Source organism: Onthophagus taurus, chromosome 7, assembly GCF_036711975.1.
Source record: "Onthophagus taurus isolate NC chromosome 7, IU_Otau_3.0, whole genome shotgun sequence".
Taxonomy (NCBI): Eukaryota; Metazoa; Arthropoda; class Insecta; order Coleoptera; family Scarabaeidae; genus Onthophagus; species Onthophagus taurus.
In genome coordinates this window covers 17,411,959-17,675,345 of record NC_091972.1, presented here as the reverse complement: position 1 = coordinate 17,675,345, position 263,387 = coordinate 17,411,959, and the positions used below count along the sequence as shown (strand labels likewise).

Here is a 263,387-nt window from a genome sequence, read left to right as displayed (position 1 = left end):
GAAAGAACAAAAAAAAGTGATACATTATGTTCCATCATAGTATGTATGGTTATCACCATAGCAACATTAACTTTTAAATACATACATTAGTTTTAGATAGAACAAAATGAATTTTTGTTAATTATTCAATAACTATAAGAAATATACCCCACAAACTATATATATTTGTTATCAGAAGAAAATAACAAATTATTTTAGGTCATAGCCAACTATGGTTTCCATTTAAAAAAATAAAGTTATGTCTCAAATCTCGAAAATAAAAGATGGGAAAAAAATTCTACCTACGCCACTGAATTCTTCGTAAAAAGTTGCCCATATAATGTTTTATTTATAATACTCCATCTTTGATAATAAGTGAGATATTCGCTATTGTCGTTTTCGCAAAATTTTCAGTTTTTGCCGATAGGGCGAAAACAAAAGACGATAGCTGTTCGGAGTTTTCGGCTTTAGCATTTTCTCGAAAAACGAGATCATGACATGTAAGCTACTTTTTTTCTATCTCTTTTAGTTTCGGAGATAGCCTATGTGGACATCGAAATTGGGACACCCTGTACTTTTATTAAAAATGAATTTATTGTTTTAAATTCTACCGGTTTCGGTTTATTTACAAAACCATCTTCAGGAACCTTCGAATCTCGTCAATTTATTTTAAATGTCTCTCGTGTTAATTAACATCTTGATTTTCTAGTAAACGTTTTTATTGAAATGAATCTGTGTCTTTATTTTTGGTGTAATGTGTGTTATGCTTAAACTTTCGGACAGGAAATGTTTACAACAATATGAAAAAAAAGGTTAAGTATCAAAAATTGTATTCTACATTGTTAGAATCCTCTGGTACGTTTGGACTGAGGGTAATAAGTACAATGTTCAAAGCAGATAACATATTCGTTTTGGCATCAAAGTCTGGTAAACCGACTTCTGCTCATATGAAAAATTGACTACAAAATGTCTATTTCCCAAACACCGGACCCAAATCATCACTATTACTGGATTCTTGGAGTGGCCACTGCTCTGAAATTATTAGTGAAGTAACTCCGTCGGATGTTAAGTTTAAATATTTGTCTATACCTGCAGGGACAACAGGTCAAATTCAACCCCTGGATGTATTTGGTTTTAGAATATGGAAAAATTTCATTAGAAGATTTTCTGATCAAGTTATTCTCTACCAGTACGATGTCAATTTGCATCAGCGAGATAACATTTTAAAATTGCAATCCTTAACGCATAACCAGTTGTCTCCCCCACGATTTATTAATGGTTTTAAATACGCCTAGTTTGCATCTGGATATACAGGGTGATTCATAAGTAATGGGCCAAATTGTAAATGTACGTTCAGGAGGCCAAAATAATAATATTTTCATTAACAATAATGGGTCTTAGTCTGCTCCTTACTGAGATACAGGATGTTAAAGCGAAAAAAATAAAATAGATTTTTGTTAATAGATCAGCTACTTTTCTACATAATGACTCATAGTTGACTTATAGTTTTTGTAAGGGTAAACAATGATGTGTGAGAGGATTTGAGTTAACTCGTAGATGTCGCCACATGCGCCATATGAATTAGATGAAATCAGCTACAAATTTTTTATCGCTCATTATTTTACAACATACTTGTTTAATTTGGATAGCCCCATCATTTCTGTAGAAAAAAGCTATACTTCTTTGATCTTGAAAATATTAACGATTTTCGAGATATTTGAATTTTACTAATTCACTACACTACATTTCACGGTGGTCGACGTAGTATTAATCTGTTAAGACACAAGCATGGCATGGAATGTTGACATTTACCTAACCGTAATTGATAATTGATAACAATATTAAACTGAAACCATAAAAAAATTACGTAATAAAACAATTTATTGTACGCCAGTTAATAAAACGAAATACAACATTAGAACAGACTTGAACTAAGACCACTTACGACAACTGTTATCAAAACCTACATGTTAATGTTGTGCGAAGTTAAATTAAATTTAAGCTTAATTATGAGCTACTGCAAAAGGTTTTCAACATGACCACCACCAGCATTTATACACGCATTTAACCGTTTGGTTAAGGATTGTCTGACTTTAAAAAATGTAGCAGGATTATTTCCTATTGAATTGGCTGCATCTTGAATTCTATTCCATAACTCGTCTCGTGTATTTATAGTAGGTTCAGCATAGACCATTGATTTCATGTAACCCCACACATAAAAATCAAGTGGATTAAAATCGGGACTGCGAGGTGGCCACTGAAATTCACTACCACGTCCAATCCAACGGTGAGGGAATGTTTCATTCAGATGTTCGCGCACAGCACGTGAAAAATGTGGAGGAGCACCGTCTTGCATGAACCACATATTTCTTCTTAGTTGTAATGGAAGATCTCCCAAGAGGTCGACTAAGTCATTATTTAAAAAAATTAAATATGACTCTCCATTTAAATTAGGAGGTAATTCAACTGGGCCCAGTAATGTATTGCCTATTACACCGCACCACACATTTATTTTAAACTCGTGCTGGAAATGTCTATCTTTTTTTAAACGAGGGTTTTCGGTTTCCCAGGCATGACTATTTTGCCAATTAAAAACTCCGCGTCTGGTAAAGGTTGCTTCATCCGTGAAAAGAATGTTATTTAGGAATGTTGGATTATTATTCAATTTTCCTTTTAGCCACTGACAAAATTGAACTCTGATTCGATAATCTGTTGGAAGTAAATTTTGCACAGGTATAAAATGATAGGGATATAAATTTTCCTTGTGTAAAATTCTAGTCACGGATGGTTGGCTTATTCCAGTTGCTGCAGACAATCGACGAGTGCTTATTTCAGAATTTTGCGCAATTCTTACCAAAATTTCATCTTCTTGCTGCGGAGTGATAATCTTAGGACGTCCTGTATGATATTTTGGACGAAATGAACCTGTTTCACCCAATCGATTATAAATATTTTGAAATATCTTCCGGTTTGGCTGCCTTCTGTAAGGGTACATTTCACGATATTTTCTGGATGCAAACGCATAACATGTCTCTCATTTCTTCGTTTGAAAAGTGATTATGTCTCGGCATTTTGATTTATGTTAGGACAAGAATGAATCAGTTTACTTAACAATAAAATGTTTTAAACTATTCATTAAACGTAAAAGCTCATTGACGTTTCATAATTCATATGGCGCATGTGGCGACATCTACGAGTTAACTCAAATCCTCTCACACATTATTGTTTACCCTTACAAAAACTATAAGTCAACTATGAGTCATTATGTAGAAAAGTAGCTGATCTATTAACAAAAATCTATTTTATTTTTTTCGCTTTAACATCCTGTATCTCAGTAAGGAGCAGACTAAGACCCATTATTGTTAATGAAAATATTATTATTTTGGCCTCCTGAACGTACATTTACAATTTGGCCCATTACTTATGAATCACCCTGTATAGAGGAGAGACCAGAACAGTTTGAAAATCCCGTGGAGGTTTGCTTTTCCAATGAAAAACCTACGTGCGATATCTGTGGAGATATAGCTGTTATAACTTGTGCATGGTGTAAACAATCGTTGTGTTTAAAACATTATTTCAATGATTTTCATTATTGCCGACAATATATTGAATAAAAAAAAGAAATTAAATTAATAATGTAGAATACAATTTGTGATAGTCAACCATTCTTTTGTCAGTTACTTTTTAACTCATTATTACTAAATATTTATAAAATTATCCTAACTTTTGTGTTATTTAAATAGAATAAGGATAAAAAACATTTTTTTGAAGGAGTATGAAAGTTATTAGCGAAAATATATTTTCTACCCCAAACTTCTAACCCTTGTAAGTTCTTACAATAGTACTACCTAACGTATGAAAAAATCAACGTGGGAAATTGTACCAAAATCGACAAGCAATTTTCGCAAAAAAAACATTTTTTGGGTGGTTAGGGTAGTTAACCCCAGGCACCCCTTAATGTCGTATAGGGTTTATTTTACTGCGTAAATCTTAATTTACAACTAATTTATGGTTTTCTTCAATATATTGTTCAAAAGTGTTACAGTTTATCACATTATTCTTAAGGAAAGGGGTTATCTATCATACCCTATATAAATTAACAAAAACTTTTTTAAACTTGTGTTTTATTAATTAACACTAATTTAATTTCACTTATTTCCACATGGTAAACTCTTATGGCATTTTGATGAACACATTTGCTTTGCTTTCCTGCACACGCACTTTTTTGTTTGGCATTGGATTTTTGACACTGTACACTTACAGGTATTATAGCCTTGACCTCCAAACATTGACTCGTTTGCTACAGCTTGACGAACAGATATATATTCTTCGGGGATATCTTCAACAAATTGTGCGCCAGAAATTTGGAAATCACTTCTAGAAAACCATGTTTTGATAATTCCACTCTTTGTTCCTATCTGATAAACATCATTATTAATTTTAAGAATTTTTCCAATTAAATTTGGTGCGTCTAAAGGGCCACGGTCGACTTTCGGTACATTTAATAGAACAAAATTTCCAACTGTGACCGATTTTAGGTTCTTCCCGGTATTTTCAATCATTTTTTCTGCCGCTCGTTTTTAACCTTCGTGTGCTTTTTGACGTTGTTTGACTTTTTGACTGCGGCGCACACGTTTCAACAAGTATAATGCGTTAATCACAACAACCCCACCCTAGCTTATTCTTAATACGCCGTCGACTGTAAGGCTAATTGCAAAAAGCCTCAATAAAACCAGGCTTTTTAAAGAAACAGTTGTCCACTTTCCAATTGGACTGATGATTCGTGGGCTTATTGTAATAAGCCTAAAAAATTTCAGGCTGTTTACAAAATGTGAGATAATTTTCCAATTTTCCGGGCACATTGCAAAATGACGGCGCTTATTGTAATAAGCCGGATTTCGCAATATGCCTACGACATATACATGATTTATTTTTGAGATAAACTTATCGATTTGAAGAATAAAGTCGATTATCTTAATTTGACTAGGCGCCATTTTGCCAATAACATTTTTTTTGCTTAGTTCTAGTTCAAACGATAATCACAAGTACATATATAGAAAAGAACATAATTTGATTTTTGAGTTTCAGATCATTTCAAGGATAGATATTGTGTTAACCAGCAACTTAGACAATCCACGTACCAACTTGGTTGAGGGACAATGTAAAGATTATTTTCTATAAACAATTCTTTTTAAATAAGTAAATATAAACATATGCAAAAGATTAAACTGAAATACCACATAATTTGGCAGCAAAAAATTCCCAAAGAAATCATTTTATTTGATACAAAAAGAGACTCTTCCCTTAAAAAGCTTGATTTAGGTTGTACTAGTATTATTTGGAGTGGTTTACACTCAATTTCAAATTATTTCATGTTTTGACAACGTTAATTATTAAAGCTTTATAATTGTTCAAGCTCAAAATGTAAAAATGTATTGAATAGTACCGTTATTAATAAATAAAATAATAAATGTAAATTAATAAAATTGAAAATGACTCACCGAATGGATGTTGTTTCCCTTGGATTTTACTTCAAAGCTCAGCTGGAAAGAAAAAATAAATTAATTTATTGTGACAAAAAAAATGAATTAATACGGTACCTTCTAACATCCATGGAATAGCAATCCGATGATCTCAACTATATCACATCACTAACATCACCTCACACTTAGCATAAATATAGCACGTATTCATCACTTAATTCAAGTATTAATTTTTATTTTTCGAAACTACTTTATCACCCTTAAATTCCCGCACATCAACTAAAATGCGTTATTAGCGAATCGACTTCCAAACATCCCCTCCTTAATTTATTGTGTGAAGAAGGAAAACTGGAGGTGAATAAACAAAAAATGTAAAGACGACGGGGCGAAGCGGTTTTAAATCGTTTTTTTTTTAAACCCAACCTTTCAATAAAAAAATTACTCGTTTTCTCGAAACGTTTCAAATAAAATTTACGTCATTTTACTAAAATAAAACGCACTAATCGAATTTCAATGTTTAAGACTTCCTGCAAAAGAATCAGGTGTCCAACAAATAATTAAAACGAAGCAGCCAAGACGTTGGATTATGCATCATCCCTTAGTTTTTGTGTAATGAAATATAAATTTTTAAAAAATCGTATTTCAAGAACGAATTGAGTTATCATCATGAAATAAAAAATATTTTAAAGCCAATTTAATGAAGATTTAATATCATGAAAACATATGCAAAGATTAAATTGAAATACCATATAATTTGGCAGCCAAAAATTCCCAAAGAAATTGTTTTATTTGATATAAAAAAAGAGACTCCCCCTTAAAAACCTTGAAGTAGATTATACTAGTATTAATTGGGGTGGTTTAGACTCAATTTCAAATTATTTCATGTCTTGACAATGTTAATAATTAAAGCTTTATAATTTTTCAAGCACAAAATGCAAATCCAATGAGTAGCGTTCAAACGGTTTTTATCTGGCAACATTACACCGTTCAAATCGCGAATTATCCCGATATGTTTTGGTAAATTAATAAAATTGAAAACGACTCACCGAATGGATGTTGTTTCCCTTGGATTTTACTTCGAAGCTCAGCTGGAAAGAAAAGATAAATTAATTTATGGTGACAAAAAAAATGAGTTAATACGATACCTTTTAACATCCATAAAATAGCAATCCGATGATCTCAACATCACTAATATCACCTAACACTTAGCACAAATATAGCACGTATTTATCACTTAATTCAAGTAATAAGTTTTATTTTTCTCAACTACTTTATCACCCTTAAATGCCCGCACATCAACTAAAATGCGTTGTTAGCAAATCAACTTCCAAACATCCCCTCCTTAATTTATTGTGTGAAGAAGGAAAACTGGAGGTGAATAAACAAAAAATGTAAAGACGACGGGGCGAAGCGGTTTTAAATCGTTTTTTGGTTTTAAAACTCAACCTTTCAATAAAAAAATTACTCGTTTTCTCGAAACGTTTCAAATAAAATTTACGTCATTTTACTAAAATAAAACGCACTAATCGAATTTCAATGTTTAAGACTTCCTGCAAAAGAATCAGGTGTCCAACAAATAATTAATAGCAGAGAAGAAGCAGCCAAGACGTTGGATTATGCATCATCCCTTAGTTATTGTGTAATGAAATATAAATTTTTAAAAAATCGTATTTCAAGAACGAATTGAGTTATCATCATGAAATAAAAAATATTTTAAAACCAATTTAATGAAGATTTAATATCATGAAAACATATGCAAAGATTAAATTGAAATACCACATAATTTGGCAGCCAAAAATTCCCAAAGAAATTGTTTTATTTGATATAAAAAAAGAGACTCCCCCTTAAAAACCTTGAAGTAGATTATACTAGTATTAATTGGGGTGGTTTAGACTCAATTTCAAATTATTTCATGTCTTGACAATGTTAATAATTAAAGCTTTATAATTTTTCAAGCACAAAATGCAAATCCAATGAGTAGCGTTCAAACGGTTTTTATCTGGCAACAGTACACCGTTCAAATCGCGAATTATCCCGATATGTTTTGGTAAATTAATAAAATTGAAAACGACTCACCGAATGGATGTTGTTTCCCTTGGATTTTACTTCGAAGCTCAGCTGGAAAGAAAAGATAAATTAATTTATTGTGACAAAAAAAATGAGTTAATACGATACCTTTTAACATCCATAAAATAGCAATCCGATGATCTCAACATCACTAATATCACCTAACACTTAGCACAAATGTAGCACGTATTTATCACTTAATTCAAGTAATAAGTTTTATTTTTCTCAACCACTTTATCACCCTTAAATGCCCGCACATCAACTAAAATGCGTTGTTAGCGAATCAACTTCCAAACATCCCCTCCTTAATTTATTGTGTGAAGAAGGAAAACTGGAGGTGAATAAACAAAAAATGTAAAGACGACGGGGTGAAGCGGTTTTAAATCGTTTTTTGGTTTTAAAACTCAACCTTTCAATAAAAAAATTACTCGGTTTTCTCGAAACGTTTCAAATAAAATTTACGTCATTTTACTAAAATAAAACGCACTAATCGAATATCAATGTTTAAGACTTCCTGCAAAAGAATCAAGTGTCCAACAAATAATTAAAACGAAGCAGCCAAGAGGTTGGATTATGCATCATCCCTTAGTTATTGTGTAATGAAATATAAATTTTTAAAAAATCGTATTTCAAGAACGAATTGAGTTATCATCATGAAATAAAAAATATTTTAAAACCAATTTAATGAAGATTTAATACCATGAAAACATATGCAAAGATTAAATTGAAATACCATATAATTTGGCAGCCAAAAATTTCCAAAGAAATTATTTTATTTGATATAAAAAAAGAGACCCCCTTAAAAACCTTGAAGTAGATTATACTAGTATTATTTGGGGTGGTTTAGACTCAATTTCAAATTATTTCATGTCTTGACAATGTTAATAATTAAAGCTTTATAATTTTTCAAGCATAAAATGCAAATCCAATGAGTAGCGTTCAAACGGTTTTTATCTGGCAACATTACACCGTTCAAATCGCGAATTATCCCGATATGTTTTGGTAAATTAATAAAATTGAAAACGACTCACCGAATGGATGTTGTTTCCATTGGATTTTACTTCGAAGCTCAGCTGGAAAGAAAAGATAAATTAATTTATTGTGACAAAAAAAATGAGTTAATACGATACCTTTTAACATCCATAAAATAGCAATCCGATGATCTCAACATCACTAATATCACCTAACACTTAGCACAAATGTAGCACGTATTTATCACTTAATTCAAGTAATAAGTTTTATTTTTCTCAACCACTTTATCACCCTTAAATGCCCGCACATCAACTAAAATGCGTTGTTAGCGAATCAACTTCCAAACATCCCCTCCTTAATTTATTGTGTGAAGAAGGAAAACTGGAGGTGAATAAACAAAAAATGTAAAGACGACGCACAGTGGTCTAAATTCGAAAAAACCCGAACAAAAATATTTTAACGCAGTTTGGGTTGAGATAATTTTTTGAAACTTGGTATGTGGCTATAGGACTATATGCTAAAGACTTTGTGAACTTTTGGATCAAATATGTCAACCGGAAGTACTAATTTACTTGAGGCCATATTCTATTTTTTTCATATAATTTAGGTCCTTAGAATTGGATAAATATAAAATTTTATACAACGCTATTAAATCGTGGAGGATAGCTAAATACAAAATTGTTTAAACTAAATTGGTTATATAGTTTACTTCGATGTAAGGTTTCTATAAATAAATCTTTAACTACAGAGTGTCTCACGTATCTGGTTCGTTAGAACTTTTTCAGGTTCCACTATTCGTACAATTTTGAAATTTTGGTAACATGGGTTGTTCATTCGGAACTTTCAATCTAAAATATTTTCAAGATGGCTGCCACTTCCGGTCTACCGAAGTACACCATAACTTCGTTATTTGAAATGGTTTGAAATAGTTTTTATTACACCGTTTGATTGTACGTAAAAAAATAGGTTAACTTTGATAAAAGTTATTGGTACCTAGCGTTTTTCGTTTTCGAGTTATTTTGGTTCTAAACTTTTTTTGATAAATTTCACCATGCTCTTTAAAACCCCATATCTCAGCCAACGTTCATTCTAAAAAGGTCTAAATTGGTACGATTATTCTTCAGATACTGTCAAATAGATTGTCATTTGTTGTATCGGAGTATCTTATACAGGTGGTCAAAAATTGAATTATTGTTTCTCTTTCTAGAAAATTTTAAATGGAATGCACCAGGCTTTTTTAGCCTATCAGAAAGGGAATTTAATTCTCTATAAATTATCTACGTTGCTTAACAATGTGTGTTTCTTCTTGTTCTGTTTTAGACCATTCTTCGTCATATTCATCTTCTTCTTCGCGATCTTTTTATTCTTCCTGGTCTTCTACATTGTCTATTATAAGTAATCTTTTAGTCTCCATACTCATCTTTTTATGTTTTCTAGAAATGTGCTGTTGAAAATTACTTATAAATGGATGTGAGCTGAGTAGCAGTCTTTTAAATAAATCTTCATTCGTATCCAGTCTACTACATTTCCTTGTGTGGCTGCCTCTAAATTTTCTAATTTTTTGTTGTTAGCTTCTTGCGGTTCTTCCGACAACTCTCCAATAGGTAGTAGAGTTTCTTTAATGACTGCAGATCCATGTATCAAAATTTTATGAACACTGGGTGGCATATAGTACCAACCATAAAATGGACGTACTTTTCGGCAGTTTTGAAACAGTATTTATCAAATTCATTGCAATTAATATTGTACCCACTGTTTAATGAAATCTCTGATGATAATTTAGTAAAAGTACGTATGAACCAGTCACCTTCCAAGTTCTAATTTCTAATCTGTATGAAATGTGAAGCAAACACACTAAAAACCGAATGTATGCATGGAGAACAGACAAACCAAACTTAAAACCTTCTAGCTCTACCGTTCATTTGTGAAATTTTTGCTCTGCATAAATAACATTCCATTCCAGATGATTCCTTCAAATTCCCATCAAAGAATTACAGACCTACAACATGTGTATTAATAATTCAAATAAAGTTTTAAGAAAACGAAGACTTTATACCTTGCTATCCATCATCGTGAAATAAAGAGAAAAGTTAACACTTACACATTTTGAGGTATATGGCTGAAGGGAACTTATTTGGTTTGAAATATATATTTTTCTTCGGCTCTTATAAGAGCGGCATTTTCATGCACCTATTGTAACCTAATCGGTCTACAAAACCGTATAGATGATGGTGTGGGGTTCTTCCACAATACAATATTATTATCATCGTTTTCCAATCGTAATGGGACTAGGAAGACACAAATAGCGAATCATCTTTACCCCCTGCATTTGTGATGAACTTTTGTTTATAAGTCGAATGACATCCGCTACCATCAAACCCCCACTTACAATGTAATATAGAATTTACATTTACATTTGGATAATTATCCAAACATTTAAAAATTTTTTTTAAATATTTAATAAAACTGGTTCGAAGTGTTTCTGAAGAAGGTTGCAACATGGCATCCGAAACGTCAAACCTTTTCTTAAAAGACGGACGGCAAAACCCGAAAGTTTCTAGTTGTAGGTCTAGTTTCAGTTCTAATTTTAGTTCAATTAACCCCGGCCGTGAAAGCCTTCGTACTTATAAAAACAGTAGATATTTCAAGTGTTTCAGTTTTATGCCGCACTGTATCTAACAACCACTTCCGGTTGTTAGATAAGCCTGAAACTGGTATTCTATTATTGTTATGCGAGTTTACACCAAATATATGTACGAGATTTATCTTTTAAGAAAAAGAATATAAGCATTTTATATGAAAACGGTCAAATAACACACTCAGTCACTGATCATCTTTGATCGCTAATATCTTGGTAAGGAGCAAGTTAAAGCAAGATGTGGTTATCATATTATATAGAGCACATCTCAAAGAATAAGAATATTCTAGCGACAAAAGTTCTTCTTGCGTCTTCTGCGAGATATATATGTTAAAACATTTGGTTGTAACTTCAAGTAGGTGTTAATTAGCTTTAAAAGAAGTGCTTATTACGTATTTCTGCAAAAATATTTTAAAAATTAGAAAAGTGCCAAATGAAGACGTTTCTATACTGTTCAAGATAGCAACAACGCATTGTCTTGAAAAAGTGGAACACAATATATTTTCTTCATCTAAAGTTGTAGCATTTTATGATATTTAATACACAAGAATTGTAGTACTGTTTTATTGCGTACAGTTGGCACTAGAAAGTACATAAGACTTTATTCCTTTCACCTCTCAGTCTATTAGGACCTAAAGTACATGTAGCATGTAAAAAAAAACGAAAAAAAAAATTTCGAAAATTTGATTTTCGTTCACATTTTACCGCTTGTGGACCACTGTGCGACGGGGCGAAGCGGTTTTAAATCGTTTTTTGGTTTTAAAACTCAACCTTTCAATAAAAAAATTACTCGCTTTCTCGAAACGTTTCAAATAAAATTTACGTCATTTTACTAAAATAAAACGCACTAATCGAATTTCAATGTTTAAGACTTCCTGCAAAAGAATCAAGTGTCCAACAAATAATTAAAACGAAGCAGCCAAGACGTTGGATTATGCATCATCCCTTAGTTATTGTGTAATGAAATATAAATTTTTAAAAAATCGTGTTTCAAGAACGAATTGAGTTATCATCATGTAATTGAAAATATTTTAAAGCCAATTTAATGAAGATTTAATATCATGAAAACATATGCAAAGATTAAATTGAAATACCACATAATTTGGCAGCCAAAAATTTCCAAAGAAATTATTTTATTTGATATAAAAAAAGAGACTCCCCCTTAAAAACCTTGAAGTAGATTATACTAGTATTATTTGGGGTGGTTTAGACTCAATTTCAAATTATTTCATGTCTTGACAATGTTAATAATTAAAGCTTTATAATTTTTCAAGCATAAAATGCAAATCCAATGAGTAGCGTTCAAACGGTTTTTATCTGGCAACATTACACCGTTCAAATCGCGAATTATCCCGATATGTTTTGGTAAATTAATAAAATTGAAAACGACTCACCGAATGGATGTTGTTTCCCTTGGATTTTACTTCGAAGCTCAGCTGGAAAGAAAAGATAAATAAATTTATTGTGACAAAAAAAATGAGTTAATACGATACCTTTTAACATCCATAAAATAGCAATCCGATGATCTCAACATCACTAATATCACCTAACACTTAGCACAAATATAGCACGTATTTATTACTTAATTCAAGTAATAAGTTTTATTTTTCTCAACTACTTTATCACCCTTAAATGCCCGCACATCAACTAAAATGCGTTGTTAGCGAATCAACTTCCAAACATCCCCTCCTTAATTTATTGTGTGAAGAAGGAAAACTGGAGGTGAATAAACAAAAAATGTAAAGACGACGGGGCGAAGCGGTTTTAAATCGTTTTTTGGTTTTAAAACTCAACCTTTCAATAAAAAAATTACTCGTTTTCTCGAAACGTTTCAAATAAAATTTACGTCATTTTACTAAAATAAAACGCACTAATCGAATTTCAATGTTTAAGACTTCCTGCAAAAGAATCAGGTGTCCAACAAATAATTAAAAGCAGAGAAGAAGCAGCCAAGACGTTGGATTATGCATCATCCCTTAGTTATTGTGTAATGAAATATAAATTTTTAAAAAATCGTATTTCAAGAACGAATTGAGTTATCATCATGAAATAAAAAATATTTTAAAACCAATTTAATGAAGATTTAATATCATGAAAACATATGCAAAGATTAAATTGAAATACCACATAATTTGACAGCCAAAAATTTCCAAAGAAATTATTTTATTTGATATAAAAAAAGAGACCCCCTTAAAAACCTTGAAGTAGATTATATTAGTATTATTTGGGGTGGTTTAGACTCAATTTCAAATTATTTCATGTCTTGACAATGTTAATAATTAAAGCTTTATAATTTTTCAAGCACAAAATGCAAATCCAATGAGTAGCGTTCAAACGGTTTTTATCTGGCAACATTACACCGTTCAAATCGCGAATTATCCCGATATGTTTTGGTAAATTAATAAAATTGAAAACGACTCACCGAATGGATGTTGTTTCCCTTGGATTTTACTTCGAAGCTCAGCTGGAAAGAAAAGATAAATTAATTTATTGTGACAAAAAAAATGAATTAATACGATACCTTTTAACATCCATAAAATAGCAATCCGATGATCTCAACATCACTAATATCACCTAACACTTAGCACAAATATAGCACGTATTTATCACTTAATTCAAGTAATAAGTTTTATTTTTCTCAACCACTTTATCACCCTTAAATGCCCGCACATCAACTAAAATGCGTTGTTAGCGAATCAACTTCCAAACATCCCCTCCTTAATTTATTGTGTGAAGAAGGAAAACTGGAGGTGAATAAACAAAAAATGTAAAGACGACGGGGCGAAGCGGTTTTAAATCGCTTTTTGGTTTTAAAACTCAACCTTTCAATAAAAAAATTACTCGCTTTCTCGAAACGTTTCAAATAAAATTTACGTCATTTTACTAAAATAAAACGCACTAATCGAATTTCAATGTTTAAGACTTCCTGCAAAAGAATCAAGTGTCCAACAAATAATTAAAACGAAGCAGCCAAGACGTTGGATTATGCATCATCCCTTAGTTATTGTGTAATGAAATATAAATTTTTAAAAAATCGTATTTCAAGAACGAATTGGGTTATCATCATGAAATAAAAAATATTTTAAAACCAATTTAATGAAGATTTAATACCATGAGAACATATGCAAAGATTAAATTGAAATACCATATAGTTTGGCAGCCAAAAATTCCCAAAGAAATTGTTTTATTTGATATAAAAAAAGACACTCCCCCTTAAAAACCTTGAAGTAGATTATACTAGTATTAATTGGGGTGGTTTAGACTCAATTTCAAATTATTTCATGTCTTGACAATGTTAATAATTAAAGCTTTATAATTTTTCAAGCACAAAATGCAAATCCAAGGAGTAGCGTTCAAACGGTTTTTATCTGGCAACATTACACCGTTCAAATCGCGAATTATCCCGATATGTTTTGGTAAATTAATAAAATTGAAAACGACTCACCGAATGGATGTTGTTTCCCTTGGATTTTACTTCGAAGCTCAGCTGGAAAGAAAAGATAAATTAATTTATCGTGACAAAAAAAAATGAGTTAATACGATACCTTTTAACATCCATAAAATAGCAATCCGATGATCTCAACATCACTAATATCACCTAACACTTAGCACAAATATAGCACGTATTTATCACTTAATTCAAGTAATAAGTTTTATTTTTCTCAACCACTTTAACACCCTTAAATGCCCGCACATCAACTAAAATGCGTTGTTAGCGAATCAACTTTCAAACATCCCCTCCTTAATTTATTGTGTGAAGAAGGAATACTGGAGGTGAATAAACAAAAAATGTAAAGACGACGGGGCGAAGCGGTTTTAAATCGTTTTTTGGGTTTAAAACTCAACCTTTCAATAAAAAAATTACTCGCTTTCTCGAAACGTTTCAAATAAAATTTACGTCATTTTACTAAAATAAAACGCACTAATCGAATTTCAATGTTTAAGACTTCCTGCAAAAGAATCAGGTGTCCAACAAATAATTAAAACGAAGCAGCCAAGACGTTGGATTATGCATCATCCCTTAGTTATTGTGTAATGAAATATAAATTTTTAAAAAATCGTGTTTCAAGAACGAATTGAGTTATCATCATGTAATTGAAAATATTTTAAAGCCAATTTAATGAAGATTTAATATCATGAAAACATATGCAAAGATTAAATTGAAATACCACATAATTTGGCAGCCAAAAATTTCCAAAGAAATTATTTTATTTGATATAAAAAAAGAGACCCCCTTAAAAACCTTGAAGTAGATTATACTAGTATTATTTGGGGTGGTTTAGACTCAATTTCAAATTATTTCATGTCTTGACAATGTTAATAATTAAAGCTTTATAATTTTTCAAGCACAAAATGCAAATCCAATGAGTAGCGTTCAAACGGTTTTTATCTGGCAACAGTACACCGTTCAAATCGCGAATTATCCCGATATGTTTTGGTAAATTAATAAAATTGAAAACGACTCACCGAATGGATGTTGTTTCCCTTGGATTTTACTTCGAAGTTCAGCTGGAAAGAAAAGATAAATTAATTTATTGTGACAAAAAAAATGAGTTAATACGATACCTTTTAACATCCATAAAATAGCAATCCGATGATCTCAACATCACTAATATCACCTAACACTTAGCACAAATGTAGCACGTATTTATCACTTAATTCAAGTAATAAGTTTTATTTTTCTCAACCACTTTATCACCCTTAAATGCCCGCACATCAACTAAAATGCGTTGTTAGCGAATCAACTTCCAAACATCCCCTCCTTAATTAATTGTGTGAAGAAGGAAAACTGGAGGTGAATAAACAAAAAATGTAAAGACGACGGGGCGAAGCGGTTTTAAATCGTTTTTTGGTTTTAAAACTCAACCTTTCAATAAAAAAATTACTCGTTTTCTCGAAACGTTTCAAATAAAATTTACGTCATTTTACTAAAATAAAATGCACTAATCGAATTTCAATGTCCTGCAAAAGAAAATCTATCCCCCAATATAAAAAAATTAATTTAAACTAAATCGACTATAATTAGAGAACGGTTTGACTGATTTTAATGTTTTATATCTCAATCGAAAGTTTGGGGGCTAGACTTCCAGTCGGCAGATTCACGGGATCATTTCAATAGCCGTAGGCAGGTAATTAGTAAATTTTGAAATCGGGCATTTCCATCTTCGCATTCATTGTAGATCATACTTTCGATCGAGATGTTGATGACTAAAATTGGTCAATTAGTTAAGAAGATAATTGATGTGTTTGATTAATTCGTTTCTTGTGTTTTAATTAAAATCCCTAAATATTTAGAATCGGGCATTTCGACAACCGCATTCAGCCAGACACAAACTTTTAATTGAAATATAAAACATTAAAATCCGTCAAACCGTTCTCTAATTATAGTCTATTTAGTTTAAATTATTTTTTTTGTATTGGGGTCATTCCGAGGGCTGTACAAGCTTAACGGGAGCGAATTGAAATCGGGCATTTTGTGATTTCGATAGAAGACACTATGACGAATCGAATGACGTATAGATCACCATCATCGGGAACCTCGTTTACGAGTTATCACCACTTAAAAAAGGTCATTTTTGTATTGTTTTCGTGTACCTTTGCATTAATATGTTGGCATTTTAGCGAAATTCGAAAGAGATTTCGAATCGGGCATTTCTACTTTCGGATTGGTCAAAGATTAAGCTTTCGAATGAGACATTGTTTATCGAAATCGGTTGACTGGTTCTCTTGTTATAATCAAAATACTATACATGCAAAATCCTATCTAATTGGGGGCTAGAAAAATTGGGGGCTAACTTCGCATAGGTTATTAATTAATGAATAATTAAATATGTATTAATTAATGAATAATTAAATATGTATTAATTAATGAATAATTAAATATGGACAACTTCAGGAACTAAAGAGTCATAAACTGTCATCTTCTTCTACTGAACTTACTGATTGTAAGATTAGAACAGTTATCATATCGGTATCAATAAATGAAATCTTCGGTAGTATTTTCCCAGTTTTCCCCAAACATATGATGTAGAAGTTTTTTGATATCGGCAATCTTTTCTTTTGAAATTGGGCGAGATAGAGAAAAATTAGGGATCATAAACTGGGAGCGGACTTTCCATCGAAACACCGTTTGAATGGATTAAATATTTGATTAAGTATTCTATATTTAATTTTATCGTTTTATTTAAAGATAATGCGGAACTTCTTAAACGGAAAACTCGTTTCGCAAAATTCATGAATGAAACAGAATGAAATGAGCCGGTGAGAATGAAAGTGGCATAAGTCACATTTTGACAAATTGGAGAAATTTAATTGTATGTTAAAATTATTATTGAAAAATCAAATAAAAAAAGATCGCAATACTAAAAACTGATTGCTGTTTGAAATTAAATGATTAACCCGATTTATAAACATTATATTCTGCATCTTTTGTATATACTATAAAAAGTAGGGGTTAAGTGACTTATGCCACTTTTATCCTAAATACGTGCAAGGTAATATGATAATTTCTGGACTTACATCGAAAAAAAGTTGTTATTATTTTGTACATTTTCAAGGCTCTTATTACTTGAATCAATTTCAATTAAATAACATTTCCCATTTTACTTCACATTTTTAATGTATGTATTTAACACAAATATAAAATAAAATTAAAATTAAAGCCTAAGGAACAATGAAATGTGCAACTAAAGAACAAACAAAATATTAAAAATCTCAACATTCTAATACAAATGCGTCCTATATTATTCAATTTTCGAAAATTTTTCAAAAGGTGTCCACTACTGGCTTATAACCTGCAGTTCGTCATCACCTTCCTCTTTATTATTAAGATCATCACTTTCCTCTGCATGGAAAGATAGAGGTCCAATATCGCCTTCTATAGCATTGGATGTACAGTTCTGTTCAGATATAATGCGAAAAGAGCCGCTCGTAGAGGCATAAAATTGTACTAGAAACGACCTACGTTCACGAGGCATTCAATCCAGGTTTTACCTGCTCTGTAGTGTTGTAAAAGTTCCGAACAGGCAAGCGGGGTGATGTGATTTATAGCCAAGATGACTTAATCACAAAATTAAGAAAGTAAATAAGTATAAGCAATCCATTTACTTTACACAATTCCTGTAGTAAATAAAAATAATTACTAATAATTACTGTATTACTTTGGTAATACAGTGGAACGATAAGTCGAACCTCATAAGAAATGAAAATTATATATTGATAGTAAGTTATATATAAACTATACATATATTGAAATATATCTATAACCATTTTAATATAATAAAATCAAAAGTCAATATAATATAATATAGTACTCCTATATAACAAAAAATATAATGTAAATATTATAATAATCTAATTGGGGAGAATTTTATAAGGTCCATTATACCATCAAATATTATCAGTATTTTGTATAATACTTATTATTCTCTATGCAACATTGCAATCTGGTGGACATCGAATTTACTACTTTTTCGCATACATCCTTGTCGTGAAACAATTCCCACACAACTGTAATGTTGCGGCGCAGATTATTCACGTTGCGAATCGGAAAGTTGGCATTTTTATTGAACTGTTTTTCCACCAAAGCCCATAGATTTTCGATTTGGTTAAGATCAGGTGACCGCGCTGACCAGGGTATTCGCCTAACCTCATTATTGAATGTATTCAATCGATTTAAATCCTTGATAATTGTGGACGTTGTAAATGGATTGGCGGTGACGCATTCAGCAATTTCCCTTCGTTGAGCATTATTAAGAATAAGCCTTCGGCCTGATCTAGATGTCGTAAGGCCAACTTCCCGTTTTCTTCAAATCTTATTGATAAGCCTACACGTTCGGCAATTTCCCGTTTAGAAGAATAGATCCTTCTTGATGAAGTGCAATAATTGCTCGCCTCGTAGTCAAACCTGACTCTCGTTGACCAGGAGCACAAGGCATGTTGTATTTAAGAAAACGGACAAATTTGAACGGTCACGTAATCTTGATATTGATAATTCTATTTAAAATTTGAAGGAAAGTTTCATAAATTAGTATTAAAAGAAAACTATGTGTATTTTAAAGATGGAAATATGGTAAGTTTCATAAAGCTTTATTTATAAGTTTTATATTATATTAATTATATTACTGAGATTTTTATCTGACGTTTTATTTATAGAAATACTCTAAAATCATTTATTAGAGGAACATACAAAAAGTCGTGTATTTGTTGTTCTTAAAAATATTAAAAAAGATTTAAAATAAAATAAAATTAACACATTTAAAAAAAGTGTGATCCATTTTTCGACCCACTTCAAACTGGGATGGTTTTACCTGGGCTAAGGAAGAGGGTAACTTCCTTTAGTCTCAGAAATCGAATTGAATAGAAACAAAAGATGTTCCGTCTTCTTCCAGTACCAGCGTCATGTCGGAGCTAACAGCGGATGATTCGCATTAAATCTGAACAGAGCTGTACATAGATTTAAAAAAAAATTGTGATGCACCGGAGGAATAAACGGCAACAAAGCCATCATATCCTGTTTTTTAAACTCCCCTATAGGTCTTATGTTAGTATAAAGTTTAACGTACGGTACGTTCTTTAAAAAAATAGGCCTTCCCTTTCTGCCAGTTGGCTTTATGTTTAGGACATCAAACTCTATCATGTCCTCTAATGTTTCCTTATACATTATTTTATAAGGACTCTCTTTCTGTATTCTAATCCACTGGATTTTCAACCAGTTTATACGTTTATTTTCAATATTGATTTTTCTGTTACTAACATTCCTCTTTAAATTTTCAGTAGAAAAAAATCATTTTTATTCATTGTACTTATTATAAATTTTTTTTAATTTCTACAATTTGTCATAATTTCATACCAGTTTTCTGGAACGTAGATGACTTTTCCTTTTGCTGCAAGTTCTACACTGCCAAAATCAGAATCGTTAGGCAAAAACGAATGGCCCGGTACCAAAAACTTCTGGTCTATGACCTCGATGTTAGTTTCATCACTTTGAATAAATCTCATTAATGCAAACACATATTAATGTTTCGATTTTGTCCTCCGCATGTATCGCTGTAAACAGTGACTTTCTTTTTATTGTTAACGTAAACTTTTAAGTGCTTTAATAGGCATGACGATATTTCTTGTGAGCCTCTTCCGGTAACTGTCTCATTCCATACGTAGAAAAACCCGGAATCCTTTGCAAAATCATGAACCCCAAAATTGTAGCAGTAAAGATTTCTTTTGTAATAAGCATCAGAAACCGTTAAAACTGGGAATGGTAAGGATTTTTGCAAATCTATACTACAAGCATAACATTCTTGATTGATTTTAACAATTTCAGCGTCATCTTTCATACAACTTCTAGCTAACTCAGCTTTCTTCAGATGAAATTCATGATCTCTATCGAGTACCGTCTTATCTTCTTGATTCAAATCTGGGTTAGATATTTTAATTTTGTAAATATCACACCTTTTACATGTATCCTTTTGCGGGCTATAGAAGTATAAGTTGAATTTCGTATTGAAGATATACCGATAAAAATGTTCCTTGACTGGCTGCCTCTGGTTTTCATAGCATTTTTCGGCGTGCGCTGTACGCCGAAAAATGCTATGAAAATAATACATTTCAAAACATTATTTACAAAATAAATAATACATTTTTCGCAGGCTCAATGATTGGCATAAATATTTTTTGTTTGGGTTGTGTTTCCTTGTGTAATGACTCTCGTATGAAGGAAATGACTGGATATGCTGCATAACGTAAGTTTTATCGTCTTCTGATATTTTCGTTTAGGACAGCCTTTTAAGCCTCTTAGGTCATCTCCTGGAGTCTGACCATCGAGTGTTTTTCTTAAAGCTCGGGAAACTCTTCCCTCAGACACGTTAAACGTGCCAAGAAAATATTTTTTGGAAACCACAACTGATAAATTATTGTTTGGTTTTAAATTATATTGAAATGAAGCACTCCTCATAATGGCTCCTTCCTTTCTTGGCCTTCTTTGCTTCACTGAATTTTTACTTACTAAACCACATAAAAATGTATTTTGTCTTTTGAAATTTCCCATTTTCCAAAAAGCTTCAAACAACGACTTTCGCTCTACTGGCGTGATTTTGTCATTACAGTTCCTTTTGCAGGAACAGAGAGCATCTTGAAATGTTTTGCCCAAAATTTCGTGCTTGCTTCGCAATGTTTTGTTTGTGTAGGGAAGGATTTCGAATTCTTTTCCTACTTTTAGTTTTATTAGAATGTTCCATTTTTGTCGTTTCCTCTTCGTCTTCCGAACTAGACGAATAGGGTACAATCCTTAATGAAAGAAAAGTATTAACACCGTTGTTAGGCATCTGTCAATAATTGTAGAAATATCACTGAAAATTGTTGTGAGTAATTAACATAATATTTGCGTAACAATGTTTGACTTATGTCGTTGTCATTCTCAACAAATGTCAAGTATTGTAACAAAATGAATATTCGTGTTGCTCCTAGAGGTGAATTTCGACACAAATTGACTAAAGCGCATTTCATTCTAAATAAACCTATACCTAAGGAGTGTAAATACGATACATCATTAGAAAGCTAAAAATATGCTCTTTTCAGTAACATCATAATAAAGTATAGTTTGTATTTAAAAAAATATAACTTCATGTTATATCTCAAAAATTATCAGCTATGTTAAAAATTTTTCAACGGCAGTATATTCTACTCAAGAAAGTATCTTAAGAATGTATTAACCCCATTTCTCTAATTTCAAAAATAAACGAAATATGAGCATTTTTTGAAATCACTAAAATTTGACTTTTTGGCTATAACTTAAAAACAAAAGAAGGTAGAGATTTGGTCTTTACGGAATTGGATTAGTCTCGGAAAAAGAGACCGGGATATGGCACCTATTTTTTTTGTATCTCTTATAGTTTCTGAGATAGCCTATAATAGCACCCAAATTTGCCCACCTGTACATCAATCGAACGCTGAATAACAACTAAAACTAATACTAGCACTAGAACTAACACTAGACCTAGAACTAGAAATATTCGGGTTCCTAATCAAACCTTAAAGCAATTCGTTTCATCTCATTCTTGGTTTAAATCAACTTAATCTAACCTAATAGCAAAGCGACAGTAACTCGAAAGTTTCCAGTTCTAGGTCTAGTGTTAGTTCTAGATTTAGTTCAATAATAATTTAACAATTTAGCACTGAATAACCATTAAAACTAGAACTAACACTAGATCTATAACTAGAAAGTTTCGAGTTACTGTCGGTTTGCTATTAGGTTAGATTAAGTTGATTTGGAGTTGCTTTAGACCAAGAATGAGTTAAAACGAATTGCTTTAAGGTTTGATTAGGTTCTTTAGGAGTTGGGATAACTTGATTTATAGTTGGTTTGAGGTTGAACTAATCAGTTTTTTAGAAACATGCAAGATTAATTTTAATTATGTCGCGATCGCTTGCGCCCGAGGAGCTACATTGATACTGTATTGATACAAAAATTTAATTCTTTTCAATGAAAATGAATTGCTTAGTTTACGAAAACGGACGATTTAGTTTGGCTAAGCCGAGGCGCTACATTGATGCCATAACGACACAAAAACGGAATAGTTTTCAAGAAGAATGGAGGATTCAGCCTGATTAAACCGAGGTCGATTGCGGCCGAGGTGCTACTCTAATACCATATTGATACAGAAACGATATAGTTTTCAAGGAAAATTGACTATTCAGCCTGATTAAGCCGAAGTGTTGTGGAATAGTTTTTAAGACAAATGATCGACTTCGTCTGATTAATGAAAGCAAGTGTTCTCTCCATGGTCATCTCAATTAATATATTATGATTTTCATCTAAACTAGCTGAATTTTGATTTGATCGTCTGATTAAGCCTGTTTGCGAGCGGGGCGCTAATTTGTAGTATTAACAGAAAAATGGAAAAGTTATCATTAAAAATGGACTACTAATTAAGCCTAATTAAGCCAAAGGTGTTTGCGGGTGAGGCTCTACATTGATGTCGCAATAATACAAAAACGGAATAATTTTCAAGAAAAATGGACGACTTAGTCTGATTAAACCGAGGCGCTACATTCTTACCATGTTGACACATACAGGGTGTGTCAAATGTCTGGAATATAATCAATAACTTCGCCATTTGTGGTTTTATAGAAAAATGTTTTAAATAAAAATTTCTTTATTAATTGTGGCACATTTTTTGGAGATATTTGCTTGTTTGCATGGTTTTTGTTTCATTTGCATGGTTCATTTTAAATGAGATGCATATGTTTTTGGAAAAAAATGTAAAACGTTTTTTGAAAATATGAAATCAGCAAATTAGAATCAAAGTAGGCGTTGAAGTGACGTCGCTCATAGCATTAAGCATAAAAATTTAATTAAATTGATAGTTTAAACAAGTATGGTGCAATTAAGCAAACGACAGAGAATCGAAATATTAATGATGTATGGGTACGGTGATAGAAAACGGACTAAAAGTGAAATTTGTACACTGTTCTGTTTTTGGCAGTTCAAGAACAAGCCGAGCTACGGTGTTAAGTCGGTTGGTCGAATTTTAAAACTAGAAAAGTTTCACCCATACAAGGTAGGCATTTAAAACTTTTTTGGGGTTTTATACTACTTCTTGTTTCCATATTTTATTAGCTTCAGCTTATTCACGAACTTGGGTATACCGATTATGACAGAAGAGTGCAGTATTGCCAAGAAATGATTGGTAGATGTAACGAAAATCAACAATTACCATTTAACATTTTTTTTTCCGACGAGGCAACTTTTATGTTAAACGGCAGAGTAAATCGTCATAACAGCCGATATTGGAGTGACAGCAATCCACATTGGATTCAAGAAGGCCATACTCAATATCGATACAAGATAAATGTTTGGGCTGATATTCTTTGTGGACAAGTTATTGGACCTTTTTTTATAAACACAACGTTAAATGCAGAAAGATATTTAAATCTACTGCAAAATGAAATAGTGCCTGCGGTTGAAGCTTTGTTCCCAAGCAAAATGAGCACCTCCGCGTTATGGTGTTCAGGAACTGGAGTACCTAAATGTACATTCTCCTGAGAAATGGATTGGCAGACTAGGTCACTTGATTTATCGCCTTTAGACCTTTTTTTGTGGGGTTACTTCAAAGACAGAGTGTACGAGAATCGACCTCAAAATCTTAATCAGTTATGAATTACAAAAAATCTCAGTTGATATTCTTTGGAGTAATGTGGATAGCTATAGACGTTGCTTTAAAATTGTTTGGATGTAAATGGTGCCCAATTTAAACATTTGTAAACAATGTAAACAAGCAAATATCGCCAAAAAATGCGCCACAATTAATAAAGAAACCTTTATTTGAAACATTTTTCTTCAAAACCACAAATGGTAAAGTTATTCTGTATATCTTCAAAAGCAAACCGATTTGAAGAACATAACGCATCTTATACAATTTGAGATAGATATTTATGGAGACGGTCAGTTATTTCCTAAATTAAGATACAAAAGTTTTAGTGTTTTTTTAAATCTATTACAATAAAGACAAATTAAGTTACAGGGTTACATTACATTACATAGAATACATATCGGGTAGGCGGACCAACCAACCTTGCACCGCGACCCTAAGGATCTATTGTACCCTGATAGATATCGTTAACAAATTTCACCGTGCAGTCCAATGCTCTTAACGAACATTAATACCTTGCTCGGCGAAAGGTCATTCAGATCTTTTGAGGAGATAAACTGCGACCCAAAAATCGAGAATCTGATACGGTTAACGGCAGGGCAGTGGCACAAAACATGCTCAACCGTCTCTGCTTCCTCCGCACATAGTCGGCATTCAACATCGTCGGCTAAACCCAACAATTTGAGGTGTGCTTTTAATCGGCAGTGCCCAGTAAAAACACCCATTAGAACTTTTATGCTACTACGGGCAAGTCCTAAAATATTCCCGGGTTTGATAGTGGCGATGTTAATAAACACCTTAGCATGTCTCATTCCAGGAGAACTGGTCCACAGTAGGCGAAGTCTCTCTTCAGCCCACAGTCCAATCCTATATTTGGCCATCGCAAATGATACACCAACTGCTGGTTCCGGTCCCACAAACGCTTCAGCGCTGCCATCTCGTGCTAGCTTATCTGCCGCTTCATTGCCAGCAACCCCAGAGTGACCCGGGACCCAGATCAGAGAGACTCTGTTATCACAACTCAGTATGTTTAATGTTCTCTTACAATCATTAACCAGAGCCGACACCGTTTTCACGGCTTGCAGCGCCTGGAGAGCGGCTTGACTGTCTGAGAAAATTCGTACTGTCATGTTCTTCACCCCTCTTTCAAGAAGGATTTTAGCACCCATGTCAATAGCAAATACTTCCGCCTGGAATACAGTACAGTACGTACCCAGGCTGTAGGCTTGCTTAATTCGAGGTGTCTGGCAGTATACTCCTGCTCCTACCCCTTCAGGCGTTTTTGATCTATCTGTGTACAAGCAAATGTCTGCCCGAACCAGAGAATTTTCATTTTCGATCCAGGACTGCCGCTCAGGCAGTACAATCTGGTATCGAGCATTAATCACTGATAGTGATACCGCCAAATCTGACGGCATTGATAGCACAGTATCGAAGGACATGTCGGAACAGTTTTGAGCATATTGCTTAAATCTGTAAATGGTTGTTCTAGCCACTTTATATGCAAATGCAGAGGAGATAGGCCAAGCAGAACCTCCATTGCTAGAGTTGGCGTTGTGCCTATCGCACCAGAGATTGCCAATCCAGCTACTCGTTGAATTCGTGAAAGTTTACTGATAACTGAAGTCTGTCGGACTTTCCTATACCAGGCTGCTGCTCCGTATGTGATCATAGGTCTAACCACAGTCACAGAGAGCCAGTACAGTCTTTCAGGGGTAAGACCCCAATTTTTTCCACAAAGACTGCGACAAGTCCACAAGGATAGTCTAGCTTTGTGCAAAACTCCCTGCAAATGTCCATTCCATGACAGGGTTTTGTCTAGGATTACTCCTAGATATTTGCTTCCTTTGAGAAAGGAATTTCTTCACCTTGGATAGTTGGGCGGATTAGTCCATCCAACTTTCGCTTCCTGGTGAAGGGCACAACAATTGTCTTTTGCGGGTTTATTGAGAGGTTCTCTCCCTTACACCAAGCGCAAATGGTATCTAGGGTCACCTGGAGGACTTTAGATATCCTCGGCAAACAGGTTCCTTTGACCTTAACGACAATGTCATCAGCATAAGCTTGTATTTCCACACCAACGGCTTCGACTATCACAATCAGAAGTTACAGGGTTAGTCAAAAAGTTATGATGAAATAAAGTGAGATTTTCTTTAATGGCAATTCTAAACAAAATTCCTCCATAGCAACTGAATGGTATAACACGTAGCAAATGAGCGTATTGAAACTTTAATAATCTTATGGTATGGTGGTAGAAAACGAAGTTGTGACGTGAGTAGTGAATATTTTTCGTGAAATGCTTCCCGATCGGGAAAGTACAGGGTGTCCAAATTTCGATGGGGTTGCAGGCTATCTCAGTTATTATGAAAGATAGAAAGTTGCGGCTTTCGCGAACCTGAACTACTTTTTTGTGAAACTTACAATGGCTCAAACCAAATTTTCATAGCCCTCTTCGTTTTTGATATACAGGGAGTGTTTGAAATTTACGATTTTCAGACACCTCTTGTATCTCGGCTCTTGCATATCGATCGGCAGTTATGATAACCGTTATGCCTCCCTCTTCAAAAAAATAGGGACCCAAACGCCAAAAGATCCAACAGCACACCAAAAGGTAACACGTGGATTGTGAAGTGGCCTTTCATGGAGCTGTCGCGGATTTTCTGGTGCCCAGTAGCGAAAATTCTGCTTGTTCACACAGCCAGACAAATGGAAATGAGCTTCGTCACTCGTTATCAAAAGAGCATTTTGTGGGACTTTTGAACAATATTTGTTGGAAATTTGTTGGAACATGCTCTGCGATTTTCCCAGTCCCGTTCACTAAGTTCTTGCACAATCATCATTTTGTATGGGTGGAACATCAGATCGGCGTGTAAAATTCTTCTCACAGAACGATCTGACAAACGCAAAGCAGAAGCATGTTTAGCAGCTGAACGGGTAGGAGATCGTTCAAGTGCTTCCCTTACAGCTCCAACATTTTCAGGTGTCCGAGCACTTCTGGGTCTGCCAGTTGATTTTCTTTTTAAAGTTGAACCTGTGGCTCTAAAATTTGAAACCCACAACAGTATTGTTTTGCAATTTGGAACCGGATCATGTCTACGAAGCACGAAGTGAGTGCGAAAAGTTCTTTGCGTCGTAATCTAACCTCCCCCTTTTTTCAGTGTGATTCGGGCACAGTGGTGTTGCAAAATGTGGGATCTCCCACATCCATCGTCCATTTTGCCGGACCATGTATTTCCAAATCAACCGTTTCCATGTATATCAGCGAAATTATATAGATTCAACATATTTGATGATTCTATAATTGCTGAAAATTTTTATTCTGCACATTTGTAGGAAGGTAGCACATGCTGTCAATATTGACAAGGAGTATAAATTATAGCAAGTTTAACCACTTCTTGACGATTGTTGATAGTTGAGGGAACAAAATTTTTTTTCGGCAATAGCTAATTCAAGTATTACCTTCATAACATTTCCACCAACAACTTGTTAAGTTGAAAGAAGCTTTAGCACATTGAGAAGACTGAAGACGTGGTTCAGTCTCCTCAATGTGTTAGACATTTTTAATGTATCCCAAAGAAATTAATTTTTGGAAATCAATCTTTTTCATTATGATACCTTATTCATACGGACTTTTCTACTTGATATGTTATATTGCGTGATTTAAAAATAATTCCATGGCGTTAATTATGAGCTTTATGCTTTCTAGAGGGTTTTTGAACAACTTTGATATTACAGGGAGCAATCAAGAGTTGATTATGTTACATCTTTTGGTACAAATATGATTGCAGACATCTTCGAAAATCTGCGAACACATCTTAATCCAATGGCAGCGTTGATTAAGTATCTTTATAGCTTTTCTTGAAAACTGTTTGAAGGCGCATGGCTAAATCATTAGACCTAGAACTAAAAAATTTCGGCTTACATCATTATGTTAAATCATCATTGTTAAAAAACACAATTTAATTACAAATTAAAGAAGTGTGCTGTAATAGGTTAGAATTGTAAGTTGGTAGGGTTGGGAACGCAGCTCTCAATTAAATTTGCCATCACGATAGACACCCACATTATTTACTTAACATCGTCATGACTCGATTCTGTATTGATTGGAAGTACATAAATCATTAATTTGACTAACTAAAGGAAACAAATCTAGCCTCAGCTAAAACCATTGAAAATATAATGTACTTTGGGAATTCAATCCCAATCTTTATCACTTTTTCAGTTGATTGGCATCGATGGAAGTTCTTATTCATAAAAAAATTTGCTGTATATCTAAAAAAGCATATGTAACACAATAACTGTTCGTTATTCAATCTATCCGTTCTAACGGATAAATCGACGGCCGAATAATGGACTTTTGGCGAAAAAGTCAACAAACGATGTACGAGTACGATACTTAAGTCTCTTATTGCAACACTGCATTTTGATCTCTGAGTGAAAATTTCATTCATCACTTTTATATGGAAAAATTTCTTATAACTCTTTTATTTTTACAGACTACGAAGTGTTATTTCTTAATATTAATAGATTTCAACCGTTGTTATTTACTACTTCCAATTCTTCATACTGGTTGCGACATTTTTGTGAGTAATTTTATTTCTCAATAATTTATAACTATATCGATTTAAAATTTCCACGTCACCTATTTCAAAATCAAATCAATTTCTTTATGTATGGTACAGGTTTGGTACATTTTGAAACGTGAGTATTATAGATATTAAAAATTCCGTTCTGGGTAAATACCTCTTCACCTGTAAATAACATTTTTATTAAAAACCGTGTGTTTATGTCCTATTCCTGTCATTAAAGTTCACTCGTTTGTCGTGAATAGCAAACATAGTTTTAATATTTTATAATTATTATAATTAAAAGGTCGTCCATTTTCCGTTTCTACGTACCAATTAAAATCAATTAAAATAAATATTTAAATCAAAACAAAATCGAGATCACCAAACTGGGATAAACTATTTCAAAAATTATAAAGAATTATTAACAACACCTAAAGTAGATAAAAGAAAATATTAACTCGAAAACCCTGGTTTGACTCAATAACTGGGAAAGCACTGAAGCAGCTTCCAAGAAAAGCTATAATGTATTTAATCAACGCTGCCGTTAGATTAAGATATGTTCCCATATTTTTGAAGATGTCTGCTATCATATTTATACCAAAACGAGAAAACACAACATGATCAACTCTAGATTTCTCCCTGTAAGATCAAAATTGTTCAAAAACCTTCTAGCAAGATATTTCATAAGATATGCCATAACATAGAGAACGAAGATGATTGATTTCGAAAAATTAATTTCCTTGGGAATGTTGAAAATATCTAAGACATCATTGCAACATAGTCATGATGTCCTCTCTCGAAGAACACTTGTAGACCTGAATCACATCTTCAGTCCCTTCAATGTGTTAAAACAGCTTTCCAGTTAACAAGTTGTTGGTGGAAAAGTTATAAAGGTAATATTTGAATTAGCTACTGCTGAAAAAAAATGTAGGTTCCCTCTAAGTCTCAAAAAGTGGTTAAACTTTTTATAATTTACTATCCTTACCAATATTGTAACCATATGCCAGCTTCGTACAAATGTGCAAAATAAACATTTTGGCAATTGTAGTTTAATCATCAAATCATTCAAATATGTTGAATATGTATAAGATGCGTTATTTTCTATAATATGTTAACATGGTAACAATGTAGCGCCTCGATCGTAAGAGACCTCGGCTTAATGAGACTAAGCCATCCTCAGCGTCGTTATAACATCAATGTAGCGCCTCGACCGCAAGTACCTTAGGCTTAATCAGGCTTAACCGTCCATTTTTGATGAAACTATACTGCTTTTATGCCAATATGGTAACAAAGTAGCGCCTCGGTCGCAAGACCTCAGCTTAATCACACTGAATACTCCATTTTCCTTGAAAACTATTCCATTCTTGAGTCGTTGTGGCATCAATGTAACGTATCGGCCGCAAGCAGCCTCGGCTTAGGTAGATAATCGTTTATTTTTGTGAAAACTATTCCGTTTTTGTGTCATTATGACATCAATGTAGCGCCTCGGCCGCAAGCAGCCTTGGCTTAGAGAGGCAATCGTTCATTTTTGTGAAAACCATTCAATTTTGTATCAATATGGTAGCAAATTAACCCCTCGGCTTAATCACACTAAATATTCCATTTTCCTTGAAAACTATTCCGCTTTTGTTTCCTTATCATCTAAGGCAATCGTCTCGGCTTAATCAGACTAAGTTGTCCATTTTTCTGAAAAACTATTCTGTTTTCATAATCATCATTGTATTATTAATCATTACATATCTTCATTATGTCATTATTGTCATAATCAAAATTAATCTTGCATTTTTCTAAAAAAACCGTTTAATTCAATCGCAACTACAAATCAAGGTATCCCAACCCGAAAAGGACATAATCATAAAGTGATCCAACTGCAAAAAAAAATAATCAAACCTCAACACAATTCTTTATAATTAGTACTTAATCCAAGGCAACTCTAAATGAACTTAACCTAACCTCGTAGAAAAACCAATCTTAAACCTGTGAGAACTCACCTTCATGGTCACCAACATCCAGGTAGTTTCTGCTTTTCTGTATATTTCGTTATACTTTGAGTTCTAAATAATTTAAACACCCCAATAGGATTTCTTTTTCATGTTTGTTATGATTTTAGTGATATTTTTCTAGTATATTATATCTTTTAGCACTGACACTGCGATTGTTGGTAGTTTGGATTCGTTTAAATTTTACATTCATTACAGAAATACTCAGCTTTGACTTTTTTACAATATGCTGCATTTCTCGCGTGATTCCATTAATAACTTGAAAAAGCAACAAATTCGTTCAATTTTCATATTTTCGTATTTTTCTCGGTATCTATGCATCTAAGAACAAAAGTATAAGAGAGCAACATTGTTAAGAGTAAAATTTGCTACAACTTTCGTTCCAAAACTTTTTTTGCATAATGCTTCAGTTCACGAGTGTTACCATTAACAATTTGAAAATTCAACAAATTCATTCATATTTCATATTTTCGTATTTTTTTCGGTATTGACGCATCTGAGAGCAACAGTGCAAGAGAACAATATTGTTAAGGATAAAATTTACAATAACTATTATCCCATAAGTTTTTTTGTAATATGCTCCGTTTCCCGAGTGTTTTCATTAATAACTTGAAAAAGTATCAAAGTTATCTAATTTTCATGTTTTTGTATCTTTCACAATATTGACGCATCTAAGAGCAAAAGTGTAAGAGAGCAATATTGTTAACAATAAAATTTGCTATAATTATTTTTCTATACATTTTTTTGTAATATGCTCCATTTCCCGAGTGTTACCATTAACTAGAAAAAAAGCAATAAATTCATCTAATATTCATATTTTCGTATTTTTCTCGATATTGACCCATCTGAAAGCAAAAGTGAAAGAGAGGAATATTGTTAAGAATAAAATATTCTACAACTATTGTTCTAAAAGCTTTTTATCACATGCTCTGTTTCCCGAGTATTACCATTAACAACTTGAAAAAGCAACAAATTCATCCAATTTTCATATTTTCACATTTTTCTTGATATTGACGCATCTATGAGCAAAAGTACAAGAAAGCAATATTGTTAAGAATAAATTTTGCTACAACTATTGTTCCAAAAGCTTTTTTGTAATATGCTCCATTTCTCAAGTGTTGCCATTAACAACTTAGAAAAGCAAGAAATTCATTTTTCTCGATATCTATATATCTAAGAACAAAAGTGCAAGAGAGCAATATTGTTAACAATAAAATTTGCTATAATTATTTTTCCAAATTTTTTTGTGTAATAAGTATGCTGCGTTTCCCGAGTGTTACCATTAACTAGAAAAAGCAATAAATCCAATATTAATATTTTCGTTTTTTTCGAAATTTGCTACAACTATTGTTCTAAAAGTTTTTTTATCACATGCTCTGTTTCCCGAGTGTTACCATCATTAACTACTTGAAAAAGCAACAAATGCATCAAATTTGCATATTTTTGCATTTTTCTCGATATTGACGCAACTGAGAACAAAAGTGCAAGAGAGCAATATTATTAAGAACAAAATTTGCTATAACTATTGTTCCAAAAGTTTTTTTGTAACATTCTCCATTTCCCAAGTGTTACGATTAACTACTTGAAAAAGCAACGAATTCATCAAATTTTCATATTTTTGTATTTTTCTCGATATTGACGCATCTGAGGTTAAAAATGCAAGAAAGCAATGTTGTTAAGAATAAATTTTGCTACAACTATTGTTCCAAAAGTTTTTTTTTAATATGCTCCATTTCTCAAGTGTTACCATTAATAACTTAGAAAAATAAGAAATTCATCAAATTTTCATATTTTCGTATTTTTCTCGATATCTATACATATAAGAGCAATAGTGAAAGAGAACAATATTGCTAAGAATAAAATTGGTTACAACTTTCGTTTCAAAAGTTTTTTTCTAATTTGCTCCATTTCACGGCTGTTGAACAACTTGTAACTAGGGTGTTCCAGTTTCCGGAAGAACTAATTTTTTATGCTAAATTATTTTGGTTAACAAAAATAATAATCGACGATATACAAATTCATTTATAATGAGGTGTCGTCAACGTTGAATCTGAGTTGATTTCGAACAAGTTTCTGAGATGGTTGCAACATGGCATCCAAAACGCCAAACGCTTTTTTAGTTGATGAAATTTGATGCTAAACATTATCAACTTAAATAATCTAGATTTCGAATAAGGTAGCTTCTTATATAAATTTATTTATTGTGTATTATTTTATTCACAATTATTTCAAAGCAAAATAAATAAAATGTTCCAATTGTAACGGAGACATCATTTTACGCTAATTACGCAGATTACTACAAGGTACGTTAAAGAATCTTTTTGAAACGAATTCTTAGAACGAGCAATAAGTAAAAATAAATATGTTACGATTATAGCAGCAATATTTGCGGATTTATTTCGAGGGCTTTTCAAATTGTTTGCCATTCTCAGCATCCTTTTAGAATACCCACTGTAATGCATAATACTTTTTAAAGTAAAATCCCTCTCAGCTTTTCTATTATTCCTATAAAAAAATACACATTTTGCCATCTCTATATTTAAAGTAAGTACCCGATTATACGTAATTCCAAATAATTTCAAAGTTATCACTAAAAACGATTCAAAGTTTAAATGTCTTCAGTAGGTTTAACATTAAGTAAAGTGCTTATTAGGTGTCTTTAATTTAGAACAATGGTATTAAGATTAATATAATATATTATTGATATTAAGATTTTATTAGGAATAATAATTGTCTTTTAAGAAAATTGATTCGAGTCTTTTTAAGAATTGATTCAAAGAATTAGAAAAATTCGTGGCAATTCGAAGCAATTGCGCGCGTTTTCGCAAAGCTGCCTAGCTTTACGCAAGCGTATCCGTTCCAGAACGCTATAAAAGCTTCGAAACTTTAGACGTGCCTAGTGCCTATTCTATTCAAGCTCTACAGGCAACAGGTGAGTGGATTCCTGGTCAAATTTCTATCTGCTTTTAACGGTTTTCGCACATTTTCTGAGATATTACGTTACATTTTATAAAAACTTTATTAAAAAAAAAATGATAAATTTATTTTTTAATAATTTTTTTTAAATATTGAAACATTAATTGTAGATTTAAATAAGTTGCAAGTTTCCATAAAGTTCTAAGTCACTATAATAGATTAAGAAGTTATTAAAAACAATTTATTGATTAAAATTTAAATGTAAATTTCGGTTTAATTCAATTAATTCATAGAATTAGGTTTATAATGTAGTGGGTTTCCAAATCAAATGCAAATCAACTCGGGGCGATTTATGCAGATTGACAACGCGTTTACAACCTCTCTCGTCGTTTAGATAAACTTTTTTCTTTTCGACTTAAACAATTTGAGAAAAATTCATTAATTCGTTACGTACACGATAATTTCTAATCTATTCAAAACTTAATATACAACAAATACTTAATAATGAGGCGCCGAAAATTAATGACGAAACGTGATACGTTCAAGGTAAAATTTTATGTAACAGTAAGGTCATGGTCGGATATTCGATGTTGGGAAATTAAAAAATATTATCTTTGATACGTAATCTTAATTAATGTTTGAAGAAGGAAAGTGATAAAATAAGAACTAAAAAAAGAGCAGGTGGTCGTTTGGAACATCCGCATTTTAAAAGGCGTAGGAACTTTAACTTCAGTTACGAAACTCTCGATATACTTGAAAACGGGAAGCGGGACTTGGGTTTTAATGAGCCATTTCGTCGTGATTAGCGTTTAAAACGTAGTTATTCCATTAAGAAGTTTCATGGTTTTTTGATAAAGGTTGTTAATAAATTAATGTTAATGAGTTATTGTGGAAAATTATTCAAAAAATGATTACGTATAAAAACGAATCCTGCGGAGACTTTAATTTCCACATAGAGAGGTGTCGCAGTTATTTGAGTGTGGAAATAATAAATATAAATGAGCTTTTTATAAAAATAAAATCGCTTAATTAACAACAATAATAAACAATGGAAATAATTATTATCTGTTTAGTGGGGAAGTAAGTTCTCAAATAAACAAACATAATTTGATATGTGATATTCTTCGTAAAATTAAAAAAATAATAAATAACGTTAACTGTGGAATTTTTGGTATATTATTAAACGTTAGAAAAAGCAACAAAATTCATCAAATTCACCTTAGAGCAAGAGCGAGAGGAATATTGTTAAGAGTAAAATTTGCTACAACTTTCATTCCAAAAGTTTGTTTGCAATTTATTGCAAACTTGAAAATGCATTAACGACTTGAAAATGTAACAAATTCATACAATTTTTATATTTTCGTATCTTTCTCAATATTGACGCATCTAAGAGCAAAAGTGCAAGAGAGCAATATTGTTAAGAATAAAATTTGCAACAAATATTGATCCAAAAGTTCTTTTGTAATATAACTTGTAAAACAAATTCATCCAATTCTCATTTTTCGTATTTCTCTCGATATTGACGCATCTGAGAGCAAAAGTGAATTAGACCAATATTGTTAAGAATAGAATTTGCTATAACTATTGTTCCAAAAGTTTGTTTGTAACATACTCCGTTTCCCGAGTGTTACCATTACCAATTTGAAAATTCAACAAATTCATCCAATTTTCATATTTTCGTATTTTTCTTGTTATTGACGCATCTAATAACAAAAGTGTAAGAGAGCAATATTGTTAAGAATAGAATTTGCTACAACTTTTGTTCTAAAAATTCTTTTCCAATATGCCCCATTTCCCGAGTGTTAAGACCTTGAAAATTTAACAACACCAAATCTTCATATTTTCGTATTTTTCTTGATATTGACGAATCAAAGAGCAAAACTGCAAGAGAGCAATGTTGTTAAGAATAAAATTTGCTACAATTTTTGTTCTAAGTGTTTTTTTGAAAAAGCCCCGTTTCTCAAGTGTTACCATTAAGAACTTGAAAATTCAACAAATTCATCCAATTTTCATATATTCGTATTTTTCTTGATATTAACGCATCTAATAGCAAAACTGTAAGAGAGCAATATTGTTAAGAATAGAATTTACTACAACTATTGTTCCAAAAGATTGTTTTGCAACAGGCACCGTTTTCCGAATGTTACCATTAACAACTTGAAAATTCAACAAATTCATCCAATTTTCATATTTTCGTGTTTTTCTTGATATTGACGCATCTAATAGCAATAGTGTAACAGAGCAATATTGATAAGAGTAGAATTTGCTACAACTTTTGTTCTAAAAATTCTTTTCCAATATGCCCCATTTTCCGAGTGTTACCATTAAGACCTTGAAAATTCAACAACACCAAATTTTTATATTTTCGTATTTTTCTTGATATTGACGCATCTAAGGGGAAGATCGCAAGAAGGCAATATTGTTAAGAATAAAATTTGCTACAACTATTGTTCCAAAAGTTTTTATGGAAAATGCCCCGTTTCTTGAGTGTTACCATTAAGAACTTGAAAATTCATCCAATTTTCATATTTTCGTATTTTTCTTCATATTGACGCATCTAACAGCAAAAGTGTAAGAGAGTAGTATTGTTAAGAATAGAATTTGCTACAACTATTGTTCCAACAGTTTTTATGGAAAATGCCCCGTTTCTTGAGTGTTACCATTAAGAACTTTAAAATTCATCCTATTTTCATATATTCGTATTTTTCTTGATATTGACACATCTAATAGCAAAAGTGTAAGAGAGCAATATTGTTAAGAATTGAATTTGCTACAACTATTGTTCTAAAATTGTTTTCCAATATGCTCCATTTCCCGAGTGTTACCATTAACAACTTGGAAATGCAACAAATTCATACAATTTTCATATTTTCGTATCTTTCTCTAATATTGATGCATCTAAGAGCAAAAGTGCAAGAGAGCAATATTGTTAAGAATAAAAATTGCAACAAATATTGATCCAAAAGTCTTTTTGTAATATGCTTTGATTCCCCAATGTTACTATTAACAACTTGTAAAACAACAAATTCATCCAATTTTCATATTTTCGTATTTTTCTTGTTATTGACGCATCAAAGAGCAAATGTGCAAGAGAGCAATGTTGTTAAGAATAAAATTTGCTACAACTTTTATTCTAAAAGTTTTTTTGGAAAATGCCCCGTATCTCGAGTGTTACCATTAAGAACTTGAAAATTCAGAAAATTTATCCAATTATCATATTTTCGTATTTCTCTTTATATTGGCGCATCTAATAGCAAAAGTGTAAGAGAGCAATATTTGATTGCAACTTTTGTTCTAAAAGTTTTTTTTCAATATGCCCCGTTTTCCCGAGTGTTACCACCAAATTTTCATATTTTTCTTGATATTAATACATCTAAGAGGAAAAGCACAAGAATGTAGTATTGTTAAGAATAAAATTTGCCTAGAAAAAGCAACTGTGGAATTTTCGGTGTATTAGTAAACGTTTGAGTCTTAATTAATTGATAAAGTGTTTTAATATAATCTCTTATCCGTTATAATACCATATTTTTTGTGTAACACCTAATTAACCATTTTAATTATCCAAATTAATATTTATCATTCAAATTTTATAACAGTTCGACAAGAAAATTTTAAGTGTCGATTATCTCTAACAGTTTTGATTGCAAAGATTTAATTTGTCTGTTATGGAACATTCGGGATTAACCGTCTTAAGAGACGCACGGCTAAACCCGAAACTTTTTAGTTCTAGGTCTAGAGTTCTAGAGTTTGTTTCTCATTAATGTTGTTGTGAACATTTGAACAAAAAAGATTTTTTCACTTAAGTTAGAAATGTAAGGAACCTTTCTATACTTTATTGGTTTATTGTTTTCTCTTATATCATTAGTCATTAGTGTTGTTGTGAACATTTGAAGATTTGAACATTCAAAATGACATATTAAGACAAAGGTTTCGGTTAAGAAAAAATAAACGTTTGTTTTTGAATTTTGCGACTTTTAAAAATGTAATTGTTTTGGTAATACACATACATAATACGCACGCGCAGCGTTCAACTCTTGCGCTTGTTAGATTTAGTTATTTTTCGATTCGATAAAATCCTGCTGTGTTCTATAAAATTTTTACTTGTTAGCGTGCTTGATTTTAATTCTATTAAATTGTAATGTAATGTTGTTTGAATTGTTAAAAAAACACATTGAAAGATTATGATGTACATCTTGGTTGACTTCAAAGAAACAGTAAGTTGATTTTAAAAAAGATTTTTGTCATTTAAATTTTTATAATTTTGATAATAATTAAAAAAAATTATATGTAAAACTTGTTCCTTGTAGCTAACGAAATGCTCTGAAAAAGGTTATAAACATTAACCGAAATATACAGGGTGTTTCTAAATTAATGCGAAAGATTCCAAGGTGATTTTTCAGCGAAAATTAAAAGTAATTTTTCCTTTAACTTTAGAAGGCAGTAACTTGGAAGGGAGGGGGTTTTGAACAAAAAGTTATATGAAACACAAAAAAAATAATAATTTCAACTAACCGGTTACTCGATTAATCCAATACTGCTCACGTTGTATCTATCGGTCGAATATACTTCTTGCCTAGTGTTATAGTGTTAAGTTAATTCCAGGTTTAGTTTTTATTCAGTGCTAGGTTGCTCATCTGCATAACTATTGTATGGACATCTGCTTACGCTGCCCGGAAAATTTTGGTGGATTCACATCTAGAATTTATTACAATATGTTTCGGTTAGTGAATATGTTGATATCTGATCCCTACTATTTTCGAATGTATACTAGTATGTGTCTTTGTGGTTATAGAACGTATTATTAATCCTAAGGTTGTTGAGTGAGCATAGTTTAATCATGAATTCCCCGTTATCATTTGATTTTTGGTATTACAGTGTACTCTAGGCAGAGTTACTCGTCTTGCTTTGCGTTAATCCTCAAATTCAGAAGATAACATTTTTCAATGTGCCGCAATTTAAGAACTATATTCCGATAAGAATTATATTCACAAAATAAACTTAAAATTGGTAAATATACATTATATTTCATCCAATCATCTTCATAAAGTTTTTCATAATATTATGAAAAATTTGATAGAAAAGAGATATAAACTTGATTCATATTCAGTACTTGTAGAGTATTTGGCATACTTCATCTACTCGACTTGGAGAAGACATTTAAATTCTTCTATCGATTTTGGACGATTGTTACACCTTTTAACTCGGGAACCAATTGGTGCCAGGGATTCTTGATGCTTCTTCGTGCTCTTATTTAAAATAGTGCAGTAATCGTCAATGTTGAGCTTACCCTCTTGGTCTGGCAAGATCGCAGACCCTGTGATCCAAACGCTAAAGAGTGAACTCTAATCCGTTGTGCCAAAGAACCTGGTTTGATCTACTTAGTAATGAAAAGCTTATGGGTGGCAGCACAAACAATGTTTTGAGGGAACATTCTGACAATCATCGCTCACCATTCACTTCTTCGTCATAGGCCAGTGGCGATTTAAGCTAATTCATCTCGCTAGATTGCTTCTTCAGAATACCATTTCTGTAATACCATTCTCGAAATTAGATAATTCTGCAATTCCGCCATACACATCATATTACGAGAAAAATCTTGTTTCATGTACCATGTCGTTTATTTAACGAGGCTAATTTATTTCTTACGCTGCTTCATATTAATTGTTGCTAGTAAAGATTCGGTAAAAATATCATTGCTTGTGTCCAGTATTTATCCATTCCAGTTTTTCTGCCAGTTCCCCAATCGCTCATCGAACACAACAGGACGAACAGAACGAGGTGAGTCGTTAAAGAAAAAATTTCCATTTCTAGACTTGGCATACCAATCACCATCAGCGCATCTTTCAGTTATGGCACCCTCCCCATATACAATAAATATCACGAGCAGGTTTTGCGACCTTAAAACCTTGATTCAAAGCATACAGACGGAGGTTGTTTTACAATAGTACGGTGTACCAACAAAATTTTTTACACATTTTCAATCTTTAAACTTGTATTTCAACTTCAATCCTCAATCGTCTCTGGATGATTCCACAACGTCTCTAATTAATTATTTGTCACAAATAATAATCTATCGGAATCGAAACCCAGCTTTTAAATGGACAATTAACATTGTTATTTTTGGCTGAGAATGCGTTTTTCGAAAATTGTGTGTAAAACGACGATTGATACATTAGTTATGTAGCGGGTAGTAAATAGTGGTGCCATCCTGTTGATTCCAAATATCGGCAAAATCTTCCTTTGTTATCTTAGGGCATAAAAAGTCTGTTAATATGGTATGATGACGGTCGCTCTATGATGCCTTTTAAAGACCAACCCAACCCAACCCAAAACAATTTTGGGTGCATAGACTCAATTGTCACGTGTAGATAAAGATGCTCATCTTGATTTCATCTACAATTAATCATGTCAACTGAACATGATGAACTTTCTACATTCACTTAGTAAAGATTTAATTTTTCTGTTTTGGAACATTCAGGCTTAGCTGTCTTAAAAGACGCACTACTAAACCCGAATGTTTCTAGTTGTAGTGCTAGTATTAGCTCTAGTTTTAGTTGTTATTCAGCGTTAGGTTGTTGTCTTCTCCTTCTTCTTCTTTGCGAAAGCTAGTAGCTTGTTTCATCCATCTTACTCCTCCTCTCGTTCTTGTTCCTGCGATTTTAAAGTCTAACTATCCTTCCATCACTTCGGCGGCCTTCCCGGAGATCGTTTGAACGCCTGCTTTGCATTTCTAGCGATTTTTACCAATCCATAATTCGCTATCCGTGACACATGTTCATTCCAAAATCTTCTCTTCCCTCAGATCCATCTTACTACATCTTTCACTTGGTATTCTTCTCTGATCTTATTACTTTAATGAGATAGGTTCCTTCTTTAACGTGTTCTCTGTTATTGCTCTCAACACTCTGATCTCGTTTGTACGTGCCATCCTTTTGGTTTCAGAATTTCCGCCGTGTTATGTCATCACAAGTCTAACACATGCCTTGTATATCCGCACTTTGCTTGCAGTTGTCATCCAAATATTTTTCCACATTTTTTTCACTCATCTAATATTTCACACTCTCTTTCAAGTTTCCATATGGTGAGATTATTATGGCTAAATACTTAGGTTCAGATACTTGTTCGATTTTTCTGTTCAGATCTAGCTTGCATCGTCGTGGTTTCCTAGCAATTACCATGCTTTTTGTTTTGGAGGTTGACACTTCCATGTTAAGCTTCTGGGCCTGTAGACCATTCTCATCAGCACAACTTTATGAGTTGGTTTCTCACTGTATCCATGGTTGTATATTCTTATTGACTTAAAACTAGGACTAACACCAGACGTACAACTTGATATTTTCGGGTTTAACCGTGCGCCTGAAGACTAGTACCAGTATTAGCTTTACTTTTAGTTGCTATTCAGCGCCAGATTGTTGTATATTTTTGGTTTCGGACTTAGCCGTACGTCTTGAGACGTTTTGTAGTAATATATCAAGAGTATCTAGTCTTCTGGAAGCAGTTTCTATTCTTTTTACTGCAATATTTACTCTTTTACATCCAATATCTAGCCTTTTGGAAGCAGTATCAAATCGTGTGAGAGCAATATTTCGAGCTCTGGTGACAATATCTAGTTTTCTAGAAACAGTATCTAGCCTTGTATCGGTAGTGTCTGATGTTCTGCAACAGATTTAGCCCTCTGCCGACAATAATAAGTGTTTTGGTGACAATATTTAGTTAATGTAATATGTAGTCTTCCATCAGTACTATCAACTATTCCAAACGCAGCATCTATTTTTGTCAGGAGTGCGTCTGAAGACGGCTAAACAGTAATGCTTTTTAACTTTGTACATCCATTTTGTATCAACTTTTAGCTTTTTCGCTAATTTTTGGTAATAAATAATGCTTTGCGTAACAAATTCTTGGAAATGTATTATACATATATTTATGTATCATATATCCTTACTGCATCTTCAAACCTGAAAAAATTAAATTTTAATTTCAGAATATTCATTTAAACTACACCAAAGAAACCCAAAAAGAAATAATAACAATGAAGTGGCTCCAATTTTACTGTGTATCTCTAATTGCGATGTTGGTAATCTTAGAAGGAATTGGTACGAATGCAGCCCCTAGTTACCATGACGGGGACATGTTGAAAACATTGTTGGATTTGGAGAGGAAATACGCTGCGGTTGCGAGACCAAGGTAAGATTACCGATTAAGACAACTGTAGACATTCCGCTATTAAAATCCGATTCCTTGACATTTCATTTTCGGTTTATTTCTTAAGTGCGAACGAAAATGGGACGAGCTTCATCTCCGGTAATATTAAAATTTCCGGGGTCACGGTGAATTTCTTTCTACAATTCCAATGAAAAAATTCATTCATGATTTACAAATAGAATAAACAAAAAAAACTTAGGGAAACAAAATATTAATTAGTTAGGATGGATTATACCAGAAAAGTACAAAACAAAGTTTTCATATTATATTATATACATCACTATATTTTCCATGATATATAAAATATTTTATCGTATATTTCCTTTCGGTTTATGTGTAAGTAGTCCGTCGATGCTGAGTATGATTTACGATTTTCGTACGTTCAAATGGTCTCTACAAAAAGAAATTGTATCGTAAATTCTAAAATATTATGCAAGAAAGTACCTTATAATAATAAGTGTTAAATCCAATAATCGATAAATTCTATGTTTTTACATGTAAAGTCCATTGAGTTAATTATTTTTTACATTAAAACTACTGTTTATAAAAGAAAACCATCCATCAATCTTTTTCGAGCGACATTTTCGTATATACATAACTTTTCCGCATCGTTGATGCTAAACATTTTATAGAGGATTATGGAGGCTTGGCTCAAACCTTTACATCACCAATAAATAAGTTTTAAACGTTTTAAATTGATCGTTCGATTTGGTTTATATCTCGTTATTATTTAGTTTGCGTAGCGATTCAACAAAATCGACCAGATCGATCACGGAACCGAAAGTTCAACGCGCTATCAACATGCTTAGGCTACAGAATCTTGATAAGCTGTACGCTGAAAAATCGAGACCAAGGTGAGCGAGATTTTCTTTGATTTTTGGTCTCTTCTTTCTAAATTAAAAAAAAATCAATTTAAACACTACTCCTATTTAGACCTAGTAATTAGTACACATCAATAGTTTCTCTAATTATCACGTAATTATTATTATTATTTTTAAATCACGTAATTAGTTATGTAATGAGCTTATTTTTAATTATCTTCTTGACTGATAATTCAATTTTTTATTTGTTCCAGATTTGGGAAACGTGCTGATGATGGATTCAATTTCCAGGCACCCGATTATGAAGGTCAGGTATGAAATTAAGTTTAGTAAAAATTAGGATATATATTAGTTCTTAAAATATTTGCATCCTTTTACTTTTGAATACAATATAGTCAACATCCCAACTTACATAACTGATAATATCTTTTCATGGATGTGCAGAACACTCCATGCTCGAGATAACGTAGAAGTGCATCGTTCAAGTGCAATCTCATATCCCAATTTACATAACTGATAATATTAGCTTTTCATGGATGTGAGGGGAGTTTTAGTTCTGCTTGATTTCAATTGTGCCTTTGATACGATTATGCTAGAATTGCTGGGATTGGATGATTCTTTTTTGGAATCAATTGTATCTTATCTTTATGCAAGGATAAAGAGATACACATATTTGGCACAATAACATTAATACCATTAACCTTGCTTTATCTAATTCTAAGTACCATTCCAGAGAAGTAGCAGAACACTCCAAACTCGAGATAATGTAGAAGCGCAATCTCATAGAATATATTATATAGTCATAGTCCCAACTTACATAATTGATAATATTAGCTTTTCATGGATGTGAGGGGAGTTTTAGTTCTGTTTGATTTCAATTGTGCATTTGATATGATCAGGTTGAAATCGCTGAGGTTGGATGATTCTTTTTTGGAATCAATTGCTTCTTATCTGCAAGGACAAAAAAAATACAAATATTTTGCACAAAAACATTACTATCACTAAACTTACTTTATTTTATTCTAAGTATAGACTCATACATCTATAAAATAATGCCCATAATCTTTGTGCTCATCAAACCAGAGAAATGGCAGAACACTCCACACTCGAGATAATAACCTTCGATCTTCTGCAAATGTTCTTCATTAGCTAAAAATTTGTTACTCATTTGATGCATGACTACAACAATATAAATTATCAAGATTACTAGAAATTGATAAAATGAAATCACAAAATTGAGTGTAATAATGGTATTATTCAAAAATGAGTCATTCTTACAAAATACTGGTGTTGATTTAAAGTGGTTATCCTCATAAACTAAAGCTTTTAAATAAATAATATTTACATTCTGTAAATATTCGGGCATCCTTCTCATGCTCATGAATCCACCACTCGATGTCACGTCCAGTTATTCTTCCCACAAGTGCATGATAGCCGATAAACTCCTGCATCCTTTAATAAGGTTAGATTGTCTTTAACTATCAGAAGAGCGTTCCTAATTTTGCTGACTATACTCTGTCGAAATTTAAGTCATTTACGAACTCTAGCAATAACTGTTTACAAAACTACAATATCTCAATCCATTCCAGAGATACTTGGCCTACGACTTTTAAGTGAAACACCCTGTATGTCGATGACTAGCCCTGAAGCTTACTTCGGTAAGCACCCCAGAATGAGTTTCTGGCGAAGATCATTCACGAGATCTTAGATTGGCACTCTGATTAATAGAGACTCCACATCGAACCTTACCAGGATATCCTGGGGATTAGCTTTATAGTTTTGATTCATTCCACAAAATGTGTGCAACCTCTAATATATGATTCTGTTTTATCTGTAAAAAGAGATCTTGGCAAGGTCTTGTACCAACTAGCCTCATAGCGGGACATTTGGATTATGGATTTTAGGTAATCCATAATTTCTTGGTGGTACTGGGGCCTATGGAAACAAAGTTCTCTGTTGCTCTGCCGGAATTTCTGAAGTTTTCACCAATTTTCTCATTTCCTTATTAGTTTCTCGGTTGGGTCCTCCTTAATTTTCTTGTAGGTAGCTGGATTCAAATGGCTCGTTATCTTGTCATTGCATTATTTCCTGTCCATGACCACGGTGGGTTGGGTTGGGTTGGCATTCCCTTCGACTGCTGGTAGACCGATGATGTCTGGTTTTTCTGTGATTCTGTCATTAATTGTCAGATTTGATTTTGGTAACTTAGCTGATCTCCGTCTAGGTTCTAGGTCTAGTGTTAGTTCTAGTGATAATAATAGTATTACTCATAGTTTTAGTTCAATATCTATAGATGTTTTGATGCTCTGTCTTCTTAGTGTCCAAAACATCTACAAAAGATTACTGTTTTGCAGCTTCCGTTTCCCTGAGAAATTTAATCATGGTGTGGTGAAAATTCAGGTGGTCTAAGAACTGCTAGATACGCTTCTTTCCATCCTGAGAGATCACAAAGGTATCATCCACGTAACGGAGCCAAAGACCTGCATCCTTTAATGAGGTTAGATTGTCTTTAGCTATCAGAAGAGCGTTGTTCCTAATTTTGCTAACTATACTGTGTCGTACAACAATTTAGTTTTTCTTCAGGCGTCTTGAAACTTAAGGAAGGCAGATAAATCCAGCTATTACTGTAGTCGTTTTGCAGTCCATCTCTTAGAAATTCTTCTTTGAACTCTTTTTGTCGCATATCCTTTCTGCTCGCAGCTACAAGGCTTGGATCACTGACCTCACTTGTTGCTGATGGTGATTGGAGGAAGCTTGTGGATCAGTTCGTATGCGTTTTCTTCCGATACACTCCTAGTTCCATGCTTTCTGTCTTCTTAGTGAGCAAAACATCCAGGAAAGGTAACTGTTTTGCGGCTTCCATTTCCACGATAAATTTAATGATGGACATTCTTTATTCTTCAAACATCTCCAAACTGTTGAGAAAGCTTATCATGCCACGTCGGTCTTTTTAATGCGTCCAAAACATTCAGTAGTTCAGAATGTTATTGAGGAAGTTTGTCTCTTTCTGCCAAAACTGAAAATTCAACCAAGAAAATTAAAAATTTTTCGATGTTCTATCACTTGCACCTAATAAAAACTTTATGTTAAAGAGAAAGTTTCTTTTGACTGCAGCGTCATCTTTATTTTTGTACAATAAAAAATAACAAAAATTAAGAACTGAAGTCATTTACGAACTCTAGCAATAACTTCTTACAAAACTACAATATCTCAACCCTATTCAAGAGTTGATTCTTTTTTGGAATCATTTGCTTCTTATCTTTATGCAAGGACTAAAGTGATGAACATATTTTGCCCAACAACATTAATATCATTAACCTTTCTTGACCTTATTCTAAGTATAGACTCATGCACCTATAAAGTAATGCCCATAATCTAAGTCCTCATCAAACCAGAGAAGTGGCAGAACACTCCACACTCACGATAATGTTGAAACGCATCATTCAAGCGCAATCTCATAGAATAATTTATTATAATCAACCTCATTATAGACACTTGGCTTATGATTCTGTTTTAACTCTTAACTCTTTGAGGTACTCCGGGTTACAATTTAACCCACTTAAAAATAGACCTTTATAGTATGCTGGGACAAAATTTAACCCACTTTGAAAAATGGTTGTAACTGGCACGTACATTTTTTTTCTTGTGCCTCTAGGGTTATTTTTGTCGGGATATTTACGTACCGCAAAGAGTTAAAGGAGGCAGAATCTTGGTAAGGTGTTTTGCCAATTAGCGGCGTAGATGGAGTTTGGATTATGGATTTTAGGTAATCTATATTTTCTTGGTGGTACTGGGTTTCTTACTGGTACTATGGAAACAAACTTCTCTGTTGTTCTGTTGGAATTTCTATAGTTTTCACAATTTTTCTCATTTCTTTACTATCTTCTCGGTTGAGTCCTTCTCAGTTTTCTTATAGGTGGCTGAATTAAAAAGGCTCGTCATCTTGTCATTGTATTATTTTCTGTCCATGACCACGGTAGGTTGGGTTGGGTTGGCATTCCGTTTGTCTGCTGATAGAACGATGATGTCTGGTTTTTCTGTGAGTTTCTAGTGATAATACTAGTATTAGTCATAGTTTTAGTTCAATATCTATAGATATTTTGATACTCTGTCTGATTAGTGGCTCCACAAAAGATAACTGTTTTGCAGCTTCCGTTTTCATGGTAAATTTATTCATAGTGTGTTGAGAATTCAGGTGGTCTAGGAACTCCTGGAGCCATAATTTTGGTTTCCACGGACTCTTCCTTTACGCTTCTTCTTAAAACGTATCCATGTAGAAATTGGCGATTAATTTGGTGATTTGGTTATCCCTTCGTATTGCTCGTTGAATTCTGACCAAACTTCTCAGTTGTTCTGCTAAAATTTCTGTAGATTTCACCAATTCTTTCATTTCTTTACTATCTTCTCGGTTGAGTCCTCCTTAATTTTCTTGAAGGTAGCTTGTCATTGCTTTCTTTCCTGTTCATGACCATAGTGGTTGTTAGAACGATGGTCTACTGGTAGAACGATGATATTTGTTTTTTCTGTTATCCTCCGCAGTGTGTCATTAACCTAATTGTCAGATTTGATTTCGGTGGCTTAGCTGATCTCGGTCTAGGTCAAATGTTGGTTCTAGTGATAATACAAGTCATTGTTTTAGTTCAATATCTGTAGATGTTTTGATGCTTCCTGAAGAAAAGTCTCAGAAATTCTCAAACATCTCCATGAACCTAAAGATGCCTTTAATTTAAAGATGCTTCTTAGAAATGCTTTTTGGAGACATGACAAAGATTCCCAAGTAAGATGCCAGATTTTACTGCAATATATGCAATTCTGGCTTCATACTTAGAAAGGTGCTACATATTGAGAGATCTCTGAAGAATTTTATAAGATTGAAATCAGACTCCAAATCTATCACCCCACGTCGCCACCATGTTCAAAGCAGTACACAAAGTCCAAGTATCATGTTCATTGAAAGTGAATAGTTTCATATCATCGTATATTCAAGTTTTGAAGTAGTCCAGAGATCCAGTGGCAAAGTCCAATGTCTCTGGACACATTTATTCTAACTTCTTAAGAAGGAGAATCCTAAGAAAAGTCTTAGTAAAAAATGCAAAATTCGCAATGTAAATCTCACATCTATTTCGCCTTATTAGTTATTCCGCGGAGCGAGAGACGTACATGGTAATAAAGACGGTGACATCCGTGTAATTGCAGATTAAGCTGAACGCACTCAATTCTCTGAAATCCGAGAATGCTTATTTTAAGATTCAGAATCGTTTTATCAAACACACAGAGATAATATAAAAATAGAAAAAATCTAAAATTATAAAGTCAGAAAATATCTTCCTTTGGTCTAAATGTATTGGGAAATTTTTGTATTCGGTTATTGCGGTAATGAGCAATTCTCGGAAAATTTCTCCTTTTGCGGTTCGATGATAATATCCCATGTGTTATCAGAAAAGCAGTTATTTCGCTATAAATCATTTATATTAATCTCCTCTTACATAATTAAGATAACAAACGCTTGCTTGTAGTTCTTTAATGTTGAGACAAAGTTTGATGATTATAAATATAAGCAAACTGGATAAACAAATTAATACCATTCCCAATTACTTCTCTTTGCTAACGACTTGAATCTAGTAGTGGCTTTTCTCTCAACATAGTTATAAAACCATATCAATAGCAATCAACATTCGGTTGGTACAACCGAACTAATCAGGTCTAATTAACTTCATAGCACAAATGCCACACATCGGATCTGATCGTATCCTCCTCGCACACATATTAAACGATATCGAATGATTAATAGGGGGGCTTGACACGCGACACGAAATACCTTTTAATCTCCTAATTTCGCGATAAAACAAGGGCAACATCTGTCAGAACGTTATTGCATTTCAATACAATAACATATGCATGCTTTTTTATTCGGTTGCGGCAATTTGGAAAACCAATTTCCCGTCTCGTAATCGGAATTTCCATTTTCACATCGAAACCGTCACGTTTTGAATAGCCTTTAAGACTATTTTTTATTCCTCCTCTTTGTTTTTCGTTTTTTTTACGCGTTCTTTTCTTTAAAAAAGGGGGAATTGAGTACTAGATTGGAATAACAAAGAGATTTTGAACGATAGCTTCCGGGTGAAAAATCTATTATGGTAATGGCACCTTTCCCGGAATTGAAATATATGAAGAGGGGGCAATCTTTCGTTCCTTATATGTATCAATTTGTGTTACAGGACTTCCAAGTCAATGAGTCAACTTTGAACGAATGGGTTCCGATTCGCAGATGAGGACTGACATCGCTGAATAAGAATACTACTAGTAGAGCACATACCTTTCCCGTTTTCCCGTAGACAATCACTTTTAGTTCAATTCTCTTTGAACATTTTATCTATTAGATTACCCCTCTTTTACTAGCCCACTTCTGAATGTATTGCAAAAGCTGAGTGTACTATTTTAAACTGCAAAGCATTTCAAATAAAATATATCAAATAAATGTGCCAATAATCAAATATTCTTCTTGTTTTCTTTTATCCTTTTAATTCTAAAAAGAAATAAAGCGATTTAGTGATTTATAACTAGTATTAACAAAATAAAAATTGAATTAGAGTTATTAATAAAGTTATTCAGAAAATATTACCGTGTTTTATTCTTACTGCAATATAGAAAAATGATGTCAAAAAATATATAGAACTGTATTAATGATTTTCCAAGTTACCCAGACATTTCTAAGAAATTTCATAATCATCAAAAAGTGTCTGCCCATTTTTATAGATTTCCTGAAGACACCTATAGACGTTAAAAAGTCCATAGAAGCCTCTTAATGATTTCCCCAGTTACCCTAACACTTCCATAATTATCAAACAGTCTCTAAACGCGTTCCAGGTACAAGACACTCAATGATGTCAATAAGACTCCAGGAGCTTACTAATGATTTCCCAAGTTACCTAGACATTTTTAAGAATTTCCCTAATTGTCAATATATATATAAACTCACATATAGACACTCAATGATATCAAAAAGAATCTAAGAGCTTACAAATGACTTTTCAAGTTGCCTATATACTTCTAAGAATTTCCATATTTATCAAAAAGTATCCAAACACTTTCTGAACATTTTTAACGATCTCCAGAGGGCACTTATAGATGTCAAAAACTCCCTAAATACTTATTAATGATATCCACAGTTACCCAAATAATTCTAACAATTTCCATAATTATCAAACAGTGTATAAACACGTTCCAGGTACATTTGAAGATTTTTAGAACATACCCAATGATGTCAATAAGACTCCACGAGCTTACTAATGATTTCCCAAGTTACCTAGACATTTCTAAGTATTTCCTTAATTGTCAAAATACGTCTAAACGCTTTCCATATACACCTATAGCCTTCTAGAAGACACGCAATGAAATCAAAAAGTCTCCAAGAGCTTACAAATGACTACTCAAGTTGCCTATATACTTCTAAGAATTTCCATATTTATCAAAAAGTATCCAAACGCTTTCTGGACATTTTTAACGATCTCCAGAGGACACTTATAGATGTCAATAACTCCCTAAAAACTTATTAATGATATCCACAGTTACCCAAATAATTCTAACAATTTCCATAATTATCAAACAGTGTATAAACACGTTCCAGGTACATTTGAAGATTTTTAGAACACATTCAATGATGGCAATAAGACTCTAGGAGCTTACTAATGATTTCCCAAGTCACCTAGACATTTCTAAGAATTTCCATAATTGGCAAAATATGTCTAAACGCTTTCCATATACACCTATAGCCTTCTAGAAGACACGCAATGATATCAAAAAGTCTCCAAGAGCTTACTAATGCCCATATACTTCTAAGAATTTCCGTAATTATCAAGACAAAGTTTTTTAAAATGTTTATGCATGTTCGATTCTGTTGATCAGTATTTAATACTCGACGTTATCATTTTAACGAAATCGTAGGGGTTAAAAATTTCCAAAAAAAACCTTAGTTTCATATAAAAATCTTGATAATATCCATATAGATCTGTGCATGTCTTGTAATTTGAACTAGTTTAAATATCTTTTGTCGCGTTATAAATCTAAAATATTTATAAACATTATAAAATTGTATTAAGGACGTTATTGTTTCTTACCCTTAAATCGTGCATACAACTCTAAAGAGATAAATGTACCTCAAGATTATTTTTGAAGTAGCTTAGGGCAATTTCGGACAACCTTGAAAATGCGTTAATTTTTTATATGAACGTTGCAACATTAATGATTAATTTCCCAAGAACGTGATATCCTGAAAATATAAATTACAGCCTTTATAATAAAATCGACAACGAGATTTTTATAGTTAATACAAACTTAATTAATACATAGTTTTTACTATGAAATCTAAGCGGTAAGTCATATTGTTAAGTAAAAGTTGCAGTTTAAAAAACTATATCTCTTGGAAAATGTAAGAATAGAATGAAAACCGATGTCAAAATAAAAATATTTTGTTGACATAACCGAAAGGATCGAAAGAGAATTTAATTCCGGACGTTGAATCCATTCAATTTTTACCCGCTCCTGGCTTGTTGGCGATTACCGCTTATCCTGCGGTTGACGGTTTTGTTTCCGTTTTCAATAGATTAGATTTAACGGTAAAAGGCTGCCGCTTACGCGAATATTATTATTCTACAATATAGCTTTTATAAAATTCTTACGCGGACAGGTAATGTACTTGCGTCAACGTAAAAATGAGTTCACGCGAGAACTGCGTTTTTGTACTCATTTTATTAGTTACGAAGTAATTAAATTGACATCTCTTTTTCAATACACAATTTAATTCATTACATGAAAAAAGGATACAAAATTTTCACGCAATAAATAATATCTTCGTCATTCTTTATTTTTAAAATAATCGCTAATTAAATCTAGATTAAGTTTCGAATTAATAATCTTGTAGTTTTAAGAGAAGCGTTTTTAACAATCTCGCTTCGTAAGTTACGGTTTGTTGACCGTTGAATTGGTCGATTTCTTCGGAAAATGGAGAATAAGCGATTGTTTTAACGTTCTTTCCATACACTGCAAAAACAAATTTATTAACTTTATTTTAATTTTAAATTAGTGTACTCACATTCGCAATTTTCCAAAAATTGGATACATTCTTCAATAATTCCATCTCTAAGTACTATCATGTGCTTAGCCAAATTCTCAATTAAATTTAAAAAACATCGTTTCGTATAGTACCAAGTATCAGTTCCTAACTTTTTATTATAAGGTTCTAAAGATTTCATAATTCTTGAAATACCAAATTCATAGTTGCCTTTAGAACAATACAAAGTCCTGTAAAATGTAACAAACGCCATAAATATTAATTAATAACTCATTCTTATAAATATTAACTCACCCTATAACTAAATTAACAATACAAAGATGAAAATATTTTTTATCGGGTTCTTCGAAAGCTAATTGGTCCTCCTCTTTCTCAATGGCTCTCATCAACTCTTCAGCTTCTTCGTTTTGAGACGTCATAATATAAGAAACGCATAAATTAGCCAAAACGATTGCGCTTACATTTAAAATCTAACACAAAAAAATTGTTTTAATTATTAAATACTTTTAAAAAAATAAAGAAAATACATCTGAATAATTTTTTTTAACAATCGGTTCATAAAATCCTGTAGCTTCCTTAAACTTATTTTCTTGCATAAACAAAACGTGAGCGACATTTAACCGCCAAATATCGTTGTCGTTGCAAAACTCAACGCTTTTCCTAAATATTTTTTCAACTTGTGCATAATTTTCGACTTCCCAATAAATTTTAGCTTGAGCCATTAGAACTGGAATGTATCTTTCTAAACAAGCTTCGTACTCGAGCACGGTTTTCTTTACCAAATCGGTGTCACCGCTGTTTCTATGCTCTTGAACTTGTTTGGTTAATTTGCGTAATTGTTCCGTATGGCGATTAGATAAATCGTCAAGTTTTTGATAGGCTTCACCAGGAGATGTTTGTTGAGTTATTATTGCATCCAGGAAATCATAGAGGTACTTTAACATAAAGGTAGTTGTAATTAACGTAAATATAAAATAAATAAATAAAACACTCACCGGAGTGAGATATTTGTATGTTAAATGAGCATTTTCCGCCAAAATATCAGCGGCTAAATCGTAACATTCATATTGACAAAACAATAATAATAAATTAGCAAAAGTTTCTGGGGGAAACGGATTTTGTTGGAGAAGAAATTGGAGTTTTTCAAATGCTTCTACTGGATTTTGTTCGACATTCATTAAAGCTTGGTTATGCAATGTTACGGCATCTAATTCGTATTCCGCTCTTGGCGGCATATCCGTTAGCGCTTCTCGGGCTGCTTCAACTAAAAAATATTTTTAAACCACAATAAACAAATGTCTTTAGATTAACTACTAAATCTTACTATTTTTTAATTGATACTCAATAGCAGCTTTCAAATTGAAAGCTTCAGTTAAAGCAGTTTCATGTAAAGTCAATGTATTTCCTACCGAACGCACTTCAATCCCTTCAGTTTGCATCCCTACGCTTAATTCGGGGTGATCTCGTATACCTCTTTCGATTATTTCAGCTTTATACAATCACAAAAACATTTATTATTAATTAATCATTTTAGTATATGATAATAATTACCGCAATATTTTAATGCAGGACCGTATTCTTTTAATCTATAGTGACAAAGGGCTACGTTGTAGCTAAGATATGGTTTAAAACCGATGTTTTGAAGTGCCGTTGAAAATTTGGTTAAAGCATCTTCGAAATTTTCTTCCTGTAATCAGTTAATAAATATATATAAATAAATCGACTTGAAAGTGAACAAAAGTAAAACAACAATTGCAGAAGTCTAATTCAAATCGATCCTTTCGCTTCGAATGGTGCTGTGATGACTCTTACATTTGTCTTAGGGCTCTAACATAGGTCCACTTCTATTTGCTTTATTCATAGATAATTAGCTCTATCTATTATTATCTTATATTAATAATTTAAGAAAGGGGAGAGACGAAGTTATCAGTGAAATAACCATGATGCAGAAATGTTGAGGAAAGACAAGCAATGCAGGTAGTACGGGGGCATTGAAGAGGAGCACCCAGAGAAGATAGGGTCCAGAATAAGGCATAATTGGAGGCAACGAGAGAGGTTGTTGATGGCGTTGAAGAAGGGTGGAAGAAGGCGATAATAAGTCCCTTGTACAAAAAGATAAGAAAAGCGATAGTCGAGAGTTATAGAGGTGTCAGCTTACTAAATACAACGTACAAGAATTACAAGATATACGCGAAGATACTATTTTCTGTGACAAGTCGCTACAAATCGTAGAAAAACGCTGCCTTACAATCGACTTGCTTCGTAGGCAACTTAAACGTGCGCATTTTGTTAATCACCATACCTGAAATTGTGTGTATCTCATCCAATAAAACTATATTTTGCGAGTATGGCAGAAGCTGTCTTGGCATTTTCACCAGCGTTAGCTGCTCCTGCTAAAATGCGAGTAGACGTATTGATTTAAAGAATTCAATGAATTGGAGATGGAAAATTTTGGAATGAGTTCTATGTCATCGTATGATCCCTAAGCCGAGTGTCTGTCCCTACTACATCTTTGAGTTATACGTCATCGTATGCCTCTACAAGGCGAGTCTCTGATTCTACAGTAAAGCTTATACAGACTCGTGTTACGCTGCACCAAGTTCCGTTGAGCAGCCTAAACAGTACGAAGACTGATTTATTCAGCAGTAAAATTTTCTCGTAAAGACAATTATGCTTGTATTTGTTTGTATTACTTTTATTAATAAACGTTACTGAATACCAGTTCTAATAATATGCCTCATCTGTCAACCAACAGTTCTCATTCTACTATTGAAATAGTCTTTAAAAGCATTTCTGTTCACCAGCAGCATTTCGACTGCTGGTGAGGTGTTCCCACCTATGTGATGTAAAGCTATCGTATTTTCGCTCAGTATTCCAACTTCAATATCATCTTCTTCTTGATTAACTGTACGTGAACCTCTGAGTAAATTGTGAAAACAACACGAAACCATAATGATGTAATCTACGAGTGTCTGGCACGTTGCAATAGTTTTATAAAATACACAAAAAGTTTGACAAAAAATGCAAAAGGCATTTTCCGAGGTTCTTCGAGCTCGACTCAGACGATAATTAAATATTTTTTCCCCTGTCTGCCTTAGCTTGATCTATAGCAGTGGTATCCATAACGTCTCCAAACAAAATCTGGAATCTGAAATATCTATGTCTTCGGTCGATCTTGGCAAGACATTTATAAGTCGATCTTCATCAAAAATTAGTGGACACCACTGATTTATAGGGTAAGGTCGTAAAACATTTTCAGTTAGTTTAAATACTTCGTCCCCGACAATAATATGAGTTAGAACCAAAGTTAGAACAGTATTTGGTTGGCTCTGGTAAGAAGTTGTTACTGTGTACGAGTTGGTAAATAGAAGGCCTTTAAAATATTCCACTATCTCCTTATTTATTATCAACACCAACATCAACCCTTGTGAATTTGTACCCAGCATCAAACATTTCCAATAAGACAATAGAAAAATAGGTTTTATAATTGAAGTATAGGCTGCTTCCACTTTATTTCTGGCAAACTATGCGAATATGTTTTCCATCAATTGCTCCACAACAATTTGGAAAATGCATCTAGCGTCAGATATTTGTTTCAAATGTGCGTTTGTAAGCTTTGGTGAATAAATCGGGAGCAACTTGTCACGCTGTGCTTTCAAAACTTCTTTGATGATTTTACTTATATGGTTATGAGATATTCTAAAATCTGGAAAAAATGGTACCTTTATATTTACGGACATACTTTGTTATAAATCGTTATTGTCTATAGTTGCTAAAATTAATAAAGTACGTAAACTTACCTCAGGGTCTGAGCAAGTTTCTGACAAGGTGCAATATGTAGAGGACATTGTTATTATATCTTCGGATATATGTATATAACAGTACATTGAAAAACTGGCTCTTGGTAAGGCTAAAATATCTTTTAAATTTAGTATCATCATCCATTAAATGCCTTTGAATCAATGTATTGAAACATCCTTCACTTAGCCTATTCAGAAAAATTTTCTTAGTTTGGCGTCGTGGTTTACAGCTAGTCGATCAATAAAGCTTGTTTTTCTTCCTCTTCGAGTAATGCTATTGCAGTTAATACCACTTTCTTCATCATTATTTTTAAATAACAAAGAACAACACTGCATCACACAACATTTATTAATAATGACTCACACCTGAATAAATCGTTTCCACTAATCGTTGGAATAGCGATTACCGCGTTTAGGTGATTAGTCGTTTACTATTGGCGTATGCAATGATGCGGTCTCTGGAAAGGTATTTTAGGAGGAAAGATTTGAATGGGAATCTTAAGATTGAAACTAAGTTTAGGTGTGATAACGAAGAGGCCAATAGATATTGGATGGAGGGTGAAGAGAGGGTTGTAGACTGTGTAGGGAGGGCTGGGAGTCTTGACACCATCTGCTGGTAGAGTGTGATAAGTTGAGGTAGGAGGTGATAAACTGGAAGCAGATGCTGGAGGAAACGGATGGGGAAGGTGGTGATAGCGAGGAGACGTAGTGAGGCACGGAGAGGCTGAGTTATTATTGTTATTAATGTTATGTGAATTATGTATTGTAATCCACTAGAGGCAATAAATTATTGTTAATAATTGTTATTTTAGTGTAGAATTGATATTATTAATATCAACAGAACTAATTACAAGTTACATAGCACTTTTATGAAACTTTTACAAATGTAAGAATTTTAATAAAATTCTAGTTCAGGCTGTAGACATACATCCTCCCAAAAATCTGTGCAAAGTGGCAACACGATTGGTTCATTAGTTTCTAAGAAAACATATCAACCAATCTTAACAACATAGTTTTGAGAAAATCGCGTTTAACGATTTAAAACCGTAGCACATCAAGATCATTGTGCTTACTATTATTCTGCTATGCCTGGTCCATAGAATATCATTTCTCCATTTTCGAAGAAATCTTGCCGAGCCGCCAGTTCTTCACTTCTGGCAATTCTGACGTTCTTAGCAGCTTCGGACACACATTGTTCAGATCGATTGATGCGTTTCTCATCTCGACTGCAAGCGTAAAATGCGACTTGAGTCCTGATTGTAACGCCCATAGTATCTATGATGGATAAAATGAGTGAGAAATCGTCGATATAGAAATAGAATTTCTTTTTATGGCTAAACCATATTTTGTAAGTTCACCTAGACATTCTTTTTTTGTGCGATAGGATATGGGTCAATATTTAAAAGTGGTACTGTCTCCGTCCCCGATATATTTACAATATTTCATCCCATGTTTTTCAACTGATGTAGTAAACATTTCAGCAATTCCATCAGTTTCCATTTTTCCTGTTCCATTATGATTTGCAGTACAATTTTCATCGTGGCTTTCAAACCAATTCTGCGCTATAACGTCCAATTTTTTTTGGCTTGACAAAACAAGGATTTTATCATAATGTCAACAACTTTATTGCTATACTTTCCTATTAAACTAATGACACCGAAAGCGAGATAAAACCTCATTTTTTCCACGCACAGTCACCCAAAACAATAAGTTTGTTCTCTGTATTGCCATTTTCCTTCTCCAACAGCTCTTCTTACAACTTCCTCATAAACTGCTTTTGCCGAAGTGTACACATTTTTGAGACAACTGTAATAAGTATTGATCGCTAAACCTTTACCTATATTCATTAGTCTACAAAATAAGTTGATGTCTTCTCTATCGATTTCCAAAAGTCTCATTACAAATACAAGTGGTCGATTAATTTCAAACCCTTTATTAGTGGACACATGTTCATCAAACCGCACTGACGTAAAACCCCAAACCACACGTAGCACTTTGCTTCTAAGTAATGTCATTATCACAAATTTTACACTTTATATCCTCAAAGTGTCGTAAAAACTGGACAAATGTTTAAAATGTAATAGATAAATTGATATGAAAGAGGATCCGTCGCATCTTCATTTTTTATCAACTTGGTACCTGACGTGCTAGCACAATTTGATTCTTTATCCAGCGTATGGCGATTACCGTAAACACAACGTTTTTGCAGTCGATTATAATGGACAAGATTGGCCCTAAAATCCTTTTCATCCATTTTGATTGATGCAACTTCGCATAATTAAGTAACTTATAGCTAACATAAACGACAGTCTTTAATTCTTTTTTAGATAAATGAAAAACGTTTGTAGCTCAGCTATCAAGCTTATCCTACACATTATAAACCTTCAAAAAAATAGGATATAGCAAATTATTTTATAAAGGATTGTAGTATAATAATTGACTCTTAATTGATATATTGTTTAGCATTATGCAATTGTTGTGAAACGTCTTATAAAAAAAATCAAGTTACTTTGTATAGTAAACATCCTAAGTTAACTTCTGTATCAGGATCTTCAGGAGAACAACTTTCAACTAAATTTCTAGCAGAAATATTATCTTCTTGGCCATATTTAATAGCAGCTTGTAATTTAGTTACCTTAAATAAACAATTATTAATTAATCGTTTCATTGTAACTTCATTATTAAATTAAATATAATACCTTTTGCCTGTAATCTTCATCAGAAATGCTTTCAGTAACCTTAAAAGCTTCGTCATATAGACACACTTGATACAAAGATTGAGCATGAAATAGTTTGTAGTCTTTGTTTTCGGGCATCATTTGTACTAATTGTTCATAATATGTAGCAGCATTTGAAAAGTCTTGTGTGTAAAAATAGCAATAAGCTAAAAGACTTAACCCAGCTCGAGATGAGTTGGATTCAGGTATTCCGTGTAATACCTTAATCGCATCAGCATAGTGGTTTTCTTTAATCTGATTAATTTACAATTATTTTTAAACAAAATTATATTAATTATAAATAAATACAGACCATTGTATAGATAGTTTTTGTAAAATCACCATCATTTATAATCACATTTGAGGCAAACATTTTGACAATTTCTTGTATACATTGAATTTAAAACGTTTCTATGGCAACGATAGTTTGAAATAAGCAGAAATTCACATTTGGGTATGCAACCCAAACTACACCAGCTTTCTATATTTTAATTTACAATTTACGTTTTATTTTTAAATTAAATTTAATACAAATTAATTTTTTAAGAACACTACATAATTAGATGAAAAGTTTTCAAAAATTTAAAAAGGTTAGTTTGTTTATAAATTTATAAAATTATTTTTATTTTGGTTGTTGGCTATCCTTTTATTTCTAACTGACGCAAACGCAAAACGCAATTGGGCAACAGAACAGCCTTCGGAATTCATCGCGTTAACATAAAAATCGTTACACGTGCAGAGATCTGGTCCAGAGACACACCCAGTATTCAATAATTTCCATAATGGATAGCCATAAACTGGACATAGCTGGTAAGAAGGACGACGATCCGATCCCCACGGCAACTTATAAACAGATACCAGAAGAAGACGTAGATGGTAAGAGTTGGTTATTACATTCCCCTTTCTCCGTCTACAAAAACGTACAAAACGAATTTACCCCATGAAACCTGCTTCTTCAGATCGAGAACCTCTCGCCAAGAATGTGGTCAAGAGCCATAACAGAACTTCAGAGGCAGACGGTGCTGATGAAAAGATGCTTCCTGATGAAGAGAAAATATCCCCCAACGTCACAGCTGGAGATGTTAAATTTACAAACAAAGAAAAACAGAATGGGGATGCTAAATTAGATATTGGTAAGAATTATTTTTTATCTTTATCAAAATTCTTATTATTAAATTAGTGTTGAATGAGATAATTGTGTGAAATTATTGCATCAGAATGACCTAGATACAAGAAGTCTTTGTAGGACAATTAAAGTTGTTATCAAGAGATTATTACTATCTTTTAAAATGTTATCTAAAATTAGTACTTGATGGGATTAATAAATTACAAAGCCTATTATAAAATTGATAGTTAAGCAAGATTTTGATTTATTGTCTTTTGGATCTAAATATTAAATTAATGGAAATAAATTGCTTAAAAAACACAAAAGGATAAGTTTTGCTTATGAAGCTAAAGATAAAAATATCTTTATTTTGATTTCTTTGTTATATTTTTATCTTATAGTACCAGTATAAATGCTTAGTTATAAAAATATCCAGGATCACTCAGTTTTTTGTTCCAATCCTTTTAGCTTTAAATAAGATTAAATTAATTTTAAATCATTTCAGGACAATACTTTAGATATTTATCTAAATAAACATTTTTCCTTAAATGCAGGCAAATATGGCAAAGCATTCATTTACTTGGGTGTTTTAATTACTCATTATCCATAATTACATTTTTCTTTGAACAAAGTTGTTGATCTTTATTTTGATTCTTTAATATTTCTTGTTCTGTTCATGTTTTACTAACTTCAAACATTTTATTAAAACTTGCATCTACATTTAGGTTAAAATTATTGAATTCTTGACTTAATGATATTAGCTACTTGAAAAATCTTGATGGGTTATTTGAGTGATGATGGAGTTCCAACCAAAAAAGTCCTATTGGGATTGAACTTGATTATTAATATTATTATCTGCAGTGTCCAAAACCTAAAAGAGCTACTAATTCCTGTGAATGGTGGAATACTAAGTAATAGATTTTTAATATCTGGCCAAAATCGGATATTTGGTTACTATCCGGTATCCCGCCGGATTTTAAAAAATGGCCGGATATCCGTTTCACCACTACTTCAAACTCTTTAAAATTTACAATTCGCGCAATCATTTTCGCGACATTATACACAACAAAGATAGACAATATACATGGTGTGTCAAATGTCTGGAATATAGCCAATAACTTCGCCATTTGTGGTTTTATAGAAAAATGTTTCAAACAAAAAATTCTTTATTAGTTGTGGCGCCTTTCTTTGCGATACTTGCTTGTTTACATTTTTCTTTGTTTCGTTGCTATGGCAACCAACATTGTTATTTTAAATGGGATGCATATGTTTTTTTGCACATTTTAATAGAAGATAAATCCCTCTACGCGATGAACATATCAAATCATATGGTTGTATTAGAAAAAAATCGAGAAAAGAAGCTGTAAATGTCAAAAAATTTACTGTTTAAACAAGTATGGCGCAATTAAGCGAACAACAAAGAATCCAAATATTAATAATGTATGGATACGGTGTAGGTGGTAGAAAACGCACTCGAAGTGAAGTTTGTACACTGTTCAATAATATTTGCCCGGATACACAAATTACACAATCCACAGTAACCAAAATATTAAAAAAAATTTTAACACCGGAAGCGTTAAAAACCTTCCAAAAAGTTAATGGCCGAAGACATGGTCATTGGTACCATACATTATTAATTATTCATAATTGTTGAAACTGTAATTTTTTTGACATTTCAAGCTGTTAACGGCGTTATTTCGGCGCCTACTTTGATTGTAATTAGCTGATTTAAGACTTTCTAAAAACGCATTTTTTTCTCGATTTTTTTCTCATACAACCATATGATTTGATATGTTCCTCGCATAGAGGGACTATCAAAATATGCAAAAAAAACATACTTCCCATTTAAAATAACAATGTTGGTTGCCATAGCAACGAAACGAAAAACAACACAAACAAGCAAATATCGCCAAAAAATGCGCCATGATTAATAACGAAACTTGTATTTCAAACATTTTTCTTTAAAACCACAAATGGCGAAGTTATTGGGTATATTCCAGACATTTGACACACCCTGCATAATTCCGTCTCCCTTTGATACAAACGCATTCCTGTAATAGACAACCTAAGTGTTGACGTCACAGAGATGGGCGGAGCTTATACCGACTCCAAACATCTCCGTTGCCAACTGTGTTGCTAACGATAAATTCCCATATACAATTTTTCGATTTACAGTTAGCAACGAAAATGTTTGGAGTCACCATAAGCTCCGCCCATCTCTGTGACGTCAAGGCTTAGGTAGTCTATATAGGAAATAATATACAGGGTGTCTCAGCGAGACCGTTTTTTATCGTTTCTGGGGTTCTGACCAAAATAAAAATTTGAGAATTCAGATTTAAGTATAATCAGTTGCGTTCTCTTCGGCTAAAATATTTTCAGATTTCTTACAATCCCGGAAGCCGCCACCTACTTTATTTTTTTAAACGGAACACCTGTATATTTTTACATATTTGAATTTCTCTTTTTTCAAGGTTTTTAAATTCGTCCGCCCATACAACTTTTTTTAAAAAGTCTCACAACCGTGAAACAACGTAAATACAACGTAAAGACTTTGACATTTGTCAATAACTCATTAAACATTTGTTTTCCATGGGACGCTAGGTTAAATATCGATATATGTGTGCATTTTTCAAAAAACCCTAATTATCTCCCAAACTATTAATGTTAGGTACAGGATATATGGGATATAAAAGATGTAGAATGAGATAGTAGAAATACTATGAGAAATAAAATCACCTTATTATACAGGGTGGTTCAGTTTTTAATCGGGAAACTTTACTAGGACGTAGTACTTGCCAAAAAACACAAGTTTTTTATATACACATAGGGTCACAACTCTTTTGTTTCCGAGCTATGAGCTGTCAAAGTTGAGCCAAAAATTTACATTTTATCTTTTATTTCGGGTATGAGTAAACCACAGAATTTGAAATTTTGTATGTATGTACTACTGGTTCATATCTTATTTTCAACCATACCTTAAACTTCCCTAGCGCCCTCTAAGGGGATGAAATTCACAACGTGTTTGATTTTTTTATAACAACTTCTTAACGCTATGGAATATTAACATAAAAAAAAATGGGTTGTAAAGCTTATTCATTATTGGTACTTTTTTGTCTCTTTAGTTTTTTCCTTAAAGATAATAGTTTTAGCGTAAAAAAAGAAAATATGCTACATTGGACTGTAAAGCGTTGCTATTATTAAAAAAAATTTTTTCTTTATAGGTGGCTATGGAAGTTGTGCACTTACTAGGATCTAGTACTAACTAAATAACACCAATTAATTGTGATTTTCATAAGAAAAACCATAAATAAGATTAATGCCTGTCTGAACAAATTACGTTGTTTTAAACAATATTAAAAAATTGATGCTCTTGCTTAATAACCGTCAAAAATTATTAATAACCAGAAATAATTATGAGGATTCACTGTAAATAAAACTTACATGTTCTCAGAGCTAACTTTTAGAATAATTTTAGCTAAACATGGCGGCATAAGCGGTACATGGCACGATATTTTATTTTTTTACACGGAAACTATTAACTATAAGGAAAATACTAAAGAGACAAAAAAGTACCACTAAAGAATAAGCTATACAATCCATATTTTTTTATGTTAATATTCCATAGCGTTAAAAAGTTCTTATAAAAAAATCAAGAGAGTGGTGAATTTCATCCCTTTAGAGGGCGCTAGTGAAGTTTAAAGTATGCTTGAAAATAAGGTCTTAACCAGTAGTGAATACGTACAAAGTTTCAAATTCAACGGTTTACGTACAGCCGAAATACAAAACAAAATGTAAATTTTTGGCTCAACTTTGATCGCTCATAGCTCTAAAACAAAAGAGTTGCGACCCCATGTTTATATAAAATACTTGTGTTATTTTGGCAAGTACTACATCCTAGTAAAGTTTCCCGATTAAAAACTGAACCACCCTGTATAAACACCTTTATAAATCTCTAAAAGTATAATGAATGTGTAAATGACAGTCGTACTTTAACGATGAAAGATTTTATTTGTTTTTCAGTTTCTACCGGTTTCGGCGTGTTAATGCCATCATCAGGAAACCACGTTATACGATTTCATGTTTTCCCTTTATCATACTATTTTTTTTTCTTCCAATTTCTATTCTAATTGTTTTAATGTTCAAATCAACCTGTACTTGTTTTATCTAATTTACAAAACCACGATGTTCTTTTACATCTAGGACTGATTTTAGGCTTCAAAGTACGACTGTCATTTACACATTCATTAACACACATAATGGTGTTAAAAGGGGATCAAAACACAAATACTCTAAAAATATGTTATTGTTTAGTTTAATTACCTGAGTTTCAAATACATTCATATCCAGATGAAATAATAAAATGAAAATTTCTGAGTTTTACTTACTTGGTTATAAAAACAATTTTATTGCAGCAAAAAACTTCACTAAACCAATTCGAATATAAATTAAACCGTTTAATTCGTACTAAGAAACTGAATAATCCACTAAACATTTTATGACCCGCATATTTCCCACCTATATCTACTTCTTTTGAACACACACGCACACTAATGCACCGTATATATTTCATTGTTCGATTCGTTCAAAACCGATTAGCGATTAACAGTGAAATTCGTGATACACGCGCAATCAGACACTTTCCTAATTTGCAACTCGACGATAATTGCCTAGTGCACCACTTTGCCAACGAAACGAAATTTTATAACACGTTAGTTTTACAAAAAAAATCAACTGGTTAACATGTCTTCTCCTGAACCTACAGGTGAGCTTAAATCCACTTTTGTTGGAATGGGCAAGGAGGAACTCATGAAATATGCCAACGATCCGTTTTGGGTGCGACTACGTTGGACTTTGTTCATTCTTTTTTGGTTGTTATGGGCTTCGATGTTAGTTGGGGCCATTGTGATTATTATTGGGGCACCGAAATGTCCTAGACCCGAACCTAGAACTTGGTAAGTTAGCTTTAAAATGAAAACAAAAAGAATTAAAATGTCTTTTGGTTAAGGTACGAACAAGGACCTTTAACTGAAATTGATCCAACCAAAATAACTGAAGATGATTTGAAACTCCTTAAAGAATCTGGCGTGAAAGGTGTAATAGCCGATTGGCCTTTAGACACTTATCAAGGCGTTCAAGATTCACAAGAATTCGGCGATTTAATTAAAAAAGCTCAATCTGTCGAACTTCCGGTTATAGTAGGTTTAGAACCGGCTCATTCAATGCGATTCTTTAATGATTCCGAATCCAAAGCTGACGCTTACTTGAATTATTATTATTGGGAGAATCCTAAAGGTCCTTTCGAAAATGGATCATCATCTCCACCAAATAATTGGGTAATTAACCTAATTTTTTTAATTTTCACAAAATTAATCGACTCATTTGTAGCTCAATCCAAACGATTCTACAGCGTGGGTTTATTCTTCGAGTCGCCAACAATACTATTTGGCTCCATTTGGAAAACCACAATTAAATCTTCGCAATCCGGAGGTTAAAAAAGAATTTTCAAAAATATTAAACGGTTTCTTAGACGCTGGCGTTAAAGGAATTCGTATAAATAAAGCGCCGTATATGTTTGTGGACGAGAAGTTAAAAGATGAAGTGATGGGCGATTCTATGGGCAACTTTACAATTGGGCAGTATAACTTTTACAATCACGACAAAACGATGAATTTAAACGATTTGGGAGTGACGCTTAACGAGTGGAAATCTGCAATTAAAAACAAAACCGAAGACGGTTTATTAATGATTTCCGAAGATATAACGAGTTTAGATCCGTATATATTTAACGGAAGCGTTACTGTGGATTTACCTAGTAATTCCCATGTTTTTACTCATCCAATTGTATCAGCTTCCCAGTTGTATAGAGATATGAATCTAACTATGAGTTTATTAAGGAATAAATGGCCGTTGTGGAAAGTTAAAAATAATACGGGATTGGATCCTGATGTTATCGATATGATGACGTTTATGTTTAAAGGAAGCACTTTAATTCCATTTAATTATACCGTTAATAAGGAATTATTGAAGCGAAGGACGGTGCCGTCTTTAACACATGGTACACTGGACCAATTTTTGGTTGCAAATCAAAGTGTTTATGCATTTATTAGGTAAGTAAAATAATTTAATTGGAAATGTTATAACAAAAACTCATTATACATTCTTATTAATGCCTTCTTTTGGATGTAGAAAAGATAGAAAGTAAGGAAAAAAATTGTTGTTTTTAATTATTATAAATTAACATTTTTTAATAATAAAATTCGTTTCTTTTTGTAGAGTTATTTCTGGTAGTCCAGGATATCTCGTAGCGATAAATCCATCATTAGAAGAAGTCACTGTTAACTTCCCCAAAGATACAAATGGGGTCGTTTCGGATGAAGTGACTGTAGACTTGATTAGTAGTAATTATAATGTTACCGACGTCAAGTCACCGTAATTATTTAAGACTTTTTTTTAACTGTAATATTATAATAATATTTTTTAGTATGAAGATTAAGGCTGATGCAGTGAAAATATCTCCTAAGGCTGGTATTGTATTGACTTACCAACCGAAACCAAAGGAAGCATAAAATGGACATAATATGTAGATGAAGAAATGCATTTAATAAATAATGCATGTAATGTAAAAAATTTTGTTTTTGTAATTTCACCTTGTAATGACTTTTAATTTGATTAATAAATAATAATGGCATTTATTAATGAAGGTTTGAAATACCTAGCTTGCTACAGTTTCTATTTGTAATCTACTATTTCATTTCCAATCATCCTGAATATGTAAGGACCAACACCATATGTATTTCAAGATTCTACTTTTTAAACTTAACTAACCTATAATTTCTTGTATATTTATAGTTGTATATACCAATTTTCTCCTTTAAAATGTTTATTTCTAAACCATTACAAATAAGTCCACGTTTCTGGAACTATTCCCATCATCAGGCTTTAATAAATTTCTTACCTAAAGAAACAACGAATTACAAAATATGTGTATAATTACTTTTACACAAATAAACAACATTTATTTTCTTACACTTAAACCACAACATGCAGAATATGATTCTTACCCAACAACTTTTCATCAATTTTATAATTCCACTAATTTACAAATTTTAATCAATTTTTTTCAAGACTTCGACATTTCCAGTTTTTGAGATATACCCAAAAATGTGGAAAATCGTAAATTAAAAAACATAGTAACGGTTCATGTTCAGTATATTTTTTATTTTCCATGGTGTGCTTCTGTAGCTATATGGAGATGAAAGTAGAGGTCCAGACGAACATTTTGAGGTATTGATGGCATAAATGAGACTCTTCGTTATTTTGCTACAGCCTAAAACAACTCAACAAAATCAATTTTTTTGGCACTTTTCCCATTTTTTTTATCACTTAAAGATCACTTAAGCTGCAGCAAAATAACGGGGAGTCCGATTTATGCCATCAATACCTCAAAATGTTCGTCATATATTATGAAACAGCTTGTATATGTTACCGGCAATCTGTATAATCCGATATTCTATACAATACGTAGGCAATTTATAGAATACCTAAGACGTTTACGTAATATATGAAGTATTAAAAAAGTTTCAGCGAGATTAACCGAACACGAGGCAACTCAAATGCCCAAACAGTGTATGATCAAGTGGAAAACACGGGTACAACAAATGAAATCATGCCAGGGTATTGATCAAGACATTAAGATAGTAATTCACTCAGAGAAAGCAAAATGGAGACAGATCCTGCGTATTGTTATGGATGCTGTATTGTATCTAACCACAAACTGCCTTTCTTTTCGCGGGTCCCACGAAACTCCTAGCGATCTCATCACACAATGTCCTCAGCCTAGTCAAGGTAACTTCTTGAACTTAATTTCCCTGCTCGCCAAACATAATTCAACTCTTAAGTTTCAATTAAAACACATAAAAAAGGCACAAGTATCATATTTATCAAAGACAATACAGAATGAAATGATTAACATAATGGCAAAAACAGTTAGAAATAGTATTTTAAATGACATCAAAGAAGCCAAATACTACACGATAATGTTCGACTGCACTCCAGATGTATCCCATACAGAACAAACGAGCCAGGTAATTCGATATGTAAAATGAACTGGCGATGTGTGTGGAATAAAAGAAAGTTTCATTGATTTCATAGAAATTGCTGGAAAGACAGGAGAGGACATTTGTCAACAGATTTTAGAAAAATTGGCAGTTGATGATTTAGATATTGGATAATGTCGTGGCCAATCTTATGATAATGGGTCCAATATGGTCGGCATCCATAAAGGAATGAGCTGGCCGAGTTCGTACCATGCTTGGCTCACTCCTTAAATCTTGTAGGTGTTCATTCTGCCTCATCATGCCAGAAAGCTATTAATCTATTTGGGCTGATTCAAAAAGTATATTGCTTTTTTGTTGGTTCCACTACTAGCTGGGACATTATGAAAAAATACGTTAAAACAAATTTAATTTAAAAGGAAGTAGTCAGACGAGATGTTCGGCAAAACATGTTGCTGTGAATGCCCTATTAAATAATTTTCCAGAAATAGCGGAATCCCTTAGAAGAAGTTAAGCAAACTTCTCATGCTCCAGAAGCTAAGTACGAGGCAGGTCATCTCTTAACTGCTATAAAGGATTTTAAATTTATTCTTAATTTAACTATTTGGGCGAATATTCTCCGCGAAATCAATCGAGTGAATATATAAATTCAGAAAGAAGATATTATCCTTGCCCGTTCCCTCGCACTAATGGATGGTCTACTCAAAACTTTACAAAAAATGAGACAAAATCAAATGGAATATTGAATAAAAGAGGCTGGAGAAGTTGCTGAAAAAAGTGGTGTTGACCCTATTTTGCAAAACAACCGAATTCTGAAACGTAAAAACATTTCAATGAAATGTGTGAAGGGGAATTACAAACACTACAACCTGTTCAACTATTTTCTAAAGAAATAATGATGGTATTTGACCGCATCATATCAGAAATTAAAAAGAGGTTTGATGCTGAATTTGAATTTTGCTTTTCTTAATGGTACTAATATTTTGAAAAACTGAAAAAGTATGGAGCAGATCTGGCTCGAAAATACAAGAGAGATTTAAGTGCCATTGAATTCTGCCAGGAACTCTACGTTTTTAAAGAGCATGTTCCGCTTTTATTTTTTGATATAGAAAAGGCTAACGGTTTCTATCTCTTGCGCATGATTTGCAGAATGCTAAATGATGTGTAGGATATATATCCTACACGTTCATGTCTACACTGAGAGAAATGGATTGTACTATGCACTAAAAATATACTATAAGGTAATATAATATTTAACACGTTAGTGACAGCGAGACGAGATTGTACTGAAGCATATAAATATAATGAATATAATACACCTATCCCCCGATTTACACGGTAGATACGTTCCTGAGAAAAACGTGTAAATCGAAAATTAAAAATTTTCAACTCAAAACCGTGTAAATCGAAAAGCTTGCAGAAAATGCATAATTTTGCTATTTAACAGTTGTGATTTTTTTCAATATTTTTAGGTGTACACAGAAATAAAAATAAAATGCATTGACAGGTTAAAATATGTAATATATTTTAAGTCAGCACATAAGCTCGGGATTCCCCGTGAGATGTGTACACAGCGCACGTGTTCAATCACAGTAGCATTTAGTAGAGTGCGATAAAAACAAAAAAAAACTTATTTGAAAAACCGTGTAAAAGCGAAAACGTGTAAATCGGGGGATAGGTGTACAATGAATTGCTGCATGTATAATATTTTTTCATAATACGATTCGTACAATCTATTTCTCTCAGTGTATATATCTGTAAATAAATAGGCTTAACAGAAAGAACAGCGATGGATGCATTATTTCCGGAAGGCCTATGTAGGCTATGTCCAAATGTCAATCAATTAGTGGACATCTGATAGCTGAAATTATATAGATGATAAAGGTAAAAATAAATATAAGTGGGCGGGGGCGGCATTTTTCAGTTTTTGCACCGCTTAAAAGAAATTGAAGATCCGGGGCTGATAGCAGTTTACAGTTTGTCGTCAAGAACTACTTAAAAAAGAAAATGTTCCTAATCAAGAAACGACGCTCCTTACAGTTGCGAATCTGCAATGTACGGGGACAGGTCAGGGATTTATTAAATGTACTTGCAAGAAACACTGTGACACTAAAAAGTGTTCATGTCTTAAAAGTAAGATTTTATGCACTTCAAAATGTCACAATAGTTCCTCATGTAAGAACAAATAATTATATTTTTTTACTTACTCAATTCTGAGAGGCCAGTACATCTACGTCTTGTTTTTACAGAATTATTTAGTTGCCAAAGTTTTTAATACTTATTACTTGATTACTTATAAGCAAATGACATTATGTTAGTTAACCCAGAAAAATTTTAAGTTTAGTGTAATTTAATTGTGATTTTACTATAGTTACAGAAAGGTACTAGGTGCCTTTCTTTGTACAATAACTTATAGATTATAAAAAAGTTTATTATGTGTAAAAATTGATAAATACAGACCAAAATCTATTTATTTTACACATTGCCCGTCGACCAACAGGTACTCTATGTAATCCCTAAGAATTGTATACATTACCTAGGTAAAGTATCTAAGGAACAATAATCTTCATAATATTTCATACATTGCAGAAATACACCTCAGGTATTTTATACATTACCTAGGCATTGTATAGAATATCTGAATTATACAGATTGACGGTAACATACAGGGTGATTCACATAAGAACCGACACAGAGCAGGGACATGTAGAGGACAATAAATTAAGATGATTTAACGCAACTTATCTCTATACCAAGTTGTACCCCTGAGGAGTTATAGGCCTTCAAAGTTGGGTCTTAAATTTTTAAAACAATGAATATCTTCGTAATACATTAAGCTAGAAAAACCAAATTTGGTATACGTTATGAGTGTACCGAGGGTATTAATTGGTAGCAAGTTGAGACCAATTGAGGCATTTCAAAGGGTTGATTAAAGGTGATGGTTCCCTAAATTTTGGCAGATTTTTTTAACCTTTTTGTGGATTTAATACATTATTACCTCATTTCATGTGGAATTTAATTCTAAAACTTTTTTTACTCTTACTATTTTTTAAAAAACATTGCCGTTTTCATAAAAAAATCAAAAAACTAAAGACGCATATCTTGTTAATGCTACTTAAAATCATCGAAAATTCAGTAGTCGGCTGTGAAATTGTACGTAATTTGAGAAATAAACTGTTTATTATGAGCTAAAAAGACATCATCCATAAACCAATTTAGTTTAGGCATAATAATTTTCTAGTGATAAAGAGAAAATCCCCAAAATGTCAAAATTAAGTACTTTTGGTTTTAAAATCGATCATAACTCAAGAATGAAAGATGATGACGAAAAGTTTTTTAGGAATAAATTGTTTATTATGAACTAAAAAGATATTATTGATAAACAGATTTTGTTTAGATGTAATGATTTTCTAGTGATAAAGAGAAAATCCCCATAATGTCAAAATTGAGTACTTTTGTTATCAAAATCGATCATTACTCAAAAATTAATTGTGATGGAGATAAGTTTTTTTGAAATTAATTGTTTATTATGAACTAAAAAGACATCATCCATAAACAGATTTGGTTTAGTTATAATGATTTTCTAGTGATAAAGAAAAAATCACCAAAATGTCAAAATTGAGTACTTTTGGTATTAATATAGATCATAACTCAATAATGAAAGGTGATGGTGAAAAGTTTATTTGAAATAAATTGTTTATTATGAACTAAAAAAACATCATCCATAAGCAAATTTAGTTTAGGTATAACGATTTTCTAGTGATAAAGAAAATATCACCAAAATGTTAAAATTTAGTACTTTTGGTATTAAAATAGATCATAACTCAAAAGTTAAAGGTGATGGAGAAAAGTATACTTCAAATAAATTGTTCATTATGAACTAAAAGGACATTACTCATAAACAGATTTGGTTTAGTTATAATGATTTTCTAATGATAAAGAGAAAATCACCGAAATATCAAAATTGAGTACTTTTGGTATTAAAATTGATCATAACTCAAGGATGAAAAGTGATGGAGAAAAGTTTTTTAGGAATAAGTTGTTTATTGTCAACTAAGAAGACATCATCCATAAACAAATTTAGTTTAGGTATAATGACTTTCAGGTGATAAAGAGAAAATCCCCAAAATGTCAAAATTGGGTACTTTTAGTGTTAAAATCGATAATAACTCAAGAATGAAAGGCGATGGAGAAAAGATGAAGAAAACCTTGTCGTCAAATAACTTTATAACATTGTCGTCAAGTTTGACGTACAATTTCATAGCCAACTATTAAATTTTCTCTTATTTTAAGTAACATACGAAATACGTGTCTTTAGTTATTTACGTTTTTTATGAAAACGACAAAGTTTTTTAAAAAATAATACGGGTAAGAAAAGTTTTAGAATTAAATTCCACATGAAATGAGGTAATAATGTATTAAATCCACAAAAAGGTTAAAAAAATCTGCCAAAATTTAGGGAACCATCACCTTGAAATCAACCCTTTGAAATGCCTCAATTGGTCTCAACTTGCTACCAATTAATACCTGTGGTACACTCATAACGTATACCAAATTTGGTTTTTCTAGCTTAATGTATTACCAAGATATTGAACTTTTTAAAAATTTAAGAGCCGACTCTGAAGGCCTATAACTCCTGAGGTGTACAACTTACGTTAGTATAGAGGTAAGTTACGTTAAATCATCTTAATTTATTGTCCTCTACATGTCCCTGCTCTGTGTCGGTTCTTATGTGAATCACCCTGTATATACTACTCCATTTTTAGGTTCTATGGAGTTCAAGAAAAACACAATTTTATTTCAATAATTTTATTACATTATTGACAATATTTTTTCTAAGTTACATTATTCATAACTTAACTTTCCTAATTGTAAATTTTAAATAAATATTAAAATTGTAGTTAATTAATTAATTAAAAAAGAATTTTTTTTACATCCTTTTAATTTTTAAATAGCTTTAAAAAACAAAACTTAAATTTGCACCTTTCGCTGACGACCTCGAACGTTCGAACGAAAATTACACGGTGATTAACCGTGAAAATTGTATCGAAAATAGTTGGTAGTTAATGCGATGGCGCCGCACTTTCACTAAAGCAGCAAAAACTCGTGAACACGTTTCGTCTTCATTTCACTATACTATAGACGGAATGATCAACGTCCTATCGTTTCGGAGGATCTGACGGGGATCAGAAGAGGCAGATTGATCGTAGACGTGAACGAAAAGTGAAAACTTGGAAGAGCGGTGCTTCTATTGTAGTTTGATTCGCCTTCGCTCGGCTAAATGGCGCTTCAGGAAAGTGAAACGACCCGCCAAGATTGTAAATTACCGAGGACGACGTAAATACGCTTCGGAGTTGAAAGTTATTAATTACTTACGGATCGTGGATTTTCTATAATAAGAGCAGAAAATCCAACTTCCATCTGGATCCGAAGAGATTCTAAATTTCTAAACATTTTTTTAAGAATTGTATTTTTATTCTTTGTGGTGAATACTTCGGAGAAATTTATGTCTCAGAAAAAAAATGTTATTTTTTGTACCGCGGTTTTAAATTCTTCCAGAAAATTAGAAATTGTAGCAAGTTAGAAAACGAATCTAACGAAGTGAAACCGTGAATCGGGTATTGGTTAATATATTTACCTGTAAATACGTGACTACATTTGAATATCGACTCCTTTTTGTATTCGACGTACCTACTCAACCACAATCTAATAGAATAACCCAACTAACACCGATCAACGCTCGACATGTTCAATGTTTAGAAAATAACAACATACATACGATATGCATCGATATAAAGCTTACTTTCTCGTTAAATAGAAACCGTTCCGCACGACATTTAACGGTTAATCCACCCAAGATCGACTTATAAATGCCCTCGTAACCGTTATAATTAAACGAATTCCAAACTGGAAAGCTACCAATTTTTATCTTAATTTTTTTTAAAGTTTTCTTGGCACATTTTTGTTTTGTGTTAACGACTTTGTTTAGATCCAGATCTAAAGAACAGATTATTCGTACACAGCGAAAGTAAAAGTCTCAACACAAACAATTCAAACGGTTACTTTACTGTAATGCTGCTCACCGTACATAAACGACTAGCAATTAATTGCTAAAACAGATGCCGAGAGGAAAACTTTCATGCGGTGACGACTAAAAGCGAAACCGATACGGAACGTTGTGTATTATTAACTTTCGTTACTTCTCAACCGACCGCAAACGTACGAACAAAGGTGAGAAAGCGAATTTTAATTACAATTCATTTTTCTAATACAATCTCAAGATTTAACTATGTAACTCTTAATGAACCGAAACGCTTCTACTTTTAATGATTTGTTACAAGAGTTAAACAAACTGTACCTACGGTTTATGTAAGTTATTGTGAAAGTTATTGTTGCGTGGTGAAATTACAATGCTTCTTAAGTTTGAAATATTATGAAAATTTAAGATGACACATACAGTGGTGCTAGAAAATCATAATATCTCAACTCCTGAAATGTAATTCAATGAAATTTTTAAACGAAGGATATTAGAAGTGTATATTATTATAATATTTGACATAAAAATGTATAACTTGTTATTTATATTGAAAAACACAAAATATAATCATATTTGTAACTCAAAAAAGTCTACATACACCTATAACACGACACTACTTTTTATTTATAAACATCATAGTTGATGTAATTTGCGTTTTATTTCATACCAACGTTGTTGCTATAGCAGCATACTAACAAAATTAGTGTAATTAGTAATACCTCTAACAATGGAAGCTAAACGGAAAGGAATACCTTATGCAGTGCGAAATATCATAATTCACAAGTAACAGTAGAGTTCCAAGAAAAAAGCCGTTTATATCCGAAATAAATAATAATAATAATAACTTTATTCAGACTTCATCAAGCAAGTACAAACTTTAAAAAAAAATTATACATATACAGGATGTCCCGTTAAGCGTACGGAGCGGCTGTATCTCTAGAACGGTAAGGCCAAGAGGTTTGGGAAAAAAATCCTTATAAGCAAAGTGACCAAGAGAAATAGCTGGAAATTATTTTGAAGTTCGTAATTCGACCGCTAGGGGCGTAACTGCCATTGAGAAACATAAAGTTGCCGCTATCTCAGAAACTTAGACGATGAGCTATAACTTTGACACCATCATTTAATAGCTTGGATAATACCGCATCGCTTTTGTTTTGCGATATTTCTCATATCTGTCATAATAAGGGAGGGGGAGGCCAATGCGTTTTCATATGTTTACATTTTAATATCTCCTAGACCATTCAACCGATTTGAATGTTTTCGGTGTTGTTTGAAAGAGCATTTTATGCTCTTTTTAAAGATATTTTCAGTAAGACCGTCTGCTTTAAAACAAATGAGCTAGAGGACGTTATCTGCAGCGATTACATATTTTTGTGATTTTTGAAGAAATGTTAAATGGAACGATACTATTTACTTCACAGACCCTTAGTCACCTTAAAATTTGCTAAATTTTAGTGAAAACCGCATCTCGATATCGCCACCTGTTCTCGAGTTATAGAAGAAAATGTTAAAAACTCGAGTGCCATCAATCGGATCCAGTTACCTCATCGAGAGAAACAAATCACATTACCATGGTAACTGTAAACATGTCATTTACTAACGCAGAAGCGTATGATAGAGCGTATGATGATTTATTTTCAATGTTTCGAATACGATGCAACTGCATGGCAAAAATGTGCAATGCAATTACGACAAAGAAAGACATTTTTCTCTAGAAGTGTTTTTAAGATTGACTTAGCGATTACGGAAAACTGGCAACGTGTAGCCCATTCAGACGTCTCTATGAATTCGTAAATCATATTGGCGCGCAATGTGATCCCACATAATCTGGGAACTCCGAAAACAATTGTCCACAAGAGTTCTCAAGAGAATAATATCTCCACCACGTTGTTTTACATCAGGCCTTAACAGATACCGATTATGATAACAGACTGAACTATTACCATTGACTTTTAAATATGATTTGGGCAAATCCAAACCTTTTATCACAAATGCTATGGATGCATGAAGCATCTGTCCACAAGCTGATGTAAACTTGCATAATATGCATTCTTGGTTCGAGCAAAACCCACATTGCTTTCACCCCTTTATCTATTGGGTAGACTAAATGACCTGACTTTTCAAGAAAAACCAATAACCAGGGAAAATATGACAAAACACTAAATACCAGTAAAAACGTGTTCAGGGAAGAGACTTAGCAGCGCTTTTTTTTCGTCGAAACTAGATTAAATAAATGCATCGAGGTTTATGTAAGACATTTCGAACATTAGTGAGCTATTTTTGCCAAAAATTTAAGTTGTTCTAAGTGTTTCGGTTTATTTTGTTTTATTATCATTGTTGATGTTTCATTGATCCGTTGGCTTTTCAACACGCCTCAAAAGGTAGTTTTGAAGCAGTTGTAAGCTTGGATAAAGTGTGAAGGAAGGTTCTAGATAATAAAATTTTTGTTATCTCTTATCTCTTCCTAAGGTAACTTGATCCGATTAAGATATACGAATTTTTAACATTTTCTTTTATAATTCGAGAATGGATGGAGATATCGAGATGCGGTTTTCACTAATATTTAGCAAATTTTATGGTGATTAACGGTCTGTGAAGTAAATAGTACCGTTCCATTTAACTTTTTTTCAAAAATCACAAAAATATGTAACCGCTGCAGATAACGCCCTCTAGCTTATTTGTTTTAAACCAAGCGGTCTTACTGAAAATATCTTTTAAAAGAGCATCAAATGCTCTTTCAAACAAGACCAAGAATATTCAAATCGGTTGAATGGTCCAGGAGATATTAAAATGTAAACATTTGAAAACGCATTGGCCTCCCCCTCCCATATTATGACAGATATGAAAAATATTGCAAAACAAAAGCGATGTGGTATTATCCAAGCTACTAAATGATGTTGTCAAAGTTATAGCTCATCGTCTAACTTTCTGAGATAGCGGGAATTTTATGTTTCTCTATGGCAGTTACGCCCCCTAGCGGTCGAATTACGAACTTCAAAATAATTTCCAGCTATTTCTCTTGCCCACTTTGCTTATAAAGATTTTTTTCCCAAACCTCTAGGCCTTACCGTTGTTGAGATACAGCCGCTCCGTACGCTTAACGGGACACCCTGTACAAAGGTAAAGAAAATGATAAGTACATGCTAAAGTAAAATAAAATACATTAAAGCCTGAATTTAGGCGGAGTTCAGGTAACACCTGTTCTACCACTCAAACCCAAATCAAAAACAATAATAAACTAAAAAAAATTCAATGACAACTGAGCACCGTCATAGGCTAATGTCGAACATGCACAATAGTTAGCCACACATACTATACTATAGAGTGTCCAAAAGATATCATACAAGAATCTCATCCCCCGAGGCCACCAAGCACAAACCCACAGTCACACACCCAAAAGCCAGTCCCGCAAAGATTTCTTAAATCGGTTCAAGGGTAGACCCACTAAATGTTTAGGAAGATTATTATAAACAGATGTAATTTGATATGAGAAGCATCTCTTAAAAAATTCCAAACGATGGGAAGGAGGAGTTAACCTACCCCTGAACCGGATATTAACATTGTGTACGTCCGTTCTAAAGTTAATTCTGTCGAATAGATAAGGGGGGCTCCACTCCGTAATAATCTTATAATAAAAACATGCTTTGTGAACATACCGACGCGACTTTATATTCATCCATTTAAGTTTCTTAAAAGCAAAAGAGACATGATCGTACTTTCTTAACCCAAAGATCAGCCGGACACAGGAATTCTGGAGCTTTTGAATTTTCTGTTGATGGCGGGAGTCAATAAATGAACCATAAATGTTATCACAATAATTAAAATGTGATAAGACGAGAGAGTTTTTTAACAGAATTATCAAGGCAATGTCGATTACTGAAAATCAATCTCAGAGAGCCATAAGCCCGCTCCAACAGCATATTAACATGTTCCCTAAAGTTTAGTGACTCATCAATAATCAGGCCAAGGTTCCTAACAGACCCACTCAGAGGAAGAGGCACATTTCCCAGCGAAATGTGATAGAATCTGTCGATAAAGATTTTTTTCAATTTAGTAGGATCAAATAGGATCATTTGAGTTTTCCTTTCATTAATTCTTAGACAGTATTCCCGAGCCCCACTGACAATACTAATAAAAGAGGTAATGCGAAAAAAAGAGTCGATTGTATTTTCGGGCGAAAGCAAGTTCAATATTTTCGGCTATGATGGCATAGCAAAGGTATGGAGAAAGAAAAACGAAGAAATGAAAAAGAAAAAGTTGAAAGCCACAGTAAAGCATGGTGGAGGAAGTGTAGTGGTATGGGGTTGTATGTCGGTGGCTGGTGTAGTATTTGTTAAAACAATTGTGGACCGTTATGTATATCTGAACATATTGCGAACTAATTTAAAGGAATCGTCAATAAATTAGGTTTTGAACAGAGTGGATATTGAATTACATTTCAGGAGCTGAGATATTATGATTTTCTGCGTTGTATGTAGACTTTATTGTACATGATATATTCACTCCTTGTACATGCATTAATCTGTCATTCCTGAGACTGACAAAAAATACTGATGAAGATTGAAGTAAAAAATCTTCATTAGTATTTTTTGACGTTACACGGTCACTCTGAAAACTGAACACTGCCGCAATTATTCTACCTTGTACTACAAAATGCGCTCTAAACCGTTCAACTGGAGGGAATCTTGAAATATTTTTTGACAGATTTCAAGATATGTTACATAGAAGAAGAAATTAGAGATAAAAAAGTATTTATTGCGGGAGATTTTAATATAAATGTACAAGTCATGGGAAAGTATGAAGTTGTGCAACTGCAAGACATTTCTGAGAGTTTTAATTTACACTGTGTATTTTTCGAAACTTCGAGAAAAACATCAACATCTCGTTCTTGTATTGACAATATTATTACAAATTGCAGCAAAGATCAATACTATTCACAAACGACCAATCTTCATCTGTCGGACCATTATGCACAATTATTAGAGCTGTTTGTGCGCCGAAGGAGATTCCTGTAAGCAAATAAGTTATTAAAAGTAGGAACATGAATCATGAAAACACTTACCGTTTTAATGCAGAAATATCCCGATACTGCTTTAACGAAAATGATTGGATCTCACCTACTATGCTGTTTTCGTCATTTAATATCCGTCTTTAACTTAAATGTTGTCCTAAAAGAGAAATTACATTGCAATCTAGTACGCGTTCCAACCAATATTTACCAACAAGAATAAAGGATAGAATAAACAGCATAAAAATTTTAAGTATTCTTGCGCAATGTACAAAAACAGATGAGGCATACAGAATTTATAATAAATATAAAAATGAATTACGAAACGAAAATGAGATCTATAATGCACCAAACCAAACAAGCAAAAGAAGGTATGGCAATTAATAAATAATGAATTAAAGGTAAACAAGAAAACGAAGAGCAAAATTGATGTTACACCTGAAGAGTTTAATGAATACATTAAAACAATTGGAAATCAAGTAAACTCGGATTTAGCAAACAACTATATGAAGACTCTATCAATACAAAACAATGCGTCATGTTATTATGTCGATAGTAAAGAAATTTGCACCAAAAAGCAGTGAGGACATATATGTGTAACAAACCGCATTTTGGGATTCGAAAGCGATTAAAAAAAAATAATAAAACGCAATACAGGCAGAACTTTGTAATTTAATTACGAAGTTGCGTCTTGAGAACCGAGGGTCCAGACTAAATACTACGTAGGCGGTTCTGGCAGGAATGTGCCGAGGTGGCAGTTAGAGTAGATGGAGCAGGGAAGAAATGAAGAAAAAATCGGGGAGTCGGTTACGGGATTGGAACAGAAAAGCATCGGGCGAAACCGGGAAATTAAAGTTTTTGTTGTGTTTTTAAATTCGAGTCGTGCGATTTGAACTTATAGCAATTTAGTTATAAAATTCGTTGAATTGGATTCTCTTTCTTCGATGAATATTTTACTTTAACAAACGGGTAAGCGTTATTAAAATCTTAAACTTCCGATTTCTCATTGAACCTGCTAACCACCTCGGCAAATTTCGTAATGATGTTGTTGAATAGCTTATGTCATGTAATTTTTACTTTTTAAAACCTTTGTCAGTTGTTTTTTTTTATATATAATATAATACGTTCTTGTTCAAAAATAAAGCAAACTTATTCTTTAGCAGTGAAATTTCGTTTTCTTTCAATCTATTTTTATTCTTAATTTCAAATTACTGCCGTTTGCTTTCAAGTGAACGAATGCAGTGTGCCAAACCCTAACTCAGTCATTGCTAGCTATCAAGAAAACGGTAGTGCGTGGACAGTTGGGTACGCGAGCCGCTCCGTGGACCTAGCTAGGAAACCCACTACGGGAAACGAGAAGTTCTCGAGAGCTAGTTTGTGACAAACTGGTGTCAGGTGTGGGGTTGGCACAATTTGATGTAAAAGTAGAAATAAAATCTAATTGTTATTTTTTTATTTATTTATTTTTTTTTTGTTTTGTTTTTGTTACTATTTCGTATTTCAAAATTTAAAGATTTCGAGTTAATTTTCTTTAATGTTTTGTCAATCATTCTTTTGTTTGTACGTATAAAGTAATAAATTTTGTCGTGCAGGGGTTAGTAGGTGAATATTTTGTGACTATCATTAAAAATAATAAAAATCTTAATCATTATGAACGCCGATGATAACGTAGCAGAAATTCCGGGCGAAGCTGAAGGTTCTATTCTAACAACACCAATGATGGTTACACCGATTTCTTTAGGAATGTTAGCAGGAACGGTAGAATCTTTTTCAGGTCGAGAAAATGTTAAACTGTATTTTGAAAGGTTAGAGCAACGTGCGATCTTAGATAATTGGAATAAAACACAAATGCTTCATATTGTTAGGTATCGATTGAGTGGAGAGGCTTATAAATTTTATAAGGCGGAAACAAACTTACAGAGTAATCAGGTCACATATGTAGAATTACGGGAAAAATTAATTAAAAAGTTTACCCCGCGAAAATTACCGGGAGAAGCACTAGGGAAATTAATGCGCGCGTTCCAAAAACACGATGAATCCGTGTCGTCTTACGTAACCAGTATAAAGTCTATCGCGAATGAGATTATCGAGGAGGACAAAGCGAAAGTAACAGCAGCAGAATTACCGGGAGTTATTATAAAAATTAATGAATTAGCACTAAGTCAATTTAAAGTGGGAATGAAACGTGAATTAAGTCAAATGGTAGGAACGTTACTTATGCGTGAAACGGATTTAACTCTAGATAAAGCGGAAGAGATCGCATCATTTGAAGAATTAAATCAGGCTACAAACCGAAATCGTCCAAATCGAATTAATATAGGAGCGGTGGATACGACTACTAGATTATGTTACAGATGCGGAAAGTCAGGTCATTTTGCGAAATTTTGTAATGCACAGACAACCGTGTTTAATTGTTATAATTGCGGAAAACCCGGTCATATTAGTAAACAATGTAGGTTACCTTCAAATAAAATGCAACCGAACTACGACCAAAGGCGTGACCTCCCACGCCGTGTTAGTTTTCAAGAGGGTCATTCATCCGATAAGGTAAACAACCGCGACCGAAGAAATTTTTATTACCAACAGCGAGATTATCAAAACGAACCGCGACGTAATGTAAACGATAACAATTATACGGATCGACAATCGCCCCCGCGGGTTACTAGATCACCGCAAATTCCCGCGAATAACAGGTACAATGAGACGAACTCTTTAAACGCATATCGTCCTGCGGTGAATACCCGAACCGCAGGAGACTCGAATTAAAGGGTTACGATAGGTCAATAAAGCCTGTCGAAAATTATGACCCAACTGTAAATAAGATTATACCGCATATGAGACTCATTTTTGAAACACCTTTTTCTATTAAATTGTTCAATAAAAACAAACCAATAACGATGTTAGTAGACACCGGTTCTCCTGTTACGATAATTAAACATTCTTGTGTAATTTCAGAAGCAATTAAACCTATGTCGGGAGATTTTAGTATTTCGGGAATAACGGGACACGGAATTGACATGCTAGGTACGACTGAGTTAAATTTTTCATTGGGGAATGAATCGAATTTAGGAGATTTCTCGTGCTATGTATGTTTGGACAATTTGCCTTTAACCACAGATGGAGTATTGGGACGCGATTTTATGGAATTTCACAATGTAATTATTGATTTTAGTAAAGGTAGCCTAAATGTAGGAGGTATCGATGTTAGATTTTCAAGTATCATGAACGTCAATTTGGGGTCGCAGCGTATTGTGTCTACAGATTCCCTTGAATGTAGAGAATCCACCACATCAGGTTTGGGTGTAGGTCAGGTAGATAATTTGGAACTCGCGAATGATTATGTATCAGAATTATCAACGGAAATAAATTTAATCGAACCGCAAGTAACGAGGACGGAGTATCTAATAAAGAAACGTGAAGTCGAAGAAAAGTACGTAACCGAGGAGACGAATCAACGAACGAGGTTTATGCCACTCGAGGTAAATGTTTTGGTAGAAGAGTTTGGGGAGTTAAGTTCAGATAGCAACGATGACTATGAAACCGGGTATCGCCGAATGATCGATGTAAATGTGGACAGGGATTGTCACGATAGAAGAATAGAAGAAGAAGAAAAAAAAATAGAGAAATTAAAGACTAAAGAAAGTCAAAGGGAGAGCCGAGAAGGCGAAATTCAAGAAGACCCCAGCGGAAGTAGTGGATTAGTGACGCAGAAGTCACGAATTGTTGCAGAAAATAATGAGTTAAGGGAATGCGAAAATGAAGAAGAAATTAAGAATGAAACTGATATGAAAGATACGGAAGAAAACGAAATAAACAATGATAAAAACTGTCAATGTAATCCTGTTATCACCGTTGAAGAAGATATCGTTGAACCGTTTACAGAGAAGGTGTTAGCGGTTGACGTGCGTAATAATAATAAAAAGAACGACATTGTAATTGAATCAAGTAAAACGCCCTTTCATCCAAATATATTAATAGGAAGATGTGCTGTTCCAAGAGGGGAAAAACCACGAGTATTGGTTGCAAACATAGGAGAAGAATCAATAACGATTCCAAAGCATACAGAGATAGCTAGAGCGTATAGTTGTATAATACCGAATAAGAAGGTTAATCCAGAAGTAAAAAGCGAGATGGTTGCAATGATAAGAGAAAACGAAGAGACATCAACATTTTTGGAATCGATCTCATTGGCTCATCTATCAGAAACAGACAAAGAGAAAGTTGAAAAATTGTTATTAGATTATCGAGATATTTTCGACAATGGTGACGAAAGTTTTACGAAAACTCACAAGGTCAAACATCAAATTATTACTGAGAATGTACCACCAATTAGTAAACGTCCATATAGAGTACCAGTTCATCAACGAGAGTTCTTACAGGAAGAAATAGATAAGCTGTTAAAGAAAAATATTATTAAACCATCTCATTCACCCTGGTCGGCGCCGGTTGTAATCGTTAACCGGCAGATGTCAGACGGATCGATAAAACCCCGAGTATGTATAGATTACCGAGGACTCAACGCGGTAACTAAGAAAGATGTGTACCCGTTGCCGAATCTGCAAGAGACAGTAGATGTGTTAGGGAAGACTAATCTGTTTAGCGTGTTTGATGTAGCGTCGGCGTACCATCAAATAGAAGTGGAGAAGAATGACCGAGAAAAAACAGCTTTCTCCACGCCGTTCGGGCACTATGAGAGCAACCGAATGATGTTTGGGCTAGTAAATGCCCCCGCGACGTTTCAGCGCTTCATGAATTTTACATTTTCGGGATTATTAGGTACTCATTGCCTCGTCTATTTAGATGATATAATAATTTTCAATGGAACGGGTGTCGACGATCATGTGAACAAACTACAAACTATTTTTGATAGAATCCGAGATGCAGGACTAAAACTTAAGATGGAGAAAAGCCAGATCGCGGTCCCAAAGGTGTCTTATCTTGGTCACATAATATCTGCCCAAGGCGTTCAACCGGATCCGGGAAAAATCAATTCGATACAGAATTTCCCCGTTCCAAAAAACGTTAGGAATTGTAGAGAATTTTTGGGGCTGGTGGGATGGTATAGGAAATTTATACCGGACTTTACCCGATTAGCGGCCCCAATTACGAAGTTAACGCGCAAAGATGTCGCGTTTAAATTCGAAAAAGAGCAATTGGAAGCGGTGGAAAGCTTAAAGGCCGCGATAACATCAGAATCGGTATTAATTTTCCCAGATTTCAATGAGCCTTTCATCTTGGCTACAGACGCGAGTAACACAGGATTAGGTGCTATACTTAGTCAGGTGAGAGAGGGAAATGAACGCCCTGTGGCTTTCGCTAGTAGAGGACTAAAGAAGGCTGAGCTAAACTATTCGACTACCGAAAAAGAGTGTCTTGCTGTCATATTTGGGATAAAGCAATTTCGGTGCTACTTATATGGACGCCGTTTCACTATCATAACAGACCACAGACCATTGAAATGGTTGATGAATATCAAAGACCCGAGCTCGAGACTAGCACGATGGGCTTTAATGCTAATGGAGTATGACTTCGAGATTATCCACAGACCGGGCCGAAAGCATGGAAACGTGGATGCTCTCAGCCGAAACAGTATAGTTTCCCTAATCCGAAAGGATGAGAAAGATAAGTTATGCATTAATGAAGTAGAGGGAAATTTGTTTGATGCTCCCCAAGGTTGGGTATTAGCTCATTGCGTTTCGGCTGATTTTGCGATGGGAGCTGGTATTGCAAAGGAATTTAAAAAGCGATTTGGCTCCGTTGAAAAATTAAGATCCGAGGAGAAAGGAGTTGGTGACATAGTACCGCAAATAGCGGAGAAACGAAAAATATACCATTTAATTACAAAGGACGAATACTACCATAAACCAACGTACCACATGTTGAGACAGTGTCTAGAAACGTTACGGGAGGAAATGAATAAATCTGGGGAGAGATATTTGGCAATACCCAGAATAGGATGTGGTCTCGATAAACTAAAGTGGAGCCTAGTTAAAGAAGAATTAAGAGAATGTTTTGAGGGAACGAATACCATGATAATGGTATATAAATTACCTTTTGTTAAAAACAAAACACTATGTAAAATACAGGAAAATATAGCAACGCCAGTTTGGGATAAAAATGTTATTTTGAAAGAACAAGATAAGGACGAGTTTTGCATTGAAATACGGGATTCGCTTTCATCAAACAAAGATCTTAGGGATAGTTATTTCATAGATAATGATAAGCTCTTATTTAAAACTGATGAGTTAGGAAAAGAAGTACTAGTGTTGCCGAAATCATTTGTGCAGAAGGCTTTGCATGATTACCACGATTTACCATTTGCAGGTCATGGCGGTCAAGCGAAAACATTAGCTTTACTTAAGGATAGGGTATTTTGGCCGTCTATGACACGTGATGTTAAAAAGTATTGTTCGAATTGTGAGTCATGCAATAGACGTAAAACTTCCCCCCATATGTCTAGAGCACCCTTGCAAAAATTTACAACTGTTCGAAAGCCATTCGAAAGAAGTTCAATGGACATAGTGGGTCCGTTACCAACAACATACAAAGGAAACAAGTATATACTTACGTTCCAGGACTATTTCACCAAATATTTAGAGGCAGTAGCCTTACCTGATCAGAAGGCTGATACTGTGGCTCGAGCTTTTGTAACGCAAATAGTAAGTCGCCACGGTACTCCTCTGCAGTTGCTCACCGATCAGGGTACAAATTTTGTGTCGTCACTCATGAAGGAAATTTGTAAGCTATTAAATATCGACAAAATACAAACCACACCGTATCATCCCGAGTGCAATGGTCTTATCGAGAGAAGTCATCGGGTGATCAAGGACGTACTATCTCACTATGTTAAAAAGGACCAAAGAACCTGGGATGAATGGCTACCCTATGTTCTTCTGGCGTACAGATCAACGGTGCATAGTAGTACGGGCTATACCCCCCACTTTTTGTTATACGGCAGGGAAATGGAATTACCAGTGGATGTTTTTCTCCGACCCTCCAGGTGTAAGTACGACTGTGATGAGAACTATGTGACGGAATTGGCAGCGCGAATGAACCACGTGTATGAGACGGTTTTTGAAAGTTTGCAGTTTGCCGCTCGAAGACAGGCTGAGTATTATAATAAAAGAAGTAAGCACAGAGATTTTTACGTAGGAGAGTTGGTACTCTTAAAAGACACATCTATAAAACCAGGTCTAAATAGAAAATTAGCCCAACCTTGGATAGGACCGTACATGATTACAAAAATTAAAGGACCAGAGAACTACGAAATTACATCAGTAAACGGAAAGCTAAAATCTATTGTACATAGTAATAGATTGAAATCATTTCGAACTAATAAAGACTCAACCCCGAAAGAGTGTAAAAGCCTAGATTCGAATGTACACCTCGAAGAAATAAACGAAGACCGGTATGTTGATCCACATATGCCGATAATCAGTTTACATACACCGGATCTGACTTTTCGAAAAAATACAGGAGTAACAGATTTACTAAATGAGACCCCCTGCCCAAAAATTAATATATGTCCGAGACGATTAATTCTAGAAGAGAGTGATGATACTAGTACAGCAGAAAATCTGGAAGGGAAAAATGAATGTATGAGTAAGGAGTTGTTGGAGTCAATAGCTGAACCTTCTGAAAACCCTTCAGAAATAGAAAGAGAACGTGAGGACGATAGCATTATTATTAAGGCACCAGAATTAATAGATGAACCCCTTGAAGAACCGTTGGCAATACGACGGGAGAGGAGAGCCATAAAACTTCCAGCTAGGTATAGGTAAAGTATAAGGTATACAGGTAAAAAAAAAAAGAAAAAAAAAATAAATAACTAATAAATAAATAAAAATATTAATATTAAAATAAGTAAATTAATAAGTTAAATACTAAAATTAAAAAGAAAATAAATTTATTTATTTTTTTTTAAATAATAAAAAAAAAAATATATAATTAATAGCTTTTATTGTCTATTCTGTTGTTGATTACTAAACACCGGAAAATCGGATTTTTGTTTTTGTTTGTTTCAGCGCTCTTAACTACTTTATTGGCGATTGGAGCCTACATAAATATAGGATTAACAATTTATTATCACATACGATTGTAGCACCCGTAGTGTTAATATTAGTCTCATATCGCTAAAAAAAAAAAACGTTGGAAATTGTTCACAAATAAGGTCCAATTATGTAGAAAACATGTTACAAGTGCAAATAGTCCAAAGAGCCCGGATTCACCGACAAATCGTATATAGAAACACATAAAAATCGCTTATTGTTGGCCCCGTTATCACCAACCACCGTTAGTTTGCTCGCTAAGAATGAAACGAGTTATGTCGGCCGTGCAATCGGAGAAGTCCTGTACATATTGAAATGTGTACCAAAGAGAGTGCAAGTAAGAAAAACGTATACTTGCTACCATGAACTTCCTGTCTCTGATACGGATAACCGGTCCTATTTTGAGTCGCCAATGACACATGTACTCCTGGACTATGCAGACCAGGTTGACCGCAACCTCATTAATTCACCAATGTATCAGATTGAAAAGCCCTGGGTAGCCTTAACTCCACTGCAGGTATCCCAGACACCTCCTGATGGACTTCTACCTTATGAAGATTCAGAAATCAAAATTTAGTACCATTATGAATTTGGGAGTGGCCGAAATTTATAACAACGAAGACGTCAGACAAGCACAAGAAATAGTACAAGTCGGCTTGGAACGATCAGCTATAAACAATGTCATTATTAGAAAAATCCAGGGAAAGAAGACAGAAAAATAAGAACTGGATTCAACTATTTCATGCGGAAGAGTTGCGTAAATTTGCTAAGAGCACGTTATCGCACGAGTGATTGTTTTATTGTGTTTCGTAAAGGGACTCGCTAGCGTGATATTGAATGGCTACGCAATATATAAAACCTTGGGATGCGGTATCGTCATCTTGGCCAGTTGTGGAAAAATTTTACGATGTGGCTTCTTAATCAGAGAAGGGGTGAGGATCTTGCTTCGCCAGAAACTCCGACTAACATAGTTCCTGAGGCAACCAATTCCACAAGCCCTGAAGTGATGGTTTCAAATATATATTCTGAGGTACCGACCTCTCCAAGTTGGATGCGGAAATAAATGGTAACCAAGATTCAGACAACTTCGTCTGTTACAGATCCTATTAAACCAAGAATACTTACTCCGAAATTGTCCTTCATTCAAAAAAAATCCTGAAATATACGATTCCTATCATTTGTAAATAATCATTAAATAAAAAAAAAACATTCTAAATAAATCAACAATGTCTTATCGTCGACACATAAATGGAGCCAGCTGAGAACATGTTTATTTTCCACCGAAGAAATGTAGTAGCACACGTCAGGTCGCCCCGAGATGTGATGACAGCTTCTCTACTTCGACTACTTGACTGTGCGTGCGTGGTAGTTCTTAAACGTTTTGGTGTGAAGGACTATGTTACAACTTTTAAAATAATTTTTAATAAATTAAGTGTTAAAATCGGTGAAAGACTCTTAAGAAAGTGACTAAAATGCATATGTAAAAAAAAAAAAAAAATTGACTTTTTGTTTCAAAAGAATATCAATAAAAATGTGTTTTCGTAATTAAAATTATGTGAAAATTGGACTCTATGTTACTGAGAAGTGTTTAGATGTAGACTTTTTGTAACGATTGAGATTGTTGATTCTTAAGATTTCAAGTAGATATCGGAAATACTAGAATGCGGTTTGTATTGTTCATTTTGGTATCATAAATAAGGCTCTTAAGGGAGCCTTCTTTTAAAAAGGTGGGAGGGATGTAACAAACCGCATTTTGGGATTCGAAAGCGATTAAAAAAAAATAATAAAACGCAATACAGGCAGAACTTTGTAATTTAATTACGAAGTTGCGTCTTGAGAACCGAGGGTCCAGACTAAATACTACGTAGGCGGTTCTGGCAGGAATGTGCCGAGGTGGCAGTTAGAGTAGATGGAGCAGGGAAGAAATGAAGAAAAAATCGGGGAGTCGGTTACGGGATTGGAACAGAAAAGCATCGGGCGAAACCGGGAAATTAAAGTTTTTGTTGTGTTTTTAAATTCGAGTCGTGCGATTTGAACTTATAGCAATTTAGTTATAAAATTCGTTGAATTGGATTCTCTTTCTTCGATGAATATTTTACTTTAACAAACGGGTAAGCGTTATTAAAATCTTAAACTTCCGATTTCTCATTGAACCTGCTAACCACCTCGGCAAATTTCGTAATGATGTTGTTGAATAGCTTATGTCATGTAATTTTTACTTTTTAAAACCTTTGTCAGTTGTTTTTTTTTATATATAATATAATACGTTCTTGTTCAAAAATAAAGCAAACTTATTCTTTAGCAGTGAAATTTCGTTTTCTTTCAATCTATTTTTATTCTTAATTTCAAATTACTGCCGTTTGCTTTCAAGTGAACGAATGCAGTGTGCCAAACCCTAACTCAGTCATTGCTAGCTATCAAGAAAACGGTAGTGCGTGGACAGTTGGGTACGCGAGCCGCTCCGTGGACCTAGCTAGGAAACCCACTACGGGAAACGAGAAGTTCTCGAGAGCTAGTTTGTGACATATGGAATGTCTATGGCCTTCTTAAAAAAATCTATATTAAGCTTATATGTTCATTTAGTGTACATTTTTAACATGTGCCTCAAACATGGAATATTCCCTGAGGAATTAAAAGTCGCTAAAATAGTTCCTGTATATAAAAAGGGTGACAAGCAAACCAGAAAATTTCAAACCTATCTCAATATTGCCTACAATGTCAAAACTACTAGAATATTTGTAAGACAATATTTGTAGAATATTCTTGTGTAACAACCTGTATGTACAGGTGTCTTTTCTCTGCTAAAATTGCATTCAAAATGGATGTATTGTACATTAATGGATTCAGAAAAACAATCTCTATCCAATGACGCGAAGAAAAATATATGGAGCAATTTGACAAAACTAAATAATCGCTTCAAATTGAAGATGGCTTTGGAAAAAATTTCTTTGTAGCATGAATCATAGTATTTATCAAACCATATCATTTGATACCTCGCTCATGAAAATCGAAATGTAAATGACAGAGTTACAGCTTGGGGCGTTTTTTGTGTGACACCCTGTATATTCAACTGTATATAGAACGTTCACCAGAAATTATACCTTCTGCGAAAAAACTGTGATTCCCATAACTATCACACTAGAGACAAAAACGAACTGCGTATCCCCACACATCGTTTGTTTAAAACCCAAAATATTGCCAACTATTGGGGCATTAAATTCTTTAACCATCTACCTGCGTCGGTACGAGATCTACCCTTTCCAAGAATGAAGAATGCTGTAAAGAACCACCTTTGCCAAAACGCGTTCTATACCATTCAAGAATTTTTTGAGAAAATCTTCTGTAATAATAATGTAATATCTTTAATTTCGTTATTATACAATTTATTATAAAACTTTGAATTTCTTTTTAATTTGACATGTAAAAGGTTTTTTTTGCAATAAACTTATTATTATTATTATAAGAGACGAGTACTGGACCTTGTTCTTATTAAAGAAATTCTGCAGGCAGAATTAGAGAAGAAGAGAAAAAGATTACAGAAACTATTTTCGCATGAGCCACAACCGCTTATTGAAAGGCATAATATAAATATGAGAGAGTGTATGACAGCTGAAGAAAAAACATCATTCGGAAAGCATATATAAGAGTTTCCCGAAACTGCAAGATTGCAAATATCATGGATAAGAACGATTAGTACAAACGAGAAGTAAGTGAGAGACAAGTAAGAGAGATCGTGATGAAAGTATTCAAGACGTAGTCAACACTGTACTTAATGACCCCGGCAACAAATCCATAAAAATTCAAAATTGCGATAAAGGAGATTGAAATGGACAGATTAAATCCAAAAAAGCTCCAGAAATAGATGGTGTACCAAGCAAGAGACGCAAGATGTTTCCCGAAATTACAAGATAGCAAGTTATGTGATGTTTTTATTAATCCTAAAATCAAAATACAACCCGTTCGAGATAACAGTTTGTCCGGGTTATCCAAAATTATGGTAAGGATTCTACTTGAACTGCTACAAAAAGAAGTTGAAGTACCAATTTGGGTTCAGGGTACGTAGAGGAAGTGCACAATTCATTAGCGCATTAAAACTTGTCCAAAAGAAAAGAAAGCAGTGCTATTAGATGTTGAAAAACTTTATGAGAGTCCGTCTGGAAAGATAGCTTGCTGGCAAAAGATAGATAAGAACTAGCAGTTTCTGTCTAAAAAACTTGTAGGTGAAGATGAGGAATAAAAATAAACCCAACTCACGTTCTTAACTATTTACTCTGCTATATAATATTTGTATACTTAAATAATTTTTTGGCGACTATGACAAAAATCAAGACATAATTGTCTCAATTAGCAAATGATACAGGAATAGTGCCCAAATTGAAGGGAGGTGACTCGGCTGAATATGCAAAATTGAAGCAACACTGAATACACGTAGGGAAATATATATGGACTAGGTGAAAAATTGAAACAATTATTACCGTTATAGTCCTTGCAATCGATATCCTAAGGCGACCAATATTGGGAGAGTTATAGAGCTGGTCTGCTTATTTATCTTATAACTTACTTTTACAAATTAAGTCTAATTAAAGATTATAGCTGGGTTACTCCAGATGTAATTGAGGCTGGGGATAATCTAAAATAGAAAACATAAGAAACAAACAATTAAAATAAAATAAACGCAAGAAAAAGCACAAAATTCACTAGTCAACAAATTTAAACATTTTTTTCTGCATCTCTGCTTTATAAGTAGGTGGATTTTACTAACTTTGGGATGCTGAGTTAAAATCAATTTTTGTCTATCACATCACATTTCCTATATACACAGAATCAGTGTTTTAGAACTTAATATTATTTTATATGTACAGTTAGCACATAGACTGATGTCTAAATTAGAAAAAAAATTAGCCAAAATTAGAATGTTTAAATTAGGTCGCAACATATTTTCAACTTTAATTTTCTTTGGTGTTTACAAAATGTGACAACGGTGTTCTTCTTTTGTTAACCGTTCCATCACTCTCCCTAACAAGATCCCAGCAGTAGTTAGTTGGTCCATTGTAAGGATGCTTGGTAAAATCGCTCGATTTTTGAGAAATAAATTTTTGAAATGATCGACAATTTTCTCGAACTTTGCAATTTTCGCCGATTAAGTTTTAAAAATTCGTATAAAATCAATTTCTTGGAATATGAGTATGAAAATTTCCCAAAGTGTTAATAAGAGTGTCCTCTTTCCAATGAACCAAGCCGTTTTGAAAAATAACTTTTAGTTTTTGAGAAAACAACATTTGAAGTTTTGATAAAATTTTCGATGTTGCAATTTTCATCGATAACTAATATTCGATATCCGGCTTTTCGCAAAATCACTATCCGTTCCATCACTAATGTAGATCATCTATCTATATTATATATATTATAGTTCTGACAATTTGGCAGGTACTTTTTCTGTACACTACACTGACCAGAAAAATTTGACGTTAATTCTGATTAAAAAACACTACATTTTTCAGCTTCAAGTTTACTAATAGAGTAATAGATTCTTCATTAAGAGAGTATGCCACCTTGGAGACCCGAAAATAAAGATAAATTTAAGATTTCTTTGCAATACGGAATGAAAATATTGATTTTTGACGAAACGGTGTCGATATTACTAGAGGTGTTATATTTGCTAATAAAAACATGTATAAAAATGGTTGCAAAACAGACAACAGATGCATTCACAAACGGCTACATACATTCCTAGAGTAAGATGATACAAACTTAATAACAAAAAGAAATTTTAAATCCATTGAAAAATGTGGGAGTTATCATGCGCATAGATTGGAAGAATATGGTTTTCAGAAAGACGTTTATCTCCAACTGGCAGCAAAAACATACTTTATGCCTATGCTATCCATTTTCGGCATTAAAATGACATTTTATGCTACTGTTCTAGTAAACTGTGGATTTGCGGTAGGTAAAGTACTCTACCTAACTTTACTAGCAACTTGCAGACTACGTGTTGAAGGCTGGTACTCTTTTTAAACCATCTGCTGGTGGAGTGCAGTGAGTTGAGGGAAGAGGAGATGGATTGGAAGTAGGTAAAAAGACAATAAAACAATAACTATATTAACGTTTTTTAATCTCACCAAACTTATTTTGACACTTTTCAAATAAATTAATTACATAAATCACTAATTAAACATTTTATTTACATAAAATTGTTATTTATTTCACAAATATTCCAATTATAATTTCATCAACTTTCTTAAATAATAAACCAAACAATTTCTATTAATAACCCATAATAAATCACACAGTCAATTTAAAACAACTTTAAATCACACGACATAGAAACTCTCAATTTATTTATCTTTAATCTGTTGTTCTTAGATTAACAAGATTGATGACCACCTTTCATCAACACACAAAGCCCCACATTGTCGCCGCTTGGCGTGTTTGTTATTTCGGACCTCACGAAGCTACCTAATGTGGGTTAATAAATGAAAATACCAGGCCAGATAAGCATAGACAAGCAAAAGCTCGGGGCCGTTCGATCTAATGTTTTAACTTGTAGCGCATGCACCTACGACTTCGGCGAAGGCGGTATTAGACCACTTTCGATAGTCCGTCCAGATACCCGCCACGACTGTCACTTTCTCTCCAAGTCGTTTGAAAAGAGGAGGTTCTTTCAAGCTCTACACTCAAAGGAGGGGTTGTTTCGTTCGGGCAAACGGTTCTTCTCTAAAACCCATCAAGTCTTCTTTAGACTTCTAACTGCAAAGAGTTTTCATTGTGTTTGAAGAAGTTATAGATTTTCGTCGAATTTGAAGACGACGGTTGATTTTAGTATTCCGCGGTGTGCGGTTTGTGGTGCTATGAACTGGATGTTGAATGTGCTTTCAATTGTTATTGTTGTTTTTTCGATGTCTACGGCTCAAGTACTAGGTAAAAAATTTATTACTTTAAGTTTTTTTCATCACACACTTACAATTAGTTTTTTAAAATGTATCATAAAAAAATTCAAAAAAGAAATGCAGGAGATAGATGGTATTAGTAATTGATATGTAGAAAGCCAAGATAATTATACGTAATAAGCACAGTGATCGGGACTTTTCCATTTGTGGCTAGTTTCTCGTGCTTAATCTACATATGGGAGATGATTTAAATTGGTTGTGTTGTTTCTATTTAAAATTGTTTACTTACAGAGATCATTTTCGTTTGTTAAAGTAAATTTACACAATTGCTCCATTTTGTGTAATTAAGTAATTTTAAAAAGAACTAAATATGTGGCGTTAAAAATAATTTAATAACACCATTATTTTCATAAAGTTAAACACGTGAATATTCATTTTCACTTCAAAGCGACACAGATATTGACCTGAATATTAATAGGATTTTTTTCGTGACTATCGACTCATTTTAGCGGATTTGATTAGTTTATTACATGGATTGTGGTTTGCAAAAAAATACATTAAGTTTGAATAGAATATTAATTTTAACAGACAATCTATACATGGGAATCGTAAAGATGTGTATATTTAGAAAGTGAACAAGCTGATGTCCCCTGGGTTACGATGTGGTTCTAGAAAGCTAATTGATAGAAAGGGATGATTTTGGCTACACAAATTTTTTGTTCTTTTCAACTCTTCCTTCAAATTCCTGTAAAATGCGATAAGAATCAATGACTAAGAAAACTCCAACGTAGAATCTTCACTCTCTAGAACTTCTCTTGTATTTTATGCTAACAAAGCCACTCACGCCTATTTTATAACCCCCCTTAATATCACTTATGATTTAACCGTCTTAAAATGGGATTTTCAACTTATTCGGTGTGTATAAAAAAACTTTTGTATATGGATCAACCTGGTTGGAATATAAATTGGTAAGAATCTTGCTTGGAATCGTTCAATGACACAACAATAGTTTCCTCAATACGAACAGCAATGGTATTAAACGGAGAAAGTATCGGATATAGAACTTCTTTTTGGATACCTAGACTCGATTTGGTTATGGATTATGCTTATTGCTTCAATATTGACAATTTCCATTCACAACATTTTGTTTGATGGGTTCCAATTTTTGAGTAGCGATACATTTTTTTAATATAAACCGTGCATATCAACATTTTTGTAACTTTCTATTAATTAACTAAAAAATGGTGCTGGCTAATATGAGACTAATTATGGATTGTATTTCTTTGCTTCATTATAAACAATTTTTGTACACAACATTTTTCTTGATCAGTTTTAGTTCTCGAGTAACAATAAATTCTGTGATGTAAACCATCCATTTTGACATTTTAAAGATTTTAGCTTTATTCTTGGAAAATTACAATACCCATTCTCGATCTGGTTATGGATCATGGTTTTTCTTCAATATTAGCAATTTTAATTCATAGCACTTTTCTTGATCGGTTCCTATTTTCGAATTGCGACATATTTTTGTAATATAAACCATCCATATCAAGATTTTTCGAAGTTTCGCTTTACTAGCAAGAAAATGGTGATGGCCAAGGTATAACTAATTATGGATTACATTTCTTTGCTTCATTATAAACAATTTTTGTACACAACTTTTTTTCTGATCAGTTTTAGTTCTCGAGTAACAATAAATTCTGTGATGTAAACCATCCATTTTGACATTTTGAAGATTTTCGCTTTATTCTAGGAAAATTACAATACCCATTGTCGATCTGGTTATGGATCATGGTTTTTTCTTCAATATTAGTAATTTTCATTCATAGCACTTCTCTTGATCGGTTCCTATTTTCGAATTGCGACATATTCTTGTAATATAAACCATCCATATCAACATTTTTCGAAGTTTCGCTTTACTAGCAAGAAAATGGTGATGGCCAAGGTATAACTAATTATGGATTACATTTCTTTGCTTCATTATAAACAATTTTTGTACACAAAATTTTTCTTGATCAGTTTTAGTTCTCGAGTAACAATAAATTCTGTGATGTAAACCATCCATTTTGACATTTTGAAGATTTTCGCTTTATTCTAGGAAAATTACAATACCCATTGTCGATCTGGTTATGGATCATGGTTTTTTCTTCAATATCAAGAATTTTCATTCATAGCACTTTTCTTGATCGGTTCCTATTTTTGAATAGCGCTACATTCTTGTAATGTAAACCATCCATATCAACATTTTTCGAAGTTTCACTTTACTAGCAAGAAAATGGCGATGGCCAAGGTATAACTCGTTATGGATTACAGTTCTTTGATTCATCATAAACAGTTTTTGTACACAACATTTTTCTTGATCAGTTTTAGTTCTCGAGTAACAATAGACTCTGTAATGTAAACCATCCATTTTAACATTTTGAAGATTTTCACTTTATTCTTGAAAAATTACAATACCCATTCTTGATCTGGTAATGGATCATGGTTTTCTCTTCAATATCAACAATTTTCATTCATAGCACTTTTCTTGATCGGTCCCAATTTTTGAATAACGATACACTCTTGTAATGTATACCATCTATACCAACATTTTTCGAAGTTTCACTTTACTAGCAAAAAAATGGCGATGGCCAAGGTATAACTCGTTATGGATTACAGTTCTTTGATTCATCATAAACAGTCTTTGTACACAACATTTGTCTTGATCAGTTTTAGTTCTCGAGTAACAATAGACTCTGTAATGTAAAACCATCCATTTTGACATTTTGAAGATTTTCGCTTTATTCTTGGAAAATTACAATACCCATTCTTGATCTGGCAATGGATCATGGTTTTTTCTTCAATATCAAGAATTTTCATTCATAGCACTTTTCTTGATCGGTTCCTATTTTGGAATAGCGCTACATTCTTGTAATGTAAACCATCCATATCAACATTTTTCGAAGTTTCACTTTACTAGCAAGAAAATGGCGATGGCCAAGGTATAACTCGTTATGGATTACAGTTCTTTGATTCATCATAAACAGTTTTTGTACACATTTTTCTTGATCAGTTTTAGTTCTCGAGTAACAATAGACTCTGTAATGTAAACCATCCATTTTAACATTTTGAAGATTTTCACTTTATTCTTGGAAAATTACAATACCCATTCTTGATCTGGTAATGGATCATGGTTTTCTCTTCAATATCAACAATTTTCATTCATAGCACTTTTCTTGATCGGTCCCAATTTTTGAATAACGATACACTCTTGTATTGTATACCATCTATACCAACATTTTTCGAAGTTTCACTTTACTAGCAAGAAAATGGCGATGGCCAAGGTATAACTCGTTATGGATTACAGTTCTTTGGGTCATCATAAACAGTTTTTGTACACAACATTTTTCTTGATCAGTTTTAGTTCTCGAGTAACAATAGACTCTGTAATGTAAACCATCCATTTTGACATTTGGAAGATTTTCGCTTTATTCTTGGAAAATTACAATACTTATTCTTGATCTGGTAATGGATCATGGTTTTTTCTTCAATATCAACAATTTTCATTCATAGCACTTTTCTTGATCGGTCCCAATTTTTGAATAGCGGATACATTCTTGTAATGTAAACCATCCATATCAACATTTTTCGAAGTTTCACTTTACTAGCAAGAAAATGGGGATGGCCAAGGTATAACTCGTTATGGATTACAGTTCTTTGATTCATGATAAACAATTTTTGTACACTAAATTTTTCTTGATCAGTTTTAATTCTCGAGTAACAATAGACTCTGTAATGTAAACCATCCATTTTGACATTTTGAAGATTTTCGCTTTATTCTTGGAAAATTACAATACCCATTCTTGATCTGGTAATGGATCATGGTTTTTTCTTCAATATCAACAATTTTCATTCACAGCACTTTTCTTGATCGGTCCCAATTTTTGAATAACGATACACTCTTGTAATGTATACCATCTATACCAACATTTTTCGAAGTTTCACTTTACTAGCAAGAAAATGGCGATGGCCAAGGTATAACTCGTTATGGATTACAGTTCTTTGATTCATTATAAACAATTTTTGTACACTAAATTTTTCTTGATCAGATTTAATTCTCGAGTAACAATAGACTCTGTAATGTAAACCATCCATTTTGACATTTTGAAGATTTTCGCTTTATTCTTGGAAAATGACAATACCTAGGCGCGATCTGGTTATGGATCATGGTTTTTTCTTACATCGATGCTTCAAAGACGTGAAGTGGATCAAATAGCCGCATTAAATTGCCCCTCAGCTCGGACAGAACCATTTTTCAAGCAGAAGTACTTGCTATAAACTTCTGCACCATTTTAAACCTAGAAAAGAGACAGAAAGATGCATCCATAAACATTTTCACAGACAGTCAAGCCGCCCTAAAAGCAATTCAGGTGTACATGTGTGACTCTGCACTGATCAGAGAATGTTCCAGTAACCTGAGAAAACTCGCTAGCAGTAATGATGTTACTCTATGGTGGATTCCAGCACAGAGACATTGAGGGCAATGAAAAGGCGAACAAGCTGGGTAATGAGGCAGAGAAGGCCCTTTATTGGACCCCAACCCGGTTATGGACTACAAAAAACCACTTAAAAGAGGTAATCAATAGTTGGGAGGCCTCAAAGGTAGCCTTACGCTGGAAAGAACTTCCAGGTCACTGACAAGCGAAGAGTATGATAATATCATCACAAAACAAAACCAAAGAGAACACTAAATCACTAAAATACATACACGGCATCTCTTCCACATTGAAGAAGCTGAGGATCAAACTTGTTGACTTTGTAACAACGAGTCAAAGACTGCCGAACATATACTGTGTGAATACATGACACAAAATTTTCGGTAAAGTACACCTGACACCTATCGACATAAAGGAACAAGACCTTGAAGCAATACTTAAGTTCATCAAGGACCTACACTTGCCCTAAACTTTTGGAGGGCTTAAGTTGTAATAGATCTATTGATTCCAACTTTTTTTTATCGAATATAAATCATCCATATCAACATTTTTGGAGTTTCTCCTTTATTACATAAAAATGGTGATGGCTTGGTTGGAACTAATTTAGCACCTCAGAGGTAAGGTGTGTTAAGTCACATTTTCTGCGAAATGAGTTGTCTCCACCATGTGTATTTGTTTAAACGTAAAGTCCACTTTCAAATCTCTCTCCTTAACAATTTCGAGTTTGCGACTTAACATATCTTACCTCTGAGGAGCTATGTTTCTATGGTTCATTATAAACAAATTTTGCACACAACATTTTTCTCAATAACTTTTGGTTCTTAAGTAACAATAGATGTTTTGACCTAAACCATACATTTTGAAAGTTTTCGCCATATTCTTCCAAAATGGCGATACCTAGGTTCGATCTGGTTATGGATCATGCTTATTACTTCAATATCAACAATTTTCATGCCCAACATTTTTCTTGGCCGGTTCCAATTTTTGAGTAGCAACACATTTTTTTAATATAAACCATCCATATCAACATTTTTGGAACTTTCCTTTATTACATAAAAATGATGATGGCTAGGCTGGAACTAATTATATCTTATGTGTCTATGGATCATTATTAGTTTGACGATTTTCACTATATTCTTCTAAACTGGAGATGCCTTGACTCAATCTGGTTGTGGATCAAACTTTTTGCTTTAATATTAACAATTTTCATTTACAGCATTTTTCTTGATCCGTTGTAACTAGTTATGGATTTCTTTCTTCTCCTTCTTCCAGTGGCGTTACAGACCAGACTGGGCTTTACCCTCCTTCAAATATATGCCTACATAAACTCCTCGCAGTCGCTTGCAAATTCCTCCAAAGCATCCCTCTTTATGTTATCCTGCCATCGCGTTCGAGGGCTTCTCCTTTGTCGGTTTGTATCATTCCACTTTTAGAAAAGTTCGTTCATCCATTCGTTCCATATGTCCAGTCCGCTGAAATCTTCGCATCATTACAAATCTCACAACATCCCGTTCCTTGTATAGCTTTCCTCAACCGACTTCTCCTCAATTGGTGCATGTATCGAGAACATCGGTAGATTTCGCATGCTCATTTTGATTCGGATATAGCATATCCTGTGCTGATACATTTAATACTGGTCACTCGTTGTTGTACTTTCCTGTTGACAATAAATCCATTCATCTGGCCATCTTATTTCTTGCAGAGCCATGATATCCAGTCTGTACTTATCAATTTAATTAAGTGTGTTTGCGAACGCTTGGTTCAGAGTTCTGACGTTCCAGATACACTAATCTTCAAATCCATGTCTGTTACCACGATATTGATGGTAGCCAGAGTAGAATTAATGATAATAAACAATTTTTGTGCACAAAATTATAATAATCTCTCTATGTCTATTAATATTTAAGCTCAAAATTCAAAATTACTTAATAAGATTTATTAAATTCGTGTAGTTGTTACTTAAACAATAATGTAATGAGAAATTCTTCTGTAACTGAATTTATATCAAACTTTCCATTGTTTAGAATGCGGAAGAAATGTGAGACGTTCCCGACAGCCTCGGCAAACAACACTGGGTCACGGTCGCATCATCAATGGGAAGAGGAGCGTTCGAGGAGCATGGCCTTGGCAGGTATTATCTTAAGCATACTTAACTAAACCGGTAAGGATAAATCAACAAGAAACGAAGACAGGTATCTTTTACGGATCGAATTGTATTGCGTACGTTACATAAAGATCATTGAACTACGTCTTCATCTAACATACCAGAAGATAAATTTGTTACCTAAATATTTAAAATCCATCAAATATTTTCATTCAACCTTCTATTACATAACCGGTGTGGTTCTGCAGGTTTCGTTGCAACTCCTCCATCCACAGTTCGGATTTCTAGGTCACTGGTGCGGAGGGGTTCTCATCTCGCCCGAATGGATCTTAACGGCAGCACACTGTATTAGCAAGTAAATCTTATTTAGATAAAACACAACATATAAAATAAAATGTAAAGGTTGTGTTTAATTGTAATTCCAGTGATTTATTTAATTTACCTCTTGCTGCATTATGGACTGCCGTGTTAGGTGAATACGATCACGACCAAGAAGAAAACACCGAGCAAAGAATTCCCGTTGACAAAATCGTTTTACATGAAAGATTTCATAATTTTCAACATGACATAGGTATTTCTATGTTTCTGTATGCATATAATATTATAATGTTGTAATTGTAGCGTTAATGAAATTATCAACACCTGTAAAACTAACAGGAAATCGAGTACGGTCCATTTGTTTGCCTACCAAAAGATTATCTTATAACGAAACCGATTTGTGTATAGCTACAGGTTGGGGAAGAGCTAAAGAAGATGGAAAATTAGCTGGAAAACTTTTAGAGGTAAAAATTCCCGTACATGATAATGCAGTTTGTAAGAAAAAATATGAACATGCTGTTCCAATAAGATCTGGACATTTATGTGCTGGCCATTTAGATGGATCTTCAGGTACATGCGTTGTAAGTAATTAATCTCATTACTATAACATATTCTAACTAATAAACTATCACTAGAACTAGAAACTTTCGGGTTAAGTAGTGCGTCTTTTGAAAAAGTGTTTGACGTTTTGGATGCCATGTTGCAACCTTCTTCAGAAACAAGTTCGAAGTGACGAAATTTGGGCAATAAATACGTAAAAAGATAAAATTAGTGTCTAATTGTCAATTAAGTTGTTTTTGTCATATCCGGGTGGAGAAGGTTTCGTTGAGTCTTCTCTATTCATGTTGTTTCCATGTCGATGGATCTCTATCGCCTCTCTCATCATTCTTTGGAAGTAATATCCGGTTCTTGCTAGCACTTTAGTTTTGTCAAACTCCATGGTGTGTCCTCCTTTGTGGCAATGCTCCGCGACTGCAGATTGTTAGATTCTTGTTAGAGCATTCGATGTTACGCCCAGTTTGGCCAACGTAATAGACTCCCTTTAATGGGGTTAGTTTGTCTTTGCCTTCGGAAGAACGTTTTGTATTTTGCTGAACGTATCGTACCACGATATCATTCTTCTTCAAACACCTCGCAATTCGGTCCATCACACCTGAAACATAAGAAAGACAGATAAAACCGGCTGGTGTAGTACTTACCGAGTTTTCCCTCTGTTTGCGTGATTTGATGGCTCGTTGGATATCCCTCATTGTATAGCCGTTCTTCTACAGTCTTGTAGAAAACTCTCTTCTCTCTTTAGGTTTTCTTTATCGCATATCCTCTCTGCTCGCTGGAATAAGGCTTGAATCACGGATCTCTTCTGTTGTAACAGCAAAGGTTGCAAGATGGCATCCGAAACGTCAAACACTTTTTCAAAAGACGCACGACTTAACCCGAAAGTTTCTATAGTTTTAGTGATAGTATTACTATTATTTCTAGTTTTAGTTTAATTAACATCGGCCGTGAAAGCCTTCGCACAGTGTGTTAATTAATTAATAATTATCGTACCGACGTCATGATTGCAAGTATGCAACCACAACTGTGATATTGGTTGCATACTTGCAATGATGACGTCGGGTACGTTAATTAATTAACACATTGTACTTATATTAAATAATAACTATTAACAGGGAGATTCTGGAGGTCCTCTTCAATGTGCATTAAGTGATGGGAGATGGTTTTTAGCCGGGATTACTTCATTTGGATCAGGATGTGCAAAACCAGGATTTCCTGACGTTTACACAAGATTATCTTATTATTTACCGTGGATAAAGACAAAAATGAAAGTTAAACCCCCGAAAAAGTAGAATAGTTAGATTATATCATTGTATATATTGTAAATATTACTGTAAAATAAACTCTCACTTAAATCAAGCGCCATCTAGTGTTTTTAACAACTATATTAAATTACAGAATTCTATACAAAATTTATTAAACATAACCTATCATTTCACCATATCTTGAACTGTACAGATTAAACAAAAAGAATGATCCAAAAAATCGAAAATAAAGATAAATTCGAAGACATAATTGAGTAAGTAACTCAAAAACATACAAATTATAATTATAACTTGTCGTTGATTTTAGGAATGATCATTTATCTATAATTCATTTCTCGGCTGATTGGGTTGAACAATGCAAACAAATAGATGAACTTTTAGAAGCTTTGGCAAAACAAAACGCTACATCAACAACAAAGTTTCTTAAATGCGATGCGGAACAGTTATCAGATGTGTCACTTAAATACAAAATTGAAGCTGTACCAACTGTAATACTCTTTAAATCTGGAAAAGAATTAGAACGTGTCGATGGCGTTAATCCCGGTAAATTGACGACATCCATAAAGAAGTATGCTGAAATAGAAGCGATCGAAGCTAAAACGTTAGAGGAACGATTAAAATCGTTAATAAATAAACACAAAATCATGCTATTTATGAAAGGAAATCCCACAACTCCAAGATGTGGTTTTAGCAGGCAAATTATTGAGATCCTTCGTAATGTTGGGGAGGATTTCGATACTTTTGATATTTTGGAGGATGAAGAAGTTCGGCAAGGTCTTAAAACATTCTCTGATTGGCCCACATACCCCCAATTGTATGTTAAAGGAGAACTTATTGGTGGATTAGATATTGTCAAAGAGTTGGTGGCTTCTGGCGAACTTTCAGATACCTTGAAGGGTTAATTCGTTTTTATTTTTGCATTTAGAACATGCAGATGCATTTCAATAAAACATTTTCAAATTCCTTTCTTAATTTATTTAATGTAAATTTGGTTAATTAATTGGTGCTAATAAATCTGCGATTTTAGTGCCCTCTTTTATTTATTTTTATAAATAAATTTACAGTTATCTGCACTAAATAAGTTTTTATTTGTTTATTAAAATTATTAATAAATTATCTTATTAAACACATTAAAAGATTTTTAAAAACATTTTTAATTCAAATTATCACATCATACTATATAAATATAATTTCAATATGATGAATTAAAACCTGCCATCTATCCGTATTAAATATAAGTATAATTAGAAATGACAGTTAATCACAAATTTTAGGTTAAATTTTGAGGTTAGAAATTCAAAACATCAACGTATAATTTATAATTTCGTTAAAATAAATCTAAAAAATGTCTCAAAACTTACACGGTACGTTTGTGTCTGAGAAAATTAATAAAATTCGTTGGCGTCCTGATCCTTTCGATAATGCCCACTCTTTTATAACCGGAAGTTGGGACAACGAAACGAATCACATCAAACTTTGGGATTTTAAAGAATCTCCTGAAGATGCTGATATTTATCCTTACGTTGTAAGTGAGTATAATTACGATGGAGATGTTACCGAATGTAGGGTAAGTATTAAAAAGAACTTTAAAAAGTTTTTTTTTTTAATAATATTATATCAGTTTTTAAGCCCCGATCTGTTTGTTTCTTCTTCAACAACGGGGTCGGTTTCTTTAATGAGAATAAATGTAGATGAGAAAGCGGTGACTAATATTAGTGAAGAGATTGAGTGGAAACATATTCATCAATTCAAGAATGGTGAAAAGAGTTCTTGTATATCTTTTGCTGTTTATGATAATGATTTTGCAACTGTTGGTGAAGATGGAAATATTTTTTTGTTAACAGCATTAAGAAAAGAACCAGCTAGAAAAATTAGTAAATAATTCTAAAACACTCCTTTATATTCATATTAATTATATTTCGCTTTTTAGTTAATGCTGATAGTTGTTCAATTCACTGTGTAACTTTTTTAAAACACAGTGAAATATTAACTGGTAACCTTCGTGGCCATATGAAAATTTGGGACTTAAGATCATCATCAAACACAGAGAGCAGTTCGTTTATGATGAGTGGGGAACAAATTGCACCAACTTGTTTAACATTTCATCCAACTCAAAGGCACATGGTAGTGGCTGGTGATGAAGAGGGTTCTTTAACAGTTTGGGATTTGCGCCACAACACCTACCCCTTAAATTTACTCAGTGCTCATTCAGATAGTGTAACCGAACTTCAATTTCATCCTGATCACCCAGATCAATTATTTACATCATCATCCTCAGGAGAATTATGGCATTGGATGGTTAATAAACAAAATCGTTTATTAATTAATGATGATGAACCCGATTCGAATGTATGGCTTTTAGGAGATTCCATCAAAAATAAATTGGAAGTATATGCTTTGATGTCCAAGTTACATATGCCAATTAATACTTTAGATTTAAATAGAAATAGAATTTTGTGTGGATGTGATAATGAGGCGATTTATTTAATTAGTAATATTAAGCTTTATTAAATAATTGTTTTATAATTCTAAATAAAGTGATTAATTTACATTTATGATGATCTATTATTTTAAAGTATGTAATGTTGCTCCTAATAAACTAATTACCTTATTGAATAAGATTAATGTTAGCTGGTATTGAGAAGACCTTTTGATTTAGATTTTTTGTAAATATATCATTGCCAGTTTGCTGTAGTATGTGTCAATATAATTTTTGAAATGTAATTTTATATTTACAAATGTGGATGGATCCTGGAAAAGGATTATAAATATTAGTAGTGATTAAGGTCTAATTGCTGTGTTTAAAACACACCAATCAGAATTAAATGTCTGATACGTCAAAAGAAGCGACAAGCCTGGAGAGGTTTTTACGACGAGGTGGAGAGTGCCACTGAGACCTCACGCCTTAACAAGATACTATCTCGTGGCCTAAAACACAGTTGTGACATTCTAAAAAAGAACGATGGCAGTTTTCAACGCTGCCACACCAAATGGAACTAAACATGACTGGCAGATAGTGCCAAATTGTCTTGTGTTCCATGGAATCGAAGAGGGTGAGGAAATAGAGAAAACAAAGTGTTGGATGTAAGTCATAATAGATAGATGCCATCGTTTGGGAAAGCGGGTTAAAGATGGGAACACCAATCGAGCAGTGATAATTTAAAAAGTAATAGCTAAGTATTTATTATTGTATTATAATGCACTGAATTTTGCTTAGTATGGTTGTTTATGGTCTTTATTTAGAAGTACAGAGTGGTTCAAATTCGATGTCTGAATAGGCTAACTGGGAAACTATAAGAGGTAGAAAAAAAGTAGCTTACATGATCTCGTTTTTCGAGAAACTGCTAATGCCGAAAATCTCAAAGCGGTATCGTCTTTTATTTTTCCCCTAGAGGCCAAAATTGAAAATATCGTAAAACCAGCAAGTGCAATTATCTTGGTTATTATTATAGGTGGAGTATTATATCTAAGACATTATATGGACACTTTTTTACAGAGAATTTGATGACGTAGTCAAAAAAAATTTTTCGGTTTTAGATTTTGAGATATTGTGACAAATTTGGTTTTTTTAAATGGAAACAACCACTAATTATTCGCTTATTAAATTCGCTATTTTTTTCTGATTACAAAAATATGGGGTTAGATAGGTCTATTTCTTATTGTTTTAGAATAAAGCTAAAAATAATCTTTTTTTTTGGTGTCGTCAAAGAAATTAAATTTACAGTTTCCTGTAAATTATAACTAAAAATTAAAAAAACATATTTCTGATATTTGAAACAAATACATCTGTTGAACTATTTAACCATGACTGGTTAAACCAGGAGTATACTGTATCTTTATCTGTTCTAAATGAAGAATGCGACAAATCTGTTGGTTCCATGCCATCTACATCTATTGAAAAGAGGGAAAACCGTATCTACCTTATGAAGATTCTGCACCATCTAGTAAGAGACGAAAAAATACCACATTGCTAAATGAATATGGATTTAATCGCATATACAATGCATATATTCATATTAAAGTGATGAAGCAAATTTAGTGGAGACTATAAGAGATTTGCAGCGTTATGGAAAGAAAGCAATTTTAAAACAGATCCACCATAATAAATCACAACCATTGACTGCAGATGAAGCATTAAGCGTTTACATTGATTTAGATTTGACTAAAGCACCATATTTATACCTTAGAAATCTAACCAATGAGAAAAGCTGCTTTTTATTGCCACGTATCACTACATCCAGGAAAGTAAAAAAAACTGTTATCCACCTGTTTCTAGCATAGAAATCAGCAATATATATGCAAAAGTAACATCTTTATAAAATTCATTAAATCACACGATTAATAGAATTTTATTAATTGAGTCAGTATATAAGTCTGGATTACAAAACTTAGTTTTATATAGTAAGTGGGGGTGTGATGGCTTATCTGGACAAACGAATACAAGCAAGTACTACCTGAAGAGTCTAATATTGTATCTGATGCTAAGTTGTTCATAGCTATATTTGTACCTATTATTAAACTAAGGTAGTGTGGCAAAATCCTGTTCCCTCTTCTGTGCGGTTTTGTCGACCAATTTCAATTGGGTTTTTTAAAGAGACTACAGAGAAAACGAAAGCCGTTGTGGATGGTATACAAAGTCAAATTGATAGTTTGAGTCTATCGATAATTACAAAGCAAGGAAAAGCAATACAAATCAAACATGACATGTTTCTCACTATGATAGATGGAAAAATTGCCCAAACAATAACAGGTACACCTTCATGTTCCACGTGCACTATTTGCGGTGCCAATCCACGGCAAAAGAATAATTTAGAAAAGGTGGGTGCAAGACCAGAAAATGATAATGCATTTCGCTATGGATTATCAACGCTACATGCCTGAATATGTTGCATGGAGATGATTTTACACATATCATATAATCTACGCTTGCGCAAGTGGTCGAAAGTGAAAGATAAGAAAGCTTTGGTGCAGGCACGATTCCGCAAAGAGCTTGGTTTGATTATTTATAAGCCAAAGTAAATAAGTAAAAACGATGGAAATGCTGCTGGAAGATTTTTTTGTAATGCTTCTTCTTCGGCAGAAATTACCGGTGTCGACGAAATATTGATTAAGCGATTTTATATAATTCTTCAGGCGTTGACATCGGATGTTATGGTAGATCCAGAAAAATTTGGAGAATATGCTATGGAAACGGCAAAAATATATATTAAAAATTATGACTGGTATTACATGCCATCTTCCGTACATAAAATATTAATTCATGGTAAACGTATCATACGACATTTTACCTATTGGGCAGCTATCAGAAGATGCACAGGAATCTCGAAATAAAGATTACAAAAAATTTAGACTACATCATGCACGAAAATATTCTAGATATGCTACTGTTACGGGGGATGGATTGCGCCGAAGAAGAAACAACAGTTGTTGAATAAAACGAAATAATTTATTTACAATATGTACAAAAAAAAAACCCTCAAAGGTTTTTTTTAAGACGAAAGGGGTCGTCTTCGAATTGGCGGTTGAAGTGCTGGCTTGTTGTCGCTTCGGAGTTCGGTTGGAATTGACCGCTGATGGAAACCCGGCCGCCTTAAATAGGCGCCCTTGGGTAAAACCCTATCAACCGGGCGTTGTGGTCGGTTGGCGACCGTCCGATCCGTAGGTAGGGTTGACGACCAATGGCCAAGCAGATCGAACGGCGCTCAATTCGTACTTGGTGACACCCCCTCCCTCAAGGCGCTGGTTCGGGCTGCGCAGGTGGGTGTCGATGTGGTGGAGGAGCCAGACGTAGGTCGTTGATGTGGACTTTGCTGGGCTCTGCAGTCTGGTGTCTGCGGATCCAGTACGTTGTAGGTCCGGCCTCCTCTATAACCATGTGGGGTCCTATCCAACGAGGACCAAACGGCGTCGCTACATGAGCCCGCTCTGGTGGTGGTACAGCCCCAGCGTATCGCTGGCAGTATCGGTGCTCGTTCCTGTGCGCTCGTCTTCTTCTCTCGGCCCGTCCTGCCGCTGGCTGTTGACCATCTTGGGGGCCCTCAAGAAACCATTCCCCAGGTCGCGGTAACTCGTATCCCAACAGCAGGGCGGCGGGGGTTTCTCTTGTCGCCGCGTTGCGTCGTGACCGAACGTTGAATAGAGCCCGATTGATGTGTCGATCCCAGGTCGTTGGATTTATGCCCTGGAGTTGGATCCGTATGCATTTCTTTATTTCTTGAATCCTCCTCTCCGCAGGATTGGCCTGAGGGTGGTATATCGGCGTCGTCCAGTGGTGGCACCCCCAACGTCTCAGCGCGGAGTCCCAGTTGGCGCTGGTAAACTGAGGCCCGTTGTCGGATAAAATGGCCCTTGGATAACCATACCGGGGAAACACCTCACTCTCCAGGATATTTATGATTTTCGGAGCGCTGCTGGTAGCGGCCGGAAACGCCTCCACCCATCGACTGAACAGGTCGGTGACAACGAACACAAACCTGTTGTTATCTCGTGTTTTCACGTATGGGCCCATGAGGTCTACTGCCAAAACTGCCCATGGTTGTGTGGGCGCTCGTGGTCGTAATGGAGCCCGTTCCTGTAGGGGTCCCCGCTTGAGCGATGAGCAGGCCCAGCAATCCCGGACGTGTCTGGCCACGTCTTCCTCTACGCCGAGCCACCAGTATTTCCTCAGGATGACCCTCGTGGTTTCCTCAGCTCCGGGATGGCCTGCGGTGGACGCGTCATGGTAGGCGTGCAACACCTGGTCGTGCATGTCCTGTGGCACGATCAATCGGTTACCATCGGGATGTCGTCTCCATAAAAGCCCATCATGCACTAAATACTGGGCGGCGACTCTAGCTTCCGCCGGGTTTGCGGGACCCGCCTCGTTGATTCCGTCCAGGGTACGAATCAGGTTTTGGCTGTGGGGATTTCGTCGTTGACTGTCTTTTAAGTCGTCTGCTAGCCCAGGGAATTCGACACATGCGATGTGGGGTCGGACGTTTTTTGGTTCTTGTTCGGCGGATGGTGGAAGAAACATCCGGTCGAAGTCAGCTGTGTGACCCGCAGGAGTCGTTGGCTCATGCCCGGGTTGGCGCGAGAGAAAGTCCGGGAGTTCGTTCTGTTCCCCCGGGGACGTGTTGTACGTCAAATTTATATTCCTGAAGAAGGAGCGCCCACCGGGTTAACTTGGCGTTCCGGTCCTTCATGGTGTCAAGCCATAACAATGCTCTACTGTCGGTGCGCAGGGTGAATCTTTTGTCCTCCAGGTACGGTCGGAAAAATCGCATCGCCCAGACGACTGCCAAGCATTCCTGTTCGTTAGCATGGTAGCGCTGCTCAGTGGGAGACAACTTGGCGCTGGCAAATGCGATGATCTTCCTTCCCGGTTCTTGGTAGAGGACCGCGGCAATTCCCTTCCCGCTGGCATCGGTCTGTAGCACGAAAGGTTGAGTGAAGTCCGGGCGTCTAAGTTGCAGTGGGCGGCTCAGTAGCTGTTTAATCTCGAGAAAGGCGTTCTCGGCTTCAGCTGTCCACTTAAACTGTTTCTGGCCCCGCAAGAGATCTGTCAGCGGGGTTAACACTTCGGCGCAGCGTGGAATAAACCCGCGTAGCCAGTTACACAGTCCCAAGAAGGATCGCAGCTGCTTCTTGTTGGACGGTCTCGATGCGTCGCAGAGGGAGTTGACGTGGTTCGGTAAGGGCTCCACTCCTCCTGGTGTAATCCGGTGACCCAGGTAGTCGATGGTTGTTGCCCTCAAGTGGCATTTTTCCGGTGATAACCGGAGGTTGTGTAACCGGAGTCGTTAAACACCAGGTATAAGTGTCTAAGGTGTTCTTCCCAGGAGTTGCTGTAGAGGATGACATCATCCAGGTACACCAGGGCGAATTTCCGGAGGTATCCAGGGAGCACTTCTTGCGTCATCAACTTCTGGAACGTCGCCGGGGCATTCTTCAATCCGAAAGGCATGACGCGAAACTGGTAGGTGGCACCGTCGGGAGTTGTGAAGGCGGTTAAGGGTCGAGACCCCTTCTCCATTGGGATTTGCCAATATCCGGACCGCAGGTCGAGGCTCGAAAAAACGGTAGCCTGGCTGAGGTCCCGCAGCGTCTCGTGGATGATTGGCAACGCTGAGGACTCGTCCACCGTTTGCTGGTTTAATCGACGGTAGTCGACGCAAAACCTCTTGGCCCCATCTTTCTTCTCCACCAGTACGATCGGAGATGAATACGGAGAACGACTGGCTTCAATGACACCTTCCGCCAACATCTTCTCTACTTCACGGGCGATAAATTCCTTTTTGGTATAGGAGCAGCGGTATGGCGGTAGTCGAAACGGCCTTGCTCCTTCGGTGAGCTCCAGTTTGTGCTGAGTTGCCCCTGTGGTACTGTTAGGGGAGTCGGTAAACACGTCGGGGAAGGCACGAAGCGTCGTTAGAAAGGCCTCTTTGTGTTTGTCCGGAAATTGGTGACGGATAGTACTGACGTCCAGAGCGGGCAGTGGCGCAGTGGGGCTGCCCCGTCGGAAGTACATCGTGGCCCTCTTCTCTTTCCCGAAGTGAAAACAGCCTCGTTGGAAATCGAGGATCACCCCTTGGTCGCGGAACCAGGGATCCCCAAAAACAAACGGGGTGCTGAGTCGGGGAACCACCAAAAACTGCTGGGTGCACTGGAGTCCACCGATGGTGAACTGGATTTCGGCCTTCCCGAGGATGGGCAGCTGGGCATTCGGGTCCGCTTGGGTGGCGTAGGTGTCTCCCAGCGGTTTATAAGACGCGACGGCTCTTGAGCTGACGAAGTTGCTTGTCGAGCCGGAATCCAGGAGAGCTAGGCTGCGCCTTCCTGCTACCTCGATTATTACAGTCGAGCGGCTGGAGCAACCAGGTTCCTCCAATGTGGAGATTACTGCGGCCGTCCGGGTTGTCCTGGGCGAACGGCCGCCGTTTCGTTTCCCGAACCGGTGCTGCGTTGTAGGGGACAGTCACGGTTCCAATGGTACCCGGGGCAGTACCAGCATCGGGGCACCTTCTTCTTGGGGTCCTCGTTGTCCCCTTCAGGAGTCTTCTTACCCTTTGGAGATGGTGTTGTGGGTTGTTTGAGGAGGCCCGACTTCTTAAGAAGCGCCTCCGTGCGAATTGCTTTGTGTCGCAACTCGTGTATGTTGGGGGACAGGTGCAGCTGTAGCTGAGGTAGCAGCAGGGCAACCATCATTCCAATGTCGTCGTCCGGTTTTCGGTGCAGACGACGGGCTTGCAGGTGTTTGCGTTTCAAAAACGCCTGCACCGATTCATCAGTCTGCTGATGGCGGCTGAAATATTGGCTGTTGACTTGTGCCAATATTTGCGGACTGTTGAACCTTTCCAACAGCGCTTGGTGAAATTCCGCGAAGGACATCTCCAAATCATCGAATGCACTCCACCACACAGCGGCATCTTCTCGAAGAAAACTGGTCGCTTTCTTTGTTTGTTCCGCTGATGGAATGCCGGTGTCAGTGAAATATGTCTTTATTACCTTGATGAATTCTGCAGGATCCTCCAAGGAATCGCCGGTGAAGCACGGGGGCTCGGCTTTTGGGATGCAGACATGTTCGGCCAATAACTTTGACAGGGCGCAAACCTGTGTCTGAACGGTCGCACTGTCTTGTTTCGGTTCTTCGGCGGTCTTCCCCATCTTCTGCGTTTGGGATTCTTTTCCTTTCTTCTCTTCTTTAATCGGTTGGGTGGGCCCCTCTTCTTCTGAAGAGCTTGCCAAATCTTCCTTCGTCGGATATGGCCGTGTCGACAATGAACGGCTTCTCGTTGTTGGTCCTTTTCGCATTATCGGGCCATACGTTGGGCGCCAATTGTTACGGAGGATGGATTGCACCGAAGAAGAAACAACAGTTGTTGAATAAAACGAAATAATTTATTTACAATATGTACAAAAAAAAAAACCCTCAAAGGTTTTTTTTAAGACGAAAGGGGTCGTCTTCGAATTGGCGGTTGAAGTGCTGGCTTGTTGTCGCTGTTATCGTTGTCGCTGTTGTTGTCGCTTCGGAGTTCGGTTGGAATTGACCGCTGATGGAAACCCGGCCGCCTTAAATAGGCGCCCTTGGGTAAAACCCTATCAACCGGGCGTTGTGGTTGGTTGGCGACCGTCCGATCCGTAGGTAGGGTTGACGACCAATGGCCAAGCAGATCGAACGGCGCTCAATTCGTACTTGGTGACACTACCAACGAAGATGTATTTCATACACTCCTTTATACATCAGATCCATACATAATGAATATTAGAAAGCAGTGCATTAAAAATGTAAAGAAACTTGATGAAGAAACCCTAGCTCTTTTAACACAGTATTACCTGATTTCTGAAAATTAAATTGAATAAGTTGAACAGCGTCAGGCAATGATGGAATAGTGGACGAGTTAAACATTTTTATATGTATATTATACATTTTATTATAATATTTATATCTCAGATAGACTGTTAGGGTTTTTTTCAAAAATAATATTACTCTGTAGTATCAGTAATATTCATAAAAAATTTACAAAATGTACATATAGAGTGTTTTATTTAAAATGACATATGCTTATATCTCGAAAACCAAAACTCGAATCGAAAAAAGTTTCAAGTAAACTTTTTTTGGTGAAAAGGGGGGCACAGAGTACACATGAGCAAATTTTTTTCAGGGTTGCCTAAAGGCCCTTCTGACGTCATTTTAATTTTTTCAAATCGCACATATACTTTTTTCTTTCAAAGTCTTGAATAACTTGACAAACTGAGTATTTTTTGCTTGATTGCGTGATTGGTGAAAGAGGATTCGTCAGAAAATAGTACATTAAAGAAAAAATTTTGCTTTGATCACAATTTTATTCTACGTGCAAGTTAGCGCACATTCAAACAAGGTTTAGAACAGGATTTACTCGATTTATAAACATTAAAAAAAATTTTTAATCAATTTTCTAAGACGATTTCAAAAGTTAAGAAAAATTTTAATATTATTTTACGATTAATTAAATCGTTTTTTATTAATTTTTTTAATTACATTTTGAAACATGTTATTTTATTTTTGTTTATGTTGATATCTTCACAACGGAGAGTTTAAGAAAAAAATTTTTAAGCAAAAAGTAATCAGTTTGTCAAGTTGTTTATGACTTTGAAAGAAACAAGTATATGTGCCATTTGAAAAAATTAAAATGACGTCAGAAATTCTGTTCATGTGTACAACTTTTTCGATTTGAGTTTTTGTTTTTGAGATATAAGCATATGTCATTTTAAATGAAACACCCGGTATAATTGTGTATACCTATAATTATGTACATATAAAATTGTTTAACATATTTTAATCCTGTTTTTAAGAGGTGACATTAAATGAAAAACATAAAAACATAATAATAACAAAACTACAGTGCTCTACACTCGACTTTCTCACATTTGTATACGACTGAAATATAAATTTTTGGAAAAATACTTTTAATAAAGGCACTAAATACAAAATAATTGTAGAATTTTCTTTATTTTAACTCCTATATATAAAATCACATGTGGAAACCTAACAAATAAGTAAAATACTACTTCCGCTTTCATGATTTCAATGTAATTTTTATCTATACATTTTTCATATAACATAGATACCTTTAAGATTTATTTTGTTCCATATCAATACTCTTTTTTTTTTTGCTTTGTAAATATAGTTTAAGTGTGGTTAAAACACTTGTGTTTCCCTTTTCCTGACAGAGCCTTTCCCGCGCGCTTCTTATTTAGTTTTCATTGATTTGCTAAGATCAATTAGGGGTCCTTCAGACTAAGTATTAGGAAGCGCGAAATACTGTTTCTGGTGGCAGCGGTATTACCAAAGGTCGAGATCGTTGAGAGGCAGCCTCACCACAGCCCAGTATTCTACTGTTATATACACTAGTGATATTTGGGATCTTGAACGTGACACTATCATGGCAATAGGAAAAAATCATGAAGAGGCTGAAGAAAAGTTACAATCCTCTATGGACAAAATAAATACTTGAACCAGAACTTAGCGTATCAAGTTGAATGAAAGCAAGTCTGTAAGTCTAACTTGGCGAAATACCTGGACATGACCATGTGAAGAAATGTTTAATCTAAAATATAAAAGAATGTACTGACTGCTCCAAGGAAGTCCAAGTTACCCACAATAAACTGTTCCTTTATAAGCAAGTACTAAAAGCAGTATGCTTATACGGCCTACAACTTTGGGGCTGTGCTAGTAAAAGTAATATTTAAATTACTTCAAACATCAAATTTCCTTAGATACGAAGAAAGAAGAACTGATTTCTATATAAACGATATCTTTATTTAATAAATAACACATATTATTAAATACTACCAAAATAAATGAATTTTAAACAATAACCGTAAATTATTCGTATAAACTATTTTAAGCATAACTGTAAGTCACCAATAACATCGTGAATCACATCAACATGTCGACTCTGGAAGGGTTCACGTTTTATCAACTCTTTAAGGCCATAAACGTCCTCTTTTATTTTATTCAAAACTTTTTCCAAATCGACGTTTTCATCCAACTTCATTTTCTTAATTTTCGGCTCAACACTCCATTGTACGCATTTATGAAAACCATCCGATTTCGCTAAATCAGCCGTTTGATTTAAAATCAAATTCGAAATATTCATAGTATTAACAGAATTATCGTTATTAGATTTTAAAAAAGTTTCATATTTAGTGTTGAAATCGTAATTTTTTTTGAGTGTGTTCTCAAGAAAAGTTTTTTGCTTAACATTAGGACATTTTCTTATTAGGTTGAGAATTTCATTTGTTAAAACGGTTTGATTTGCCGTTAATAATGCGGTGATCATTTCTTCGATGTGAAATAATATTGTGTTGGAGTTTTTCATGTTCGGGATAAATATTAATTTCTTTATTATTTTAATTGAATGGATTTTTGATGTGTCGTTGACTTTTATTAAGGATTGTAACGTTTTTAAGATCTAAAAATAAAAAAATAATTAAAGTTGTATTAATTAATGTTATGGATTTACTTCGATTAATTGTTGTTCATTAAATTTCGATATTAACGATAAAGTTAAGTTAATCATTCCTTCTAAGAGTAAATTAAAGAAAGGAGAATCAATGATGTCTTCGTTAAACTCTAAAATCCACATTTCAATAAGTAAGGAAGATAATTTGTTTAGATTTGTTGATAATTCATTGGATGGGATGGTGGCTGTTACGTTTAATAAATTGACCTAAAAAGTAATCTGTTAATTTTTAACAAAACGAAATTATTTTGTTATTTATACAAGATTTAGGTATTGATCCAAGGAACAACTTCGCAATAAAAATAATTCAACGTATTTTGTAAGCTCCACACATAAAACGTCCACATCTTGCTTAAAACGAGGCGACATGGATACTAAATCCAATCCGATTGATTTCCATAAAACCAGATTTTTATTAACGGGATATTTTAGTAGAAATTGCATTCTATAATCGTTGCTTAAATTCATAAATAGCTTTCTTAAATAGTTTGTTAAAAGATAAACGAGGGGGTTTACATAAATTTTAGCGTTTAACACTAACATAAATCTATCTATTAAGACACATAACACTTCATAATTGTAACTTAAAGGAGTTAATCTGAAAATTAAAAGTAAATTTAAAAGAAATCTTGCGGAAAAATTAATTTACTTGATAACTTCCAACCAAATTTCTTGACAAAAAACAGAAACCATAACATTTTTATTAAAAATATTCTTACACAATTCGTTTTCAACGCACGAAAAGTTCTTCTCGTCTAAATTACTTATCACAAGAGACATTTTAATGATTAATTCTTGGTAAATTGAGGTTGATTGTAAAATGAAATCGGCTAAAACAACAATGATAAATTTAGGTATTATAATTACAATAAAACCTCGATATAACGATATAAACTATTAATATTATCAATTTCAGCGAAACGCAATCATTGGGTCGCGAAAATAATTATTAATACTTATTAGGATACTATTCGTTTAAGGATTGTAAAAAACATTGTAAAAAAAACTCTTATTATATATTTTTTTTAATCCTGAATGATTTTCGTATGCAGTATACTTCACAGAACAATGTTGATGAATAGTAGTGATGGAACGGATAGTGATTTTGCCACATTATTGCGATATTTATATATGTCAACTTGTTTGGATCCAAGATACAAAATGAACTTTTTTGATGCTGATTAACTAACTCACGAAGCAACTCTAAAAATCCTTCAAAGATCCTTCAAAAAATAAATTTTATAGCGAATTTTGTAAGTTATCGATGAAAATTGCAACATCGAAAATTTTATCAAAATTTCAAATATTGTTTTCTCAAAAACTAAAAGTTATTTTTCAAAACGTGTTAGTTCATTAGAAAGAAGACACTCTTATTATCACTTTGGGAAATTTTCATACTCATATTCCAAGAACTGGATTTTATACGAATTTTTAAAACTTAATCGGCGAAAATTGCAAAATTCGAAAAAATTGTGTATCATTTCAAAAATTTATCTCAAAAACTAAAAGCGGTTTTTCAAAACAGCTTATTGCATTAAAAAGAGGATACTTTAATTAATAATTGGTGATATTTCCACAAGGATCCTCCAAAAAATGAATTTTATAGCGAATTTTGTAAGTTATCGATGAAAATTGCAACATCGAAAATTTTATCAAAACTTTAAATATTGTTTTCTCAAAAACTAAAAACTATTTTCCAAAACGGGTTGGTTCATTGGAAAGAAGATACTTTTATTAACACTTTGGGAAATTTTCATACTCATATTCCAAGAACTGGATTTTATACGAATTTTTAAAACTTAATCGGCGAAAATTGCAATATTCGAAAAAATTGTCGATCATTTCAAAAATTTATTTCTCAAGAACTGAAAGTGATTTTTCAAAACGGCTTGTTACATTAAAAAGAGGATACTTTAATTAATAATCGAAAGTGATAACAGCGACAGTTCTGTTAGTAATGAATGTGATGATGAATTATAAGCGAAGAGAAGAAAACAACATAACAACAATCCCACAACATTGGGATTATTATAATGAGGTTGCTAGAAACAAACCTGATATAAATAAAGTTGTATTCAATGAAAAAAGTCCTATTTAGGTTGAACTTGATTATTATCTGCATTGTCCAAAACCTAAAAGAGATACTAATTCCTGTGAATGGTGGAGTCCTAAGTAATAGGTTTTTAATATCCGGCCAAAGCCGGATACTTGTCTGAACTTGGCAGAAATGTTTTTCAGGTTATATCATATATGGAGGACGAAATTTTCAAGGTATTAGGAAAATATTTAGACTTGGGGAAGAAGTTGTTATCAATCTTTTACAGGTTTTACCTCATAAATCAGCACATAACGTGTACTTTAATGATTTCAGATTAATAACTAAAAAAATTGACTGACACAATTATAGTTGATCTAACCAGGTATGCCGAATAGTGAAGATATGAAGAAAGAAATGTGGGCAACGTACTACCACAAAACGTCCACTGATGAAAAGCCACATCAAAACTGTCACTCAAGTTCATCGCCGAGTTACAGGTTTTGGATAAATTAAAATAAATTTATCAAGTTTTATTCCATGATGAGTTACTAGGACTTTGTTTGGGTGCAGAATCCCAGAACAATAATGAATCGTCGTACGCGCTAATTTGAAATTTCGATCCGAAACATTTACATCGTGCTGCGAAAACAATTAAAGTTGCAACTTTTTTAACAGTGGCAATCTTCAACGACGGATTTATATCAATTTTGAAATTTATGGATGTGATGGGAGTGAAAATTGGGCGACAAGCAGAAATGCAAGCGCACAGTCGCAACGAGATTCGTATTAGCTGAGCGGAAAGGCACTCGTCCGATTTTGCAAAATAAAGAACGCAACACAGAGAAGAAAGGTCGAAATTACAGAGTATGTACTACATCGAAGAAGGATCCCTTTATGACCCTGGAATTACAGATTAACAGTAAATATTTATATTTCAAAGTTTCCAGAGTGTAAAAGTTACAAAAACTTCAATCACGTTTTTCTCGAAACGGCATTATGTAGTAACCACGATTACTCAAAAATTATTTGCTTAATTGTGCTCAAACTGTGTACATATATTAATCGGATATGTCGTTATCGTCAGAACTAGAATCAAGTCAAAATATTCATTTCAAGCGTAAATAAATAAAATTCAATCTTCAAATTGACACCATTTTGTTGCTATCGATGCTTTTTTCTTTATTCTAGATCAGACGATAGCTGCACATGTATATTTTTAGAATCTCATTAGGTAAATAAAAAAAACATCTTATAGATGCTCAATATGTGTACTAATATGTAAAAGATAACCCGGTATAAATAACTGTAAACAATTTTGTGTAAAAAATTAATAAAGATTCTTAAAAATAAGATATCTTTTAGTTCTAGTGTTAGTTTTTGTTCAGTGCTAGATTATTGTCTATTTTTATTGCAGTAAAAGTAGAATTAGCACCAGACCTAGCAGAAACATTTGGATTTTATTTGGGGAAAGTTGAAATGTTTCTAGTGTTAGCTCTGGTTTTAGTTGTTATTCAGCGTTAGATAACTAAAAGTAGAACTAACTAATAAGAACGCAACGGTGTGGATTAAAATTGGACCGCGTTATGCATCAGTTGACTAAGCGACAAATGAATAATGTTGAGAAAAACGGGATTTTCGGGATTTCTAAAAATAGAAGACTTCTCAGAATAAACAGGCTTTAGCTATTCAAAATTGTTTGGCGCCTGGCCATTTTTATCATAGAACACTGATGACAGCTATCACAAGCACAGAAGCCGCTTGGTGACTCGTTACGTTTTACGATTATGGATGTAAGTCGTGGCATAAATTTAATCACTAAAACTAGAGATAAAATGACGATTAGTGTAAAAATTTTTTGAAGAAAATAATTTAGAGTTTGATTTTGTACTTTTAAACTGGATTTTATTTTATATAGAATTTAAGTTTAACCAGTTTCGGCCCTTGGCCATCTTCAAAGACTCTACAAATAGATTAACATCTCTCATCTTATCCATTTTTACAAACAAGTTTCTTAATATTTACTTTTGTTTTGTTAAAAAAGGTCACACATCAAAGTCGAAATCAGATTATTAGTTACTAATTTACAAAATTAAAGTTTAAAAAATTGTAAAATGAAATTAAGGACGAAGTGTTACAAGTTTACAGATTAAAATTTAAGAACGCTCTTTTTTAACAAAAGAAATATTAAGAAACTTGGGAAAATCCAAGAATCATAATATGGCTTAAAAATCGACAATTTTTTTTTAATCAATGTGAAATGACCCAAAAAAACACGTTAAAAATAAAAAAAAGTGCGGAAAAGTAACTAACACTAGATTAACTTTAGTTATAAAACTTCTATTACATGATACTAACTTCAGGTTTAAAATGTCAATCTCAATTTTGACATATTTGTAATCTTCATTAAAAATCCTTTAAAATGAGTACAAACACGACATATTTATCTTCAATATTCATGAAGTTATGGTCAACTTCCGGTTAAGAATGTCAACGTCAATTTTGACATATTTGTAATCGTCGTGAAAAATCCTTTAAAATGAGTCCAAACATGATACGTTAAATTCCAATATTACTCGAGATAAAAGCAACATCCGGTTTGAAATGTCAATGTAATTTTGACATAATTTTAATTTTTATAAAATGTCTTAATATTCGTCACAAAAACATATAATAAAAAATTAAGGTTGGTATTAATATTTAAAAATTAAATTGCTATCTTCATTGTTGCTAACTTAGGGTTTAATGTTTTTTATTTTAACTTTTTTGTTTTTTGAGATAAGTGCGTCTTGTTTGGACTCATTTTAAAGGTTTTTTTAATAAAGAATACATCATGAAAGAACACCATGAAGTTGTCTATTTGTCTGTTATATGATAACTAACTTCAGGATTAAAATGTCAACCTTAATTTTGACATATTTGTAATCGTTGTGAAAAATCCTTTAAAATGAATCCAAACATGACACGTTTAATTCCAATATTACTCAAGATATAAGCAACTTCCGGTTTGAAATGTCAATGTCATTTTGACATATTCTTAATTTTTATCTTACAATGGGGTCATACACACTTATTAAATTTAGAGAAAATTTTTATGTCAAACGATATATGCAAGTATATGCATGAACACAAAGTAAAAGAAATATTTTGATCAATTTTATATTTTGCCTAATTTGAAGTGAAAAATAGCAAATATTCAAACGAAATAATTTCGCGGCTTTTCTGTGACGTAGGAACCGCACTGCCTAAAACAAGTTAAATTGTCCGTTAGATAGCGCTTGCGGTGTGACAGTGTCAAAATAAAACCATGGATGTAATAGAGTGTCTCTATTACATCCATGAACAAAACATAATAAACATAACCTACAAACACTCTATCTCTTTTCAATACAACCTAAATGACGTTCATCTCTTTCTCGCATTTGAGCGGGGAGCAGGGGACGCAAAAGTGAGAATCGTACGTCATCAACGCGGGAATTTTAAAAGCGCAAATGGGTATATAAATTTTCAATAATTTTTTTAACAATGACTTTGTTCGAAAATAAAAAAAAAAAAAATAACGGTAACTATATTTTTATATAAACTTTCAGAAAATATAATAAAAAGAAAATCGTGTATGACCCCATTAGTCTTAATATTTGTCACAAAGACAAAAATATAATAAAAAAAAAATAAAAAATTAAGGTTGGTATTAATATTTAAAAATTAATTTCCTATCTTCATTGTTGCTAATTTCGGGTTTAATGTTTTTTATTCTAACTTTTTTGTTTTTGAGGTAAGTGCGTCATCTTTGCACTCATTTTAAAGTTTTTTTTAATGAAGGTGACAAATATATCAAAATTGACGTTGACATTTTAAACCGGAAGTCATTGTATTTCCATTAATATTAAAGTTAAATATGTCGAGTTTGGATTCATTTGAAAGGATTTTTATGAAGTTGACAAATACAGTGAAAATCCCCTAACTTGAGTCACTAAGGGACCGGAAGAAAACTTCGAGTTATGGAAAATTCTAGTTAGAGAAACACATTTAAACACATTTGAAGCCTCGTCAAACGCTTGAGCTTAAGAAAATTACTCGAGATATAGAAGTTCGTGTTAGGGGAATTTCACGGTATGTCAAAATTAAAAGTTGAAAGTTCGAACTTTTTGGTTTTTTAAGATAAATGCGTCAAGTTTGGACTCACTTTAACGGTTATTTTATAAAGATTACGAATATAATAATAAAATTAAAGTTGACATTGACAACTGAATGTTTCTCCAAATGTTTCTAGTTTTAGTTCAATAAAAATATACAACATAGTAATATCTTATGCTAAGTAGCGCTACCTACCACTGCCACTAGAACTAACTCTCAAGACGGCTAAACCCGAATGATTCTAGTTATAAGTCTTGTGTTAGTTCTAGTGATAGTGTAAAACTAGAACTAACACTAGACCTAGAACTAGAAATAAGCACGGCAAAACCCGAAACTTTCTAAAACTTCTAGGTCTAGTGTTAGTTCTAGTTTTAGTGCAATAAAAATATGCAACATAGTGATATCGCTGTCATTTGTAAAATGGATAATATGAGAGATATTAATCTATTTGTAGAGTCTCTGAAGATGGCCAAGGGCCGAAACTAGTTAGATTTAAATTGTATATAAAATAAAAAACATAAACTTCTCATCTATTTTTTCTATTGCAGAATTTCTTGGTCTATCTAAGTGTCGTATCTAAGTCGGTTCTTAACGTATGATGCAAATTGAACTTGAAATCGCATAACGCGCTTAGCTTTATCCTTTAAAACTACCTTAAAACTACTTTAAAACTTTATCCTACCAGACAGCATGAAAATCTCTAAAAACGATAGACTTTTTATCGTCAAGTGCTTAGTCAAGTGTATGTATAACGCGGTCCAATTATTCATTCAGTGTAAAGTGCAAATTAAAAATTTTTCATATAACGAATTTTCCCTTCCCCATATTAATCTGTTATATCGAGGTTTTACTGTATTAATTATAATTTACTTGTATCTAAACACTTGATTAAGTGCTTTAGTAATCCATCCACATTGTATTGATGTATTGGACATTTAGCAAGCTTATTTGCCCAATATTTCAAAATTTTTTCTATAAATAAGACGTATGAATAAGAATGATTGTCGAACTTGTCGTTAATCTAAAAATTAATTGGGATTACATTAAAATTAATACTATCAAGAAAACTTACGGAACAAAATTGTTCTTCAAAAGATAACTTTTCAATTAATGATTCTAAAGCGTCCAATAAATACAGTTTAATTAAACTTACAACGTGAGCGGTACAAAATAAATCTTTTTTAACGTGAGGGGTTGAATAACTAAAACGATTTTTTAAAATATTATTAAATTTGTTATAGTTATAGGGATTTACCTGTATAATTCAATAAAAAATTTCCAAAAAGTTTCGGAATGATTTGTGACGTCATCCCAAAAGGTGAAACATAACTTTGATAAAACTTTAGCGAGAAAATTACCAACTTTTAAAGTGTACGTTATTGTGGTTAAATCATCCATATCCTGAAAAAAAATAACAAAAATTGATAAATTAAAAATGTTTGTTTATATCAAAAAAAAATATTACTATTTCAAAAACTCCTTTTAAATTCATTAAGATTTCGGTCATAAGTAACTGTAAAGGTTGATTTAAATCCATGTTTTTAGCTAAAAATTCGCTGTATTTCCGCGTTAAAGTCGTGTATCCTTTCCAATTATCGACCATCGCTTTTACATTCATCCCAGATAATACAATTCCAATATTAACCAAGTTACACAAAACTAAAGAAAACAATATGTATAAATTTATGTTAAAAGCTTAAAATTTTTAATTTCACTTTACTATTTTTTAATAAAAGTATTTCATCTTCGTTAATGTTATTAATAACTAAATCAAATTCTAACAGTTTTAGTAACTTTGAATGCACTTCTTGAGCTTTTTTGAATGTTATTAATAGTATCTCGTTGATTGAGTTGTAGTAAATTAAGTAAATGTTATGGCTAAAAATAATTATCAAAATAAAGAAACACTCAATACTAATACTAGTAGGTGTTTGCCATAAATACCTTTCTTTACAGTGTAAGAATGTTTTATATAAAATATCACATAGATGCAATGAAAATGTTTGGTTTGGTAGATTACTACCTGGAATGTATGAAATTAAATCTTCTAAAACTTCTATTATATCCACAACCATCTAAAATAAAGTAATAAAAGTAATTAAATAAAAAAATCAGGATAAATTTGTAAAAACTAGCAACAAAAAATGTTGTGTAAGGTTAGTTTTGTACGCGTGTGAAGTTGGCCATAGATTTTAAACTGAAAAAAATTCGTGAGCGGGGTATTTAATCAATCTAATTCCAACGGCATTGTGTTCATGGTCGCCTCTTGTTTTAAATTCGAAAAGAAAATTTTCCTAACCATTTCCTATAGTCCTAATTTCCCTGCTTAAGTTGACTTCTCTCAAAGATCTGGGAGTACCTTTTGATATCAGACTATCGTTTATACCGCACATAGAGGATATCGCTTCTTATGCTCAGAGTCGGCGCTACCGGGGGGTGCAAGGGGTGCACTGCACCCGGGCGCCGCCTAAACGGGGGCACCGGCGCCTTTTTAATGTTTTCTCCAACAATATCTTATCTTTCTTTTGCAGTATTTAGACCTGTCAGCAGTATCTAGTCTTCAGAAAGCAGTATTTAGTCTCCACAAAGCAATTTTAGTCTTTAGAAAGCAGTATTTAGTGTTCTAGATGCTGTATTTAGACCTGTCGGCAGTATCTAGTCTTCAGAAAGCAGTATTTAGTCTTCTAGAAGCAGTATCTAGTCTTCTCCCAACGTTATGTATGTTTTCTCCAACAATATCTTATCTTTCTTTTGCAGTATTTAGACCTGTCAGCAGTAGCTAGTCTTCAAAAAGCAGTATTTAGTCGCCACAAAGCAATTTTAGTCTTTAGAAGGCAGTATTTAGTGTTCCAGACGCTGTATTTAGACCTGTCGGCAGTATCTAGTCTTCAGAAAGCAGTATTTAGTCTTCTAGAAGCAGTATCTAGCCTTCTGCCAAAGTTATGTATGTTTTCTCCAAAATATTTTATCTTTCTTTTGCAGTATTTAGACCTGTTAGCACTATCTAGTCTTCAGAAAGCAGTATTTAGTCTCCACAAAGCAATTTTAGTCTTTAGAAAGCAGTATTTAGTGTTCTAGACGCTGTATTTAGACCTGTCGGCAGTATCTAGTCTTCAGAAAGCAGTATTTAGTCTTCTAAAAGCAGTATGTAGCCTTCTGCCAAAGTTATGTATGTTTTCTCCAAAATATTTTATCTTTCTTTTGCAGTATTTAGACCTGTTAGCAGTATCTAGTCTTCAGAAAGCAGTATTTAGTCTCCACAAAGCAATTTTAGTCTTTAGAAAGCAGTATTTAGTGTTCCAGGCGCTGTATTTATACCTGTCGGCAGTATCTAGTCTTCAGAAAGTAGTATTTAGTCTTCTAGAAGCAGTATCTAGTCTTCTGCCAACGTTATGTATGTTTTCTCCAACAATATCTTATCTTTCTTTTGCAGTACTTAGACCTGTCAGCAGTATCTAGTCTTCAGAAAGCAGTATTTAGTCTCCACAAAGCAATTTTAGTCTTTAGAAAGCAGTATTTAGTGTTCTAGACGCTGTATTTAGACCTGTCGGCAGTATCTAGCCTTCAGAAAGCAGTATTTAATCTCCCAGAGCAGTATCTAGTCTTCAGAAAGCAGTATTTAGTTTTTTAGAAGCAGTATCTAGTCTTCTGCCAACGTTATGTATGTTTTGTTCTTGATACTGACAGCTACTTCTTTCTGGGTGTCTATCATCATCTTTTTGGGAGCCTCTTATTATCTATAGGGATCTTGTACCGTATTGGTGATTCCCTGACCTGTGCAATAACAAGACAAGTCCATTGGTTTCTTGTTCATATTCTTCGCATTTTTTTATTGAACACATAAGTATTGCCATGAAAAATCATGTTTGATTTATAATCAATTTTTTGTTTTCTCTGAACAGTAATTTCAGACTTCATGTGGACTTTGAACAATGTAATTCCTGTTTTTTGCTGAAGTCTAGTTTATAACTACTGCAATTTCAGACTTTTTCTTGCAAATTATTCTTCTGACCAGAGTATTCCCGACTATTCCCTTAAGTTTGGTTTTTCACCAGTATAATTCTGAAATTTTTGCTGAAGTATGAATTATGATTATTCCAGACTTTTTTAAGTTTATTTATATTTGTTTGATTATACAGGTTGTATCTGAATGACTGCAACAAACTTCAAGGGGTGATTCTTTAGTGAATTTTAAGGGTACTTTTATATATGAGCCATGGGCGACTTCGGCTCCCCTAAGGAGCTACACCCCACCAAAAATGGCGGAAAATTTTGGTTTAATTCTTTTTTCTCAAGAACCATAAACGCTAGGAAAACAAAATTTGGGGAATATGTTTGACTCATAATAGGGCACGTTTTGACCCTATTTGTACTTTCGTTCAAAATCAAAATATTATGTCAGCCACCCAATAGTCGAGATACAAACGTCTTAGATTTAGGCTTTTTTAATGCAACTCAATCATTGCAGCAACAATCGGCTCGCAAAACTGTAAACGAATTAATTTTTGCTGTTGAAAAAGCCTTTGCCGAATTGAGTTCGCATACTAGAAGTGACACTGGCGTATACCGCCAAATCTGACGCCATATTATAGTGAGTTGCCAAGCTATGCTGCTATTGGTGGTAAAGATTTGGCGGGTTACCGCCAGTCACGCCAGTGTATTCTGTGCCTTTGGTTTAAGTTTTAACTCGCGATAAGATGGCGAATTTTAAATCGAGTTGCCGCCAACATCAAACGAATCGACGTCAGTGTTATTTCTGGTTATTCTGTGGTAGAAACCATGAAAGTAGATGGAGGCAATAATTACAAAGTGCAGCATTTGAATAAAGGTCATTTACAGAGAATGGGTAGGCTTCTTGTTTGTGTAAATTTTGATTTTGGGCTTTATCAACATGTAAAAGACATCATGAATTCAGATTTAATACTTAAATGATCGTCTAAAGTTTCTTAGAAACGATATTAGTAGTTAAGTTTTAATAAATTAGTTTTTAAGTAAATTGAACACTTATTTTTGGACAAAAAAACATCAATATCAGACATTTATTTATGTATGTGTAGACAACTTTATATACTTATTTATTATTATACTGGATGGAGGGAGTTGCTTTGTTTAATTGATTCTTGTGTTAATGTAAGGTTGTATTTCTGTATAGTATAATATTGTCTTGTAATTGGTACTTTGTTGGGCAATAAAGATATATTATTATTATTATTTAAATTATTTTCAGTTCCACCCTCAGAGGATGAGAGAGGGGATCATCTTTACCACCACTGAATGTCTCCCTTCAAACCAAACAAATTTTATCCAGAAGTTTTTTTAGTCTGATGTGTAGTTTTTGAGATATTCCATTTTGTCAGGTTAAATGGGACACCCGTATATTATATGAAAAACAGGTATCCACAATAAATATTAACAAATTAAACAGTTCCTGTTAAAAGATTTTGAAATTATAAAAAGTAAAATACCTATCAATAATTTGTTAATTAATTTTGAAACATTTAATAAAAACCAATCAAATAAAATACATACTTCTAATGTAGATCTTATCATTTCCAAAGTACGCATACACATTTCTTCTTGATTTTCAAATGATAACTCAAAACACTTTTCGAAAAGAGAATTAAGCAGTTCTTTAGTATGAACCACAGCAGATTCTAAAAGATCGTTTTGAGATCCTCCTTCATGATTTTGCTTCACAAAATTAGTGACAAGGTGATGTAAGCATGCTAACTTCTTGGAAGATATTGCATCGCTATTTAATATATCGTTTTATTGCATTAAGGAAATATAATTATTAAAAACATCGACATAACCTCTTAAAAGTTGTTAAAAAAGGATATTATTAAGTCGGATCCGCTATCGTAAACGAGCTCTTCATCGTCGCAGTAGTTATTAATTATTTTTGAACGTCTTGAACTCATTTTAAACATTAAATAATCACACACATTGAACAAAATGTTTCAATATTGGACACATAAATAACGACACACATTTGAGGAAGTAAACAAGTTTGAACTGCTGTCAAATCACGGTAACAACAAACTGTAAGAAATAAAAATTCCCTAAAAATTTTGATAATTACATGTATATCAAATTTATAAATGTGATAAGAAAAAAATTGTGCAATAAAATTAAATGTAGAGTGTTTAAAATCAAATATTTATAAATAATAATTTTATATTAAAAATTAATTTAGAATCGAAACTAATTATTGTTATATTGGTTGCATACACATCAGTAAGAGAAATAGATGTATTATTTAACTTTTATGTTTTTCTAAATCTTTACATAACATAAACTTTTGACCTTATAATTATCTTTAAAAAAGTAAATGCGGTATTCAGTTATAACTATTTCATTTTAAACAAATTAAAGTATGGTAATATATGTATTCGAACCTCGACTTTATGTTAATAAAATAGCATACAATGCAATAGTTAACAATAAAATTGTCAACTCATGAAGGTATTCAAGCATTAACGATATCATATCATAACTAAAATCAAAAATGGCACAATCCAGCAAGTCGCAAGAAATTGAAATTGCAACACCATGGGGAAAAATATCAGGTAAATAATTTCATTATTGCTTTAAAAGCTTTTAACGATTTTTTTAAGCAAAAACTTGGGGTCATTCCATAAACCAAGTTGCCTTACTCCTTCATGGATTGGAAGATAATGCAAATACATTCGATGGATTAATTCCTTTATTACCTCAAGATTATTATTATGTTAGCATTGATTTACCAGGACATGGAAAATCAGATGTTTTACCCTCCTTAGGACTACCACTACAAGGTATGGACTATGTCTATGTAATCAAGATGTTATTTGACCATTTTGCAAGAGAAAAGTACATCATAATTGGACATAGTTTTGGAGCAATTTTAGGAATGCAAATTGGCTTTGTTTACCCAGAAAAATTAGAAAAATTGTTTATCTTAGACACATTATGGTTCCAAATAATAAAACCGAGCGAGTTTGGAAATTGGACTAGAAATAAATTTCAAGAATTCGCTAAAATTCAAAATCAAATTAATCGAAATACAACCGTTTATTTTACTTATAAACAAGCTGAGGATGTGATGACCACTTGGAGATATTCAAATTGTGAATTAACCCCAAAAGCGACTAAAACATTGTTGGAGAGGTCTATTAAACAAGTTGGAAATGACAAATATAGATTTACAAGAGATCCCAAGTTAAAAAGTTACCTTTGTTATCCTTTGGATGAACAATACGCTTGTGAAATGATTAAATCACATAATATAACTTTTAAAATTGTTGTTATAGTAACTGAAAAAGCCGAGATATTTTATAACGAAAAATATCCTAATTTAGTGGAGGAATACAAAAAAGTTGCAGATTGGTTTGTTGTTAAAGGAAATCATCATGTACACTTAAATGAACCAAGTGTCGTTTCAAATATTATTAATCAATTTTTAGATGAAGCTTATCCAATTTAATTAAATAAAGAATTTTATTACACATTTATAACAGATTTTTTACAAAACATTTGTATATATTTGGGTAATAAAGTAACTCTAACCGGTTTCACCTCAAAAGCCTCTTTATCAATAGAAAAAAATAATTCTTTATTCTCAACCAATTCGGGTTCAATTTCAATTTGTCTGGCTAATATTTTATTAGTCACCGTTCGATCTTGTCCATGCTCATTTTTCCAACCTTGCGTTACAAAATCAAAATAATTCACTGTACTCGGTCCATATCGTACAATAAGACTTGGAATGTCATTCGATTCATCGTCTTGATTTGAAGCACTAATTGCGTTTGAAGTTAAAATAGATAAATCTGTCGTATTTATTTTTGTTTCTGTTTGTTCTGAACATTTTTCGTTTACTAGTAATGCAGCTTTTGGTTTTGTAGATTTATTTGAGAGAAACCTAAAAATTAAAGAGTAAAAATAAAACGGGAACAAAAAAATTTTTTTTTTCTGTGACACAAGCTTATGGAGTCAATTTAGATACATATGTATAATTATGAAGTACTCAGCCTATACATTATTTCGTTTGAATTGACTCTGGATCTCATGATAAACCGTTCTATAAAAAATACAGGTTTTTTTATTAACGTGTCTTTTTCAAAGTATAACTTTCTCTTTGTCAATTTAACCAACATAACTCTTTTAGAAAAACATATCTGGCAACACGTTAGATTTGGTTTTGGATCGCGTTGTAACTTTATCTAGAATTCAACTGACTGATTCTTCTCTACTTCCAGAAGACGTAGCTCATGCGTCACTTGAGTTGGCGTGCAATATTGCACCTGTAGGCAACCTCATTGAACGACTTCCTACTACTTATATCTCTAAATATCTGATTGATCAGGATTATAAAGCGTATATTAAACGTGTGCAGGGAGTGTTGCATTGGACGTAAAACAGTTATGGGCATATCTCAACCGCAGAAGAGGAGGTACGGGTATCCCATCAATTGTAATTCTGCATTGTGCCTTTCTGTCCGAGTTTTTACTTATACAGGTGTATCTGAATGACTGCAACAAACTTCAAGGGGTGATTCTTTAGTGAATTTTAAGGGTACTTGGATATATGAACCATAGGCGACTTCGGCTCCCCTAAGGAGCTACACCCCTTCAAAAATGGCGAAAAATTTTGGTTTAATATAGGAAAATGAAATTTAGGGAATATGTTTAACTTATAATAGGGCACGTTTTGACCCTATTTCTACTTTCAACCTACCCTTCTAAACTACTAAACTTAACCACCGCCGGTCCAATTATGCCTAGATTTTTTTTATGAAGATGATAAATACATTGGAAAAATTTCAGTTAGATAAAGAAAACTGTTCTAAAACTCTTTGTCTCTCTCATGTTCTTCTAAAATTTAATAATTTCTGAGAAACAAATTAATTAAGCAAACACTAATTGTAAAGCTGTAGGGTTGTTAATCGAAAGTTGGAATGAATTTTTAATGAAAAAATCTTAATAGGCTTTGCAATCTTTGTCAGAAATATTTTTGACGTTTAAATGTCAGTGGTTTTCTTACTTTATTATTGTTCAAACTTTAGTTTAAATTATGTTATTGTTTAAACTTAGGGGAGCCGAAGTCGCCCATGGTTCATATATCAAAGTACCCTTAAAATTCACTAAAGAATCACCCCTTGAAGTTTGTTGCAGTCATTCAGATACACCCTGTATATCGCTCGGGGAAATCCTTTATTTTGTACTCTGAAGCACATTCAACATATCGTGTATATAAAGGTAGCTGTGAATGTGCCTCTGATGTAAATACAATGTAATGTGAATGGACAAGATGGGGAAAATAAAGACATTTTTAAGTTTAAGAGAAAAAGCTTTGCTCAGTTCTGTTGTATCAACGGAAGAAGAAATACATATTTAAAGATATAAAAGATCCGATCACATATTTGTCTACGACGTGGGAGAAACTTAGCTGAACAAAATCAAGAAGACTTGGACAAGCATCCTCTCAGATTTTAATCAACAAAATGAGGATGCAGACGAAGATAACATTCCGCTAAGTATATTAAGTCAAAAATTAAGGTGTGAAAAAACTTTGGTCCTTGATGCTATTAGAGATACAATAAACTTACTACAGGAAGTAGCTCCAGTAAGTTAACGCATAAGTCATTTTAGAAGTCACAAATCACAAACTGGACATTTTACGGTGCCTACACTGCTGCAGAATTGCAACATTTAGACAAGGATGAGGCAACAGATGTTGTGGAAACGTCTTCTTCAGATGAAGATCAAGTGCACTGGAAAAAAATTGCCATTCCGATGCAATTAAAGCACTTAGGAACGTTCATAAATAACCGATTTAGGTTTAAGTAATAAACTTAACTTATTTAATTACACCCTCGTTAATATGGCCGACAAACTGTATTTTTGTGTTCACACTATCGCGAGTGTACAGGGTGTCCCAATTTCGATGTCCGCATAGGCTATCTCCGAAACTAAAAGAGATAGAAAAAAAGTAGCTTACATGTCATGATCTCGTTTTTCGAGAAAATGCTAATGCCGAAAACTCCGAACAGCTATCGTCTTTTGTTTTCGCCCTATCGGCAAAAACTGAAAATTTTGCAAAAACGACAATCGCGAATATTTCACTTATTATCAAAGATGGTGTATTATAAATAAAACATTATATGGGCAACTTTTTACGAAGAATTCAGTGGCGTAGGTAGAATTTTTTTCCCATCTTTTATTTTCGAGATTTTAGACGTAACTTTATTTTTTTAAATGGAAACCATAGTTGGCTATGACTTAAAATAATTTGTTATTTTCTTCTGATAACAAATATATATAGTTTGTGGGGTATATTTCTTATAGTTATTGAATAATTTACAAAAATTCATTTTGTTCCATCTAAATCTAATGTATGTATTTAAAAGTTAATGTTGTTATGGTGATAACCATACCATGAGGGAAAGCATTGTTTCCAATTATTGCCAAAGTTTGTAGCAAGGACAGTAGAATCTAACAGGACTGCTACATCCATTGTATTTTTCTGGTCGACTACGGGTTGGTTGCCCGCACTCTACGTCACACTATTTGCCACGCCTGATAACTGTCTATGTTTTTAGAGGTTATATGATAGACATTAATACGTCTAAAAACATAAAACTTCAAAACTAATATGAATACGTCTAGGATATAACCTCTAAAAACACACAGCAAACGCATAGACCATAACAACAGCTAGGCGTGGAAAATGGTGTGACGTAGTTTGCGGGTAGGCTGTCACAACAATGGATGTAGCAGTCCTGTTAGATTCTATATCATTTGATATATCATATATCATTTGAGACATATTTAGTGGCAAATTGTCGTCCAAAGGCTCAATGTGCTGCCTTAATATATTGAGGTATTTCCCTGAGTTTAAGTTTTTATGGTAGATACTATATGCCAAAATTCTATTATCTAAAAGGGCACACCATACATTGAACCCCAATCTTCTTTGAACACTCAGAGACTTCATCGGTCCAGATTACATTTTGAACAAACAGCAGATTATTTAATTTTTTTAAATATCATCTACAAAATTCTAATCTTCGATTGACATCTCCGGCACGTAAATAATGAGTTAGCCCCGCTTTGTATGGTTTATACTTATTTTTCTTTCATATTCGGGAGCGGTGTCTTTTGGGTCAGACGTCTTGTTGCAATTTCTCTTGCAGGTCATTATGGTATGTTTTTGTATGTGGTTTGGGGAAGGACCAAATATCTATTAAATTTTCTGCTGACCGGCCGAAGGTTCGTACGTGCGGTTGTCTTCTTTCTGGATATCTTGTGAAATAAAATTCCGCGGTTAACGTCGCATTCTTATCTGATAACATATAGCATTCCATCATATTACATTTTTCATAATTTTCGAAATTCATTGTAAAGTTTTATTCAGTTTTGTTATACTTTGACACTTAACAGGCTGGTGCATAATGCCAGAGTTGATATCGAATTTTTAAATACAAACTTTGGCAATTATTTGATACATTATGTTCCATCATAGTATGTATGGTTATCACCATAGCAACATTAACTTTTAAATACATACATTAGTTTTAGACAGAACAAAATGAATTTTTGTTAATTATTCAATAACCATAAGAAATATACCCTACAAACTATATATATTTGTTATCAGAAGAAAATAACAAATTATTTTAAGTCATAGCCAACTATGGTTTCCATTTAAAAAAATAAAGTTACGTCTAAAATCTCGAAAATAAAAGATGGGAAAAAAATTCTACCTACGCCACTGAATTCTTCGTAAAAAGTAGCCCATATAATGTTTTATTTATAATACTCCATCTTTGATAATAAGTGAGATATTTGCGAATGTCGTTTTCGCAAAATTTTCAGTTTTTGCCGATAGGGCGAAAACAAAAGACGATAGCTGTTCGGAGTTTTCGGCATTAGCATTTTCTCGAAAAACGAGATCATGACATGTAAGCTACTTTTTTTCCTATCTCTTTTAGTTTCGGAGATAGCCTATGCGGACATCGAAATTGGGACACCTGTACTCTACAGGTATTTACTCCCTTATTACACGATTGCAGTGATGATGGTGAATTGTTAAATAGTCAGAGTAAAAACAATAACGAAAGTGATTTGGAATGATGCAATCTTACACTCTCAAGGTTTTTTTCAGGGCGACCTAAAGGACATGATTCGAGATTTAAATTTATCTAAGAAATCAGCTGAGCTTCTTGCGACAAGACGACTAAAAGAAAAACATTGCCCTCAGCCTGGCGTATCAATAGCATGTTATCGAACTTAGAGAGCGCCACATTCTTCCATATTTTAACGACCAAAAAGAGTATATCAACTAAAAAACGCAGCTTATATATAGATAGCTCAAAAAAAGGTTGCAATGTGTGTTGCGATAGCTCATCAACTACTCTTAAGGAAGAATATTAAACTTGTTTTAGAAAAACTTCATTTCATCATCAGTGGTCAGTGTGCGTAGATTTAAAAATGTTTTGTCTGTGGGATAGTCGTGCGTAAACTGAACACTGGAGCAGAAAAGAGTAGCCATAGAGAATGAACATGACCGTAGTAGAGTTCATGAACTGTTGAGCAGTTGAGAAAAAATCATTCTTCCGCCATTACATATAAAACTTGGGCTAATAAAACAGTTTGTTAAAACTTTAGATAGTAATGGCGACTGATTCAAATATATTTGTCATTTATTTCCTGGTCTCAGTATAGAAAAGTTAAATGGAGGAATTTTTGATGGGCTGTAAATCCGTAGTTTTATAAACAATGATGATTTCACAAACCACATGACTTAAGTTGACTTGGAATGATGGACAAGCTTTGTATCAGTTATCAAAAAAATTTTGAGGAATCATAAAGCTGAAGAATGTAGTAGACAAAATGCTACAAAATTACCAAAAATAAGGAGCTAATATATATATAGCATTATTTATTATTATATAAATAATGGTATTATTATACAGGTGTCCACGTAACTAGCTCGTTAGAACTTTTTTAGGTTTCGTTGTTTTCATCAGTGGTGACCGCAAATATGCGGTTTCTTTTGGTCTCGATATGTCCACAACTAAGAAAACCTTTATCAATTTTTTGAAATTTTTCCTTGTGATGGGCGTTAGGTTTGTTAGGCACCTCTCATTAAGTGTTCGACACGTCTTGTCCAAAACTTTATTACATTCGCCATCAATACAAAACAAATTTCAAATATCGGCTTTGGAATAATCTGCCATGATGTTCAATGACTTACACCCGTCATTAAATGTAAGGAGCTTTCTAATAAAAAACCTACATTTCGTGCATGTTTTAATAAATTTCACAATATGGGGCAAACTACAATAAATAGGTATAGGAATGTTTACAGATAATTTGTAGAGAATTAAATTCCCTTTCTGATAAGCTAAAAAAATATGGGGCGATGCATTTAAAATTTTCGACTTTTTCTCAGTTTTTGACCAACCTGTATAAGATACTCCGATACAACAAATGACAATCTATTTGACAGCATCTGAAGAGTAATCGTGTCAATGTAGATCTTTCTTGAATGAACGTTGGCTGAGATATGGGGTTTTAAAGAGCATGTTAAAATTTACCAAAAAAAAGCTTAAAACCAAAATAACTCGAAAACGAAAAACGCTAGGTACCAATAACCTCTATCAAAGTCAACCTATTTTTTTAAGTACAATTAAACGGTGTAATAAAAACTATAGCATTCCATTTAAAATAATGAAGTTATGGTCCAAGGTTTATATATTAAAGGTTGTCTAGGTTCCTATGCTGCAATACTTTGATTTTAATTTGTGGGCGAGAGGCAAGAGCAGGAGTGTTTCGTGACATAAGTGGCCACGGATTGCGCGCGCAACCTCAAGGTCATGTTTAGCGAGACTTGAAGTGTCTTCTCTAGTGATAACAAAAAAATCTATTACTACTTTAGTTTCCCTCAATTATTTAATGATAAGTGAATTTTATCCAAAAATTAAGTTGAATTATTTTCCGTTTTACTACCGCTGTTAATTATATACCACACTAAATATATTAAACTAATTCAATTACATTATTTTAAAAATTTGTATTATTTCCGGGAATTATTTGCAGCCAATGACGTATTGCGCAGTATGGTTGCGTATAAACCTAGACAACCTCTTATATACAAACCTTGGTTATGGTCTACTTCTGGTAGACCGGAAGTTGCGGCCATCTTGAAAATATTTTAGATCAAAAGTTCCGAATGTACTACCCATGCTACCAGAATTTCAAATCTCTATGAATAGTGGAACCTAAAAAAGTTCTAACGAATCAGTTACATGAGACACCTGTATAATAACGGTGATTATAGTGAAGAACCAGGGGAACGATTCCACCAAGACAACAAGGTTATGAAGGACAGATATCAAGACCGTTGGAAGCGCCATATGATGGCAAACTACTTCTGGAAGTTTCAAGGAAACTGTTCAGACCAAAAACACCATAGGAAATCCCATACAAAACGTTTTTCTTAACTCTTATTGATATGTTTATGTTTTTTATGATTAATTTTATTTTTTTTGTATTATTTGTAGCACTTTGTTTATTTGAAATCAGATAATTAATAAATTATTTGATAATAATAAAATGAACGTTTTAAAAATATTCTCGCCTTTTTAAAATTTAATTTCCAGTATAAATGGATTGCCTTTATCTTAAAAAGTAGAGTCAATTCAACAAAAATATTATTATTTTTGCATTCAGGAGACCAAAATTACCTAAAATTGACTAATAAACCCTATGCCACAGAATCAGTGTTACCCTGTGTAATCAATTAATTTTAGAGGAGTTATATCATACCTATGATACCACCTTTTTGCTATTGGTGGATTATTTTCAATGTAACAATTACTACAACCTTGACATGGTTCTGAATATCGTACTAAAGCCGAACAATCCCAAGTTAAATTGTTTTTGTAACCATTAAAAATGTAGGTTGCGTATTTTCTTAAAACTCCAAGGTACCAATAAGAATCTTTTCTCACTTCCGCATCTCGATAAGCGCCCCATTCAATTCCAGAAACAGCATAAACCGGTTTTCCTAAAAAAAGTAAAATAAAAATGACTTCTTTAAATTGACATATTCACTATTAATATTTACCTTGATTTTCATTATCAACCACCTCAATTCTCATAATATCAACAGGTTTAGTCATTTCTTCAACTACAGCTAAGGAAGCATCTGCAAGTGATCGAACATCCTCTAAATTTTTTCCACCAGGAAATAAATTTTTAGCCACACAATTGGTTCTGCCCAAAGGTAAAACGCCAAGAGGATAAAAACTACTTTTATCCTCGTTAGATTTTCTTAACATTCCAGTTACAACTTCTGATAAAGTTCCATCACCTCCAGCCACAACAACAGCATCACTGTGAGGTAAAGTTTCCATTAAACTTCTAGCGTGTCCCTCAGCATTCGTTTGAATCACATCGACGCAAATACCAGCCAAATTTAAAATAGGGGCACAGTATTTTTCGAAATTTTTTAATGCCTTCCGTTTATTGGCGTTTGGATTTAAAATTATTGTAATTGTTCTTGGTAGGTCATTGGACGAAATTGGTTGTTTTCCGTACTCTGTCGCCTTTTCGCAATATACGCGCATAAGGGAATTAATTCTAAAAGATTTAAATTGGGGTAAATGTTGTAATAAAATAAAAAGTGAGGTTATAAAAATGAACTTACTGGTTTTTCTCGATTGCATAGTTTATACCGTAAGTTGTAGCTAGGGCAGCAATAATTGATTTTTTCCAGTGGTTTCGTACGCCCTTGGCAAATTTTATTACAAAAGCCATTTACTATTTGGTAATTTATTCATTTACGATTTGAACAGACAATTGAGGTTAAGTATTAAATGTCATTTTTTAATTTTATAATACATGTATATAACTTATTTGTTTTTTCGTTAAAAGGAAATTTAGCTGTATATTAATAAATTTTAATTATAAAATTTAGTAACATTTAATTAGATATTATTTGGTTACAATAAACATTTTGGGTTAGTTCATAGTAAGTGTCAAGAGATGGCGCCAAATAACAATTATCAATTTAAATATTTCTAATTTTGTGTCTTTCTAAAATAATTTTGATGAAATAATAATCGTTGTTAAAATGACACAATATTTCTTCTCCGGAGAGGTTTTTATTCAATTTGTTCAAAGAATTACAATTTGCATTGCTTACTCAAGCTGCATAAAAACTAGTAATTGATTAAAAGTAAAAGAATAACTGCATAATAATCATGGTTATACAAGCAAGATATTCCTCACTAGAAAATACTAAATTGTGACTGATGTTCTTTGCTGACTCAAAATGTCTTATCATGTTTTAACTGATTCTGTGAATCTCCTTGAAGTGCTTCACGAAGTAATTTTATTAGGATGGTATTTTCATCATGGAATGATAGTCTGGTGTTTAATTAGTGGCTTTTTTGATTTTCTTAAGTTGTTTGCACTATGGAAAAGCATAGGAAGTAGAAGAGAGAAATATGACAACAACAAATATGATACAGCAATAAATATAAGCCAATATTGGGCTAAATGTAGACAGGGTATTAAAAAGGTGGCGAACGATACATTGGGAAAAGAAAAATGCCAAAAGTGAGATGAAAGCTGGTTTGATAAGGAATGTACAGAAATAACAAACAGGAAAAATTTAGTATATAGAGCACTATTACACATGCAGAGAACCAGACAAACGCAAAAAGAATACAGGCTGCGGAGATGAGAAGAAAACAAGATGCATAAAAGGTGAAAGAGAGAATACATGGAAAAAAATACAAAGTCTGGAAGAAACGAATACACGACAAGTTAGAAAATTCTATCAGAAAATTAATAAAGATAGGAAGGATTTCCTATTGAGCCCTTCACAACACCGGGACCCGACGGCATCTTTCCTGTTCTTCTTCAATGGAGCGTAGAAGATATGAAAATACACTTGATGAGAGTTTTTAAAGCTTGCCTAGCTTTTAACTATGTCCTCATGGTCTGGAGGAGGGTTACAGTAAACTTACTTTGTTTCTATAGACTAAGAATACCGTGCTGAATCTATTTATAATGGTGTTAAGTTTGAGTAAAGGCAAGTTTTAGTAAATATTTTGGGTGAACCACAAATTGGATTGACCTTATAACACTATCATATAAATCAAATGATTTGAATTTAATCAACATTTTTTAATTTTTGTTCAAAATGATGAATTAATATTAATTGTTTGGTAATGTGAATATGGTACTTTACTAAATAACAAGTTTATTAGTTTTAGTTTGGATATTCAAATAGTATTAATTAGTGGTGGAACACTAATTGAGATATTTTTTCCGGCCTATTTTGGGTGTTGAACATTGCAAATAATAATCAAGTTCAACCCCAATAGGACTTTTTTCATTGAATACCACTTAATTTATATCAGGTTTGTCATTAGCAACCTCATTGTAATAATCCAAATACGATATATAAAATCTCTTGTTGCAGTTTCGTCTGGTTTTCTTCTCTTCGTTTGTAATTCATCATCACATTCATTACTAACAGAACTGTCGCTGGTATCAATTTCGATTATTAATTAAAGTATCATCTTTTTGATGCAACAAGCCGTTTGGAAAAATCGCTTTTAGTTTTTGAGATATAAATTTTTGAAATGATCGACAATATTTTCGAATTTAGCATTTTTCGCCGATTAAGTTTTAAAAATTCGTATAAAATCGATTTCTTGGAATATGAGTATGAAAATTTTCCAAAATGTTAATAAAAGTGTCCTCTTTCCAATGAACCAACACGTTTAGAAAAATAACTTTTAGTTTTTGAGAAAACAATATTTGAAGTTGTGACAAGATTTCCGATGATGCAATTTTCATCGATAATTTTCAAAATTCGCTATAAAATTTATTTCATGAAGGATCCTTGTGGAAATATCACCAATTTTATTATTAATTATAGTATCCTCATTTTAATGCAACAAGCCGTTTTGAAAAATCACTTTTAGTTCTTGAGAAATAAATTTTTGAAATAAACGACAATTTTTTCGAATTTTGCAATTTTCGCCAATTAAGTTTCAAAAATTCGTATAAAATCGATTTCTTAGAATATAAGTATGAAAATTTCCCAAAGTGTCCTCTTTCCAATGAACCAACCCATTTTGAAAAAACACTTTTAGTTTTTGAGAAAACAATATTTGAAGTTTAGATAAGATGATTATCGATGTTGTAATTTTCATCGATAATTTTCAAAATTCGCTATAAAATTAATTTCATGAAGGATCCTTGTGGAAATATCACCAATTATTAATTAAAGTATCCTCTTTCTAACGTAAAAAGCCGCTTTGAAAGATCACTTTTAGTTCTTGAGAAAAAAATTTTTGAAATATTCGACAATTTTTTGGAATTTTGCAATTTTCGTCGATTAAGTTTTAAAAATTCGTATAAAATCCATATCTTGGAATATAAGTATGAAAATTTCCGAAAGTGTTAATAAAACTGTCCTCTTTCCAATAAACCAACCCGTTTTAAAAAATAACTTTTAGTTTTTGAGAAAACAATATTTGAAGTTTTGATAAACTTTTCATTGTTGCAATTTTCATCAGTACCTTTCAAAATTCGCTATAAAATTTATTTCACGAAGGATCCTTGTAGAAATATCACCAATTATTAATTAAAGCATCCTCTTTGTAATGCAACAAGCTGTTTTGAAAAATCACTTTTAGTTCTTGGGAAATAAATGTTTGAAATGATCGACAATATTTTCGAATTTAGCATTTTTCGCCGATTAAGTTTTAAAAATTCGTATAAAATCGATTTCTTGGAATATGAGTATGAAAATTTTCCAAAACGTTAATAAAAGTGTCCTCTTTCCAATGAACTAACCCGTTTTGAAAAATAACTTTTAGTTTTTGAGAAAACAATATTTGAAGTTTTGATAAAATTTTCGATGGTGCCATTTTCATCGATAATTTTCAAAATTCCCTATAAAATTAATTTCATGAAGGATCCTTGTGGAAATATCACCAATTATTAATTAAAGTATCCTCTTTTTAATGCAAAAAGCCGGTTTGAAAAATCACTTTCAGTTCTTGAGGAATAAATTTTTTAAATGATCGACAATATTTTCGAATTTTGCAATTTTCGCCGGTTAAATTTTAATAATTCGTATAAAATCGCTTTCTTGGAATATGAGTATGAAAATTTCCCAAAGTGTTAATAAAAGTGTCCTCTTTCCAATGAACCAACACATTTTGAAAAATAACTTTTAGTTTTTGAGAAAACAATATTTGAAGTTTTGATAAAATTTTTAATGTTGCAATTTTCATCGATAAGTTTCAGAATTCCCTATAAAATTAATTTCATGAAGGATCCTTGTGGAAATATCACCAATTATTAATTAAAGTATCCTTTTTTTAGACTTGCTTGCTTAATTAAATCAGCATTAAAAAGTTCATTTTGTATCTTGGATCCAAATAAGTTGACATATCTTATCAGCTTTCTTATTAATTTCATTTTTATTCAAATATCGCAATAATGTGGCAATATAGGACATCACTTCAGAAATGCAATAGAAATTATAACCATAATGGCCGGATCCATCACTAGTGTTAATTAAATATGGTCAAAAATGAAAAACAGTTTCAATGTACTTTAACTGGTTGTAAAATTTTATTTTTCGTCTGACTACTTTCGCCTTATAGGCATCTTCAGAGACTCTACATTGAGAAATATTTGTTTTACAATATTATACTAATCCAAACTTAAACTAATCAAAAGTTTACAACAATTACTTACTCGTTAAAAATGTGAAGTTATCAGTTTTCTTATCAGAAAATAATTATAGATTATGTTGTAGAACATTTCTTAGTTCCGAAAAGTACCATAAAATTAGTTAAACTTTTTAAAATTAAACACGAGCACGTTACAGTTTATAAAAATGATTGAACTACTTGAAATGAAAACTCATCAAGCAGGTTTTGAGAAACAAGAAAAATCTCCGTAAAAGGAAAGATAGTTAGTTAAATTGGGATTCTAAGTTGTTCGAAAAATTAAGGGAATTAGATATAAGGAATAATGCAAAAACAAGGAGAGAGGAGTAGCCGCGGGACTCTTCACTGGTAACATGGATTTAATCAATTTTAATTAAACATACCTAAAAATTAAGAGAAACTCAACTAAAGACGATTACTAAAACACTTAATAATAATTCAAGAGAAATTTTTGAAACTTACAATCAAAAAAAGCACAGTAAACTTCTTGAAATAAACTTTACGCAACGCAAAGAACCAAAAAAATAGCATAATAAATTGGTAAAACATAAAAAGTTCCTTTCTCCTTCTATTACTTTACTGTAACCCCATAAAACGAACCGGTTAGGTAAATTTAAGAAAACAGTTCAGTTTCAGTTGAAAATTTGAACCAGAAGAGAGAATGTGCCTTCGGTCTGAATAATTAATAAAAAGTTCCTTTTTAAAAGAGTCACCATGGTATCGCGAAACTTTATCGTTTTGTGTTTATTAATTTTCGTCGTTTCCACTCAAGCAAATGACCAAACCACCAAACGGGATAAACGGACCGTCGATTTGTTCCTCCGTGGAGTCGGCGATGTCTTTGGATACGACGTTATCAGAAGAGTATCAAGTCCTCAAATTTTAAGACAAGTCGCAACAACTCCAAGACCAACGTTTTTCCCGCCAGCAGTTGGGCCACTACCTTCGGGAAGCTATTCCAGAATTATTTTACAATTACAACAGCAACAAGAACAACAAAGACAACAAGAACAGAATAATTTATTTGCTGCTCCAATTAATAATGATAATAATAGTAAAGAAAATTTAGTTTTACCACAAGGTGCTATTATTCTTCCTCTTGCTTCTCTTTTAACTGCTCCAGTTGGGTCTCAAAATGTACAAAGTTCTCAACAAACACAACAATTACAACCACAACAATTACAACCTCAGCAATTACAACCTCAGCAAATACAACCACAACAATTACAACCACAACAATTACAACCACAACAATTACAACCACAACAATTACAACCACAACAATTACAACCACAACAATTACAACCTCAGCAAATACAACCACAACTAATTCAAGTTCAACAACCACAACAACAACAAAATGTAGCGGTACAAGGAGTTCAATCTGGAGTTTCTCGTCAAATATCTTCGACAACAGCAAAACCGGATTCGGCACAAATTGGTTTGCCGTGGCAAATTGTTGCTTTGGCACCTGTTATAGGACAACAACAAGAAAATGCTTTGGCTCAACAAAATCAAGCTCAAATTCCGGCTCCTCAACCAACAGGTAATTATTAGCCTCGATAATTTTTGATAAATTAAGGTTTGATTAAGCAAGCAAACGATTACCACGGTTAATCGGTGTAAAATTAAATTTGTCACATTGCCACTTTGCCAAATAAAGAGCTCAAGTTAAACAAAAACAGTTTTAAAATGTGGACCGTGAATACAACCGGAAAAAATTGCAATTGTAAAATCAGGTTCACCTTAACAAATAGATAAAGTTGCATAAGATAACGTTAAGTTTCTTTTAACGCCTATAATGGAAAAGTAAATGCTCTTAATATCAATCATATATTTATTGAGCAAATAATCGCACATTTTTTTGGTACTCATTTATTTTTACAAGAAAGAACCGGGCCGTGAAACGAACCATAAAAAATCGAGAAATTGCTAAAACCAGGTTCTTAACAGCCATTAAAATTACATAACTTCAAGTTATGCACGTTTCAAATACTTACTTAATCAAATCTTTCTATAAAATCCGATAAATCCCATTTTAATTTAAATTCTTCAAATAACATTTATTTAAACCAGAACTTTCATTTCCACTTTCTCACAAAGCGAGTTCCATTCACCATTAACGCTTTTTATCTTTGTTATGTTTCAGCATCTTTAACTCCATCAGGATTAAACGTATCTTTCGATTCGGGTCCAACGCGTTTAAATCTTTTAGAATCGCCAAGATCGGAAGCGATTAGAAGAACGTTTAATTTAAATTTGAACTGGAATAGAGATGTAGAACCCCCGAATTCGGCCGCTTTAATTCAAGTACCAATTCAAGTCCAAACCACAATTGCACCTCAACAACAATTGCAACAAATGCCTCAATCGGCAGCTTTAATAAATCAACCGCAAAACCAAGAAGTTAATTCTCAAATAGAAAACTTTGATGTTCCACCCCAATCGATTAACAATCTTAATAACCTTGCTAATTTAAATCAACTTAACGAGCCTTCCCAAAGAAAATTGAACGCCGATTTTAGACAATCAATAAGGAAGTTTTGGGAAACTTCCCCGTGGAGCGAAAATTTAAGAAGTGAAGATGGTAAAGAACAAGATAACGCTCAAAATTATTTCGATGAATCGGATAATCCCAAATCGGAGGATATCCAAGAAGAAGAAGAACAACAAAGTCGCGAATCGAGTTCCGAAGAAACGAGTAATGAGGTGAGAATGGAAGAGAGAACGACATCGAGTTTTAGGGCACCGCAAAAATTTAAAAGGAGATACACGAAAGTTAAGAAATCGGTTGATGCGATTAAGCGTGAAAAGAAATCTTCGAAATTCGTGCCGGAGGACGAAGAAAAACAAGTGAAAGGTTATTATAAACGATTTGTTGTTTCTAGAAAAACTAGAGATATCGGAAGTAAAGAAGAATACGAACCGATGAAGTACACTAGGGATGAATACCAACATAATGACCCCTACACTAAAGACTTTTCGTATTCCCCCCCGGAAGAGGACAATAAAGATAAACACGAATTAGAACCCGAAATGGAAAAATTCGATGTTGAAGCCGATATTCCTAAAAAGTCTAAGGTTCGCACTAAAGAAAGTAAATCTGGTTTTAACATCGTCAAAATAACCAAGAAGACTAAAGTTATTAAGGAATAAATTGTTTGTATTTATGAATATATACTTTTAAGAAGTTGTTTATTTTTGTTTGTTGTTATTTATTGCCTATATGTATTAATTGGTTGTTGGGGTGAAACGCAATAAAGATTTATCTTTGTGTAAGTATGTATTATTGTAGGGTATTATGTTGTTTTTTGTTGCTTCTAAATTCTTCTAATAAATTCTTCTGCTGAATGCAAATAAAAACGTAAAGGGTGTGTTTTAATTATTTTTGTTTGTAAGATAAAAGATAAAAACAAAATTGTTAAAAAATACAAACAAAAATTAAAAATATAAAGCATTATTAAGAATTTCTGAGTATATTCGAAAAATGAGTTGATTAATATCTCAAAAACTAAAAGATCACTTTATGTCATTGGAAAGCTTATAATTTGTATAATAAATGCTGATAATATGATAATAACTTATTAAAAGTACGATTTATTACGATTTTTTGAAAATGATTGTTTATCCCAAAAAATGGGGATTTGTCTTATTATGTTTAATCTCAAAAACTAAAGGATATTTTGAAAATCCGTTTCTGTTATTGGAAAGCTTATACTTTGTATAATAAGTGCTGATAATTTGATAAGAATTTATTAAAACTACGATTTATTACGATTTTTTGAAAATGATTGTTTATCCCAAAAAATGTGGATTTGTCTAAAAGTTAATATCTCAAAAACTAAGACATTTTGAAAACCTGTTTCTTTCATTGGCAAGTTTACAATTTCTAGAACAAAAGCTGATAATTTCATAATAATTTATTAAAATCTCGATTTATTATGATTTTTTGAAAATGAGCGAAAATAGTTGCTTAATCTGATAATGAGAAAATGCTTTATTATGTTTAGACATGAATATCTCAAAATCTAAACGATATTTTAAAAATCCGTTTCTGTCATTGGAAAGCTTATAATTTGTATTATAAATGCTGATAATTTGATAAAAATTTATTAAAACTACGATTTATTACGATTTTTTTTAAATGATTGTTTATATCGAAAAATGGGGAAATGCCTTATTGTGTTTAAAACTTAATATCTCAAAAACTAAAAGACATTTTAAAAATCAGTTTCTTTTACTTGAAAGGTTACAATTTGTATGATAAGTGCTAATAATTTGATAAGATTTTATTAAAACTACGATTTGTTATGATTTTTTGAAAATGATTGTTTACATCGAAAAATAGGGAAATGCCTTATTATGTTTAAAAATTAATATCTCAAAATCTAACAGATATTTTGAAAATCCGTTTCTTTCATTGGAAAGTTTACAATTTGTAGAACAAATGATGATAATTTCATAATGATTTATTATGATATTTTGAAAATAAGCAAAAATACTTGCTTAAACTGATAATGAGAAAATGATTTATTATGTTTAAAAATTAATATCTCAAAATCTAAAAGATATTTTGAAAATCTGTTTCTTTCATTGGAAAGATTATAATTTGTGTAATAAATGCTGATAATTTGATAAGAATTTATTAAAACTTAAAAATGGGGGAATTTTCTTATTGTGTTTAAAAGTTGATATTTCAAATACTATAAGTTATTTTGAAAATTTGTTTGTTTCATTGAAAAGTTTATAACTTATATAATAAATACTAATAATTTGATAAGAATTCATTAAAACTACGATTTATTACGATTTTTTGAAAATGATTGCTTTTCCCAAAAAATGGGGATTTGTCTTATTATGTTTAAAAGTTAATATCTCAAAAACTAAAAGACATTTTGAAAACCCGTTTCTTTCATCGGAAAGCTTACAATTTGTAGGACAAATGCTGACAATTTCATTATGATTTATTAGAATCTCGATTTATTATAATTTTTTGAAAATGAGAGAAAATAGTTGCTTAACCTGATAATAAGAAAATGCTTTATTATGTTTAAAAATTAATATCCCAAAATTTAAAAGATATTTTGAAAATCCGTTTCTTTTATTGGAAAGCTTATAATTTGTATAACTAATGCTGATAATTTCATAATGATTTATTATAACCCCGATTTATTATGAATTTTTGAAAATGGTTGTTTATATCGAAAAATGGGGAAATATCTTATTGTGTTTATAAGTTAATATCTCAAAAACTAAAAGATATTTTGAAAATCCGTTTCTTTCATTGGAAAGCTTACAATTTGTAGAATAAATGCTGATATTTTGATAAGAATTTATTATAACCACGATTTATTACGATTTTTTGAAAATGACTGTTTATATTGAAAAAGAGGAAATGGCTTATTGTGTTTAAAAGTTAATATCTCCAAATCTAAGAGATATTTTGAAAATCCGACTCTTTCATAGGAAAGCTTACAATTTGTAGAACAATAATTTCATAATGATTTATGAAAATTCCGATTTATTATGATTTTTTTTAAATCAATAAATAGTAGCTTAACCTGATAATGAAAAATGCTTTATTATGTTTAAAAATTAATATCTCAAAATCTAAAAGATATTTTGAAAATGCGTTTCTTTCATTGGAAAGCTTATAATTTGTATAATAAATGCTGATAATTTGATAAGAATTTATTAAAACTACGATTTATCACGATTTTTTGAAAATGATTGTTTATATCGAAAAATGGAGAAATGCCTTATTGTGTTTAAAAGTTAATATCTCAAAAACTAGAAGACATTTTAAAAATCCGTTTCTTTCATTGAAAAGCTTACTATTTGTAGACCAAATGCTGATAATTTCATAATAATATATTATAACCGCGATTTATTATGAATTGTTGAAAATGGTTGTTTATATCGAAAAATTGGGATATGCCTTATTGTGTTTAAAAGTTAATATCTCAAAAACTAAAAGATATATTGAAAATTCGCTCCTTTCATTGGAAAGCTTACAATTTGTAGAATAAACGCTGATAATTTGATAAGAATTTATTATAACCACGATTTGTTACGATATTTTTAATATAATTGTTTATATTGAAAAAGAGGAAATGCCTTATTGTGTTTAAAAGTTAATGTTTCCAAAACTAAAAGATAATTTGAAAATCAGTTTCTGTCATTGGCAAGCATATAAATTGTATAACAAGTAAATATTTAATGATTTATTGATATCCCGATTTATTATGGATTTTTGAAAATGATTGAAAAAGTTTAATATTACTAGAGCATTAGGGAAGAATATGTGGAGGGCAACAGACGGAGAGACCATGTCGGAAGAATGTTAGAATTTAGTCGAAAAGTTTTCTATCTTTTCTGTATACCTTATTTCGACAATTTTTGCCATAAAGACAGATTCTGCACTCAACTGTCCAATTAATGTGTTCTCTGGCGAAAGCAAGTCTACATCTTTTATGAACTGTAGGAAGCAAAAATTTATAACGTGATTGCAAGCTGTTAAACCACATTTCTTTAACCTTATTTGAACAGTGGAATCTTGGAAACTGGAATAGCTGTTCCTTGAACTTGCCGAAAGCTGCTTCATTCACCGGTTTGCGTGCCATCAAAACAGAGATCAAAACAAAACGATCTCTTCTGGCTGTTGTTTTTCTTTCAACACCCATATCGGGCCGTCGGTGATAAGGACCAGATGCAAAAATCCGTTGATGTGTTCTAATATTTAAAAAGATGTATGACGCGCAGTGTAAATTACTTAGAACTACATTGCACCTATAACGATCAAATTTCAAGTGGGTTAAGAACGCTGCTTTGTGGAAGCGTATGTGTGGTGGAGTATTTAGATTTAGTACAACAGGATTCTGCGTTTTAGAGAGCGGCTTCGATGTCGTTTAAAATCTTCCATCAACAACACCTGAAAGATGGATGTTTTCCGGATTCGTTGCCTTTGGAGCAGTAATGAAAGTAAAACAATCTCTTTTGCAACTATACTTGGGTTCAGGTAATAATAAAATCTGAAGATGGGCGGTAATTCCTTAATTTGACCTTAATCTGATATTCGAAGAATTGCAATACATAAATAGTCGATGCAATGAACTACGAAGCATTAAATAAAGACAAAGAAGCAACAAGTTACTATTAGAAGTTGAGGGCTAAGCCCTGGTACTTCATAAATGTCTTGATAAAGAATAACAACACCTAAACTCAACTTTTATATATTTTTGGGTCATTCTAGATGAGTAGTGTTGAAACAATCTCGCCTGACCAAAGTTTAGTATCAATTCGGAGGACTATCAAAGAGGCAATAATAAACTCATTAAAAATATAACACATTTATAAACATAAATATAGAATTATTTTTTGCTAATAATTAAATGTCATTAAGCAAGAAATTTCATTGCGTTTAATAACGAATGAAAGCAACACCCATAAATGCAGCAAGTTCAAGGACAACGCCTTATCATTATTGCACTTTACTCAGCATATGTGGTGTTTACAATTTGCTTACACTAACAATAAGAACAAAATAACGATTCATTCCAAAAGGCACCTAAGTAGTCTCAATAATAATCCCAACGTTAAGAGTTAACATAAAGCAGGGATTTTAACAAAATCAAGATTTAATAGAATGATTACAATTTATTATATTAAAATAATGTGAACAATTTTGTGTAATGAACTAATAACGTAAGTTTGTTATCGTTCAAAATAAAGTTATTTACTAATAGCAATCGGTGGGTTTGTTACAACTTTGTGGTGTGAAAAATGTTTCATCAAGATCAACGTTTAAACCGAATATTTCGAAGAGTGGTAAGTAAAAATAAAAATCTAAATCGTTATTAAATGGATAAACGTTTAGTTTAGAAAAGATATTTCGCCCAATTTAAATAAACCGGAAGAGCACGGATTGGAATCATCAAAACAACTTTATCAATACAAAACCGTCTTATTAGGCGAATCTGCGGTGGGAAAATCGTGCTTAGCGGTTAGATTCGTAAAAGAATTTTTCAACCCATACGAAGAAAGCACGGTTGGGGCGGCTTTTTTAAGCAAAACCCTCTATTTTCCCAAATTTAACGTAAAATTAGACATTTGGGACACCGCCGGCGCTGAAAATTATCACGTTATAGCGCCGTTATATTATAAAAGAGCAAACGCTGTGATTTTAGTTTACGATATCACGAACAGAGAGAGTTTCGAAAAAATTCATTATTGGATTAGGGAACTTCGCATGGCGAATTCTGTAACAACCGTTGCTTTAGTTGGAAATAAAAGCGATATGGATGTTGAAAGGAGCGTCGAGTACGAGGAAGGACTCGATTTAGCGAAATCTTGGGGGTACTTGTTCTTTGAAACTTCCGCAAAAACCGGATGTAGCGTTGATGTGGTTTTCGACAGTTTGGCCAGAAAATTAACGATGTACAAAGAAAATTTTGAGGACGAAGATACTGAAAAAGAACATCTTAAAATTAGTCAAGGTTGTTGTTGTTGTAAATTATTTTAAGTTATTTATTAATTGTATTCTTTATTTATTTTTAATACCATAACATGTTTTTAGAAAGATACAGTTTTAATAATGAAGTGTATCTTATTTTTTATTATTCGACATTTCTGGAATTTGCGTGTTTCTTTGTAAAATAGGAAATCTATCGCATCCTCTTATGTATCCTTGAAATACATTAAAGCATAAATAAAAACCTACGTCTTGTAAATGATACTTACCAAAATAGCGTAAAAATGCGTAAATAGCAAAAATTAAGTTAAAAATTAATACCATGACGAGTATCGTAAAGTAATATGATTCCATTTTATAGTTTTCGTTCGGCAATTAATCGGTAAAAATAAAATAAATCAAGAGAAAAAAAGACGTTGACAATGATGAGAAAAACTAATCATACTTTGGTTTGACCGAGATCAAGATGACTAATAAACATGCATGGAGGTGGAGTATAAACTAATTAATTAGGCAATACATATTACGTATTGGAAGTAACTTTAAAAGAAAACTTAACTGATTTTATCATATATATACTATCTTCTATATCGCTGACTCCCTATCTAAGCAATGAGTGGCGAGCGTTTCCATCAAAAGAAGACGGAATGATATATGTTTTGTCTTTGTCGTACCCCGGTGTCGTGAAAGCGCTAGCGCGAATCGTAAATTTTAAAGAGTGTGAAGTGTTTCGCGCGTATTTTATGCAGCTTTAAAATGCAATTATTATTATAGATGGTTTACTTTAACTATAAATTATCACTGATGCATCAAATAAATTAGAGTATATGTACTTTTGTGTGAAATTGAGGTTAAATATTGCATTAAATATCAACTTTATGTAGATTGTTCATTAAAAAAAATATATAATTTTTAACATAATTTGTGGGCTCACGCTATTTAAAGAAGTTGTTACATTAATGAAAGATATAAAATATATACTTATACTTTAAATAGTAATAAAGTACATAACATTCTATCTTAAAATTTTCATTATTAATAATTAGCTGCTTGTTTGTTTATGTTTGCGCCATGTACTTACCAGACTTGTGGGTTACACCAATTATTTTTGATTAGATTACAAAAGGGTAACAAAATAAAAGACGATTATTTGTTGATTTATAAACATCAAGGTCATCAGCTGCTATTAATTTTTAATTCACCGTCCAATAAGATAAAAGCGTACTCATCACGTGTTCACACATGTCTCTTGAGTCGACGGGGGTACGACAAAGACAGATATATATATATCTGCACTCTAGTGTTTACACTCTTTTGCTGCCTTAGTCAGCGATATAGAAGATAGTATATATATGGATTTTATATTTCTGACGATTAATGAAACGATGAAACTTTGTGTCTTAAATAATTCGAGAGAAAAGGAGGGCATCCTGTAAATGGATTGTTGATGGATGAAACATTCTGGTTTAACCGTCTTTAGAGACGTGCGGCTAAACCTGAATGATTCCAGTTCTAGGTCTAATGTATTCTATTTCAGTAAAAATACACAACAATTTAATGCTTAGTAACAATTAAAACTAGAACTAACACTAGACATAGAACTAAAAAGTTTCGGGTTTAGTCTGAAGACGTACGTATAAACCCGAATTTTTCTAGTTCTAGGTCTAGTGTTAGTTCTAGTTTTAGTGCAATAAAAATATACTACTACAACATAGTGATATCTAGCAACATCATGTTTGGACTCATTTTAATGGTTCTCTTTAATAAAGAATACATCATAAAAGAACACCATGAAGTTGTCCATTTGTCTATTATATGATAACTAACTTCAGATTTAAAATGTCAACCTCAATTTTGACATATTTGTAATCTTCATGAAAAATCCTTTAAAATGAGTACAAACACGACATATTTATCTTCAATATTAATGAAATTATGGTCAACTTCTGGTTAGAAATGTCAACGTCATTTTTGACATATTTGTAATAGCCGTGTAAAATCCTTTAAAATGAGCCCAAACATGATACGTTTAATTCCAATATTAGTCGAGATATAAACAACTTCCGGTTTGAAATGTCAATGTCATTTTAACAAATTCTTAATTTTTAGAAAATGTCTTAAAATTTATCACAAAAACAAGAATATAATAAAAATTAAGGTTGGTATTAATATTTAAAAATCAAATTGCTATCTTCATAGTTGCTAACTTCGGGTTTAACGTTTTTTATTCTAACCAAGGTTTGTAAAGCGTAACTTTTTGGTTTTTTGAGATAAATGCGTCAAGTTTAGACTCACTTTAAAGGTTATTTTATGAAGATTACGAATATAATAATAAAATTAAAGTTGACATTGAGAACTGTAAGTTTTTTTCACGAGTAAACCCGACTGTTTCTAGTTCTAGGTCTTGTGTTAGTTCTAATGATAGTGTAAAACTAGAACTAACACTAGACCTAGAACTAGAAATATTCGGGTTTAGCCGTGTGTCTTTAGACTTTTCTAAGTTCTTGTCTAAGACGTCCGGCTAAACCTAAAACTTTCTAGTGCTAGGTCTAGTGTTAGTTTTAATTGTTATTGTTATTTAATTTTTTTTTGATTTAATCCACTTACCTTGCTTATAATTTCATCCATTTTGAATTAGATTCAACCTTTAAATCCAATTAATTATGTGTTTTTCATTAAAAAAACTTAAATTCAACGTCAATTTTGACAAGCAACTGCAATATTTGGATCTTAATCGCCATAGTAACCGAGTCAAGTTGGATAACCTTAAAATAATAAAATTTTATTCCGATTTTTTATCAATGGGGTCATACACACTTATTAAATTTAGAGAAAATTTTTACGTCAAACGATATATGCAAGTATATGCATGAACACAAAGTAAAACAAATATTTTGATCAATTTTATATTTTGCATAATAATATATGTTCGAAAATATTCAAAAAAAAATAACGGTAACTATATTTTTATACACTTTCAGAAAATATAATAAAAAAAAAATCGTGTATGACCCCATTCTAACCTAATTAAAAATATCTTTTTTTTAATTTAATCTACTTACCTTATTTATAATACCCTAGATAAACCAATTTTGAGTTAAGTACAGCCTTTTAAACCAATTAAATAAGACTTTTTCCTTAAAAAAACTTAAATTCAATTTCAATTTTGACAAGCACCTGCAATATTTGGATCTTAATCACCATGGTAACCGAGTCAAGTTGGATAACCTAACAATAATAAAATTATAACCGTTAATGTTTCGCTTTATATTTTAATATTTTTTTAATTTTGTTTTATCTTTTTTTATATTTTCGGATATTGCTTCTTAAGTGAAATATACCAGAGAAAATAGCTTCGTAGAAATGCAACTCTCTAAACAAAAACTTCGTACTAAAAATGGAACACATGTGGCGCCATCTGTTGGGGATATTTTGGAATTATTCAGCTAAGAACTGAACCACTAGAATACAGGTTGGATTGGGTTTATATATAAAAGCTCCAAGCACAGAATAACTGTTTAGAAAGTGTTTGGAGCCACTATGTGGCTCCACTTAACGTTCCGACTGGTTGGAAATTCCTCAGATGCAATGGGGTCATACACGATTTTTTTTTATTATATTTTCTGAAAGTTTATATAAAAATACAGTTACCGTTATTTTTATTTTTTTATTTTCGAACAAAGTCATTGTTAAAAAAATTATTGAAAGTTTATATACCCATTTGCGGTTTTAAAATTCCCGCGTTGATGACGTACGATTCTCACTTTTGCGTCCCCTGCTCCCGCTCAAATGCGAGAAAGAGATTAACATCATTTAGGTTGTATTGAAAAGAGATAGAGTGTTTGTAGGTTATGTTTATTATGTTTTGTTCATGGATGTAATAGAGACACTCTATTACATCCATGGTTTTATTTTGACACTGTCACACCGCAAGCGCTATCTAACGGGCAATTTAACTTGTTTTAGGCAGTGCGGTTCCTACGTCACAGAAAAGCCGCGAAATTATTTCGTTTGAATATTTGCTATTTTGCACTTCAAATTACGCAAAATATAAAATTGATCAAAATATTTCTTTTACTTTGTGTTCATGCAAATACTTGCATATATTGTTTGACATAAAAATTTTCTCTAAATTTAATAAGTGTGTATGACCCCATTACCTACGGCAATTACACTTGTCAAATAATGCCACCACATTTGAATATTACTGCATCATATGACATGTGAGATTGCATCTGACGAGCTTCCAACCAGTTATAACGAACCTGTGTAACGAACATTAACTGAAACAAAGCTATTATTAGCCATTATTATTTTATTATACTTGACTCTTACCGAAAAATCACTTTAAAATGACGTTTTCATCGGTCATTCTGAACAAACTTCAACTTTTAAAAGGTGAAGTTAGCGGCAAATTTAAAAATTTGGAATCTATACTTTTTAAATTAAAAGAATGATACTGGTAATAATTGTTATTGCTGTCTCTCATCATTCCTACTATTAATAATAAAATTGTTAGTTTAATTAAATTATTTCAGTATAGACGCTAATGCCATCTTACGGTGGGATTTCGACATCCAATCAGTCCGAATCAGTCCCAAGTTCTCCTATCTAAGATCCCTGGGGCTCAGCAAAATGTTATAAATATGATTATGCCAAAAACCTAAGGAAAATGATATGATTGATGAAATTGTTGAGGCTGCCACGATACATGTTTTAAAAGTTATATCATTAAATAATAATGCTTTATTTCTAGAGGTCAAAATGAATTAGATCATAGAAGTATGCTAACGAACGTGATAAAATATTCGTTTGGAGATGATTCATTTACAAAGTATTCATATAAAGGATGATCAATATACTAACTAAACAGGGCATGGGTTAATTAAGATTTTCCAGAAGAGAAAGTTTGGCTAGATAAATCCATTCAGACTAGGAGGAATTTATCAAAGATTTATCTAACAAGCTTAAAAATCAATCTGGAAGAGGAAAATGACTAATAATTTTATGAATTGGGATTTGTTAATGCAAAACTTAGTTTTTTAAGTGTTGTTTAGACACCTGTATAAATAATTCAAAATCTAATCAGTATTTCCATACATTTTTTAACTATGATGCTGTAAAATTGCATTTAAATACCCCCCACCAAAAATTCTGTTGCAACCTTGCAAAACACATTATTATTAGCGACCGCTATCGTTTGGCAAATCTCATTCAGTTTTGTCCTTCTCAATTTCAAACAGTTCTCGTTTAAAGTAAACATTGAAATGTCGAATTGTAGTTCCGCAAAAGATAATTCAAAAATATTCGATTTATTAAATGAGGCATCAAAACAACTCAATATAACGAATCCTAAATTCGACGTATCATCTACAAATAAAAAAGGCGACGGTTATATGAGCGTGATTTACAATGCAACGATTACAAGCACAAATGAAGATGAAAGAAATGAAAAAAATAAAAAAGTTAGTGTCATTGTAAAACTTTCCCCGGAAAATAAGAATTTTCGCGAACAAGCGTTCACAAAAGAATTATTTGAGAACGAAATTATGTTTTATCACGAAATTTTAACGTCGTTCCATGAATTCCAAAAATCTAAAAGTATTGAAAAACCGTTTATATTTGCCCCAAAGTGTTACGCTTCGACGATGATGAACGAAAGGGAAGGTTTGGTTTTGGAAAATTTAAAAGTAAAAGGATTTCAACTTTGGAATAGAATGATACCCATGAACCGAAATCATCTTGAAATCACCTTAAAAGGTTACGCTAAATTCCACGCGTTGAGTATCGCGTTTAAAGATCAGCATAAAGAGAAATTCCTCGAATACAAAACTAGAATGCACGATGTGTTTGAATTATATGACAGAAACTCTGTGAGTAAAGAGTCTTTTCAAAAAATGGCAGAAGGCGTTACCAGTTATTTTGATCCAATTAAAGATAAAAAGTATCTTGAGAAATTTGTTAACTATTTACAATCGATGAAAGATACTAGCGGTTTATTTTATAGCAAAAATATGGACGAATATGGAGTTGTAATACACGGGGATGGTTGGTGTAATAACATGATGTATAAATACGAGGTAAATTAATTAATTTTTATCTAATTAAGTTGTTAAATGACAAAAAATGATTTTAAAATAAGTGCTCAATTGAATGGGTGTTGAACGCAGTTACATTCAAGGCAACAGAAACAATTACTTAAAATTGCTGTTGTTACAATTAATTGTAAAATGAGGATGTTGAAAACTATTCGGTTTTTATCCCATGAACTTTGTATCATACTAAATTTGCAGAATATTTTGTGATAAATGTCACTTATTATTGTGTAAAATTATTTACAAGTGTGTTCGTTGATAATTCGAGATAAACGTCCTTGAAACTTAATAGGATCTTGTTAACTATTATTAAAATGTATTTATTCTATACTTAGAATATGTGTTGAATTATAACGGAAAATAAGATTTGCCTTGATGTGTTTTAATCAAGATAAGGTTGTCTCTTTTTGGGTAAACTCATCAAATTAGGAAATCTGCTTTCTTTTTTGTTATGAGTTATTTTTAAATAATTTTTTTTGAGACTTGCTACATTGCTATTTTTCTGCACGTAAAGCTTTGTAACAAAAAAGAACTCTTTAGATGCTGTCATAAATGGCAGATTTAAGAAATGAATTGGAAACAAAGCGATTTCAGAATTTACCTACTTCTACATCAACCATTCAAAAAAATGGATTTATTGCGAAAAGTTATTTGACAATTTCTTCTTCTTTATCATTTCTTCTAGATGCCATCACAACGTTGGGGTGTTGTTGGGATCCTCTATCCATCTTCTACAACTACGTCTGTTCCTTACCATATTAGTAGTCTTGTAACTAATTACCGTCCTATATCTATTTTATCAATAATGGGAAAAATCTTTGAAAGATTGGTTTACAGCAGGCTATTTTTTCAGATGAAGCCCTGTGTGTAGGGCTTGCAATATCGGACCAAAATCTCAATACCGGTATTCGGTATTCAAAATTTATTAAACATATACTAATATGTTACTAAACATATATACCTCAGGGGTTCCACAGGGATCAAATTTGGGCCCTCTATTATTTGTTCTTTTCATAAATGACTTACTTCTAAAAATTGATTGTCGGATGTTGGGATATGCTGATGATATCAAGATCTATGCCGAAGTCTCATCGATGGCAGATGCAGATAAGCTGCAGCACAACTTAAACACAATAGTGCAATGGTGTAAGACCTACAAACTTAATCTTAATATAGATAAATGTTGTGTACTTACTTATAGCCGATGCTCGTCACCATGCATATATCCTTACAATATTGCTGGCAGCACTTTAAGTCGTGTTGAGGAGTACAGGGATTTGGGGGTCCTGTTTGATGCAAGTCTTAATTTTAAAAAACATATCAATAATGTGTGTTCGGAGGCCTTTAGGTCCCTAGGTTTTGTGATGCGTATGTCTAAATATTTCACAAGTGTCAGCTTATTAAAGACCTTGTATTGTGCTTACGTTCTGAGTAAGTTAGAATACGCTTGCCTGATTTGGAGTCCCTTATATGCATGTGAGTTCTTAAGCCTTGATCGAGTCCATCGTAGATTCTTAAAATTTCTTTCTTACAAATCTGATGGAATTTACCCTGAGCGAGGTATACCACAAAATGATTTGCTTGCACGACACAATATGATTTCCTTGATGGACAGAAGAAACGCGTTTTATGAAAGGTTTCTACAAAGGCTTATCGAATATAACATCGATTGCCCTTTCATTCTTGAGCGACTAGGGTTTGTTGTTCCAAGGAGTAACTCAAGATATAGCTGCGTATTCGTCATTCCTTATGCTAGGACAAACATTATGAGACGGGCGCCAACATACACTCTCTGTAAAGTGGGCAACAGGATTCCAGACAATCAGTGATCACCTGCATGTAAATTCACTTATTTAGTTTTTATTTTTATTTTCTTTATAATTCGGTCAATTGTTAATTTCTTGAATTTTTTGTAATTTTTGTTTTTTTTTCTCACATACAGATACATATTATTGTATTATTACATTATGTAATATATATTGTTATCCTTTTTTGGGCTATGCCTGTTGGGTAATAAAGGAATATTATTATTATTATTAAAAAAATATATTAAAACCGGTATTAAGGGTTACAAACAAATAGTAAATTTTAAAGATACGAAAATTAAAAAAAAAAAAGGTTTGTTGTATTCCATAAAATTTTTTTTTGTTAAAATGTGCTCTTAAAAAACATAAGGTACCGACCTGTCGCAGAAACTGCTCTTTCAGACTCCACACTTGTCGGTGTAATGGTCAATAAATCCAGTTTTTAACCTTGTATTTTTTTAATCGTAGGCTGAGATATAAGTATTTCCTCTATTGCCGCCTGCAGTTTTCGCTTTAACTGGTCATGCTTAGACATAGAGGTACTTATTAAGACGATAGTTTCATTATTAGTAGATGAACAAGGCTCTTCTTGGTTATATGTTTCTTCATGCGATTTTACTCGCAAAAGCCGTTGAATTAGTCTTATAATTATTTTCGCGATGGTAGCCTTAGATATTCGACGAAATATTTCACCGTCTTCCTGTAATCCTCTTTGTAGGTACTGAAGTACCTGCGACAAATGTGTTCGTCGCTGTAAAATGCGAGATTTGAACGCTACTAGCAATTCTGCAGATATTGAATGCCTTATTTGCGATGGAGAGTTTATAATAAATTTTATGGATGCATCAGCTGTTAAAAGATTTGCATCCTTACGGCATAATGACTCTACTCCTAGCTTTATGGGAGTTAGGGTGTCAATAGTTGCAGATAGTAAATCAAATTCTTCGTCAGAAAAATGTATAGCCCAGCCTTTATCAATTAGCGCTTTGTGAATACAAAATCTTATTTCATAAAACTTTTCTAACATAAATAACATACTATTCCATCTTGTCCGGCAATCTAATTTTAGACAAATTTCCTTGCCAAATAGTTCTTTAACATACATTTGTAAAAAAAAACATTGTTCTTAGTTGGTGAATTTTAAAAAATGTTTACTACCTTTCGAACTTTTGTTACCAGAACTGATATTTGAGGATGACTAATATTGAAGTTATGTGGGCCTAAATCAGATTCTATAATGACGCCACCGAGATCTTCTTCATCCACATTTCCGTCATCGTCACCTTCCACCTCGAAACCACCAAGTTCTGACGTAGTGGTCTAGGGGGGGAGAGGGGCGAATTAATTTCAAATTTAGCATATGTATTTAGCATTTATGTAGGGATAATATAGAAAAGACCGGTACGTTTTCTACAGAAAATCTGTTCTCCAACGCTGACGTTGTAAATAAATAGTCCAGGTACGGAATAAGTATCATACGTTTCCAATACTCAGCAGGTGAATCTGCAGGAGTGTTTGAACGATGCTATTGGTGCTTTACTATTCTGGATGGATGAAGAGTTCTATTTGTATTTCTTCCGCAATCCTATTGGCAGAAGCAAAGAGATCTTTCATAATGCCATCCGTAGTTTGGCGATGAATTTTCACTACATCAACAATTTTCTTAATGTGGTTCGTACATTGAAGGAGATCTAAACCCTTTGACTGCAAAACATTTGCAACAGGTTTCCAACTACTCCCATTTCCATTATTCTTCTGGAAATTCTCTCCTCTGGCATTCTGACTAGGTGTCCATACCAGCTTAGCTGTTTGTTTTCTATTTCAGTTACCAGCGGTGTTTGTTCTAAATCGTCGTTCATTCGGGTGCTCTATGTATGATAAAATTTAATGTTTGACAAACCATTCGTTAAAAATTTCTTTAGTCACCCAGGCTTTTTTATCAGCTGAAAAGTAAACTGATAAGGTGTCTAAATTTACACCTTTTATAGATCGTGGTTTTAGAGCTTGATTAACAAGCTATTGTTTTAACATTCGATCTCCAGACGCATTAGACCAAAATAAAAAGGTTACGCGGTTTTTGGCTGCCTTAAACACACTGGCAGTTTTCTGGGATTTAGCTACGTATGTTCTATTTGGTATACGCTTCCAGAAAAAATTCGTCCATATTCCATTCCTGATCTGGAGTGTAACCAGCTTTTTAAATTATTTTAGAGTTATGCTGGAAATTCTTTAGCTGCCAGATAATCTGCAGATGCAATTTCACCATTTATTTTTATATTACGTAGCGCGTGTCGTTGTAGAAAACCATCCCATACGTGCAGAAAATTAAAATTTTCTTTTTTTTCTCGCATGATTGTGGTTCCTCTTCTTTCATCTAGTTGCAAATCTTTAATGCCATCTGCTTGATGTCATTGCCGTCAATGGGTTCCTCCAACATTGAGACTTCCACAGAAATAGCTTTTCTTTTTGTTTGTTTTGTAGCTGATATTATGATAAAGAATGAATGTATCAAAAAAATTATAAATTACACAATTACCAATCTCCCCCCACTTATTATTATATATATATTTTTTTTCCTTTTCCCCTTTAATTATATGCTTAATCTTGATTTTCCCTATATTTATCTGCATTCCACTTTCTTCCAAACAGATTTTCCAGGTGGCAATTTTTCTGTGTAGTTCTGTATTATACTTGCTATCAGCATTATATCATCTGCATACACTAGGTTAAAGGTCTTCATTGGTGTTAATTTGTAATAACCTATAGTAGAAGGTCTTGTTCTTGTTTTACACTTTTTAATTATTTGATCCATAAAAACCACAAACAGTAGTAGGATGAGGTTGTTCTCCAGTTTTATACCCTTCTCCATATTAAAGTTTTTGGATACTTCTCCACTTAGCCTGACGCACCTTTTACCTTACTATACACCATGTCCCGTATCTTCCGCATCAGACCATATTTCTTCTTTTGGTACTGTATCAAAGGCTGCTGTTAGGTCTACAAATGTTTTATCTATTAATGTTCTAATTGTATATATGGTCTTGTGTCTGCCTGGTGGGTCGAAACGCCGCTTGTTCCTCCTCCAATTTATCTTCTGCTTTCTTTCTTAGGCGTTTTTCTAATATTTTTGTGTATTTTTTAGAGCTACCGACATTGCTCTGCTATATTAGCTAATATAGAGCTATATTATCCCTTCCCGCCGCCTTTCCATTTCTCATTGTCTTTAGAGCCTCTTCTACTTCTTCCATCCCTATTTCCTTTTCCACCATTCCTTCCTTATCTTCAACCTCATCATCTTCATTTCCATGTAGGGTTTATATCCTTTCCTCTTCCTTAAATTTTGCGCTTTGATGTTCTTTCCACACCCTTAATATTTCGTTATTTGATGTTTTTGACCTTTTGATCTTTGATGTTCCTTATCTGTTTTCTTTGGCTTTCTTTCAATTCCTTAATCGTATTCCAGAATTGATTCTTCCATCTTTTTGCCAAACCTTTCCCAGGAATCTGAATTTGCTTCTTGCTTTATAATTTCCTTTGCCTCATTTCGTTTTCGCTGATATTCCTCTTTAATTTGTTGCGTTCTGCATTGCTTGTATCTAATCCATGCTCGTTTCTTCTCCTGTACCTTTTCTTTTAATATGTCTTTCCACCAATTTTTTCATTTCTGATTATAATTAACGGGTTTCGTTCCGCATACCTCCTCCGCCATTTTAATTATGGTTTCTTTTTCTTTTTGCCATTTCATGTGTGTGTTCCAGTCTTGTCTATTCCATTGTAATTAGGAATTAGGTTAATATCCATTAACTTCCATTGGTACTCTTCCTGTTTTTTGGTCTTCTCCAACTCCTCAATCTTAAGTCGTCTGCTATTAGTAATCTTTGTTTAACATTGATCCTCTAATGACTTTAATTTCACCTACTAATCTATTATTGATTTTTGTGCTCTTCCTTTGGCTTCAAAGGTTATTTTGTGTATTGTTTTATGATTGTAGAAGGTAAATTGCCTATTAAAAGCTGGTTTTTATTACAAAAATCAACGCTCCATATCCCTCATCCACCTTCCATCCGGTTCAAGCTTTCCATTGCCATTTACAAATTCTTAAAACTTGTCTTTATCTCTCACATCTGCATTCTCTGTTGGAGCACACATCTGTATCGGCCTTACTTTTCTTCCAAATTCCAGATACATAGTAATAATTCTGGATTTTATGACAATTTTCTTATTTCTAATCTATTAAATATTTTCTTTTTCTTTTAGGATTCAACAAATAATTCAAAACCCTTAGATATTTGCTTTTTGGATTTCCAAATAATCAACTACAACACACCCATACATGATTTCACCCATTTCTTTTACACATCAAGTTCAAAAGAAGATCAAGATAATCTAGAACATTACATAAACATGTATTATGAAACATTATCGGATTTTATCAAAAAACTTGGAAGTGATCCTGAAAAAACTTATCCAAAATCGGTATTCAACGCTCATTGGAAGAAATATTGTAGTAATGGAATAAACGTTGCTATGTTCATGATTAAAATGATGACCAGCGAATCTGATGAGGTTCCTGATTTCGCAAAAACGAGCGAAAAGGAGAGTATATTGGATGCTTTATCGTATGAACCAAAAAATACTGATTATAAAAAACGGGTTCGAGATATTATTGTGCATTTTTGTGATAGAGGATTTATATAATTTTGTTATTATTTAATTGTCTAATATTAGGTAATCAATTTATAAATAGATAATTGTTAAAAAAAGGAAATTTGCAATAAATAATAAAATTAATTCTGAATATTTTATCAGAAATGTATTAAATTTTAAGATTAATTATTTTACCTAACAAAAAAGGCTATTAATCCATGAAAAACACATTTTTAATTACACTGAAAGAGAAAAAAAAAATACAGATTATACAAAAAATAAAATTATTTTCCCAAAGCTATGTTTTTAGCAGTTATATCTGGACAATCATGAATACCATCAGTATCAATAATTTGAACTTTAAAGTTTGGCAAATTAACAATAAGCCTTTGTTGAATTTCTATAACACACTTTTTCATTAAATCATAAGCTTGTTCCTTTGTTAATGAGTCCAAATGATAACGATCCATAATCGCTAATGAAAAGAATCCTCCATACCCATGAGCTGCATACCTAACAGAAGCAAGTGATGCTAAATAATCCATATAATAAAGTTGTGGTCCTGTTTGATCATCGAAACCAGCCAACATCAAATTAACTTGATATGCACTCTATAAGAAAATATTAAAACAACTTTTTAAACAAAGATGTTAAATAAATCAACTTACTCTACTCCTTAAAGCTTCAGCTAAATTTCTTCGAGTAAAGTTTGCTGCGGCGCTAGGACTTAATTCATAACCATTCCTCATTTTGTATAATTGAATATTTTTCGCGATATATTCAGCAAATTGAGTTGTATCACCTTTTTCACCAACAATTGCCATAACAAGCTTTTTTGATAACGGAAAAAGCTTATTTTCGTCTATAAAAGAACAATGTTTTAAAAAGATAGAAATGATACAAAATTAATAAATATAATTACCGGACTTCATAACCATAATGCTGTGAGCGGTGGTCATATCGGTCGCGATCATCACGAAGTCTTTAAATTTAATTCCAATTATACACTCCATTTCGACTTCTTCGGTTTTTGATTTGTAATAATAATGACAAGTAATGACTTTGCAAACGTTAAGTTTTTAAGGTTAGGATGTTTGGTGTGAAGTTTGTTTTAATCGGTAAATTTTGTCGCCATCTATGTTTGAATAGAGGAAATGTTAAAACTCAAAATAATTGGACCGCGTTATACATCACTTAACTAAGCGACATTTTATCGTTTTTAGAGATTTTCATGCTGTCTAGAATACCGAAAGACCTAAAATACTATTTGTTTTAAAGGATAAAGCTAAAACTAGAACTACCATAAGACCTAGAACAAGAATCATTCAGGTTTAGCCGTCTTGAGAGACGTGGGGCTAAATCCGAATGTTTCTAGTTTTCGGTCTAGTGTTAGTTCTAGTGGGAGTGGTAAGTAGCCCTATTTAGCATAAGATATTACTATGTTGTATATTTTCATTGAACAAAAACTAGAACGAGAACTAGAAACAGTCGGGTTTAGTCGTGAAGATAGCAATTCAATTTTAAATATTAATACCAACCATTTTTTTTTTTTTTTTATTATTATATTTTTGTTTTTGTGATAAATATTAAGACATTTTATAAAAATTAAGAATATCTCAAAATGACATTCGACATTTCAAACCGGAAATTGCTTATATCTCGAGTAATATTGCAATTAAACGTATCATGTTTGAACTAATTTTAAAGGATTTTTCACGTCGATTACAAATATGTCAAAATTGACGTTGACATTTTAAACCTGAAGTTAGTTATCATATAATAGAAGTTTCATAACTGAAGTTAACCTGGTGTTAGTCACTTTTCCGCACTTTCTTTTTATATTTAATGTGTTTTTTGGGTGATTTCACATTGATTAAAGAAAATCGTCGATTTTTAAGCCACATGATGATTCTTGAATTTTTCCCAAGTTTCTTAATATTTCTTTTAATAATCTTAACTAACTTTAATAATCTGATTTCGACTTTGATATGTGAACTTTTTTAACAAAACAAAAAGAAATATTAAGAAACTTGTTTGTAAAATGGATAAGATGAGAGATGTTAATCTATTTGTAGAGTCTCTGAAGATGGCCAAGGGCCGAAACTAGTTAGACTTAAATTCAAAAAGTTTTTACACGAAACATCATTTTGACTCTAGTATTTGTGATTAAATTTATGCGACGACTTACAGAAACACCCTGTATCGTAAAACGACTGACCAAGCGGATTCTGTGCTTGTGATGGCTGTCATCAGTGTTCGGTGATAAAACTAGATAGGCACACAAAGAATTTTCAATAGTTTGAGCCTGTCTATTCTGAGAAGTCATATTTTTAGAGAGATGAAAACGAAAATCCCGTTTTTCTCAACATTGTTCATTTGTCGCTTAGTCAAGTGATGCATAGCGCGGTCCAGTTCTTCTTTCTTCGTATCTAAGGAAATTTGGTGTTTGAACCAATATAGGTTCTTATTTACTACGTGCATCGACCATGTCTCTCAGTACATTTTGTAGTCGTTGAATGATTTGAATATTGTAGGCTGTATAACCATACTGGCTTTAGTACTTACTTATAAAGGAGCAGTTTATTGTGGGTAACTGGGAGTTCTTTGGAGCAATCAGTACATTTTTCTATATTAAACACTTCTTCACATGGGCTTTCCAGCGTAGCCTTGCGTCTAAGGTCATGCCCAGGTATTTCGCCGAGTTAGCATGTGTATATGCTGTTTTAATTTAATGGTGAAGTCTACATGTACAGACTGGCTTTCATTCAACTTGATACGCCATGTTCTGGTCCAAATATTTATTTTGTCCATAGAGGATTGCAACTTTTCTGCCACCTCTCCATGATTTTTTCTTATTGCCATGATAGCTGTGTCACGTTTAAGATCAGAAATACCACTAGTGTATAACAAGTAGAGTACTGTGCCGAGCACACTACTTTGTGGCACTCCAGCCTGGATATTTCTTAAGTTAGAATAGGCCTCCTTCTGCTTTATTCTAAAACATCTTCCTGTAAGATATGATTTTATTAATTAAGAGTGCGGTTGTGGCAAGATCCATAACACTTCGTGCCAGACTTTATCAAAAGCTTGGGCTACATCAAGCAATATTGCAGAACAGACTTCCTTTCCCTCTAAAGACTTTTCAATACTATTTGTAATCCTGTGTATCTGGTCTATTGTAGAGTGGTTTAAGGGAACCAGGAATTTTACTTCAGAGAGAAATGACTAGATTTTCAACATATATACAGATGTATCACAGGTGCATGTTCCGAAAAGAAGTGTCTCATCGGGATATATGCTCCTATCCTAGGGATAGAGGAGTATTATCATCTATCTATATTTTCAGCCCAAGCATATTCAATACTTAGGTACATCACTAACCATATACTATTAGTAAAAGAGAGATCGATCCCCAAGGCGGTGATCATTACTGAAACTATAATTATAGAACTAAATTACATCCCTACATAACAGAGTCCATAAAATTATTATATACAAATACCTACTAGACATGGATGTAACTCTGATCTAGGTTTTGATGCATATTGGAATTAAGGGCAGCGAGAAGCCGGATGAATTGGCGAATAGGGGTCACCACGAAGAAACTCTGAAAATAATGATCCATGGAGAAGAGTTATATCAACAAATCAAAAATGAATTAAACCATGAATGAGAATAATAATGGATAAGATCAAATAGAACCATGATGTCAACCGACAATATAAAAAATTATTTGGTATAAAACAACGCCTTTTGTGTCACATCATTTCTCTACGCTTATTGTCAAGCTGAGATTGGGGCACACACTTACCCCCTAATATCTCTTGTTTTCTAAAGGTGGTATTGTCAAACGGTCCCTCTATGTCAAGGAAATCTCCCAATATAGACTCCTTCGAATCGAGTTCTTGCTCAATGCGCACCACCACCATGTGTAGGGCCATCTTTGGTTATAAAGGTTACTGTAACCCTCCTCCTGCTGAGATGAAAACGAAAATCTCGTTTTTCTGAACATTATTCATTTGTCGCTTAGTTAAGTGATGCATAACGCGGTCCAATTAAACAACACAATTTTTCAAAACATTTTATATTTAAGAAAAAAACTAAAAAATACATTTTAATTTTACCCTTAACAATAACACTACTTATATAAAAAATTTCTTCACTCTCCTTTAATTAATTCAACATCAATTTCTTCATTATTTCTTTTAATCTTGATCCGGATTAGGACTTGTAGGTGAATAACCCGGAGACGACGGCGAATATCTAGGCGGCTGTGGTGAATAAGCAGGACTCGCAGGAGAATAACTAGGCGAAGTTGGGGTATACGTCGGTGAAGTAGGTGAATATTTTGTACTGTGCGGTGAATATTGTGGGGAAGTAGGAGAATAATTAGGTGAAGTCGGGGAGTAATTAGGCGAAGACGGTGAATACCTTGAACTTGCCGCTGGAGTATGTTGCGGAGATGATGGTGAGTAATTTGGTGAAGAAGGGGAATAACCAGGTGAAGTAGGCGAGTATTGCGGACTTCCTCCAGCGAACGACGGAGAAGTCGGCGAATAACTCGGAGACGTTGGTGAATATTTAGGCGAAGCTGGAGAATATGAACGAGAAGCAGGTGAATAACTTGGACTACTAGGCGAGTAATTTGGAGAATCTGGAGTGTAACGTGGAGAAGATGGTGAATAATTTGGAGAAGTTGGTGAATAATTAGGCGACGATGGTGAATAAGTTCTAGAAGTAGGGGAGTAACTTGGAGAAGTTGGAGAATAACTTGGAGATGTTGGGGAATATCCCGGTGACGTTGGAGAATAATTCGGAGAAGTCGGGGAATAACTCGGCGAAGTTGGTGAATAACTTGGAGATGTACGCGAGTAATTAGGTGAAGTTGGGGAATAACCCGGACTTGTGGGAGAATAACTCGGTGAAGTAGGAGAATAACTCGGAGATGTCGGCGAATAACTCGGAGAGGTCGGAGAATAACTCGGCGAAGTCGGAGAGTAACTCGGCGAAGTCGGTGAATAACTAGGTGAGGTTGGAGAATAATTTGGGGAAGTTGGACTATAATTAGGACTGGTTGGCGAATAACCAGGAGAACTCGGCGAGTATCCAGAAGAAACCGGAGTCAAAGATGGCGAAGCCGGTTGGAATGCCGGACTTGAAGGGCTATAAGAAGGAGATTGCGCGCATGGAGATGGCACGTAAGGTGACATTGCTGGAGATTGAGGTGTTGGAGACCACCCAGCACCATAAGCCGGCGACATTCCCGATGCGTCCGATGCAGCCGATGGCGAAAATGCAGGACCACCTGGTGTCATACCACTTCCAAGCAAATTTTGTGGCGACCAAACACTTCCTCCAGCAAACGGAGTTTGCGCTTGATTCCACGGAGTCATCCCACCACTAGGACTCATACTCGGTGTAGCAGCAGATCCAAAGAACATTCCCGATGACATCAAATCACCAGCGTGAGCTTGAGGAATAGCAATTCCCATTTTACATTTATCCGCATCCAATAACAAATCGAAACATCCCGTTCCCATTCTCGGCAATTGTCCCATTATAATATTCTCAGACACACCTCTCATTGGATCGACTTCTGCGTGCGAAGCTGCATCCATTAATACATCAACGGTTTCTTCAAAAGAACATCTCATCAAAGCACCAGTATCTTGTCTATTAATTCCGTGACGCGTAATCGCCATCAAATGACCTTTAGCGGTCATTACGTCACAAAGTAACGCAAGATGGCGGTAGTTTACGTACAAACCGTAAAATTGTAAAACGGCGTTCATTTCTTTTTCGACCGATTTACGTACGGCTTCGATACCAAGTACAGCGAATATTTCGCAAATATCGTTGGAGAATGTTCGTACTGGATCTACATCTCGTTCAGATAAAACTTTCATCATACTCGTTCCATCAGTTTCTAATAACCATTCTCCAATTGCTTTAAATTCGCCAGCTTCTGTGATCACAATACGTTTTTTAGCGTCAGTTTGTGGTAAATGCATGTATACTTTTGAAATGGCTTCGATTCCTTGCAATGTCATATCACTCAACATATTCGCTTCGATACATCTTAAGAACATGTCGTCGTCCATTTTGTCGATATCTTCGTCACCTCCTTCGCCGAATTTTCCATCGTCACTGTTCATTATTCGAATACGTAAAACTAATTTTTCTGCGTTATCATCGTTAAAAATGCAATTTAAATCATCTCCAAAACCTGCGTTGATTTTTTCAGCTATTTGTTCCATCGTTAATTTTTTATCGGTCATTCTTTTTCGGTCCAATTCAATACGAAGTAACCACGGCGAAATTCTAGTTGGGTCAAAATCAGGCATTTCATAATAAACATTAACGAATTCTTGATCTTCCGGAATCACAGTATTTTGGGGATCGGGGTCGTAATAAATAGCTGTATTCGCGGTTACTTTCCTTAAAGTTGTGTGTTCTAATCTGCATAAAACATTTTTGGCTTTTTCGGCATCGCGAGCGGCGGCACCGGTTAAGAAAACGGTTAGAGATGGGGCTTTAGGTTTTTTCGAGATATTAATAATTTCTTTTAATCTCGGGACACCCAACGTTACGTTCTTTGATGATACACCAGCAAAGTGGAAAGTGTTTAATGTCATTTGAGTGGCGGGTTCTCCGAGGGATTGAGCTGCTAAAGCGCCAACCATCTCACCGGGGTTTGCTTGAGCTTGTTGAAAACGAGTTTCAATTTCACCAATTAACCATTCAAAAGCGGCTATGTTTAATCGAAATTCTTCTGAAACACATTTAGTGCATAAAGTGGATCGAACTAAACATTGGAATAATAAAGTGGCGTTTTCGTTTGCTTGTTTTGAAAGGCGATCATCACCAGCGACGATGATACATTTTGTTAGGAGGTCGCGAACTCCGTGTATGACCCGTAACGGGGATAAATCTGTTGGGGCTCTTTTATTAATATGAAAGATTTTTTGTACGTTCCAAATCATTCGTTGCAAATTACATGGGAGTACGACTTTTGATTCTCCGTTTGGAAAGATTTGTCTTAAAGCTTCCCTATCTTTTTGCAATTGATCCCATTCCCTTTCTAATTCTGATATGACTTCACCTGAACCCATCAATTCTCTTATAACATCCTCATTAAATACTCTGCGCAAATAACGTTCATTGCTTGGATCAAATCGAAACTTTCTTTCAAACGATTTATTGCTTAATTTAATTGTTGGGAGCGTTTGGAATTCGACCATTTCGCCACAAAGCCCGTCTTCGCCGTATCTTAACTGAATTAATTGCCCGACGGAGTTACGTACGGTCCCGTCGTAGTTTACCATAACGGATTCCATGGCTTTTATCAATCGACGTTGGATGTAACCTGTTTCGGCTGTTTTTACAGCTGTATCAATTAAACCTTCACGACCACCCATAGCGTGGAAATAAAATTCTGATGGAGTTAACCCGGCTAAATATGAGTTTTCAACGAAGCCTCTTGATTCAGGACCGTAATCGTCTTTAATAAAATGAGGAAGCGTCCTTTTACGAAATCCGAAAGGAATTCGTTTACCTTCAACGTTTTGTTGCCCCACGCAAGCAATAACCTGCGAAATATTAATATTCGAACCTTTCGACCCGGAAACTACCATAGCTTTTAAATTATTATATTCCGTTAAAGATTTTTTAGCCGAACCGCCAGTTTTGTCACGAGCGTCGTTTAGGATTCTGTTTACTTGATTTTCGAAGGTTTGCCTTAAAGTGTTACCGGGAGTCGGTTCGAGTTCCATGTTGTGGGCTTTTTGAATAACCTCTATTACATCTTCTTTGGCTTTTTTGATCGCTTTCTGAATTTCTAAGTAAGTTTGAGGATCGGCGATTGTATCTCCAATACCGATACTGTGACCTTCATATAAAAGCCAATTATTAATTACAGTTTGAATGTTACCGTAGAATCTACCGCAAACTTCATGTCCTAATTCTAACATACAAATATGAAGAAGAGAACCGGCTGATGTTCCCAATGTTTTTTTACATAAAATTCCCATTATTAATTCACCATGTTCTACCATTACCTATAAATTAAAAAAAAAATTATAGATAATGATCAGATATAACTACAATGGTGATGAGGAATGGGTAGATTAACACGTTCGCTGCCGTCAATAGTGGACCATCAACCGACCTTATATGCCGCCGATTTTTGTTGTCACTGGTTATAGATTCAGTTGTCACTAGAGGGAACTTATATTGTTCCTATAAGCTCACTTATTCTGTATGGAATGCTGTCTGTGCCATGCGCTTCAGGGTGAAACATAGTCCAGTCACTGTTTGTATTTGAGCATTAGTAACAAATCCTTGAAAAGAGGTTATCTTTACTTCTACGTTTTGTGAATGCTGGGTAAACATGAGTTACGAAGACGAGCAAAAGAAATTGCAAGCGCTTTGGGATAAATTCATGTCGGATGAAGACCAGTTACAAAATGATGCAACATCCGATAATTATTCCCCCAGTTCCTCAAGTGATGAAGAAAAGGAAATCTCAAATCACAAGAAAAGTGGTTGCAACAAAATCACATATTATAAATACAGCATCTAAGCAAAAAAAAGCCTAACAAACCATCAACAAAAATAGCAACAAGGTATTTCTGCTCATAGTTCTTCACAGGGCTAGTTCACGACTATAGGGAAGCAGAGGCTGCGGATAGAACCATTAATGAAGAAATATTACGCTATTTGGATAACCACGAAAACAAGGCCAGAAACATTGATGAAAAGAATGAAATTTCAGAATGGATTCAAATTGATGATAAAAGCAAGTTTGACAAAATTTGATTTCAAAGAATATCGTACAAGGAGTCGCCAAGATATATTAGAGCAATATTTCGACAAATCCCCATACGACTTCTTCAAATTGTTTATCAGTGAAGAAATTTTGAACTATATCATAATCGAGACAAATCGATATACACAACAGTTACATCCGCAGGGACCAACAATTCATGCATGGCAACCAGCAAATAATAAAGAAATTGAAGTATCTTTTCGGTGTGTTACTTTTGATAGAATTAGAGCGTCTGCCCCCTAACATAGATTAGGGTATGAGCACCGTTTATGGCCATTTCAGATAAAGTCGTTGCGCATTAAGATTCTAATAGACAGTACTTGAAAAGTAAGTGCATTACAGAACTCTGTCAGACCCTAATTCAACACAGACGGTGTTAGATAGCGATTCCGATATTGAAACAATTTGAAAAAGGTTTCCATGTTTTAGCTGATGTGTTGTTTAATCTTTTATTATTTTAGCCTATGAAGTATATGATCACTAGGGCTCGGATTTTATGCAAAATGCATCTTCTTTATTTTCTGGAATATTTTTTTCAAAATTGGTTTCTGTGCGAATTACATAAAAATAAGGCAGATGATACAATAAAAAAATTGCATATTTTGCATATTTTTACAATTTTTTTGATTGTTGCATAAATTAGCCTTTTACTGCATATTTTCGCATATTTTGTCATTTTACTAGATTTGTTTCTTGTTGCTTAATAAAATAAAATATAGTGACTGCGTGATTTTTAAATATGCGAACATACCTTTTAGTTTAAAGCACAGTACAGGATATTTTTTGATTGCTGGTTGGTTTCTTCTGGTTTTCAACGATTCACGAAACATGCGGGGAATCCCTAGCGCAGTTGAGTTTAAGTTTAAGGAAATCCCCAACCATAGTTACTGTGGCTGTGTTCAGTGTGTGTGAACATTAATCTACTAATCCATAACAACAATGCCTAATGTGTCTTGTGTCCCAGTGGATAAAAAGTTATCCCGAACTAAATTTAAATAATGAGGAATTATTTTGTAAAACTTGTGCCAAAGTTGTAAGTATTTTTTTAAAAATTATGTCGTTACGTTTTAGCCAACGATTTAAGTTAAAAATTAGAGTTTTCAGAGGAGTTGCCAATGGTTTGTTCCGAAATCGTTTTTCTCATAGACTTTTACACTAGGAGTTAAAAAAATGGAAAGATGTTAAATTAAAACTATATAATTTAACAATATTAAATTTGATGTCCCATCTTCTTGGATACATGTTTTTACATATGTTTCTAGACAATCGACAATAAAAAATACGAATCTGTTTTATAATCTCAGAATTAAATTTTCATCAGTTAGAGTATCTATGGCTAACTTTTTGAATTATTTTTTTTTAAGATAACGTGTCAGAGGAAGAAAATAAATAGAACAACATGTGAAAAGTGCAAAACATATATAAAAATGTGATAGAAATAGATTGATAACAACTATGAAAAAGGTATATGTTTGCATATATCCACATATTTTTGCATATTTTGAATAAAAAGCTTGCATATTTCCTATAATTTGACTGCATAAAAATCCGAGCTCTAATGATCACAAATATGTTAGTTTCAAAGTATTTAATAATATTATAACCATAAATTGAGGTTAAGCGTGTTTTTGATTACGTGGCCATAAGTAGAGCGAATTTTGTGAAGTTTGCCAGCTATAGCCATGATGTGGCCATAAGTGAATTAGCGTAAACGCAGTTATGGCTATTCTGTTAAATTTGATGCTTTAATGGATTTTGAACAACTTTGTTTTATTTACAAGACTCTGTTGCCATGGCTGAGAAAAATAAACAGAAACGGTTCCAGTACTCTCCATTCATTAAGGCCCTGTTCACATAACAAAAATCTGACGCGTGATTTATAAGCGCAATGTATTTAAATACAATCGTTCATATGAGTACATATGAGAAGAAAATTCAAGAAGAGCTGAAGATGGAGAGAAAGAAAAAAAGGTTAATTCAGAAAAATAAAGTAGAGGAAGCGCAAAAGGCAAAGAAGACGAAGAAGACTAAGGAAAACTGTTTAGAAGAGTGGAATGAAAGCGGGAGCAACTTAGACGATATTAAGACAAAAAATCAAGAAACAATTAATATGTATGGAGTTACAGACCTGCAGGAAGGTGATTACGCTTTGGCTTCATTTAAGAGCGTTGGAAAATGAGCTATGGTCCATTACAAGTATGTTGCAAAAATTTTATGCGTGTCTAAAAAGCTTAGACCAGACTAACACATTTCAAAGTGGTAGACATATAACAAATGTGCCATTACAAAGGAATGCTTCCAGAACACGAACTGAAAAATGTTGGTCGAAATATGATGTTTCTTTTCCGCAGTGCTGTAGACGTATTTGAAAAACACTAAATGTATTCATCTCCTTATCTTTCTCCTTTTTGTTTTGCGTGTTAATTTGGTACGTTTGTTCAGTTTTTGCCTGTAGAAGAAACAATTAGTTTCGAAATATAGCAAAGAAAAATGTAGTTCTCGTTTTTTCTTGTACTGATCGCTACACCCAATAACCTTACCATAGAAAGATAAAATGACAATCACTGATTTCAGGGAGAAACTTATAGAATTACTTCTCAAACATGGAAAAACTATTGAAGCAAATGAGGAGTGTGACTGTGAAGACTCCACAGATAATCACCAGATGGAATATACAAGTAAACATATACAATGCTCCATGTGCTACAAAAATATGCAGGAAGAATTTGGCAGAAAAGAAGCCCAGAACAAAAACTGCAAGATCGCATTGGAGTTGTATGATTTGTAAAAAAAATATTGCGTTACTTGCTTCATTCAAAACCACTATGCAGCTCAAAAATAAATAAATGTTTTATTTATATATCATAAATAAATGCACTATGTATTATTGACATTCGTTTTTTATTAAGAAAAAAGATTAAACTAGTTTTTTACTTATTAAATCGAAATGAACAGATTTTTCTCTGAGGCCAAATATATGAAAATGCTTGTCTTGTCACGTCGAATTTAGGTCCGTTATATAATATAGGGACAGAATGGCACTTCCACTCATCTAGTGATGCATGAAAGGTAAGTTCAACATGTGGCACACGAGTTGCACCACGCCGCACAAAGACATAAATTTATGAGGCATGGATGTCGCCCCACGCTGCAGCGAACGTGTTAAGTAGCTCAGGCATCATTGCCCAGATAAAGGAGGAGGATGCAAGAAGTGTGACCAAGGATGGGATGGGAGGATGCAGTCAACTAGGACAAAAAAAAATATGATAAGGGGCAAAATCTTGAAGAGAGAGGCCAGAGACAGGGAAAATTGAGGGAGGACAAAACCCGATTTGGGCTGTAAAGTCATAAAGACTTATATAGATAAAGATTTACATACTTTTGTATCTCCTGGTGAAATCCATTTATAAGGACCATCATCCTCTTCATCAGGATGTGTTGAATGCGTTCTAATCATATTTACATTTCCAGGAATAATCAATGAAAACAATTGTTTCCCCGTCCATAAAGGTTTAGGTTTTAAAATAGCGGGTCGAGGCATTTTTCCATCCCAAATTGGCAAAAACATCAATAAATTCATCATTTGCTCCTTTTCAATAAACACATCTCTTTTGGTCATTTTTCGAACTGCCGTTAAAGTGTCCTGTACAATGCCCATGACGGGTTTATTCGCTTGCGGGGTTATAATCTGACGGGGAGTGATATGTAAGTTTTCGACTTCAGCCCTCGTTTCCATACTTTGCGGAACGTGCAAATTCATTTCGTCGCCATCAAAATCGGCGTTATACGGCGACGTACAACTTAAATTCATGCGAAATGTTGACCATGGAAGAACTTTAACTCGATGACCCATCATACTCATCTTGTGAAGGGTTGGCTGACGATTGAAAATTACTAAATCGCCATCGCGAATGTGTCTCTCAACTCTGTTAGGGAAATTAATTAAAAATTTATAATAATTAATTTTTGAAACTTACTTGTAACCGCATTGAAGATGTAAATCTGACGGTTTTGGATGAAATCTAAGATCGATTCTCTCACCATTATCACGAACAATATATTTAGCACCGGGATATTGAGAATTACCACGTTGTACTAATTCCATCATTCTTAAATTAATAAAAATTAAAAATAAATCTTATTTTCTTATTAATTCCTTACTTATCAAAATTAAATGGAGTAACAATTTCCGGGAACGTTAGATTTTGAGCAATACTTCTTGGAACTCCAACTTGATCAATTCTCAAATTGGGATCTGGTGTGATTACAGTACGTGCTGAGAAATCAACACGTTTTCCCATGAGATTACCTCGAATCCTACCTTCTTTGCCTTTTAATCGAGCTTTAACCGCTTTTAATGGTTTCCCAGATTTTTGCATGGCACTATAATACATGAAATTTAAATTAAATCGGTTTTTTTTAAATCAGAAATTGATTACCGTGGCATTCCGGGCATATCATTATCAACTAACGTTGCGACATGAAACTGCAACATTTTGATGTTTTCTGATATCACATGAGCAGCCGCCCCGGAACTCTCATTTCTTTGCAACTCATTATTTGATTTAATAATATCGGCTAATTTATGTGTTAAATCATCTTGATTTTTTGCTGAACCATACATAACAACAGCTGGTCTTACAGGTAATGGTGGAACTGGTAAAACTGTGACAATCATCCAATCGGGGCGTGCAAATTTCGGATCCATGCCCAAAATAAAACATTCCTCATCCGTGATATGTTTTAAAATTTCCCAAACTCGTTCTGCGGATACAGATATTTTTTTCTCTTGCGAATCTTCATTAACGTGTTTCCATTCGGCTGTTAAATCCAAACCGGATCGCCGCAAATTTGGTTGGTAACGGCCGCACCCACCGTGACCTTGTTTTTTTTGACTATTTGGGTCTTCACCTTCTTTTCCAACATCCATTTCATCACCGCCTTCGCAGATATTTTTACCTTTACATAATTCGTAAACGAAAGCCAAACGTTTACGAGGTTGACCCTTTGTTTTCATTACAACTTCTTTTATTTTTGGATTATTCTAATTGTAAGTAAAAAGAAAAAAATATTGATAAATTTCAGTTAAGGTACAATTTAACAGGCGACACTACTGGTTGTCTAAATACAATAAAGTCTAAATACACAGCAGAAAATGATAATCCGAAATGTAATTAAATGAAATATTTTAACAAAAGATCTATATTATTTCAATATTTCACATAAAAACTATATAAGTTATTATTATCCATGGAGAAGTCAAAACATAATCATTATTAACCATATAATTATTATATCTCTAACTCAAAAAAGTCTACATACAGTAGGTTACTCTTATACATACTATATCATTAACAATCAAACTATCATCCAAACTACATAAAGAAAGAATACGTCCAATAACATCCTTTTTAAAATTGCCTACACATAAAGTAGCTAATTTTATGCTTAATATATTTGAAGTAATCAATTTCAAACCTACATACTCAGTTCAAAATTCTCTTCAATTCATAGAAAGAACTAAACACATCAATTACAACAATAAAATATTGGTTTCATTTGATGTTACTAATCTGTACTCTAATGTGCCATAGACATCAGTTTAAATATAACCAATCAACTATTTCCTTCTTTTTTTTTTAAGAAATATGATACAATTTATCACTATACCATAGTCAAACATATAATAACTTTTGCACCTTTAAGAATTAATTTTATAAAATTAAAGGACTTCGTATGGGATTTTCCCTATCAAGTCTACTAGCTATTATTAATAATAATAACCCTTTTAAAGAAAATATCCACAGCTGGGTCAGATATGAATGATGTTTTTTGTGTCTGGGAAGAAAATAGTGCTTTACTTTTTGAATGTTTGGAATATTTGAGTAACCTACATAAAAACTTGCTTAAAGGGCGTAACAAATACTTTCGAGCTATGTTTATTTTCCACCAAACAATTGGATCAGAACTTCTGTCTATTACAGGTAAATTCAAAAATGCATTAATTTGCACAATTTGTGGCAATTTTTTCTCCATTGGCTTGGTTTGATGATGAACAAAGAGTACCAATGATATCATTATAGTTATGCCATAGTAATCTAATAGTATTGCCATAAAGATTTAGGTTCACTTGTAGACAGTTTTTTTTACATGAAGTATAGTATAAGAGCTGAAAGCAATATCCAATCTGACCTAAAGGTGTTTTGGGCTTTTACTAAGTCTAAGAAGAGTGCAGATGACATAAAATGGAACTGATGTCGGTGACGGTGTCGGAGTATGCTCATTGTTAGCTGATTTCTTTTCTTCAGTTTTTGTTGATCCTTCTCCAATCCAACAGAATGTGGATTGTGTGGAAACAGATGCCCTTCCTTTGTGTCCGATGCAGTTTGACATGATTGAGGTTGAGGAGGCCATCAGGGTTACTGACAGTATTAGTACTGATGGTATCCATCAATTTTAATCAAGGAATGTTCACACTCTTCTGTCCCTTCCTTTAATTATTTCATTTAACGCTTCATTAGTAATGTGTATCTTTCTTTCATAGTGGAAGCAGGTTTTTTTTGTTCCCATTTTTAAATCTGCGGATTGTGGTGTTATATCTGATTACCACCCCATATCTTCTTTGCCAGTATTTATAGAAGTGTTTGAGAAGATGGTTTCACCACATCTATTCTTAACCCTTAAGTCTAAAATCAATTACAGACAACATGGTTTTTTGCTGGTAGCTCAGTTGAGAGTAATTTGCTTGAATATTACACAACAATGATGAAGTAGAACTGTTTAGTGATAATGAACCTAATTTTAGCGCGAGTAATTGTAGTAATAGTGACGATGATGGAACTGATGGTGACAATGAAAACATCAGTAATACTTGGAAATGAACCCAAAGTCATAATAACTTTCAACCCACAGTTTACGACTTTGATAGTACAAATTGTGGGATTATAGAAAATTTTGTGGTAGAAGACAGTTGTAATCCCTATGCTTATTTTGTAAATTTTTTTGATGGGAAAATTATGGAGCTTCTTGTGATAAAGACAAACAGATGTCAACAACAATGTACTACAGATGAAGAGGGTGTGAAGAGGTGTAATGGATTACTCATAGAATATGCGCTTGATAAATAAAGCGGATATGCAGATAACCACAATTCAATGCGTACAAAAATCATCAAGTAGCATAAAAAATTATTTTGCCATTAGATAGATTTGTGTGTTTTGAACTGCTACAATTTATATAAGGTAAAAACGGGGGGATATGTGCCTCTACGTTAATTTCACAGAAAATTGATATACAAAATCTTAGAGCACCATGACACTCTGACTACAACAACACCCAGAAGAAATGGTGTAGGAAATTTAGATCGCACATCAGCGTCTTCCGTTATGGAGCAACATTATTTAGATCATTTACCGCCCATGGTTCATGTTATAAACTCTATTTACATTTTTAAATAACATATGTATGTTATTGTATATTATTACTATTATCATTTTAGTGTTTCTTCATATTATTGTTGGAGTATGTTATAATTAAAGATTTAGTCATTTAAATTAATTTACTCAACAATAAAGTCTACTAAGCATAAATATATCCCAACCTTAAAGGGTTAATTCATCATTATTACTGTGAACTGTAATTTAACTTGTGTACAACTGGTTGTTTGTGATACAGGGTTGACCTGTTTCTGTACCCACTTGGGAGAAATAAATAAGTTATACATTTTTATATAAAATAATACAGACTTCTAATATCCTTCCTTTAGAAATTTCATTGAATTACATTTTAGGAACTGAGATATTATCATTTTCTGGGTCTATATAGACTTTCTTTATTGTATCACAATACCTCTTTAGCAATAAATAAAACATAACCTCAATTTATAAAAATTGGAATTTCAAAATAACAACTTATAAATAAAAATATATGTACGATTTTTTTTTAATTAAAAACTTACTGGGCTGACTAATAATTTGCTGCAATAAAAGCAAACGCATCTTAATATTTTGATGGTTTTTGTAATAAACCCAACATGAAAGACAGGTTTTGAAAGATCAATGTGGCCAAAGTGTCCCGGACATTCAGTCATATTTCCTGCACAAGTTTGGCATCGAGAACTTCTATCGATCACCCCTTGTCTCGGATCCATAAGGCCACCAAGTTTTGGGCGTCCAGCTTCCATTGTTTCGGGAAAGCGTATGCCCCCTTCCGTAACTGACATGCGTCGCTAAAAATTGTAAAAAATAATCATCTTTCTATCATAAATCGGTACATTTTAAACATAAAAGTTAAAAAAATTAACATTTTTTTAATGATGATGCAAGTGCAACAAGCTCGCAAAATTTTTGTTGAGGGACAAATGTCTACACAAAAACATAAATAAGAAATATAGGTTAATTTCGATATTTCAGTAACTGATTTTATCGAAATAATGTGGAGAAATAAAAAACGAACGGAACTTACTATTTCATCCGGGCTAAGTATCCCAAATTGCACCTTTTTAACATTTCTAAGCGGAGCTTTGCTATCGTTGGTGGCCATGTTGAAACACACAACGATAACACTGTCGATTTACCTGCCATCCTTCAACTACGCATGAGTTCGTTTCATCGCCTCGACTAAACTCGCGCATGCGCAATACCAACCTAACTTTTACTACGTTTTAAACAAATTCGTTAATAATTATTAAATTCAATAATTGTGAATGTATAAAAAGTTATAAATATAATAATTACACGATAATTAGAATTATCAATATCTATCTTATGTTTGAGAAAGTAAATAAATTATATTTATTAAATCAAATATAGATGGCGCTTTAATATAATTTAAAATATTTTATATAAATACTAAAATTATTTATATCAATTAATTCAAATTATACAAATTTCTAATATATCTTAATAATAATATTTATTAATAATAATTTTTAATTAATTAATCATATATTTTTAAAATAACCAAATGTAGATGGCGCTAATGTAATAAGAATTAAGAATTGGTTAAATTAAAAAAAAACCTAACCTATTTTGCAGTTATAATAATTTATAAAATCTTGTAAAAAGGAACGAAACGTAATAAAAAGTAAATAAATGAAATGGCTGAAAGTTCTTCTTCATCAGAAATTTCTATTTATTCACAAATAGTTTCAGAATTTAAGCCGGTATGCATAATTATAATTATAACCTAAAAAATAAGTTATTTTATCACCTTATTTAGACAATAATAAAAGAAGTCTTTAAAATGCAAGCTAATAATTCAAAAATGAAACTAAATGATGAAGTAAGCGATGCTATTTGTAGATTATTGAAAATAATGGTGATTGAATGTGCTCTTCGAGCTACTAAGCAAGCTAAAAAGCAGAATAGAACCAAGATTACATTAGATGATGTGGAATTTATTTTAGTGCAGATGGTGTTTATTATTTGATGTTTTATTTTGATTAATATCTTTATTTTTTTTTCATTTTAGATGCTTGATTTTCCTTAAAATTAGTACTATACTAAAATTGATAGATGGCAGTGTCATTATTTATTATGATCTAAGATAAACGAGGATTACAAAAAATATTCTTGAATAAGGTGTTACTTTAACTTAAAAATACATATTTTAAATTAATCAAAAAAAGTCCATGTCATTGGCACCCCCTAAATCCAAAAACTCTTCATCATATTCTTGAGGTTGTCTTCCCGAGATTTCATTGATAACTTTTTGATCATCTGTGGTATCATTGTAATCGGTTTCTGGGGTTGGTGGTGGATTTTCAACCTCTTCATGTTCAGTTTCATCTCTTTCATTATTCCATTCCTTGGTCATTTTTTCTATACACAATTTATCTGCTGTTAATAATTCAGGTACTTTAATTCCTACAATTTGAATGTAAATTATATGAAAAGGAAATAAATGATATCATTTACCACTTTTCATTTTCATTTCTTTATATTTTTTCTTCTTTTGCATATTAATTAGTTGCTTTGATTTTTGACGTTCCTCTTCAAAAATTGTGTCTCTTTGTTCTCGAGTTAAATTGTCATCATGTTTAACTAAGAAAAGATAAACTCCACCTGGAGTTCGTCTTCGTGATTGATTCTAAATAAATTTTAAGATTATAATTGTGCTTCTCATTTTTTTTGTTATATTTACCATAATTAACATTCCTCCTTCTGCTTCGATTCTTTTAACTTCCATAAAAATTTTTACGGATTTTTCAACACCTAATACATTTACGATTTTTACTAAAAATGAGAAAATTAATGATATTAGATTAATAAAAATGTTTTACGTACGCAATAAATCCTCTTTAGTTTCTGATAACTTATTAGCCAACTCTCTTGCAATTTCTTCACAAGTATTTCCTTCATTTATAACCAAATCCATTAAAATTCTTGGAGCGCCTCTTCCATCTTCATCATCCTCCTCCTCCTGTTTTCCAATTAACCTCAAATTTTTATTTTTACGATCCTTTCTATTTCTTTTATTATTCACCCTTTCATTTACTTTAACATCACTTTTTTCTTTATTTTTTCTGGTTAAAATCTCCCGTAAATCTCTCCTTCCATTAAAGTTTTCATTAAAATTCTCGCGAACGGGAAAATCGTAAGATTCAACATCCCTCGATCGATTTTTTTTAGTAACATCACACGTATTTAATGTGTCAACAAGCACCTCTTCTTGAATTCGATTATTCCAAATGTTATATTTATGATTTACTGGTTTTGTTGCTGCTAACAGCCTGGGTCTTGGTTTTAATTTGGGGCGTTTTTGTTTTATACCTTCATCAGAATCACTGTTTGAGTCGCTCGATGTTTTTTTATAATCAGATTCTGAATCATTGCAGGGTGCTTGAGGTTTTATTATGGATGAAGAAAAACTTGAGTAGTTTTCTGGACGTTGTAGTGGAGTGTAACAATCGCTATCGTCACTTAACTATAAATTTAAACGTTAAATAGATGTTATGTGTTTATTTATTAATTACCTCTCCTTCTTCCAATGATTTATTCATTGTTATTGGAAAGTTTTTTAATCTTATTTATTGCTTTTACAACATAACCTTTATTGACATCAAACTTGTCAATTTGGCAAACTTGTCAAATTAATTTGGGTTAAAATAACTAGATGGCAGGATTATCTAATTTAATAATCCTTTTAAAAGCTTTAATTTTTAATTAAAAAAGATAAATATTGATATTTTTATTTAATGTTTATCCATTTATTTTAAGTTATTATCAAAAGTTTTATAAATGTTGGTATTTTAGTTATTGAACGTTTTTTTTTTAAACGTCAACTGTCAAAGAAGTAAATTGTTCAAAGTTGATTAAAGTGTTTAAATATTAGGATATATGGATGATAACCCAGGAATAAGTTTATTTCAAGGGAACGGATTGAATATAGATAGCGCCCTTCAAAATCAAGAGGAAGATGAAGATCTTGAAGATCAAAAACGGCGTCAAGAAGAGGTTAAAATTTTGTTAGGTTATAATTAAAAATTTTAATTTTTATTAATTGTAGATTCAAAATTTTCTAACAAAAGCGATGGACGAATTCAATTATGATGATCAAAGCACAATACATTCATCAACAAATGTTTCTGTTGATAATGGTTATCATCCGGTTGAAAATCAGGAAGAAAATGTCCTTTTTAATAAATATATTAGAAATACGAATCTTGATGATCAATTAAAAGTTTTGTATGAAATTAGAGTAAAAGAAGTGAAAGAGTTAATGGAAAAGGTTGGAAAATTGGAGATGGATATAGAAAAACAAAAAGATATCCATTCGAAAAAATGTATTTTGCTTGAAGCTGATAAAAATAAAGCTAAAATTTCATTGGAACAATCTCAAAAACTTTTACTTAGTAAAAGTGAAGAAATTGATTGTTTAGGTCATGAAGTTGTTAATTTACAAAGTCAAATTGCACAATTAGAGAAACAAATTGATGTTGTAAGTTAGAAAAAATGTTAACAAAAAAAAGGTTTACTTTATTTGTGTTTAAGATTACAGAGGAATATTCGCTTTGTAAACAAACAAATAAAGAACTTATGGATCAATTAGAAATTATGCACAGTGGTTTAACATCAAATACAATATCTGATCGTGTTTTAAAAGAACAACATCATGCTGAAGTGTCTCAAATGCATCATTTATTAGATGTTGCTAATACAAAATTATATCGGAAGGTAATGTTGATGTTATTTGCCTGTTTTTTCTTTAACTTTTATAATTTTAGGAAAAAGAATGTCAAGATTATGTGGAGAAATTAAATGCAATTGTCAAAGAAAAAGACCAAATTGTTGTTGAGAAAACAACAATCATTAATAAGCTAGCAGAGAATTTAGAAAGTGCTCAACAACAATGTCATGATTTGTTAGAAGTTATTAATAAAGTATCCCAAGAGAATAAAACTTTAAAATTATCTTCAAGTAAGAAATCATAAAAAAATAAATTATAACACAAAAAAATTATTTAAATTAATTTTTTTTTAGGTGAACTACAAGATTCAGCTCGAGTTATGAATTTAACTGAAAAAATGGAGTACATAAACGCGTTACAAAAAGAATTAGCTAAAGCTCAAGATAAGCATCGACAACATCAAGATCAAATTGAATTGATAGAGAGGACTTGCAATGATTTAAAACAAAAATTAAAGCATTCCAATGAGGAAAAAGAAAAAAATAAGGTTTTTATTGATTTCATTAATAAACAGGAAAAAGATAGAATTTATTTATTAATTTTAGATTGAAGTGGAAACTTGGAAATCGAATTATTCAAGCTTAGAAGAAAATTTTCGTAAAGCTGATGAAGAAATTTGCTCAATTCAAAAACAAATTCAAGGATACAGGTTAAAAATAGCCACTTTTTTTTATCAAAATTGTTTTAATTTAGCTTTTTAGGGGTAAATTAGAAGATCAACAACGTTACTATGAAGATAAAATCATTGAGTTAGAAGCAACTTTAGCTCAGTATGAAATTAAATTAACTCAAGATACTTCTGCTCAAGTTTCATTTAATTTTGGTCAATCTTCAAAATACGAAAACGGTAAATTTTAATTATTGATAATTAATACATTGATTTTAATGAATTGATTTAGATGAAAAACAAAAATTACGAAACGATCTTTTAATCGCGAATGAAGAAATTGCCCAATTACACTTGAAATTAACATCTGCTGAAAATGAAATTTCAAAACTCCAAATTTCTTCAAAATTAGAAAGGGAAAGGGAATCTTTAATTCGAAATCTGCAAGAAAAAGCAGCTCAATTTGAAAAAGTTATTAAAGAAAAGCAATTAAATCCTGATCGATTTTCGATTGGAATAAATACTGAAGATTTAAATAATGAAATTGATGAAATTAAAAAACAATATGAATCGGATTTTGTTAAACGCGAATTAGAAATAAGAGTTAATCTTAAAAATGATTATGATCGGCGTTTAGAACAAATCGAACATGATTTGGCTGAGAAATTACTTCAAACAAATAATGTCGAGATTAAGAAATGTACAAATTGCGAGGAATTATTACACAAATTAAGAAAATTGGAGGTGGTTAGTTATAATAAGGACGAAAATATTTTGGGGTTAAAATCACAAATGAAACAAGATAGAAATGCTGTTGCTGGGTTATTGGAGACTTGGAGGGATAAATTTATGGATATGGAGATTGAAAAGAAACAACTTTTAACAGAAAATTTACAAATAATGGGTCATTGCAATGAGTTAGAGAATAAACTTAAAAGTTATGATGTTGGAACTTCCAAACTTTATCACCTTATTAAAAAAGAATGCGAAGTAATTATTTTTTATAAAATTATATAAATTAATATAAATTTCTTTTATTATAGGAAACTATAAAACTTTGGAATAAAAATATGATTGAAAATTTACAAAAATATGTTAAACAACAAAAAGTATGTTTGACAAAAAGTCGGACAAAAATTGATGATATTTCTGAACAATTTGATGATGAGGTTACTTATTGAGTTAATGTAATTGTTGGGTTATTTTAATTTTTTGTTGTAGGTTGCTACAATTGAAATGAATTTTTTAAGAAAACAACATAATTTAGGTAATTTTAAAAGTACTAAACGTTAAATTGTGTTTTAGTTAACTTTAAGGACGTATTAATGTAAATATGCATTTAAATGATAATACAAATCAGTATTTTACTAATTACTTTTTAATTATCACAACAAACATTAATTAGTTTTCAGATTCTTTCTCAGTGCAATATCTAAAACTTTTTGTTGTATTTTTCTTCTTATTATTATTATTGGAGATCTGTCCATGTGTTAATTCTGAGGTTGTGTTACAATATATTACAGTACAACAAAGGAAAATAGATTTTTATATCTGTCCCAAATTGAGGACCTTGGCATGTACTGTCTTTTTTCTTGTAATAAATATTTTGGTTACAGTTTTTGTAGCAATATGACAAAACAAAATTTTTAACACTTGCTGACTTGCAAAAGCTGACTTACAATGCTCTTCAAAGATTTGGAGTTGTTGATGTGGTGAAATTACCACCAGAAACGGTAGATACAGTGTCAGATTGCAAGGACCTGGATGAAGATGTACTACAAAATACTTTACTGAAAGATATTTGTGGTGAAGTTGAATTACACATCACTGAGTCAGAAACTGCACAGGAACACAACCAAGAAGAAAAAGAAGGTTACTTTATCATCATCTGGGAAGAAAAATAGTCCAAGTTTTTCAATCGAATGTAGCTTCAATGATAAGCGACATCAAACTGAATTTGAAAGGGAAAATTCCAGTTGAAATGATGAATAGGTTAAATGATTTTGGAATTTCAATTAAACCTTCTAAATGCATTTTGGTGTGCAATCCATAAATTTTTTGAGCCATCACATTTCTCCTCAAGGCGTTCGTCTTTCAGATGATAGAATTAAAATTATTAAAGAATTTCCAATACCAAAAACTCTTAAACAGCTACAAAGATTTTATAAACTTTTACCATAGATTTGTTCCAAATTTTTCAAATATACTTGCACCTTTATATCATCTTTTGAATTTACTTTATAAAAATAAAAGCAAAGTTATTGAAAATTGGTCAGAAGAATGTAATCAAAGTTTTGAACTCTCCAAAACTCAATTAGCAAATTCAACTATTCTGGCTCATCCTTGTAAAACTGGTCAATTATCTTTATCTACTGACGCTTCCAATATTGGAGCAGTATTATCGCAAAAAATTGATAATTTATCACAACCCATCGCTTATTTTTCAAAAAAAACTATCGCCTTGTCAAGCAAAATACTCGACTTTTAATCGAGAATTGCCGGCAATTTATTCATCCATTAAATTTTTCGGACATTTTTTAGAAGGCAATCAATTTATTATCTACACAGACCATAAAGCAATAATAGCTTCATTATATTCAAAAACAGAAAAAACTCCACGTCAAAGTCGTTACTTAGACTTCATCGCTCAATTTTCTTCGGATATCAAATTTATCAAGGGAGACTCCAATATAGTGGCCGATACCTTGTCGCGCATAGATATTGACTCACTTGAAATTTCATATCCTAATCTTTTGGAAGCTAAAACTGCGCAAGAAAAAAATTGACAATTATCTTTTTTTTTTAAATAAACAACTACATTCTCATACAAAGTTCATTTTAGAACAAAAAGAAATATCACAATCAAAACAACCTTTATGGTGTGAAATTTCTTCATCAAAACCGCGTATTTATATACCCGTTGAATATCGTTTTGCAATTTTCGAAAATTTTCATAATCTTTCACATTCTGGTATTATTTTATTGGCCAAAAATGAACAAAGATATTTATACGTGGACAAAATGTTGCATTAAATGCCAACAATCTAAAATTCATAAACATACAAAATCTCCACTCAATAAATTTAATATTTCGTGTGGACGTTTTGAACATATCCACATTGACCTTGTAGGCCCCCTTACGCCTTCGCTTGGTTATTCTTTTGTTTTTACAGTCATCGACCGTTTTACAAGGTGGCCAGAAGTTTGTTTGGCTCAAAACAAATTCACACTTCCTGTTACCATCATCAAAGTAATGGCATCTTAGAGAGATTTCACAGAACTTTGAAAACTGCCATTATTGGTAGAGGTAAAACTAATAGGTGGAAACAAGATCTTCCTATAATATTATTAGGTCTAAGGTCTTCATTGGAAGATGATTTAGGTTGTTCCTCAGCAGAACTGGTTTACGGTCAACCGTTACGTTTACCAGGTGAATTTTTCATAAATTCTCACAACTCAACGGATGTTAACCCTTTACTGATCAGCCTACAACAAACATTTTCCAATTTGAAACCAACCTCTTTACATTCCACTGAAAAACCTTTTATACATAAACAACTGCGTGATTCAGACTTTGTTTTCCTTCGGCTTGAAGGTATAAAGCATTCATTATCACCAAGATATGAAGGACCTTTTAAGGTTGTTAAAAAATATTCCAAAAGTTTTGTTATTTTTAGAAACAATCAACAATACATTGTTAACATTGATCGTTTAAAATCAGCGTTCATTTTAAATAACTGCATTAATAATTTATCGAAACATTCTGCATCAAAGAAATTATTAAAAGTTTCCTTTGCAGAATAATACTCGACTAATTCCATGTAATATTTTTATTTATTCCTTTCCACCGGTTGAATATTTTGCGCAGGAATATTTTAAACCTCACTAATATTTGATAAATCTTTGTTAAAGTATATTGTTTCCCAGAGTAAAATATTTGCATAACAGAAAAATTGCCACAATTTTAATTTGTTTACTCTTTACCCCAAGAGCAAATGTACTGATTTATATCAAAAACAGATTTTTAGAAATAAAAAAGTATCTGCATTTCAATAATAATTCCATGATCTCTCAATCAGATAAAGTAGACAGAATGTTCAAAATTGAATGAAGAAGAAGATGAATGAAGATCTATTGTGCAGTAGAATGCCCACTCCAGAGTGCGCTGTCTCATGTTCGTTTTACCAATATACAGGTGACTGGTACATAAACATGAATATTGAAATGCGTTAAGATTAAGCCAAATATGCCTTACACAAAGTTGAATAGTTTAGGAATTATTTCAATCTTTTGGTTTTTGTACAGTTTTAGTACATACGCCTACAAATATAGGAATTTAGAGATTAATAATTGTTTCTTTGGCACATTCTTCACTATGTGAATTAACTCCCTATCTTTGTTCAACCTTCTCAGCACTTCCTCATTGCTCGTGTGCGACGTCCATGGGACCTTTAGAATTCTTGGTATCTCCACATTTCAAATGCTTCTATGCGATTTATACTGACAGTCTTCAAAGTCCAAGTTTCTACTGCATAACACTTTGTCAGTCTCAGCTGCATAGCAACATCCAATCACTGTTCAACCCTGTTCAATCTCACTCCATCCACTCTCACAGGCATGGAGACGTTTGAGTTGCGGGATATTAGCATTAATTTCGTTTTACCGGCGTTTATGGCCATATTGAACTGCTTCCATGTCCTATTTACACTGTTTATTATATTTTGTAATCCCACATTCGTATCACCAGCATATTGAATTATGAAGGTTTAAATGGCGAACATTGCATTAATAATTTAAATAAAGACAACCAAATATGTTTTATTATTATTCCAATATAACAACAAAAAAAAATACAAATGATGAAGCCTAATTACCGGGATCGATAATGCAACAGATAAAATAGAAGTAAAAAGCGGTCGATGTCGATTTTGTATCCAGTGACTTTTGGGGCTAATTTCCGCTTTGCCGCCTATTTCAACTTTTACACATACCCCCCCATTTCCAAATTTTTTATTTGTTTATAATTGCTTGATACAATGCCGATGGAATTAAAATAAAAATTAAAACTTAAGATTATCTAGATTATTTTCTGTTTCTCTAAATGGTTTCAAAAAAAACTTTTTACTTAGATATCAATACCGTTTTTTAGGTAGTCCTTTCATATTACTTTTTTATATAGTTTTTTTTTGAATTAATTTACAATGCTGAAGCACCAGAAATAATTTCAATCAACTCTCTGGTGATGACTGCCTGTCTTGTACGGTTAAATGTCAGGGTTAATTTGTCAATCATTTCCCCGGCGTTCTTGCTAGCATTGTCCATAGCAGTCATACGGGATGATTGTTCGCTGCAAGCACCCTCTTTCAATGCGTAGAAAATCAAAGCAGCCAAAGAAAATTCCAAGTAATTTTGAATCACATCATTATCCAACGAATCGTAAATACTCAATTTAGGAGCAGCCTAAAAATGTTCTCTTTAAATAACTTAATTATAATAAATAAAATAAACTCTTACAGTAACAGCAGCTAAACTGAACACAGGCATCTGTTGAGTGGAATAAGAAACGACCGATTTGAATCGGTTATAGACAATCTTACCAGAGGTAAACTCATAACCAGAAGTTAGAATGGCTTTCGCTAAACGGGAGGCGTCTGTGAATGTAGGGGGCAAACGTCCAATTTCGTTTGCAACCAAAATAATGTTCTTGCCGTATAAACGTTGAAGGATTGCGCGCGATTTATCACCAACGCAAATCACTTTCGTATTTTCACCAGATTCGGCGAGTTCGGTACGAATTTGACGAACAACGCTTGTATGAACAGCACCGCATAAACCTAAATTATACAAACAATTAAAATTAATATAAAATAAAATTCTAAATTGACAGATATGAAATGTCAAATCAGCAACTTCAAATCAAATTACATTTAAATGTTTAGGTTATGTTTTTTAGAAAAATTAAATATAACCTATAAAATTTTTTTTTGGTACCTTTATCTGATGTCATAGCAATCATAAAGCTTAATGAAAAGATTAAAAAATTAAAATCAATATAAAATAAAATTCAAAATTGACAGATATGAAATGTCAAATCAGCAACTTAAAATCAAATTAATTCAGTGAAATGTCAAAATGATGATGTTTAGGTTATGTTTTTAAGAAAAATTATAATATTTTTTTTTGTACCTCTATCTGATGTCATAGCAATCATAAGCTTCTTAGGGGCTTCCGCAGGAGGTTGAACATCGGCCTTTTCGTAAAATTGTTGAGCTCCAACACCGATGGGTCTGGCTTGTTTTAATTCTCTTTCAGCCCTAGAATATTTGGCAGCTGATACCATCTTCATGGACTGAGTAATTTTCTGTATGTTCTTTACAGATTTAAGACGAATGGAAATGGCTTTAAGTGTGGCCATGCCACGTTGCTGTTGAGCTTGCGGGGCATTTTGTACCAGCACGGGAACGACGTTACCAAATCGACCCAACATCTTTTTTGGAGGTTTTAATTTCTATAAAAAAAATTATTAGAGTTTAGACCATAACCTATTAGGGTATTATGTAAGAGGTCGATATTCGGGTTAAATGGATGATTTTCGATGCGATTTAGAATTCAATTGGATTCGTTGATGTTAAAGAAGGTTTTTGTGGTGGTTTGGGGTAGTTATTAAAGATTTTTTAGGGAGTAGGAGGAAAATAAAATAACTTTATTACTAACCTTGTCACTGCTGGCGACTAAAAAGCAGTGGTGCTACTTGTGGTTGTTGCGATTTTCAAATAAAATACTTATGTAATACTACAATAAGGATCAATTTTAAGTGAACATATCCAACTGTCAATGCGGCGCTACTAAAACCAATAAAAAATGGTGAATTATACATTTTTCTTTGCGCTCAACTCATTGAAAACTATGAAAAGTAACGTAAAATTGTTGAATTCCTTGAATATCGTTAAGAATTATCGTAATATTAGCAAATCTTGTCAAAATTGTTACGGGACACTACATAACCTAAAAAAAGTTCCTTTCAAATTGGCGGGAAATTCAAAATTTATTTCTACAACCATAATAAATTTACAAAATACCGAGAAAAAACATGTAAATGTTGGAACGATAGGTCATGTCGATCACGGTAAAACCACATTAACAGCGGCGATTACGAAAGTATTACAAAAAGATGGTTTAGCAAATTTTGTTTCTTACGATCAAATTGATAGAGCACCAGAAGAAAAAGCTCGAGGCACAAAATTTTATTAATCCTTTTTATTCAATTCAAAAATTTATTTATTTTAGGTATCACTATAAATGCGGCTCATATTGGATATAGTACAAAAAAGAGACATTATGCTCATACAGATTGTCCTGGACATGCTGATTATGTTAAAAATATGATCTCGGGGGCATCGCAAATGGATGGAGCTGTTCTTGTGGTTGCTGCTGATGATGGTCAAATGCCCCAAACGAGAGAGCATTTATTATTAGCTAAACAAGTTGGGATAGAAAAAATAGTCGTTTTTGTTAATAAAGCTGATTTAGTTGATCAAGAAGTAAATTTTAAACGTTTCAAAAAAGAATTTGTTATTCTCCTGATTTAGATTTTAGATTTAATCGAACTTGAAATAAGAGAACTTTTAACAGACTTTGGATTTGATGGTGATGCCACTCCAATTGTCAATGGTTCAGGATTATTAGCTTTAAAAGGGGATCAATCACAATATGGGGAACCATCAATACGACAACTTCTAGATACTGTAGATAATTATATTCCTGATCCACAAAGAGATTTAAAATCTCCATTTATGCTACCCATAGATAATGCGTTTCTACTTCCTGGTAGAGGAACTGTAGTTGTTGGTACTTTAGCAAGAGGTGTTATGAAGAAAAATGATGAAGCTCAACTTCTTGGATTTGATACAGATGTTAAAACAGGGATAAATGACATTCAAATTTTTAAAAAAAGTGTTCCAATTGTATAAAAAAACACTATTTTTAAATTTATTTTGATGAATTTTATTTTTAGGCTTCTGCTGGTGATAATATTGGTGCTCTTTTACGAGGTGTCCGATTAAAACAAGTTGATCGTGGAATGCTACTTTGTAAACCGGGTAGTGAAAAATTAAGTAATCGCTATAAAGCCAGTATTTATTTTCTATCAAAATCGGAAGGTGGACGATCAAAACCCGTTCTTAGTAAATACATTCAACAGCTTTTTAGTAAAACTTGGAATGTTCCTTGTCGATTAGATCTAGGTTAGAATTTTTTAACCAACGAATATTAATATTACTAATTTCTTTAATTTTTAAGTTGAAGGTACCGAAATGATTTTGCCTGGGGATCATGGACAAGTTTATTTAACGACGCAATGGAAAATGGTTATGACAATGGGGCAAGTTTTTACGATACGAGAGAATAATGTTACCGTCGCAACTGGAATTATTACAGAAACTTTAGAACCTATTGTGATAAGCAGTAATTTAGGAAAACTTGCAATTTAATATTAAATAAAATTAAAACAAAATTATTGTTTTTCCTTAATAAAAATTCTTAATTATTACAACCAGAAAAAGAGCATAATATAATAAAGCAACGAAATTCGTGAAATCTTAATATTTTCGTACTTTCCTGGATATCTATGTATCTGAGAGCAAAAGTGCAAGAGAGCAATATTGTTAAGAACAAAATTTGCTGCAACATTCGTTCTAAAAGTTTTTTTGTAATATTCTCTGAATCACGAATGTTACCATTACCAGCTAGTAAAACTACGAAATTCATGAAATCTCAATATTTTTGTATTTTCTCGCTATCTATGTATCTGAGAGCAAAAGTACAACAGACCAATATTGTTAAGAACAAAATATGCTACAACTTTTGTTCTAAAAGTTTTTTTCACATATGCTCCGAATCCCGAATGTTATCATTAGCAGCTAGTAAAGCAACGAAATTCATGAAATCTTAATAAAATTGTATTTTTTTCGCTATCTATGTGTTTGAGAGCAAAAGTGCAAGAGAGCAATATCGTTAAGAACAAAGTTTGCTACAACTTTTGTTCTAATAGTTCTTTTGTAATATGCACCGAATCCCGAATGTTACCATTAGCAATTAGTAAAGCAACGAAATTCATGAAATCTCAATATTTTCGTATTTTTCTCGCTATCTATGTGTCTGAGAGCAAAAGTGCAAGAGAGCAATATTGTTAAGAACAAAATTTACAACAATATTTGTTCTAAAAGTTTTTTTGTAATATGCTCCGAATCCTGAATGTTGCCATTAGCCACCAGTAAAGCAACGAAATTTATGAAATTTCAATATTTTTGTATTTTTCTCGCTACCTATGTGTATGAGAGCAAAAGTGCAAGAGAGCAATATTGTTAAGAACAAATTTTAATACAATGTTTGTACTAAAAGTTTTTTTGTAATATGCTTCCAATCCATGTTACTATTAGCAGCTAGTAAAGCAACGAAATTGAAATCGAAATTATTAAGAACAAAATGTGCTACAACTTTTCTTCTAAAAGTTTTTTTTATAATATGCTCCGAATCCCGAATATTGCCATTAGCAGCTAGTAAAGTTACGAAATTCATGAAATCTCAATATTTGTGTATTTTTCTCGCTATCTACAGTGTGTCCCCAGATAGGTGAAACGACTCTTATAAAAGATAAAATATTTTCGATATTAATTGTCATTTTTTGGGGTTTAGCCCTGCTTAATTAAAGACTAATTTTGGATATATTATCAATTTTAAAAGAACAAGTGAGCCTTGAGAGTGAAAGAAAAACTCTTTTTGTGGCAGGTAAAGTAGTTTTAACCAAGCAGGGCTGAACCCCAAAAGATGACAATTAATATCGAAAAAAGTTTACATTTTATAAGAGTCGTTTCACCTATCCGGGGACACACTGTGTATGTCAGAGAGCAAAAGTGTAAGAGAGTATTATTGTTAAGAACAAAATTTGCTACAACATTTGTTCTAAAAGTTGTTTTGTCATATGATCCGAATCCTGAATGTTACCATTACCACCTAGTAAAGCAACGAAATTTATGAAATCTGAGTATTTTCGTATTTTTCTCAATATCTATTTGTCTGAGAACAAAAGTGCAAGAGAGCAATATTGTTAAGAACAACATTTGCTACAACTTTTGTTATAAAAGTTTTTTTGTAATATGCTCCGAAACCCGAATGTTACCATTAGCAGCTAGTAAAACAACGAAATTCATGAAATCTCAATATTTTTGTATTTTTCTCTCTATCTATGTGTCTGAGAGCAAAAGTACAAGAGAGCAATATTGGTAAGAACAAAATTTGCTACAATTTTTAGTCGAAAAGTTTTTTTGTAATATGCTCCGAATCCCAAATGTTACTATTAGCAGCTAATAAAGCAACGAAAATCATGAAATCTCAATATTTTTCTCGATATCTATGTGTCTGAAAGCAAAAGTGCAAGAGAGCAATATTGTTAAGAACAAAATATGCTACAACTGTTGTTCGAAAAGTTTTTTTGCACTATGCTCCGACTGCTGCTATTAGCAGCTAGTAAAGCAACGAAATTCATGAAATCTCAATATTTGTGTATTTTTCTCGATATCTATGTGTCTGAGAGCAAAAGTGCAGAGAGCAATATTGTTAAGAACAAAATTTGCTACAACGTTTATTCTAAAAGTTTTTTTGTAATATTCTTCGAATCCCGAATGTTACCATTAGCAGCTAGTAAAGCAACGACATTCATGAAAACTGATTATTTTCGTACTTTTCTCGAAAGCTATGTGTCTGAGAGTAAAAATGCAACAGAGCAATATTGTTAAGAATAAAATTTGCTACAACTTTTGTTCTAAAATTTTTTTTGAAATATACTCCGAATCCCGAATGTTATCATTAGTAGCTAATAAAGCAACGAAATTCATGAAATCTCATTATTTTCGTACTTTTCTCGATATCTATGTGTCTGAGAGCAAAAGTGCACCAGAGCAATATTGTTAAGAACAAAATTTGCTACAACGTTTATTCTAAAAGTTCTTTTTTGCAATATGCTCCAAATCCCCAATGTTCTTTAATAACCTTAATAACCAAATGACAGCTGTCAAAATATACATAACCTAAAAAAATCTTGATTTCTACAAGCTCTGTTTATGAAAGTACTTATTTAAAATGATGCAACAATATCTAAAAGAATTAGAACAAGTAATAAAAAAGAAAAAACGATAAATTTATATCCAACACAATTTGTTTTTTTATTAGGAACCATTTGATGCGGAAGAATTCGTAGAAAGGTTAGCTTGGCGAACTATTGCCGAAACGAAAGAAGGAGGAAACGAAGAGTTTAATCCGGTGGTTTTACACGATTCTTTCGTGCAAGCTATAAAGTAATCACCTATATAATTCACAACGAAATTTTGAAGTAAATAAATTTGTAGGGATTTAACATTACTTCAAGAACGGCAACAAAAAAAATGTGAAAGATTAGAGGCACGTGTACAGGATGATGAGGCAATATTCAGGAAAGAAATTCATGGATTATTAGATAGCAACAAGGTTCAGTTTTAAAAAATAACTAGTGATTATTAAAATTAATTTTTATAATTTCCACAGAATGCTATTGATACATTTCAAGAATTAGATGGTAAAATAAACATAGTTGGGGCGAAAGTATTACATTTAGGCGACCAATTAGATAATATAAACGCCCCGAGACAACGTGTGGTTGAAGCACAAAAATTAATGACTCATTTAAATGGGTTTTTATCTCCAAACAATTATTCTTCACCTTTATTTGACGATTCCACAAATGTAATGTCTATTAAACACTTTTTAATTTATTAGTATTAACTTTTTTGTTGCTTAGTTGACAGAGGTTGCTGAAATTATTCGAAAATTGCAAATTATATCTCAAGATTTGCCATCAGACAGGTAAAAATTTAGTTTGTTATTATTTAATTTTATATTTTGGATGTTTAAGGTTTGGTTCTATAATTAAACAGATAAAAAATCAATATGATGATGTTGAAAAGGCGTTAATACAAGATTTTCGAACAGCGCAAACTAAAAATGATTATAAAAAAATGAAAGAAATTGCTGGGGTTTTATCACAATTTAAAAGCTATTCGGATTGTGTTGATTCATTTATTGTTCAGAGTCAAAAGGTTGTGATTTTAATTCAGGATTTATTCGTTTTTATGCTTTTTTTTGTTTTAGGGTTGTTTATCAAATAAAGATGTGTTTCTTTATATGCTAAATTTGTGCAAAAACAGCTATGAAATCATTAAACAAGTTTTTAATAACCCCGAACAAGTTATCTCTAAATATGTTCTTAATTTGTATCATTCCCATTTACAAATGTACATACAAGAACGATTATCCATTACTAAATTGGATACTTATAATTATTTAAAAGTTTTATACGATCTTTATTCGAGGTAAAAATCAATTTTTTAAAAACTATCTTTGATTTTAAAATGTTTCTAGGACTCTTCAACTCTCCTCCAATTTAGAATCAGCAAATATGAGCGATAAATCTTTCTTAGAAAAACTTACAAACAACATTTATAAATCGTACATTGAAAATTACATCAAGTAAATAATTTAAAGTGACGAAATTAAGGTGATTTTAACGTTTTTAATGTTTCAGTTTAGAATTGGATTGTTTAAAAGGGCGTCTCGCGGACGTTTTGAAGAAATATTATGAATCAAAGAATCATCAAAAGAGACAGTTACATTCTGGGGGGTAAGAATAAAACTTAAAGTGTTAAAATAAAACTTAAATGTTGTTTTGTGAAGTTTCCAAGAATTAAGGAGGGATATCCAAGCGGCAATTGGTACAAGAACCAACTTAAATATTGCTCAAATTGAAAATTATGGAGGCGAAACATTTTTATCAGAAGAATTGGCCATTACTGTGTTACAAGATAGTAAATTAGCGTTTCAAAGATGTCTTTTGGTGGGTTAAATTAATGTTTAAAGTTTTTATTGTCTGAAGACTAAGCTAAACTCGAATATTTCTAGTTCTTGAGCTAGTGGTAGTTCTAGTTTTAATTCATTAAAAATATACAAGAATATAGAATAACAATTAAATTAGGGTACTGGTACCCCTTAATAAGAAGGGAGATCCATTAATATATACTCTGCTGAATGTGGCATAAAAAATACTAGCTTTGGATCTGCATGAATGCCTAAAACATTATACAGACGATATTTTTTTTGTGGGTACAAAAACAGGTCGAACCCAATAGCACTGTACTACAAACAACCAGTTGTGTACAAGTTAAATTACAGTTCACTATAATAATAATGGTGCCTATCTCCTTTGCATTTTCATATAGAGAAAGTGGCTAAAACTACCATTTACAGATATAAGCGATATGCTTAACCCTTTGTGTCCCAAGAAGTCAAAAATTTTGAAACTGTGACAGAATTAAAAGGCTATCAAAATACACTCAGTAAAGGCCTTTGGAATCAATTTTAGCAAAATATGCAATCCCCCTATTTTCGCATAATCTAAGTGTCAAAAAAGATGCTAATTCAAAAATTCCTGGAAACCGTGTTTATTGAAATTAAGAAATGAAACTTATTTTAAATTGAAGCTTAAAGCTTTCTCTTTAAATCGATGTATAATAATCGATAGGTTGAATTAGAAAAATATTGAGAAAAAGAGTATTGAGTTAAAACTAACATTTTCGTATAACCTAAGAGTGTCAAAAAAGGTGCTAATTTAAAAATTTCTGGAACCCGTATTTATTGAAATTAAGGAATGAGACTTATTTTAAATTAAAGCTCAAAGCTTCCTTTTTAAAATGATGTATAATAATTGTTGGGTTCGATTGGAAAAATATTGAGAAAAGAAATGTTGAAACAAAACTTACATTTTCGAATAACCTAAAAGTGTCAAAAAAGATGCTAATTTAAAAATTCCTGGAAGCAGTATTTATTGAAATTAAGGAATGAAACTTATTTTAAATTAAAGCCCAAAGCTTTCTCTTTAAAATGATGTATACTAATTGTTGGTTTGGATTGGAAAAATACAGAGAAAAAGAATGTTGAAATAAAACTTACATTTTCGTATAACCTAAGAGTGTCAAAAAAGATGCCAATTTAAAAATTCCTGGAAGTCGGATTTATTGAAATTAAGGAATGAGACTTATTCTAAATTAAAGCTCAAAGCTTTCTTTTTAAAATGATGTATAATAATTGTTGGGTTCGATTTGAAAAGTATTGAAAAAAAAATATTGAAATTTTGAAAGAAATTTGCGTCTACATTTTTCAATTTTAAAAATTAATTTAAATAGAGGGTTTAATATGCAACTTTTTTGTCTCTTAACATTTTCTCCTAAAATTGTTAGTTTGTCCATAAAGAAATAAAATACCTATTTGACACAAATTCACAGTATGGTTATTAATGTTATTATTTATGTAAAAATATCAAGTAGGCTGATGTCATAATGACAAATTTTTAAATATTAAGAACAGTTTCTCCCAAAATTAATTTAATCAAAAAAAAAAGAAATAAATAATAAAACCCCTTAATTTTCGCTGAAAAATCACCCCTTAAAATCTTTCGCATCAATTTAGATACACCCTGTATATGGATTATCAACAAAACTCTTAAAAGAACTAATAACTTGTGTCTCTAAACAATTAACAGTCATTTCCAATAAATGTATGACAGAGGGAATTTTTCCAAAAGAACTAAAATACGGGTAAATTATACCAATACAGAAACCTGGAGATCCCAACGACCTGCATAACTACCAATCACTGTCCAATCAATGTCCAAAATTTTGGAAATTGCTTGCTTAATGTGTTACAAGTGATCATAAGAGGTTTTGATGAACAAAAATATACTCAAATTGCCTTTTGTGATCTTAGCAAGGCTTTTGATCTTGTAAATCATGACATTCTGACTAAGAAATTGAACAAATACGGTATAAGAAATAAGGCCCTTAACCTGTTTGTTTCATATCTGGATCAGCGACAACAACAAACTCACTGGAAAGATGAAATATCGGAATGAAAAAGAGTCGAAACAGGAGTTTTGCAAGGTTCGGTTCTTGTAGCATTGGATTCCTTCTTGAGACAGTCAAGCCGCTCTGATTAATGACTGTAAGAGAACATTAAATACACTGAGTTGTGATAACAGAGTTTCTCTGATCTGGGTCTCAAGTCACTCTGGGGTTGCTGGCAATGAAGTGGCAGATGAGCTAGCACGAGAGGGCAGCGCTAAACCAGCAGTTGGTGTATAATTTGCGATGGCCAAACATAGGATTGGACTGTGGGCTGAAGAGAGACTTCGCCTACTGTGGATTGTTTACATTTCACACATTCAGATATAGTAGTAAAAACAGTGAAAAAATGGAGCATTCCTGTAGCCCATAATTTCCTCTACGGGAACAAATACTGTGTTTTTATTTTTCAATTTTTGTGCTTACACTCATTTCCTCTAGCTCAGCTTGGTGTTGATTTTTTGGTGCCTTTCTCTTCTTCCTCATATTCTTTCGTAGTTCACCGGACTGATGTTTCTGTCGCGAACCTTTTCATCGTTCCATTTTGTAAAATTTTGACAATAACACTGATTTTAATTTGCATACAACTATTCGTCTCCAAGATCATATAATGACTAACACACTACGTAAATTGCCCAACTTATATTGTAAAATATAATATAAAATGTACACCACATCTATTTTTTCCAATAGTGGGAGTTCAATGGTGAAATTTCCAAGGGGAACACCACGTCTATTTGCGCCCGCACCATTATTACTTGAATAATTACGCTGAATAATAAAAGTAGAATTAACACTAGATCTAGAACTAAATATTTCTAGGTCTAGTGCTGGTTCTAGTTTTAATGCAATAAAAATATACTACAACCTACAATTAGTGTTACCTAACACTGTTATTAGAAGTAACACTAGACCTAGAAACATTTGAATTTAGCTATTCATCTCTTAAGACAGCTAAACCCGAATGTTTTTAGTTCTAGGTCTAACGACTGTGCTAGATTGTATATTTTTTGAACTAAAACTAGAATTAGAAATATTTGGGTTTTGCCGTTCGTCTCAAACACAGCAAAACAGGCTTTTATTTACCTGTTATATGCACAAATTTATTAACTATTAATAGTTATTAAAATTGTTATTATTACCTATCAACAATTTCGAATGTTTGTATTCATTTAAATATTGTCATTTTTCGAAAGGTTAATTTTTATTTTATATTTTAGTTATCAAAATCAGATGAAAAAGCTTCAAACGCAGTAAGAATTTTGGATGAATTACAAAAATATTTATTGATTGATCATATTGCTTACGCAATCGAATTGGGTCTTCAATCAATTCCGGTCGTTGAAGGACCAAAAATTCCTCCGAATTTCTATTTTTTTACGGTTATTCATCAAAGTAATAACATAATACATTTGTTGGAAAAACAATTTGTTGATTTGGTGGTTCCGTTAGTTACTAAGTATTAAAAAATATGAAACAACCAAAATTTGATGATTAAAATGATTTTTTTTATGTAGAAGCCCGGAAAAGTACAGCGAATGCTTACAAATGAAAAAACAGAGATTGGAAGAGATTGAAAAAAAAGTTAACATTGGTTTTGATCGGTATATTTTGTATTTTTAGGCAAATTATTAAATTAACGTTTAAATCATTTTAGTTGTTTAACCGCTATTGTTACGTGGGTCAAACTTTATTTACAAAGTGAGCAAAAGAAAAGTGATTTTAAACCGGATACGGATGATATAAATACTGTTGCGTCAAACGTAATTATTTAATTTTTTCTCTTTATGTTGGTTATTATTTAAATTTTATTTAAGGCTTGCCGTGGAGTTACTCAATATATCACCAACACAATAAGTCAAATAACAAACAATTTAGATGGAAATAACGTTGTTGTTATTCTTCAAGAATTGGGTATTAAACTTCATAAAGTTATTTATGAACATCTCTTACAATTTCAATATAATACCTTAGGTAATTATGTTTTATTTAAACTGCTTAAATAATTTAATTTATTTTTTTTATAGGTGGTATGATTGTAATTTGCGATTTAAACGAATATAGGTCATGTACAAAACCATTGGGTCCTTTAGTTGCAAAACTTTTTGAAACACTCCACGCACTTTGCAATTTATTATTGGTTAAACCAGAAAATTTGGATCAAGTTCGAGAAGATTCATTAGTAAGATGTTTTATTTATTGCTAATATAAAATTATTAATTTTTTTTATCCAAAATAGGTTGATTTGGATCCATCTATAGTAAACAGCTTTATCCAGTTAAGAAGTGATGCTAAAATACTTAAATTAAGAATTTAAAATCATAAATTTATTTTAATTTGAGAGAGTTATTATTTTTTTGTTTTGTACAATTAACATTAAACTTTCAGCCTTAAAAACGATAACGAGCCGTTTTTATTTTTACCGAATTTTAATAACACACTAATTTAATTAAAACAAAGTATTAACAAGTTATAACATGCGATTTTGGTTAATTTTAACAAAAATTATAACACCTCTATGAATCTGTTTACTGGCATACTGGGTCAGCGCATCATAGAAGAATCGTTCGACTGTTGACGCGGTTTTTGTCGTTAGGCAGGTACTAGAGAAGGCTATTGAATATAAGTAGGTTTATGCCTCTGTAGTTGTTTCTTTCTTATCTCCTGTTTTGAACATTAGAATCATTGTGCTTGTTTTCCATGCGTTTGGTATTTTTTGCTCAGTTAAGATTTTGCTTATCAGTGATGTTATTTCCATTATTAAACTGTCTCCTCCCTATTTTAGCTCATTAGTAGGTAGCTCATTTGAGATTTTGTTTTGACCTTGTGATTTTCTTGACTCTGATATTTTCTAGCCAGATTCTGCTGTAGCAATAGAGAGAGAGGGAACAGGTGTTGGGCGGACTGGGGCGGACGATGTGGAGAGGTGGTGTAGGCTGTGTGGAGGATTGGGAAACGCTAGAATATATGTTGAGAGTTGAAACTTGCGAAAAATTCAAGAATCATCATGTGGCTTAAAAATCGACGATTTTTTTTAATCAATGTGAAATGACCCAAAAAACACGTTGAAAATAAAAAGAAAGTGCTGAAAAGTACTAACACTAGATTAACTTCACTTATAAAACTACTATTATATGATAACTAACTTCACGTTTAAAATGTCAACGTCAATTTTGACATTTATGTAATCGTCGTGAAAAATCTTTTAAAATGAGTCCAAACATGATACTTTTAATTCCAATATTACTCAACTTCCGGTTTGAAATGTCAATGTCATTTTGTCATATTCTTAATTTTTATATATCTTAATATTTGTCACAAAAACAAAAATATAATTAAAAAAAAATAAAAAATTAAGGTTGGTATTAATATTTAAAAATTAAATTGCTACCTTCATTGTTGCTAACTTTGGGTTAATGTTTTTTATTCTAACTTTTTTTGAGTGCGTCATCTTTGGACTTATTTTAAAGGTTTTTTTAATGAAGATGACAAATATGTCAAAATTGACGTTAACGTTTCAAACCGGAAGTCCATTAATATTAAAGTTAAATATATCGAGTGGGACATTTGGACGCATTTTAAAGGATTTTTTATGAAGTTGACAAATATGTCAAAATTAAAAGTTCGAACTTTTTGGTGTATTGTGATAAATGCGTCAAGTTTGGACTCACTTTAAAGAGAAAACTCATTTATAAGATATATATGTATTATAAAGTAGTCGTGGGCAAGTTTTTTTTTTAATCAATTTTTGGATAAAGTTTAAACGTCAATGTGACAAAACTTCAATGTTACCAACTGTAACCAACTTCACAACAATTTGTCAAAATTAAATGTTAATTTTATGAAACGTCATGTTTTTTTTTACGAAAATTAATTAATTTATGCTTAAATCATATGAAAAAAGGAATTTATTTACGTTTTTTTAATGTCAAACCTCTAGAAAGTCCTAAAAAATTGATTTAAATTGACGTTTTTTGAAATTTTGATGTTTCAAATAATTATTATTAATCTGTCAAGTTGATTACCCGTAAATAATGATTATTCACCGCTATTATTCACTATGTGAAAAATGACTACCCTTTCGTTTTAGAAAACTCATTTATAAGGTATATATTATAAGCTTTGATTATATATAATATGGATTGAGCTAACTGAATATATCTACTAACAAAAATGTGGCTCAAGGTGAATAGACGCAGATGGAAAGCGATAATGTGAAAGTGTAACAAAGATAGACATAAAACGGTACTAAACAGACGGGCGCATGCGCACAAAAGTGTCAAACCTCTTCCATTTGACGTTTATCGTTTTGTTGTGCCACAGCCAGTCACACCGTTATGTTTAAAAATGTATTGTTTCGTGTGCAAAGTTCGTGATAATACAGTTTCACATCACTTGTAAGTATTATAAATAATAAGGAAATTTTATTTTATTTTTCTTTTTTCATTTATTAATTTTGTTTTAAATTTACCGCCAAAATTAACGCACGCCCATTATATGTCAGTACGCTTCTATGTCTATCTCGGTTCGATCACCTTGCGCAAGCTATCTCTTTCGTTGGCTCAATCTATATTATATATAATCAAAGATTATAAGTTAGACGTGGACAAATTTATTTTTTGAATAAAGTTTAAACGTCAATGTGACACAAATTCAATATAACCAACTTCACAACAATTTGTCATAATTAAATGTCAATTTTATGAAACGTCATATTTTTTTTACGAAAATTAATTAATTTATGCCTAAATCATACGTAAAAAGGAATTTGTTTATGTTTTTTTAATGTCAAACCTTTAGAGTCTTAAAAAATTAAATTAAATTGACGTTTTTTGAAATTTTGACGTTTCAAATAATTATCAGGTTGTCAAGTTTATTATTTAATGATTATTCACCGCTATTATTCACTCTAGTACTCTTAAGAGACGTACGGTTAAACCGAAATGTTTCTAAGTTTAATGTTTGTTCTGGTGACAGTGTAAGTGTAAAACTAACACTAAACCTAGAATCATTTGGGTTTAGCCGCACGTTTCTAAAAACGGCTAAATCTGAATGATTGTAGTTCTATATATATTGTTAGTTCTAGTTTTTCACTTGCACTGTCATTAGAACTAACATTAGCCGTACGTCTCTCAATACTTCTAAACCCGAATGATTCTAGTTCTTGGATTTTTGTTAGTTCTAGTGATAGCGTAAAACTAGAACTAACACTAGACCTACAAAATTTGGTTAATTTTTTTTCTACTAACTTCTGTTAGTTTTTGAAAATGGCCTAGTGCCGAAACTAGTTAGACTTAAATTCTATATAAAATAAGACATAAACTTTTAATTTTATACTAACATCTAGAAAACGACACTGGCCCGAAATTGTAGATTCATCTATTTTTTCTATTGTAGAATTTCTTGGTGTATCTAAGTCGGTTCTTAGACGTATGCTGCAAATCGGACTTGAAATCGTATAACGCGCTTAGCTTTATCCTTTAAAACAAATAGTATTTCACGTCTTTCGGTATTCTGCATTTTTTCTAAGATAAGTTACACCTTTACCTACCAGACAGCATGAAAATCTCTAAAAACGATAAAATGTCGCTTAGTTAAGTGATGTATAACGCGGTCTAATTATAAGATAATTTATAGGGTAAATAAATAAATACAAGGAAAAGAAACTGGTGTGAAACTGTTGTTTTTTATTGCAAGTCCATTTTTTTTGTTGTTTACAGTTCTTATTGACAACTATAGCCACTTTTCAAAGAAGACAAAAACGTTTTTAATGAGGGTAAACTAAACAGATTTTGGATTATAAAAAATTCAATCCAGCAGTTGTAATAATGTATAAAATGTATCTTGTTCTAAAGGTTTTATTTAGTTTACACGTTTCGTTATTTTAAATTACTTTATTTTAGTGCACTCGATTCATTACATGCAAAATAGAAACTGACAAAAACGGGAGGGGGCGGGGGTTATTAAACAATTCTATGTCTTTCTGTTTATTCGAACACGATTTATCGAAGTCCTATAAAAATTTGGTCACGCGAGATTCAAATTGTAGCGACACAAAATCATCAAAGGCAAAGTACTAATTAACAAAACCACGTTTTACTTATTTTTTATAAAACGACTAGTTCTACAACAAAATAAGTTAATTAAGGCTGATTAATTAAGATAAGAATACTAAGAAAAATGAAAAATCAAAAAAAATGAATTGAAACTATTTTTAATAATAATAAAAAAAACAAGAAACTGGGTGGATTACTAAATTTTTTATCGACGTAATTAAAAAGAAGACAATAAAAAATAGAGTATGAAAAGTAAATTTCGCGTTAACGCATCCTGTATCGATTTATTTCATGCACACCACCCAATTCACCGTTGAAGTCAATTTCAATCACAAAGTCCAAGTCGCGGTTATTACGCGGATTCGGCTTCATCTCAAACTTTCCGAAAATCTCCTCGCTCTTTTTAACGGTAAGATGTTCTTCGAAATAAAAAACAGTCTGTTTCCAATGAGTATAAGGTGCCTCGGGAGCCGTACTAAACCCGATTCTTTTATGACATTTTGTAAATTCAACATTAAAAAATGTAACCAGCGCTTGAACGTAATCGTTTCGACGAACCTGTAAATGAAACGGCGTCGAAAAATCCAAATCAGACTTCTTAACGGTATACAGATCAACTTCTTTAACCAAACACGCGTTGGTTACGACTTGTTTTGGATCAACGACGTCTACGAGAGGTTCGCTTATAGCCACTTTCCTAATTGAACTCATATCGAAACCGTAAACGTCATCCCACCAATTAATTTTTTCATCTTTATACTGTCTATCTTCAATAGCCGTTATAAATAATGAACAACGATCCGGAAACAACGCACCGTCCGGTTTCAACCACTTATCACGAGCGTATAATACTGTATCCAACATACTTTCGTAAAACAAACAATAACCCATCCATTCCGATATAATTATATCAACCTTTTCGATACCTTCGGGTAAATCAATTTCTTCAACTTTACCCTTAATAATCGTTATAATATGATCCAATTTGTTAGTTTCAACGATTTTTTTCGCGTAATCAACGATATTCGAACACTCAACGGCTATAACATGTTTTGCACCTGCTTTCGCGGCGAACATGCTCAAAATTCCCGTTCCACAACCGATATCCATCACAATTTTACCATTGAAAAGATGTTTATTGTGGTACATTGAGTTACGATAGGTCAACGTGCGCACTTCGTCTTTTAACATTTCCTCGTGTATACCAAAATGAGCGTACGAATCAAAATAATAGTCTCTCGATGTCATTTCATCCGCAGAAACCGTTTCTTTCGTTGGGGTGATATCCATCGTTTCCAATTTCGATTTATCCATCTAAATAAAACAATTATAACAAGATTTAAAAAAACTTAATGTATTGTGTCATTTTTTTTTGACGTTTAAGATTAAAATAATTTGACATTTGAAATGTTAATTTGACTACAAAATCCAAGGTCTGCTGAGTATTAGTTATATAAGGTTATCCAAATCTAACAAACTGACGTTGACGGGGTGAGGTAATAAACGTGACGTCATTGGAAGAAAAATATAATATTATAATATAATACACATGTAATATTAATATAATGTATAATAATAATATTTGTCCACCACTACCTTAGAATATATACCTTATGAATGAGTTTTCTAAAACAAAATGGTAGTCATTTTTCACGGAGTGAAAAAAACATCAATTCACAAAAAACGTCAATTTAATTCAATTTTTTAGGAGTTTCTAAATGTTTGACATTAAAAAAACCTAAACAAATTCCTTTTTTCGTATGATTTAAGCATAAATTAATTAATTTTCGTAGAGAAAACGACGTTTTATAAAATTGACATTTAATTTTGACAAATTGTTGTGAAGTTGGTTACAGTTAGTGACATTGAATTTGTGTCACATTGACGTTTAACCTTTATTCAAAAATTTATTTAAAAAATAAATTTATGGAATCAATTTCAATAGTCGTGGACAAAGTATAGTATTTTACACTGAGAGAAATGGATTGTACTATGCACTAAAAATTTACTATAAGGTATAATACTTTACTACGAAAAGTGACAGCGAGACGAGATTGTATTCAGTACAATAAATATAATGAATATAATACAATGAATTGCTGCATGTATAACATTTTTTCTATAATACGATTCGTACAATCTATTTCTTTTAGTGTAGACAACAATTTAGCGCTTAATAACAATTAAAACTAGAACTAACACTCGAATGATTCTAGTTCGAGGTATAGAAACATTTGGGTTTAGCCGCACGTCTCTCAAGACGGCTAAACCCAAATTATTCTAGTTCTAGATCTAGTGTTAGTTCTAGTTTTACACTTGCACTGTCACTAGAACTAACACTATACCTAGAATTATTTGGGTTTTACCGCACGTCTCTCAAGACGGCTAAACCCAAATGATTCTAGTTCTAGGTCTAGTGTTGGTTCTAGTTTTACACTTGCACTGTCACTAGAACTAACACTATTCCTAGAACTAGAATTATTTGGGTTTAGCCGCACGTCTCTCAAGACAGCTAAACCCAAATGATTCTAGTTCTAGGTGTAGTGTCAGTTTTACACTTGCAATGTCACTAGAACTCACATTAGACCTATAACTAGAAATATTTGAGTTTAGCCGCACGTCTCTCAAGACGGCTAAACCCGAATGATTCTAGTTCTTGGTCTAGCGCTACACAACAATTATAAGTTTAGACGTGCGTCTGAAGATACACGGCTAAACCCGAATGTTTCTAGTTCTAGGTCTTGTGTTAGTTCTAGTGATAGTGCTACTGAAAAACTAGAACTAGAATCATTCGGGTTTAGCCGTCTTGAGAGACGTGCGGCTAAATCCGAATCTTTCTAGTTTTACTGTTAGCTCTAGTTTTGCACTAGCACTAACCAACACTGCGTTTCTCATATTGATTCGTTACATCGAGGTTTGTAATGTCAAATTATTTGACATGGACAAAGTAGGTACGCTCTAGTTTCTATGGAAATATATTTTTGTGTATTACTTCTAGTGAAATTCACTGTATAAATAAAAACGTAGAAATGTGAATTCTTCCAATGACGTCACAACAAGGCCTTTGCGGGGGGATACGTTCATAGGAAGTTGGATAACCTTATACAGTATGTAACAATTATATTATTTATTTTATTTAATTCTATATATAAACAGGTTTAAACAAAGGATTAATCATTTTATTAAATAAAATTGATTTCTTAGTCATCCCACTATCTACTTATAAAACAAAAAATGATTAAATTTGAGTCCATGCCTTCTTATCATTACTTAACAAATAAACTTTTTTCTTAGAGATTTTTACTTTTATTAAGAGCCAAAATAAATTTACCTTAAATTGATTTATAAATCAAACCACGTTTTTACAATACCAATTGTATTCGCGCCCAAAAACGCAAAGGAACACCCCCCCGATAACCTAACCTAAAAAGCGTGGTGCGACTAATTCCGGAACTACCAACACACGCGATCCCAACAACGGTCGAAATCGAGAGTGGTTTTTATTTTTTTCCTTCGTACATTTTAAAATTGATTTATACCGGTCGCGTTCGACACAAAATTTACGTTTTATCCAAAGATTGTAGAATATGTTAATAATATACTTACGTTTTCTGAACCTGTAGTTAATCCATTTTCGAATATAGCAACACCGGCGGTAATGTCAGACGAAGCCATTTTTGACGTTCACTGAAATGAAAGATTTCACGTTGCCAACATTAAAACTACAAATAATTATAATTGGTGTAACGAAAATATTATTAAAATTAATGTAAATCTTATTGATTTTATAAATTTAATGGTTTTATTGAATTATTTGAGGTAATTAATTAAAATAATATAATTAATTAAACATAAATAGAATTTGGTTTGGTGGAAGTTTAAAGTAGCTAAGGCGCATGCGCGATTTTTCTTTCTGGTTCCCGCGTCAATTCGAAAATTGTAAATACACATCCCTCGATTTACACGGTTAGGTTTTGCACAAAACCATCATGTAAAACGAAAAAAAAATCAAAATGTGTATGATTCAGTTATTTATTTAAGTAAAACAAAAATAATTAACAATTACGTATGTTTTTTTGCTAAATTTTTAGAGTTCTTCATATTGATTTAAGCATTTACGAAGTTCTCGCTGAAATTGGAGAGCTCGATCAACATTTATGTCATATTGTATCAAATGGTTGCCCAATTTTTTTCCTAATTCAAGTGTTACGCTTATGATTCTTGCTGTGAACGCAACTGGTTCAGATTGCTCTTCATCTGAATCATGTCTTCATCATGTTTGTTTGTATGATGAATCATGTTAATTAAATCATCTTCATCTGCCTCAGCTAAATCTTCAAAACCTTCTCCTCATAGTATGGGCTAACTCAGTGATCTGCGAATATTAATGCTCTATTGATGATTAAAATGGTCCCTTGATCTAACGGGCTGATCGTGTTGTAAATCTGGAAGATTACCTGGAGATTATCTGGAGCATTATCAATTAATAGAAGAGCCTTAAACGGCAATCCCTTATTAGTTAAATAATTTTTGACATCAGGAACAAAGAACCATTCATTGAAAACTATGGCAGTGATCCATGCTTTTTTATTAGCCATCCAATAGACAGGAAGGTTTTTGATATTTATTTCTTTGAATGAGCGTGGTGATTTTGATTTGTTAATCACCAATGGTTTCATCATATTCGCCTGAAGCATTGCAACAGAAAATAACTGTTATACGTCTTTCCGCTACTTTATGACCACTAGCTGATTTGTGAGCTTTGGCTATGAAGGTTTTTTTTCGGCATTTTTTCCAGAATAATTCGGACTGGTCAGCATTGAAACCCTGATCAGAAGTTTGTAGGAGTTTGCGGCAATGATTTCAGCAAATTTTGCTGGATATTGTTGTGATGCAACCGAATCAGCAGATATACTTTCACCTTTCATTCACAGATAATGTAAAGAATGTCTTTGTTTTAATCTCTCGAATCACCCATAGCTTGCAGAAAAAGAACTCTTCTTTTCACCGGATGAAATCGACGGCGATTGACTCTGAAGTGATTGATAAACCTTCAAAGCTTTTTTGTAACAGCATTGGTATCGATCAGGATTCGCTTTTGAGTGTGGTCTTCTATCCAAATCACTAACGCTTTTTCCATAGTTTTTATTGTAACATCTCTAACATATGAAATCGTACTCATACTGCTGCAGGTTCCAGTTGTTACACTTTTTCTGGTGTAGTCTTAATTTTTTCTTATTGTGGCTCCATTCATGACGTAAAATTTAGCAACATCTGTAACTCTTTCTCTATTACGTAGACGGTCTAATATTTGAATTTTAGTTTCTAAAATTTTGATTTTTCTTTAAATCCTTTCACATTATGGAACCTTAAAAAATGTACGCAAACTATAAAGATACCATAAAAACTATAAATCTTAAAAACTTACCAGGTCAATTCGCACTATGTACTTGCATGAACCTAGTAGCCTTATGTTATTATTGAGAATTATTCTTTTCATCAGTATGGTCAAATTTATCAATTTATAAATCGTATAAAATTAAATTTAAAATAATTATTTATTCAATAAAGGAACTAAATAAAGTATATCTTATAATAAATTTAAATTTTTTTGAAATTAATTTTCTTATTTTCATTAACTAAAGGACTTAAAACTAAAATAGGATATAATGTGGGTCTTCCGTGAGCACATTGAAATGGTAATTGGCATTTTGATAACATTTTCATGTATTTTTCACTTTCCACCTGTGTAAGTTGTCGGCCAAATTTGATCGCACCTAAAATCAAAATTAAAATAATTTGGTGGATTTATATGATTAAGTATTTATGCACCTCTACAAGCTTCTGTGCTCATAACGTGTTGTAGCAACCGTGGAATATTCGATCGAATACCTCCAGTTTCTTTTAAAATTGTCATTTCTTCGGTTAACACCGACTCAACGAATTTACAAAAAAAATCGTCGCATTGCTAAAAAATTGGAAAAACGTTGAAACGTTTTTTTAATGCTTATTAAACTTTACATCTTCCACGTTTTTTCTGTGCAAACATTCGGGAATTTTCTTGATTAAAATGTGCGATGAAAAAGTTTCATATTCAAAACCAATTTCGGAAAATAAATTTTTATATGTTGTTAAAATTGCCAATTTTTCTTCGTCGAAATTTATTTTGATAAGTTTGTTGATACGTATCGATTTAAATTTAGGATATTTCGTATTGCTTTTTGTCATATATTCTGAAATAATAATAAATAAACTTGGAAATTACAAATTTTAAAATGTTTGTGTATGCAACCTAATATACACTATCTGCAAGCTAAGGGTCACTTCTACTATCTTTTTGATAAAACTACATAGGGGATAGTAGTCATGGTTAAAGCGGTTTTAAGCGCTCTCGTTGAGGTAATAAGAGCAATGAGACGTTTAGGGCAAATCTAGCTCCTTGATGAACCTTAGTATTGCTAATGTGCTTGTTAGGCAAATCTTTCTTAAAATTTTATGTTTAGGCGACCTCTCACAGCCATCAGTAAACAAACTTAGTGTGTCGTATAATTGTAGAAAAATAGTACTCATTGCAACCTTTTGGTTTTTTATTTCATTCCAGCAATAAATATCCATTAAAATATGTACTTTGGCTTAAATCTTTCGCAGATGACATATTTTTTAGCAGTCAAAAGACTGTGCAAGAAGTCTTTTGACTGCTAAAAAATATACTTTGGCTTAAATCTTTCGCAGATGACATATTTTTTAGCAGTCAAAAGACTGTGCAAGAAGTCTTTAAAAATTGTGAAGAATGCTTTTGGTGTTAGCTTGTGAACCCTCTTAATTGCCATTAAGTTTCTTTGTCATCGGCAACGTTTATTCTTTCTGTCAGTTCTAGACATTTGGAACACACGGTAGTTTTAGCATATCCGAAATCTATGTTGTTTTTTACATTAAGATCAGTGGAACCAGCTTTATTATATTATATTCAAGTTAAACAATAGTTATACTATTGTTTTCTCGTTTTAGACATTTTTTTACCAAAAAAGGGAGTTTATTGGCTTTGATATGTCTTTGCACTTTTGTAATCAACTTCGTATTCCCGTCTCACATCTCCCACAGTGATCAATTTTTGTTCCGAGGTGCGTTGTCGTTGAGAACCAGATTTTTTTTTGTTTCATCCTCCATTTGCAACATTGCATTAAATTAACTAATATCTTTTTAATGAAGGAAGTAAATTGTAGAGCCTGGGCCGCAAACGACCTCGGCTTCTACCTCTTTGACATTGTAGTAAATCAACTAATACATGTCTTTAACGGAGTGAATTGTAGAGTCTCAGCCGCAAGCGACCTCGGTTTCTACCTCTACGATATTGTACTAAATCAACTAATATGTCTCTTTAACGAAGTATATTGTAGAGTCTCTACCGCAAGCGACTGCGGCTTCTGTCTTTATAACATTGTAATAAATCAGCTGATACTTGTTAAACTGAAGTAGATTAGAGCCTCAACCTCTATCTCATTAACGGAGTAAATTTTAGTAAACCAAAGGCGGTTTGCATGCTTATTTTAAGTAGTATAGGTAACAATGCGCAGCCTTGCCACAGGCTTTTTATGATGTTAAAGTTAGTAAAGTTCTTGTACTGCCTTAATTAATGTGTCATTTATGAATATTTGTGTTACAACTTCCTACAATTTTTTTAAGGGATGGTATGATACTTTTTGGTTAGAACAAATATTATTATTATTATTGCTGCCGGACTGAGGGGAGCGGCCCTCTCGTCACCGTGACCTATAAGATCTATTGTAACTTTAGCCCTACAAAAGTTTAGGGCAAATGTAGATCTTTAATGAATCTTAGTATTGCTCCAAGGTCTTGTTCCTTTATGTCGGTAGGTGTCTTAGGCGGCCTCGGGAAACGCAATTACACAGTGTAAGTTCAGCCGTTTCTGACTCGTCGTTGCAAAGTCGACAAGTTTGATAATCAGCTTGTCCAATGTGGAAGAGGTAGTATTTTAGGGGCGCACGGCCGGTCTGAAAACTTGAAAGCGTTCTTAGATCGCCTTTGCTGAGGCATAAAATCTCTTTGGTTTTGTTTTGCGACGGAGTTACATACTCTTCGCTTGTCTGTGGCCTGGAAGTTCTTTCCAACGTAAGGCTACCTTTGAGGCCTCCCAACTATTGATTACTTGTTTTAGGTGGCTTTTTTGTAGTCCACGACCGGGTTGGGGTCCAATGAACGGCGTTTTCGCTTCCTCTTTGGCCAGTTTGTCCGCCTTCTCATTGCCCTCAATGTCTCTGTGACCTGGAACCCACCATAGAGTAACATCATTGTCCCTAGCGAGTTCTCTCAGGTTTTTGGCACACTTTCTGACTGTCTGAAAATTTTTATGGATGCACTTTTCTGCCCCTTTTGTAGGTTCAAAGTGGTGCAGAAGTTTATAGCAAATACTTCATAGATCAACAAATAAGGGAGGTATTGTTGTTTTTGTAGCTACTTTCTTTTCTGTGATTTGATTTAAATTGTAGATATTATCCATACATGTTCATTCCGTTCTCGACCCCGCTTGTTCCTCCACTTGTGACAATCTTTCCTCATGTCTTTTTAATGTCTTTTTTATGGAGTATGTAAGAGTACCCTTTCCTCCTAGAAGAGGTTGATAGTGTGGTGACATTTATAGACAGTGTCATGCCTATAAATACAAGTGTGTTAAAAAATAATAATTAAAATGCCTCTGTAATTTTAGTTCCAATTATTTGGGTTCTTAATTTTTTTTCTACCCAACCCTGGAGATGCAGGTAAAAATTTATTATCCATGATTCATATAAAAAAACAACCCACTAATCTCGACTGTGGCAACAAATAAACTAATGACAACTAACAAATAGGAGTTTCCTGTATCACGCCATTGACAATAACGCCACTTTTGCTCTCATTGCCTCAATTATTTTGCTGCGCTTATTTACTTTTGGCTTCGTAACAAACTATTATCTTATTACTACTATTATGTTATTATCTTATTAATAACACAGATCTGCAAGATTTTGTTATCAGTCAGCTGAGAGTCATTTCCGAAATAATTTTCTGCGTAGAATCATAATGCGAGTTCAGAATTGGAATGTTTTTGGCTACTTTTGAAGTTATGTACGGGACGAACAATATTTTTTTGCTTTATTCTATCATTTACATCATTCCATATTATCCTTGCTTGATGATTGAGAGATTTCTGCCGGTTCTGTATGATTAGGTTGCATTAAAAGATTTGACCAGGGTTATCTTTGAGTTATCTAAAGATAAATCTGAACTGTTAGGTTCACGACAAATCTTCTTGCTCCTGGAACTACCTTCTCTTAGGATAGACATCAAGAAAAGACATTTATTGAGTTCTTCTCTGAAGGTGTTTGCTATGATTATTGTAATGATGTCAGTGTCCTCATGCAAAAATGTGGACTGTTATGTGACCCTGCCAATTGGAGGTTGTTTATTGATTCCTCTAAGAAAAGTTTGAAAGTAGTTTTGCTGCATAACTCCTATAAATACGCTTCCTTATCTATTGCTCATTCCGTACACTTAGACTTAAAAGAATCATATGACAATGTTAAAGCTATTCTTGAATCTATAAAATCTAAACAATACAAATGGAATATATGTGGAGATTTGAAAATTACTAGCATGGCTCTTGGTCGGGTTTTGCAAAAACCCATCATTTTTAAACTAAAACTAGAACTAACATTAGCACTATCACTAGAACTAACATTAGACCTAGAAACTTCCAGTTAAAAAAACTATTTTTTTGTACATAACGTGAAATAACTCAAAATCTTGACGTTATGATTCAATTCTGATTCCACGCTGAAAATTACTTCAGAAATGACCTTGCTGATCTGTGCAATTAACAATAAATACCTTGATATAAACCTTCTAAACGAACTCTTTCATGAACTGCATGTTGATCAAACAATAATAATTGATTTTTTGAAACAACAACAATAAATTTTCGATCTAATTGTCCAATAATTTTTGATGTATTAAAAAGTTTTTTATCAAAATGAATGGGGATCATATTTTTAACGTTTTTTTCTACACTTGGGACGTCCTTTTCAATTAATTTCTTTTTCTCGTTATATAAATTAACCAAAAAATCTTTCGGATCTAAAAAGGAAAAATAAAAAGAAATTGTTTATTTAAAAATAAAATATTTTTACTTTCTTTATCGATGTAATCAGTCCATTTAACTAAATTTAACTCTTCCTCGTAACTTTTTACGATAAAATTATTTAAATTCTTTTTAGAATTAGGACTTAACGTCACATTGAGGACGTGCTCTTTTAGTAAAATCGGAGAAAATCCTTTCGGTACGAAATCGATTCGTTTTTGCATCAAAAAAATGTTTTCTTTTTTTGATTTATCTTCAATTTTTGTTGAAATTAAATCTTCGGAATCGTTTAAAATATTTAAATCAATATCCACTTTTTTATTATCGGATTTTTCAAATGAAATATTTTCAAAAAAATCAAATTTAAATTTATTTTCATCGTCTTTTTGCGAGGAGAAACACATCGGTTTGAAAAGATTAAAACTTATTTCAGATTCTGTTAATAATTGGTTGTTTATTTTAGAATCCTTTTTAATAGGAGTTTTAAAATGAAAGGTGCTTGTATCGAGAATTGATTCTTTTTTGTGAATTTTCTTTTTAATAGGTTCGAAAAAACTGGTATCATTAAAAAATTTCGATTTATTAATGTCATTATTTAAGTTTTTTCCTTTAAACAAACTTGAAGTTAGATCGTGTAGTGTGTTATTTGTATTTAATTCAATGTTTTTCTTTGATTTTTTAATTAATTTTGTTTTTTTCTGTTGTACTTGAAAATAGTGACTATTAAATGTCGTATTTTGGTTAAATAAGTCATTATGAGGTGATTTAAAAATATGACTGCGTTCAAAATCGGCTTCTTTTGAAATTGGTTTTCCAAAAATTTCATTTCCATTATCTGATTTATATTTTCTAACTTTTCTATTATTTCTATCCTCAATTTTATTTTGATTTATAAGATTTTTCTTAAAAAAAATCGATTCGTTTTTCTTATCACTTTCTAAACGTAAATGTTTAGGTTTATCTTGAAATAAAAGATCTTTTTGAGTCAAATTAATTAATTCGTCTGTAGATTCAAAGAAATCAAAGTTATTTTTTTGATTATTCTTATTAATTTCAATTTCTCTTTGATTTTCAAATATTAAAAATTCTTGAGATGTACTTCTTTTATAATTTTTTAAATTTTGGTCGCTATAAATCAAATCTTTACTCCTTTTCTTTTCTCTACATCTTGTTTTGTTTTTATTTTGATTTTCACAAAATATTTCTTCTCTACTACTCTTTCTACTCATTATCTTCGAATTTATTAAATTCTGATTATCAAAAATTAAATCTTCACACCAATTATTAGTTTCAAGAAACTCAAAATTATTTATTTGGTTAGTTTTAATACTTTCAATTTTCTTTTTAGTTTCAGAAAACATTTCTTCTAAACTATTGGTTTTCAAAATATTATTTCTACTCCTATTTACTCTAGATTTCGCACCGCTCAAATTTACACCTCCAAAAATCAAATCTTCATCATCATTCCTTTGATTTCCAAAAAATAAGCTTTCTTTACTCTTATCTTTTCTAAAATTGTTATGATTTTTATAATTTTCATCACCGAAAATCGTCAGATCATTCATAATTAAATTTTTATCAACTCCTTCCACATTTTCTTTTATTTTGTCATCATCCCAAAATTGATTCAAAAAACTTACATCATCATTTTTTAATGGTGATACAGAAGTCAAATGTATATTATTATCTTCCTTTTCTTTTGGGGTTTCAGTTTGACAAGCTATTGTCCGGTATGAAATGAAAGGAGATGTTGAAGTAGATATTAAAATTTTTGGATTATCTGATTCTAATTGTTGTTGCGACTGTAGCTTTAATTTCTTTTCGATTAAATTGGTTCCAACGCTATTTAACATATCGATTCGTCGCTTTTTTGCTTGAATATCTTGTGGTGTTTCTTTTAAACATAACGAAAGATCTTGAAAGTTTTTCATGTTTGAATTGTCATCACAAATTTTTTCATATTCCTATAAAAAAAAATAATAATAAATAAATAAACAATAAAAGGTAAAAACACCTATTGTAGCCATTCAATTTTATAATATAATAAAGCATTTTAATCAAAAAACATTGACATAAACTAGCTTTTTAATGGGTTTATTATTATGATTTATTACTATTCGCGAAATAATAATAATTTATTGAGCCAAAATCGAGATAAAGTTGGGAATCATCAGCATAAAGAAGATAAGAACAATACTTTAACTGTGAGAATAAACTGCGGTACATCAACAACCAATTTAATAGAATCAAGATATAGTGACTTCACTTTAACCGCATGTGTTCTATCACATAGATAGCTGTTAAACAAGGAAACAGCACTGGGTCTCTTTAACTGATTTTGTTTTAGGAACAGGAGTCACCAGACCGCATTTCCATTCCTTAGGTTAAAATGATATGCTCAGACAAGAGTTGAAAAAATGACAAAGAACATTCAAAATATAACAATAATACAACCTAACCATATCTAGAGAAATATCATCCGAACCAACACTGGTAGACTTAAACAAGAACAGAAACCGCTTAATAGAATCCACAGCCACTTCTTTGAAGATAAAAGAAGTACTGTTAGGATTTAATTGATTGGTATGATAGAAATTCAATAAATCCGAATCAGGCTTCAACAACATCAGCAACAGATTTCAGTCTTCCACATGAAACTAGATCTTTCCATTATACAGCTCCGTTCAATAAAAGCTCTTTTCTCTCCACAAATAGCAGCCGTAACAAAATTACGAAACTGCTTCTAATACTGAAAATGTGCATATTTCTCATTCTCCTATAACGTCTTAAAGCAGACTTTCGAAGAGACATCATCTCCTTTATAGTAGTAGTAATCCATGGCAGAGTTCATCTTACGAGTCCTAATAACGAATGGTGCATGGACATCAAACAAGGAAATAATTAATCTGACAATACCTAGCAAATTGCAGAATCTTACAATTTTAGATACAACCCCCGCTGTTTATATTGACAGTATTAAAGTAATGGGAGCAGCCCAGATATAGAAAAACCTTTTCAAAAGATTTGAAAAATGTTTCTTCGATTTCTTATGTTGGGTGCGTTCATCAGTGAAATTCTGTAACATTGGCAAACGCAAACGGTTTATGCTTCTGAAGGCGCTTTAATTAACGGCTTGAATTTCTCAAAACAGATTTTTTAGTATAATAATAAGTAATAAGGTATATCCAGATTATCTCTCTACGTCTCCTTTTCCCTTCCTCATCTTCCTGTACCATCAAGTACTTTGGGCCCCAAGGTACTTATTACCATCTTCTGTATTATGTATTACAGAGGAAGAAGAAGTCAGAAGGAGATCAGTCCTGGCCAATAGAGCGTATTTTGCATTGACCCCCTATATTCAGATCTAGGGCTATACACCGAGAAACCAAACTGCGTATATACAAAACAATCATTAGAGCGATTGTAAGCTATGGGAGTGAGGCATGGACGCTGACGCAAAAGTCGGCGGAAAGCGCGAATGACTTCGAGAGAATGATCTTGAGGAGAATATTTGGGCCAGTTCGGAAGGAGGATGTATAGAGATCAAGATACAATCGGGAGTTGTATGAGATTTATAAAGACTTACCATCTGCACAGTTCGTCAGACTCCAACGCCTAAAATGGGCTGGCCACGTGATCAGAATGGGAGGAGAGAAAGTGCCGGGACGAGTGATACCCAGGGGACGGCCGAAATTGAGATGGGAGGAAGTAATCGAAACCATTTAAGACCGCAACTTTTTGTGAGTGTTATTGGTTATAAAACGAATTACAACCCAAGACTGAGTACAAAATCTCTATGTGATGAAAAATCTGGTAAAAATCACATCAGATCATCAAACTTTTTAAAATAGGCTTTCCAATTACACTATTGCACTGGTTAATTATGCTTGATAATCTCCCATCTCACTTAATTTTGTGTTAACCACGGCCGTCTTCGAAATCGTCGGCCGCCTTCGAATATCACGCTGGGCTAGTGATATAGCGTCATCCTGTCAATAATCACTTCCTGATCTGGGACAATGTTAAAAGTTGTCAGAAACAATATTAAAAAATGTGCCAGGGATGATATAAAAAATGTCCAACACGATGTCATAAGTTGCCAGGGGTAATATTATCGATGTTGAGAGGTGTCTGGAATGATATTGAGAGAAGTTGAGGAATATTTCTATGATTTTTTATATTTTCGCGGCTTCTGGAGTATTTGTTGAAACGTATAAACCGAGGAATCATATTTTACTCTTATCCCATATCACTTTTTATTTATTCTTCATTCTGTTTTATCATCAATTCTGTTTTAATAACACATTAATTTATTATTACCGGTATGAGATAGTTTAGGTTTTTGAGGAGCAGCTCTTCAAGCTTCACCCAAGAATTTATTCCTGTCATCTTGCACATACGATGTTCAAACCAAGGACAGTAGAATCTAATGGCCCCTCTTTACTATGGCTCCTGATGGACCACTAGAATGGTCGCCATGATGGCCACCTTTCAAAAATCGATAGACTATGTAAAAATAGTTTTGGGAAGCTCTGTATAAAAACTTTGGTGACGTTTACGTTTTCGCGTAAGATCAAGAAGACACAAACGTGCATCGTTTGGATCTCTTCTTTTAGCGCATAAGATGCTCGTGGCACCAATGTTGATTTAAAATTGACTTTTATTTTAACCAACCGCGTGCGAAACGACGGTGACGTCTTAAAAGTTTTTTAAAATTTTTATTATTTTTCCCTTTTTTGGAAAAATTAAAGCCCATTTTGAAAAATAAAAAATTATAGAAGTCTTTAATTTTACTAAACTATCGAATAAGCCAATAAAAAAAAATTGCAACAGCCCCATTAACACTTTGCCGTCCGCACGTTTCGCAAAAATTTATTCGCTCGGCGCCGGCAGAATATTCAGATTACTTATCCGTGCAAAAAGTCAAGTCCCCTCACTTTAGAGATCGATATCTTCGCAACCGATCGATGAAAAAAATTGCGACAAAGTTTGTTGTAATCACTGAACATTCCTACGTAACCTATATTAATTTGAAAATTTTCGGATCCGCGGTTTTCTTTTTATCGCGAGTTAAATGAAAAAAGTACCCGATTTTTGAGTGTGCCGGCAACTTTGTCAACTTTGCGATTTTTTTTCTCGAAAACTATTTGACGAAAAAATTTGAAATTTGAACTGGTGGTAAACCGATGTGTTCTTAATGTGGTGCATATCTTATTTTTTCGATATTCCATATAGTTTCGCGGAAAATCGCGGTTTAGTAGGATGCGGTTATTTCGGAAACGACCTGGCGGATTTCAACGCGGTTTTTACCAAAATATGTCAAATCATGTCGGTTGTCGAATTCCGTTATCAGTTTTTCAAAATTAGGGCTCCCTAATTTTTTAAGGGCGATTTAATGGAATTACAAATTAAAGAGAAACAGAAATATGCCATGGGGGTTCCGGCCAATCGGAACAGAGTTGAAGAGATATTGTTGGCGTGCGCTTCGGACGGGCCGTGGACAATCATATTTAAAATTTTAGATAAAATTATTTTATTTCAAATTCAATAAGTATGTTTCATTTTTGTATATGAGATATGAATAATGCATATAAATTTAAACAAAATAGCGTGGCAAAAATTATTATTATTATTTTATTTTTATTATGTTATATTAATCTTATTGCTAATTCTCCTGTTTTTCAATCCTGTCTAGCTGTTTTCACGAAATTTCGAATTAATGTAAATAAATGTAAAATTTGTATGTTTTATATAATAATAATAATAATGTACTTTTATTGAAACCACAAAATAAATACAACAAAACAATAGTAAGAATAACAATAAACTAATACGTAAACCACACAACAAATAAATACGTATTTTGGCATATATGTGTGTTTCTTGATTTATATTTTCTTTGGTACCTACTTAGTATTTATCTTTTTGATGATATGAAGCAAAACGATCCCCGAGATGTAACGCAACTCCACAAGACTTGCACATTAAATTCGTTGTCCTTCTTTTTTTGTTTTTGGAACAAACACGGCATCTTCTTCGTTTACGAAGTTTCATTTTTCTGGAAATCCTCTATGTTGTCGCATCGTTCCACAGACTCGAATTTTCTTTGTAAGTAAATTCTCCGCAAGTTCTACACAATTGTAGCAATTGTCCATGTATAAGTGATAATATATTACATTAAAAACAAAATAAAAAAATTTGAAGAAAATAGTGCCAAGCTATTTTGTTTAAATTTATATGCATTATGCATGTCTTGTATACAAAAATGAAACATACTTATTGAATTTGAAATAAAACAATTTTATCTAAAATTTTAAATATTATTCGCCACGGCCCATCCGAAGCGCACGCCAGCAACATCTCTTCAACTCTGTTCCGATTGGCCGGAACCCCACCCCTCCCCGCATGGCTTACTTCTGTTTCTCTTTAATTTGTAATTCCATTAAATCATCCTTAACAAAATAGGGGGCCCTGATTTTGAAAAACTGATAACGGAATTCGACAACCGACATGGTTTGACATATTTTGGTAAAAACCGCGTTGAAATCCGCCAGGTCGTTTCCGAAATAACCGCATCCTACTAAACCGCGATTTTCCGCGAAACTATATGGAATATTGAAAAAATAAAATATGCCCCACATTAAGAACACATCGGTTTACCACCAGTTCAAATTTGAAATTTTTTCGTCAAATAGTTTTCGAGAAAAAAAATCGCAAAGTTGACAAAGTTGCCGGCACACTCAAAAATCGGGTACTTTTTTCATTTAACTCGCGATAAAAAGAAAACCGCGGATCCGAACATTTTCAAATTAACATATGTTACGTAGAAATGTTCAGCGATTACAACAAACTTTGTCGCAATTTTTTTCATCGATCGGTTGCGAAGATATCGATCTCTAAAGTGAGGGGCCTTGACTTTTTGCACGGATAGTAGATCCATACGTAAGCGGGCGACACCAATGTGGTGACGCCGGCCGTTGAGTGATATTTTTCGCGCGACACCACTGTGGTGTCGCCGGACCGCATAGTGTTAAGTGTAAATAAAATCTCTGTGGATGGCTACAATTGGTGTATTTATCTTAAAACTTTAAAAACGTACTTTTGATGATGGTGTCGATTGATTTTTATTATCAGATTTATTAGTAGATATCGGATTGATATGTTGTGACTTATTCTCAAAACTTTTTTGGCTCAAAGAAAGCGATTTCATAAAAGTTCCCAAAATAACCTTTTTACCTTCTTCTTCATTATCAATTTCAACTGGTTTTTCAGTAATCTTCAAAGATTTCAATGCCGGTGATAAATGCATTGCTTGTGAATTAAATTGATCATCAAATAACCCAAAAAGTTTATTTCTAAAAGACTCATTTAAATTGCCTATTTTACTTCTTTTCTTCTCAATACTTTGAAGTTTATTATTTCTTAATCCAGATTTTTTATTCTCACAATAATCTGTTATTGCATATCTCATCCCTAATCTTTTCCTTGGATTTTTAATTACCATTTTTTGAGTATGAACATCTTCTCCATTAATCTCATTAGTTTTTTCGGTATTACCTTCATTTTGTTTATTATATTTTTTGATATACAAGGTAATCATTTTTTCTATACACCGTTTAATCATACGCCATGATTTGAATTCAGCTTGAAATTTCGTTGAATCAAAATTAAGGATAACTTCCGAATAAGAACATTGTATATTAACTACATAAACAGGAAAAGCGAGTTTTGACAAAAAAATATCTTCCATTTTATTGTATAAAGATTTTTTGATAACTTTTTGTATCCCATCTGCAGTAACCGGGAATTTATTCACAAAAACGTACTGCATATTCTTAATTGATGTTGATGTCATATAAAAAATTCCAGATACTTTTATACTCGCTTTAACAACTTTAAATTCTGCAAACTTCTTTATATCTAAAGTGTTATTTAATGTACAAAGAATGTGGGAAACACTGATTTCTTTGTGTGAGTTTAAAATTACTTCGTCAGTTTCTTCATTTTTTAAACTAAATGAAACATTAGGAAAAATAATTGTTAATTGTTCCAACACATTTTTGACTGAATTCAAATCAAGTTTATTGATTCTTCTTTGTCGGACCGGGTAATTATATAAGAAATCGTCAATTGTAACAGTAGTACCTTTACTGGGTCTATTTTTTATTTTAATCACTTCGTTCTCTGCCTCCCCATTAAGAAATGTCTTCAAATATGTTCCACTTTCTCCAAATTTGGATGCAATCTGTACCTTTTTTGAAACATTTATAATCGAAGCTAAAGATTCTCCTTTAAAACCATACGTTTTACGTTTAGATTCGAATTTATCCAACGAGAGACATTTATTGGTCATATATCGTATTCCAATGTTTTTGAAATTTTCCAATGTTATTCCATCCCCATTATCGATTATTTGAATTTTATGTGTCGATAGGTTCAATCTTATCGCAATCGAGTTGGATTTTGCATCCAAACTATTAAAAACCTTACAATTAGAGTGAGTTTGTAAATATTACAACATTATTAAGAATTATTATGAGTTTACCAGTTCTAAGGTGCATTGGGTGATTGTATTTATCTGAATATCGCTTCTTAAACGACTTTTTATTTCCTCGGGCAATTTTTCAATATTTACTTGACTCATTATGGGCTAATTAACGAAATTTATGAAAATTGTTAAATTTAAATAAAACGCACTTTTATGACAGGTAACTAAATGCCGGTAAAATAGACAAAGACTTTAACATGTTTGTATTTTAGGTTGAGGATATTTTCGATATTTTTAACATTTTTCCTTGTTACATCAATGAAACTTTTATAGTAATATATTTATTATAATATTCTTTAATTTTTCAACATCGAAAAATAAAAATATTCTCAAATACACGTAATGTTGTAATATCTCAATAGATGGCGTTTAAAGAGACGAGGATAGCGAGCAAGTGTACGTCAACACGAAAAGTGTAGGAAAATGTGATACATTCACGAAATAAAAACATACCCGGAGGTGTAATTGGTTTATTATTGCGCGAAATGTGCGATTGTAACGTTTAAGGATTATGCAGCCCCTAACAATCATTATTGAAAATGTTCAGCAAGAAAATCACCGATGTAAAGAAGTCAACGTCGAAGATACAGGACTCGAAAAAGGATTTAGCGACCAGAATCAAACATTTAAAAAACATCCTAGGTACTGAGAAAGTTATTTATATCGAACTATCTATAAACAAACATCCCACCTGTTAATTGTCTCATTTATTTGTGAATGAGTCATGTTTAACTCTTCCTTTATTTATTGTTATTTAGGTTATACATAGGTTAAAATGATGGTGTCAAGTGGATTCATAATTGAGTTTACTCATCTATTTTTTTTTGTTTACAGATACTGTCGATATTGCGGAGGCTAAAGGTTTTTCTGAAGCTAATTTTAGTCATATCTATCATATTTTATATGAAAGTTTTATACAAGCTGAAAATAATCTTCGACAACGGGGTGAGTTCAAATTCTTTTAAATAAAACTTGATGTACCTACATAACATTATTTGTGAAAGAAAGCTTTAACAAGTGCTTTTTTCAGCAAGTTATTTTTTACATTAAACACTTCTATATATATATATTTTTCAAATTCCATATTTACATATAAAAAATATTTGAGTTATAAATTTTTAATAATAACCTAAAAAAGATAATTTGATACTTAACATACAGTGGCTCCAAGTCAAACTCAGGCAGTAGAGTAATAATACTTTCTTATCAAAAAATATTCAAAAAACAAATTCAAAATACAAAAATTTATTCACTGTAATACAAAAATATACAACTAAACAAAAACTAGGCACAAGCCAAACTCAGACAATAACCAATTAAGCGCTAAATTAAGACAGCTATAAGTAAAAGTTATAAACAATTTCATGTAGAACTTTTAATAGTTGACAAGGGGAATTCCCTAATTGACTTTTTTGTATTATTCGCGCGGAAATCTAGCTTTTAATTCGAAATGTCTAGGCAAAGAGGCCAAATAACTATTGAAATTAGAAAATTAGTGCTTAAACATTCCCTTGAAGGAAAATCTACAGTACATGATATAACAAAGCGCTTCAGTATCCCCATTGGGGTGGCAAACAAGCCAAAGAGATAAGAAAAAAATTTAATAAGAAAAATGAAAGGGGATCCATTTCTTAGCGCACCAAAGCTGGCTATTATTGCTGAGAATGAACTAGGGAAGAAAGCTAGTGCGTCAATCATCAGAAACATGCTCCATAATGCATGGTAGTAGTACATATATATAGTACATGGTAGAAAGGCAAAAAGAAAACCGTCAATCAGTAAAAAGAGTCAAAACATCAGATTAATATTTGTGAAAGAGCATGAAAATAAAGATTTTTCTTTTTGGAGAACTGTTCTATTTACTGATGAAAGTAAATATATTTTTGGATCTGATGGTAAACCATATGTATGGAGAAGAAATAATGAGGAGCTGCATTTAAAAAATTTAAGACCAACTGTGGAATATGGTGGCATGGCAAATCTGTGATGGTGTGAGGGTCATTTTCAGCTGCTGGACTAGGATGTTTGCATTTTATCGAGGGAATAATGGATCAAAATGCGCATCTCGATATTTTAAATCCAATTTACCTCGCAGCGTGGGTAAACTATCTCTTGGCAGCGACTGGCGATTCTACCAAGAGAACGATCCAAAACACGAGGCGTACAAAGTATGTTCTTGGCTCTTATATAATTGCCCTCATGTAATGGAAACGCCACCCCAAAGCCTAGACATAAATCCCAAATTAAAATTTATGGAATTATTTAGATATTAAAGTTTGGGAACATGAAGTTTCTAATAAATCTGAGTTAAAGAGCGTGTTGTTGGAAGAATGGGAGAAAATTCCACCCACTTTTTGCGAAAAATTGATACAGTCAGTGCCTCACCAGCTTAAAATGGTTAAAAAAACAAACGCCTCCATACTAAATATTAGTTATTAAAAATATAAATATGTTTTCTAAATTTTATTTACTGACCATGTTTGGCTTGTGCATCATTTTTGTACTGCTTTCGTTTATTTTTATATTTTTTTATTACATTGAATATATTTTTGTATTTTGTGTTTGTTTTTTGAACATGTAATTAATAATTTACTTCTTTTTCCTAGCTGTTTTAATTTAAATATTTTTTAGTAAGAAAGTATTATTACTCTAGTGTCCGAATTTTGCTTGGAGCTACTGTAGGACATCTGTTAGCTCTTATACTAACCTTTAACATAAAAATTTGTTTAACCTTTTAATGACCATCGGTACTATAAAGTCCTGCCACTTTTAAAATTCATTAAGAACGTTTATTAACGTTATATTGCTTGAATGTGCCAAAGACAAGATTATCATAAGGGGTTGTCTAGGTTCCTATGCTACAATACTTTGATTTTAGTTTGTTGACGAGGGGCAAGAGCGGGAGTGTTTCATGACGTAAGTGGCGGCGGATTGCGCGCGCAACCTCAAGGTCATATGGATGTTCCGTGCATTTTATTTAGTGACAGTTGAAGTGTCTTCACTAGTATTAACATAAATCTATTACTACTTTAGTATCCGTCAATTAATTTATGATAAATGAATATACACGATAAGACGCATAATCGTGTATGGAAAAACTGTGATCATACAACCAATATATCAGATTATAGGTTACCAACTGGTGTGGTGGAAGAACATTTTTAAGAATTGTCATACAGCTATAGGTATTTTTCGAAAAGTTTTGTGATCATCTTTGATTGACATATGTATCAATCAAATTTATATGCAGTTCAGAAGAGCAAATCGCTTGGTTTATCTGAAGCAGAATTGAATTTTTCATGAGCTATCATGAACATTATCTTCTTGGCAGGATTATCTGGAACAATAAGAGAACATAGAAAGGGATGTCCTGAAGAATAAATGGCAAAAATAAGATGGCAAGAAAAAATTAAGTTGCTACAAGTGGATGGATAACAAACCCATTTTCTTAGCTTCTAATTACCGTGGAAACATGTGAAGAGAAAATCTAAAGATGGAACAAGCCAAAAAGTTCGATGTCCTGCAGTAATAATTAATTACAATGCCAATATGGATGGGGGGATGTACACCTCGCCGACCAACTGCGAATATCGGACTATCGAATATCGCAGAAAGCTTGCCCAAGGATTAGTGAATACAGTAGTCCAAAAAAAACTGTGTCAAAAAGCGAAGGCGATTGAATTGCAGCATCAGTGATGAAATTCGTTTGGGGAACGTGGAATACACTTCGTGGTTTCCTCTGCAAACAAAGCTCGCTGCGAAATGTGCTCTACAAAAGGAATTCAATCCAAACCTTTTTCAAGATGCAATGCATGCAACGTATCCCTATGTTGCAATAATAAATTTAATTGTTTTTCAGAATACCGCGAATTTTTATAAATCTTGTTTACTTTTATAAATATTTGTGCCATAAATAAAAATTTTTCCAAAACAAAGTTAATTTTAGTATACCTACATTGTTAATGTTTCCTGAGTGTATTCTTTACTTACTATTCAAAAGAAAACATTTAAAGAAATAGGTTTTTACCAGAAGTTCCTATGATGGTCATTACCATAACATTATTATTAATAAAAACCGTGATATTTGACTTTAAAATGCTTTATTGACTTTGCTTATGTTCGTTTTATGTAAAGATTGCTATTTTGAACTTTACTATTTTATTCTATTTGAGGTTAAAGGTGATTAAAATTCTTAAATCTGTGTAAATTAATGTTTCCTATTTATATGCTAATAAATGTTTATTTTTTCCTTTTTTCTTTGTACAGAGCTGTCATTTCATTTAGGTAAGTCACTTTATACATAAATTCATTTAGTTAATCACACTTTTTAATATTAACATTGAATTTTTCAGTTCATAAAGCTCACAAAGAAGAATTAGAATGTGCGTTATGGATCTTGGAACAAGTTCTTTCGTTGCTTCCGGAATTAATTCACAAACGATGGCAGATGCATTCTTTAGGACATATATTAACCAAACTTCTCGATCCTGGAAACTCTATAAAACTGCGAAGACAAGCAATAAGATACTTTTTGATGTGGTATCAAGCGTTAAATGATAATGCGCCGGACTATGTTCATGCTATGTTCGCCAATTTGGTACCCGGAATTTTTCCGAAAACAACGAATTCGTCAAAATCAACGACCGGTGCTGGGGGAAGTAGCATTTTTCACGATACAAGTTTACAAAATCCGGTTACCGCCGTCGAATCTCTTCCAATTTTACCACCATCAAGCACAGAAAGAGTTCCGGAACAAACAACGAGGTTATATTTAGATACAGTTCTTGAATTTATGGTCACAACTGTTGTTAGATTGGAATGGCATGATAAAGTATCGCATCATCATCGTTGTTTCCATTTTTTATTGGAGATGTTTAAAGTGTACTATTTACCGAAACTTTGCCCTAAGTTTTGTTATGAAACATCATTGTACAATCCAAATTTAGAGTTGCCAATGTTAAGAAAACCGGAAGCGGATACTGAATTTATTACTTACCGGGTTTCTTTGATTAAATGGATCGCGAATTATACGCATCAAACTAAGAAATCAAGCGAGAGTCAACCTAATTCGATTTCAATGGTTACAAATGTATCTCAACAAGATGATGAGCATCAACATGATTCTGCACAACACAGTTTAGATTCAAGTAAATTAATTAAAATGATTTTATTATTTTTTTTTATTATTATTTCTATTGTTTTTTTAGATGTTTCAATACAAATGAGATCAATACCAACAGACGATGAACTTGCATCAAGAATAGTTCGCGAAGTCTTATACAATTCACGCGATAATGTTAATTTCATCCACGAAGTTTACCGGCAAGCATTTTTATTAAATTTCGCACATGCCATAGCGATACGAAAAGCGATCACTGTTTATAAAGATATTATACAGATGAATCTCACCGAGTTGCCGCCGTACGCTCAAGAACCAATGGAGGAGGTAGCTCGGGTATCAGATGACAACGTTCCTGAAGGTTTTCGACCTGGACGATTACGAAATGATTCGTATTTGGGTGCTATTCAAAAAGAAAATTTGTTGGTTAGAGCAGGATTACAAGTAAGTTTCGAAAAATATAAAGAAATTTTTGAGTAAATTAATAATAATTTAAAATAACGTTTTAATTTGACATATTTACTTAAAAATAATCTGTTTAATATAAATGTTAATAATAAATTTAATTATAATTATTTTTAGAATTTATTGCAAGTATTTATGACACATGCCGCTAATGTATTTTTGTTGGAAGTTAATTCTCATGTTCCAACGTTATTAGAGGAACAGACTGATGCTTGTAAAAGAGTACTTAATATCTATAGGTACATGGTAATGCATACTAGGATGGATAGTGGGACTTGGTGAGAAAATAAAAAGATTATTCTTTTAATTCTTAATATTATTGTTTTTATAATATTATAGGGAGCAATTATTATTAGTATTATTACAAATTACTTCGTTAGTACTAAGAGAATCTCCACCAAAGAAAAAAGTTGCCACCTTAGGTGGAAAATTAGCACCCGCAATTTTTCAAACTCTCATTGTCACCTGGATAAAAGCTAATTTGAACGTTACAATCACTCGAGAGTTATGGGATCGATTTCTTAACGTTCTTACATTATTAACTGGTTGGGAGGAATTGATAAAAGAATGGGCTGTAAGTTAAAAAAAAAAATAGAATCGAACAAATTTCAAAATTGAATATTTCTAGAAAACTTTAGAAACTTTAACCCGAGTCTTAGCAAGACACGTCTATAACCTTGATTTAACGGATTTACCTTTGGATCGTGTTATCGATTATAAAATGAAAAGAAATCGACCTCGAGCTATAAGTAAACAGGAAGGAAATCGTACAGAAAGTGTAAGCGAGAGTAGTAGTAACGTTACAGTGTCTCGACAAGATTCCAGTTTACCTGATGGTGGTTGTTTGCCGAAAATTACGCGAAATGGGATGTCAAGGAGTTTGAGTGAGACTAATTTGGCTGTGAAGAGACGATCAAGTACAAAAAATCAGGTACAATATAATTTCGCAATTTTATTTTTTGAATTTTTATAAGTATATTTTAAAAATGTTAATAGTTACTAAATTAAAGTACAATCTAGTAAATTATAATTGAAATCCATTCTACCGGTTATTAATTTTAAAGTAGGTAAATAAGTTGAAGTTTGAATCTGTACTTTTAAACTGGTTTTTATTTATTTAATATAAGTCTAACTAGTTTCGACCCCTGGCCATCTTCAGAGACTATTTCTATTGTTAAAGAGATCACAAATCAAAATTGAAGATCATACTATTAATTACTATTTTACAAAATCAAAGTTTAACAAATTTTAAAAATAAAATTTAAGCACGAATTGCTATACGTTAACAGGTTAAAATTTAAGAACGTTCTTTATTAGTTCTTTGTTGAACTTTGTTGAACTTTAATTTTGTAAAATAGTAATTTTATTTGTGATTTCTTTAACAACAATAGAAATAGTCTCTGAAGATGGCCAGGGGCCGAAACTAGTTAGACTTATATTAAATAAATAAAAACCAGTTTAAAGGTACAGATTTAAACTTCGAATTATTTACCTACTTTACAATCTAGTGTCCTACAAATTACTTTCTTAATTAATAATTTTATTGTGTCCTATTCTATTCATTCATTCTCAAACTATTTTTTATACATAGTATAACATAGTACATATTTTAGTTTTGAATGTCGAACAATAAAGAAATGTGATTACTTAAAGTGTGGCAGTAAACATTGTAATATATCATTCAAATATGTTGTATCCGGGCAAATAATTGATTATATGAAAGTTATAAGGAAGTATAAACAACATTTTCAAGAACTACTACTGGCATAGATCTCAACATAAAAACAAGAAACAGACAGGATTGAAATTACCAAACAAGAAGTAATTAAACGCAATAAAACGACTGAAGTTGGGAAGGGCAGCTAGAAAAGATTTCGTCACAGCGGAAATGGTGAAGCATGCGGAAGAGTTGCTGTATAAAATTTGTAATAAAGCCTAGAAAAAAAAGAATACCACAAGATTGGCCAGTATCACAAATAGTGCCTATACTCAAAATGACGATACAAATACAAACATTGCAGTAATTGCAGAGGAATTTCTTTATTAAGCATAGGACTAAAAATATTTGAAAACGTCGTGGAAAAGAGGTTGAGAATATTTATAGAACCGCAACTGTTAGAGCCACGTCATGTACACTCAATGAAATAATCAGGGCGAAAAAGACGTATCTAGCTTTTATCAATATAGAACAAGTTTTTGACAGTGTATCAAGGAAAAAACTGAGCATGCCTTAGGCTAGATGCGCATTAGGCAATCGTGGCTGCTGACTGATTGTCGCCAAATGCATGCGGTTTTTCAAATTATAAAAGATAGCTCAAATTTCGGTGGCAGCTTAGGTCATAAGTAACAACCGACTATCAGAAGAATTTGTTCCTAATGAAGGAGTGAGACAGGGAGGGTGCAGTAGCCTTCTACTATTTATAACACTTATGGATGAAATTATAAAACAGGCATAGGAGAACAACAAAATACAATTTGTTAGCTATATCAATATAACACCAACATATCAAAAGATAACGAAAAAATTACAACTAGATAGTGAAGCGAATCGAATAGAACAGGTAAATCACATACAATGTTTTAAGACGATGGAAGATAGCAAAGTGAAATTAACAACCATATAGAGAAAGCTAATGTAAGATCTACAACAGTTTAAGGAAAATATTCTTAGCAGGTACTAAAATAAGCGCATATAAAACAGTATACAGGGTAATTCAAATTCGACCCCCACCATTGGAATCTCAGAAACCATAAGAGATACAGAAATGGTTAAATGGAGGCAAAGTTGCGTATCTAGGAGCTCATCATTTTTCATCTAAGTTTTTGGATCTATCTGTTTTAGTTTTTAAAGTGATGATATTAATCGTAAAACCTCGATTTAATCAGCTGCAACTGACTGCAAACTTTACTGAAGTTAATAAGACAAAATACTACATCTTACATCCTGAGTTAAACCAAGGTCGCTTGCTTTCTCGAGGCGCTGTAAATGTGTTAATCAGTGTTGGGTGGATATAGGGTTAATTGTGAAATACTACATTCTACGTTCTGAGTTAAACCAAGGCTCCACAATACCGGGAATCCCGATAAAATCACGAAGCGGTTGTATCTCGAGAATAGTAAGACCTTAGGTTTGCAAAAAAAAATCTTATCAGCAAAGTGGGCAAGAGAAATACCTTTAAATTATATTGAAGTTCGTAATTCGACCGCTAGTTAGATAAGCTAGCTTGGATAATACCGTATCGTTTTAGTTTTGCGACATTTCTTATGTATGTCATAATGTGGGAATGCGTTTTCAAATATTTACATTTTAATATATCCTGGACCATTCAATCGATTTGAATATTTTCGCTCTTGTTTAAAAGAGTACTTTAAGTTCTATTAAGAGATATTTTTAGTGAGACTATATGGTTTATAACAAATAACCTAGAGGGCGTTATCTGCAGCGATTACATATTTTTGTGATCTTTGAAGAAAAGTTAAATGAAACGCTACTGTTTAGTTGACAGATTCTTAGTCACCATAAAATTTGTTTAATTTTAGTGAAAACCGTATGTTTAAAATGTGAAAAATTCGTATATATTAATCGGATCAAGTTACATTAGCAAACAAATTACAAAGCACAAAAATATTATTACCTAGAGCCTTCCTTCACATTTTATTCAAGATTAGGACTGGTTCAAAACCATTTTTTGATGCATGTTTAAAGGCCAACGGACCAAGGAAACATTAACAATGACAAGAAAACAAAATAAACCAAAACACTTAGAATTACTCAAAGTTTAGCCAAAAATAGTTCGCACATGTTCGAAATGTTTTCCATCAATGTCGATGCATTTATTTAATTTAGTTTGTGTAGAAAAAAACCGCCGCTTACGTGTCAGCTCTGGGCACGTTTCTAATGACATTTCATATTCTCTCCGTCATATTTTCTCTGATTGTTGGTTTGTTCTTGAAAAACCAGTTCTTTTAGTCTACCCCATAGATACAAATCTAAACAAGTTATATGCGGGGAACGAGCCGCCTACGGAAATAGACTTCTTCTAATAATGCGATTCGGATCATTCGGATATTGCTCATCTAAATGTTGACGTATGTACAGTCGTGATCTTGGGAAATGCACACTCAAGGTCAAGCGCTGTTGTGAGATTCGACATGTCGCTGGCTAAAAGGGCTGAGCCGAGCGCCCACGAGTCAAGAGCTTCGTGTGCGCTCGGCTCGACTGTACATTTCGGTCATATTGCACTGGAAAACCATCAAATTGGAACTACATGTTACTTCTTGTTTGCAAGGAGTCGTTTTTTTAAATTGGGGGAAAGAAAACGTTTAAAAATCCTCCAAAAACCTTTCTACGATCAAACTCCAGCGATTTTCATATTCTACCTGCCGCGTCCAACGTAGGATTTGCTTCAACCAATAACGCATATTATGCAAATTTACACCACCTGCACTATTGAAAAATGCTTATGGAAAAATGCTTGTGGAATGGATGCATATTATACAGGTGTCGCGAAAAGAAGTACAGAAAATGGTACCATGAGATTCTTTAGTTCAAAAGATTAAGATTGGTTTAAAAAAGTATAGGGAAAAAGTGTCTCGTTTGGCAGTTATTGATGGACAAAGTTGTTGAAAAAAATCATATTTTTTGCTATATCTTCAGGATATCTCAACAGACTTTAATGAAATTCACGGTGTATTTATTTATCAGTAAAAGGTATGTTTTGATGAAACATTCATGTCTATCCGCAATGGGCAAGTGTTAAGTTCTTCACCATCGCCGCTTAACAATTAGTAGAACTTTTTATTGATCGCGTAAATCGTATTGTTTTTTTTTGATAACTCACTGATCATTTACCGACGTTTTCGATCCCTTGGTAATTTTTCCTCCAATTTGTATTTAACTCTCAAAAATGTTTCTCTTTCTGATCTGAAATACCAATTTTCCATTACTGCAGTAGGTATCTTACATTTAGTAAGATCGTTTGTGGGCGAGGTGCTTTAATATGTATTAATAAGTTTTTGAGTTAATATGGTATTTTGCATTAATTAGGAGTATTCATAGATTCTCGATACAATCTGTTGAGCTAGCAGCTATATATAAGTTGACGTAACGGCGCAAATCTTATTGACAGCCGAACAGATGTTAAAATAAGAGCTCTGCTCCTGCTTACTCTGCGTTGTAGAGAGACCACGGTATTATTTTTTAATAGAATCTTTTTGTAATCCTCTTGATCAACCCTGAATACCAATGCAGTTATGTAGTTCATACTAAATATTCTCTCTTTAATTTTGATTAAACCCAAAATTTAATCTTAAACTCTTGTTAATCCAGGTTGCTTGGACTCTTGTATTACAGTCAAAATGACTTATAAGATTAAGAGCGTTTTGGCAATCTTACCATCATAATGAATGACCAGTTAATTATAGTCTTCTTAACATAATCAGTATAGGTCATTGAGGACATCTTCGGTATTAGTGGTTCAAAAACAGACCATTGTTAAAGTTAAATATCTAGGAATCATTTTAGGCAGTAAGTTGATGAGGAAACTCAATCTAGAATCTAGATGATGGATTATAAAGACGTCATTTCGTCTTGGGTTACATATTGTATGTTGATTTGTCTTGTTTCTATGGAGCATTTCCGTCTAAAGCATTTTAAAACCATCGTTACACCATTAAATTTAGGAAACTTATAAATACACCAACGCAGTATCCTTAGCAAGCCCCAACAATATTGTTTACCAATACGATTTTCAATTATGCCTATCTAACCCAATTTGTCTTAAATAAAGTAATACATTCAATCAAATAGGATTAACTGTCATTAAACTTTCCAATCATTGTCGATTTTAACGGAGTTATTGATACTTAATGAAATATTTGAGACCGCTTCTAAGCATATTTAAGTCAACACTTGTTTGTTGAGGAAGTTTTCCTTACTCATTTAATACATAATCTGGTCTACATCGATTTCTTCTTAAGATAAAATCATTTAATCTTTAATTTTGTATAAAAACATAACTTTACATTCATTTTAAATTATTTAGTTTATGAAATTTAATACCTTTACTAATTGCGTCTTTTATCAAACACATGTCACAGTCATTATCTATTTTTAACGAAATGTATTACTATCATTCCCCATTTACACGATTACATACAATAAAAATTCACTTTTTTTTAACGCTCGCTATAAAATTAGAAAAAAAAAACTGATAATTACCTTGTTTCCCGATAAAACATTTAATCCAATTTACACACATTAAAAAGCGTTAAAACTAATTGGAACAAACCCACATGGTGGTGGTCTTTATCACTAAAACGACCTTTTTCGACGCTCGATTTAATTTAATTTTTAAATTCCCTCGTTTGAACCACGTTCAGTTCCAAAAGTTAAATTTAAACTGTTACGTTTTTTTTTTCAACGTGACAAAGTGCCAAAGCGCTTTTAGGTTTTCGAAGTTCGCGCACGAGTTTATGTCGCGTTGTTTTGATGTTTTCGTTTCATTTATTCCGTTTGAACTTCAATTGAAGTAATCTCGATTACAACGTTATATCAATTTGTGTTTTATGGTCACCTTGACGGTTCGTTAAGACTTGAAATTTTTTAAAGCAATTGGTAACGATGTGAATTATTGTGCAATTAAAGTGGGAAATAAATTGGGACGATAAACAAATAATTTTAGTTTGGGTGTACCTTAATTGTTGTTAGAGATGAAGAGACATTCGTTGTTTCATATACATTTTCCTCATTTTAAATTGGTAATAATTATAATACAAAAATATTAGTTACTTTTTTGAGATATTTTAATAATAAATATTTTAATAATCTTTTAATATTTCTTGTTTTTAGCATCGTCAAAGGCGTTCACATTCGTTGGATAATTTAAGACAAGCGGATAATGAATCAACGGATCGTACAAGATCACCAAGTCCAGCTCCATCAAGCGGAATAGAATCTAACTCGATCAAAGATTCGCCAATACAACTTGTTGATGTTTTGTCCGACGGAAACGTCCAAGAATTATCCGGGGAATACCGCGGAGTTATTTGCGGTGGAACCGTTCGCGGTTGGTTACCGGATGTTGCTGTTATTTTATGGCGGAGGATGTTGGGTTCTTTGGGTGACGTGAACCAAATTTCCGATCCGAAACTTCACGCCCAAGTTTTTGAGTACTTGGTGAAGTTGACGGATACTTTGATTAAAATGAAATTGAATCAAGGAGTTTCTTTTGATAATCAAAGTACGCCCCAACCGCCGGAATTGGTTCCGCCGTTAACGTTAATTGTTCCATGGTGTTTTGGGGCTTTAACGTTACCGAGTAGTTACGAGGCCGGGAAGTTGACGGCGCTTCAACTTCTTTGCACGATTACGTTGAATTGTGAACCGCAACATCGAGGTTATATGGCTCATTTTTATAGAGCTTTACATTTAGGTAAGAATAAAATGATGTTATAAAGTTTTTTTTTAAACGGTCAAAAATTATAATTTCAAATTCAACAATTTACCAACTTAACAACACTTTGACATGTATTATAGATTTTGATTTACTTGAGATCGTTATTCATTGAGGAGAAACTGTTTTATATAATAACACAACTAACTGTTTAAGGAACCTTAAAATCCTTAAATTTTAAAATACAACGAATAAAAATAAACGGGAATCGTACATATAATCATATGTTTGCACCAATTTAATAACTTTGCATCAAAATGTACATCATTTATTGTCGTTTTGATTGCACATAACCTATACAAGAAGAAAAAAATTTTTCACTGGCTGTGTTTAATGATATATGTGCGACATATGATAATGTCCATACCCCTGCGTTGATCCTGATTATGCTGGGTAGAAATACTCCTCCGATTTTTTCAACGATTGTTCACCAACACTACTTAAGAAGATACTTAAGTTTAAAAATAACACAAAAAATGTTGGGAACAGAATAAGCTACAGGTGCCTCCAACAGGGAGTTCCTTGAAGTCCAATTTTATTCAATATATACAGGGTGATTCACATAAGAACCGACATAGAGCAGGGACATGTAGAGGACAATAAATTAAGATGATTTAGCGCAACTTATCTTTATACTAAGTTGTACCCCTAAGGAGTTATAAGCCTTCAAAGTTGTGTCTTAAATTTTTAAAACATTCAATATCAAACTCAAATAAGTAAAGACACGTATTTCGTTAATGCTACTTAAAATCATCGAAAATACAGTAGTCGGCTGTGAAATTGTACGTCAAACTTAATAAATAGGTTATAAAACCTTGTCGTCAAATAACTTTATAATCTATTTGTCAAGTTTGACTTACAATTTCATAGCCGACTACTGAATTTTCGCTTATTTTAAGTAACATTACGAAATACGTGTCTTTAGTTATTTAAGTTTTTTATGAAAATGACAAAGTTTTTTAAAAAATAATAAGAGTAAGAAAAGTTTTGGAATTAAATTCCACATGAAATGAAGTAGCAATGTATTAAATCCGCCAAAAGGTTAAAAAAATCTGTCAAAATTTAGGGTACTATCACACTTAATCAATCCTTTGAAATGCCTCAATTGAGTGCAATTTGGTATCAATTAATACCCTTGGTACACTCATAACGTATACAAAATTTGGGTTTTTTAGGTTAATGTATTACGAAGATATTAAACTTTTTAAAAATTTAAGAGCCAACTTTGAAGGTGTATAACTCCTCAGAGTTATAGTACAACTTACTATAGAGATAAGTTGCGTTAAATCATCTTAACTTATTGTCCTCTACATGTCCCTGCTCTGTGTCGGTTCTTATGTGAATCACCTTGTATTTGCCTCCCTTAGTCAAGACCTAATTGAACTTTATGTAATTGCGATAAGCAATGCCGATGATTTAGTAGTATATTGTACTTCTGATAACATTGAAACTGCGAAAAATCACATGAATCGAGCATTGGAGGTCGAAAAATCCTTTCTAGACAAGCCCTATGGGGTATGTGGAGAGCTTCATGTACTTGGAATTTCATATCAACAGGAAACTAAGTTGGAAAGAACAAGTCAATACAATAGTTATGACCTGTAAAGGAGGTATTAACCTAATTAATTAATCCTTAGCGAACTCGATATTGGGGGTGTGGGATTCTATAATATTAAGTACTCTATATGGAACAATACTCAAATCCAGAATTGAATATGGTTTGTGGATACTAATGCCTATTCCTAAAATTATGATGAATAAACTGCAGCTAATGTGCTAGCGATGAAACCTATAGAGCTATACTGGTGCCCTGAGATCTTCTTCAACAAATGCGTTAACGATTGAAGCAGGTAAAACATCTATTAAAGCTAGAGCAAGACTGTTGTGTACTAGATATCTGATTAGAAGTCTTAGAGTAGATAGGATTTCGCAAACCTTCATTTCACGGCCGTTGGGTTAGGTTGGGTTGGGTACAGAAAAGTTGGGTTGAGTTGGGTTGTACAGAAAACAAATGCATGACATGCACACCATGGAATATAACGTTAGAATGCTAGTACCGATGATAACATTTGTCCCTAGATCATATAAATGCTTAAGATCAAACAGTGGAGTGATTAGTGTGGTAGGTAAGGAGATTGAGCAATATATAAAGAACACATGGCCGGATGCATATTGCATATGTACGGACGGTTCGCTGGTTCAAGAGCCGAAAAGTGTTTCATGCGGGATTTATGCCCTTTCATTGGAGATTAAAGAATACTACCGCTTGCCAGATCAATCAACTATTTTTTCTGTGGAGGCTTACGCCATCTTAAAAGCAATTGCACTAACTTTGGAAAGAGAAATCCCTGAAGCGATAATTATAACAAATTCCCGAAGCATACTAGAGCGTATTAAGAACCCAAACCTTAAAAAGAAATTACATTCTTATATCAGTAGAGCTTTACTTAAGTCTATTATATTTAGTATATCAGAAAGATATTGATATCACACTGGTATGTCATATCACACCGGGGCAATTAGCGAACAAGAATTATTTTGGCAAGGTATTCTCTACCTACCTCAGCATCTCCCTTCCTTCTCCATTCATAATCTTATCGTTGGACCGTCGCCACTCTCCCTCGTCCCCCATTTCCCCTCTTCCCCCTTCTTCCCCTATTCCTGTATTAAAGTCCCCTCCAATAATCAGACATCCCTCCCTCCCCTCCTCTGTTATATCTACCGGCTCATTTGAGATATATTTGATGTTATTTGAATATGTTACATTTAAAGTAATCTAAGTTTTCGCGGGTCGTCATAGTATCCTATGAAAGTCGGGTCACCGGAGCCGTGGCCTGCAGAAGAAAAATCCTTTCTACTTGTCTTTGTTTGTTATTTTTAGAATTTTCGTATTTTATAATTATAAATATCGCAATACACACGTAAAAAATAAAATCCACACGACAGAATATTTTAAGAATAGGGAGCCCAAGAAAGTGTACAATTCAACAAGAGTCAGTGGATACTCTGTAGCTGAAGCATGATATGAACGAAAAGTTCGAAGTCCAGAACCCAACCAGATGTCAATTACCTTAGTTAGCTGTCAACAATTCTCGATTACTCATTGCGCAAGTATGTAAAATTAGAGGAGGGAAGGGACACCTGCCACCAATGTAACGGGCGCTGCAGCCAATGTAATGTAGATGGGGAAGAACACCACCGCCGCGAATGTAATGTAGGCGGAGGGAAGGAACACCGCCACCAACGTTATGCGGACGGGAAAAGATAGAAGTACGGTAGCGCGTACTTACAGAAAAAGAGAAAAAATTATAGAAGATTTTTAAGATGCTGCCACCAGGCAAGTTACGTACTTGGCCGAACGGTTTAAGAAGTTAATGAGTAAAAGGAGGGAGGATCATTAGCCCTTGTGTTGAAATTGAAATAATACGAAACAAGAATTTATATAAAAAATATAAAATATTAATATATTAAATTAAGGAAATTAAAATATAAAAAAAATAGAAAAATAAAACAACCAAAAAAAATTAAGATAAAATATTAAAGAAGAAAAAAGAAAACTAATTAAACAAATTTTGGATAACGGAACGTTAATTACGGATACAAACACTAGCGATGATTATGAGTTTCAAAAACAATAGTAATTAATTATGCTTACTTATGGAACTGGCTTCAAGGCACAATTTCGATCTGAGGATTCGATTTCTCTAGCAAATTACCCAGCACAAACCACCAGCGTATTTAGAAGCCTTTCCGAATTTAGTATTGAGAGTTTAAATTAAAAATAATATGAAATGGGGCGAACTCAAGGGGAAGACTGTAGCTTCTATCTACCTTGGTAGTTGGTACTCGACTCCCCGAGTCGAACTCGGTGGCGCATCAACGCCTCACGCGATAAAGCTGACTTAAGCAAAATAATTATACAAAACGCAATTTAATATACAGGGCGGTTTGTTACATCACCCCCTTCCTCAGAAAAGAATGTGTGCCCTGAGGTGCCATTCCTTTTGCGTTAATCCTTTAACACGCAGAAGAACGTACAACGCTTAAAATTAACCCTTTTAAAACCTTAAAACTAACACCATTAAATTCTTCAACGACACCCACTTCCAAAGTTCCTAAAGATCACTTTCATACTACAGTCCCTTTCACTTTCCAGTAGGTAGGTGCGTTGAGTCTACAAAATAAGATAAAAATATTACCAGTAACAGTTTATAATGAAAGTTTAAAAGATAATAAAAATTAATTACTAAACATGCTCATGTACCATACAATGAAGAGGACTAAATTTGCAACTACATAATTAACAAAATAGTCTAAATACTCACTTACGTAGATGGTAAAGAACCAAGATGAGGAAAACGTACAGAATTTCAAGTTTTTGGATCTTCTTTAAATACGGGTGTCTCGCGTAACTGGTTCGTTAGAACTTCTTCAGGTCCCACTATTCATAGAGATTTCAAAGTTTGCTCATTCGGGTTGTTCATTCAGAACTTTCGAACTAAAATATTTTCTACGTTGTTATCGTCAATAATAGCTTTTCAATCAAAATTTAATATTAATTACAACTTTATAACTTAATAACTTTTACCGTTTGAAAAAGGAAACAAATTTTTTATTACGTAATAATTTGTGATAATCCTTTTTTTTCAGCATTAAATAGTGCATCGAAATCGGCCGTAAACACAGCATTACGACATTTGGGCCCTCGATTTATGTCTCTTAAACTTCCCGGTTTCTCCCTATTAATATTAGATTTAATCCACGCATGTAACGTTATCTTAAATTCGTCGGATTTTTCGAAATCAACTCCTAGAGCGGAAGCCGTTTCAATTCTTGGAGCTCTACTTGCATCCCCCGATAATCTCACTCAACTATCGGTTTTAGAACCAAGTTTGGATATTAAAATTATTTCATGTCCTGATATAAAAGTAAGTTATTAATTTTATTAACTTTTTTTTTTGATTTCTTTTATTTTTTTTAATAGGAACACGTTGTAAATATTTTGTTACGAACGGGACGTCGCGAATCCACAGCAATGGCACGTTGTATAGCTTTATCATCGTTGGGAATATTCGTTTATCGAGAATTAACAAATCAAACTTATCATCCTAAAGTGGTCGATGCCATGAACGTAATTCTATTAGCTCTCAAAGTAAATATAAATGAACTTTGAAATTATTTTAAATTAATCATTTTAAATTTTAGTTCAACAACAAAGTTATAGCACAGTTAGCCAGTAATACATTATACTTATTATGCGATTACGCCGGATTATTATGGTCTCAATACCCTCGAATAGCTGATTCGGTGATCCAAACCCTTTGTTCGGCCCTATTTTTGCACGCACCTTTGGGTTCTACAGCTGGGGAAACGGATAAAGCATTAGGAACTGCTTTATTATTATGTCTAGGAGAGTGGTGTATGAAACTTGGACCTCAAAGGTTATTAACAATTTCGGAATATGGTGATAATAGAACGTGTTTATTATTGCTGATATTCACTGTTTTACATAAAATAATAACTGGAAATACATTGGATGAATGTGGTGGTTTAACTCAACCGAATTTCAATGAAGATTTTGACCCAAATATACTTTTAGAAAATTTCGATCACAACACACAAAGTAATTCTCCATCGCCTAAGTCGCAACATTGCCAGAAAGCGGTTACGCTTTGCGCAAAAACGATCTTAGCACATTTAGTAACTCATTTAGGACATTTTCCAATGGCTATTGGAGCGGCGAGGTTGAGTTCTTTAGTCGCTGAACACGATGATGTTCCCAATTTAACATCGGATGAGCTCTCTGCAAATATTTTCACCGCCCCAAACATCCAGTTATTTATGTTAAATCCAAACGTGGTGGCGAGTTTGGTTGAGTTGCCCGCTTTAGATTTACCTGGAGGTGGAGTAACAGCCGGATTATCAACTGCTAATAAACAAGTTCGAGTTTTATTAAGGGATTTGTCAGGGAAAGCTTGTTGGGATGCGTCTATTTTGTATAGATCACCGGATAGCTTAAAAAGTGTTCCAGAAGTAAATATTCCTTTCATTAAGGAAAGTGGGGGGAAATGGGGATTGGGTAGTATTCAACCAGAAAGTTTAATGGTTGGAACTCAAACTCATTTACCACAAAGAGCTATGCGACATCGTAATCCGAATATCTTACCTGATACTTCAAATGCTGCGTTAGATTTAGACCAATTAGATGATGTAAGTAATCATAAATTTTAATCAAAACATAAATTTAATCTTTTTTTTTAGCTTTTACAATATTTAGGACATACAAGCCCCGAATGTCTCGAATCTTTCGATAAAAAACTAAACGAACCCGCCTTATCACCCGTATCAATCGAAATAGAACAAGAAGCTATAGCTTCAGTGATTAGTCAACGAAACTCTGAGATAGACCACAACAAAACCAACCAACACCAAGATGGAATGATCGCGCAACCCGCTTCGCGTCCCAATAGTCGATGCAGCCCCCAAGGAGATACTACCTCGACGACATCATCAAACAACGAAATTACAACCCCTTCCAACGAATTCCAACAATGTCGATTACTTTTTTCTCAATTAGGACAATCGGGTTGGGAACGTCGAAAGGACCTTCATTTATTATCGAAAACGGAGCGATTATTGCGAGAATTAAGGAATTTGGATAACCAACAATGTCGGGAAACCCATAAAGTTGCGGTGATTTATGTCGCTGCGGGACAAGAAGATAAAAATACGATTTTATCGAATCAAGGTGGGAGTGCGGCGTACGAACAGTTTTTGGCTTCGTTAGCGTGGGAGGTTGAATTGGAGGGACATACAGGGTTTTTAGGGGGGTTGCATAGGCAAGGATCAACGGGACTTACTGCTCCGTATATAGCGACAAGTTTTATGGAGGCTATTTTTCATGTTGCTACAAGAATGCCTGGTGATACCCCAGAAGCTGTTCTTAGTAAGGTAAGCAAATTGAATTATTTTATAATTAAAATTAATACTTAATAAGGCATTTATCAAAATTGTTGATCAAATAGATTTACAAATTATAAGTGAGGTGAATTTATGTAAGAGGTTAGTGTTGACCACAAAAATTTCTTTTACACGATTTTGTAGCTTGATATGAGACTAATTTGCTAATAATCACCTGTAGGGAGATTGCATTGCTGAGAGTCGTAAAACTATCATGTTCTGTCAATCTTCATGGATATTATAGCTGGTACGATATTTGTTGAGCCAAATTTCTCAAAAAAGCCAAATTCTTGAAATCTATAACATCCGACACCCCGAAAGTCAGGTGTTTATACTTGCAATGAGCGTTTATTTATCGTGAATTGCAATTGATTTACGCAACTTGAGAATAATGAGAGGAATAATATTTCGCGCAGGTCATACTAGTTCCAATAGTTGGACAGACAATAGCACTAATGGTTTACTATCACCCATATTTAAAGGTAATCGATTAGTTATTGTTCACGCTGGTGGTGAAACGGGTTTCGTACCTAACTGTCTCTTGATTTTTAAATCTGGAACCAAAGGCGGAGATTATCATAGCGACATGAACTCGCAAAATTATGAGAAGTGGCTTACAAAGAAGCTAGTTCCAAATCTTCCATCAAAATGTGTTGTCGAAAGTGACAATGCACCCTATCATAATATACAGGGGATGGTTCAAATTCGATGTCCGAATAGGCTATCTCGGAAACTATAAAAGTTAGAAAAAAAGTAGCTTACCTGTCATGAACTCGTTTTTCGAGAAACTGCTAATGCCAAAAACCTCAAAGTGCTATCGTCTTTTGTTTTTCCCCTAGAGGCCAAAATTGAAAATATCGTAAAACCAGCAAGTGCAATTATCTTGGTTATTATTATAGGTGGAATATTATAACTAAGACATTATATGGACACTTTTTTTACAGAGAATTTGATGACGTAGTCAAAAAAAATTTTTCGGTTTTAGAAACAAGCATTATTCGGTTATTAAATTCGTTCTTTTTTCTGATTACAAAAATATGGGGTTAGATAGGTCTATTTCTTATTGTTTTAGAATAAAGCTGAAAATGAGCTTTTTTTTAGTGTCGTCAAAGAAATTAAATTTACAGTTTCCTGTAAAGTCGGTACTGTAACTAAAAATTATTCTACTAAAAATTTATATAAAATTTACTTTATTTTCTAATATGTAACATTCTAACATGATAACTTTTTCGTAATTTTCCTGTTTATTTGAATTAAAAAATATAAAGAAAATATATATATATGAGCGCCATCTATCAATAATTTATCAAGGTCATTTAATAATAATATTAAATATTAATAAAAAATGTGAAGTAATGCAATCTATTCCAACTTTTGTGTAAAACAAATATAAATTAAATGGTTCAACAAATGTGTTTGTTTCATATATCTGAAATATGTTTTTTTAATTTTTAGTTATAATTTACAGGAAACTGTAAATTTAATTTCTTTGACAATACTAAAAAAAAAATGTTTATTTTTAGCTTTATTCTAAAACAATAAGAAATAGACCTGTCAAACCCTATATTTTTGTAATTAGAAAAAAACAACGAATTTAATAAGCGAATAATCGTGGTTGTTTCCATTTAAAAAAATCAAAATTGTCGTGATATGTCAAAATCTAAAAACCAAAAAAAAGTGTCCATATAATGTCTTAGTTATAATACTCCACCTATAATAATAACCAAGATAATTGCACTTGTTGGTTTTACGATATTTTCAATTTTGGCCTTTAGGAGAAAAACAAAAGACGATAGCGCTTTGAGGTTTTCGGCATTAGCAGTTTCTCGAAAAATGAGATCATGACATGCAAGCTACATTTCTTCTAACTCTTATAGTTTCCGAGATAGCCTATTCGGACATCGAATTTGAACCACCCTATACATAAAGCACCTACTTGCAATTCAAAAAAAGCAGATATCGTAGACTGGTTGCTAAGTAAAAATATACCTTTTTCGCCGAATTTGCGTAAGCCACAGCAGTATGATATTATTAAATATCATAAAAAACAACACATTGTTTACAAATTCGGTCGTCTGCTAGAAGAAAACGGACATGTGGCTTTAAAGCTCCCACCCTACCATCCCGATTTAAATTCGATTAAAATGATATGGGCTCAAGTTAAAAATAAAGTAGGGAAGAGAAATGTATTATTTAAATTAAACGTTGTGAAAACTCTGACAGAAGAAGAATTTTCGTTGGTTGCTGTTGAAGACTGGTTGAAGTGTTGTCAAAATGTTAAAGTTGAAAATAATTATTTAGAAAACGAGGTTCGAATTGATGTGGCAACAGAAAGTTTAATTATTACAGCTTCTAATATACGTAATTATTACGTTTTTTTATAACTTAATTTTTCACAATAAAAGCTTGCTGCAAATCCGTTAATTAGTTTCTTAGATATTCACCAAAAGTGCAAAAAATATTCGAGAAATAACGTGGACTGCTTGCAAATATCAAGCCGTGAATAACTGTTGCTCTCCGAGAATAGAACGTCATTGATTTTTTCCTTTCTGGCAATTTTGGATCAACAAATATCGTACCGACTGTAACATGTTTTAACTCAATTTAAGAGAATATGATAGCCACATTGCAGTTCTATGAGCTGATGTATGCCAACAACCACATTGATGCTATGAATTGTCTGAAAGTATACAAAGAATACAAATTCTACAAAGAGAAAATTATGATGCAAGGAAAAAAAGGATAGATAAACAATAAACATTGGCAAAATGTAAATGGCGAGAAAAAAAAATAGTGAATTTGAAATAATTGCTGACATAATTGCTTAGAATAGTTGATCAGCCGTTTTATCAGCCTTTCTCATATCAAGATGTCACCTGCCTACACTCAGGGCAGAGATTGAGAATGTTTATCTTTTTACACCCTGTCGTGGTGCAGTCTTATTTATCTATCTTTTCTATTCTTATTTATCTCAGGTGATTTTTCTCCGTGTGTCATAGATGTTTCCTTGGTTGTCTTGACCTGCACAACTTATAGAACTCTGATTTGTAGACTTGAAGCAAGCCTTCGATACAGTAAGGGTAAGAAACATAACGAACCTCAGTAGGTTCAAAAGGAAACGTGAACGATAAATCCATAAGAATACTAAGAGAACTCATAAAGCGAACAAATGAAGGTGACTGCATTTCTGCAGGTATAAGGCAAGGCGACAGATAATTATTGAAAGCGTAAACGAGGTCATTGCTGGATTTAAAAAGACTTTTGTCCACGACTACCTTATAATATATACCTTATGAATGAGTTTTCTAGAACAAAAGGGAAGTCATTTTTCACGGAATGAATAATAATCATTATTCACGGGTAATCAACTTGACAGACTAATAATAATTATTTGAAACGTTAAAATTTCAGAAAACGTCAATTTAATTCAATTTTTTAGGAGTTTCTAAAGGTTTTACATTAAAAAACCTAAACAAATTCCGTTTTTCGTATGATTTAACCATAAATTAATCAATTTTCGTAAAAAAAAACTACGTTTTATAAAATTGACATTTAATTTTGACAAATTGTTGTGAAGTTGGTTACAGTTGTAACATTGAATTTGTGTCACATTTGACGTTTAAACTTTAAAAAAATGTATTTAAAAAATAAATTTATGGAATCAATTTCAATAGTCGTGAACATATAACATATAATGAGCTATTGTTCACTCAGATTAATTATGCTACTCGCTATGCTCGTGACAAACTTAATCTTAGTGAATAATAGCCCTCATTACATGCTCATATAATAATATACTATTTTGTAATTCGCGACGGAAATGAAAGCTATTACAGTACTCAAACGGGTGCTCTAATGAGATTTTAGTAACATTTTATGGAACCAGTTTAAGTTGGTGACATTGGGTCATTAATTTTTTTAGTTGTCAATGTAACAATTTTTGTCAATGGATGAAACTCGTTCTTAGCATCGAATACAAGGTCCACAACGATGAGGACATTGAACTCTGAGCAATTTCTCTTATTTTGAGACGTGTACATGAAACATTTTTTTCAGGTGAATATACCTATTTCCCTACATTGTCAAAATTTATTTTATTTTTGTTAAAAAAAAAGGATAAAAACGCGAATTATAAAAAATAGCATAAAAAACACGTTTCATAAGACTTAAAGCACTCATTCATTAAAAAGCCACTCGTTTTTCAACTTGAATTCGTACATTTCAAGCGTGTCTTACCAAACTTGTTTTTTAAGATACTATTTAAACATTTCTTCGTTTTACAATTTGATAAATTATTTAAAAAAAAACATTATTTGATATCTGACAGTTTATTTTAAAATGACTTCACGCGATAACAAATTTAATTTTTGACTTTACCACAGAATTCTATAATTTTACTCCATAGATGGCGTTAACAGTTTTTGAAAACGCCAAATAGACGTCAAAACTTCAGAGAAATAGTGTTAACTAATTCCAAAAAATGAATTGAATCAAATGAAAAAAAAAAGATTTTAATTTTATACGATTTATTAATTGTTATTATTTTTATTTTGTAGACGCGTCATCTTGGAAACGATGAAGTCCACATCGTTTGGTCCGAACACAACCGAGATTACAGACGGGACATAATCCCAACGGAATTTTGTGATATCCTCATCGTTGTTTATCCGTTAGGAAACAATTTAAATCGAGTTACTATTAATTGTAAACGAGAGGTACCTTATTTTGGAATTTTACACGACGAGGCGATCATTGAAAGTAATATTCTTGCTGGGGTTATAAGAGCTGCGGTTATTTGTGGTAGCCGAGCGAAACGAAGTACATTACCACTTTATCAACAATAGTAAGTTACAAAAATGATTATTATTATTATTTTTTTTTTAAATAAAAATGTGTTGTTTTTTTAAGCTATGAAGAAAGAGCTCGATCTTTGGATACCGTCGTAACAAAACACAAAGATAACACTACATTCGAAGATTTTATTTCGAGGGTTTATAGTCCAGTTGCGACTCCGAGCCCTTTTTGTACTTCAGGTTCAGCAAGCGGTGATGCTTCAATGTTATGTAGCGCCCTTTTAGATTCTCATGGGCATTCTCAAAAAGTTGGACAACGTGAACCTAAATTTAGAGGTTAGAATTATTTTGGAAAATTTTTTAACCTTTAAATCTTTGTTTTTTTTTTCTTGATTAATCTAATTAATATTAACTGCCTTACATGGTGATGATAACTTAACGATTTTTGATTACTACAGTAAAACCTCAATAGAAGGAAATTCGAATATAACTGACAAAATACTTTTAAGTCATACTATTAATATTATCTATTTTTTACAGTAAGCGTTTTATTGCATGCAACAACGTTTACAATTTCATATCAATATATATTACCAATCTTTCTATCCTCCTCCACACCCTCGGCTCATCGCCCAACCACCTCGCTCATCCATCTCTTGCCCTCACCTCCCTTTCCCAAAATATGCCTCTGGTACATCGCCTCCTCCCTCAACTCACTGCATCCCTTCAACATGTGGTCCAACGTCTCGACTTCCTCCCTGCACAGCCTACACCACCTTTCGTCCTTATTCACCCAAATACTTATTTCCTCGTTTCCAGAGCGGAAACTCGCCAGCAATCTTTTCCCTTCCTCGTCCCCTTCCATAAACAGACACTTTAGCAGATCTTTTGTCTATGTCTCCCCATATCTTTCATTATATCTCCCTTCCTGTATCTGTGTCCTTCTCTCCTGCCTCTGTATATCCCTGCTCCTAATTCCTCAGTTCTCTTCCCATTTCATCTCATTCCAATCTTCTGTTGTCGATTCCCTTAGTGAATATCCCACTCTTATATAATAATAATCCTTCCCTATCTCTTTGTCTGTATCAACTTTCTCTCCAAGATACTGCATTGCGGTTATTACTCTTTCTATCCTTTCCTAGTACTTCACTGCTCTTCTCCCCGCTTCCACTCATATTCCATCCACCTTACCCTCTTCCCTCACTATACAGGCTGTTTCTAAATTGACGCGAAGGATTTTAAGAGGTGATATTTCAGCAAACATTAATCCAACCCAACCCCTTCTCCTCTAAGTTATAGCAAGTTAGTGGAAAAAATCTACAACTTTTTTATCTCTTAATATTTTACAACTATCAAATTGTTAGTTTGATCACAAAAAATAAAATAAAGGTGAGTTTAGACATGTATGGATTTAGTGGTGCCAGTGGTTGCGCCAGTTCTATTTGCACGCCAGTGAAGGTTTACACTACATGTGCGAAAACAAAAATAAGTGACTCGCCAGTTTCATTTTTAAAGTGTACCACAACTATATACACAAATTAGGACCTCAACCGAAACGAAAATAGATATATTCTAGGTTTAATGTGAATAATTAAACGTTATCTTGTGTTTAACGTAATTGGGATTTAATTTGAATGCAATGAAACATAACCTAAATTTGATATTAACAAATTTTGTGTTTTTGTGGATACTCATCCACTCACTGGCGCCAGTGATTTCAGAAGGTTGCAGACTTTTCTGATCCATGCATGTATGATTTCAACTTGCACGCCAGTTGAAGTTTACACATGCAATTTAATTTTACTGGCGCGCCAGTTTTTATCGACGCTACTAAATCCATGCATGTCTAAACTCACTGTAACGCTGAGATTAATTTGACATAACTTCATTTTTTTGACTAATAATCTCTGAATTAATTCATTTGAGCCTTTGTATTATTTTATTTTTTTATGATCAAACTAACAATTTTAGGAGAAAATATTAAGAGACAAATAAGTTGCGTATTGAATCCCTCTATTTAAATCAAGTGTTTAAATAGAAAACCGTAGACGCCTTAAAAAGTTCTAATGCAAAGTATTGTAGGGGTTGATTTTTCACCCCCTTGTAATAATATTTTAACCTTTATAAAAATCGTCAAAAAGTGTCATTTTTTTTCTCCTCCATAGTGAATTTATTAAATAATAGTTATTTATGTACCAAGTCGGCAAAGTGATGCTTTATCGAACGAATCTGAGTTTGCGAGTCGAGTAACAGGCGAGTTCGATAAAGACACTTTGCTGACGTGTTGCATACAACATTTTATCGCAAACCGCAAAATTTGACGATACGAAGATATTGTAACTTACCAATATTATATGACATGTGATAAACGATTTGTTTTGTTAATATACCTCGGTAAAGTTACACTATGTATCAAAGAGCGGTAGTATATTGGAAAGGTAGTGCGCTTTCATGTAAAAGGTACCGGGATCAAATTCCAGCTCTATCTTACAGAATACTTTACCTTCCGCATATGCGGCAGGTAAGGTACTTTACCTGCCGCTAACTGCACACTTTACTAGACAGTAGCACAAAATGTCACTTTACTGCCGCAAACGGATAGCATAAAGTATGGTTTTGCTGCCGGTTGGCGATAAAAACATTTTTTTTTCTAATTTTAGAGTGCTATAACTTGGTGAGGAAGGGGTTTTGAACAAAAAGTTATATGAAAGACCCTCCTTAATTTATGCTGAAAAATCACATCTTGAAATCTTTCGCGTCAATTTACAAACACCTGTATACCCTGGAGTTTCCTTCGCCAACCTCAGTATCCATCTCCAATACCTTGTTTGTACATCCTCCAGCAACCCTTGTTCTTTCCATCCCCATACTTCTGCGCCGTGCATCATTGTGCCCAAACAGAACCGTCGCCAAACCTGCCCCATCACCCTCTTCCCTCTTTTTGTCATCGTTCTCACGTGCGATTCAACCTTATTATCCTCTGAGAACACATATCCCAAATACGTGTACTTTTTCACGTCTTCTATCTCTCTTATCTGCCACAACCATTCTTCCCTCTTTCTTCTTCCTTGCAGAACTTCATGATTTTTGTTTTCTCGACGTTTACCTCCAGCCCCTTCTTCTTAAAATATCTTTCCACGATCACCAAGTCATTCGCGTAAGACAGCGCATACACCAAGTCTCTCTTTCAAGCCTGCCGTATACATCGTTAATAGTGTAGGTCTAAGCAGGCACCTTTGTCTCAATCCCCTCGTCCTCCAGAATATCTCGCTTAACTCTTCCCCCACTGCAACCTTGGCCACCGCGTCCCTGTACGTCCTTCACTCTTTCTATCAACTGTTTTGTGATACATCTCCTCCTCATTTCTTCCCACATCTTTCCTCTATCCACCTTATTAAAAGGGCTCCTTCAGGTCTATGAACAATGCATACAACTTTCTTCCCTTCTGGTTTAACTCCCTACCTGCCAGATGTTTCAATCAAGAGCAGTAGAATCTAACAGCACTGTTACATCAATTGTTGGGGCAACACACTACGTCGCACCATTTTCCACGCCCAGTCAGCTGTTATTGTGTTCTATGCGTTTGCTGTGTATTTTTAGAGGTTATATCGTAGACGTATTCATATTATTTTTGAACTTTTATTTTTTTTAGACGTATTAATGTCTATTATATAACCTCTAAAAATATTAGAACTCAATGACAGTTAACTGGGCGTGGCAAATAGTGTGACGTAGAGTGCGGACAATCAACCAGTAGTAGGCAACAAAACAACAATGGATGTAGCAGTCCTGTTAGATTCTACTGTCCTTAGTTACAATATTGTAATGTTTCCAAAATTTATTGTCTCTTAGCAACAAAAAAAAACAAACGTCACTTATTTGACAAAAAATTGTAAAAAAAAACTGTTGGGTGCCAAATGTCTTATTTCACACTCCTGTTACAACTCCACTTTCAGGATCACAGCGCTATCATCACAAAGTAACATTCGTCAACACTCAACTTCCAGAATCACATACAAATTATTTTATAAAAATAATAATTCGGAGAGATCCACTCTCGCTGGGAGTTCAAATTCAAATTAAATTTTCTTTCATTTTTAATTTTGATTAAAGTCCCTAGATTATCAAAGTACCGCGGTTCATGAAGCCTGTGTATTCGAAATATTCGAGCCAAAATGGCGGTTTGACAGCTTTTCAGAGTACCACGAGAAAAAAGAAGAAAATTTACCGTAATTTTATCAACAGAACGATGTGTTTTAAATATTTCGCTTGACTATCCGAGCCTAAATGGCGGCAAACCGCGGTACTTTGATAATCTATGGACTTTAATTTTGATTAAAGTCCCAACTTTTAAAACTTGGGAAATTTAAAACTACAAACCAAAACATTACGCCAAATTTCCTTTCTTTTTTTCGCATGGTACTCTGAAGAGTCGAAAGTCCTTCTTACTGCCATTTGTGCAACTCCAAAGGCAACAAGGCGGCAATATTTTTGTAAATAAGTGGTGAGATGCAGTGACAAGCTGTCAAACCGCCATTTTGGCTCGAAAACAGGCTTCATGAACCGCGGTACTTTGTAAATCTAGGGACTTTAATTTTGATAATGCATTAACGCCATCTCTTGACAACATCATCACAGTATATATTGTCAACAGCCCTTCTTCCGGTCTTAAATCCCGCCTGCCCATCCGGCAACATTGCCCCCTTCTTCATTTTCTCTTCCAATCTTTCCAGCAGTATCTTTGCATATATTTTAAACGTCGTGTCCAACATGGTGATCCCTCTATTATTGTCCACCACCCCGTTACCCCCTTTTTATGCAGTGGGCATATTATCCCAATTCTCCACCTGTCCGGAAACCTTTCCTGTCTCCACACGTTGTTTATTACCTTCCATAGCTTTTTCTTCACCATCTCCGTCGCCTCCAACCATGCCTCATTTTGGATCTCATCCTCTCCTGGCGCCCTTCTCCTCTTCAATCGACTCCTCTCCCACTTGCATCCCTCGCTCTCTCTCTCTCCTATTCCTCTCTCTTTCACCCCTCCTAACAATCCCATAAAATAGGTTCTCCATTCCATCATTTGTATATCGCTGCTGACTTCTTCTGTTCCCTTCCTCATCTTCTTTAAGTATCTCCATACATCATTTTCCTCTTTCAACTCCCTAATCTGCTCCGCCTCTCTCCTTCAGCTCCCTTTTCTTTTTCTTGCATTTTTCTTTTTATTTTTTTCTGCCCTCTCTATATTTTTATCTAACCCTACCTCCCTTCACTGTCACTGTATCTATCTTCTTCTAGATTCCCTCTTCGTTTCTCTGTATTCCACACCCTACCACTTGTTCCTTCCCAAGTTGCTCTATTCCACTATGATGCATAAATCAAGGATGATAGTTCTGGTTTTAAAAACTGTGGTTCTAAAACTATTTCTAGAACTAGAAAGTTTCGAATTTAGCCATGTTTTGGTCTGAATTGGTATACATTAAATTTTTTATCCAAATAGTTCAAAAATTTTCATATAACGGACATTTAACTATAACATTACATCGAGGTTTTACTGTATAAACAAAAATTGTTAAATTATTTATTGCTATTCTTTTGATTTGTAGGATTATATGAGCATGTAGTATTTCAAGAACCAGTATTCCATCATCTTCACACCATCTCCTCTATTTGATTCCCCCAAAACATTTCCAGAACTAATTTTATTACTAACATTAATGATGTAAGAATTTTTGTGCTTTTTGTGTTTGTTTATTTATTCCATAAAAATAATTAATTAATTAATAAGAAGTAAATTGATGTGATTAATTTATGTTTTAGCATCCGATTTAGGACGAGGCGTCTGGTTTAATAATTCGGATGTCTCGCAAAACATCGAATCAACGAGTATATCACCACGGCCGTTAAAGAAACTTTCGACGAGTTTAAAGAGTGTTCCGAGACGCTCATTAAGACAGGAAACGTCCATGGAAACACCACCTGATAGTCCTACGCAAGCAATTCGTAAAAAGTAATGCGGTTATATAAAGTAGAATTTTTTATTTGCTTCTTCTCTTCTTGTTTATTTTTTTTTTGAGTTAAGTTTTTCAAGTTTAAGTTTTTTTTCTTAAATCAAAATAATTATAATTAATTTGTTGTTGTTTCAAAAATTTTATGGGCGTTGTATAGATTTATTGAATTAAAATTTGCACCTTGTAGATTCAAGCAAAAATACGCCTAAGTCTTAAAATAATTGTTCTTTTTTAACTGTGACAATTTTCTCTAATGTAAATATTTAAGGAAAGCTAACCAAAAAAAAAAAATGATAGAAATTAGGCAATATATCATTTACACTAAGGTTTTTGCATTTATTGTCTGTGAGATGTATTTTTTCGCTAGAAATTAAAACAGTATTTAAAAATTTTTCAAAATAGAGATAAATAATTATGTAAGATATAAATTCGTATTCGAAAAGATGTACAAAAAAAATAATTTGATTTTAGTGCACCCCAAAATAATTTTTTTATTAAAACAGTATTATAAGTTCTAAAAAAATATTTATTTTTGTGTTTTTCTTTTTTTCTATTACGTGTACATGCAAATGAAACCATTTAATGGTTGTTGTATAGTTGTAAGATATTTTTAAGTACTTATTTATACTAAAAAAAATTAAGCTTTATTAATAAATAACTTAACACCTAGATACAAAGATTTCTTTTTATTAAAGTTTAATAATATAAATAAGCACCATCAAATATAGGATTTTTCGAGGGAGTAGGACTCAGGAATCTGGAAATTCACGAATAAAAAAGTTATTTGTTTAAATATTTTTCATTAAGCAGCAATAAATCTATAAGATTAAAATTTAATAACTTTGGCATAGTGTTTTAATATTATCTTAAATTCTAAACAAGCGATCGTAGTTTTTCCTCAAATTTGGAACATGTAGTCAAAAATGATGAAAATCTGGAAGAACAATCAAGAAAATTCGAAAAAAAAAAATACAAAAACAACATTTAAAACAAATTGAGGTAAAATTAACTGGCACCTTATTCACCTTAAAAACAAACAATATACTCTCGTAAAAACAACAAATCTAATCACTAATAAGGAAGTAACAAACACAGCTTCAATGACTTAGATTTTACAAATTGGAGACAACTCATTAAATTTACCTCGGCGTTTTCATTTCTTGTTTAATACAAGATTTAAAAGCTTCCCAACCTTCAACTTTAGGAGTAGACTAAAAATGAATTAATTAAACACATTTTGTTATCCAACACAAAAAAAATACCTTAAACCCTCTATGTAATCGATCCTTCATTATAGCAAGAAACTCCCTGTAACTCAACAAACCATCACCATCAACATCAAAAATCGCAAAAACAGTATCGACTAAATGTCCACTTAAACTTTGTCCAGTACAAATTTTAACAGCACGATAAAATTCTCCTAAAACGAATTATTAGAATTAAATTAATCTGATTAAATTATGTATTACCTTTCGAAATGGGATGATCAGCTAAAGTATACATTCTCATAGCGATACTAAAATCTTCCATGTTATTTAAAAATTGACAAAACGCTAAAAACTCTTCGAAAGTGATTCCTTTTGTGACTTTAATACGGTCTAATAATCGTTCTAAATATTTATCGTACTCGTCCGTATCCAAATAGGTGTATCTTAATAAAATCCGAGCAAAATCCAGTTCGGAAATCGTGGGTAATCCCCGCGAAAACTCACTAAATTCGAGTTCTAAAACTTCCGTTTGAAGATGCAACATGAATTTGCGAAAATTTTCGAAATTCAACGTGTTTTTGCCTTTCGAGCCGAAAAAATGTACGATTAAAGTCGTGTCGACGTTGTGTTTTCGTTGGAGACCTTGTTCGTCGTCGACGTATTGTTCTTCGACGGGGGATTTTAAATCGTATTTTTCATCGACTACCATTCCTCTTTTACCTTTCCATGCGTAACTAAAGATTTTTTCCATCTATAAAATCAAAATTAACAACAAAAAAAAGTTAAAACATTTCAAACACAATTTTGTAAGCTTTAATGATTAATTTAAAATAAAATTTTTTCTTTAAGATCCATTTACGAATATTGTTGCTTAAGATTTGATAAGTTTTTCTTTGTAGTTGTTGTATATCTATAAATTAGAAAAAAAAGTCGATTTTCGTTTATGGTAAGAATTTTTATAACCAAGCTTCAAGTACTTGGGATTTCATATCAATGAGAAACTAAGTTGGAAAGAACAAGTCAATAGAATAGTTAAGGACTGTAAAGGAGTTATTAACCTAATTAAATCTTTGGCAAACTCGAAATGGGGTGGGTGATCCTATAATATTAAATACTCTATATGTAGAGCAATATTCAGATCCTAAAATTATGATGAATAAAACTCAAGTAACCTGTTATGAAAGGCTTCATAACAGGTGAACAAAGAACAAAAAATTTTTATAAAATTTCTAAACGCCGCCGAAATCTAGAATCGTTGAAGAAATGAAATTTACAGTTTCCTGTAAATTAAGGGGGCGGTATTTAAATTACGCGGTATTATTTTTCTGGTATTTAAAAACAAATAATTATGTTTATTGCACCAACTGTTAATACGGAAATATTTAATGGATTGCATTGTTTTGGATTGGAGAAATATGTTTTTTTAATTTTTAGTTATAGCACTGTAATTTACAGGAAACTGTAAATTTAATTTCTTCGACGACACGAAAAAAAAAGTTTATTTGTTCACGACTTCCTTATAACATATACCTTATGAATGAATGAGTTTTCTAAAACAAAAAAGTAGTCATTTTTCACGGAGTGAATAATAATCATTATTCACGGGTAACAGACTAATAATAATTATTTGGTATGTTAAAATTTCAAAAAACGTCAATTTAGTTAAGTTTTTTAGGAGTTTCTAAATGTTTGACATTAAAAAAACCTGAACAAATTCCTTTTTTCGTATGATTTAAGCATGAATTAATTAATTTTCATAAAAAAAACGTTTTATAAAATTGACATTTCATTTTGACAAATTGGTGTGAAGTTGGTTACAGTTAGTAACATTGAATTTGTGTCACATTGACGTTTAAACTTTATACAAAAATTTATTTAAAAATAAATTTATGGAATCAATTTCAATAGCCCTGGACAAAGTATAGTATTCTACTCATACATATATAATGAGCCATTATTCACTCAGGTTAATGATGCCATTCGCTACGCTCGTGACATAAACGTAACCTTAGTGAATAATAGCCCTCATTATAATATATGCTCATATAATAATATACTGTTATATATTGCGGAGACAAATCATGTCCAATCCCAAAATGTCTTGTTTGTGGAGAAACTTTGGGTAATAATTCGATGGTAATCTTTTACATTTAACTACTAAACACCTATCAAAAAGGTGGTTCAAAAAGACAAAGCCTTTTTTCAACGTTTGAAAGACCAGTCAAAAAAACAGGAATCTCTCCTTGGTTTGTCTTCCAAAGATCAGACAAAGAGAAAAAGGAAACTACGTGATCGCTAATATGCTAGTTAAATCCAAGAAGCCTCATTCTTTCGCTGAAACTTTAATTTTACCTGCCTGCAAAGAAGTTGTCAAGATTATGATTAGCCAAGAAGCCGGTTAAGAAATCGAAAAAATACCTGCATCAGCAGATATGACATCACGTCGCACCGTTAATTGAAAAATTAGGGCTTAGTGGAGTTTTTATTTTGTCTGCCACTACCTGGTTCTACCACTGGAGAAGAAATATTCCAAGTAATAGACCAGTACTTCAGTGAGCATAATTTGGAATGGCACAACTGCATAAGTTTTTGCACACACGGAGCAGCAGCTACGACAGAAAAAATTGTACGATTTGTAACCAGGGCATCTGAAAAAAATTCTAATATTAAAAATGTACATTGTTTTTTAGATAAGGAAGCACTGTTGACGAAATCTCTGGAAATTGTCAATTACATAAAGTCGCGACCTCTGAACTCTCGTCCGTCGAATGCAGTGTGTCAGGAAATGGGAGCAGATCATCATTCACGTCTGTTTCATACATAATTACGATGGCTTTCTCGCGGAAAAGTCCTTTCTCGGATTTAGGAACTAAAAAATGAAACTCCGACGTTTTTAGTGGCCTAGGGATCAGATTTTGCTTCTCTACTTAAAAATGAAGAATGGGTAGCAAAACTCGGACATATTCGCTCATTAAATGAGCTCAACAAAAAATGCAAGGGAGGAATTTAAAAATTTCTACGTCGACAGACAAGATTGAAAGTTTTCACGCTAAGTTGGAGTTATGGATCAGCCACGCTACCAATGGTAGTAATGAAATGTTCCCAAATTTTATGGCTACTGATTAAAAAAAAAGGTGCAACCTTTGATAATGAAACAATTGGAGTTATTAGCAGAAAAAATGAACAGTTATTTTCCTAAGTGTGACCTGCAACCTATGGACTGGGTACAAAATCCATTCTCAGATAGCATTACCGTTGTACACTTACTGATAAACGAGCAGGAAAATTCATGGAGCTAAAAATAGATTGGAATTTTCCAAAATGGAGGTAACATATTTTTGGGTGCATCACAGTTCAAGCAAAAATTTGACGAGGATACTGATTCAGATGCAAATATTTTTTTTAGAGCTGCTTTGTACCTTTGCGATTAGTTTGTGGCAAAGAGTACTATGGGAAAATCCAACACCTTCTTCTCCACGATTCTGCAGCCTCATTAGATTTCATTTCGTGAAAGAGAAAACTAATGTCACAAATGAAGAGATGAAATACGTCCAAAATTCCAGTAACTCTTTAATCGTAACTGAGGTTGATATTGATGGAAAGAAGTTTTTCGCCAAAACTCTGTTCATAATGAAAATGGTTGACGGAAAAGTCTGTAACGCAGCTACTGGCACAACATCTACAAGTCGTTGTTACATTTGTGGTGCGACTTCCAAAGACTTCAACCAACTGAATAATAAAAAACAAATTTGATTTGAAGCTATTGAATTTGGACTGCCAATATTACACGCAAGGATAATATTTTTCGAAACCATTCTCCATTTGGCATAAACAAATACAGAGATAGAAAAACAGAAAAGGAGAAACAAATGGAAAAAGAGAGGAAAATAGAACTACAGGTCAAATTTCGCAAAGAAACTGGTATGTATGTTAGTGGATATGCCAAAAGCAAATTTCGGTAATACGAATGATGGCAACACGGGCAGGAGATTTTTTGAGGATCCGAAATTAGCTTCAGAGATTACAACTGTTGATATCCATGTTACAAGTTTCGTTTAAATATTAAAATAACAAATAAATTTTATTGACCATTCGGCTGAGATGACTAAGTAAAACTAGTCTTTGCAAGATAAGAAGTTATATTTATTATTTTAATATTCAGAGATTACAGGCATCAGTTACGAGTTCATTTATAGGTTGAAAATCATACTGGAAACCATTTCAAGCGGATTCTTGATAGATGTGGAAAAATACGATAAATATGCATTGGAGACTGCTCGTTTATATGTCGAATTGTACCCTTGGCATCCAATGTCACCGACAATGCACAAGATATTAATTTACGGGCAGTCATAATAAAAAATGGATTACTACCTATTGGTCAACTATCTGAGGAGGAAGCATTTTAGGACATATCGCCAAGACTTTTCAAGGAAATTTTCTAGAGAGTCCTGTAATAGAGATATATTAAACTGACTTCTCTTGAGCTCAGATCCCTTACTCAGTAGTAGTGATGGGAGTAGTAACGGATAGTGATTTTGCGAAAAGCCGGATACCGGATATTCGGCATCCCCTTCGGCCGGTTAGCCGGCATATCTATCCTGCCATTATGGTTATAATTTCTGGTGCATTTCTGAAGTCATACCCTATATTGCCACATTATTGCGATATTTGAATAAAAATGAAATTAATAATTAAGCTGATAAGATGCATCAACTTATTTGGATTCAAGATACAAAATGAACCTTTTTGATGCTGATTTAAATAATGAAGCAACACTAAAAAGAGGATACTATAATTAATAATTGGTGATATTTCCACAAGGATTCTTCAAGAAATGAATTTTATAGCGAATTTTGCAAGTTATCGATGAAAATTGCAACATCGAAAATTTTATCAAAACTTCAAATATAGTTTTCTCAAAAACTAAAGTTATTTTTCAAAACGGGTTGGTTCTTCAAGAAATGAATTTCATAGCGAATTTTACAAGCTATTGATGAAAATTGTATCAAAACTTGAAATGTTGTTTTCTCAAAAACTAAAAGTAATTTTTCAAAACGTGTTGGTTCATTGGAAAGAAGACACTTTTATTAACACTTTGAGAAATTTTCATACTCATATTCCAAGAACTGGATTTTATACGAATTTTTAAAACTTAATCAGCAAAAATTGCAGAATTCGAAAAAATTGTCGATCATTTCAAAAATTAAATTTCTCAAAAACTAAAAGTGATTTTTCAAAACGGCTTTTTGCATTAAAAAGAGGATACTATAATCAATAATTGGTCACATTTTCACAAGGATCCTACAAGAACTTAATTTTATAGTGAATTTTGAAAGTTATCGATGAAAATTGCAACATCGAAAATTTTATCAAAACTTCAAATATTGTTTTCTCAAAAACTAAAAGTAATTTTTCAAAACGGGTTGGTTCATTGGAAAGAAGACACTTTTATTAACACTTTGGGACATTTTCATCCTCATATTCCAAGAACTGGATTTTATACGAATTTTTAAAACTTAATCTGCAATAATCGTAAAATTCGAAAAAATTGTCGATCATTTAAAAAATTTATTTCTCAAAAACTAAAAGCGATTTTTCAAAATGGCTTCTTGCATTAAAAAGAGGATACTTTAATTAATAATTGGTGATATTTCCACAAGGTTCCTTCAAAAAATTAATTTTATAGCGAATTTTGCAAGTTATCGATGAAAATTGCAACATCGAAAATTTGATCAAAACTTGAAATATTGTTTTCTCAAAAACTAAAAGTTATTTTTCAAAACGTGTTGGTTCATTGGAAAGAGGACACTTTCATTAACACTTTGGGCAATTTTCATACTTATATTCCAAGAAATGGATTTTATAGGAATTTTTAAAACTTAATCGGCGAAAATTGCAAAATTCGAAAAAAATGTTTATTTCAAAAATTGATTTTTCAAAACGGCTTTTGCATTAAAAAGAGGATACTTTAATAGAGCAGAATAGATTAAGCGATAAAAGCTGAAATCAAATGCTTTTTCTCACTTTTTGAATATGAAACGAAAAAGTGGCAGTAATTCAATGATTATATGATATAAATCTTTTATGATACATTTTATATACATAATTAAGCTTTTTATACATAGCTTTTTATGCAAAAGATTATTTTTTAACTTTTAATAAATAGTTTTAACGATTTTAGTGTATTAGAGGGTCTCATTATTTTTATTAATTATTTAAGATTTATAAAATGAGAGTAAAGATAAAAAAGAACAATTAATAGCCAATTAGTAGAGTTAAATTAAAACAAGAATATGCTAAAATTAATAATCAGAATCCTTTTTTCAATTTTAATTTAATAAAAAAAAATATAAAAGAAACAAACCTTTCTGTATTTTAATAAGCAAGCAGATTTTTGCCAAGCACGTCAAAGTCTCAATAAGATTTCATTTTAATTTTGTGAAATAAGAGACAAAAACACATTTTGGTCAGATACATCACATTTACGTTAAACAATGATGCTCTTGAGACATTATAAAGACGAAGAAGAAGTTAGTAGACGCACAATTAAGCTTTTTTTGATAAGCTTTTTTAATTTTTGTTTAGTTTTAACTCACGGGTATATCTTCTGTGTCTCTATGTTTGCCAGCGAGTAGTCTCCGAATCTGTTTATTATTATAAAAATTTATTTTTCGTTTTAATTGCATTTTTTAATTCAAATAAATTAAAATAATCATCTTTTTTCCCTCAATTACTTACCACTAAAAACTCGTTTTTATCAACTTTCTCATTTCCATCCACATCAAACATATTGAAAGCAATTTTAAACCCCGATTCAGGTTCTACAATCAAAAATTAATAATTAAAACAAAATTAATTCCCTTTTAAACAACTAACTTGTTAAAATTGAGAGTAAAAAAAGATACTCAGTGTATGATATAATTCCATTATCTCGCAAATCTCGAAATAACCTCGATGAACCAGCAACTAAAGAAGGAGTTACAACTCGCATAACTTCTAATTCATTTTTTGTTAAAAGCTTTCGTTTTAAACGGGCTAAAAAATTATTTTAATGATAATATAAATCAAATTAATTCTTTGATTTACGTCTTGGTTCAGCTTCGACGACGGATTCTAAAAAATCTTGAGGTGTCATATATAATTGCCCATCGTATTGAGCAGAAGCGAATTTAATAAACCTTTTTTCTCTCGTCGTTAATTTTATAAACGGTTTTTCGTCCTAAAATACCACATCAATAAAAAACTATATCAAGATAAAAAAACAAACTTACACCCTTTGGTTTTAATGCATGCACACTTTGATAGCTTTGCCACTTATAAGCTGAATATAAAGCTAAAGTTCCTCCTAGGACACCCAGATATTGATAAAGACCGAATTTCGGTTTATTTTTGATCCTTGCGTTATGAATTTGACGAATTTGTATGGAAAATTGATTTTTACCTAAAATTTGCCGAATAATTTTTAATAAAGAAACCATTTTTTGTTCTTTTTCTTAATAAATGGAAGATTTAATTTTAGATTTGCATTATTTATAGATAAAGAGAGATTGGGAAGAGGCAGCACCCAGTAAAGTAAACTGATTGTCAAATAATGAATATAGGTTAAGTTTGAATGAAAAGAGTTGGTTTATATAGGCAACTTATTATACGTACAAATTATTAAAATTAGAAAAGAAAATGTAATAAAATGTTTGAGTAACATTACAATTAAATCGTATCATGTTTGGATACATTTTCAAGTTTTTTTTAATAAAGAATACATTTCTTCCGCTCCCATAGTGATTCGAGTTAGGGGAATTTCACTGTATATAATAACTAATTTCAGGTTTAAAATGTCAACCTCAATTTGACATATTTGTAATTTTCATTAAA

At 32.8% G+C, this 263,387-nt stretch overlaps 24 protein-coding genes, 2 long non-coding RNA genes and 1 pseudogene across 37 annotated transcripts; 14 read left to right on the top strand and 13 right to left on the bottom strand.

Annotated features, from left to right (window-relative positions):
* Nucleotides 1-33,734: 33,734 nt before the first annotated feature.
* Nucleotides 33,735-49,287, top strand: LOC111420675 (uncharacterized). 3 transcript variants are annotated; one of them, XM_023053722.2, is made up of 5 exons: nucleotides 33,735-33,784; nucleotides 41,750-41,952; nucleotides 42,705-42,824; nucleotides 43,046-43,103; nucleotides 49,010-49,287. In XM_023053722.2, exons 2-5 carry the CDS (start codon nucleotides 41,798-41,800, stop codon nucleotides 49,061-49,063), a joined length of 387 nt encoding a protein of 128 aa, XP_022909490.1. In that variant the 5' UTR covers nucleotides 33,735-33,784; nucleotides 41,750-41,797; the 3' UTR covers nucleotides 49,064-49,287. The 3 variants fall into 3 exon arrangements, with proteins under 3 accessions (XP_022909490.1, XP_071053884.1, XP_071053883.1); XM_071197783.1 differs by lacking the exon at nucleotides 33,735-33,784 and adding an exon at nucleotides 37,881-37,982 and having other exon boundaries at nucleotides 43,046-43,098; XM_071197782.1 differs by lacking the exon at nucleotides 33,735-33,784 and adding an exon at nucleotides 37,882-37,982.
* On the bottom strand, nucleotides 42,222-50,643 carry LOC139430607 (uncharacterized). Its single transcript, XR_011641000.1, has 4 exons — nucleotides 49,414-50,643; nucleotides 43,803-49,317; nucleotides 42,415-43,742; nucleotides 42,222-42,363 (listed from the first exon to the last, which is right to left on the bottom strand). It is a non-coding gene; the product is annotated as an uncharacterized lncRNA (long non-coding RNA).
* A 926-nt stretch (nucleotides 50,644-51,569) lies between these two features.
* On the bottom strand, nucleotides 51,570-58,830 carry LOC111420752 (tetratricopeptide repeat domain 30). Its single transcript, XM_023053789.2, has 10 exons — nucleotides 58,692-58,830; nucleotides 58,361-58,633; nucleotides 58,171-58,296; nucleotides 53,413-53,548; nucleotides 53,186-53,350; nucleotides 52,857-53,125; nucleotides 52,389-52,796; nucleotides 52,156-52,331; nucleotides 51,883-52,091; nucleotides 51,570-51,830 (listed from the first exon to the last, which is right to left on the bottom strand). Exons 1-10 carry the CDS (start codon nucleotides 58,749-58,751, stop codon nucleotides 51,697-51,699), a joined length of 1,956 nt encoding a protein of 651 aa, XP_022909557.2. The 5' UTR covers nucleotides 58,752-58,830; the 3' UTR covers nucleotides 51,570-51,696.
* LOC139430864 (uncharacterized) lies at nucleotides 54,606-57,508 on the bottom strand (annotated as a pseudogene).
* Nucleotides 58,831-59,016: 186 nt separating the features above from the next.
* Nucleotides 59,017-66,175, top strand: LOC111420292 (CD98 heavy chain). The gene is made up of 7 exons (XM_023053269.2): nucleotides 59,017-59,254; nucleotides 59,338-59,511; nucleotides 64,246-64,435; nucleotides 64,489-64,816; nucleotides 64,869-65,590; nucleotides 65,757-65,912; nucleotides 65,965-66,175. Exons 1-7 carry the CDS (start codon nucleotides 59,161-59,163, stop codon nucleotides 66,047-66,049), a joined length of 1,749 nt encoding a protein of 582 aa, XP_022909037.2. The 5' UTR covers nucleotides 59,017-59,160; the 3' UTR covers nucleotides 66,050-66,175.
* A 27,188-nt stretch (nucleotides 66,176-93,363) lies between these two features.
* LOC111420567 (chymotrypsin-like elastase family member 2A) lies at nucleotides 93,364-102,328 on the top strand. The gene is made up of 6 exons (XM_023053585.2): nucleotides 93,364-93,548; nucleotides 100,017-100,123; nucleotides 100,345-100,451; nucleotides 100,522-100,667; nucleotides 100,718-100,995; nucleotides 102,085-102,328. Exons 1-6 carry the CDS (start codon nucleotides 93,479-93,481, stop codon nucleotides 102,259-102,261), a joined length of 885 nt encoding a protein of 294 aa, XP_022909353.1. The 5' UTR covers nucleotides 93,364-93,478; the 3' UTR covers nucleotides 102,262-102,328.
* A 40-nt stretch (nucleotides 102,329-102,368) lies between these two features.
* On the top strand, nucleotides 102,369-103,197 carry LOC111420576 (Glutaredoxin 3). The gene is made up of 2 exons (XM_023053595.2): nucleotides 102,369-102,488; nucleotides 102,542-103,197. The coding sequence occupies exons 1-2, from the start codon at nucleotides 102,442-102,444 to the stop codon at nucleotides 103,134-103,136; spliced, it is 642 nt and encodes a 213-aa protein (XP_022909363.1). The 5' UTR covers nucleotides 102,369-102,441; the 3' UTR covers nucleotides 103,137-103,197.
* A 297-nt stretch (nucleotides 103,198-103,494) lies between these two features.
* On the top strand, nucleotides 103,495-104,789 carry LOC111420284 (Nucleoporin 43kD). Its single transcript, XM_023053251.2, has 3 exons — nucleotides 103,495-103,801; nucleotides 103,856-104,108; nucleotides 104,165-104,789. Exons 1-3 carry the CDS (start codon nucleotides 103,580-103,582, stop codon nucleotides 104,743-104,745), a joined length of 1,056 nt encoding a protein of 351 aa, XP_022909019.1. The 5' UTR covers nucleotides 103,495-103,579; the 3' UTR covers nucleotides 104,746-104,789.
* A 9,703-nt stretch (nucleotides 104,790-114,492) lies between these two features.
* On the bottom strand, nucleotides 114,493-127,402 carry LOC111420587 (FIGNL1-interacting regulator of recombination and mitosis-like). The gene is made up of 12 exons (XM_023053614.2): nucleotides 127,233-127,402; nucleotides 126,922-127,158; nucleotides 123,337-123,467; nucleotides 123,113-123,270; nucleotides 122,858-123,051; nucleotides 122,648-122,793; nucleotides 122,465-122,594; nucleotides 122,263-122,413; nucleotides 115,870-116,050; nucleotides 115,482-115,818; nucleotides 115,221-115,427; nucleotides 114,493-115,169 (listed from the first exon to the last, which is right to left on the bottom strand). The coding sequence occupies exons 1-12, from the start codon at nucleotides 127,320-127,322 to the stop codon at nucleotides 114,594-114,596; spliced, it is 2,538 nt and encodes an 845-aa protein (XP_022909382.2). The 5' UTR covers nucleotides 127,323-127,402; the 3' UTR covers nucleotides 114,493-114,593.
* A 232-nt stretch (nucleotides 127,403-127,634) lies between these two features.
* Nucleotides 127,635-128,888, top strand: LOC111420461 (serine hydrolase-like protein). The gene is made up of 2 exons (XM_023053449.2): nucleotides 127,635-127,961; nucleotides 128,010-128,888. Exons 1-2 carry the CDS (start codon nucleotides 127,901-127,903, stop codon nucleotides 128,855-128,857), a joined length of 909 nt encoding a protein of 302 aa, XP_022909217.2. The 5' UTR covers nucleotides 127,635-127,900; the 3' UTR covers nucleotides 128,858-128,888.
* Nucleotides 128,853-137,282, bottom strand: LOC111420453 (acylglycerol kinase-like protein Mulk). Its single transcript, XM_023053438.2, has 4 exons — nucleotides 137,089-137,282; nucleotides 136,507-137,021; nucleotides 136,206-136,446; nucleotides 128,853-129,295 (listed from the first exon to the last, which is right to left on the bottom strand). The coding sequence occupies exons 1-4, from the start codon at nucleotides 137,196-137,198 to the stop codon at nucleotides 128,875-128,877; spliced, it is 1,287 nt and encodes a 428-aa protein (XP_022909206.2). The 5' UTR covers nucleotides 137,199-137,282; the 3' UTR covers nucleotides 128,853-128,874.
* A 4,497-nt stretch (nucleotides 137,283-141,779) lies between these two features.
* Nucleotides 141,780-144,424, top strand: LOC111420628 (transcription factor SPT20 homolog). Its single transcript, XM_023053664.2, has 2 exons — nucleotides 141,780-142,691; nucleotides 143,295-144,424. Exons 1-2 carry the CDS (start codon nucleotides 141,860-141,862, stop codon nucleotides 144,299-144,301), a joined length of 1,839 nt encoding a protein of 612 aa, XP_022909432.2. The 5' UTR covers nucleotides 141,780-141,859; the 3' UTR covers nucleotides 144,302-144,424.
* A 4,166-nt stretch (nucleotides 144,425-148,590) lies between these two features.
* On the top strand, nucleotides 148,591-149,831 carry LOC111420509 (ras-related protein Rab-5A-like). The gene is made up of 2 exons (XM_023053520.2): nucleotides 148,591-148,972; nucleotides 149,022-149,831. The coding sequence occupies exons 1-2, from the start codon at nucleotides 148,928-148,930 to the stop codon at nucleotides 149,664-149,666; spliced, it is 690 nt and encodes a 229-aa protein (XP_022909288.2). The 5' UTR covers nucleotides 148,591-148,927; the 3' UTR covers nucleotides 149,667-149,831.
* Nucleotides 149,675-154,700, bottom strand: LOC111420522 (uncharacterized). Of its 3 annotated transcripts, none has more exons than XR_011640888.1 (5): nucleotides 153,951-154,700; nucleotides 152,957-153,898; nucleotides 152,678-152,843; nucleotides 149,885-152,380; nucleotides 149,675-149,830 (listed from the first exon to the last, which is right to left on the bottom strand). It is a non-coding gene; the product is annotated as an uncharacterized lncRNA (long non-coding RNA). The 3 variants fall into 3 exon arrangements; XR_011640889.1 differs by having other exon boundaries at nucleotides 153,881-153,898; nucleotides 153,951-154,699; XR_011640887.1 differs by lacking the exons at nucleotides 152,957-153,898; nucleotides 153,951-154,700 and having other exon boundaries at nucleotides 152,678-152,949.
* Nucleotides 154,701-154,719: 19 nt separating this feature from the next.
* Nucleotides 154,720-162,336, top strand: LOC111420665 (uncharacterized). The gene is made up of 2 exons (XM_023053713.2): nucleotides 154,720-155,695; nucleotides 161,773-162,336. The coding sequence occupies exons 1-2, from the start codon at nucleotides 154,883-154,885 to the stop codon at nucleotides 162,211-162,213; spliced, it is 1,254 nt and encodes a 417-aa protein (XP_022909481.2). The 5' UTR covers nucleotides 154,720-154,882; the 3' UTR covers nucleotides 162,214-162,336.
* Nucleotides 162,337-162,377: 41 nt separating this feature from the next.
* On the bottom strand, nucleotides 162,378-163,258 carry LOC111420341 (proteasome subunit beta type-2-like). Its single transcript, XM_023053319.2, has 3 exons — nucleotides 163,085-163,258; nucleotides 162,831-163,024; nucleotides 162,378-162,773 (listed from the first exon to the last, which is right to left on the bottom strand). Exons 1-3 carry the CDS (start codon nucleotides 163,173-163,175, stop codon nucleotides 162,447-162,449), a joined length of 612 nt encoding a protein of 203 aa, XP_022909087.1. The 5' UTR covers nucleotides 163,176-163,258; the 3' UTR covers nucleotides 162,378-162,446.
* Nucleotides 163,259-166,230: 2,972 nt separating this feature from the next.
* Nucleotides 166,231-179,575, bottom strand: LOC111420547 (RNA polymerase II subunit RpII215). The gene is made up of 7 exons (XM_023053570.2): nucleotides 179,453-179,575; nucleotides 178,947-179,216; nucleotides 175,429-176,033; nucleotides 175,151-175,372; nucleotides 174,967-175,098; nucleotides 174,369-174,915; nucleotides 166,231-170,219 (listed from the first exon to the last, which is right to left on the bottom strand). Exons 1-7 carry the CDS (start codon nucleotides 179,528-179,530, stop codon nucleotides 166,368-166,370), a joined length of 5,706 nt encoding a protein of 1,901 aa, XP_022909338.1. The 5' UTR covers nucleotides 179,531-179,575; the 3' UTR covers nucleotides 166,231-166,367.
* A 392-nt stretch (nucleotides 179,576-179,967) lies between these two features.
* On the top strand, nucleotides 179,968-180,552 carry LOC111420537 (centromere protein X-like). Its single transcript, XM_023053560.2, has 3 exons — nucleotides 179,968-180,152; nucleotides 180,209-180,403; nucleotides 180,461-180,552. The coding sequence occupies exons 1-3, from the start codon at nucleotides 180,087-180,089 to the stop codon at nucleotides 180,476-180,478; spliced, it is 279 nt and encodes a 92-aa protein (XP_022909328.1). The 5' UTR covers nucleotides 179,968-180,086; the 3' UTR covers nucleotides 180,479-180,552.
* On the bottom strand, nucleotides 180,498-182,083 carry LOC111420528 (phosphorylated adaptor for RNA export). The gene is made up of 5 exons (XM_023053548.2): nucleotides 181,965-182,083; nucleotides 181,276-181,915; nucleotides 181,133-181,224; nucleotides 180,907-181,078; nucleotides 180,498-180,855 (listed from the first exon to the last, which is right to left on the bottom strand). The coding sequence occupies exons 1-5, from the start codon at nucleotides 181,989-181,991 to the stop codon at nucleotides 180,608-180,610; spliced, it is 1,179 nt and encodes a 392-aa protein (XP_022909316.2). The 5' UTR covers nucleotides 181,992-182,083; the 3' UTR covers nucleotides 180,498-180,607.
* Nucleotides 182,084-182,263: 180 nt separating this feature from the next.
* Nucleotides 182,264-185,156, top strand: LOC111420556 (putative leucine-rich repeat-containing protein DDB_G0290503). The gene is made up of 10 exons (XM_023053580.2): nucleotides 182,264-182,445; nucleotides 182,498-182,929; nucleotides 182,983-183,165; nucleotides 183,216-183,408; nucleotides 183,472-183,665; nucleotides 183,724-183,827; nucleotides 183,880-184,025; nucleotides 184,078-184,775; nucleotides 184,829-184,954; nucleotides 185,007-185,156. The coding sequence occupies exons 1-10, from the start codon at nucleotides 182,329-182,331 to the stop codon at nucleotides 185,076-185,078; spliced, it is 2,265 nt and encodes a 754-aa protein (XP_022909348.2). The 5' UTR covers nucleotides 182,264-182,328; the 3' UTR covers nucleotides 185,079-185,156.
* A 3,427-nt stretch (nucleotides 185,157-188,583) lies between these two features.
* Nucleotides 188,584-190,588, bottom strand: LOC111420360 (ATP synthase, gamma subunit). The gene is made up of 4 exons (XM_023053337.2): nucleotides 190,500-190,588; nucleotides 189,972-190,293; nucleotides 189,300-189,619; nucleotides 188,584-189,245 (listed from the first exon to the last, which is right to left on the bottom strand). The coding sequence occupies exons 2-4, from the start codon at nucleotides 190,270-190,272 to the stop codon at nucleotides 188,982-188,984; spliced, it is 885 nt and encodes a 294-aa protein (XP_022909105.1). The 5' UTR covers nucleotides 190,273-190,293; nucleotides 190,500-190,588; the 3' UTR covers nucleotides 188,584-188,981.
* On the top strand, nucleotides 190,587-192,297 carry LOC111420351 (mitochondrial translation elongation factor Tu 2). Its single transcript, XM_023053328.2, has 5 exons — nucleotides 190,587-191,019; nucleotides 191,073-191,326; nucleotides 191,375-191,749; nucleotides 191,800-192,028; nucleotides 192,084-192,297. Exons 1-5 carry the CDS (start codon nucleotides 190,647-190,649, stop codon nucleotides 192,272-192,274), a joined length of 1,422 nt encoding a protein of 473 aa, XP_022909096.2. The 5' UTR covers nucleotides 190,587-190,646; the 3' UTR covers nucleotides 192,275-192,297.
* A 2,553-nt stretch (nucleotides 192,298-194,850) lies between these two features.
* Nucleotides 194,851-201,169, top strand: LOC111420442 (Exocyst complex component Sec10). The gene is made up of 16 exons (XM_023053427.2): nucleotides 194,851-194,954; nucleotides 195,012-195,136; nucleotides 195,188-195,305; nucleotides 195,363-195,560; nucleotides 195,616-195,680; nucleotides 195,730-195,913; nucleotides 195,966-196,186; nucleotides 196,236-196,343; nucleotides 196,399-196,494; nucleotides 196,548-196,707; nucleotides 199,987-200,225; nucleotides 200,284-200,370; nucleotides 200,424-200,529; nucleotides 200,584-200,740; nucleotides 200,794-200,948; nucleotides 201,006-201,169. The coding sequence occupies exons 1-16, from the start codon at nucleotides 194,922-194,924 to the stop codon at nucleotides 201,081-201,083; spliced, it is 2,130 nt and encodes a 709-aa protein (XP_022909195.1). The 5' UTR covers nucleotides 194,851-194,921; the 3' UTR covers nucleotides 201,084-201,169.
* A 3,795-nt stretch (nucleotides 201,170-204,964) lies between these two features.
* LOC111420388 (arginine methyltransferase 1) lies at nucleotides 204,965-208,539 on the bottom strand. 2 transcript variants are annotated; one of them, XM_023053367.2, is made up of 2 exons: nucleotides 208,429-208,539; nucleotides 204,965-206,136 (listed from the first exon to the last, which is right to left on the bottom strand). In XM_023053367.2, the coding sequence occupies exons 1-2, from the start codon at nucleotides 208,495-208,497 to the stop codon at nucleotides 205,087-205,089; spliced, it is 1,119 nt and encodes a 372-aa protein (XP_022909135.1). In that variant the 5' UTR covers nucleotides 208,498-208,539; the 3' UTR covers nucleotides 204,965-205,086. The 2 variants fall into 2 exon arrangements, with proteins under 2 accessions (XP_022909135.1, XP_022909143.1); XM_023053375.2 differs by lacking the exon at nucleotides 208,429-208,539 and adding an exon at nucleotides 208,154-208,277.
* Nucleotides 208,540-210,361: 1,822 nt separating this feature from the next.
* LOC111420403 (DNA mismatch repair protein Mlh3-like) lies at nucleotides 210,362-223,956 on the bottom strand. Of its 3 annotated transcripts, none has more exons than XM_071197942.1 (7): nucleotides 223,503-223,956; nucleotides 222,057-223,442; nucleotides 215,007-216,921; nucleotides 214,708-214,953; nucleotides 210,844-211,055; nucleotides 210,655-210,790; nucleotides 210,362-210,599 (listed from the first exon to the last, which is right to left on the bottom strand). In XM_071197942.1, exons 1-7 carry the CDS (start codon nucleotides 223,599-223,601, stop codon nucleotides 210,424-210,426), a joined length of 4,170 nt encoding a protein of 1,389 aa, XP_071054043.1. In that variant the 5' UTR covers nucleotides 223,602-223,956; the 3' UTR covers nucleotides 210,362-210,423. The 3 variants fall into 3 exon arrangements, with proteins under 3 accessions (XP_071054043.1, XP_022909153.2, XP_071054044.1); XM_023053385.2 differs by having other exon boundaries at nucleotides 222,057-223,431; nucleotides 223,503-223,574; XM_071197943.1 differs by lacking the exons at nucleotides 210,362-210,599; nucleotides 210,655-210,790; nucleotides 210,844-211,055 and adding an exon at nucleotides 211,919-214,653.
* Nucleotides 223,878-254,973, top strand: LOC111420470 (probable Rho GTPase-activating protein CG5521). Of its 3 annotated transcripts, XM_071197941.1 has the most exons (17): nucleotides 223,878-224,147; nucleotides 224,340-224,450; nucleotides 227,772-227,789; nucleotides 227,858-228,652; nucleotides 228,713-229,068; nucleotides 229,207-229,367; nucleotides 229,429-229,663; nucleotides 229,718-230,020; nucleotides 235,940-236,522; nucleotides 241,194-241,471; nucleotides 241,528-241,695; nucleotides 241,749-242,753; nucleotides 242,805-243,494; nucleotides 248,060-248,346; nucleotides 248,412-248,632; nucleotides 253,900-254,015; nucleotides 254,114-254,196. In XM_071197941.1, the coding sequence occupies exons 1-16, from the start codon at nucleotides 224,045-224,047 to the stop codon at nucleotides 253,965-253,967; spliced, it is 5,382 nt and encodes a 1,793-aa protein (XP_071054042.1). In that variant the 5' UTR covers nucleotides 223,878-224,044; the 3' UTR covers nucleotides 253,968-254,015; nucleotides 254,114-254,196. The 3 variants fall into 3 exon arrangements, with proteins under 3 accessions (XP_071054042.1, XP_022909230.2, XP_022909240.2); XM_023053462.2 differs by lacking the exon at nucleotides 253,900-254,015 and having other exon boundaries at nucleotides 223,879-224,147; nucleotides 254,114-254,973; XM_023053472.2 differs by lacking the exons at nucleotides 227,772-227,789; nucleotides 253,900-254,015 and having other exon boundaries at nucleotides 223,879-224,147; nucleotides 254,114-254,973.
* Nucleotides 254,974-254,975: 2 nt separating this feature from the next.
* LOC111420480 (Mitochondrial calcium uptake 3) lies at nucleotides 254,976-263,108 on the bottom strand. Of its 3 annotated transcripts, none has more exons than XM_023053484.2 (9): nucleotides 262,787-263,108; nucleotides 262,602-262,734; nucleotides 262,392-262,550; nucleotides 262,254-262,336; nucleotides 262,112-262,159; nucleotides 255,774-256,263; nucleotides 255,567-255,724; nucleotides 255,448-255,515; nucleotides 254,976-255,238 (listed from the first exon to the last, which is right to left on the bottom strand). In XM_023053484.2, the coding sequence occupies exons 1-9, from the start codon at nucleotides 262,991-262,993 to the stop codon at nucleotides 255,178-255,180; spliced, it is 1,407 nt and encodes a 468-aa protein (XP_022909252.1). In that variant the 5' UTR covers nucleotides 262,994-263,108; the 3' UTR covers nucleotides 254,976-255,177. The 3 variants fall into 3 exon arrangements, with proteins under 3 accessions (XP_022909252.1, XP_022909260.1, XP_022909268.1); XM_023053492.2 differs by having other exon boundaries at nucleotides 254,976-255,061; XM_023053500.2 differs by lacking the exon at nucleotides 262,112-262,159.
* Between the last annotated feature and the right edge of the window lie 279 nt (nucleotides 263,109-263,387).

Bases quoted from the DNA above. Each gene is read 5' to 3' on its own strand.
- LOC111420360 (XM_023053337.2), bottom strand. From the start codon at position 190,272: ATGTTGGGTCGATTTGGTAACGTCGTTCCCGTGCTGGTACAAAATGCC. The intron at 189,620-189,971 runs GTACAAAAAAAA...TGTATAATTTAG, and splicing joins TGCTATGACATCAGATAGAG to GTTTATGCGGTGCTGTTCAT. The intron at 189,246-189,299 runs GTAAGAGTTTAT...GAACATTTTTAG, and splicing joins TCAGTTTAGCTGCTGTTACT to GCTGCTCCTAAATTGAGTAT.
- LOC111420403 (XM_071197942.1), bottom strand. From the start codon at position 223,601: ATGAGTCAAGTAAATATTGAAAAATTGCCCGAGGAAATAAAAAGTCGT. The intron at 216,922-222,056 runs GTACGTTTTTAA...TTTTTTTTATAG, and splicing joins AATCGACACCATCATCAAAA to GAATATGAAAAAATTTGTGA. The intron at 214,954-215,006 runs GTAAAAATATTT...TTTCCTTTTTAG, and splicing joins TGATTACATCGATAAAGAAA to ATCCGAAAGATTTTTTGGTT.
- LOC111420442 (XM_023053427.2), top strand. From the start codon at position 194,922: ATGATGCAACAATATCTAAAAGAATTAGAACAA. The intron at 195,681-195,729 runs GTAAAAATTTAG...TGGATGTTTAAG, and splicing joins CAAGATTTGCCATCAGACAG to GTTTGGTTCTATAATTAAAC. The intron at 196,495-196,547 runs GTAAGAATAAAA...TGTTTTGTGAAG, and splicing joins AGACAGTTACATTCTGGGGG to TTTCCAAGAATTAAGGAGGG.
- LOC111420556 (XM_023053580.2), top strand. From the start codon at position 182,329: ATGGATGATAACCCAGGAATAAGTTTATTTCAAGGGAACGGATTGAAT. The intron at 184,026-184,077 runs GTAAATTTTAAT...GAATTGATTTAG, and splicing joins ATCTTCAAAATACGAAAACG to ATGAAAAACAAAAATTACGA. The intron at 184,955-185,006 runs GTTACTTATTGA...TTTTTGTTGTAG, and splicing joins CTGAACAATTTGATGATGAG to GTTGCTACAATTGAAATGAA.
- LOC111420752 (XM_023053789.2), bottom strand. From the start codon at position 58,751: ATGTTTGCCTCAAATGTGATTATAAATGATGGTGATTTTACAAAAACT. The intron at 53,351-53,412 runs GTAATTATTATC...GATTGTATAAAG, and splicing joins TCCTGCATTAAAATATTGCG to CTGAAATAATCGAAAGAGGT. The intron at 51,831-51,882 runs GTGAGTACACTA...TTGTTTTTGCAG, and splicing joins ATTTTTGGAAAATTGCGAAT to TGTATGGAAAGAACGTTAAA.
- LOC111420537 (XM_023053560.2), top strand. From the start codon at position 180,087: ATGGCTGAAAGTTCTTCTTCATCAGAAATTTCTATTTATTCACAAATA. The intron at 180,153-180,208 runs GTATGCATAATT...CACCTTATTTAG, and splicing joins TAGTTTCAGAATTTAAGCCG to ACAATAATAAAAGAAGTCTT.
- LOC111420675 (XM_071197782.1), top strand. From the start codon at position 37,950: ATGATGTACATCTTGGTTGACTTCAAAGAAACA. The intron at 37,983-41,749 runs GTAAGTTGATTT...TTTTAATTTCAG, and splicing joins TGGTTGACTTCAAAGAAACA to AATATTCATTTAAACTACAC. The intron at 43,104-49,009 runs GTATGAAATTAA...TTTGTGTTACAG, and splicing joins CACCCGATTATGAAGGTCAG to GACTTCCAAGTCAATGAGTC.
- LOC111420453 (XM_023053438.2), bottom strand. From the start codon at position 137,198: ATGGCTTTTGTAATAAAATTTGCCAAGGGCGTACGAAACCACTGGAAA. The intron at 136,447-136,506 runs GTAAATATTAAT...TACTTTTTTTAG, and splicing joins GGTTGATAATGAAAATCAAG to GAAAACCGGTTTATGCTGTT. The intron at 129,296-136,205 runs GTATGATATAAC...TTTAATTTTTAG, and splicing joins GCAAAAAGGTGGTATCATAG to GTTTCTCTCAAATAAATCTA.
- LOC111420528 (XM_023053548.2), bottom strand. From the start codon at position 181,991: ATGAATAAATCATTGGAAGAAGGAGAG. The intron at 181,079-181,132 runs GTAAATATAACA...AAATTTATTTAG, and splicing joins AAGGAGGAATGTTAATTATG to AATCAATCACGAAGACGAAC. The intron at 180,856-180,906 runs GTAAATGATATC...TTCAAATTGTAG, and splicing joins AGAAATGAAAATGAAAAGTG to GAATTAAAGTACCTGAATTA.
- LOC111420480 (XM_023053484.2), bottom strand. From the start codon at position 262,993: ATGGTTTCTTTATTAAAAATTATTCGGCAAATTTTAGGTAAAAATCAA. The intron at 262,735-262,786 runs GTAAGTTTGTTT...GTGGTATTTTAG, and splicing joins ATGCATTAAAACCAAAGGGT to GACGAAAAACCGTTTATAAA. The intron at 256,264-262,111 runs GTGAGTTAAAAC...TTGATTTTATAG, and splicing joins GAGACACAGAAGATATACCC to ATGGAAAAAATCTTTAGTTA.
- LOC111420576 (XM_023053595.2), top strand. From the start codon at position 102,442: ATGATCCAAAAAATCGAAAATAAAGATAAATTCGAAGACATAATTGA. The intron at 102,489-102,541 runs GTAAGTAACTCA...CGTTGATTTTAG, and splicing joins AAATTCGAAGACATAATTGA to GAATGATCATTTATCTATAA.
- LOC111420292 (XM_023053269.2), top strand. From the start codon at position 59,161: ATGGATAGCCATAAACTGGACATAGCTGGTAAGAAGGACGACGATCCG. The intron at 59,512-64,245 runs GTAAGAATTATT...CTGAACCTACAG, and splicing joins GGATGCTAAATTAGATATTG to GTGAGCTTAAATCCACTTTT. The intron at 65,591-65,756 runs GTAAGTAAAATA...TTCTTTTTGTAG, and splicing joins AGTGTTTATGCATTTATTAG to AGTTATTTCTGGTAGTCCAG.
- LOC111420509 (XM_023053520.2), top strand. From the start codon at position 148,928: ATGTTTCATCAAGATCAACGTTTAAACCGAATATTTCGAAGAGTG. The intron at 148,973-149,021 runs GTAAGTAAAAAT...ATAAACGTTTAG, and splicing joins ACCGAATATTTCGAAGAGTG to TTTAGAAAAGATATTTCGCC.
- LOC111420388 (XM_023053367.2), bottom strand. From the start codon at position 208,497: ATGGCTTCGTCTGACATTACCGCCGGTGTTGCTATATTCGAAAATGGA. The intron at 206,137-208,428 runs GTAAGTATATTA...TGTTTTATTTAG, and splicing joins TAACTACAGGTTCAGAAAAC to ATGGATAAATCGAAATTGGA.
- LOC111420470 (XM_023053462.2), top strand. From the start codon at position 224,045: ATGTTCAGCAAGAAAATCACCGATGTAAAGAAGTCAACGTCGAAGATA. The intron at 229,368-229,428 runs GTGAGAAAATAA...ATAATATTATAG, and splicing joins AGGATGGATAGTGGGACTTG to GGAGCAATTATTATTAGTAT. The intron at 229,664-229,717 runs GTAAGTTAAAAA...GAATATTTCTAG, and splicing joins AATTGATAAAAGAATGGGCT to AAAACTTTAGAAACTTTAAC.
- LOC111420628 (XM_023053664.2), top strand. From the start codon at position 141,860: ATGGTATCGCGAAACTTTATCGTTTTGTGTTTATTAATTTTCGTCGTT. The intron at 142,692-143,294 runs GTAATTATTAGC...GTTATGTTTCAG, and splicing joins TCCGGCTCCTCAACCAACAG to CATCTTTAACTCCATCAGGA.
- LOC111420341 (XM_023053319.2), bottom strand. From the start codon at position 163,175: ATGGAGTGTATAATTGGAATTAAATTTAAAGACTTCGTGATGATCGCG. The intron at 163,025-163,084 runs GTAATTATATTT...GTTCTTTTATAG, and splicing joins CATTATGGTTATGAAGTCCG to ACGAAAATAAGCTTTTTCCG. The intron at 162,774-162,830 runs GTAAGTTGATTT...ATTTTCTTATAG, and splicing joins CTGAAGCTTTAAGGAGTAGA to AGTGCATATCAAGTTAATTT.
- LOC111420351 (XM_023053328.2), top strand. From the start codon at position 190,647: ATGGTGAATTATACATTTTTCTTTGCGCTCAACTCATTGAAAACTATG. The intron at 191,020-191,072 runs GCACAAAATTTT...TATTTATTTTAG, and splicing joins ACCAGAAGAAAAAGCTCGAG to GTATCACTATAAATGCGGCT. The intron at 191,327-191,374 runs GTAAATTTTAAA...CTCCTGATTTAG, and splicing joins CTGATTTAGTTGATCAAGAA to ATTTTAGATTTAATCGAACT.
- LOC111420665 (XM_023053713.2), top strand. From the start codon at position 154,883: ATGTCGAATTGTAGTTCCGCAAAAGATAATTCAAAAATATTCGATTTA. The intron at 155,696-161,772 runs GTAAATTAATTA...TTTTTCTTTTAG, and splicing joins ACATGATGTATAAATACGAG to GATTCAACAAATAATTCAAA.
- LOC111420547 (XM_023053570.2), bottom strand. From the start codon at position 179,530: ATGGCCACCAACGATAGCAAAGCTCCGCTTAGAAATGTTAAAAAGGTG. The intron at 176,034-178,946 runs GTAAGTTTTTAA...ACTTACAATTAG, and splicing joins GCAAATTATTAGTCAGCCCA to AATAATCCAAAAATAAAAGA. The intron at 175,099-175,150 runs GTAAGGAATTAA...TATTAATTTAAG, and splicing joins ACTCCATTTAATTTTGATAA to AATGATGGAATTAGTACAAC.
- LOC111420284 (XM_023053251.2), top strand. From the start codon at position 103,580: ATGTCTCAAAACTTACACGGTACGTTTGTGTCTGAGAAAATTAATAAA. The intron at 103,802-103,855 runs GTAAGTATTAAA...ATATTATATCAG, and splicing joins GAGATGTTACCGAATGTAGG to TTTTTAAGCCCCGATCTGTT. The intron at 104,109-104,164 runs GTAAATAATTCT...TTCGCTTTTTAG, and splicing joins AGAACCAGCTAGAAAAATTA to TTAATGCTGATAGTTGTTCA.
- LOC111420587 (XM_023053614.2), bottom strand. From the start codon at position 127,322: ATGTTTAAAATGAGTTCAAGACGTTCAAAAATAATTAATAACTACTGC. The intron at 122,414-122,464 runs GTAAGTTTTCTT...ATTAATTTTTAG, and splicing joins TTGAAGAACAATTTTGTTCC to ATTAACGACAAGTTCGACAA. The intron at 116,051-122,262 runs GTAAATTATAAT...TTGTTGTTTTAG, and splicing joins AATCAAGTGTTTAGATACAA to CCGATTTCATTTTACAATCA.
- LOC111420567 (XM_023053585.2), top strand. From the start codon at position 93,479: ATGAACTGGATGTTGAATGTGCTTTCAATTGTTATTGTTGTTTTTTCG. The intron at 93,549-100,016 runs GTAAAAAATTTA...TCCATTGTTTAG, and splicing joins GTCTACGGCTCAAGTACTAG to AATGCGGAAGAAATGTGAGA. The intron at 100,668-100,717 runs GTATTTCTATGT...TTGTAATTGTAG, and splicing joins TAATTTTCAACATGACATAG to CGTTAATGAAATTATCAACA.
- LOC111420461 (XM_023053449.2), top strand. From the start codon at position 127,901: ATGGCACAATCCAGCAAGTCGCAAGAAATTGAAATTGCAACACCATGG. The intron at 127,962-128,009 runs GTAAATAATTTC...GATTTTTTTAAG, and splicing joins ACCATGGGGAAAAATATCAG to CAAAAACTTGGGGTCATTCC.